This window comes from Bos indicus x Bos taurus, chromosome 3 (assembly GCF_003369695.1).
Source record: "Bos indicus x Bos taurus breed Angus x Brahman F1 hybrid chromosome 3, Bos_hybrid_MaternalHap_v2.0, whole genome shotgun sequence".
In the NCBI taxonomy this organism is placed as follows: Eukaryota; Metazoa; Chordata; class Mammalia; order Artiodactyla; family Bovidae; genus Bos; species Bos indicus x Bos taurus.
In genome coordinates this window covers 89357397-89601619 of record NC_040078.1, presented here as the reverse complement: position 1 = coordinate 89601619, position 244223 = coordinate 89357397, and the positions used below count along the sequence as shown (strand labels likewise).

The following is a 244223-nucleotide window of genomic DNA, read 5'->3' as shown; positions in this document are numbered from 1 at the left end:
ATTGCTTGTTCTCTATTCTCAAAAGCCATCAGTGTCCAAACTGTTGAAACCCTGAAGTCTTATCCCTGTTACCCAGAAACAACCACTTCTTAGCAATTTGTCTTTATGTATTGACTTTTTTCTCTTCCTCTTCTTCCCTCTAGAATCCTATGTTTTAAAAGTTGTGAACATATGTGGGAGAGGCCCTGCTGGAGAGAATGCTAAGGCGGCTTGGAAGACCAGGTGTGTCAGAGGTACTGGAAAGGAGGAAGGGACAGCTCTGTCGGTGCATGTTAGCAGGTTGCTGCTGGCCTGGCCTATACATGAATGAGGATATCGTTAACCTCTGTTAGGTTCGGGTCCCTTTGCAAACTGTCTTTTTCTCTGACAGAGTGTTGTCATCTCTAATGATATCTTTTGATACAAAATTAAAAAGTTAAATAGAAACTCAGTCTTTCCATTGAAATGTTTTGCTAGATTAGGGTTTCTAGGAGACAGATGACATCTGCTTGAAACATCACTGAAATTATAATGTTTGCATTAAGGGACTCTGTAGATTAATAGCATTGAAACTGAACTTCACACACTGTGATTTAAAGAATGGAAGGAATGTGGCTGATCATGAAATAGAAATAACTACTTGATGTGGATGGAATGTTTTTCCTAAAAATGTATTCCATATCAGTAGTTATTAGGTATTTGTTTAAATTAGACCAAATGGTTTATACTTTAAAAACATAGAAAAGTGTTGTTTCAAAAACCTGTTAAGTATTTCTATGTAAAAATCTTATATCCTAGCCATTCTTTTTTTTTTTAAGCTTGGATTATTTTATTAACATCTTCAGTTCAGTCGCTCAGTCATGTCCGACTCTTTGCGACCCCATGAATCGCAGCACGCTAGGCCTCCCTGTGCATCACCAACTCCCGGAGTTCACTCAAACTCACGTCCATCGAGTCGGTGATGCCATCCAGACATCTCATCCTCTGTCCCCTTCTCCTCCTGCCCCGAATCCGTCCCAGCATCAGAGTCTTTTCCAATGAGTCAACTCTTCGCATGAAGTGGCCAAAGTATTGGAGTTTCAGCTTCAGCATCAGTCCTTCCAAAGAACACCCAGGGCTGATCTCCTTCAGAATGGACTGGTTGGATCTCCTTGCAGTCCAAGGGACTCTCAAGAGTCTTCTCCAACACCACAGTTCAAAAGCATCGATTCTTCAGTGCTCAGCTTTCTTCACAGTTCAACTCTCACATCCATACATGACCACTGGAAAAACCATAGCCTTGCCAACCTTTGTTGGCAAAGTAATGTCTCTGCTTTTGAATATGCTATCTAGGTTGGTCATAACTTTCTTTCCAAGGAGTAAGCGTCTTTTAATTTCATGGCTGCAGTCACCATCTGCAGTGATTTTGGAGCCCAAAAAAACAAAGTCTGACACTGTTTCCCCATCTATTTCCCATGGAGTGATGGGACCAGATGCCATGATCTTAGTTTTCTGAATGTTGAGCTTAAAGCGAACTTTTTCACTCTCCTCTTTCACTTTCATCAAGAGGCTTTTTAGTTCCTCTTCACTTTCTGCCATAAGGGTGGTGTCATCTGCATATCTGAGGTTATTGATATTTCTCCCGGCAATCTTGATTCCAGCTAGTGCTTCTTCCAGCCCAGCGTTGCTCATGACATACTCTGCATCTTAGTATCATCCAGTTTTAACAGAATTCACTGAAACCAACATGCTTCTTTTTCATTATATGATTTTTATCCTCTTTTCTTGGCTAGTAGATTTACTAGCATAAAAGATTTCTTACTAAATTGTAGTGACTCTTGTGCTATCCCATGGACTGCAGCCCACTATGCTCCTCTCTGTACATGGGATTTCCCAGGCAAGAATACTGGAGTGGGTTGTCATTTCCTTCTCTGAGGAGTAACGATGACAGTTTTCCCCTAACAATATTTCTGGTAGCCCTGGGGTCCATTGGAAGTGGCTGCACTGCTTAGGAAATAGAGCAGATGGCCTGATGCACCTAAGGTCACCTTGGATTGGTTACGAGGCCATATCACACCCACAGGGTTATGCAGTGATGTACACATCAGCCTTTTTGCCTTGATCTTCCTTACAGATGATTTTCTGAATTTAAGAGGTAGAGATATCCTAGCCATTCTTTCAAGTCTTAATTTCCAAAACCTGTTTTTGTGTTCAGCATCTTCCAACTTCACAAAAGGCCAGGTACTAAAATAACCACACTTATACAGTATTTTGTATTAAGGGTTTTAGGACACTTATTTATTTATATTATTACATTACAGCCTGACAACAATGCTGAGAAGTGGACAAGGTGAGTGCTATTAGCGCTGCTTTACTGATGAGGAAATAAGAGACTCAGAGCTAAGCCATGGACGCAGAATACAAGGCCATGCCACGAGACAGAACGTGAATGGGACAGAGCTGTGTCAGGTGAAATCGAGTCCCACTGTCACCTCAGATCTAAGGTCATGTTTTGGTGAGGTGGCAAGAGTGATACGTAGGTTTTGGTCCTCTTTCGTATAGGATTATTGCATGAATGGTCTCTGCTCAGCACAGCCTTGCACTCCCTCTCATTGAGCTTGGGCCACACCTGTCCTAGTCTCCTACAGTGCCCACAGTGTGGGAGAGGGCTACAGTTGCCTGGCTGCCCTGCCTCTCAGAGTAGTAAATTTCATCCAGGGAGGTTAGCGGGGGTACAAGCAGAAATATATTCCCAGTCTTTGGTGTCAGCCTTAATCTCATCTCCCAAAAAAGAAATTTCATCATCACGTCTCAATTCTGTTTCTCTCTTACCTCTCCCTCTAATGGGGCTCCTGTACTGTATATACTTCTATTGTGGCTGTCTTAAATTAAGGTCTAGTGCCCTTTTGCCTTGAATATCACAAAGATGACTAGTCTCTCCTCGTTCTTATCTGTCATCCATAATCAGTCACCCATATTGCTGTGATTTTTTTTCCCTTTTTTCTCTAGACATCTGGTGTTGTCTTCCTGCTTAAGACCGCTGGATGGTTCCTACTCTCTAGAGGAAAAAGTCCAAGTGACCTCTGTTACATTCTAGCCCTGGCTTACCCCATTTCAGCTCTTGCTACTTCCTACCAGATAGACTAGACTCCTTCTACTTTGAATTTCTTCCTAGTCACCAGGGAGAGCATCGACCTCTCTGTGTCTTGTCCAGCAAATATATTATGTTTAAAGACCCAGTTTCAGTGTCACCTATATGTTGTTATAACTGTTATTTGTAATAATCTCTCCACCTATTTTCCTCTCTAAGCCCTATGAATAATTTTGATACTTTTCATCTGGAATAAGCTTGGCCTTTCTTGGCACATGCCATTTGCAACAAGAAAAAAAAGATAAAAGAACCTAGAAGCTTAAAAAATAGTGTCACAGTATAGAGGATGAGGCCGTGGATCATGCCCTTGAAGGTCAGGGTCACCCTGCCTAACGTGCCGTGTACATCATTTGAAAAATAGAATGTTATTTACAGCTCAGCTTATTTTTACTCTCTGTAAGTAAAAATACTTATAAATAATTTTAATATATATTAAGTCATAAACAAAATATCCTGTTGTCTAAAGTAAAAAATGGTTATTTTAAACTGATACAGTGTATAATTTAAATGTTTAAACATATTTAGGCAATTCTCAAAATGTTGGGTGAATTTAGGAAAAAACTACTTTTCAGCATCCTATTCCCAATGAAACCAATTTTTGGCAACATTTGTTAGATTTTTAGTTTTATGATAAAAATCAATGTAGAAATGTCCTCTTGCTTTAGGATTATACCTGAAATTGGAGTATTTGAAAGATGTTGGTTACACTATTTACTTTTCAGAATTAAATTACACCCAATTTAAATGCACATCTTCTTGAAATTATAAACACTCGTGTACTAATATTAGAAGCATTAGAAGCAAACTAACCATCTGCACAACTGACTAGGTGCCATAAGGCGTGATTTCTAACTTTGGACATGGCTCATTAAACAAGTGCTCAAATGCCAACTCACACTGTTTCACATTTTGAGCCAGCAGTGAAATACATACTGAAATAGACATCGAAAGATAACTGTTTAGTAGTAAAACCAACATCTAAATGTGGAGGATTTTTCTTTTCTAAGTTGTTAACGAAAATTTCCACAGATTCCACCGTCTCATGCTGGCAACATAAACTAATGTAAAGCAGGGCTGAGACCTTAGAACTAAAAGCTTTTGATTTCTCCTTCATACTTGAATGAGATCCTTGCTGGGTACAATAATCTGGGCTGTAGGTTATTTTCTTTCATCATTTTAAGTATGTCTTGCCATTCCCTCCTGGCTTGAAGAGTTTCTATTGAAAGATCAGCTGTTATCCTTATGGGAATTCCCTTGTGTGTTATTTGTTGTTTTTCCCTTGCTGCTTTTAATATTTGTTCTTTGTGTTTGATCTTTGTTAATTTGATTAATATGTGTCTAGGGGTGTTTCGCCTTGGGTTTATCCTGTTTGGGACTCTCTGGGTTTCTTGGACTTGGGTGATTATTCCCTTCCCCATTTTAGGGAAGTTTTCAACTATTATATCCTCAAGTATTTTCTCATGGTCTTTCTTTTTGTCTTCTTCTTCTGGGACCCCTATGATTTGAATGTTGCAGCGTTTAATATTGTCCTGGAGGTCTCTGAGATTGTCCTCATTTCTTTTAATTCGTTTTTCTTTTATCCTCTCTGATTCATTTATTTCTACCATTCGATCTTCTAATTCACTAATCCTATCTTCTGCCTCTGTTATTCTACTATTTGTTGCCTCCAGAGTGTTTTTAATTTCATTTATTGCATTATTCATTATATATTGACTCTTTTTTATTTCTTCTAGGTCCTTGTTAAACCTTTCTTGCATCTTCTCAATCCTTGAGACCTTAGAACTAGTTCACACTTGAGCAGACCATACCATTTGATCTTGATCTCTCTAAGGTGATCAGACTTGTTGCCTGAGGGAAAAAAGGAGAAATAAACAAACACTTTGAAATACAGGCCCATGGAAGAGTAAGAGATTTGGGGAGGATTTCTTATTCAGTTTAATATTCTTATACTCCTTTTAAATGTTTACAAATATGCTCTATAGAGAAGTCTGATAACATACTCAGGAGTGGCAGACAAAAAAATTACTCTTCCAAGTAATCTTTATAGAAGAAAGAAAGAATTAGTTCTCAGTTGTGTCTGACTGTGACCCCATGGACTGTTGTAGCCCGCCAGGCTCCTCTGCCCATGGGATTCTCTAGTAAGAATACTGGAGTGGGTTGCCATTTCCTTCTGCAGGGGATCTTCCTGACACAGGGATTGGACCTGGGTCTCCCACATTGCAGGCGGATTGTTTACCATCTGAGCCACCAGGCAAGTGCTCCTTGTAGAATAGAGCATTGCATATTAAAAACTTTTCCTGAAGTACATATATGCAATAGTCTTTCCTTGAGACTCATGTACACAGTAATGTATTAAGTATTCAGAATTTGATTTATAGTATAAAGTCAAACCACTTACTTGAAATCTAGATGTTCAATTAGCACATATCCATCTATAGAAATAAAAATCACTATTACTAATCTGAAAGTTATAATGCTTTTGAGTTTTTTTCAAAAGCAGTGATTGAAATCTTACGGGCAATAACCTAGTAACTTACATTTGCCTTCAGAATTGCGGCATATCACTAGATTTTCTTCAGTGATATCAATGACATCTAGTTCTTCTCCAGGGGTTATTGGCAAGTCAGATATTCCATTTCTTGAATTATTGGAACACACCACTGCTGTGTTGATGACAGTAATCTCTTTGTCATACTGAAAGAAAAAATTAATAATCAGAATATGTTTGCATAGATTTATTTTTTCATTATAACATTAATGGAAGACATACTATGGTAACCTCAAAATAAACTCAAGAGGCCAGATATCTGTTAACTAATGTCTAAGGAAAAAGAAAATAGCAAGATATTTAGGGAAAGAAAGGTTATTTAAAGAAATAAAAGTACATTTATTTATTATCACAACCTTTACATTTGTTTGGTAAGATCATATTTTCAAAATGTTTTCATACCCATTATCGAATTGTAGTTAGAAGGAATTCTGGGAGGAGAAAAGGTGGTAACATTGGTGTAAATTAAGTATTGTGAATGGTATATTAATTGTTCTAGTAATGAAGCCAATCAGTAAACCCAGGAAAGGACAAGTTACAAAAAGAGGGAAACAGAAAACCTCTTTGTGTAGTGTAGGGCTTTAGAGTTTATAATGTTCCTATATATATTGCATTTCTAGATGGCACTCTTTCCACCCTTCCTCTCTAGTGGGCTCATGTATTCTTGCATACATGTATTAATAGCTGCAGCACACATATTTTAAAGAGGTAGGAATGGTGTGTGCTTCCCTGATAGCTCAGTTGGTAAAGAATCCGCCTGCAATGCAGGAGACCCCGGTTTGATTCCTGGGTCTGGAAGATACCCTGCAGAAGGGATAGGCTACCCACTGCAGTGTTCTTGGGCTTCCCTTGTGGCTCAGCTGGTAAAGAATCAGCCTCCAACGTGGGAGACCTGGGTTCAATCCCTGAGTTGGGAAGATCCCCTGGAGAAGGGAAAGGCTACCCAATCCAGTATTCTGGCCTGAAGAATTCCATGGACTAAGTCCATGGGGTTGCAAAGAGTCAGACACGACTGAGCGACTTTCACTTTAGGAATGGTGTTTGGGAGCAGGTCCCACTATCCTTTTGTGGTTGAAGACAAACACTTGTGGAACAACTGAGGGATTCGATTTCTGGCCTTAGGAGAGTTTGTTTGTTTGTTTTTCCTGTGTTATTAACTAGCCAACCTGTCCATGTACAGGTACACCACCTTTTAATGTATTGAAATCCACTTATTGGAAAAAGTTCTAGAATATGTAGCTTATACTTGCAGATGTCTACTTCACTAAATTAGGGTAGCCACACATCTTCCTTTACTCAGGATAGTCTCTGTTTATATTTAATGTCTCTAGTTATAAATACCTACAATGATTAATTGTGCCTCCTTCCCCTCAGAAATGTCCTGGATTTGGATGATGAATTATGATGGGTACCAAATGCGATCTAATCCACAAGACAGGTTTTTCTTTTGCCTAACAGAGTAATAGCTTCCTAACTGATCTTACCCTTCCCAGACCACTGTTCACAATGATTTCTTAAAATGCAAATCTGACTTCTTAAAATAAAATTCTAAAAACTCTTCATTCAAACACAGATTTCTTAGTTTGACATTTAGGGTCCTTTGCACAACATCATTCCCATCCCCCCCTCTTTCTTTTCCCTTCATTGAAGCTTCATCAAGCTATATGATAATTCTGAATGCACTGTGTACCTTCCATATTTCCATGCCACTGCGCTTGCTGTTTTCTCTGCCTGAAATGCTTTTTTTCTCTTAGGCACTATTCATGAAGGCTTTCATGACTGCCATGTATAATTTACTGTTTTAACTGCACTTTGTATGTACCCCATGATGACATTTAATCAACATATTGTCTCATAAAATAAAAACGGGAAGCAATTTTATCCATCCTTGCACCCTCAATGCCTGACACAAATGAAGCACCCAATATTTTGGTTGGGTGTGATTTGAGATGAGTAAAAATTATTGAAACTGTATAGTTTTTTTAATGATATATCAAGGAGACTCACCACAGGTGATTAGGAAGAATGGACTCAAGAGAATGGGAATTTCTGCTGCCTATGAGAGCGTCAGAAATACAGTGGTGAATAAAAGCACTAGATGGAACATAGGGTCCTTTCAACAAGTAATTGTTACACACTCGTTTTTCAACTAATCAAAGAACATCATGGTTTGCAGTAAGTCATTTCATATTATAGATCTAGTAACCTAAATTAGCTTGGTTCAAGCAGAACGTATTAATGATTAAGAAGAATTTGTGTTTATTCCTAAGTTGAGTCCAAAAACATTTTTATACAGTATTAGGTCTCACTACATGGACATGATACATAATATAACCCCTGTCCTCCAGGAATTCAAAGTTTAACTGATGAACATGTATTGCAATAATGCTAATGTTTTGTGATAAGCTAGAGGTTTGCTCAGGTATAAAGTATTGTAGAGGAAGAGTTGGAGAAGGTGATGGCACCCCACTCCAGTACTCTTGCCTGGAAAATCCCATGGATGGAGGAGCCTGGTAGGCTGCAGTCCATGGGGTCACTAGGAGTCGGACACGACTGAGCGACTTCACTTTCACTTTTCACTTTCATGCACTGGAGAAGGAAATGGCAACCCACTCCAGTGTTCTTGTCTGGAGAATCCCAGGGACAGGGGAGCCTGGTGGGCTGCCGTCTCTGGGGTCACACAGAGTTGGACACGACTGGAGCGACTTAGCAGCAGCAGCAGAGGAAGAGTAATTTCTTTCATCAGCAAGTGTGAGTTCCTAGAGGAGATGCCTGAACTAGGTCATCACAGATTAACAGGTGCTAGTCAGATGGAGAAGCAGCAAGGGTACACTGGACAGTGGAACGGATCGCGTCAATGTCTAGAGGAAGGAAATAGCGGGACAAGGATGCGGTGGATGTTCACTCGAGAAACAGAGCGATGCACAATGTGTTGCCAAGGCACAAAGTGCAAGGTGGAAAATGGCGAGAAATAAAACCAGAAAGACGAAGGTCATGACATGAAGAGCTTTGTATAACTCTCTCTCAATCCAGTGTCTGGTACGTGGGAGGTGTTCAATATATGTTTCTTAATAATTCTCACTGTGACAGTACATGAAATCAAAAGGGAGGAGTGTGTGAACCTTGGAATTACAGAAAATGCTCCATGGACTCAGTGACAGAGTTGTTTAATCATTCAGTGTATCCACTTTTATGTTGGGAGCTAAGGGGGAACTTGAAAAAGACAAAAATCTGTCCTTTAAAAGGGACTCAAGCCTTTAGTTCAGACTACACACACACACACACACACACACACACACACACACACACACACTTTGGCTCAAGGAGTTAAGGAAGAGTAAATGACATTTGAACAGAGTCTTAAAGAACAACTTAGCAGTTTTTCCAGGCAGAGGAAATAGCATGTACAAAGGCATGATAATACAGAAATGTATGGGGAAAAATTAACCTATCACATGTTTAATCAAAGATCATGACAGTCCCAGAGAGACAGATGTGCACCACACTTAACAGAATTTAAAAAAATATTTTTTTACTTTCTCTGTTAATGTTTACCTTCAAAGAAGAACATACCTTGAATCTTTCTCTAAAAAGTCTTTCTTCTCTTTTCATCCTGTCCTTTTGTAAATTTTGCTTCTTGGTTTTGAAGAAACTCCTAGAAGATGGCAAGAAAGGTGCAGGTAGGGTTAAGTGTTACTATATATAAAAATCTCTTTAAGCTTCCAAAGCTATAAACTCATTCCACTCCAGGATAAATTCAGGTATAATTCTGTGTATAATTTTATACCATCTTATTGTTGCCTCTTCTTTCTCAAATCCATCTGTATACCTGCCTCCAGAGTCATCTTTCTAAAATTTAATTGATCATATCACTCTCCTTCTTAAAGCCTTCCTGTCTGTCTCTGCTGCCTCTTCTGTAAGATAAAGTCAGGTCCCATTGTGTTGTACACAGGGTATTTTATAATCCGGCCCAACCCCCCTTTGCAGCTGTCCTTTTGCATATAACATTCAAAGTCTACATGGAACATCCTAGAAGGTGGGCTGTCATTTCCATGCCTTTATACCAGGAAACTGCCCTCAAACTTCTCAGAACTGGCCATCATCCTGATTAATAAAGGGATAAAAAAAGGGTTGCAGTAAAATTACACTAAAAAAGTAATCCTTACTTATTGGTAGAGTAAGTTATGGGAAAAAATCATTTGAAAAGGAACAAAGAATGCATAGAAATGGATACATCAATATACAGGAATAATGTTAAACTCAGTATTGCATTTTCAAATTACTCAGTTGAAGAAAACAACTATAATATCAGTTTGTTGTAAGAAATGAAGCACTTGAAGATTGTTTCCTAAAATGGTTTATGTATAGTCATTAAAATAGTGGGTTTCCCCAGTGGCTCAGAGGGTAAAGAATCCGCCTGCAGTGCAGGAGACATAGGGTATGTGGGTTCGATCCCTGGGTCAGGAAGATCCCCTGGAGTAGGAAATGGCAACCCACTCTAGCATTCTTGCCTGGAGAACCCCATGGACTGAGGAAAGCTTGTTTTTGGCAGGAGATGGGGAAAGTAAACAATTTCACTGATATTTCATTTCTTGGAATTTTGTTTTGCTGTGCTATGCAAAATTAAAAGATGCTTGCTCCTTGGAAGAAAAGCAATGACAGACCTAGACAGCGTATTAAAAAGCAGAGACATCACTTTGCAACAAAGGTCCATATAGTCAAAGCTATGGTTTTTCCAGTAGTGGTGTACAGATGTGAGAGTTGGACCATAACGAAGGCCGAGCACTGATGAATCAGTGGTTTCAAAGTGTGGTGCTGGAGATGATGGTTAAGAGTCCCCTTGGACAGCAAGGGGATCAAACCACTAAATCCTAAAGGAAATCAACCCTGAATATTCATTGGAAGGACTGATGCTGAAGCTGAAGCTCCAATACTTTGGCCACCTGATGTGAAGAGCAGACTTATTGGAAGAGACCCTGATGCTCGGAAGGACTGAGGGCAGGAGGAGAAGTGGATGACAGAGGATGAGATGGTTGGACAGCATCACTGACTCAATGGGCATGAGTTTCAGCAAACTCTGGGGAATGGTGAAGGATGGAGAGGCCTGGTGTGCTGCAGTCCATGGTGTTGCAACAAGTTGGACATGATTGAGTGACTGAACAATAAAATGCAAAAGTAGAAGTGTGATGTTTAAGGTAGAAAGATGCTTTTGTAGTCTTGAATACATATTTCCAACTTGGGAAAAGTAAATTACATCAAGTCTAAACTTAAAAACTTAGAGAAGGGCCATCCTCACCCTATGCCATCCTCTGAGTTTAAATTTGGTATAGATTGATGTCTGATTTCTTCTGGGGTGCCCCTCTAGGACTTTTCTAGACAGATTTCCCAGAGCAGACAGACCATACAGTGTTTTCAGCCCAGTGACTGTTTAGACAAGGATTTCCCCAAGACATTAGTTAAAGTGCCTCAGCTCCTGCCCTAGATCCCAGCAACTGAGAAGACTGAAGCACAGAGCAGTAAGTCACCATCAGGGATAGTAAAAAACATCACCTCCCCCCACAGCCACCTAGGAGTTTGAATCACATGAATAAAGGATAGATCTTGAGTCAATAAAACATTGTTTTATTTCTAACACTAATGTAGTGATCACTAGAATTATATTGTATCAATACGTTAGGGAAATCAGCCTTGCTATATGATACCCAGCTTCTCTTCTCAAGGCATCATTCAAGTTCTAAATGGTATATTATTTAAGTTCATTCTTACAGGGAAAAGGTTCCTACAGCCTAGAGGAAGATGGGAAATTTTTCATCCTTTGATAAAAAATGATGGCTAGAATTCTTTTCTTGCTCCCTATCTACCAAAAGCAGGAATGATAAATGTGTGTGACACTCACATTTTCATATTCTCTTTCTCTTTTAATCATCTCTGTTGTACTGTAATATAGATGTTAATATTTTCATTCAGTAGATGAGGATCCAAATATCAAATTTAATAACCTGACAAGATCACACAGCCAGTAAGACGTGTAAACTGCAACAGAAAAGCTGTGGTGTGAGTGCGCTTGTGTGCTTACCTTTCCGATTCTTTAGCACCTTTTTTCTTTTTTTCTTTCAATGTCAAAAACTTCAGCTTCCAAGACTTTCCTTTAAGTTCATCACTAAGAAGAAAAATATTTTGTGCAAGTAAATTAAGACTGAACTAAAGTCTTCATGGAACCATCAATACTTTTGGGGCAATTGCGTTTTACCAAAAAATTAGAAAGTCATCTAGAAGTATGTTTTGATAATCTCTGGCAAGGCCAGAGAGTAAATATCTTATGCTTTGCAAGCCATGCTATCTATCATAACAATTGACATTGCTGTTGTTACTGTATTCACAAAAACAAGTGGTGGCCATATCTGGCTCCCAGATATGCTAACGTCTGATCTGTGGCAATCCAAATTTGAAACCAGAATCTGAAAAATAATAGATATACCATATTGCTTTGCTATACACCCAAAACTAACACATTGTGAATCAACTGTACTCCAATATAAAATTAAAATAAAAATTAAAAAGCAAATTTGAAGCCAGAAGCAAGAGATCAACTTGTTTATAATCATACTTTCTCTTCTTTCTGAGCCTTAGTTTCTTCACCTATAGAACATGAATGATAAAATGGACCCTCACTGTGAGACAGGAAAGGATGTGTTTAGCAGAAAAGGATGCAAAGAGTGGAGAGTGTGTTACAGAAGAAACTATTTTTGAACACCTGTGTGTCAAGTCTTACGCTTGGCACTTTACATATCTTAACTAATGTGTTTTTTACAGGAAGCACTGCAACAATCAGTGTTTCATAACGTTTTACAAAGTGGGAAATAGATGATCTTCGTAACTTATCATGGTCACAGAAACAGTACTTTGAACCTAGTGGCTTTGTATCCAAGTGTGCTTGACAACGAAGTCTACAGTCTTTGATCATGCCTGCTGCTTCAAAATGTTTCTTCACTTGTTCAGTTCAGTCACTCAGTCGTGTCCGACTCTTTGGGACCCCATGGACTGTAGCACGCCAGGCCTCTCTGTCCATCACCAACTTCTGGAATTTACCCAAACTCATGTCCATTGAGTCAGTGATGCCATCCAACCATCTCATCCTCTGTCATCCCTTACTTCTCCTGCCTTCAATCTTTCCCAGCATCAGGGTCTTTTCAAATGAGTCAGCTCTTCGCATCAGGTGGCCAAAGTACTGGAGTTTCAGCTTCAACATCAGTCCTTCCAATGAATACTCATGACTGATCTCCTTCAGGATGGGCTGGTTGGATCTCCTTGCTGTCCAAGGGACTCTCAAGAGTCTTCTCCAACACCACAGTTCAAAAGCATCAATTCTTTGGCACTCACCTTTCTTTATAGTCCAACTCTCACATCCATACATGACTACTGGAAGAACCATAGCCTTGACTAAACGGACCTTTGTTGGAAAAGTACTATTTCTGCTTTTTAATATGCTTTCTAGGTTGGTCATAACTTTCCTGCCAAGAAGTAAGCATATTTTAATTTCATGGCTGTAATCACTATCTGCAGTGATTTTGGAGGCCAAAACAATAAAGTCTGCCACTGTTTCCCCATCTGTATGCCACGAAGTGATAGGACTGGATGACATGATCTTAGTTTTCTGAACGTTGATCTTTAAGCCAACGTTCTCACGTTCGTCTTTCACCTTCATCAGGAGGTTCTTTAGTTCTTCTTCACTTTCTGCTATAAGGGTGGTGTCATCTGCATCTGTGAGGTTATTGATATTTCTCCCGGCAATCTTGATCCCAGCTTGTGCTTCACCCAGCCCAGCATTTCTCATGATGTACTCTGCATATAAGTTAAACAAGCAGGGTGACAATATATAGCCTTGACATACTCCTTTTCCTATTTGGAACCAGTCTGTTGTTCCATGTCGAGTTCTCACTGTTGCTTCCTGACCTGCATACAGATTTCTCAAGAGGCAGGTCAGGGGGTCTGGTATTCCCATCTCCTTCAGAATTTTCCACAGTTTATTGTGATCCACACAGTCATAGTCTTTGGTGTAGTCAATAAAGCAGAAACAGATGTTTTTCTGAAACTTGCTTTTTCAATGATCCAGCAGATGTTGGCAATTTATATGTTCATCATTGATGTGAGCAAAACTAACCTTTCCTCTGTCAACCATTTGTATGTATGTGGTGTCTGCACATCAGAACACAGTAATTCTTCACTGGGTAAATTAGAACTACAAGGATACTATATCAGAGGAATTTTAAAAGTTCTTAGTGACACTGTGTCACCATTCCCTTCAGATTATGGTCCAGGTGTCTAACAGAATATCAAGGATGCAGCATCTAACCAGCATTAAAGATGCAGCCTAGGAATATGAGATTAACAGATATAGACTACTATACATAAAACAGATAAGCAACAAGGATATACTGTATAGCATAGGAAATTATATTCCGTATAATACCCTGCAATGGGACATAATCAGAAAAAAATAAACTGGATCACTGTGCTATACACTTGAAACTAACACAATATTGTAGTCAACTAGAGTTCAATAAAATAGAAAGACGCATCTTAGCCAAGGCTTTCAAGAACTTGCTTAGGGATCTTGTATAAAAGGTTTTCCAGGACTTGCCTAGGGATCTCCCATCACTCTTTGCTCAACGTTCATTGCCTTTGGAGTCTATAACAAGGAGCTCAGCAATTACTTTTCTACCTGTCTAATGTTCACTCATTTATCTCTCCATTTTAGGTTCACAAAAGATGGGATCCAGACAAGAATTCCAGATGTATCTACTACAAACTTATCACAATGCTAGGCAAAGAGGAAGTGTTCAGTGAGAATTCATGCATGGACTTGTTAGGAAGGAGCTATAGCTATGTGAGAGAAGGCAATGGCACCCCACTCCAGTACTCTTGCCTGGAAAATCCCATGGATGGAGGAGCCTGGTGGGCTGCAGTCCATGGGGTCGCTAAGAGTCAGACATGACTAGGCAACTTAACTTTCACTTTTCACTTCCATGCATTGGAGAAGGAAATGGCAACCCACTCCAGTGTTCTTGCCTGGAGAATCCCAGGGACGGGGGAGCCTGGTGGGCTGCCGTCTACGGGGTCGCACAGAGTCGGACACGGCTGAAGCGACTTAGCAGCAGCAGCAGCAGCCAGTGTTCTTGCCTGGAGAACCCCAGGGACGGGGGAGCCTGGTGGGCTGCCGTCTATGGGGTCGCACAGTCGGACATGACTGAAGCGACTTAGCAGCAGCAGCAGCATAGCTATGTAGGCAGGGAATAGGCAAAGCAAATGCCTACTGAACAGCTTATTTTCTTTACTGATTATAAAGCACTGTATCCTGAGTATTTAAAAAAATGGAAGCAGAACTGTAAGAGAGACAAATTAAACATAATCTGACCTCTCAAAGGTCCAAATTTCCTTCTAAACATTTTCTAAGCACTTTTAGAAGCTGAATTGTGATCAAAACTGTATATATAATTTTGCATTCTGCTATTTTTCAATTATAGTGAAAGCATTTACCCATGTCACTGGAAACTATTTTACATACACTTAAGTGGTCATGTTGCCTAATATTCCTAGTGAATTTGGGTTCTATTAAACATTTCTTTTTATGTACAGCCCTGAGATAGACATTTTATATATAATTTTAATGTTTCCTTTATTTTTTACTAGAGCTAATTGCTTGTAGCAGAATTACAGAAAGGGTTTGGGCATTGTAGATACATAGTACCATATTGTTCTTTTGGAAAAGTCATAACACTTTTTACCGCTGCTAGCCATGTGACCATTATGGTCAACTCTGCCTCTCTGCAACTTGTTTTAGCTTTTATAGGGATCTAGTTAGAGAGCTTAATGAATTTGACAGGACAAGGATAGCTTTTTTGTCATATCATAGGTTAAGAAACTAAGATTCAGAGAAGACGACATGCCATAGGCCCCACTAGTACCAGATTGCAGAAGCTGTTCCAGTGTCCTTTTTAAGATCCCCCCTTCTTCCTTTCCTTGGTGACTCGTTAGGAGAAATTCTAATGAACAAAAGGAGATGAAAAGCAGAGGTCTGGATTATCTAGCAACAATTTAATCCAGAGTTGTTTAGGCATCTCTTCAACCTAACACCTACCAGGACATGACATCCAAACTATCCATGCTTACAAGAACTCAGGTATCACCTTCCATCTCCCTTCTCATCCCAAATTGTGCTCTTTTCCATTAGTGTTCCATCTGCTACAAATGTCTTTAATAATTGATTCATTGAGGCCATACTACAGAAGATATGCTCCATCACATGAAATAGAAATTGGTCACGTTTTCGATAGGCTTAAGTGACTTGGTAAGTATCATTTAATCATAAAATATCTTCATTTTTATCACCATCTCAGAACACATTTTGATCACTTTTTCATCTGAGCAACTTTAATAATATTCTAATAAATATTTTGCATCCAACCTTCCCTCCAAAGCTTTCTGCAGAAGGGTCTAGGTCGAGTTACTCTTCCTAAAGTGTGACTCTAATTATTTTGTCCTCTTGCCCATAGTTCTGGACTCCCTTATTCAGCAGAGAAAGTGTTAGTCACTCAGTCGTGTCTGACTCCTTGTGAACCCATGGACTCCAACCCACCAGACTCCTCTGTCCATGGAATTCTCTAGGCAAGAATACTGGGGTGAGTTGCCATGCCCTCCTTCAGGGGATCTTCCCAATCCAGGGATTAAACCAGTGTCTCTTGCAGCAGGAGGATTCTTTACCCACTGAGCCACGTGGGAAGCCCTATTTGGCAGTTGGGCAAAAGAATTTTCTATAAATAGGGCTCTCCCAATACAGAACTACTAGGTCCTGGATAAAAGTTGTTTGTGTTTGTTTGTTTTTAACAAATTGCTATGCTTTGCCCTTGTAGTAAGTCCTGCATACTATATTCTAATAACCCCCAGCAAACAAATTGAAACTAGACAGGGCCGTAAGCAATATGCAAGCGCAGAAGACAAGTCTGTCCTGAGGAAAGTGCTGTCAGCACCATGATATTTCAGAAGATTAAACTTTACGTCAAGGGCAAGGTAGGAGTTAAGACAGGTCATTATATTAGATTTTTTTAAAAGCCAATTCAGCTATATGTATACAAGACACAGTGAACAAGAATATGGAAATCAGAAAAAAGATTAAAAATGTATACTAGGGAGATACTAACTAATAGAAAGATCAAGATAAAGATCATGAAAGATCAAGATAAAGTATCACTAGGAAATTAGCTTAGTGCTTCAGTGAAGAGAATGGATTGGGAGCCCAGTTGCCAGGGTTTGAATCCTTATTGGCTACATGAGCTTGGGCAAATAACCTAACCTCTGTGTCTCTGCCTCTTTTTTTTTTTTTGGTAAGGATGGACTTCTGTTTTTTGTTGAAAGTCTTGAGGACTACAAATTATATGCTGAAAACAGATCACTATGTAGAAATGTAATGACTACATTTTGCTTGTGTATAAAAGCTTTACCAAAGTCATTCCTTTAATAATTTCACCCCATTCACAATGGTATCAGTTATAAAGTGCTCTTCATAAGGTTATTATACCTCTATTTCAAACCATATTACGTGTTATTCCCTCAGTATAAACTTTTAAACACCAAATTCTTGGCTCATAAGAACGGCCCCTGTGAAAGGGCGATTCCCACTCGGTCTGTGGTGGCGTTATTCCAAGTTTGTTTCTTTCACCAATCAAAAAAGCTTTCAAAATGTTCACTTTTAATATGAAGTCTTTCCACCAAAAAGTGTGGCCACATTTTGTTTTCTTACAACTCCAATTTTATATTCCAGCGCTCTCCTCCATCTCCTGCCAAGTTAACATTTCCTGCTCATGACACCAGTTTCCTGATCATGTGCCGCATGGTCCAGTGAAGCTTCCCAAACACACGTTTTCTGTGTACACAGCTGCCCTCCTCTCTCCCACAGCAAATCATCCTCACTTCCCTCTCTCAATCCCCAGTCTCCAACTGACAAAATGTTTCCTATCCTTGCTTGCTTCAGCTTGGCACAGGCTTTCTGGATCCCCTAAAAATGGAAATGTCTGCCTATTTTGACCATAAAACATTTTGCAAATTTTTTGAAAGCAGGTCTTTCTTCATTAACCAATTTAACAAACTATCTTTTGGTATGAGGCCACATGATACATTGGATTAGAAAGCCCACACCCCACCTCAGGAAGTTTCCATGTAGAGGAGGAGACAGGGAAGAAATAAGACCAATACAACTGTGAAAAGAATGTTCTGATAAAAAGGGGTACATAACCCAAAATAGGTAACCCAAAAGCTCTCTGAGCTTTTGCTTCCTGGGGAAAGCAAAATTTGAATTCAGGTTTAAATAATAAAGGATAAAGTACTTAGCCTAGCAAAAAGCATGGCAAAGTGTGTTATGGGCAGAACAATTCTTTTGTTCTTAAGTTCTAACCTTGGAAAGCCTTTTCCCAGATATCTACCCTAAAATGACTATCAGCCTCCTCCCAACACACATAGCATATGCCCAGTCTCTTTCAGAATATCCAAAGCAATCAGATTCCCATGTTTAATGATCCACCATTTATCTATCTATCTCTCCAATCAGAAAGGAATAGGAATTATAACTGTGTGTTCACTGCATTATACCCAACACTTAGCACAGTGCCTGGCATATAGTACCTGCCCAGTAAGTATTTGTTGGATGAACTGAAGAGGTTGGGGCAAATATGAAAGTTTAGACATGCTGGATACTACAGTATGGATGGAACACAGGAATAATGGGTGAGTGGCAAGTATAGTTGAGGCTGAGAGTTTGCCAGGGCTGTATCAATAATGAATTTTATGTCTTCTTAAGCAGTTTGGATTTCATTCTGCCATTGCAGTAATCCAGCTGAGAAACAATAGGTGCCTGCATGTGGCTAGTAGTGAGGATAGGAAGCAGGAACACTTTGATAGATTTGAGTTATTTAGGCTTTGAGAATGTTGATTCTGCCAGGTGGTGCTTGCCGTCCTCCATAGGAGGTTATTAAGTAAGTGTTGTATTGAAATGAGTTTCAAGTCTATAGATTCAAAGGTATGAAAGAAAGCTCCAGTGAGTTTTGAAACACCTACCACTGTTAGGTCATCTGTATTATTCATTGTTCCCCCTTCCTAGTGGAAGCAATATATTACAACCTGACTTTTCACCCAAGGATCTAAAGAGATGGTCCTCTGACCATAGTTAACAAAACATGAGGAAATGGGTTAAACACCAGCAGAGATGACCAATGCAGTGAATTGACTTACTTTGGCTGTTTTCCATTTATGGCCACATCATCGTAGATAATAACTTCCTGAGACCTAAGTTCTAGCATCAAGATAGGATAAAAATAGTCTGTTATTTGATATGGTTTATATAATCCCTGACTTTCCAAATTATACACAATTATTTAATTATCCACATGTATCTCTGAGCCTGTTTTATCAAAATCTGATCATAGACTATAGATAGGCTTAAAGGATCAAGGAACAAAAAAAGAATCCATTTGGGAAAAATTCAACTGAGGATTAAAAAAGAGATGTCCTGGTATCTGAAACACATGCATAAATATTTATATCAATTTGATTTCGTGCAACTTTCTAAAAAATAGGAGTTGCTGAAGGGATCATTTTAGACTGGGTTCCCATCAACCTGGAACTGGACAAAGATGTTACACTGCTAGAACAAGAGAGGGCTGAATTTCAAGGGGAAAATACCAACTTAATAGACATTAATGCTGATTTTTCCTCCATGATTTTTATTTCAAACCATTGACAACTGCTTCTTTATAATAATCTTGTGTAAAATTGAATCTAACTTAGTACATAATCATAATTAGACATTTTCAGTTTAGGATATTCACATTCCTTGGTGCTCTGCATAGAACTCCATAACGTTCAAGTGACTCACCACTGGAACTAGTTAGAAACCTTTTGGCGTAATTATTCACAATTCATGTTCAGTTATTCATAAATTTGGAGGGAGGTAAAATGCATGCCTGTTCTAAGTAGACTTAAATGGACCAAGGATGATTTTAGGAGATGTAATTATACCAGATTTATATAATTGTTATTTAGTGTAGCCAACTCACATTTGTGGAATATAAAATACACTCTAATTGCCAAGTCAGAGTAAAATCAAAGTAGCCACTGTCACTAGAGCCCATAAACTGAAGCTAACAAACAACAAAACACATGGCCCTCCCTCACTGACACAGTCAGCCTACAGAACGCGATGGAGAGCGAGCACTCTGTATGTCAGGCACTGTGCTAATGTGTGCACCATCGCTTTTACAGCAAAGCAGACAGTATTCTAGTGACTCGCCCTGGATTCAATTAGTATGTATACTGGAAAGTGTTCATGGTCAAATTACTGTGTCTTAATTCGGGTGAGCTGACTGTGGTAAAATGTAAAACACACACACGTTGTGTATTCAGAGACTTGAGTACAAATCCTAGGTCACTAAAATATGGATGTTAGTCCGAGAGTCTTCCTACAAAGGGACAATGCATCTATTTCTTAGATATTAAGGGGTGCCTGGTCTATAGGAGGCACTTGAGCAATGTCACCCATCTTCCCCAAAGTAAGTAATACTATGATGTAAAATATCTTCCTTGATTTTAATGTATCAATTTTTCATTACATATGGAATTCAGGGAGGATTACTACTTCTTTCTTAGACTGAAAATGTCAGTGCTGAGTAATTTTGTTCCAGCAATAAGTGAATGTCACTTACTTAAATCAGGCAGCGAAAGGGAAAATGCCCTGTTAATTGACAAAAGACACAAAGGGTTAAGGAAAAAGCCATATTCAGAAATGCTGATTGATAACATCTCAAACAACATAGCGATGACTAGGTTTCTTGATTTGGATGCTTTTGGGGGGAAAAAAATGGCAATATGAAGCAAGCTTCCCTACAGCTTTATTCTGATCACCTCTCCCCTTCCTGTAAATGAGCTTATTTATCCCCAGTGACCATCCTTACCCACTTACCTAATGGGACAGTCTCAGGCTCTCCCACAGCTCTTCTCTGTCCACAGGATCCTATTTCTCCTTTCTAACCTTCCAGGGTGCCAATCAGATATATCCAGCGTGTGGGACACAAGGTGAGAGAGATGACCCTCTGGAGACGCTGGACCCTGACTATGTACAGATGTAACCAGAGAGGTGACTTAAGCAGAGAATGCCAGGCCAGATGGAAGATGGTAAACGTGCCAAGTAGGAGAGGACACTTGGCTAAGTAGATTGTCCGGTTTTCGTCAAATCTCATAGTTACAGAGATCACATGGAAAGAGTATGATGTGGTAGAAAAAAAATTCATGTGTTTTAAGCAGTTAATTTAAGCTCAGTCCTATAGGCCTGGGGACAAAAGGTAAATAAAGTTCTGTGTTATCTTGGTATGTCTCCATGGCAATAATTGAAAAATTAAGGTAAAGAGGCAAATTTTGGCAAAATTTAAGGGGAAAAATCTTTTCAGACCTTACTAAAATGGCAGATTTTCCCCTGAATGTAGTGAATTTATAGAGGTGTGCAGACACAGAGATTTGGCCTCTTAGGAATAGCTGCAGAGAAGCTTGTGTAGTGGGTTGTACAAGGTCATATGGACCCTTCTTACCCTGAGATTCTCTGACTGTAAGGAAAAGGATTTCTTGTAATAGATCTTACAAGATTTGCACAGGATGTTTTGGAAACACAGAAGAGAAACCAGTAATACAGGTTTGGGATTCACGGAATGCATCCTAGAAGGGATAATATTTAACCAAATTTTAAGAGAAGGCTAGAACTCTGATAATCAAAGGAAGAGAGAGAAGTGCAGATGCATTTCAGACCTATGGATGTCATGGTTGAAAGCAAGGAGGCATGAAATAGCACGGTGTACACAGGCTGTGTGTTACGGGGCGAAGCCGAGAGTAAATCTGAGTAAGATGGAGCTGGACAAATAGGAAGGGGACTGCCATATAGTATTTACTTGCAATGAAAAAGAATTGGATATTTGTTCTAAAAGTCATGAACAGTCACTGAATAGTTCTAAGGAAAAGGAAATCACATTTACATGTAAAAAACATCAGCATTCTCACCTGGATTAAAATTTTAAGGGGCTGCAGCCACCATGCTAATAATTTTTGTTGAAACATCTAACCTGCTAAGGTCAAGCCCTTAAGGGTCTCACTGGCCACTAGAACTAGACTCTGTCTTCCGTGTTTAGGACTGCAATTTGTAAACCTCATATACTGTATAAATCTCTTGGTAGATCTAGATCCAACATACAGTTAGACTTAAATTCATGTTACTTTAAGGTTTTACAATTGAAAAGAACTTCAAGATAATTTCGATGTCAACATATGTAGTGACCTGGGGCAAACTATTTTACCACCCCCTGCCCTCATAAAATACACATCTATGTCTGTGTTTGTCTCCCTCCCTCTCTGAAGTGCCTTCAGAGACCACACCATCTCCTATTATAAGCTAAAAGAAATGTGGTCCCTATGGATGCAAAATGGAAGTGACTTGCCCATAGTTGCACACTGAATAAATGGAAGAGCGGAAACTAGAATCCGGAATCGAGGCGTCAAGTCGCTCCTACACATGAATTGTAACCTTCCCAATTCCCATCGGTAATTAGCTAGGGTGAACTTGGAGGGTCCCTTCAAGAGCTAAGACTGAGATACATGGACCATTCAGCTGAAAAGTTCATCTCCCCTCTCCACACACTACCTCTCTCAAGAGAGGCAAATTAGAATATGGAAGTGTAGACAAAAACCACTGGAGCCTGTAGGACTGAGAAAGCATAAAAGAATGTAATTGATAACATAATGCTCAGTAGTAACAACAGGAATATATGCCAAGGATGATGAGGAACTTGAGTTCATCCAAGGATGAGTCCAGGAACTTCCTGGACTTTTTAAGACTTTCCCTCTACCTTTGTTCACAGTCTTCCCTTGTCAATTTTTTCAAAAAGGACATTGTCACTTTCTCACTAGCATGTGTGTGTGTGAGGCACTCAATACTGGCAAGGAGGAGGTAGGTGATAACCAGGGCTTTGGTTTTAGCTTCTGGTACCCCTTACACTAGAAGAACAGGATGGAGACTATCAGCTGTGTAACTACCAGGGTGGCATTGCTAATCCTCTCCTAGAAAGAGAAATAAAAAGGGACTTTTTACCTTATATTTTCTTTTGAATTGATTTTGTTCACTTTAAGTCTATCCTTTTCTTTCTTGAAGAACCTCTGCAGTCTTTTAAGTGATGCTTTTCCATCTGAACTAAGAGGAATCAGAGAATATAAATAACACATAAACATATAAACATATTTACAAACATAAATACTGTTTGAGAGAGTACTGGGGATGGGAAGCTGCTGTAGTAAAAAAGATCAGAGATTTCAGTCTCATTACTATTAAAACACACCCACTTAAGGAAGAGCAGGAAATACCTTGTCAACCCCTATGTTCTTCTTTTAGATTCTGATAGGAATTAGCACATACCAGCTATGAAGGAAATTATTATATTTCAATACAAACTTTCACCTACTCCAAATGGTCTTTATTTTACAGAGTTTATGGAGCAAAGTCTTCCTTTTAGAGACCATGACTCAAAAACTGATACATTAGTGAAATTCCTGGCTCCTGAGATTCATATCACTGATCTTTAACTTATGGGATAATAATATAACAGTGATGCTACACTGACTGCCTGCTTGATGATTAAAATTTTTCCAAATATACCCTGATTTTCGGGGGTGGGGGAAAGGTTAGGGAAAGTGGATTATACACCCACATCATCCCACCCAGCATAAATGCCCTATTTTCCTTTCAACCTTCAAACTTCTTGCTTTTGACTGCTGCTATTTTCCTTGCCACAATGTGCCCCTAATAACTGAATTTGATTAATAATCCCCATTTGAGCAAATATTGATAACACTGAATTATTACATATTAAATTAAGCCCCAATTCCAGAGATAGCCTCATTAGCTTGAAAAGACACAAGTAAATCATAACCATTGATTTCTTCCTGGAAAAAAAAACTGAAACATTTTATTGCTATTTATTTCTTCTTTCTCACTTACTCCCTAATGCAATATCAAAGTCTTCTACTTGGGGAGATGGACATTTTCTCAAAAGAAAAAGCAACATGCTTAAAAATTACAAGATATGATTATATACAATTACAAATAACCTACTGATAACAGTATTTTATTACAACAGCTTATCTCCACTCTCTATGAAAATCTTCCCTAAAGATGGGGTGGGTAGTGATGGAGGTCATTTCTTAAACTTCGGTTTTCCCAGACTAGCAGGAAATACCCTTAGGTATGAAGTCAAGAAAAAGAGAAACTTGCTCTATCTTTGGGTGGTTGCTCTTTGTTTTGTAGACATCTTCATATATTTATTCACTATTTTCTTTTGAAATTAAAAAAGTATATAATGTCAGTGATACAGATTCATATTTGACACAAAATTATGGATACCTACCAGGTGCTAGGTACTCTGATCTTCTGTTTGTGAAATAGTTTTTATGGCAACATGTGCACATGTTTTTACAAGCAGGTGGTAAAATTAAGTAAACTCTATAAAAGTATGCACAAACAAAAACTAATATTTGCTTCTACCCTGTTTCCATGTTTGTTCTCATTTAGTGAGAGAAAGTTAATTTATTAACAGATTCCTTCCTTGACTCTCCCCCTTTGCATATTTTACATTTAACAATCAGTCTACTAAACACCAGACATTGTGCCGAATACTGGAGAACTAATGGAGACAACCAGACACATCTTGAACAATCCTCCTCTATAGCATGGCTTTCACCTCACCCAATATATAGGCTTAAAATACACAGATATATTTTGAATCTACCCTGGAAATGGAGGATTTTCAAGTTCAGAACTTAATTCACATTGAGTTTAGGAGAGTCACTTCTCTATGCCTCAATTTCCTTTTTTAAAAATGAGGGTACTGTGTTTAATGATCTCTAGACTGCTTCTCCATCTCTGACATTCTAAGAAGGACAAAACAAAAACCAGTAGCATTTGATTATCCCTCCTCCATTACTTTTTCATTCATATAAAAGATAATTTTTTTTAATATCTTAACATGTGCCTGGCATTATAATGTGGGTAAGGAAAAACGGTAAGTGTAAAGAAGAAAATCATCTAAGAGGGAAGACAGCTAATAAAGAATCACATAAATATAGAATTATTAATAACTGTGACAAGTGCTGTTAAAGAAAGGGTGATGGTAATACTATAAAACTACATACGTAGGAGAATATTCCCTAGGGAATAATGACTGAGCTGAGGTCAGAAGAGATATTAAGAGTCACTTAAACAAAGGGGCACAGAAGAGGAAAGAACATTCCAGGAAGAGGGAGTAGCATATGCAAGCACTCTGCAGTGGGAGCTTAGCAAGTCAGAGAAGTTAAAAGGTCACCATGACTGCATCTCAAAGATGAAGACTGAGCATGTGTGAGAAGAGGCTGGAGGGGTAGATAGGGACACTCAAGTCCTCTATACCATGTTAACGTCAGTTGTAAAGGTATTGGGAATATACGACAAAGCTACAGTAATCAAAACAGTATGGTACTGGCACAAAAACAGACACAGAGAGCAATGGAACAGAATAGAAAGCTGAAAAGCAAACCCACACACTTATGGTCCATTAATTGATGATGAGGAAGGCAAGAAGATACAATGGAGAAAAGACAGTCTTTTTAATAAGTGGTGCTGGGAAAACCAGAAGAAAACATAGGCTCTTTGACATAAGTCTTAGCAATGTATTTTTGCTATTTGGATTTGTATATTTTGCTATTTGTATTTTTGCTATTTATTTTTGTATTTAGAGCCAGATCTGTCTCCTCAGGCAAGGGAAGCAAAAGCAAAAACAAATGGGAGCTATTCAAACTTAAAAGCTTTTGCATGGCAAAGAAAAACATTAACAAGGCAAAAAGACCACCTACTAAATGGGAGACGATATTTGCAAATAATATGTCTGATAAGGGATTAACATCCAAAATATATAACAAGCACTTATAACTCAATATGGGGGAAAAAAAAAACAAACAAGCAACTCAATTAAAAACAGACAGAAGGCCTAAATAGACATCTTTTCAAAAGAGACAAACAGATAGCCAATAGGCACAAGGAAAGATGCTCAGTATCAATGATCGTCAAGGAAATGCAAATCAAAAGCACAGTGGACTATCACCTCACAGCAGCCAGAAGGGCTGTTGTTAAACAGATGCAAAAGACGTTAGTGAGGATGCAGAAGAAAGGGAATGCTCACACTGTTGGTGGGAATGTAAACTGCTACCACTACTATGGAAGACAGGATGGAGTCTCCTCAAAAAATTAAAATTAAAACTGTTATATAATCCAGCAATTCCACTCTTGGGTATATCTGAAGAACATGAAGACACTTAATTCAAAAAAATATACAGACCCTAATGTTCATAGCAACATTATTATTTACAATGGCCAAGATATGGAAGCAACCTCAGTATCCATGAACAGATGCATGGATAAAGAGGATGTAGTGTACACACATACACATAAGAATACTAAACCATAAAAAAAAATGAAATTTTTGCCATTTTCAGCAACATGGATTAACTTGGAGAATATTATGCTTAAACATAATACTTAAACATAAAACATAAACAGAAAGACAAATACTGTATGTTTTCACTTACAAGTGGAATCTCTGAAATAAAAAATAAGTAAAAGAATGAAACAGACTTGCAGATACAGAGAACCAATGGTTACCAACCTGCCTGTAAGTGTTTGAGGCTCTCCTGTAGAGGTGTGAGTCAGCAATGGCCTGCCACAGGGACAGGGCACTGGCAGCAGCAGTTCTGGGAGACACAATGTGTAGCATAAATTCTCTTGGAGGAGGTCACCATTAGCCCTACCATAAAGATGCTGGATGGGTGACCCACAAACTGGAGAACAATTATAACAAAGAAGTTCTCTTACTGTTGAAGGTTCTAGGCTCCACATTATACTCCCCTACCTGGGGATCTGGAAGAGGGACTGGAAATCCCTAGGGAATCTGAAGGTCAGCAGGATTTGATTATAGAACTTCCACAGGATTGGGGGAAACAGAGACTCTTGGAGGGCACAAACAAAACCTTGTGTGCACTAGGACCCAAGGGAAAGGAGCAGTGCCCCATAAGAGACTGAGCCCGACCTGCCTGTGAGTGTTTGGGGGTCTCCTACAGAGGCGTGACCTGCGATGGGGTCAGGGGCAGCAGCAGTACTGGGAGGTGTGGCGTGTTGGCATAAGTCCTCTTGGAGGAGGTCGCCATTATCCCTACCGTAGAACCTCTAGCTCTAACACAGAGATTGCAGACTCCCAGGACTGGGTCACCTCAGGTCAGACAACTAACAGGGAAGGAGCACAGCCCCACCCATCAGCAGAAAACTGGATTAAAGATTTACTCTGCCCACCTGAGCAAGACCCAGTTTCCCAACAGCCTGTCCCTCCCATCAGGAAGCTTGCACAAGCCTCTTATCCATCAGAGGGCAGACAGAAGAAGAACTATAATCCCATGGCCTCCAGAACAAAAACTGCAATCACAGAAAACTAACAAAAACAATCACCTGGATCACAGACTTGTGTAACTCAGTCAAACTATGAGACATGCCATTCAGGGCCACCCAAGACAGGTCATGGTGGAGAGTTCTGACAAAATGTGGTCAACTGGAGAAGGGAGTGGCAAACCAGTATTCTTGCCTTGAGAACCCCCATGAACAGTATGAAAAGGCAAAAAGATATGACAGCAGAAGATGAATTCCCCAGGTTGGTAGGTGTCCAATATGCTACTGGGCAATAGTGGAGAAATAGCTCCAGAAAGAATGAAGAGACTGAGCCAAAGTGGAAATGATGCCCAGTTGTGAATGTGTCTAGTGGTGAAAGTAAAGTCCAGTGCTGTGAAGAACAATTTGCATAGGAACCTGGAACGTTAGGTCCGTGAATCAAGGTAAATTGGATGTGGTCAAATAGGATATGGCAAGAGTAAACATTTATGTTTTAGGAATTAGTGAACTAAAGTGGATGGGAATGGGTGAATTTAATTCAGATGACCATTATATCTACTACTGTGGGCAAGAATTCTTGAGAAGAAATGGAGTACCCCTCATAGTCAACAAAAAGAGTTCAAAATGCATTACTTGCACACAATCTCAAAAATGACAGAATGATCTCAGTTCGTTTCCAAGGCAAACCATTCAACATCACAGTAATCCAAGTCTATGCCCCAACCACTGATGCTGAAAAGCTGAAGTTCAATGGTTCTATGAAGACCTACAAGATCTTCTAGAATTAATGCCCAAAAAAGATGTTCTTTTCATCATAGATGATTGGAATGCAAAAGTAGAAAGTCAAGAGATACCTGGAGTAACATTCAACTTTGATCTTGGAGTACAATCTGAAGCAGGGCAAAGGCTAACAGAGTTTTGTCAAGAGAACACACTGGTCATAGCAAACACCTTCTTCCAACAACACAAGTGATGACTCTACACATGGACATCACCAGATGGTGAATACCGAAATCAGATTCATTATGTTCTTTGCAGCCAAAGATGGAGACGTTCTATACAGTCAGCAAAAACAAGACCTGGAGCTGAATGTGGCTTAGATCATGAACCCCTTATTGCAAAATTCAGGCTTAAATTGAAGAAAGTAGGGAAAACCACTAGACCATTCAGGTATGATCTAAATCAAAACCCTTATGATTATACAGTGAAAGTGATAAATAGATTCAATGGATTAGATCTGAGAGAGAGAGTACCTGAAGAAATATGGATGAGGTTCATAATTTTGTATAGGAAGTGGTGACCAAAACCATCCCAAGGGAAAAGAACTGAAACAAGGCAAAATGGTTGCCTGAGGAGGCCTTACAAATAGCTGAGAAAAGAAGAGAAGTGGAAGGCAAAGAAGAAAGGGAAGGATATAGCCAACTGAATTCAGAGTTCCCAAGAACAGCAAGGAGAGATAAGAAAGCCTTCTTAAGTGAATAATGCAAGATATAAAGGAAAACAATAGAATGGGAAAGACTAGAAATCTCTTCAGGAAAATTATATACCAAGGGAACATTTCATGCAAAGATGGGCACAATAAAGGACAGAAATTTCAAGGACCTAATAGAAGCAGAAGAGATTAAGAAGAGGTGCAAGAATACACAGAAGAACTGTACAAAAAAGTTCTTAATGACCTGGATAACCATAATGATGTGGTCACTCACCTAGAGCCAAACATCCAGGAGTGTGAAGTCAAGTGGATTTTAGGAAGCATTAACTATGAACAAAGCTAGCAGACATGATAGAATTCCAGTTGAGGGATTTCAAATCCTGAAAGATGAGCCGTGAAAGTGCTGCACTCAATATGCCAGCAAATTTGGAACTCAGAAGTGGCTACAAGGCCAGAAAATGTCAGTTTTCATTCCAATTCCAAAGAAGGGCAATGCCAAAGAAGGTTCAAACTACCACACAATTGTGCTTATTTCACATGCTAGCAAAGTCATGCTCAATATCTTTCTAGTTAGGTTTAACCAGTATGTGAATTGAGAACTTCCAGATGTTCAAACTGGATTTAGAAAAGGCAGGGGAACCAGAGTTCAAATTGCCAACATTGTTGGATTATAGAAAAAGCAAGAGAACTTCCGAAAAATATCTACTTTTGCTTCATTGACTATGTTAAAGCCTTTGATTATGTGGATCACAACAAACTGTGGGAAAATCTTAAAGAGAAGGGAATACCAGACCACCTTACATGCTTCCTGAGAAACTTGCATGCAGGTCAAGAAGCAACAGTTAGAACTGGACATGGAACAATGGACTGGTTCAAAAATGGGACAGGAGTACATTAAGGCTGTATGTTGTCACCCAGCTTATTTAACTTCTGTGCTGAGTATATCATGTGAAATGCTGGGCTGGATTCATCAAGATTGCTTGGAGAAATATCAACAACCTCAGGTATGCAGATGATACTACTCTAAAGGCAGAAAGTGAAGAGAAACTAAAGAGCCTCTTGGTGAAGGTTGAAAGAGGAGAGTGAAAAAGGTGACTTAAACTCAACATTCAAAAAACTAAAATTATGGACTCCAGTACCATCACTTCATGGCAAACAGATGGGGAAAAGTGGAAACAGTGGCAGATTTTCTTTTCTTGGGCTGCAAAATCATTGAGGATGGTGACTGCAGCCACAAAATTATTAAAAGACACTTGCTCCTTAGAAGAAAAGCTATGACAAACCTAGACAGTATATTCGGAGAAGGCAATGGCAAGCCACTCCAGTGCTCTTGCCTGGAGAATCCCATGGATGGAGGAGCCTGGTAGGCTGCAGTCCATGGAGTCGCTACAAGTTGGACGCGGCTGAGCGACTTCACTTTCACTTTTCACTTTCACACAGTGGAGAAGGCAATGGCAACCCACTCCAGTGTTCTTGCCTGGAGAATCCCGGGGACGGCGGAGCCTGGTGGGCTCCCGTCTGTGAGGTCGCACAGAGTTGGACACGACTGAAGCGACTTAGCAGCAGTAGCAGCAGCAGACAGCATATTAAAAAGCAGAGACCTCACTTTGCTGACAAATAGTCAAAGCTATGATTTTCCAGTAGTTATGTATGGATGTGAGAAAAGTGAAGTTGCTCAGTCGTGTCTGACTCTTTGCGACCCCATGGACACCAGGCTCCTCCATCCATGGGATCATCTAGGCAAGAGTACTGGAGTGGGTTGCCATTTCCTTCTCCAGGGAATTTTCCCGACCCAGGGATCAAACCCAGGTCTCCGGCATTGTACACTTTACCATCTGTTTGTACCATGTACAAACAGACACTTTACCATCAGAGTCACCAGGGATGTGAGAGCTGGACCATAAGGAAGGCTGAATGTTGAAGAATTGATGGTTTCAAATTGTGGTATTGGAGAAGACTCTTGAGAGTCCCTTGGACAGCAAGGAGATCAAACCAGTCAATCCTGAAGGAAATCAACCTTGAATATTCATTGGAAGGACATGCTGAAGCTCCAATACTTTGGCCACCTGATGTGAAGAGTAGACTCATTGGGAAAGACCCTGATGCTGGGAAAGACTGAGGGCAGGAGGAGAAGGGGGTGACAGAGGATGAGATGGTTAGATGGCGTCACTGACTCAATGGACATGAGTTGGGGCAAACTCTGGGATATAGTGAAGGACAGGGAAGCCTGATGCGCTGCAGTCCATGGTGTTGCAAAGAGTGAGACACAACATAATGACTGAACAGCAATAACAGTGGTTACCAGAGGGAAGACGAGGGGAGGAAGGGGCAGGACTGAAAGAGCATTAAGGTATACAAACTGCTACCTATGAAATAAATAAGATACAGGATATAAGGATATAATGTATAGCACAGGGACTATGACCAGTATTTTATAATAACTTTAAGTGGAGTATAATCTATAAAAATATTGAATCTTCTGTGTTGTACACTTGAAACTAATGTTGTGAGTCAACTATACTTCAATTAAAAACATATTGAGAATCCATAGAAGTGTTTTAAGTAAAACACACTCTATCATCAGTCTTGGATTGTGAGGAGATCAGGAAGTTTCATACCAAAGTTGCTTCCTTGTCACAAAAGACCCACTACCAGCACCTTCATGATTCTAAATGCACCTATTCATGCCTACCTTGAACCACTTCTGTTAGTTTATCATCACTTCACCCAAATGGCATTAATACAAGTATATAAATATAAGATACCTTATTACTAATGTGCCACAGAAATTCAGCAATTCCTACTGACAGTTTCAAATATCTTCTTATACTTACCATTATATGAGATAAATAAGTTAGAGAAATCTGACTTTGCTATGGGAGAAAAGATACAAAGACCACTGACCTATTGTGTTGTACTTTTTTTTTTGGCCATGCCAGCATTTGTGATCTTAGTTCCCTGACCAAGAATCAAACCCACGCCCCTTGCATTGAAAGCATGGAGTCTTATCCACTTGACCACCAGAGAAGCACATGTATTTTACAGTCTCAGCACGTTCATCTCACTGCAGGGCTGAAATGCTTACCTCTTACTCCCAGAGCACTCAACATCGTCATAGTTCTCTGAAATGGAATTTGGCTTAATGGCTCCTTGGCCTTGGGTTTCTTTAGTCATCTCCAAGGCCTTCGCATAACCACCTGCAAGGAAAACAGAGAACCCCCTGAGAATATTTCATCAACCACTCTCCTAAATGCATTCACGTACATCAAGAATAGAAAAAGGCAGATTAAATATGCTAACACTGGATTATAACTTTGGTTTGGATGATCCTGTGGCAAACCAGCTTTCGTACTGAGTTACTTTTCTCTCAAGCCAGGTTAATGATGGTAACCCCTACTTTTAGATGACTGTGGCAAAGATTAATACATCTTTATGAAAGGTGCTAATTACCCAGTAAGCCAATGACCCCTCCTTCTTCTTGGAGGGTTCTTCCTCTAATCCCCAACCACAAATGTTGAAGTCTGCCAAGGTACAGCCCCTGGGGTTTCTCTTCCTACATTTAGATGCCTTTATCCAGTTTTTTCCGAGAAAGCAATGGCACCCCACTCCAGTACTCTTGCCTGGAAAATCCCATGGACAGAGGAGCCTGGTGGGCTGCAGTCCATGGGGTCACTAAGAGTCAGACATGACTGAGCGACTTCACTTTCACTTTTCACTTTCATGCATTGGAGAAGGAAATGGCAACCCACTCCAGTGTTCTTGCCTGGAGAATCCCAGGGATGGGGGAATCTGGTGGGCTGCCGTCTATGGGGTCACACAGAGTTGGACACGACTGAAGCGACTTAGCAGCAGCAGCAGCATCCAGTTTTGTAGCATTTTTTTTCCTTAAAGTAGAATTTCTTAGGTTGATCGAGTACACACCAACATTTATTATTCATTAATGATAGCATCAGTGAGATAGTATGCCAGGTTGAAAAATGTCTAGGGATTGTTTGCACAAGTAGCTAGCCTGTTAACTGCAGAATTTGGTTTATTTCACAGGGCTGTAAACTTGTCATAGCCATAAAACTTCCACCTTTTTATCAGTTGGCATAGGTTAATATTTAGAGCACTGGTGATTCAGAACCATTTTCAGATATGAACTATTAATCAGAAATAAGTAGTAATATATCTGATAAGTAGCAACAGGCACATTGACTTTTGTCTATTAATTAAAAGCACCAGACAACACGATTTTATCTTCTGATAAGAAGTCAATTAGCACATCAGCCCCAAACCATCTCAATGAATGTCAGCTCCCAGAGGCACAAAGGCCCTGCTTTTCCTTACAGAGTTATCAGTAAGTTTCTTTAGCACAAATATTTTTTAAAAATTAAGAATACCATTTATGTTTTTAACTTTTTTATTTTATAAGCAAAGATGCTCTTATTTCAGGGATTTTTTTTCTTTCTTAATCTTTCCTTTTGGCTGAAGCAAAATTTTATGGCTTCATTTTAAAAACATAAAGAAGAAAGTGAAGTCGCTCAGTTGTGTCCAACTCTTTGCAACCCCATGGACTATACCTACCAGGCTCCTCGGTCCATGGCATTCTCCAGGCAAGAGTACTGGAGTGGGTTGCCATTTCCCTCTCCAGGGGATCTTCCCGACCCAGGGATCGAACCCGGGTCTCCCGCATTGCAAGCAGACGCTTTACCATCTGAGACACCAGGGAAGCCTTAAAAAGACATAGACAACTTAAAAACATACACAACTCCCAAATTTACATCTCTAACCTAGACATCTCTCTCATGAGTTCTAGATACTTCGTCAGCCTTCACACTGCTTCCATTTGGTTGTCTCAACATAATACATGCCAAACCAAACTTTACTTTCTGCAGATGTGCTCTTCCTGAAGTTGGCCTCATCTCAATGATGAGTGGCAACCCACCTTTCTAGTTGCTCAGGTCCAAAACCTTGAAGACCTTCTTGATTCTTGTATTATACCCCACCTCCAATCACAGCCATCTGTCAGCCTGACTCTCACATTTATATCCTGAATCCAAAATTACAAATCTCAACTCAACCATGGTACCCTCCTCCAAGCTACCATTGTCTTTCACTTAAATTATTGCAACAAACTCATAACAGGTCCCAGGTTCTTCCTCTACATTCTTCTTTCAAGACAGCAGCCAAGATGATTCTTTAAAATACAAGTCAGATCATTTCTGTTCTTGTGCTCAAAACCTTTCACTGTTTTTTTTTTTTTTTTTTTTTTAATATTACTTAGAATAAATGCCAATGTTCTTCCGATGGTCTACAAAAACAAAAACCCCTGGTCCTTTGTTATATCTCTGACCTCATCTCCTACCAGTCTCCTTCATCACTGCTCCAGCCACACCAGCCTCCTTGCTATTCGACCAGCACATCTAATAGGCTCTTGCCCAGGACAGCTGCATTCCTTTCCCACTCTCCCTAGAACATACTGGATAGATATGGCTCTGTTCTTCATCTGCTTTCTGTCTTTGAGGTCATCTGTCAGCCCTTTAAAACTACAACGTCCACTTCCTCTACCTACTTCCTTAATTCTTTTTTGCTTTATTATTTTTTCCATATTTATTAAAATTCCACATAGTGAATATTTTACTGTTTATATATTTATCATCTGTCTCCTCTGATCAGAATGCAACCTCCATAATTTTTGTCTGGTTTGTTTACTGCTATACCCCCAACACCTAGAACAATTCTGGGGACATAAAAGGCCCTGAAATATTTTTAATATTGAATGATTTGAATGCATATGTCCTCTAATTTTGGAGACAGAAATGGCAACCCACTCCAGTGTTCTTGCCTGGAGAATCCCAGGGACGGGGGAGCCTGATGGGCTGCCGTCATGGGGTTGCACAGAGTTGGACATGACTGAAGCGACTTAGCAGCAGCAGCAGCAGTCCTCTAATTAGAGAGTTTTATGCTTATAGTATTTACTGATATTTTGAAATAAATATTTAGTGTTTTATTACATACATTTTATTTGTTCTGTTTTCCCTCATTTTCCTTGTGTTTGACTGACTGAGGTTTCTTCTCTTTTTCTTCATTCTGTTTTTTTGTTTGTTTGGAAAGTACACACTCTATGTCTGTCTTTTGACAATTACGTTAGTAAAATTACAGTATGAAAGACAGGAAAGGGCACAAATCATGAGTACAGCTCAATAAATTTTCCCAAAGTGAATATGAGGATCGGATGGTAACATATTTTTTTTCCTTTACCCAGCACCAGGAGCAAATGAGCAAATATCCTTCTGCTCCCTGGTGTTTGTCTTTAATGTTCTTCTTCTTTTTTTTAATGGAAGGAAGGAGTTCTTTTTATTTTGTTCATTTTTTTTCGAAAGAGACCTATTCATATAGAAGGAATTAGAAAAACAACTGTATATTTTTTTTCCCTCGAAACTTTCCTCTCTGTGTTCGTGCCCACTTTCCTTGACTAAGCATTTTGTGCTCCTCATCACAAGTATTGCAGAGAACTCTTCAGGGGGTTTAGCACAAGTTTATTACAGACTCCCTTTGTGCTTTAGCGGTATGTACAGATTACTCAGAAGAATTTTCTTCAGACTGTTGCAACATAGTGTGATCCCGAAATCTGCAGTGACTCTTCAAGGACAATACGTAATTGCTTGAAAATGCCTTCAGCCCTGTGTTCAGGCCTCTCCTTTAACTCTTATTTACTTCAGCTTGTTTCCCTCCCCTTCTGCCCCTCCATTTTTTTCTATAGTCCAAATGAGTCTATCCGTTTTTCATCTAAAGATGTGGCTTTTGATTTAGTACTGCCTCTGTGCTTTCTCATGTGTCATTTATCTCATTAGAAATGTATTTATTTGTCCTATTTCTTAATTTTTTAAAAAATTTTTATGGTTTAAGAGCACTTGAGGTCTACTCTTGTAAATTTCTAAGTACACAATATAGTATTGTTAACAACAGGCATAGTGCTATCCATTCTGTGTGGACATAATTCTTTGAGGTCCCAACTTTATACAGGAGTCTCCTATTGTATGGGCTTCCCTCGTGGCTCAGTGTTAAAGAATGCACCTGCCAAGGCAGGAGACACAGGTTTGATCCCTGGGTCAGGAAGATCCCCTGAAGGAGGAAAAGGCAACCCACTCCAGTATTCTTGCCTGGAGAATCCCACGGACAGAGGAGCCCGCCGAGCTGCACTCCATGGGGTCACAGGAGAGTCAGATATGACTGGGTATGCACACATGCACGCTCGGATTATACACTCGCTTTGGGCAGGCCCTGGGATATAGCTCCTGTCCTCTGCACACCATGCATTCAAAACAGGAGAACAAAGGATTCAGAGCTCAGTGAAAGGCCTCAGGGCGAGAGCAGCTTTGGTGCTCACTCATTTCTCAGGGTTCCTGGTTCCTGCAGGCATGTGGATACTTCCTTTTAAGTCAATTCTGTGATGCTTTAATGAATTGTCCCCCCCACCCCCAATTTTCTTCTTCACTTTAGTTGTTTTAGTCAGAAGAATCATTAAGATTGTCAAATCTAACGTACTGTCTCACTGAAGTCTGATTTATTATTTCATTCTTTCCTTTAACAAAGTTTTGTTGGTTGCAGGTTGCAGATACAGAGAAAAATGTCAAACGGTCTCTGACCCCAAGGTGTTCACAGTGAACCATGGGAAACAAACATGTACACCATGAGTTATAAAGTAAAGCATGCTGTAATTGTTTTAGAAAAGTAAGTGAGCAAAGAGAACTGACAGTTATTTAGCAATGAACCAGATACTTTATATGCACTGACAAAGAGCCCTGGGAAATAATAAATAGTACTGTCCCCATGTGTACATAAAAGTAAGTGAACTTCCCAGGGTTGTAGGATTAATACATAGTGGTTTGGTGTCCCAGAAACGTTTGAATCTAAAAAGAACCAAATACACCACTTTTCTGACAAAGGCTGTTTCCGGTAGCATGTACAGATGTGAGAGTTGGATCTCATAAAGAAGGCTGAATGCGGAAGAATTGATGCTTTTGAATTATGTTGGAGAAGACTCTTGAGAGTCCCTTGGAAAGCAAGAAGATCAAACAAGTCCATCCTAAAGGAAATCAACCCTAAATATTCATTGGAAGGACTGATGCTGAAGCTCCAATACTTTGGCCACCTTGCAAAGAGACGATTCACAGGAAAAGACCCTGATGCTGGAAAAGATTGAGGGCAGGAGGAGAAGGGGATGACAGGGGATGAGATGGTCAGATGGCATCACTGACTCAATGGATGTGAGTTTGAGCAAACACTGGGAGATAGTGAAGGACAGGGAAGGCTGGCATGCTGCAGTCCATGGGGTCACAAAGAGTCAGACATGATTTAGTGACTGAAGAATGAAAACCTAATATGGAAAACTGGTCATTCCATTGCTGTTTTGGTGTCCTAGAAACAGAGAGGAGTGAACAACTATGGTCCCTGGAGAGTGGGAAAGTGGGGTATAGGTCCTCAGAAGAACTGACTTCGGAGATAGATCCTGAAAGATAGCTAAGACATCAGCAGATAGAGGGTGGGCAGAAAGGCATTTCAGACACAGGAAAGAGTTCAGGCAAAGTGATGGGGCACTTAAGCACATGACACAGTCAGGTAACTTAGAATAAACAGTGTGTAGGGAAGGAAGTGCATGGCAGGGATGCAGTCAACTAGCCTAGAGGCAGATTTTATAGGGCCTGAGTCAATCTTATGATTGTAATATATTCTTATAGCTTTGATTGTAACACGTTATGGCATGTCAGTGGTTTGCCGTGAGTAGACATCTGTTTTGTCTATCCAGTGTCTACTTTTTTCCCTATGATAACAGCTCTTAACTTGGGAAATCCTTCAATCTGAAATGATACTGTTTTGGTAAACTAATTCTGCTTCCAGCTACGGATATGAATTTATGACATAGGCCTGGGTCAGTCAGAGGATCCTATCCCACATTCATGATGCTTGGATCGAGATTGGCATGTGACACAATCAAGCCAGTAAGACTCAAATCTGGACCTTTTCTTAAAGCTGTTGAGAGGATAAACATTTCCAGCTTTCTGTTGGGGTTCCTAAGAGGATAGATAGCGTGTAAATCTGTCACTGCCAGGTGCCACCTTGTCTCCACAGGCATAGAGTTTGCTTGAAGATGGAGCCAAGAGGGAGGGGAACAAAGCCAGGAGCAAAAAAAAGTAACGCTAAGTCCCTGGGATACTGTTTGTGTCCCTGAGTCCAGCCATGTCCAGACCTTCTCTAAGTGAGCCTCCTTCTCCTCTTTTGCTTAACACAATATGATTTTATTACAGTTACTTGCAATCAAGAGTTTTGACTCACATGAAGATAAAAATTCAACCTGAATAAAGTCAAATAATCGTATCATACTATGTCATCAATGTGTCAATGTCTTGAGTCTACAAAAAACGACAGGTTCTGGAGATATAAGAAGAAATGAGTAAACATTCAATTGTGTAACTATTATGCAACATACTGTCAGATTTGGTCTGTGCCAAACTCCAGTGAAATCTATATTATGATCCCTTTTTATAAATGAAGAAATTGAGGAATATGAAGGATTATGTTACACAGTTAAAAGTATAAGAGCCTTGATTTGAACTCGGGCCTTCTACCTCTAAATCTAGTACAGCTGCCTCACTCAGGCAAGTGATTTGATGTATAATAGATGCTAGGTGAATATTTATAAAATCAATTAAAATCTTGGTCACACACAGCTTTAAAATAATTCAGTAATGGTAAAAAGAACCAGGAAAAAATGAAACTCACAGTAGTCAATGGGGAGCCTGGCCGGCTGGAAGTCCTCAGGACAAGCCTCCACCTGGATGATGTCCATCGCAGCATCCTGCTTTCTGGCCGGCATGATTCTCCCACCTGTGTGGTCTTCTGCCATCTGGGTTTTCCCAGGTATCTCTTCATAGATATCCACCTAAACCCATGTAACAAGGACAGTCCTGCACTGTTTTGACTTCACTATTGGTTTTTCGCTTACTAATGCTATTCTGTATTCATTCATTCCTCCCAGCTAGCCATTGTTTGTTGTTTTATTTAACACAGTCTCATTTCTCTAAGTTTCACAAGGGCACATACAATGTCTTTTGTTCCCCTCTGAATAGCCATCAGATGTCTGGCTTGGAGGCAGGCCCACAGGATGCAATCAGGCTTATAATGGCAGGCTGACCATGGAATAGGCTCTTGATATATCTTATCTTGATGTTCATGACATCTCATTCAAAAAATACCATTATTTTTCTTGATAAAGAATTTAGAAAGGTTAAATAGCTGGCTTCTGCTCTCACAGCTAGTCATCTGCCCAGGCAGGACTGGATCCCAGAGCCCTGTGCTCTTGGCTGCCAGGGATACACTGAAAAAGGGAGCATGCATGCTTTTGCTCTTTCATGGTCAGTATCTTCAATCATATCAGATTTCTCTGGTGGCTCAGTGGTCAAGAATCTACCTGCAGTGCAAAAGCTGCAGGAGATGTGGGTTCATTCCCTGAGTCAGAAAGATTCCCTAGAGGAGGACATGGCAACCCACTGTAGTATTCCTGCCTGGAGGATCGCATGGACAGAAGAGCCTGACAGTCCATAGGGTTGCACAGAGTCGGATTCAACTAACCGACTGAGCATGCACACACCCTTAATCATGCTCCTCTGCTGCCTTTCTCATCATGAAACGCTCCTGATGAACCCCTCCCTGATCTCTGGTCCCACCACCCATCTTAACACATCATGTCACTCCCCTGTCTCTGGTCCCTATCTTTCATTATTAATGACTTCTCTGAATTATGCTTTTTTATATTCTGTAAACACCCAACCTATTCCAGCGAGGCCTCTGGGCCTACACCTCAGTTGAGGCCCATACCACCACCAAGACGTCTGATTTACCCAAGCTCTGCATGGGGGACTGGAACAATTTGATGTGATGTGACAGACCACCTGATCTGCCTCTTGAGAAGTCTGTATGCAGGTCAGGAAGCAACAGTTAGAACTGGAACAACAGACTGGTTCCAAATAGGAAAAGGAGTACGTCAAGGCTGTATATTGTCACCCTGCTTATTTAACTTATATGCAGAGTACATCATGAGAAACACTGGACTGGAAGAAACACAAGCTGGAATCAAGATTGCCGGGAGAAATATCAATAACCTCAAATATGCAGATGACACCATCCTTATGGCAGAAAGTGAAGAGGAACTCAAAAGCCTCTTGATGAAGGTGAAAGTGGAGAGTGAAAAAGTTGGCTTAAAGCTCAACATTCAGAAAACGAAGATCATGGCATCCGGTCCCATCACTTCATGGGAAATAGATGGGGAAACAGTGGAAACAGTGTCAGACTTTATTTTTCTGGGCTCCAAAATCACTGCAGATGGTGACTGCAGCCATGAAATTAAAAAACGCTTACTCCTTGGAAGGAAAGTTATGTCCAGCCTAGATACCATATTCAAAAGCAGAGACATTACTTTGCCAACAAAGGTCTGTCTACTCAAGGCTATGGTTTTTCCTGTGGTCATGTATGGATGTGAGAGTTGGACTGTGAAGAAGGCTGAGCGCCGAAGAATTGATGCTTTTGAACTGTGGTGTTGGAGAAGACTCTTGAGAGTCGCTTGGACTGCAAGGAGATCCAACCAGTCCATTCTGAAGGAGATCAGCCCTGGGATTTCTTTGGAGGGAATGATGCTAAAGCTGAAACTCCAGTACTTTGGCCACCTCATTGGAAAAGACTCTGATGCTGGGAGGGATTGGGGGCAGGAGGAGAAGGGGACGACAGAGTATGAGATGGCTGGATGGCATCACTGACTCGATGGACATGAGTCTGAGTGAACTCCAGGAGTTGGTGATGGACAGGGAGGCCTGGAGTGCTGCGATTCATGGGGTCACAAAGAGTCGGACATGACTGAGCGACTGATCTGTTCTGATCTGATCTGACAGGCCCATCTCAAACAGGCATCCCAGATGTTTTGAACCCTGGTAACAGCCCCGGTGGTATCTGTTATTTAAGCCTCTGACTGTTTTGAAGGAGATAGTGTCCATTGGATGTGGATATACACATATACAGTGTTTCCTATCAACAATCAGTGTTATCTGATTAGTTAATTAACAACAATATACTTCATTTTCATGGTAGCTTACAGTTTACAAAGCACCTTCATCTACATTATTTCATTATCAAAGATAAGACAATTCGGATGGGAGTGGGGATGGTAATCAGATAGGGGTTATTTATACTCATTTTACACATGAGATGCCTAAGCTCAGAGATTAGGTCCCTTTTAAGCAGAGCCTCAGAGCACAGAACTTCAGGAGGCCCTCCCATCAGGTCCCACAAAAGCAGGGTGGGCACCTGAGTTGTCTCTTTGAATTTGCCCTCCGGGTGTCTTGCTGAACTCACACTAATCTCAGCCCAGTTTATGAGACCTACTTTACAGCTAATAAGAAATCAGAGGCTAGAGTTCAGTGTTCTTGTCCCATCAATTTCTTTTATAAGACACCCAACACCCACTCCATCTTCTGTCTTTCTGGAGAGTTGCATGGTTCAGCCTCTAAAAAGTCACTTCATGAACTGAACCTATTATATGGATGGCCTGGACTGTTTGATCTGGAACCCTAGAATTACAGATACCTTGAAAAGATGGTCTAAGTGTAGATCTTCCGTGTTTTGAAGTTTCAGTTGGTATGGTTCTTTTTCCTTCATTTGTTTATCTTCATCTTCGTGTTGGGGTCTGAAATGTGAAGTGATACCAGGGAAAAAGTGAAGATGAGAGAGTTTTCATGATAGTGTACCCCTCAATCCTAAATGAAGTGAATGAGGGAAATGAATTTAAACAGAGCTGAACCCTCCTCTTCCCCTTCCCCCTTCTCCTTCCCTTTCTCCTCCTTTTCTTCTTCTTTAAAGATGAGAGGACCAGGATCAAGTCAACCATAGAAAATTTCCCTGCATTTCTGGCTGTTCCAGTCAATGCCAGAGTGAATTCCCGCTTAAAATCTAACTTCCTATTGGCTGATGGATAAAATATCAGCCCCACTGTGATTTGGCCCCCACCCTTCTTTCCAACTCCATCCTCTCTGCTTCTTGTCTCCATGTTTATGCTAATCTACACTCTAATTCCCCAAACTTTCCATCCTATTTTGAGCAACTCTTCCTTCATATTTGCTAGTTCCTTTTTCAGTCCTGCCTTCCACATCTTACACTGCAGAGAAACAGAGCACCCTTTCCAGTCTGTCTAAATCAGCTCCCCTCTGAGAAATGTTGCCTGACTCTCTTTTATCCCTCTATTTTATATTAAAATGTACAGTCTACAGATCTGCTTCTGGCTCTTCCATTTTTCCTTGACACGAACTAAAAATCAGGGCTCTATTAATTCATGTGTGTACCTCCAGCACTAATGCTTTGTAACCCGCAGTAGCAAAGTCTTCCAGCTAGTATCCCTCATGAAGGGCATGACTACCACACACCTGTGTACTGACAGTAGCTGCAATGGAGGAGTAGAGGGGGGGAGTCAAGGTGAAGAGTATAGTCAGCAAGCTGAGGCCCGGCGACAGAACACTGAGGAGCATCAGCGTCTAGATATGAACGTCTGTTTCTGGCAACATAGTGAAGTAGAGAGTCCTACAACCACTTTTACATGGAAGGCAGAGACAGAGAGCCCCCAAAGAAAAGCAGAAGTGGTCATGCAGGAAGGAGAAACACCAGGAGAGAGAAATATTCTGTGACAATGGGAAGAATTTTAAAGAGTCTCATTCATCCAATGACTGGTGACTCTTATCCACCATTAAGGCCACTAAGTCTAGAACAGGGGCTGTGGAGGGAGGGCTGGGATGAGCCCCTATTCTGCCTCTAAGATCCTAAGATGAACCTTTCTAAAAGTCAAATGTTTCCATCTGTAAATGAAAAGTCGTAATGCTAGTCTCCACAGTTGCCATGAAAGTGAAATGTGATAAAAATGTTGAAAGCCTAACACTGCTTACAGCATGTAATTGGCTCTCATAACTGTCAGTGTCCTTTTCTTCATCACAGCATCTGCTGAGTTAGAATTACCCAAGGCTTCTCTTCCCATTGCTGAAATTTTTCCTAAGGCATTTACCTGCCTTGCTGATGTACATGTCCTTTGTAATCCATCTTTCTATCCCCCGGGTTTTGTCCAGTAGTTTCTACATGGCTGGATCTCCATAAATAACTGTCAAATTACATTTAATGTTGTGACTCCTAGGAATGCTAGGGGTATATCATTTCTGCTTTAAAACTCTTTCATGGCTTCCGCTGACTTATAGAATAAGGTTTAAAACTGTGCCATCCAAGAGGTCACTGTTCACATGTGACTTTTGAACATCTGAAATGTGTATGGTTCAAACTCAAGCTGTTCGTGTAAAACACATCTGGATCTTTAAGACTTGGTGTGAAGAAAAGGATCTAAAGTATTTCAGTAGAAACTTTAATACTAATTGAAATGATAATGTTTGGGATATATTAGGATCACTTCTTTTCTTTTTTTTTTTTTTTTTTTGCATTTTAGAAGATAGCTACTAGAGGCAGTTTAAGTGACATATGTGATTTGCATTATATTTCCACCAGACAGGATTGGTCTGAATGATTAATTAGGGAATGCAGGTCCTCCTGGATCTTGCTCTGTATATGGCCTCATTCCTGCTGCTCCACACCACACTTTATGCACAAGCATCATCCAGCTCTTCGTGGGCACCTGTAATGACCTCACTGTGCAATACTGCGTCTTTGCCCCCCACCTTGTCCTCTGCCCGGAACATGTATCCTGCCATTTTCACCCGGCCAGTTCCTACATGTTTTCATGATTTAGCTCAGCTGTCACTCTTGCAGAAAGCATGCCTACCACCTCACTTCTGTGTTTTCATAACTTATAACAGTGATTATCTGATACTGTAAATTCCTACTTCCATGGTCATTTTCCCCTCCAAGTGACCCGCTCACCCCTACCACTCTGGTCTTCATTCTTAAGCTGAACTAAGTATAGGGAATACATTCTATTCATTTCTGTACCCGAGAATCTAGCAGTGTCTGAACAGAGAAAAAGCTCAATAAATGTTGAACTAAGTAGCTAATCATCTGACATGTGCTTACTCTGTGCCCAGCACTGTGTTAGGTGCCAAAGGGTAATCACAGGACTCATGAATTCAAGTTCAGGCAGGAGCTCAAGGATAGAGATGAAGAAGCGTTTTCCTCCATGATCCAGCTTGTGTGTTTTTAGCCTCAGCCAGGAAATGCTGAGGCTAACATGCTCCTCCAGAGCTCACAGGCCATGTTTATTTTAACGCATTATAAATAACTTCCATGGGTAGGTGGTGAGAGAGACAGGCAGACTCTGAAGGATCAGGCAAAAGCACTGCTATAGGCCAAGCCCAGGTCTGGATCAAGAATGAGAAAAATGGGCCCTGCCCACAAGGACCTCAGAGAAGGGGAGAGTGAGGATGAACTCGCATCTTAGCAAACAAAGGACGGACATGATGTGAGTGCAAAAGTGTGCGTGTCTTACAGCAGCACCACAGGGAAGGGACTAGAGGAGAATGAGGAAGGCTTCTTACAGGAGGGGTCATTTGATGGTTAGTAGAAGTCTGCCAGATCATTAAGTTGGGCTTAATGAAGTAAATGAGCAAAGGCAAAGAGACCTGAAACAGCATGGTGCGTTTTGGAAACTGTCAATTCTTTGGGACCCATGTGATTGTCATATGCCTGTTTGACTGTATTTCTCTCACTGGGGAACCCCCAAGCGTAGTGGCTAGCTCTCTGTCACTGCCCCAGCCCCTGAAAGTGAAAGTTGCTCAGTTGTGTCCGACTCATTGTGATGCCATGGACTATACAGTCCATGGAATTCTCCAGGCCAGAATACTGGAGTGGGTAGCTGTTCCCTTCTCCAGGGGGTCTTCCCAACCCAGGGATTGAACCCAGGTCTCCCACATTGCAGGTGGATTCTTTACCAGCTGAGCCACCAGGGAAGCCCAAGAATACTGGAGTGGGTAGCCCATCTCTTCTCCAGTGGATCTTCCTGACCCAGGAATTGAACTGGGATCTCCTGCATTGCAGGCAGATTCTTTACCAGCTGAGTTACCAGGGAACACCCAGCCCTTGTGGTTAGCAAATGGCCAGCATGTTGGGGACCCAGCAAGCCTCTGCTGAGTGAGTACAGAATGAGCTAGAATGAGGTGAACCCAAAAGGCCAGGCAGGACCTTTGAGCACCTTCTCTGTACCAGACACCTTGCAGGGTACTAGGGGTGCCGAATCAGGTCAGGCACTAGAGACAACTGGCCCATTAAGGAAAAACAGTTCTGTCATCAGAGGGTCAGTGGCTAATTAATGCTTTTCCTTTTGAAGATAAAACTCACGTAAGTTCTTGATGGTAAAAACTCTTCCAAGCCTGAAAGTAAAGAGAAAAATGGTCATTTTCATAAATCTTCCCATGTCAAACCCCAACCAGGCCTCTGTTGTTTGGTTACAGATCATTAGAGACATGACCAAAGGGTGAGGCAAGTGAGGTCTCAGTACAGAGCAAAGTAGATGCTGACAACAGAATGTTTCATGAACTGTTGCCAGTGGAGCTGAAGATCAATCAAAAAAAAAACCAAAAAACAGGCATTTCTAAAGTCATGGTGCATGCCAGAGGTAATGTATAATTTGACTTAGAAAATTAAGTTGTTCTCTGCATGCCCATCCAGGAATGCCTCTGTTGAATAAAGAACTTTTAAACCCCATAAGCAAATAGGAATGTGATATTTGAGCAATGTTCCAGTGAGCAAAATTGGTACAGGCAAGTATGCAAGCCATGTTGGGCATTCTTCCTTTCCTGATCACACACTACCTGGTCAAAAATCAGCTCTTGTATGATCTAGACTTGGCACCATTAAACTTAGGCCCCAGTGACCACAACCTAGTCCCTCATTTAGTCGCTTGTCACATGTCACTCACAATCTGGAATCTAGCCAAGCACCTGAAGAGAACAGAAAATAAGCATCCAGAACGCTGCCTCGGAGTCCACGCCCAGGAGCTCACATCCCTTCCTTTGAGGAGAGCCTCGCGTTTGCATTCCGGGACGACTGGCTCTCATTTTCCACACAATTCTAACAGACTGGATGGGAACACTTGTTAGGAATGGGAACACGTTAGAATGGGAACTTGTTAGGATGGGAACAAGTTAGATTGACCTTGCTTTATATCTCTGCTACATTATTTACAGTTATTTAACTTCTCTGAGCCTTGAGTTCTCATCTGTAAAAAGCAGTGATACCAGCTCACAGGGTGACTGTGAGGATTATATGATGCCATGTACACACAGGTGAAGAAATGAAAGTGTTAGTCACTCAGTCGTGTCCAACTTCTTTGTGACCTCATGGACTGTAGTTTGCCAGGCCCCTCTGTCCATGGGATTCTCCAAACAAGAATACTGGAGTGGGTAGCCATTCCCTTCTCCAGGGGATCTTCCCCACCCAGGGATCAAACACGGGTCTCCCACATTGCAGGCATATTCTTTGCATCTGAGCCACCATATACACAGGCACCTGCCCTCAGACAGGGACCCGGTGTGTACTGGACCACATGGAAACTCACTGCTGGACACAAAGAGGTTGACCGGAGAAGGAAATAACAATTAATAGAAATAATAAAACAACTACAGCATATAGACAATGGCATTTTGGTGTGAAGGCAACTCATTCTGAACACCTACAAGGGCTTAAGAGCATCTCAAGAAAAACATGAACAGTGCCCATTCAGCCCTTATGTTTTAGAGAACTCCAAGTCATCAAGAAATGGAGAAATCAGATTCCAGCCACCGAGCTCAAAAACATGAGATGAACATAATACATGTCTGAAGGTTGAAAGAAAAATACTTTCATGCTTTTAAAATTCTGAATGGGATAAAACTGTAGTCATTTGGAAAGCTCCATTGTGCAGAAAAGTTTGTCATTTGCTGATACTGCCAGGTAAGTGAAGCATCTTTCTACTTTCATTAATACAAATAATAATTATTTCTAGTTTTCTGTCTCTAAAGTGTATCAAAAATAAACAATCCTTTTCAGTAATCATAAGAAAAACAAAGCAGAAAGATGAAGGACCTCAAGTAAAGGCACCCAGTGAGGAAGGAGTAGTACCTTAACTGACCCAGTTAGAACAGTAAGTAAGTACCTACTGTGTGCTGAGTGCTGGACTAGGTGCTCACCTGCTTCATCCAGCTTAGTTCACTCAGCAATTCAGTGGAACAACTGCTGGTCTCATTACTTATTGAGCATCTACTACTGCCCAAGGCTTATGCTTCCTGCCATTCCAGAGAACACACCATTTTACAGAAGACACAGCTGAAGCTCAGAGAGTAAAGTGCCTGGATAGATTCCAGCACTTACTATTAAACTGCCTGAATTTACCTCTTTTCATTCTCACAGTGACTTCTGATGGGGGTGTTCCTATGGTCACATGTGAGGAAATGGAGGTTCCAGGTCACATAGCCAGAAGCCAGAATCAATGCCCATGATTCTGCTTGGGCCCTAATCAAGTTGCTAGCACTATGCCCACCAGAAGTCCAAAAAATATGCCTTCAAGGGTCTGGTCATTCTCATGGAAGCACATGCTATACAAATTTGGCATGTGACGAGGAACTCTTCTCTCCAGAAGGGACAGTTGTTAGAGGCCAGTTGGTACTGACCACCTTACATCGGGTGCCAGGAATACGTTACCACCACCTTCTCATATCCTAACACGGTTTCTGTCTCTGATCATACTGGGCTCAGACTTCAGAATCTTAGCAGGTGAAGTCTAAAAAATGCCTCTGAAATTGCAGGGAAACACAAAACAAAGAGCTTTCCTCCCTCATGAAAGAAACTACTTCAGAATCTCTGCACACTTGCTTTAGCGATGAAGCTGATAAGAAGAAGATACTGTACCTTTCGGAGTTCTTCAATTCTGACTTCGTAAGTTGCTAAAATTAACATGAGACAATTATTTCAAGGCAATTTCTCATAGCATCCATTTCTTATACAGTACCCCAGATTAAAGCAATTATGGACAGTGGCAGAGTTCAGTTTTCTCAACCCTCAGAACAATCAATGTATGGGAAACTTGTCCACAAGGTTTAGGAAATTCTCAGGTCATTGATCCTGGTATCTTTCCTTTGGGGATTTCTAGGATGGAAAGTACAGTCAATGAAAACATTTGAAACAGTTGTCAGTTTCCTTTTTGTTAAGCAGATTCATACTTCATTATGAAGAGAAAGTACTGCAATTGAGTGGTAGCAATCAGAAGGCAGACTTGAAAGGAAAGGGAAAGGAAATAAGGCCACAAAAGCCCAGGCCCACTTCATCGAATCCAACTCCACAGTGTGCCTGAAAGTGGCTCCATAAGCATTTTGTTTCCATGGAACAGCTGGCTGTCAACTAAGGCTCAAATACCTTTCAATTTTTCCAAAAGTTTTGTGGATTTTATTTAATGACATGATGCCAAACTTAATCATTAATTAATATAAGTAGTAGCAAGAACTGGGGTTCAGAGCTCAGTCCTGCCCCTTCCTACCTGTGGAATTACAAACAAATCACTTCCTTTTTTTGAACCTCAGATTGCTTATCGGTGAAATGGGGCCAACTGGTATCTGCCTTCCAGAGCTCATGAGAAGATTAAAGCAGACGATGCAAGAAATGTAAACCTAGCAGAGCACCAGACACTGCTGCTAAGTCGCTCAGTCGTGTCCAACTCTGTGCGACCCCACGGACGGCAGCGCACCAGGCTCCGCCATCTCTGGGATCCTGCAGGCAAGAACACTGGAGTGGGTTTCATTCCTTCTCCAATGCATGAAAGTGAAAAGTGAAAGTGAAGTTGCTGAGTCATGTCCGACTCCTAGCGACCCCATGGACTGCAGCCCACCAGGCTCCTCTGTCCATGGGATTTTCCAGGCAAGAGTACTGGAGTGGGGTGCCATCGCCTTCTCCGAGACATTGTATAGAAAATGATATTTTAAAAATAAAATTGCTAATTTAATTTTTCTTTGCTTAAAAGTTTTCTATAAACATTTCACCTACTGATAGTGAATACACGTACATAATAAGTAAGACTTTCCCTGTTCTTTTTCTCTTTCTTGCTGTTGGAGTCCTAAAGGTTTAGTTTACAGAACTGACCAAACAACACACATTTCAGCCACTTTTACTCTACATATACAATTCACTCATAAATTATTTAAATGAAATCAGTTTCTTTTTAGGGACTATCTGCATGCGATTGTTGACACAAGGACCTAAAATTCTGTGTGGCAGATTAATAACCTGTACTTGAAGTGAAGTTAAGTCACTCACTCGTGTCCAACTCTGTGCAACCCCATGGACTGTAGCCTACCAGGCTCCTCCCTCCATGGGATTCTCCAGGCAAGAGTATTTTGGTAATTATACACTTGTTTTCACCAATTTTTGAATCAACACATTTTATTCTATTACTTGCTTTAAGAACATTTACAAATATCTGCTTATGATGCAGTTGGCCTCATCCTTTTCAAGTATGGATTTATTTTCCACCTTTAAAAAATGATAATCTCCTTTTCTCTCCCTCCTTCAATTTATTCACCCTTATGTGTTTTTGAAAGAATTAACAAATCATGATATCTTTGCTTCTACCTGTCACCTGATGAGGAGGGAGATATTATTATTCTTAGAAATGAGAAAATCAAGGCCCAGAGAGAACTTACTTGCTAAGGCTAATAACCAAAGAAAATACATACACAATTAATAATGCATTCATTAACTTGATACTGTTTTTTTTCTTTTTTAATTTAAACAAAGTGGGTATTCTCAACAGTAAGTGTTGCCATCAAAACTTGCTCCCAAGGTAGGAATATAAAGTACAAATGATCATACCTCAGGGGGTCAGGAAAGGACTAGGAATTATAATAGGAGGATATACCCCAAAGCATCAGAGCCCTCACTTAGCTTCCATGGGGAATTATCTAACTCCTTCCACTGAATAGCTCTGTCCCAGCTGGGAGAAAAATGACAAATGTCAGAAGATGGTCTTCAGCAGCCCTTCACTTGTACTCCAGTATGGGACACTAGTACCACATCATGGTCATGTCTTCCAGACCCTCAGCTCTTTGTCCAGAGTAACTAACCGGGAAACTCCCCGTGTGAGTTTCTAACTCCCTGTGTCACTCTGGAAAAGTCCCTTTCCCATGTTTTACACCAGGAGGTGAGACAATGATTACTAATATTAGAACAATAATAATTTAAAAAAATAGCTGACAGTTTTTTTTTCTTCACGATAATCACTGCTATATCTGATATACTGATGAGGAACAGACACTCAGAAAAGTAAAGTAACTTTCCCAGGGTTGCTCAGTTAGGAAATGGCTTTCAACCTGTCTCCTAGCCATGGAATCATTCATTCATTTAAACACAATATTACAGGAGCATAAATGAAACTTCTCTGGTTGAAGTTATCCCCAGGGGTTTCTAGGACCCCTTTAGGGCAGCCCTTGGCTCTAGGAAGCACAGTCTGAAAGGCACTGTCTAGATGAGCTCTGAGGACAATTCCACAGAGCTTTCAGAAGAGCCTAAATCCTGCTTCCCCATCACCCAGTTGGTATGAAAGGGTGAAGTTTCAGAAAGTCACCTGTGCTGAGCTAGGCACCCTGAGGAGTGATCTTCTGTTTTTCTTGGCACTGTTCAAGAGACAGACTCACCCAAAGGTGATGGCAAAAGCCTTCTCCTCCTTTCCTTTCTTTCCTTCTCCCTCTCTTCTTCCTAGAAGGGCAGTATTTAAAGATTCCTCACCCTTGGTGAGCAGAGGAAGGAAGAAATCCATTCTGAGCTAATTTTTTCTCCAGGTTTATGGATTCTTCTGTTCCCTCCATTCTGCTATTGAGCTTTTTTTTTTCTTTACTGTATTTTTTAGTTCTAAAATTTCCATTTGTGTTTTCTTTACATCTCCCATTTCTCTACAGAGATATCCCCTATTTTTGGATAAGACTTTTTTCTCAATTTGTTTTAATCATATTTATAATTCTCACTGAAGCATGCTTATAATAGCTGCTTTAAAGTCTTTGTCAGACACTTCAGTCATCCCAATGTTGGCATCTGTCAATCATCTCTTTTTGTTTAAGTTGAGACTTGGCTGGCTGTTGGTATGAGTCACTTTCGATTGAACCGTGACCTTTTAGAGTGTTATGTTGTGAGACCCTGGAAACTATTTAAGCCTTCTGTTTCAGCTAGCATGGCAGCAGAAGTACAGAGGACTGCCTCTTTCCTGCCAGGTGGGGGTGGAAGTGTAGGTTCCCCATTTCTTGGTCTTGTTGATATCCAAGTAAGTAAGGGCTCCTCATCACTTCTGAGCAGGAGTGGGTGCTCTGGCCCCCTGCTAAGCTTCTGCTGGTAACACTCTGGCTGGGAGGGGTGGGAGTGCTTGTTATCACTCCCAACATAGCCTCTACTGATATCACAGGGAGAGGGTGCCTTCTTGCTGAGTGTGTGTGAAAGTCTTGACTCTCCACAAGGTCTGCTCTGGTGCTGTCCCAACAGGGAGGGGAAGAGACACCTTGTTATTGCTGGGTGGAGGGCTGGAGTCCGCGTCCCCACGTGGTCTTCACTGACCTTCACTGTAGGTGGAGTTTGTTACCCTGGCAGGGACGAAAGTCCCAGCTCCCTACTTCACCTTCTTGACCGGCAGAAGGGGTGCATCATCACAGCCTGATAAGGGTGGATGTCCAGGCTCCCCACTCAGCATTGGCTGGTGGTGGTAGGGCCAGTTTGTTATTTTCTGTGACATTAGCTGGGATAAAGTAGTTGTGTCTAGAGGCTTTCTGTTTTTCTAGGCTTCCCTTTTACTGGTCCTTTGGCTACAAAGAGCAGGCTTCTGTTGGAGCTGCTTTGTCTGTACCCTGTGGTGTTTCTGGGTTGCCAGCTTCTTCAGCTCCAAGGCTGGGATATACGAAGCAAGAAGAAAACCCAGGGAACTCACCACTTATCCTTCCTTGGGTCTAGAGGTGCCTAGCTGGTCTACCTTCTTTCTACCTTTTCACAGTGCTCTAGTTTTCTTATGTTTGTATATAAAAATATACAATATACATATATGTATATATTTGTTTTAAATATATAATGTCCAGGGGTTTTAGTTGTACCTAGCAGGAGCACTAGGGAAAAGTATATGTGCTCCATCCTCTCAGAGAAGAGTCACTTGACTTTACATGCATTACCTTCTCAAACACACAGAACAGTTACACAAAGAAGATATTATATCCATTTAGCAGATAAAGAAACTGAGATTTGTACATCTTTCAAACGGTAAGTGTAAAGAGGATGAAGCACACGGGGAAAAGTCAAATGAACATGGACAAGTCGGGGCAAAATAGCCTATTTCCTTCCCTTTTTTTGCCTGTAGGGTAACTATCCCTTGCCTCTTTAGACAGGAGCAGGGAAAGGAGTGTGGGCTAAAACAGCATCCTTTCCATCCCAGACTAGGGTTCTCTGGCTCCCACAGAGAATCTCCTGGCAGGCTTCTCTCCCATCCCCCACAGGACGCCATCCTGGCTGGGGAAGCCCTCGCCATCCGTGCCCTTCTCCCTCTCTCCCCACTTCCATTGTCCTTTGCACCGTGACCTCCCAGCTGCATCAGTGGCTTATTTTCTGAGCCCTTTATCTTTTCAGTCATAAACACTTACCTCCTCAGCAGCACTGAGGGACACAAAGGATTCCTCAGTGAAAGACTAAGGAGAGGCCTGGGTTAGCGGTTCCTTCATTGGGTACCCCAAATGATATCCCCAACAGACCCACCTTGAACATCTGTGGCCTGGAGAGAACACATGCAGGCCTCTGGCCCAGCTTCCTTCCTTCCAATCCTCAGCTTCACCCTACACACGAAGGACCTTGCCTATGTCACCGTTATCCTCTCCTGCCCCACCACAAACAGATCTCTCTGCAGCTCCATCTATCCTGAGATGGAAGGACCCAGGGAAGAGACCCAAGCAGCATCTTAGAGACCCACCTGCAGGAGGGCATTCTAGGGGTCTCCTGAAGTCCAGAGGGAAGCTGCAGGGGAGCATCCCCTTGGCCCTGTGAGCACTTAGCTTTGTAGGAAAACATGCAGCTGGGATGCAGTCCAAATGGGGCTCACGACCTTTCTATTCAAAGTGCAGTCTGCAGACCAGTGGCATCAGGGCGCCTTTAGAAATGCAGAATCTCTGGCCCAACCCAGAGCAACTGACCCAGAATCTATGTTACAACAAGATGCCCAGAAAATTCATGTGAACATTAGAGTTTAAGAAGCTTTGCTTTTAAGGCAGGGGCCCAGGCACCCCAACTACGAGGCAGTCCTGCCTTCTGGGTTGATGCAGACAGTAGTTCCACTTCTTAAGCTAGTATTTTACAAGCCAGTTTGGAGAATCTAGAGTTTACCCAGTCTAGGAGAAAGTTTTTCCAGTAGTTCTTTGGCCCCTTATTTCCTGAGGGGAGAATGGAAATTTCAATGGGTTCTAACTCTTACCCATGAACTTCCTAAGCACGTGTTCCCAGGCAAATGACTTCCTCTCCCAGAGCCCTGGGCTTCCTGTCTGTACAATAAAGATGTTGAACCAGGGGATCTCTAACTCTCCTTTCAGGGAAGTCAAACACTCTTGAATGAGAAGCAGAGTAAAACTGTGGGGAAAGCATGGATCTTAGAGGCAGTCTGGGCTGTTGCACAGTATAGCCCTTCCACATATTACTTGTGTGACCTTATGCAACTCAGTCTCTCTAATTTTCAGTTTTCTGTCTCTAAAAGTGGGTGAATACAATGGCTATATTAACAGGCATGTGCACAGAGGACCTTTAATAGGACTGTGGCCCACAGCACAGCTCTGTAAATACTAGTGTTTATTCTGGCACTAATATTTATGCCTTTTGTAGAGAACTGGTTGATTCTATTGATACAAGCAGAACAAAGACACAGAAACCTGAGGAAATGCTATGAGTTTCTGATTCTTCACCATCTTGCCTGAGACAGTCTCTTTTTTCATGGAAAGGTCTGAACTTTGTCAGTAATACCAGAGGCAGGAAGACCCAGCTCCGAACCAGTTGTCAGATCCATTTAATGAATCCTCTGCTCCTATTCAGGCTAAACACAGGGACCTCATTCCCCTAGTCTGTTATCTCCCTTTTCCACAGGGAGTTACCAGGGGACTTCAAGACAGACATCAAGAGAAGAGAGATGAAGTTTCCATTGGAGGAGAAGGAAGAAAAATGAATCACCATAACTTGATTTTCTCCCCCATATATCTACAAAAGGCAAAGTGTCTAAGCAGACTGGTGAAGGAAAGAAGAAAGTAATGAGAAGGCAGCACTAGGTGCTGGGAGACAGCACTGGTGCAGAGCTGGCTTTATTTATATATTTAAGAGGCTAGAAGAGGGGAAAAAAGAGAAATGTGACAGTAAAGCAGCATGGCTGTTGACTTTTAAACTTAGAGTTAGCTGGGGGAAATACCATTTTGGACATATTTTCATTCCATACAGGATTACAATATTAATTGGCTTAGCACACTTACAATCAGCAGATTTTTTTGCGGTGCACAGGTTAATGGAGTTGCTGGAGTGTCTCAGATAGGAAATGGTTGCCTCATAATTATGTGGTTCTTCAAATTCAGCACTGAGAAGTGTGGAGAAAAAAAGGTTACTTAAAGCAAAATATTTTTAAAACACATTTTCAAACTCTGGGTATTTTTTTCCTCATTAGAAAAGTAACACAAGTAAGTCTGGCCAACGTGGTGACCTATGGCCAATATGGACGGCACACCACCCCCACTTTAAATACAGAAGATTTCTGGATGAAATATAACAATGTAAAAAATTATATCAAGAACCCATCATTTACCTAGAAATCAGTAAGGTAAAAATCCCCAGGTGCCAGACAGAGAGGAAATTCGCAATTAAAGTGTCAGTGAGAATTCAGCCAAGGGACTCCATGGGAAATTGGGATCAAATAAAAAAAAGATCCCAGTGACTGGTGGCTGGGGATTATATTCAGTTCTAAGCCGCAGGCCTCAACTGAATGGGAAGCTGGAATAAGGTCCAGGGTCACAAAACGCCATCCCATCTGTAAAACTAATTGTAATAACCATGCATTCTCCCAAGGAGCAAACAGGAAAGCCTCCTATCTGAGGAGGGCAGTTGTAGCTCCAAGAGTCACCCAGGAGAAGGAAGAAACACTACAGCCCAGCACCAAGGGGACGGGGTTCTAAATGCATACTACCTGTGTGTTCCTGAGACACGAAGCCAACCTGCTGTTAGAAGCGAAATCCCCACCACCACTGGCTCCCCTGTAAAGGAAACCTGAAGTCATGGTTTCCCAAGGGAAGAATTCCCACTCAAAACAGGCTTATAATGGAAAACTGCTAATCACACAAGAAGATGAGCCACTATAGGTAGTCAAAAGATCGAATAAAGAGCCTATTGTTCAGAGTGAAGTAAGACAGAAAGAGAAAAACAAATATCATATATTGACACATATATATGGAAACCAGAAAAATAGTATTGATGAAAATATTTGCAAGGAAGGAATGGAGATGCAGACATAAAGATCAGATTTGTGGACACAGCAGCAGAAGGATACAGTAGAACGGACTGAGAAAGTAGCACTGACATATATACACTACCACGTGTAAAACAGGAAGCTAGTGAGAAAGTGAAAGTGAAAGTCACTCACTCATGCCCGACTCTTTGCAACTCCACGAACTATACAGTCCATGGAATTCTCCAGGCCAGAAGACCAGAGTGGGTGGCTTTTCCCTTCTCCAGGGGGTCTTCCCAACCCAGGGACCAAACCCAGATCCCTCACATTGCAGGCAGATTCTTTACCAGCTGAACCAAAACAGAAGCCCAAGTATACTGGAGTGGGTAGCCTATCCCTTCTCCAGCAGATCTTTTCCGATTAATTGGCCAAATTTCCCTAAAATTTGGCAAATTCCGACCCAGGAATCAAACCAGGGTCTCCTGCATTGCAGGTGGATTCTTTACCAACTGGGCTATCAGAGGCAATAGCTAGTGGAAAGCTGCTATATGATACAGGGAGCCCAGCCAGGCACTCTGTGGTGATGAAGAGGGGTGGAAAGGGAGAAGGGAGGAAAGTTCACAAGGGAGGGGATATATATATAAATAGTTATGGCTGATTCACACTGTTTTACAGCAAGAACCAACACAACACTGTAAAGTAATTACCTTACAATTAAAAAATAAAAGAAGAATAAAGTAGAATTAAAATACTAAATAATAATTATTGAAGATTGTGAAACAGGGCTATGGGAATTATTCTCAGGTACCATTCAGGAGCAGGATAGATATTTTGATTATCATTAGACTTAGTTAACTGAGGATGTCAAACTTTGTCACCACAAAAATAATAGAAATAGAATATTTAACTTCTTAAGTGGTACAAGTTCAGTTCAGTCACTCAGTCATGTCCGACTCTTTGCAACCTCATGGAATGCAGCATGCCAAGCCTCCCTTTCCATCGCCAACTCCCAGAGTTTACTCAAATTCATATCCACTGAGTCGGTGATACCATCCAACCATCTCATCCTCTGTTGTCCCCTTCTTCTCCTGCCTTTGATCTTTCCCAGCATCAGAGTCTTTTCAAATGAGTCAGCTCTTCACATCAGGTGGCCAAAGTACTGGAGTTTCAGCTTCAACATCAGTCCTTCCAATAAATATTCAGGACTGATTTCCTTTAGGATGGACTGGTTGGATACCCTTGCAGTCTAGAGGACCCTCAAGAGTCTTCTCCAACATCATAGTTCAGAAGCATCAATTTTTCAGTGCTCAGCTTTCTTTATAGTCCAACTCTCACATCCATACATGACTTCTGGAAAAACCATAGCCTTGACTAAACAGACCTTTGTTGGCAAAGTACTATCTCTGCTTTTTAATATGCTGTCTAGGTTGGTCATAACTTTCCTGCCAAAGAGTAAAAGTCTTTTAATTTCACGGCTGCAGTCAACCATCTTCAGTGATTTGGGAGCCCCAAAACAATAAAGTCTGTCACTGTTTCCATTGTTTCCCCATCTATTTGCCATGAAGTGATGGGACTGGATGCCATGATCTTAGTTTTCTGAATGTTGAACTTTAAGCCAACTTGTTCATTCTCCTCTTTCACTTTCATCAAGAGGCTCTTTAGTCCTTCTTCACTCTCTGCCATAAGGGTGGTGTCATCTGCATATCTGAGGTTACTGATATTTCTCCCAGCAATCTTGCTTGTGCTTCATCCAGCCTAGCGTTTCTCATGATGTACTCTGCATATAAGTTAAATAAGCAGGGTGACAATATACGGCCTTGACGTACTCCTTTTCCTATTTGGAACCAGTCTGTTGTTCCATGTCCAGTTCTAACTGTTGCTTCCTGACCTGCATACAGGTTTCTCAAGAGGCAGGTCAGGTGGTCTGGTATTCCCATCTATTGAAGAATTTCCCACAGTTTGCAGTAATCCACATAGTCAAAGGCTTTGACATAGTCAATAAAGCAGAAATGATGTTTTCTTGGAACTCTCTTGCTTTTTTGATGATCCAGTGGATGTTGGCAATTTTATCTGTGGTTCCTCTGCCTTTTCTAAAACCAGCTTGAACATCTGGAAGTTCACGGTTCACGTATTGCTGAAGCCTGGCTTAGAGAATTTTGAGCATTACTTTACTAGTGTGTGAGATGAGTGCAATTGTGCAGTAGTTTGAGCATTCTTTGGCATTGCCTTTCTTTGGGATTGGAATGAAAACTGAACTTTTCCAGTCCTGTGGCCACTGCTGAGTTTTCCAAATGTGCTGGCATATTGAGTGCAGCACTTTCACAGCATCATCTTTTAGGATTTGAAATAGCTCAACTGGAATTCCATCACCTCCACTAGCTTTGTTTGTAGTGATGCTTCCTAAGGCCCACTGGACTTCACATTCCAGGATGTCTGGCTCTAGGTCAGTGATCACACCATTGTGATTATCTGGGTCATGAAGATCTTTTTTGTACAGTTCTTCTGTGTATTCTTGCCATCTCTTCTTAATATCTTCTGCTTCTGTTGGGACCACACCATTTCTGTACTTTATTATGCCCATCTTTGCATGAAATGTTCCCTTGGTATCTCTACTTTTCTTGAAGAGATCTCTAGTCTTTCCCATTCTGTTGTTTTCCTCTATTTCTACGTGGTAGAAGGAAATACTAAATGAGAAAGCTTAAATATTAAGAAGGCAGGAAAGGAAAAATGAACATAAGGCATTTGCATGGTAAGTCTAAAATATAATAGGAAGAAGTCCAGACTGATCAAGAATCACAAAAAATGCACAAAGATTAGTTTACTGTAAGGAAAATGGAGAGTATCTGACTGGATGTTGCAAAAATCTTGCTAATGCTGCTAAAAACTGCCAGATAAACCAAAGCTCCCATATCAATGGAGAAAGTGTGTAAAGCAAACTTTCCAAAAGAAAGCTGAGGTAGGTGTATTAATATCAGACCGCACTTTAGCATGACTGATCAAGACAATGAGGGAAGGCACACGCATGTCCGTACACACACAAATTACAGATACAAAAGGGGACCAAACTAGAGTTTGTTTCAGACTTTCAGAAATCTAAGAAAAATATTAAGATCAGCTCTCTGCCAATAACTTTGAAATTTTAGGGAAATTTGGCAAATTAGTAGGGAAATATAAAATTACCACAGTGACTGAAGAACTAGAAAGACTAGTAGGCTAACAAACCATTAAAGGGCTCGAATCAATAGCACTCACACCCACCTTCACACTCAATGCATCTCTCTCCTTTTCATCTACTATGTTTTATGAGAAAATTTTAGCAAAGTTTCAGAGGACAGAAAAAGAGAAAAACTACTTTACTCATTTTCAGAGGATAGTGTAATTTTGATATGAAAATCACAAAAAGTTCAAACAATGAAATAAAAATAAACCCCAGTTTCATGTAAGAAAATTTAGTCAGTTTTAAACTAAGTACTAAATAAATGAATTAGTATTAAAATCAACTTAAGAATAACTAAAATTTATTCCAAGACTTCAAGGATGGCTCAACATCCGAAAATCTATCACTGCAATGAATCACATTGAAACAATGAGAGAGAAAAACTCGTTTAACTATTTTAATAGATATTAAAAATTTTCCATGTAGATAAACTCTCTCAACTAGGTTAAATGCCAACAAATACCACACTTAATAATGAAGTCTAATAAACTTTAGTTGATATCTAAACTCTATTGGGAATGCCTGAAATAGGAAAAAGTCAAATCCATAGAAAATTGAACAAAAGGATATGACAGACATCACAGAAGAAAAAAAATGATCATTTACAAAAGTAAATTTGAAGTCTTATGGTCAACAGGAAGATCGAGTCAAGACAATGAGAATTTCATTTACAACCATCAGTTTAGCAAGAATCCCCCAACTGGAAAAGCGCACCACATTTGGCAAGAACACAAGAAACTCTTTATACTGGTTTGAGAGGACAGCCATTTTGAGAGATAAGTTTTCAATACCTATTATAGTAAAACTGAAGTTTCTTATTTATTATTATTTAGCAATTTCTACTTTAAGTAAATAACCTAGAGAAACTTGCTTATATTCACTTGGAAATACATAAGGATGATCATTGCAATATCATTGGGAAATGTGAAGATAAGAAACAATTTCAATGTCCCTCAGTCAGAAAATACACAAATTATGATACATTCAGAGGTTAAAGCGTCTGCCTGCAGTGCAGGAGACCCAGGTTTGATCCCTGGGTGGGGAAGATACCCTGGAGAAGGAAATGGCAACCCACTCCAGTATTCTTGCCTGGAGAATCCCATGGAGGGAGGAGCCTGGTAGGCTACAGTCCATGGGGTCGCAAAGAGTCGGACACGAGTGATTCACTTTCACATGAAATATATATAGTATGCAATTATAATGAATAAACTAGCTGTACATGCATCAGCATAGATAGAATATGAAAACAGCTTTGAAAAAATTCAAGTTTCAGAAGGATAAACGATGCTGTTCATACAAAAATGTAAAATTCTGTATCTTTAACAGATATCTGAGTTTGTAGCTGAAGAATAAGAAATACAAATGGATACACTCTAATATTCATAGTTGGAGTTGCACTGGAAAGAAAGAAACAAGACTAGGGAGTGAAAGGAAGAAGGTTTCCTACAATTGTATCTACAGCAAAAGGAAAATCACTTCTTTACCCGAACTGTGGATAGGACAGAGACAGACAAATCATCCATAATCCTTCCACCATCACACAAGTGAGCTCTTTTCATTTTGGTATTCTTCCAGATTTCTGCCCTATTTCTATAGTAATAGACAATGGAAAGGCCGGACTTCCTCCTTTGTTTCTCTAATTTTTTTTTTATATTATAAGCATATTCCACTCGATTCCCTATCTACATTTGACCACTTTGGTTATTTCAGGTTTTTCTTTCATAATCTCTGTAATATGTTAAGATATGTATGAACAGTTCATTTTGCTGAAGAGGAAAAATTATGAACTCTAATGCATCAGTAATTTCTCCCCTCACTATTTTGTTCCCTTCCCCCTGCATAAAATAATCGAGAAAAATGTTCTTAAATTATAGACTATGCCATGCATCTTATGCTCCAGTGACCTAACAATCTCCATGGGTCTATGGTAAATTAACTTTATTAATTAGAAACAATTTGTGGAAATGTTGAAAGAAATGTCTAATCAATTTCTTGGACTACTTTTGTCAGAAATGAATAAATATCTGACTTCAGATAATCAGAAAGAATTTCAACAGAGCATAAAAAAAGTCATCTTTCAGATCAGTTGTCTTTAGAGAGAGGCAGTCCTAGGATTTATGTTAAAAGGGAAAAAAGACACTGTACATGTATTTAAACTTCCCTTTCTGCCATCTGAGAATGTCTTTTATCTTTTTCCTGGTCCATTAAAACAAGATCTGAGATACACCTTGATTTAATATGACATGGGTCAGTATAATGACCCTAGATTTCTGAGAAGAAATAATTCTACAATTTAAATATATCTATGCTTCAATTTCTTTGTTTCCACATTCATTAAAATATTTGTGTACAGTCTATATCTAGGACTTTAGACGTCATTGGGAGGCAACACAGAATTACTGATAGACTCGGAGCTGGGGGTCAGACAGATTTGAATTTGAATCCTCTCTGTTCCATTTTCTAGTTTTAAAAGTATTGAACAAATACCTTAAATCTTCAGTTTCCTACTCCACAAAACAGTAATAATAAAATCTACTTGAAAGGTATACTATAGATATTGAATGAAATATCTGCCCTCTGAATACAGGCATTCCACCAAAATTGTGCTACAAATTTATTATATTATTAAAATTACAGTATTTTAAAAAAGAAGTGTTGAGGTTTGCATTTTGGAAAGTTCCTTTTGTTACTTGCATATAGCATCAGGTTTTTATCTTTTCTGCCTTTCTTGTAGAAAACCTCTAGTAATTTAAACATTACATAATAAAACATGAATGCTTCTTAATGATACCTTCAACATTATGTTCCTGGAGAAATAAGAACCCTGTAAATGCAGTGGAAATGTTAAAGATGACTTGTAAAAGCAAATCTTTTCTAACTGTATTTGGACCCTTAGAAACCTATCTTCTAAACAGATTTTTGGACTCTCTGGATGAAACACAGACTTGTGACTTCCTCTCATGGTTGTTTCCACTTGCCATGTCCACCCCTGGGCCACCATCCTCCTTTGAAGAAAGTAATTAATCAACCTCTATATCAGACTGTACCTGCTAGAGAAGCAGCTCACATAGCATATTCAAACACCTATTCCCTTCGTCAAACAGTGAAGTTTTCCACGACAGGATCAGCGGCTAATTGTTGAGGGTGCTACATGCTGGACACTGTACCTAGATTCATCCCATCCACCTCTCACTGGTCGTGTGATCTCACTGGTTGGGTCACCAGCAGTTCAATGGTGGAATAACTGAGTTAACATATGGGAAATGCCTGATAGGTACATTTCCATGCTCATCTTCTCCTATGCCACACTGCGTGAGGATGAGTCAAAAAGTTTGGCTGCAAGACAGTTCTGAAAAATCTAAAGAACCTGAATTAAAATAGAAAAGACTGAGACTTACACAACAAAACCAGCATGCCCTACGTTTCATCTGTTTTATTAGGGGTGTGGACCTAAGTTGAAAATCCAACTTATTCCAATTTTTTCGATGGTCCACCAGTTCTAGAAATAGGAAGAAGAGTTGTAGCTTAGCCAGCAGCTGCTCCCTGTGACATTCTACAGGTTCCTGGTGACAAGAAAGGATGAGACCATCTGATCTCTCAATTACCCAATGTCCCAAAGTGGAAAAGTTTCTATCTCCAATAAATACTTCTTGTAAGACTAACCTCCCCATAGGCTTTTACCCTAAGAAATTCCTGAATGAAAGAATTAATTCTTGAATCAAATGACTGGTAATTAGACTACAAACAATGGCATCCATTCTATCTAAACTGGATCTCAAAATGCATTTGTGCGAGGTTTACAAAATTGCATGGAAATTTTTTATTTAAATTTTTCCTCATAAGCTATTCCAACCTCTGTCTTCTAAATATTAGATAATGGTTAAAGATGAAGTAGTTGACCAGAATGGCTATAAGGAGAGACACACTTCTGGAAATAGAGGCTTTTAGGGTGGAATCTCCACACCTCTAGCCAGCTTTACCTGGCTGTGACCCTGCATACACAGTTGGATCCAAGTCTCTTCTTCCTTTAATCCTGTTTCTGATGAGGACGAGATGATTGCCATTATGCTGTGTTTAGCACAGTGCTTGGCACAAAGAGTTCACTACTTCCATTTACAGTAATATTTACTACCATCTCCCCCTCTGCTCACATCAACCACTTGGACTTTAGCTTCTACTGCCTCTACCACCAATTCTTCCACTTTTACCACTTTTACAGAACACACACACACACCTCTACATATACACACCTCTTTGTACTTGATTTTACTATCATTTTACATATGAGTTTATGTAGCCTCTATATGTTTATGTACATATACATGTATACACATGTGTGTATGCATGCCCAATTCCTACTCCTGCATGTTTCATAACTTCACAGATTCTACTATGACTCTACAGTAGCATCAACAACAATGTCATTCAGCCCTGAACACCAGGTTTTGTTTCTAATTCACGAATGGGTAAGTCAACTCTCTCTACATAAGGGCCACAAAAGTACACTGACTAAAGGGATGGTTAATTTTGTGTGTCAACTTGACTGGTCACAGGGTGTCCTGATAAATATTATTTCTAGAACTGTTTAGAGGGTGTTTCTAGATGAAGTTAGCATTTGAGTCAGTGGGTTCAGTAGAGTAGACTGCCCTCCCTAATACAAGTAGGCATCATGAAATCCATTGAGGGTCTGAACAGAACCAAAGGAGGAAGAAAGAGGAATTCACTCAATTTGTCCTGGCTCATCTGTTGATCTGGGTCATGTCAACTCATCTTCTCCTGCCCTTGGACAGGGATTTATCCCATTGGCTACCCTGTTCTCAGGCTGTTGGACTTGGAATTATACCACCGGCTTTTCTGCTTATAGATGGCAGATTATGAGACTTCTTGGCCTCTATAACTGTGTGAGCCAATTCCTCATACTTAATAAATAATGAAATATTATATATGTAATATATGTAATCTAATATGTAATGCATAAATACATAAAATACATGCCCTACTGGTTCTGTTCCTCTGGAGAACCCTGACTAATACAATGACCAGGTAAATGTTACTAGAGTAATCTCAGTTTCAGGAGTAATATTATTAACTTTGAAACTACTTTGTCAAACCACTGATCTCATTCATAAGGAGGGCATGTCAACAATAATAATAGCTAATAACTTTTATTCCCTTACTTTGTGCTAGGCACTGTTCCAAGTATATTTCTCAATTTATTTGATTCTCAATTGACCCTATGAAGATACTATCACTTTTTCCATATTCAAATGAGAAAACTGAGGCACAATCCAGGTCACAGAGTCATAAGCAGCAGAGCAGAGATTAGAAGCTAGATATTTGAGTACAGAATCGTGGGTCCCAATCACTCTGTTGTAGAATTTCTCAGAAAAATAGAAGTGCCAGCTGAGGTCAAACAGAGCATGAACAGCTCCCACAGCAATGGAAGTCATTACAGGAGGAGGTCATTGGCACACACCGCAGAGAGGACCCAAGAGGACCAAACAAACTATGAAGCAAAGCCATGATGAGAGGCCATCGTGTGTGCTGAAGACGGGGAGGTACAGAAGCTATGAGATTTCTCACTCATTAACTCACATGGCCTCATTCCCTCAAACTCTATTCATGCTAATGCTATATGCGTTCTCTCCTTGAATCCTCTCAGTAGCACATGTGGAAACTGAGGCTTGGACAGCTTCAGTAACTCACTCAAGACAGCACCACTGTGGGTCAGGAAAACAGGCCTTCTAATTCCTGGTCCATTGCTCTTTTCCTTGGAACTACAGGAACAAGGAAAAATGAGAAATGAAAATGATGAAGCCCAGAGTGATGGTGAAGGTCACGGAGCTTAAAAGTGGGTTTTAGATGATGTTTTTCAAAATTTCGTTAGGCTGATCCAATGGTTTCACAGATCAATTCTTCTATATAGCAGTCATTATATGGGGAACATGTGACAAGGCAGTTACTATATTTCTCTGTGCCTGATATTATCACTTATAAGAATAGTATTACTTAACCTTAATAGTATTACTTAACAGAATCAATGAAATCACTGATGAACTTAGGAATGACTCTTTAAACGCACCCTGACTTCTACTAATGCAACCACTAAGCAATTTTTCTAATAATCTAGTGGCCACTTTCAACGCATGAATAAAAGATGACCCTAAGCCCTCATTTTTATTATTAAGGTCAAGCTTTAAAATACCTGAATTTCAAATTTCAGTGTGTCTGCTTTGAGGTGGGACATCATATCTGAGAGCATTTGTTTTAAGAAGTGAAAGGCAGGGTCATCTGAGCTACTGGCAGGCTTTCCTAGGAAACAGACCTCCTGAAGCCAGGCGCTGCCTGCAGCCCTAGACCTTGTTACAAACAAACCCTGCACTCCAAACACACGACAAATTGCTGCCACTTATCAAGTGTTTACAGCATTGCTGGGCACTTTGTGGAATTATAGATACATATCTTGCTCTTCAGAGCGACCCAAAAAAGGGAGGATTTATTGATTTCTCCATTTTCCCATGTGAGGAAATCGGAGGCCCAGAGATATTAAATAACTCTTCTAAGATCACACAGCTAGTGTGGAGCTCAAAATATAAACCTAAGGCTATCTGACCACAAAGTCTATGCTCTTAACTCCTTATAACACATTCCTTCGATCTTCCTATTTTCAAGTATTGCTGTGTTCAATTTAAACAAATCTCAAAATTATGTAGTTGGTAAGAAAGAAGTATTTGATTCTCCCCCTGCTTTCAAATAATTTATAATTTGGACAGGGAGCTGAACTACACCCAAGAATCTAGAAAATAACAAAAACAGACTGTATATAATTGAGTCTCAAGCTAAGAACCATCTAAGTCCATTATATTACTCAGCCAGTACTGGCTGAACTATTATTACCTGCTACACAGACTGCCACTATGCATTCTAATTATGTCGAGCTACTGTGGATCCTCCACACATCAGGGTGTTTCTTGCTCCTGTGCTTTTGCACGTGTGGTTCCTCTGCTTGTAACAACCTTACTTCCAATGTCCTTTCCACAAACTTTCACTTATTCTTTATTTTTTTCAGCTTGGTCATTTTCCTTTATTATGATGACTAACAAGTGAACAGGCCTTTTTTTACATTACTTTTTTTGTTGGAGTAAAGCTGCTTTACAATGTTGTGTTAGTTTCTACTGTACAGCAAAGTGAATCAGCTGTACATATACACGTATCCTCTCTTTTTTGAATTTCTTTCCCATTTAGGTTACCACAGGGTACTCAGTAGAGTTCTCTGTGCTATACAGTAGCTCTTACTTACTCTTTAAGACACTAATTAAGTATCATTTTTCTCTGGTCCTTCAACAGTTTTTATTCTCCACACAGCAGCCAGGACGATCTTTTAAAAAGATAGCTCAGATCTTGTCACAATCTTGCTTATGCTATTTAATTTAAAAACAACAAATGTTAATTCGTGTTGTTAAAAATATTGTTAAATGAATTAACAACAATGTTAATTCATGTTGATGTATGGCAAAAATCATCACAATATCATAAAGTAACTATCTTCTAATTAAACAAAAAGTAACAACAAAACCATCGAATGCCTCACCTGTATGATCTCAGCCCTAGCAACCTCTCCAAACTCCCTATGACCCTCTTTCTCCCTCGTTACACTCTAACCACACTGGTCTCCTCTCTGTTTTACAAGGATGCTACGCACTCTCCTAAATCAAGGACTTTGCAAATGCTGTTCCTGCTTCCTGGAATGTTTCTGTATGGCCAGCTGCCTCTCAACCACTAGGACTCACCTTAGAAGTGTGGCCATGTCAAATTATTTAGCCTGTGACTCAAGTTTTCTCACTTATAAGATCTATAATAGTTGTATCTACTTCTTAAAGATTGTCACAAATGAAATCATTCACATACTTAGAACGGACACTATGTCATCATTGACTGCTATTTCTAATACTGTCATCGTTTCATTGTTGTCATAGTGGCTCCCTAGGCTATCTGCCTATTTCTACCTGCTTCTTCACCATATGTTATTTATACAGCATCCAGATTGATCTTCCCCAAATAAACGTCAGCTCACTACCTGGCTTCCCCATGCATTTAGAGCAAAATCCAAACTCAGCCCATGGCTTCTAAGAATCACCACTGGCACTGCCCTAGCACACTGTGTTTTAGCTCTAGCCCTTGCCTTTTTCGTTCTTGAAACTCACTGAGAGTGGTTCTCCCTTGAGACTGCATCCCGGCTGTCCCTCTCTTGGAACATCTTCTAGACCCTCCATGACGGGGTCCTCGTTATTGAGGTCTCAGCCCAAATGTCACCACTTCAGGAAGGCTTTTCCTGATCGCCCTCTACCTCCTTGGTTTCATTTCCAATCCCATTTTATTATCCTAATATGCTTTAACTTTTTTCTTTATAAAAGTAGACTCATAGATACAGAAAGCAAACTAGTGGTTACCAGTTGTAGGGGGAGGGTCAATATATGGGTGGGGAAAAAGGAGGGATAAACTCTTGGATGTAAGGTAGGTTACAATGATATATTACACAACAGAGGGAATACAGCCAATATTTGTAATAACTGTAAGTGGAGCATAACATTTACCACTGTTCAAGTAAGAACTACAGCCATATCTTATTTGACCACCGTGTCATTTCTCTGTTATCATTATTTTACTTGACTGCCTTAGGAAAGGCATTCACTCCCTGGGATCTGTTCTTCCTAGTCATAACATAGGTCCTAGACGTGATCACATAATCTGCTCAGCCCTGGAAGACACTTATATTCCCCACTCTGTGTGGGGTAGAAATACCAAAAACACAAACACAAAAGTATGTTCCAAAGTACCAGGTTGAAGGAGGCCATCCAGACATTGAAAACAGGTTTATATTATCTTTTAAAGACTATTGTCAAAATGAAAATCAAAATTAAATGTTTGGGAGAGAATATGGTGGACTCCCAAGATCCACCCACAGACCCTCACATGAGAGAAACATTGTACTGTCTGAATCTATTCTCCTGAAATAAAAAGCTTCTCTCTCTGTCAGTGTCTGAATCAGAGATTTCCTGACTCAGGACTCCACTCTGACTCTTAGTGGAAAAAACCCATAGTTATAGCTAATGAATAATATATTAGCCAACAGTCAACTCTGCTAAGTACTGACATAGACCCAGGGCTGATTGCTGCCCTGGGACTAACCTGCTTTGCTCACACACACAAATAGAAGCTGCTTATTCAAATGGCATGCCAACTAGCTTGGTTTGCGTGAAAGAGTGATGACAAAGGATAAACTCCAAAGCGTCATTTCATTAATGTGATATTAATATTCTAGAGAGAAGAAGAGAGAGAGAGGCCAAGGGCTGAAGAAACTAAGACTCATTGATCATCTTCTGTGTACTCCCAAGCTTTATATAATCTATATCATTTAGTCTTTGTGACAATCAATAAAGTAAATATTACTATGTTCACTTTAGAGATGTGCATATCAAAGCTCTGAGCTGTTCAGTGACTTGTATTAGAGGCAGGGTTGAACCCATGCTAATTTGACTCTGGGCCTGTACTGCTCCATTACACAATGCTGCTTATATGTAATACACAGTATAAAGGGGCTTAGAAGTAAAAATGGCTGTTGTAAATGCACTGAGTTCCTAAAAAGAGGATTACAAAATATATCCGCAGAGATACAGCAAAAACATAGACCCCTGTTATGTGAATAATGGTTAAAAACAATAAGAGTTTGAGATTAGGGAAGAATGTAGTCCTTAGATACTTTTTTAAAATATCATGTAAAGAAAAAATAAAGGGACTTCCCTGCTGATTCAGTGGTTAAGAATAACTATAGTTATAGTTATAGCATTTACTTGTTCAAAGTACTTTCTTGGCATTACAAGATAAAATTCAAAACCCTTAGCATGGCACTTAATGTATTTCAGAATTCAATGTCATATCTTACTTTTCCACATCAGCATCCTTCTTCTGTCTGTTTATATCCTCTTCTCTACCACCTTGCTTTCAATCATGTTCTAGCTCTATAGTGAACATCCACTGGTCTGTCCAACCACCCATCCTTCCATCTACCTACTATAAGTCAAGAATGTCATTATTTCTGGGAATAATATTCTACCCTCACCTACCTTAGAAAGTTAAAGTGCTAGCAGCTAAATCGTGTCTGACTTTTTGCCACCCATGGACTATAACCCGCCAGGCTCCTATGTCCATGGAATTCTTCAGGCAAGAACACTGGAGTGGGTGGGTAGCCATTCCCTTTTCCAGGGGATCTTCCTGACCCAGGAGTCGAACCCAGGTCTCCTGCATTGCAGGCAGGTTCTTTACTGCCTGAGCTACAGAGTCTCACAAAAGGGAGCAAATAGGGAAACCTGTGTAATCCTGACCTATCATTACAGGATACATTTCAAGTTCTTTTTACTTCCACGAAGCCACACCTAAGTATTCTGGTCCCTCTTCATCTCTCATCTTTCACTGTCACAGCACTATGGCTCATATCATCACTGAGGTATAGCGAGTCTCATTTTAGATGAGATTAAGTTTTAAAGTCAAAGGAAACTGTTTAAAGTCAAACTGAAACTGTGCTTGTAAATCCCTTAGCAAGAACGTGTCACTCCAGAGACTGACTACAGTTTCCCAATACTTGCCTATCACAGCAAGTTTGCCCCACTACCCCGCATGTTGAAATGGATGATTAAAATGCCAGAGAAGAAGTCAGCTTAGTTCAGAGCCAAGCTGTGGAGAAAATGCATATCGAGCTGAACACTACTATCACAGTGCACTCATAATCACACTGAGATGCTCACAATATTCAAGGCAAGAGGGAATCAAGACCAACTTAGAGCACAGCAGAAGTGCATTGTCCCCTCAAACTGTGACACTGGGGCCCACATTCATAGAGTAAATGGTACAGATCATCTCCGAGCTGTCTAATTTTTTCTCTCTTTCACGCAAATGCACATAGAAGGCAGCTGACTTACCCTGTCATCACTGAACTGTTTCAAATAGGTAATTGAACGGGGTTCCCAAAGCACATGAATTTTATCTAGCTCCATGCAGTTTGTTCCTTGTTGAACCAGATCATCTCATCCAATCCTTGGTGTACAGAATCCTCCATTATTTGGTACCTATCTCCCTCTAACAACGCATTCCTTCCCATTTCTTATTATACTTTCTATACTCTAACTCAACTAGTTCAGTTTCCAAAAGAAAACAGGATACTCCACACTTTTTGGTTCTGGTTATGATGTCTTTTCCTGTGTTTTCTGACAGATGTTTATCCTTAATACTTAGTTCATATGTTGCATCTTCCCTGCTAGGTTGATTGAAATAATGCCTCTATTCTTCATCCCTTCCTGGATCCCTGCCCAATGCCATGTAACCTTTCAGTGTTTTACTCTAAGTCAGTATTTGCAAGATTGCCTGGATAGTCTGCAACATATGAGCCAGGCAGTTGAGTCTAGCCCAGATCAACTGAACCCATACTCACTGTGTTTACTATTGTTATATTGTTATTATGGAGTATTATTGTAGTAATAGCAAACTGATATGTTTTCTATAAAAAAAACTTCCCTGACCCTCCCAAGGAAAAGCGATCTCTCCACATTTTTGCAACCTCTGAAACTTGTACCTTTCTCTATTATAAAATGTAAAACATTCTACTATAATAAACATTTAATGAGTGAATAGGTAGTATGATCATTTTTAGGTTTAGTTTTCCTTCTAAGACTGACCTTCTTGAGAACAGGAGCATCTTTGGGAAGGAGTTAAGGTGATACACTCAAAACAGTTTGGGCATATCTATTAGTACAGCTATTATGGAATACGGTATGGTGGTTCCTCAAAAAATTAAAAATTGAAATGCCATATGATCCAGAAGTCCTACCCTCAGTATATACCCAAACGAAACAAAAACAGGATCTCCAACAGATAGCTGCACTCCTATGTAGACTGCAGTATCACTCACAATGGCCAAGATATGGAAACAACCAAAATGTCTATCAACAGAAGATGTGAGAGAGATATATATAATGTACATGTGTATATAGTAGATATATATGTGAGTAAATGTGATAGATAACAAATGTTAAAGATATGTGAATGTAATATATTATAAATGTGATATATGTGTGTGTATATATAAAGATAGATATATATGGAATATTATTCAGCCTTGAAAAATGCCATCTTGCCATTTGCAACATGGATGAACCTCAAGGACATTATGCTAAATAAGTCAGAGAAAAGACAAATACTATGTGATATCACTTATATGTGGAATCTTAAAAAAATAAAATACCTGAACTTGTAAAAGCAGAAGTAGAATGGTGGTTACCAGAGACTGAGGAGTGGGGAAACTGGAGATGTTAAGAGTACAAACTTGCAACATAAATTCTGGAAACTCAACGCACAATATAGGGATTCTAGTTAAAAAAAAAAAAAAATGCTGTATTATAAACTTAAACTTGCTGAGAGACTAGAATTTTAACTGTTTTCAAAAGAAATGATAATTATGTAAGGTGATAAAGGTGTGAGCTAGTGTTAGTTAATGCTACCACAGTAACAATATTGTGAAATATGTATACTGAACCAATATATTGTGCATTTTGAACTTACACAGTTGTACATATCCATTATATCTCAGCTTAAAAAAAAATAGTTTAGGAACACGTGGGTTAGAATCATGGCTCTGCAAGTGGCAAATTTTCTGAGCCGAAGTATCTCTAGCTATAAAATGAAAACAGAGCCAGAAACTTTGCAGCCTTCTTGAGAAGAGGACATGAGAACCTCAGTATAAAGTGGTCAGCTCAACACATGACACATCAGAGGCGCAATACATAGACTGACACTTCCACGGCAAAAGTATTACAATGAGCGCACCAGAGCCAGAAAGGCCTTTGTCCCATGCAAAGTGAAGTCGCTCAGTTGTGTCTGATTCTTTGCGACCCCATGGACTGTAGCCTACCAGGCTCCTCCATCCATGGAATTTTCCAGGCAAGAGTACTGGAGTGGGTTGCCATTGCCTTCTCCAGGGGATCTTACTAGCTGCCCACAGCACTCTGTAGTCTCTAATCCGATTTATTACTAGGAGGCTGATGTTTCAATTTACTGAGCCCAACTGTACCGTAAATAAAAGGACCCCAGAGACCCATCTTTGCAACTTAACATCAGCACAGTTGTTAAATGCAGTTTATTTAATCTCTCATTTAATCAAAAGTTGCAGTTGGTTGCGGTTTGTTATCTCTTCTTCCCCCAACTCTTCTGAGAAATACAGACACCTGACCTGGGCTTATTGCCTGCTTTAGGGCAGACTAAGCAGCCTCGTTGATGGGCTGCATTGCTGCACAATTAAGAAATGGGTACTCACCTCACTGGAGGCAGGCTGCCTTCTTTTGCAGCTTCTGCAAGAGCAAGATGCAGGGTGGAAAAAAAAAAAAAAAGACATGTTAGTGGCAGTCTGTTTAAGTGAACTGTTTGTACAATGACCTGACCCCCTCCCACCACCAGAGAAAATGCAGAGGTGCAGCTTACCCGCCCCACCCCAGCACCCAGGGACTGCCAGGGACTACATGTAGCATTCACACACACTTTATGGTGCTTATTTATTACTGCAGTCTCTTTATATTAGACTTTGACTTCCTTGGGCCCTGAAACTCCTATGGGATTTATCTCTTAATTTCTTGTTTCTTTAAAAATTTTTTTAATTAAACTTTCCACTTTGAGATAATTGTAGGTTTACATGCAGTAGTAAGAAATAATACAGAGGGACCCCATATACTCTTCACCCAGTTTCCTCAATGGTATGAGACCCGGGTTGATGTTCTTGTTTTCCCTTTGCCCTGTGGATGTCCACTAGCTCTAACAGCACTTGCTGTAACTAATGTCTTGTTTCTATCACAGAGTCCGGGAAAGAAGAGTGCAGCTGCTCAATGCATGCTTGAGGTAGTGGTAAGAGTGCCTTCGCTGAGCGCTTACTGTTGTGCTGGGCACTGTTCAGTCTTCCCAGGCCTCATCTCATTTCTCCTTACAATCATCCTACGAGAGGAGTGTTACTATCATCCCCATTTTACAGACAGGGACAATGAAGCTCAGTGGGTCCCACGACCAAACCTAAAGAGCCAGTGATGAGGGAGCTGGGGTTTAATAAAATTTAATAAAATGGGGAGCCCGTTTTATTCCCCAAAACTTAGTCCTCTGTTCTCTGACAACTTTTTTCTCTTTCAGAGAGATGGTTTGAGGCCTGAATTATTTAATGTTTATAAAAATCAAACTTCACCCTCTTTGATATAGAGATAGCCCTATTATCAAAGTACACTTAGAAGAGCTCTATTTCTCGTTACAGAATTTCCTTTTAGGATATGACTTAAGGTGACTTTTAGCAGTGGTTCTCAAAGCATGGCCCCCAGACCAGCAACATCAGTGTCTCCCAGAGAACTTGTTAAAAACGTAAATTCTCAAATGCTCCAAACCCAGACCGGACTTCCCCAATGGCTCAGTGGGTAAAGAAGCCACCTGGAATGCAGGAGACAAAGGAGACGCAGGTTTGATCCCTGGGTCAGGAAGATCCCCCGGAGGAGGAAATGGCAACCCACTCCAGTATTCTTGCCAGAGAAATCCCATGGACAGAGTCTGACACGCTACAGTCCAAAGAGTTGCCGAGTCGAACATGACTGAGCGACTAAGCACAAATCCAGACCAACTGACTCAGAACTCTGGGTTCGGACCCAGAAAGCTGTATTTTAACAAGTCCTCCAGTTGATTCTGATGCATGCTGATGTTTGAGAACCACTGAGTTAAAGAAATTTCACCCTGAGGTTGCCCAAAGCAGTCAAATGAGCAACCAGTAAGCTAAGAAGAAATGAATGAAGAATTAGCTCTTTCAGTGTACTGTCCACTGGTGCTCGTGGCCACAGTAAGAAAAACGCTAGCACCGCACTACACATCGCCCCAAAGTGTACATTCACCTCGTGTTTCCTTAGAGCAAACGTGAGCGAAGGCGTTGACCGTGTCAGTGGGGTCAGGCTATGGAGGTAGAAGGGGGTGAGAAGGCTCCCTTGCATAGCAGAGGAAAACACATGAGCACGGAAAGAAGGCTGCCAAGCAGGGACGCTGCAGGCTATGGAACGGAGGACAAGTGGGGGCAGGGTGGGGCCCTCCAGTCCATTCCCACAGTGGCCCTGGTGACTCCCATCACCATCCCAGGTCAAGTTCACACTGAGTTTCCTCTCTCCGCTCCCTCCCCCTCTCCTACTCCACTTGGTTGTGTTGACAACACAGGCTTTGTAGGAAAACAAAGACTCCCTGCCTCCCTCTTCAGCTACTTTTCTTTTTCTTCCTCTTGGACAGATTCCCAGTGATCAAACGCAAAGCTCTCAGGGGAAGCAGGCTGGCCCAAGAGCGATAAGGGGCCAATTCTCACAGATTTGTCATTTCACGGGCAAGCTGCCACAGCCTCTATATGAGAATACGCAGTGATGGATGTCCAGCCCCACAGAAAAGCAGTCTGGCACCGTCCCCTGGGAGCTGATGCAGCGGGGGGAGGTGACAGAGAGACAGGGGCACGGGAGCCATGACTCCCCTTGGCTGGCTGTGCACGGGCCTGTGTGTGTGTTTCCTTACCTTCCCCATCGGGCTTGGAAAGAGCAGCTGCCTGCCTCTGGAAGGCCTGGAGGGTCACGACTGGGGGCCTTGGCGGCTTTGGGGGAGGAGGACCCAGGGACTCGACGGAAGGCAGTGGCTTGGTATTGGGGAGTTGTGGATGCCTGACATCTGGCTGTTCCTCTGGGCACAAAGAGTCCAAAATATAGGTCATTATTTCCATCTCATGGTTGGCCTCAGTCTCACTCCCGTCCCACCTATTCTCCACCCAGTAGCCAGAGTGTCCTGATCAACATGTGAACCCAATCTGGCCACCATCCCAGCTGCCCAGAGGATGAAGCTCAGTCTCCTCAGCTGCCGTCCACTCACTCCATCCTCTGGTATTAAAACACCACACAGCATCAGTCTACACTTTTTTTTCTTACCACACTTTACCATCCTGCTTCCCCAACCTTCAGTCCCAACATCTTTTGCTCACACGCCTGGCTTCTCAGTTTTTCAGATTTCATAAATATTTTTTGCAGTTTCTTTTTTTTTCTTTTTATTTTTTATTCTATTTTTAATTCACTTTTTTATTTGAAGTATAGTTATTTTACAAAGTTGTGTTTGTACAGCATAGTGAGTCATATGTTTGTGTGTGCGTGTATATGTATATAAAGTTGTGTTCATTTCAGGTATACAGCAAAATGACTCCGTTTTTATATGTGTATAAGATCCTTTTCTGATTCTTTTCTAGGTTATTACAAGTCCAGATTTGATTTCAAAAGCCTTAAATAGCTCTCAAATATCCAAGATTTTGTTCATTCCACCTGATGCAAAGAGCTGACTCATTTGAAAAGACCCTGATGCTGGAAAAGATTAAGGGCAAGAGGAGAAGGGGACGACAGAGGATGAGATGGTTGATGGCATCACCGACTCAATAGACATGGGTTTGGGTGAACTCTGGGAGCTGATGATGAACAGGGAGGCCTAGTGTGCCGTGGTTCATGGGGTCGCGAAGAGTCGGACACGACTGAGCGACTGAACTGAACTGAACTGTTCATGCCATTCTTGTTCTGGTATGCTGTTCCCTTACTCCTCCCTTGGTGAACTTTGACTCATTTTTTAAGACCCTCCTCCAATGATACCTTTTTTGATTTCTACCAGAAAACCAGCTCATAATCAACCACTCTTTGTTCAGTATCACCTATCACATTGTTACCACCTCTCCATCAGTGCTGTGACATATGAGAAGGGCTGGTCTATCTTCCCACTGAATGTAGGTTCCTAGAGGGAAGCAACTAAGCCCTAGGGATCTCCTCTCAGTGCCAAGCACAGGACCAGCATCAGCAGAAATGCACAATGACAATGGACAATGACAATGACTATTCCCTGAAAGGATTCGCCAGGCACTCATGATGGGCAAATAATATGGGAGACATGAAGAGGAGTAACAACTGGTCTCTTGATGTCCAGGGCTCCAATATCTAGAACAGGTTTCAAGGCTGGCTTTGTAGTACCTGGGCACCTGTGGATTCTATATCCTGTAATTTTCCAGGACAGTCCCAATTTTATGTATTTTATTGTTCTGCCCTGATGAGCTAACCAACAGAAACTCCAACATTATATATAAATATTGCATAGGCTTTCTACACCAAAAACAGCACAAAATCTTATATTATTCAAGTACCTTGACTTTTGGTTGACATAACACAGTGGCTGACCACATGGTAAAACTAAAGAAACTTGGCTAGTGTTTTACAAAAACATCAGTGCAACCCCCTCAAGGCCCTGCTATCCTCTGCAGTCAAGGAGCAGGGGTCCTTCTAGCCCCACTAGCAGGGGTTACATAGTTAGGGCCAAAGTTCCTTTCTCCTAAGACTTGAAGTATAAGCTGCAAAGTCAGAGATTTTAGTCTTTATCAGATAATAGAGAAGACAGTAAAAGTGCATGATCACTTACTTACTAACTGAGCTCCTAATTTTTATCAGGCACTGTGCTAAGCAATTTACATGGGTTATCCCATTTGATCCTCCCAGCAGCTCTGTCAGCTAGGTTATCTAGACCTTTCTTTCCTCCCATCTCTCCTTGCTCCCATTCATCCTTTCTTCCTCCCTATCCCTTCATCAACAATAATTTATATTCCAAGCATTGTTCTAGGAGCTGGAACTAGAGTTAAGGACAAGAAAAGAGAGAGTTCTGCCCTCAAGAATTTTCATTCCAATAGAGGAGGCTGATGATAAACATGCAAACAGATAAACAGATAAGAAAACCATAACAAGGCGGTGACGTGGGACAAATAAGGATTTAGGGATTAACATGTACCATTACTATACATAAAATAGATAGCCAACAAGGACCTACTGGAAAGCACAGGGAATTAAACTCACTATCTTGTATTAACCTATACAGGAAAAGAATCTTAAACAGAATAGAAGAGAGAGAGTGTGTGTGTGTGTGTGTGTGTGTATAACTGAATCATTTGATGTACATCTGAAACTAACACAACATTGTAAATCAACTATACTTCAATTTTAAAAAGTTAAAAGAGAAAATCACAGCAATCTATTAATTCTATAAAGGAAATAAAACAGGATGATATGAAAGAATGTGAATTCTTGGTGGTGAGGTAATAAACTTTAGATAGAGATCTTTGGCTAGAGAAGGCTTATCTGGGAAAGTGTCATTTAAACTTAGACCTAAAGGTAATGAAGGAAAGATCAAAGAAAAGTATTATATAGGAAGGAGGAACAGAAATCATAAGGTCCTGAGTCATAATGAAGTCTGTTCACAAAACAGCAAGGAATTCCAGGATGTTGTCTATAGGCTAGTGAGCCCGGGAAAGACAGCAGGAAGTAAGTCCGAGACATCAGCAGGGACCGAAAGCAGCAGCGCTATGAAGTCAGCAGTAAATAGTTCAGACGCTCTTCCGAGGGAAAGAGAAACCAAACAGGATCATAAGCAAGAGAGCCAGCCAGCCGGCCAGCCATTTATTCAAAGAATACTTTCTTGAGAACTCATTGAAACGGGCCTTGTTCTTTTAGGTTATGGGGATACAGTGGTAAAGAAGACAGTTTTTATTCTCACTTAACTTATACTTTACTGGGGTAAACAAATACATAACAAACTAGATAGGGGTAAGTGAGAGAAAACTAAAGCCATGTAAGAAAAAGACTGCTGGAGGTGGGTGGCTATTTCAGATAGAGTGATCCACAAGGTCCACACGCAGCAGGTGACCTTGATAAAGTGAAGGAGTGAGATGTCAAAGTTCTACAGGAAAAGTGTTCCAGACAGAGAGAGCAGCAAGTATAAAGGCCCTGGGGTGGAACTAGCTTGGTATATCAGGAATAGAAAGAAGGTCAACGTGGTGAGAGAGGAGAGAGTATGAGATGCTGGCAAGGAGCAAACTGTATGAGCCACAGTAAGACAGCTAAAGTTGAAATGAGCAGGGGGGTGATATGATTGGATTAATGCTTTAGAGCATCACTGTACCTGTGAGGAGGAGCATAGACTACAAGAGGGCAAGAGTGTGAAAGCAGGGAGACCAGCTGGACCTTGCAGTGGTCCAAGAAGAGATGGTCCACAGTGGTGTAGACTTGAGCAGAAGGCAGAAATGGAAGCAAGTCAGGAGATTCAGAACGTATTTTGGTGACAGAGCCAAGAACTTGCTGCAAACAATGATTAGTTACAAACAAAGAGGCAGGGAGGTGGATAGGGGAGGGGAACAGAATATGATTCCTAGATTTTTGGCCTGAGCAAATAGGAGGGTGGTTGTGCTACTTATTAAGACAAGGAAGACTGGCAATGGATCGATTGATAGGAAAGGAAACCAGGCTTTGTGAAGTTAAGCAGACTGCCCCAGTTCAGGCATCTTGTAAGAAGCAGAGCTAAAGGATTCAAATCTGGGTTTGTCCCACCTGTCTCTCCATATAATTCCAGGAGATTAATCACTTAATCCAAACCTGAAGTTATAATCTAGCAGATGGGCTTAGAATATCTGTGCTAGAGTGTGGGACAAACACTGGCCAGGCCACATATAAGACCACCCATGCCAGTAAGCTCCAAATTAGAGAAATACAGTGATCCCTCCCCCTAGGCCTGTGGGGGCTTGATTTCTTACCTGAGGTCTGGCTGGTGAGCTCATTGTCATAGACAGGGTGACAGATGCTCCCTGTCAAGCTCCTCTCAGGACTGGAGTTTGCTTCGCTCTCCCTGCTACATTGAGAAGGTTGAACGGTGGGATCTTCAGAGATGGCACACAATCTTCTTTGAGCCATCAGGTGCCTGTGGGAAGGTAGGGACTGGGCTTCTTTTATTTCCATATTTTCCATGGGCTCCTGTGAAGTCAGCTTGATACTTTTCTGCTCTTTTAGATGGAAGGCCCTGCTTCCACAACTGGCAGGGAGAAAGATGGATGGTGTCTCACTTTTCTGAGATAAAACCTCCCAGCTCCAGAGCTTGTTTCTGAAGCTATCATTCACCATGACTTTCTTCTTATTGGCTATCTCACCATTTGACTGATACACATCTAACAGCGGAGAAGCCTTCTGTGACCTTACTGCAGAACCAGGAAAACTTGGCTGTTCCAGGTAATTAGAACATTTCTGAGTCTCACTCTTCTGAGTCCCCTTCACTTGCTGGGGTTTAAGAGGCTGGGGATCACCATCAGCACAGTTGGGTGAGTGCTGATTGTGGCTGGATGAGGGGGGTTTCCCACTGGCCGAAGTCTTCATGGACTGTCTGCTTCCAAAGTCTCCCTTTTGAGAAACACCTGCTGGGAATTTGATAGGTCCTGAAAGAGATGATGCATCAAGATTTTGAAATTTGGCTCGAAGTTCCTTGAAGTTTCTTAATCCTTCCTAGAGCATAAAAGAAAAGAAACAAGCAGCACCATTAGCTGACTTCACTGTGCTTGCTAAGCGGCTCTAGGTGCTGATGTAATGCCATTGCTTATCTACTGAGTAGTATCAGTAATGCTACTGTCTACGTGAGGCAGAGTGAAACTAACTACATGCTCTTTGAAACACTGCAGGTGTGCCTAATTTCTTCACAACATACAAAGAATGCTTATAAGATATATAGCACTAACAATTGCTGATAAACCCCTTGATATAAACTTCTGGTAGCTCTCTGCTGCCTGTGCAAATAAACCCCTTCATGTGGCATTTAAGAACAAAAGTTGTGGAATTATGATCTCAGCCACAGATCAACATGTGCGTGTGTGCTTAGTAACTCAGTTGTGTCTGACTCTGTGACCTCATGGACTGTAGCCCTCCAGGCTCCTTTGCCCATGGGATTTTCCTGGCAAAAGTACTAGAGTAGATTTCCATTTTCTCCTCCAGGGGGTCTTCTCAACCCAGGGATTAAACCCACATCTCTGGCATCTCCTGCACTGGCAGATGGATTCTTTACCACCACTTAACCCTGATGCTGGGAGAGATTGAAGGTGGGAGGAGAAGGGGACGACAGAGGATGAGATGGCTGGATGGCATCATCGACTCAATGGACATGCGTTTGAGTAAGCTCCAGGAGTTGGTGATGGACAGGGACGCCTGGCGTGCTGCATTCCATGGGGTCTCAAAGAGTCGGACACGACTGAGCGACTGAACTGAATTGAACTGAAACCAAAAGGATAATTGACAAGTTTCTAGAAACTTTATACTCTCTACCACCCTGCTTATGTGTTCCCACTCCCCCAATGCATCCCCCCATCTACTTGTCAACTGCTTTCTTGCAACAATAATGCCCACCTTCTCCACAAGATTTGCCCTGTGGCTGACAGGTAGACTAACTCCTTCCCTGGCTCCATGTTGCCTGGCTATTGAGCTTAACATCATAGGGTGGAGACAAGAGCAATCTTTGGAACCTGACAGGTACATGTTCCATTTCTGACTCCACTCTTTATCATCTAGGCAAATACTTTGGGAAACTTGGTATCATCAGTGAAGTCTCATCATAAAAATAACTTGCAAGCAGTAGAAGCATGAGGGCTGCCATATGTAGAGTCCATCACAGTGCCTGGCACATAGTAAATAAAAGCTATTTAAAAGGGACGAGATGATGCTCTTGTATTTTTGACTCTCCTTGGGAGATTGTGTTCTACTTTAAATTCCACCCAAATTCAGTGAATGAAAATGGTGGTAGTAACAGCAGGCCAACCCTTGGAGCAAAGGAAGGGACACGCACAGGATCATACAGTAAGTTGGTGGTCTATGTAGGTGGGATTGGGCTCGAGGCCTGTGCAGTGCTCTTCCCAGTCCCCCCCGACCAACCCTCACTAAATTTACTTTTGTAAATGTATTTTGGCATTTTCTGTCTTCAGAGGAGGTGGTGGGTGGATAGAGCATAGGAGGACATCTAATGGAGCCATTTCCAAAGAGCCATCAACTTCTTCCGATCATCTTAAGGGTCTTAATTTTAGGTATACAGACAATCTCCATGCAGGTAACTTCGGATTTTGCCTGCTGAAGGAATAACTGTTGGGTGACCTCTTCTCACTGTGTTTACAGTTGACTCACACCTTCCCTCTGAAGATTTAGGAAGGGAGGAATATTGAACAGGAAGTATGAAGCAGGTGTCTGGAAGCATGCTTGCATGCTCTTCCCTCTTTCTTCAACCCTCCCTCCATCCCCTTCCTTCTCTTCCTCCTTTCTTTCTCTCTCACTCACACACACACACATATCCCTACACACACATTTATAGCTTTCTTCACAAACTTCCAAGGGTTAATTTCTTATATTTCAACCAGCAGTCAAGTTGATTCCATTGACCTTCCTCTCCCTTTATGTGCTAGCAGCCAGCACTGGGCATGGAACCAGCAGATCCGAGTATGAGGCTCAGCTTTGCCATTCCAGTCATGTGCCTTGGACAATTTACTTCACTTTTCTGAGCCTTAAGCTCCTCACTATAAAATGGGGATATCCTACTAACAGTTCAGGGTTATTGCAACACATGACACGACAGATGTATATACCTCAGTGATTAATATTTTTTAAATTGTGGTAAAATACACTTAACTTTAAATTTACCACTATAGCCATTTTTAAATGTGTAGTATAGTACAGTAATGTTCAGAACACTCACACTGTAGTGAATGTCCGGGACTCTTCCCATCTTGAAAACTGGACCACTATATTCATTAAACAACAGCTTCCCACTCCCCCTCCCCCGGAGAGAGCTGGGACAGAGAGGAAAGGGAGTACAGACACTGGTCTGTGGCAGGCAGGACAGTGTTAGACCTACATGAACGGTCTGTGCTGCAGCTCTGCATGCCCCAGCCTGAGTCACATTCACTGGTGTGGAAGGGGTTGGGTGCTGGAATGTGGGGCTTGGAGAATGGGTTCAGGAAGAGAACAGCTACTGGCTGCAAACAGACAGATCTGAAGGGGCAGGAATAAGGAGTTCCACAATCAGGAATGTTTGTGAAAGAAATCTGGGCCGCCAGAGAAGCAAAATGCCATTGCTGAGTGGTGCACAAAAGGCAGGGCCCCCACTGTGCCCCCTGCCCCTGTCCCCTGCCTTGGTGGGCACTAGGAAGAGCACCCACCTGAGCAGGCTCCCACTTCCCTCCTGCCAATACCTCCTCTGGCCCTGCTGGCCCCAGTGGGCTTGCACACCCTGCCCATTGCTGCCTCCACCCGCACTGGCCTTAGAGGGGTCTCAGGTACAGGTGCTGCTGGGAGGAACACACACAGAGGTGGGACTGAAACCACAGTTAAGCCCCTGGGGTCACGCAACAAAGGAAGAAGAGCTGGATTCTCTCGTCATGGCTGCAAGAACCATAGATTTACACCACTGCTGCTGGCTTTGAAAACTTAGCACCTGCAGAATATCTGAATGGATGAGTGCTCCTGCATCTGAGATGGGTCTAGCTTTAGCAGCTGTGGGCTTTGTGGGCACATACACAGGGGGACTGGAGCAGGTCCGAATCTGAGCTGTCTCCATTAACTCCCACAGTGGATCCAGGCACATGATTACTGCAGTCCTGGGATGACTTTGGGGGATCTGCACTGGTGGCTTGGTGAAAACAAGGCCTGAGAAAAACCAGGAACAACTGCCACTATAACCATGGTTAAGGTGGGGCTGAGAGCAGTTTCAACAATAGTGTAATTTGTGAGTCAGCACAAGAGGTGAAAAATGACACAACAGAACACACACACAGGTAAATAGCTCCAGAGGAGGAAAACTCAGTGACTTTTCTCCCAGTGGGAGCGCTCCAACTCTGCCTCTCTCACGCTGCAAATCAGAAACACAGCTCAGAGACAGATCTGGGGACCTCTACTCCAATAACTAGGGAGCAGACTTGCCCCTGACAGGGAAGTAACAACACAGAGAAAGTGGGGGTGGGGAGCTTTGCTCAGTATCCATCGCAGGCTCAGGTCACCACAACATCAGTCACATCTCCTATCAAGGGGATAATGGCCAGCATACACTGAGGAAAGGGGTAGTAGATATCCGTACTAAAACAGTCCTCACATCAAAAAATTTAAAACATACAGAGACTGCACAGGGACATTACCATATAAAAAACAGCCTTCCAAGGCCATGTGAGGAATTGAAAAGAAAAACCCTCAGAGTATTTGGCTTTGAAGGCCACCAGGGCCTGCATGCAGGAGCTCCACAGGGCTGGGAGAAACAGAGACTTCTCTCTTGGAGGTTGCACTCAAGGTCTCACACGCACTGGGAACCAGCACAAAGCAGTACCTCTACATGAACTGGGGCTAGGCCTAACTAGGGGTCTGGGAGGTGGGCTTTGGCTGTAGCTCACTGTGAGGGCAAGGACACTGGTGGAGGAAGCCCCAGAGAATATTGATTGGCTTGAGCTCCCCCATAGGTCCCATTTTGGCACCAAGACCTGGCCCCACCCAACAACCTAGAGGTTCCAAGCTGTCATGCCTCAGGCCAAAGAACCAGCAAGACAGGAACACAGTTCCACCCATCAGCAGACAGGCTGCCTAAAGCCATACTGAGCTAATAGCTACGTCAAAACACACCACTTGACACAGCCCCGTCCATTAGAAGAACAAGATCCAGCTCCATCTACTAGAGGGCAGGCATCAGTCCTTCCCACCAGGAAACCTGCATAAGCCCCTGGAGCAACCTCACCCACTAGGGGGCAGACACCAGAAGCAAGAGGTACTGTGATCCTGAAATATGTAGAAAGGAGACTACAAACAGAAAAGTTGACATAAGACATGTTGCAAATGAAGGAACATGACAAAACCCCATAAGAACCCCATAAATGAAGTGGAAATCATTGCCATAGAATAAAGTAAAGAAAAAACAAAGAAAATAAATGAAGACAGCCTCAGAGACCTCTGGAACAACATTAAATGCACCAGTATTTGCATTAGGGGTCCCAGAAAAAGAAGAAAAAGAGAAAGGACCTGAGAAAATATTCAAAGAGATTACAGTCAAAAACTTCTCTAATATGGGGAAGGAAATAGTCACTCAAGTCCCAGGAAGCTCAGAGGGTCCCATACATGATGAACTCAAGGAGGAACATACCAAGACACATATTAATCAAGCTGACAAAAATTAAAGACAAAGACAAATTATATAAGAGCACCAAGAGAAAAGCAACAAATAACATACAAGGGAATCCCCATAAGGCTATCAGCTGATTTTTCAGCAGAAATTCTGCAGGCCAGAAGGGAGCACCACAATATATCTCAAGTGATGAAAGGGAAATATCTGCAACCAAGAATACGCTAGCCAGCAAGGATCTCATTCAGATTTGATGGAGACATCAAAAGATTTACAGATAAGCCAAAGTTAAGAGAATTCAGCACCACCAAAACATCTTCACAACAAATGCTAAAGGAATTCTCTAGGTGGGAAAGAGACCAGCAACTTAAAACAATGTTTGTACATACACTGTTATATCAAAACCTCATGGGACTATCAAACCAAAAAAAAAAAAAAAATCTATAGATACATACACACACAAAAGAAAAACCCAAACACAACACCAAAGATAGACATCAAATCACAAGAGAGCAAAAGCAGAAGGTAAGAAAAAAGACCTAGAAGAACAAATCCAAAACAATAAAGAGAATGTCAACAGGAACATATATATTGATAATTACTTTAACTATAAATGGATTAAATGCTCCAACCAAAAGACATAGTCAAACTGAATGCATACATAAACAAGACCTGCATATACTGTCTTCAAGAGACCCGCTTCAGATCTAGGGACACATACGGATTGAAAGTAAGAGGATGGAAAAAGGTATCCCATACAAATTAAAATCAAAAGAAAGCTGGAGCAGCAATACTTAGATCAAACAAAATAGACTGTTACAAGAGATAAGGAAGGACACTACATAATGATCAAGGGATCAATCCAAGAAGAAAATGTTGCAGTTGTAAATATATAGGCACCCAACATAACAGCATCACAAATACGAGCCAAATACTAGCAGCCATAAAAGGGGAAATTGACAGAACACAACTATAGTGGGGGATATTAAAACTCCACTCACATCAGTGGACAGACGATCCAGACAGAAAATCAATAAGGAAACACAGGCCTTAAATAACACATTAGGCCATGTGAACTTAATTGATATTTATAGAACTTTCCATCCAAAAGCAGCAGAATACACTTTCTTTTCAAGAGCACAGGGAACCTTCTCCAGGATGGATCACATACTGGACCACAAATCAAACCTCATTAAAAGTTAAGAAAACTGAAATCATATCAAACCTCTTTTCTGACCACAATGATGTGAGATTAGAAATAAATTACAGGAAAAAAAACTATAAAGTGAAAAACAACAAATACACATGGAGACTAAACAATATGCCACTAAACAACCAAGAGATTACTGAAGAAATCAGAGGAAATAAAAAATAATAATCTTACCTCAGGAAACAAGAAAAACTGCCAAATAAACAATCAACCTTATACCTAAAGCAACTAAAGAAAAAGAACAAACAAAACCCAAGGTTAGTAGAAGGAAATAAATCATAAAGATCAGAGTAGAAATAAATGAAATTGATACAAAGAAAACAACAAAGATCAACAAAATTTAAAAGCTGGTTAATTGAGAACATAAACAAAATAGATAAAAACTTAGCAAGACTCATGAAGAAAAGAGAGAGGACTCAAATCAGTAAAATTAAAAATTTTAAAAGTTACAACTGAAACAAGAGAAGTACAAAAGAGTATAAGAGACAACTACAAGCAATTATATGCCAATAAAATGGAAAGCCTAGAAGAAATGGACAAATGCTTAGAAAGGTACAGCTTTATAAGAATGAACCAGAAACAAATAGAAAATATGAGCAGGCCAATCACAAGTACTGAAATTGAAACTGTGGTTAAATACTTCCAACAAACACAAGTCCAGGACCAGGTGGCTTCACAGGTGATTCTATTGAACATTTAGAAACTCTTTCAAAAAATTACAGAGAACAATCCCAGGCTCATTCTATGAGACCACCATTATCTTGATCCCAAAGTCAGACAATGATAGCACAAAAGGAGACAATTATAGGTCAGTATCACCGATAAATATAGACACAGGAAACCTCAAAACAATGCTAGCAAATAGATGCAGTACATTAAAAGGATCATACACCATGATCAAGTGGGATTTACCTCAAGCATGCAAGGATTCTTAAAAATCAATCAGCATGATATATCATACTAACAAACTGAAGAATAAAAACCACATAAATCAAGAGATTCAGAAAACGCTTTTGACAAAATTCAACATCCATCTATGATTAAAAAAAAAAAACTCCCCAAAAGTGGGCATAATAAGGGCCATATACAACAAAGCCACAGCAAACATCATTCTCAACAGTGAAAAACAAAGTTTTTCCTCTATGATTAGGAATAAAACAAGGGTGTCCACTCTTTACACTTCTATTCAACATGTGGAAGTCTTAGCCACAACAATCAGAGAAGTAAAATAAATATAATGACTCCAAAATGGAAAAGAAGTAAAACTGTCACTGCAGATGACCTGATACTATACACAGAAAATCCTGAAGATGCCACCAGAAAACTACTAGAGCTCAGTGAATTTGGTACAGTTGTCCACAGTATAGTAACGAGGATGAAAATTCATCAAATAAGCTCTATATGTTGGTTACTTATGTACCTGTCACCACTTTTAAAAATCTACAGAGAGTTAATGTGAATGAGAACTAACCACTGATTGTCAAACAAAGTTACAGAACCATTGGGTAAAAAGATATGCTGATGAAATAAATCAAAGATGATACAAACAGATGGAGAGATATACCATTTTCTTTGAATGGAAGAATCAATTTTATCAAAATAAGTATACTATACAAAGCAATCTATAGATTCAATGTAATCCCTATCAGATTACCAATGGGATTACCAAATTTCTTACAGAATTTCTTACAAATGTCTTACAGAAAATAATTGCATGGTTTGTATGAAAACACAAAAGACTTCAAAGAGCCAAAGCAGTCTTGAGAGAGAAAAACGAAGCTATAGAAATCAGGCTCCTGACTTCAGACTATAATACAAAGTTAAAGTAATCAAAGCAATTGATATTGACACAAAAACAGAAATATAGATCAATGTAACAAGATAGAAAGTCCAGAGATAAAACCATGCTCCTATGGTCAACTAATCTATAACAAAAGAGGCAAGAATATATAACAGAGGAAAGACAGTCTCTTCAATACGTGGTGCTGGGAAAACTGGACAGCTGTATGTAAAAGAATGAAACTGGAACACTCCCTAACACCATTTACAAAAAATAAACTCAAAATGGATTAAAGACCAATATGCAAGTCTAGACACCATAAAACTCTTAGAGGAAAACAGAGGCAGGACACTCTTTGACATAAATTACAGGAAGATCTTTTTTGACCCACCTCCTAGAGTAATAAAAATAAAAACAAAAAGAAACAAATGGGACCTAGTTAAACTTAAAACCTTTTTCACAGCAAAGGAAACCACAAACAATTGAAAAAACAACCTTCAGAAGGCAAGAAAATATTTGCAAAAAAGTGACCAGCAGCGGATTAATCTCCCAAATATACAAACAGCTCATGAAGCTCAATAACAAAAACCAAACAACCCAATCAAAAATTTGGTGTAAGATATAAATAAATAGTTCTCCAAAGAAGACATACAGATGATCAAAAAGCACATGAAAAAGTGCTCAACATCACTAATTATCAGAGAAATGTAAATCAAAACTAAAATGGGTATGACCTCACCCCAGTCAAAATGGCCATCATTAAAAAATTTACAGACAATGAATAGAAGCTGTAGGTGTGGAGAAAAAGAAACCTTTCTACACTATTGGTGGGGATGAAAATCGGTAGACCCCTATGGAGAACAGTATGGAGGTTCTTTAAACAACTAAGAACTACCATATTACCCAGTAATCCCACTCCTGGGCATATATCTGGAGAAAACCATAATTCAAAAAGATACATGCACCCCAAAGTCCACTGAAGCACCATTTACAATAGATAAGATATGGAAGCAACCTTAATGTCCAGTGACAGAGGAATGGATAAAGAAAAGGTGGCACATATATACAATGGAATATTACTCAGCCATAAAACAGAACAAAAGAATGCGATTTTCAGAAACATGGATGGACCTAGAGCTTGTCATACTGAGCCAAGTCAGACAGAGAAGAACAAATATTGTATGATACCACTTACACATGGAATCTTAAAAAATGGTAAAATGAACTTATTTACAAAATACAGTCATAGATGTAGAAAACAATCTTATGTTTACTAGGGGGAAAACAGGGGAATGGATAAATTAGGAGACTGGGGGCTCCCTGGTGCTCAGTGGTAAGGAATCTGCCTGCTGATGCAGGAGACACAGGTTTGATCCCTAGTTTGGGAGTACCCACATGTCACGGAGCAACTAAGTCTGTGGACTACAACTACTGAGCCTGTGCTCTAGAGCCCAGGAGCCACAGCTACTGAACCCTGTGTCACAGCTACTGAAGTCCACATGCCCTAGACTTCATGCTCCACAAGAGAAGCCACAGCAATGAGAAGCCTGCATACCACAACTAGAGTCGCTCCTGCTCTACACTAGAAAAACACCTGTGCAGCAATAAAGACCCAGCACAGCCAAGAATAAATAAATTTTAAAAATAGTTTTAATTTGGAGATTGGAACTGACATATACACACTCAGTTCAGTTCAGTCACTCAGTCATGTCTGACTCTTTGTGACCCCATGAATTGCAGCACACCAGGCCTCCCTGTCCATCACCAACTCCTGGAGTTCACTAAGACCCATGTCCATCAAGTCAGTGATGCCATCCAGCCATCTCATCCTCTGTCGCCCCCTTCTCCTCTTGCCCCCAATCCCTCCCAGCATCAGAGTCTTTTCCAATGAGTCAACTCTTTGCATGAGGTGGCCAAAGTACTAGAGTTTCAGCTTTAGCATCAGTCCTTCCAAAGAAATCCCAGGACTGATCTCCTTCAGAATGGACTGGTTGGATCTCCTCGCAGTCCAAGGGACTCTCAAGAGTCTTCTCCAACACCACAGTTCAAAAGCATCAATTCTTCAGCGCTCAGCTTTCTTCACACTCCAACTCTCACATCCATACATGACCACAGGAAAAACTATAGCCTTGACTAGATGGACCTTTGTTGGCAAAGGAATGTCTCTGCTTTTGAACATGCTATCTAGGTTGGTCATAACTTTCCTTCCAAGGAGTAAGCGTCTTTTAATTTCATGGCTGCAGTCACCATCTGCAGTGATTTTGGAGCCCCCCAAAAAACAAAGTCTGCCACTGTTTCCACTGTTTCCCCATCTATTTGCCATGAAGTGATAGGACCAGATGCTATGATCTTAGTTTTCTAAATGTTGAGCTTTAAGCCAACTTTTTCACTCTCCTCTTTCACTTTCATCAAGAGGCTTTTTAGTTCCTCTTCACTTTCTGCCATAAGGGTGGCAGCAGAAACTAAACACAACACTGTAAATCAACTATATTTCAATAAAAATTTCTTAAAAAGAATTAAGGTTTAAAAAAGACATTAATAATGAAAGAAATTGAAGAAGACCCAAATAAATGGAAAGAATTCCAAAGAAATCTACAGATTCAATGTAATCCCTATAAAAATTTCAACCAACTCTAAAGATTGTATAGAACCATAAAAGACCCAAAATAGCTAAAGCAAACTTGAGAAATAACAACAAAGCTGGAGTATCATACTTCCTAATTTTAAACATCACAAAGCTATAGTAGTCAAAGCAGTTTGGTACTGGCATAAGAACATAGATTTCAATCAGCAGAACAGAATGGAGAACCCAGAAATAAATCCATGCATACAATCAATTAATTTACAACAAAGATACCTAGAATATACAACAGGGAAAGAACAGTCTCTTCAATAAACAGTATTGGGAAAACTGGACAACCACATGCAAAAGAATGAAATCAAACTACTGTCTTACACCATACACAAAAATCAACTCAAAATGGATTAAAGACTTGAATATAAGACCTGAAACCACAAAACTCACAGAAGAAAACATAGGTGGTAGGCTCCTTGACATCAGTCTTGGTGACAGCCTTTTCGGATCTGACCCCAAAAACAAAGGCAAATGGTACTACATCAAACTAAAAAGCTTCTGCACAGCCAAGGAGATAATAACAGAATGAAAAGACAATGAACTGAATGGAAACACGTGCAAAGCATACACTTGAGGGTTTAATATCCAAAATATATAAAAACTCATACATCTCAACTGTAATGTAACAGAGAAACCAATTTTTAAATGGGTAAAAGATCTGAACAGATCTTTTTTCCGAAGAAGACATATAGATGGCCAACAGGTACATGAAAAGGTGCTCAACATTATTAATAAACAGGAAAATGAAAATCAAAGCCACAATGATATATTACCTCACGGCTGTTAAAATGGCTATTATCTGAAAGATAGGAAATAACAAGAGGCGGAATAGATGTGGAGAAAAGGGAACCCTGTGTTGATGAGAATGTTAGCTGGTACAGCCACTATGGAAAACAGTATGGAGATACCTCAAAAAATTAAAAATAGAACTACCATATGATCTCCAGCAATTTCACTTCTGATTATTTCTCTAAAGCAAAGGAAAACAGTACCTCAAAAGGACATGCTCCTCCATGCTCACTGTAGGATTATTTACAATAGCCAACATATGGAAACAACTTAAATGCCTGTTGATAGATGAATGGATACACAAAATGTTATATACACATATACAATGGAGTATTAGTCACCCATAGAAGGATAAAATAATAACACTTTTGACAATGTAGATAGTCCTTAAGGGTACTATGCTAAGTGAAATAAGTCAGACAGAGAAAGAAAAATACTGTACGTTCTCACTTAATGTGGAATCTAAAAACGAAACAAAAACTCCATCAAGTTTGTAGATACAGAGAACAGATTGGTGGTTGCCAGAGGTGGGGGCTGGGAGATACGAGCAATTGGTGAAGAAAGTCAAAAAGTACAAACATCCAGTTATAGAATAAATAAGTCACGGGTATGTAATGTACCACATAGGGACTACAGTTAATAACACTGTATTGCGTATTTGAAAGTTGCCAGGGGAGTAAACCTTAAAAGTTCTTATTACAAGAAAAGTACTTTGTATCTATGCATGGTGGTGGATGTTTCCAGACTTACTGAAGTGATCATTTTCCAGTGTATAAACTGTATACAGTATATATAATTATCAAATCATTATGTTACATACCTGAAACTAATATAATGATTTATGTCAATTATACTACAGTTTAGAAAAGAACAAAACAGTCCCTGACCTTTCAGAACTTGCTGAATGAGGGAAGCAGGCACAAATTGATCATTCTAGCATAAAGCAAAGTTATTAGATACAAGGTATAAAGTCTGCTCTGAGAACATAGAGAAGAGATCATGAGGCCAGTTGGGTGGGAGAGGGTACAAAGAAGGCTTCCTAGAGTTGACTCCTCATATAAAACAGGCAGTCAAGCGAAGAACAGTGGGAATGCAGTTAAGATGAGAGAAGAACATCAGCAAAGGAGGCATGGCATGTGAAATAAGAGGACATATATGAAAAGAATTCCTTATTCTTAGAGTCCCAATGTTCAGTATGTAAGGCTGGAGAAGGAAGTAGAAGTCAAGTCTCCTTTAAGTAGTTGGGCTTAATTTTCAGAGTCGATGAGTTTTACACAGTAACTGGAGCTCCTGATGAGTTTTACACAGGGCAATGACATGGTTAGGCTTATATTTCATGCTGATTATAGAGCAGAAACCAATTAAGAGGCCACTACAATGGTTTATGGCACCCAACTCCAGTATTCTTGCCTGGAGAATCCCATGGACGGAGGAGCTTGGTGGGCTACAGTCCACAGGTCACAAAGACTAGGACACAACTGAGCAACTTCACTTCACTCTCACAATGGTCAAGTAAAATAATGAGAGGCTGGACTTGGGCAGTGTTGGTGGGCACAGAAGCAGCAGATAGATAAGAAAAACATGCAGAGTGGCATGAACTGGGCCTGGAGATCACTGGGTCTGAAGGAAATGGGAAGAAGGACTCCAGGATGATGCCCAGGTTCTAAACTGGGTGAGAGATGAACGCTAGTACCTGACACTAAGGCTGAGGACTGGAGATACAGACACTGGAGGAAAGGGTGAGCCCAGTTTGGGATGTGATGGTTTGCATTTTTAGGGAAGCCATCTAACAGGCGATTCTATATGTGACATTTGTGGGAGACAGAAACTTAGATTTGGAGTTACTGGCTTATTGGTTCATGTGGAGCTTAAGAGCATGGACCCTGAAGTCCAAATAAGCTTAAATGCCAGCTCTGCCAATTATTAGCTTTATGACTCAGAGCAAATTACTTAACTACACTGTGTTTTTTGCCTTATCTGAGATAACTGCATTCCTCAAAGGGTAGATGTCATAGGTAAGATAAACTGAAAGAAAAAGTGAAAGTTTTAGTCACTCAGTTGTTACCAACTCTTTGCAACCCCATGGACCCCAAGCTCCTCTGTCCATGGAATTCTTCAGGCAAGAATATCAGAGTGAGTTGCCATTCCCTTCTCCAGGGGATCTTTCTGACCCAGGGATTAAACCTGAGTTTCCTGCATTCAGGTGGACTCCTTACCATCTGAGACACCAGGGAGGCCAATGGCACCTCAAAAATGTCCACATCCTAGTTCCTGGAACCTGTGACTATGTTACCTTGTGACTTTACAGATGTGATTAAGGTAAGGACCTTCAGATGGGAAGATTATCCTGGATTATCCAGATAGGTCTAATGTAATAACAAGGGTCCTTATAAGAAGGAAGCATGAGGTCAGAAAAGAAGAAGTAGACATAAGGAGGTAAGGGTTGAAGATGCTACGTATGGCCATAAAGATGGAGGAAGGGTCCATGAGTCGAGGAAAGCAGGTAGTCTCCAGAAGTAGTAAAGGTAAGGAAACAGTCTTCTCTAGAGCCTCCAGAAAGAACACCATTGGCAAACACTGATTTTAGGCATCTCATGTCCAGAACTGTAAGATAATCACTCTGTTACTGCAAACTACTAAACTCATGGTAATCAGTTAAAGCAGTCTAGGAAATTAACACACCTGTTATGTGGATTAAATTGTTAAATACATACAAAGCATTTAGAAGGCATAATAAGTGCTCATTGAGTGTTAACTCTTGCTGTTACTATTAGAAGTGGTTGTTGAGGCCGTGAAACTGGAGGGGATTATGGAGGAGAATGTGCAGTGAGATCAGAGTCAAGGGACAATGGCAGAGGCCAAGAAGAAGCAGAGACGTGGGAGCTTAGGAGAGAAGGAGAAGGGCTGGGCAGTATTAGTGAGGAACGAGTGCCTGCAGTGGCAAGTGCAGCGGATCAATTCTGTAAGATAAAGATGAAACAGCGTCTGGTGGAGTCTGTCAAGATGGAAACCACTGTATGGACACTGCAAAAGAATATCATGGCAGAAACAAAGCTGCTGTGGCTTCCAGAATGAATGGGAGGTGTAAAATAAATGACTGTAACTTTTCTTTTAGGAAACGGGCATGGCAAAGAAAGGAGAGGGGAATACTTAGAAAGGGATTCAATATCCACCAAAGGTTTTAAATTAATTTTTCTTCCTACTGAGCCTTACCCTAGTACAGATCCTGGAAAGCAAAGAACTCTACTTCCAAGGCACTCTTTCAGCTAGAATTCTGCGAAGCACAGACATCCACAGGGCAAGGGAAGCAAGTACATTCGAGTATACCCACTTAGGGTGACAATGGATCCCCTGTGGAGGAGCTGTGGCAGATGTTCCCATGCTGTGTACTGGGCAGCAGTTATTGATGGATTCCCACTGGAACGGTCCCATGTTGGACATTTCGCTTAGATAGAGCATACAAGCCCATCCTCAGCCCTTCTGGAGATTCCTACCATAACCCATTATAAATCTTTTCTGCTCAGATTGGCAACAAGAGATTTGGTTGTCTATAATAAAAACTACTAACCAGTACATCTTAGTTTTTTGCTTCTTCATAGTGCCAATCATGGAGAAGGAAATGGCAACCCACTCCAGTGTTCTTGCCTGGAGAATCCCAGGGATGGGGGAGCCTGGTGGGCTGCCATCTATGGGGTCGCACAAGCTCCTCTGTCCATGGGATTCTCCAGGCAAGTATACTGGAGTGGACTGTCATGCCTTCCTTCAGGGGATCTCCCCAACCCAGAGATCAAACCCGCATCTCTTATATCTCCTGCAACGGCAGGCAGGTTCTTTACCACTAGTGCCACCTGGGAAGCCCCATAACTCCCTCTGTCCAAATGTAAACTCTCTGAGAACAGGCATTATAGCATGCGCGTGTGCATACACACACTTTGTCAGCATGTGTTCACTGCAATAGCACCAGTGGTCAAAAGCATATTTGACCCATAGTAGGTGCTCAATAAAAGTGAGGTGAATGAATGAATTCTTTATTTACAAGTCTTTCAGTATCCTTTCAAGCGAAGGTGTCTCATTTATTTTGGTACTCCCAGTACCAGCCCTGGGGAGCACCAAACACTTGTTGAATGAATGCAAGTGAAAGTTTCTCAGTCGTGTCCGACTCTTTGCAAGTCCATGGACTGTACAGTCCATGGAATTCTCTAGGCCAGAGTAATAGAGTGGGTAGCCTTTCCCTTCTCCAGGGGATCTTTCCAATCCAAGAATCAAACCAGGGACTCCTGCATTACAGGCAGATTCTTTACCAGTTGAGCTACCAGGGAAGCCCTGTTGAATGAATAAATTAGTTTTCTTTAAAACAAACAAACAAACAGAACATTTAGAAAAATTAGTGGGTTCACATAATTCATGCACTATAATTTTACAGAATTTTATTTTTTCCCACAGACAGCTTAGAATGTACACAGAAATAAATTATCTATAAGCTATAATGTTAGAGACAACCCTGAAAACAGCCATCGAAGACAGCCTTGGCACTTCTGATCTGGATGGAGCGAGACTCAAATACCTCACTGGGGAAGCAAAGCCAAAACAATTCCAGATATTGTAGGAACAACCTAAGATAAAAGACAGTGGTATCCACTAAACACAAGGGATTTATTTCCTTTGATATGGAAATTAACCAAGGAACCAAGGACATAGCCACCAGCCAAGAAAAACAAAGACCCTGGTGGCTCAGACGGTAAAGCCTCTGCCTATAATGTGGGAGATCCAGGTTCAATCCCTAGGTCAGAAAGATCTCCTGGAGAAGGAAATGGCAACCCACTCCAGTATTCTTGCTTGGAAAATCCCATAGACGGAGGAGCCTGCTAGGCTACAGTCCATGGGGTCGCAAAGAGTCAGACACGACTGAGCTGCTTCACTTCACTTGCTATTCTAGAATAAGGAGAACAGAGTGAGATGGTTATAAGTCTGAGCCCTAGTTCTCTATATGTGGTATTATTATATCTACAAGAATATGTATAGCCAAACTAGGGGGGAAAACTCTAAACAGACCTCTCTCACTATTTATTTTACAGGAATCTAAGGAAGAATAATAATAATAATAACCAAAATAGCCGTGAAGTGCCTGTTTGATGCATACATGCTTTACATGACATCACTATGGGCCAGGCACTGTTTAGACCCTTAACAAAACAACAACACACCAAACAACCCAACTGAAAAATGAGCAGAAGACCTAAATCTATATATTTCTCCAAAACAACATACAGAAGACCAACAGGCACATGAAAAGATGCTCAACATCACAAACTATTTGAGACATGCAAATCAAAGCTACAATGAGGTACCACCTCACACCAGTCAGAAAGTATCTGACTAGCAAAGATCTGGCCTGGATCTTTTCAGGCCATCGTTAAAAATTCTATAAACAACCATGCAGGAGAGGGTGTAAAGAAAAGGGAACTCGCCTACACTGTTGGTGGAAATACAAACCAGTGCAGCCGTTATAGAAAACAGTATGCAAGCTCCTCAGAAAATTGAAAGTCGGGTTGCGGTGTGATCCAGAAATCCCACTGCTGGGCACATACCCAGACAAAGCTGTACCTCAACAAGACACATGCACCCCTATGCTCGCCACAGCACTATTCATAACAGCCACGGCATGGGAACAGCCTAATGTCCACTGCCAGATGAGTGGGTAGAAAAGACGTGATGTGTATATCTATATCTCAACATGGATGGATCTAGACATTACTATAAAGTACTGATGAGCCAGAAAGAGAAAGACAAATATCATATGATACTATTTAAGTGTGGAATCTAAAATACAATACAAATCAACAATACAGAGAATAGACTCCTTGTTGCCAATGGGAGAGGTGGGGAGAGGAGGGAAGAAATGGGAGTCTGGGATTAGCAGAAGTCAACTATTACATACAGGATGGTTAAACAAGGTCCTACTGTGTAGTAGGAAATGGCAACCCACTCCAGCGTTCTTGCCTGGAGAATCCCAGGGACGGCGGGGCCTGGTGGGCTGCCGTCTATGGGGTCGCACAGAGTCGGACACAACTGAAGCGACTTAGCAGCAGCAGCAGCCGCAGCAGCAGCAGCAGCAGCAGCAGCAGCAGCAGCAGCAACTGTATACTTAGAGGGAACTATACTCAGTATCCTGTGGCAAACCACAAGGGAAAAGAATATGAAAAAGAATATATATGCAAATTTTACATATATATATATATATATGAATCACTTTGCTGTACAGAAGTAAAACAACATTATAAATCAACTATATTTCAATGAAATAAAAAAACCACTTAACTATATTACACCATGTCCATGTATCTTGCATTTTCAAGGCAGTCCTGACTTAACGTAATTTAAAAGGTGATAAGAAAATGCAGAACCAGATAACAAAATACAATTTAAATACCCTTTCAAAAGAGATCTGCAAATGAGAATAAATTCTGTGTCAAGTCACATGTCCTGACTTCTGATTTATAAAATATGGTATAGAGAGCTGCTCCACCCTCTCTGGAGTTTGCCCTGCTACGGTAGGCTGCTTGGTAACCCACTCGTGCATCATAGCTCCCTGAGTTTAATCTACAATGACATACATCCCAGCACACTGCAAACTGCAGTGAACAAGGACTACAGGTGCTCAGTGAATTCACAGTGACTCAGAAAGTGAAAGTCACCATCAGAATATACATAAAATAAGTTCCCAAAGGAGAAGACAGGTTTAAAAAAAGTTATTATTTTGTATTGGGGTATAGCTGATTAACAATGTTGTGACAGTTTCAGGCGGACAGCAAAGGGACTCAACCATACATATGTTATCCCCCAAACCCCTCTCTCATCCAGGCTGCTACGCTACACTGAGCAGAGTTCCATGTGCTCTACAGTCCTTGTTGGTTATCCATTTTAAATGCAGCAGTGTTTACATGATGATCCCAAACTCCCTAACTATTCTTTCCCCCCTTCCTTCCCTAGGGCAACCAAAAGCTCCTTCTGGAAGTCTGTCAGTCTGATTCTGTTTTGTAACTAAGTTCAATGGTATCACTTCTTTTTAGATTCCATACATAAGGGATGTCATAGGATATTAGGAGAAGACAGTTTTGATGCTGGTTTAAAAACAAAAGTGAACTCATTCCTCAATTTCTGCAAATTGCTGAATAGTGCCTTCCACAGGGAGAAACAGTGACCACCATCAATGGCAAGTTTATAGTGAACATTCTTCTGGTAAGCAAATGCAAGATCCTTAAGGAGAACACCGGAGAAGGCAATGGCACCCCACTCCAGTACTCTTGCCTGGAAAATCCCATGGACAGAGGAGCCTGGTAGGCTGCAGTCCACGGGATCACTGAGAGTCGGACACGACTGAGTGACTTCACTTTCACTTTTCACTTTCATGCATTGGAGAAGGGAATGGCAACCCACTCCAGTGTTCTTGCCTGGAGAATCCCAGGGACGGTGGAGCCTGGCGGCCTGCTGTCTGTGGGGTCACACAGAGTCGGACACGACTGAAGCGACTTAGCAGTAGCAGCAGCAGTAAGGAGAACACAAACTCAAAGTCTGAAGCACAGGGAAGGCAGCAGAAGCCAAGAAATTATAAGCCCAAGACCGAGCTATCAAATCATCCCTAAAAAGTAAAGAAGCAAAAGTTGATTAATATTAACACCTGAGTCATCCTTCACAAATAAAAGGGCATCAATTCAATATTCAATACTACAAGAGCTGTTAACATTGGGAAAAAGTGGCCGGTGTTCTTGATATCAATGACTGATTCCAAAACCCCCAAGGAAGGGGTAGGGATAACAGAGCATAAAAGTGCTGTTTAAAGTCTTCCCACCTGCCCTCTGAACAGACCCAGGATAGAAAGGTTAAAAACTTCCATCATAGCCAATGAACATCTAGGTTGCTTCCATGTCCAAGCCATTGTAAATAGTGCTGCTACGGACATTGTCTTTTTCAATTACAGTTTTCTCAGGGTATATGCCCACCATGTATCAAATAGATGGCCAGTGAGAAGTTGCTAAACAACACAGGGAGCCCAGTTCAGTGCTCTTTGATGACCTAAAGGGATGGGATGTGGGGAGGGTGGAGAGGTTCAAGAGGAAGAGGGATATATGTATACTTAGAGCTGATTCATGTTGTTGTACAACAGAAACCAACACAACATTGTAAAGCAATTTTCCTTCAATTAAAAAATAAAAATTTTTTTAAACTTCCATCATAAAGGAACAAGAACCAATAACTGCACAAACCCTATCTCACTATCCAGTAGATAATGTCAGTACTTTTCATCCTTCAGGTTAAACATGGGCAAGAAGCCCAGCTCTGCTAGATGTGTGATCTTGAGTAAACCACTAAATCTCTCAGCATCTGTAAAATGGGGCTAATAATGCCTGTGACATGGGGCTATTGTAAGCTTTCAGTCAAGTGGGAACAAAGCCTGGTAAGTGTCTACCCCAAGCCGGTGCTTTGGTAAGACTGCCCCTCCTCTGGTTGCAACCCCATATGCTGCATGTTAAAAAGGAGGCATCTTGAGCTCCTGCAGGCTACCTGTAAAACCTCTCCTCCTTCAGCCATGACACTGCCCACTGTTGCCTTTAAAAGCAGTCCACAGAGTCCCATGGGGTCCTAATAAGACTGCTTTGCTTCCTTCACCACTATACTCCATGCACCACCCTGAAAGCTGTAGTGGGCAATAGTTAGCCAATCACTCAGCTTCTCCTAAAACAACAGGCCATCGTGGCTTATATCCCTGTTTACCTTGGTCATTATCAGAAAGCCAAGCTAGTCCGTTAACACACGGATTTATCTCCCACAGACCTTTATATTAATAATGTCCCCAGTTGAATCCCATTCCTCACCCTTCCCTCACCTCCCCAATCCTTTCATTAAGCACTCTGGGGACACTGCAGTCAGTGGTCAGGAAAATTCCTCAGGTTCTCAATCTCATTTATGAACCTGCTGTCTGCCTCGTCTCTCTAACTCAAACTGCTGTCTCCCTTGGACACACGGTTTCCCCTGACGCCCTCCCAAGTGTGGCTGTTTTTTGCCACCCTCTTCTCCTGGGCCAGGAGGTGGGTAAATGTTCTCTTTAGCTCTTCACTGCTGCTTCCAGATCATTCTTCTTCGTTAGAGATACCAACTCCACCTAACAGGATACCAAACTAAACCCACTGCTTCTTATGGAAGTCATCTACAATGCTCTGGCCATTCCTCTTCTTTACTGAAGATTTTAGCAGCTGGCTTACTCCCCTCTCTTCCCTACGACAGCCATGACAATAAGCAAATTTAGAATCCATATAGATAATCCTTTCAACACCCTAGATTCATTGCTGATGACTTTGTTCTCCACCCAACCTCAGCCACTGGTTTCCAAGGATACACCCGAGTCTTCATTCATCTTTACCAATAACTGGGCCATCTCTAACACATCAATTTCAAGTATCCTATTCTTGCATCATCACCTCCTATTTCAGCCACTTGCCTACTCTGATACCTCAACTCTAGCAATTCTTTGACCCCAGCACATTAATCCTCAGGCCCCAACATTTCTTCCCTGTCTACTCTTTCCTGCTGTCTTCATTTCCCCCGTATACCCAAATTAGATCCCATGCATGGGCACTGTAATCACTGTGGAGTATATTATCTCTCTTACCTCCCTCCCATTTCACATTACTTGTGCTAGAATTCCCGAGTTAAACTCTGTTTCTACTCTTGGTAGCTCCTACCTTGCAGTGTATAAAAACTGGAATTCTCTATTAGAGTGGGTGCATGCAAAAACTTGGAGTTAAGGATTTAGGATTTTATTCAGTAGGTACTGGAAAGTCTCTGAGGACTGCAAGCAGGAAAGAGACACAGTAGGTAACCCCTATGCACTCAAGTCTCATTCGTGGCACTGGTTCCCCAAACTTCCTGTCCTCTCCCAGTTCCAAGCCAAATGCCTCCCTCTGCTGACGTCCATCTCAGTGCTTATCACACTCCAGCTTATCATAATTGCTTACTGGTCTCTCTCTCCCACTAAATTCGATCTTTTCCCAGGGCAAAGACCATGTCATTCCATCACTGTATCTTCTGCTGATAGCTAGGCTAGTTAAACAGGCCAATTCAAAACATTCGATCCTTGGATAGTGAAGACACTTACTAAACAGTAACCTAACAAAGTCTATGTATGGGATTCATGAAAATACAGGGAAGTGAAAAATTAGTTTGGACTGGTCTGTTCAAGGAGTCCTTCCCAAGGAGGTAAGATTGAAGGGTACAAATGGGTGTTCATTGGAGAGAAGTGGGGCTCTGGAGACATTCAAAGGAACAGCATAGGCAGAGGCGGGAGGCATGTGGGCACACTGAATTTTCAAGCGAGTAGGTAGAGCAGGCGAAGTGGAAGGAGAAAGTCATTATTTGTCCCTGAAGCCCTTCTCACTTAGTGCTGCGAAGTTCACTCAAAGTTTCACTCAAAGATGTAAGCAATTTAAGTTGCATTTAATGGGCAATAAAAGGGAGATGATATGTTAGTGCAGAGAGCCTTTCGGTGGATTTAATATCCAACCCCCTTGCTGCTTTCCTGTCTTTATCTGCCTACGTCCTTTTCTTCATGAGAGCCTGTCTGCTCAACCATCACTAATTACAGACCATTTGACCTTTCATTCCAGAATCCCAATTCTACTTTGGCACCAACACAAATAACGATCTCCCTGTGCTCCACATGGAATCTTGTAGGTTAGCTCTACCTCTGCAAAGCCCTTCCATCTGTGCCTTCCGCTTTACAGGCACTCAGGCCCCTTTCTTTCTCTTTCCTTGGAAAATTACGTGGGTTCTTTCAGATATGGTTTCCACCTTTACAAAACAATACTAATTTGGTCTACAATCCCTCTACAGCAAAACCCTTGGTCCAGGTGTACTTTGGAATCCAGAAAATTTGCAATTTTAGAAAGGTTTTATGTTACAAATTCTATACATGTGGTCTGAGGCAGTAGGCTGTGATCAAACATGGTACTATTTCTGTGGTAAGACATATTAATGTTCATCTAATATAGCAAAAATAAAGACTGTAAAATGGCTTGTGTTGGTTCAGGTAGGTTTCTGACACCAAAAGAGTTAAAAAAAAAAAAAAAAAACACTGGTTTTTAGTGTTTATTGGATTTTGGAATTATGGTTAAGAAATCATGGACTGGTTCCTATTCATTTCTGAGGGTTTTTCAAGGCTTAAAGAAGAAGAAAAACACACAACAATTATCCTAACTCTAAGCATAGTGAATGGCAGCTGTTACCATAATTATTCCTTGTCTAGCTGGTTATCATCTACTTGCTACTGTTGCTTAGTCACTCAGTCATGTCCAGCACTTTTGGATCCCATGGACTGTAGACTGCCAGACTCCTCTGTCCACAGGGATTCTCCAGGCAAGAATACTGAGCCACCAACTATCTGAGCCACCAATTATCCCTTGTCTAGCTGGTCATCTTTATCTACTTGGATTTTTGCAATCACTTTCTAACAGGTGTTAGAAATGTCTTTAGACATTTTTTCAGTGACCTGATAGATCTAAAATATAGTTCCGGTTTTGCCTTTCCATTTTTGAAAAATTAGTAATATTTTATAATTATCTAGCAATTAAAGTATTAAGTTCTTTGCCTCCTTAATCTGGTCCCAAACAACCATCATACCTCTTTATGTTACAGTTGTGCAGAACTCCTGGGGTTCTCCCAACAGGTGCTTTCTTTTCCTGAATCCCACCATAACCTGTGCTTCATTTGCCACTTGGAATGGCCTTGCCAGACATCTACTGTCCAAATTCTACTCATCTGTCTAGGAAAGGATAAGCTCTTTCAGTTGTGCCCAACTTTTTGAGACCTATGGACCATAGTCCACCAGGCTCCTCTGTCCATGGGATTCTCCAGGTAAGAATGCTGGAGTGGGTTGCCATTTCCTCCTCCAGGGGATCTTCCCAATCCAGGGATCAAACCCACATCCCCTTGTTCTCTGACACAGCTCAAATGCTTCCTATGCCATGAAACCCTCATCACTGCTGCTGCTGCTGCTAAGTCGATTCAGTCGTGTCTGACTTTGTGCGACCCCATAGATGGAAGCCCACCAGGCTCCCCCGTCCTTGGGATTCTCCAGGCAAGAACACTGGAGTGGGTTGCCATTTCCTTCTCCAATGCGTGAAAGTGAAAAGTGAAAGGGAAGTCGCTCAGTCGTGTCCAACTCTTAGCGACCCCATGGACTGCAGCCTACCAGGCTCTGCCATCCACGGGATTTTCCAGGCAAGAGTACTGGAGTGGGGTGCCATTGCCTTCTCCGAACCCTCATCACTGGCCCCCTTTAAAATGTAACCACTCCTTTATCAGATCCCTCTGGCAATGGTTCTCAAATCTTGCAGTGCACTGGAATGTCCTGGGGAATCCTAAACCTACCCCACTAAAACAATTTCTGGAGAGCCCATATATTATGAATTATCACAAGAGGCTTATTATGAAGCCTATATCTGGTCCAAGGAATAGACTGGGAAACATATCTATACAATTTTACCTGCATATCTCTTTTGGTCTCATGCCTCTTACTATATTCCATGTCCTACTACACAATTACTCAAGTAAATATCTCATCTTCCCCAAAAGTCTGTGAATACCGCAGCAGGTAGAAAACCATATGTACCTCTATAGAGCCCACAGGAATAGAGCATAATGCTTTAGTCCTAGTAAGTACTCAATAAGTACTTACCAAATGACTACTGAATGAAAAAATAAATAGGTTTTCAGGGGTAATGACCTAGAGGGGATGCTCTTTAAAAAGTCTTTCTTAGAGACTTATAAATCAAGTTCACACTAATGATGCATCGAAAATGCAATTCTGATTATACCTCTCCCTGCTAAATCCTCTAGTGGTTCCCCACCGTCCTCATGGTAAATCAGACCTTCCCTAGCCATCCACATACGACCCTCTGTTCTTTTCCTGCCTCCGTCACCAGCTTCATTTCCTACTTCCTGTCTTTATCTAACCCCTCCAGCAAATCTTTTGAACTTCCCTGGTGGCTCAGACTGTAAAGTGTCTGCCTACAATGAGGGAGATCTGGCTTCAATCCCTGATCCCCTGGAGAAGGAAATGGCAACTCACTCCAGTATTCTTGCCTGGAAAATCCCATGGACGGAGGAGCCTGGTGGGCTACAGACCATGGGGTCGCTAAGAGTCGGATACAACTGAGCGACTTGACTTTCTTTCACTTTCCAGCAAATCTTAACTTGCCCTGTGCAACTTATTCATGCTGTTCCCTCTGCTTAGAATGCCTTCTAAATACTTATTCATCTGGCTAAAATTATTCATCTTTTTGAGATTTAGCCAAGTTATCAATCTGTCCCAAAAGCTCCTCCAGTTCTTAGGTTAGCCTAGAAATTGTTGTTGTTGTTCAGTTGCTAAGTCATGTTTGATTCTTTGAGACCCCATGGACTGTAGCCTATCAGACTTCTCTGTCCATGGGGTTTTCCAGGCAAGAATTCTGGAGTGGGTTGTCATTTCCTTCTCCAGGGGATCTTCCCGAAGCAGGGATCAAAGCCATATCTCCTGTATTAGCAGATGGGTTCTTTACCACTGAACCACCAGGGAAGCCCTAGCAGTACCTGATCCATATTGTGCGGCACATTTGGCTTACTGCCATTTTCCCATTTAATTTTATTAAGAGCTTCTAAAAGGTTCTAAAAAGAGAGTAATAAAATCACAGATATTTTACTTGTGAATCAGAAGGCTACTTACTAAAACAACTTCAAGAAGGAATACACAATTTTGGAATTACTAAAAAAAAAAACTTCCATATTTATGTCTGCTTTACTTATATCCTATTCACACTGTGAGGTCCTCAAGGTCATAGACCAGACTGCATGTATTCTTTTCTACTCATTCTTGCTTCACTATGCTTGGGCACACTGAATTTAGATGGATAATACGTCTTATTTGAATTGAACTGAGCTGATTAGAAAGCATTCAGATGTATTTACGGATGGAGGAAACTGAGGGAAAGTTAGTAATTCCAGATAAAAGGATATGAAAGATGTACTGAATCCTTATTATGTTATTATGCTTTCAGGCACAGTGCACATATGTATTCCTCTCAATTATTTTAATCCTTGTCATGGGCTTCTGAGCTGTGCTCCTGAAAATGAAGAAAAACTCAAGGATCAGAGTCTTCTGTAGCTTGCTCAGGTCACATAGCTAATGAGTACCTTAGCCAATGGCAGAACCCAGTCCAGACATTAAAGCCTATGACATTTCATTATTATTATTTTTAATTGTATTGAACTGTGGTTGATTTTGGAGAAGGCAATGGCACCCCACTCCAGTACTCTTGCCTGGAAAATCCCATGGACGGAGGAGCCTGGTGGGCTGCCGTCTATGGAGCTGCACAGAGTCGGACACGACTGAAGTGACTTAGCAGCAGCAGCAGTGGTTGATTTACAATGTTGTGTTAATTTCTGCAGTCCATGATGAACCTATTTCCAGGACAGGAATAGAGGTCCAGGTGCAGAGAACAGGCAAGTGAACACAGGAGGGAAGGAAAGGGCGGGACAAACTGAGACACCAGCATTGACACATACATGAGCAAACTAGCTAGCTAACAGCAAACAGCTGCATAGCACAGGGAGCTCAGCTTGGTGCTCCGTGATGACTTGTAGAGCCAGGATGCAGGTAGGGGGTGGGAAGAAGGCCCAAGAGGGATCGGATATACGTATGCTTATAGCTGATTCATGCTGTTGTACAGCACAGACAACATAACATTGTAAAGAAACTATCCTTCAATTTCTTATAAACTCAATACCCTATTAAAAAAATTTCTGCTGTACAGCAAAGTGATTCAGTTTATACATGAAAGTGAAAGTGTTAGTCACTCAGTCATGTCCAACTCTTTGTGACCTCATGGACTGTAGCCCACCAAGCTCCTCTGTCAACGGAATTCTCCCGGCAATATACTAGAATCGGTAGCCATTCCCTTCTCCAGGGGATCTTCCTGACTCAGGGATCAGAGCCAGGTCTCCTGTGCTGCAGGCAGATTCTTTACCATTTGAGCCACCAAGGAAGCCTATATAAATTGTGTGTGTGTGTGTGTGTGTGTGTGCATGTATGTGTGTGTATGTGCATTCAGTCTTTTCCATTATAGTTTATCATAGGATATTGAATATAGTTCCCTGGGTTATACAGTAGGACCTTGTTGTTTATCCATCGTATACATAATAGCTTGTATCTGCTAATCCCAAACTCCCAATTCTTCCCTCTCCACTCTGCTCTGGGCAACCAAAGTCTGTTCACTATATCTGTGAATCTGTTTCTGCTTTGTAGATATGTTCATCTGTGTCATATTTTAGATTCCCACATATAAGTGATAACCTATAATATTTTTCTTTGTGTGGCTTACTTAGTATGATATTCTTTAGATCCATCCATGTTACTGCAAATAGAATTCTTTCATTCTTTTTTATGACTAATATTCCTGTGTGTGTTTGTATACACATATTCTTTATTCATTCATCTGTTGATAGACATTTGTTCCCATGTCTTATCTACTGTAAAGAGTTAAAACTTGTGATGTTTTCAAATGAACTCAGTGCTATAGCATGCCTTTTCTCTGTGACAGGCTTTCATTTGTCTTTCCCCAAATTCATTTGGCAATTACTTGTTGCATTTCTACAATAGTTAACATAAATGAGTAAGACAGACACAGGACTTGCCTTCATGATGTTCACAGTCTTCTGGAAAAGACAGACAAGTAAACAATGATGATAACAGGACCCAGTGGTCACTGTGACCAGGCAGTACCAGGGCAGACAGAGGGATAACCAAACCAGGTTTGATGAGTACAAAGTCTTTCCTGGAGAAACCCAGATGCAAAGAACAAACAGGAGCGTGACTGTCAGAAGCGTGGCAGGCATTCTAGGTAGAGGACATATTTATAAGACCTGAGGCATGAGAAGGGCTTTTTCCTGGTGGCCTAGCAGTAAAGAATCTGCCTGCAGTGTAGGAGACACAAGTTAGATATCTGGGTTGGGAAGAAACCCTAGAGGAGGGCATGGCAACCCACTCTAGTATTCTTGCCTGGGAAATTCCATGGACAGAGGAGCTTGGAGGGCTACAGTCCTTAGGGTGGCAAAGAGTTGGACACAACTGAAGTAACTGAGCAGGTACGCACGCATGCTGCATGAGAGAGTCTGGCATGTGTGTGTTTCCAAAGTGGGGAGCGTGGCTGAAATGTGAGGCAAAGAGGGTTAAGAAATGGGGCTGAGGCTGCATCCTGAAAGCCATTAAAAAGCTTATCAACATACATTTGCGTTTTTATGCTTCTCAATACCTTCACAGGCTATACGGGAAAATAGTGAGTTAGCAATCAATTTTGCAAGTTACATACCTTCATTCAAGGTACAGCAGTACAGAAACCCTCAGGATGAAGAAAACGGAAAGAGCTATTCATTTCAAACCAATAAGGTTACGATGCCTTTTAGGAAATCAGGAAAAGAAGAAAAAAAAAAATACCAACAACCTAAAACAAAACAGAAAAGGGGCAATGGGCTAGAAATTGCTTTAAGATACCAAAATGTTGCTTGTTAATGGCATTTAGTGGTGGGGGTGAGGGTCTCAGGGGATAACTTGGGTCATACGTCCTCAGATGCCTAATTCAAAATGCGGCTCCCAGCAGAAGGGCTAACGTATGACTGAGTTAATAGTCTGGGGATAAGGGCCTGAAGTCAAAATTTATGACCCTGCCAGCAGACCGGTCCTTGAATTACCCCATTATGGCCTCCTCACTACACTCTACATGCTTGTTTGTCACTGAAACTTGGGGCAAGAACAGGGAAAGTTCCCTAGAAACTGACTGCCAGCAAGTTGGAAATATCGACCACAGAGGGTCCTTTTTTGAGAGCACCGCCTGCTCTCTGTGCTGCCCTCTCGCCCCAGGCAGAACAGTCATTTAGTGTCCTTTGGGTTGTGATGGTTTTACTTAAGGAGCAAGTTACTGAACACTGAAAAGAGAAGGGCTGAATAACTTCTTTGAGTCACTTTATAAGCTTTCACCCTACAGCATGTGATGTAAACTCCTCAGCCAACGCAACCATTTTTAGTTCCTAGGTTTGCTTTTCATATTAGAGTCCCAGCTGCACAAAAAAATAGTAAAAGAAATCAAAGACAGCACTCTATATGCAACGGAGGGAGATCGGGGAGCAATTTTACAGGTGTTCAGTGATTTTGTTTTGTTTTTTAAAGAAGAGATAGCAGCTCCTATCTGGTTTTCTGTCTATCCAGTATCTTCTCTCTCCAATAACAGCCACAGAAGTCACCTGGAAGATCTGCAAAACCAATAATCCTCAGAGGTATCACCATCCCCTCTACCATGGCCCCATCACCATACCACATGTTAAGCTACTTGGACCCCTGCAACAGGTGCTTTCCAGATATCACCTTCTACTAACCAGGCTGGGCAGGTGTTACTATCCCCATTTTATGGAAAAGAAAGCTGAGGTTTGGAGAGAGAGAACAGTTTAGAGATTAAAAACCATGCTGTGATCACTAAGTATCAGAGAGATGCAAATCAAAACCACAGTGAAGTATCACCTCATATCAGGTAAAATGGCCATCATCAAAAAGTCTACAAATAACAAACACTGGAGAAGGTGTGAAGAATAGGGAACCCTCTCACACTATTGGTGGGAACATAAATTCATGCAGCCACTATGGAGAATAGAATGGAGGTTCTTTGAGAAACAAGAGTTTCCATATGATCCTGCAATCCCACTCCTGGGCATATATCCAGAACAGATGAAAACTCGAATTTGAAAATGTACATGCACCCCAATTTTTATAGCAGCACTATTTATAGTCAAGACATGGAAACGATCTAAGTGTCCATCAACATACTTAAGAAGATATGCATGTACAATGGAATATTACTCAGCCATAAAAAGAATGAGATATTGTTATTTGCAGCAACATGGACGGACCTAGGACGTCCCAGGTGGCTCAGACAGTAAAGCGTCTGCCTACAGTGCAGGAGACCTGGGTTCAATCCCTGGGTTGGGAAGATCTCCTGGAGAAGCACGGACCTAGAGATGATCATTCTAAGTAAAGTAAGGCAGACAGAGAACGACAAATAGTATACGGTATCACTTATAAGTCAGTTTTCAATTCAGTCCCAATTCTTTGGCAATGCCAAAGAATGTTCAAACCACCGCACAATTGTACTCATCTCACATGCTAGCGAAGTAATGCTCAAAATTCTCCAAGACAAGCTTCAATAGTATGTGACTGAGAACTTCCAGATATTCAAGCTGGATTTAGAAAAGGCAGAGGAACCAGAGACAAAATTGCCAACATCTGTTGGGTCATGGGAAAAGCAAGAGAATTCCAGAAAAACATCTACTTTTGCTTTCTTGATTATGCTAAAGCTTTTGACTGCATGGATCACAAGAAACTGGAAAATTCTTACAGAGATGGGAATACCAGACCACCTTACCTGCCTCCTGTGAAACCTCTATTTAGGTCAAGAAGTAGCAGTTAGGACCAGACATGGAACAACAGACTGGTTCAAAATTGGGAAAGGAGAATGTCAGGGTTGTATATTGTCACCTTGCTTATTTAATTTATATGCAGAGTACATCATGCAAAATGCTAGGCTGGATGAAGCACAAGCTGGAATAAAGATTGTGGGGAGAAATATCAATAACCTCAGATATGCAGAACTAAAGAGCCTCTTGATGAAAGTGAAAGAGGAGAGTGAAAAAGTTGGCTTAAACCTCAACATTCAAAATACTAAGATCATTGCATCTGGTCCCATCACTTCATGGCAAATAGATGGGTAACAATGGAAACAGTGACAGACTTTATTTTGGGGGGCTCCAAAATCACTGCAGATGGTGACTGCAGTCATGAAATTAAAAGACGTTTGCTCCTTGGAAGAAAACCTATGACCAACCTAGACAGCATATTAAAAAGCAGAGACATTACCTTGCTGAAAAATGTCCATATAGTCAAAGCTATGGTTTTTCCAGTAGTCATGTATGGATGTGAGAGTTGGACCATAAAGAAGGCAGAGTGCCAAAGAATAGATGCTTTTGAACTATAGCATTGGAGAAGACTTTGAGAGTCCTTTGGACAGCAAGGAGAACAAACTAGTCCATCCTACAGGAGATCAATCCTGGGTGTTCATTGGAAGGACTGATGTTGAGGCTGAAACTCCAATACTTTGGCCACCTGATGCGAAGAACTGACTCGTTGGAAAAGACCCTGATGCTGGGAAAGATTGAAGGCAGGAGGAGAAGGGGACGACAATGGATGAGATGGTTGGATGGCATCACTGACATGATAGACATGAGTTTGCACGGGCTCTGGAAGTTGGTGATGGACAGGGTAGCCTGGTGTGCTGCAGTCCATGGGGACGCAAAGAGTCGGACATGACTGATCAACTGAACTTAACTCACTTATAAGTAGAGTCTAAAAAATAATACAAATGAATTCAAACACAAAACATAAACTCACAGACATAGAAAATATGGTTACCAAAGGGGAGAGGGAGGGCTGACAGATAAATTAGGAGTATGGGATTAATAGATACAAACTACTGCACATAAAATATATAAGCAACAAGGATTTACTGTATAATACAGATAATTATACCCAACATCTTATAATAACCTATAATGGAATAAATTTGCAAAAGAATCACTATGCCGTATACCTGAAGCTAAAGTAATATTTATTGTAAATCAGGTATATTTCAATAAAAAGCCACATTGTGGACTTTAGCATCAGGTAATCTGTTTTGGATTGTGCCCTTTTACTCTCAGTGAGGCCATGTCCAACTTGATCACCTGAGTTCTCATCAATAAAATGGAGACAATAATAGAGCTTACTTTATTGCTGGCTATTAATTTAGACCATCCTTGTTAGAGGTTATCACAGTGCCTGGTGTCTAGCATGTTTTCTATAAATGCTAGCTATTATCATGATTGCTTTTACTATTACTGATGTTGTTGAAATTTGCATCATTATTAAGAGGTAAATTTGGATTTAAATTTGGATTTAAAAATCAAGTCTTATTCCAAAACTCAAGTTCTTTTCACTCCACCACATTGGGTCAGACCCTCTTCATACATTGTTTTGTTTAGTTTCCCACAATACTGCAGTGGAGAAATGGTTAACTTCATTTTACAGATGAAGAACCTAAACTGGAGGGGCCAAGTGATCAAAGATTAATGAAAGACTGGTTTAGACCTTTAGACCTCAATCCCTGGTTCTTTCTAGCATACTACTGCTGCCTCAATTTTTGTCTGATAACAGTTAAGATAAATGCAACTGAAGAGTATATGCAAGGCCCTTCATCTGGGGCAGAATTTCTTCATCCAAACTGATGCTCAGCAGTCTTTATGCTTTCTAAATATGTATTCTTCTAATCTGCTCACTAAACCTCAGGATCATCTTTCCTCAAAGAGCTAGTGAAGTCAGAGCCTCTTGTGAGAGGTTTACAGTAGCAATTAGTTACACACTGATCCCTGACACAGCTCCCAATTTCCTTTACCTTGGCAGGGGGCCAAGGATGCTCTCTGTAACCCAGCTGTTTCCCAGGAAAGAGGCATCCTTGGAGGAAACCATGAACTGACGGATTTACAGAGAAACTGCACGCTGTAGTAGAAAAACACTAAGGGAAGCCTGGGTTTCTCTTTCGGCTCTTACACTCCATAAATATGTCTTTAGAGACAGGCTTTCTGTATCTCTTCCCCACCTGTGAAATAAGACATGGTGATTTACAGCATGAGAGTTAACTAATGCCTTCTACATGACTAAGAGGCTGAAGAACACTAATCTCTGTTGAGCCTGCCTTGTTCATTTGTTAGCTAATTCAATCAATAATTATGAATCCCCTGGAGCAGAAGTGAACCCAGGCTGCCAAGCTGCACACTCCCAGAGGCATTTGTCACATTATGATCACACAGACCATTCACAAAGGCTACCCTGTGGACAGAGTCCCCTGGAGAGGTGCAACTTGGTGGCTCCACTGCAGATACAAGTGGTGATCGTGGTGAACAAATGTACTCTGTCCTCATGGGACTTACTATAAGCAGCTGGACTGTGGTAAAGGTCACCTGAGATCATTCGGTCATTCACTAGTCAAGTGCCTATTATGTACTAGGTCGTGTTGAAGGCATCATACTACAGGATATTATCCACAGCTTGTTTTCTTCTCATTTTTACCTGTAAATTCTCACTGTCCTTGAAGCTTCCAGACTTTTCTCCAGGGCACCCATTGCACTGGATACATCTCTCTCTTTTTTAATTCACCCTTGGGTGCTCTAACAGTACCTGAAGCAGAGAAGGCAGTAAATATTTGTTGAAAGAATGAAGGCATCCATGCTTTTGCACACATTTCATGCTCTGCCTGGAATTCCCTTCTCCGCTTTCCTTGTCTGGAACATATGTATTGCTTGACTCAGATCACTTGCAACTTCATGAGGAAGCCTTCTAACAAATATGCAGTGAGAGTGCTCACTCCTCTCTGCTCCAAGAAACCCTGTACTTCTCTCAATTGCAGTGTTTATTACAATTACTGTCTTCTCCATTTCCCCTTTCCTCCCTAGACTAAGAGCTACCTTAAGTGCAGCAATAGGGATAAGCACATGGGCCTTGGGGTGGAGAGTCTTAACTTAGAACCCCATCTCTATGAATTATGGCTCTGTCACTTTGACAAGGCTATCTCAGTTCTCTGTTCCCTATTTCTGGGTGAGTAAGTTGAAGATACAACTATTCACATCATAGAACTGCCATGGGCATCAAGACTGGCCCAGGGCCTGACACAAAGGAGGCCTCCAGTAATGATATTGTGATGAGAAGGGTTGTGATGTGAATAAAGAGAATGAGGAGGAGGAGGAGGACACTGATGTTGATGACTATGATGATTGTGGTGATTTTTATGATGAAATGAATGTCTGTGGCAAAAAGCACATGCTTAAGAAATATGTACAGAATTAATTGGCCTGCTGGTTTCAGATGAAAAATTGCATTTCTGAGAGGTGGTATTCTAATTTCCAGTGCTTCCATTTTGACCTTCCTCTTCCGCATTCACTGACCTGAAGTATCCATGGATTTTACCCCTCGGTTCTACTTCTCCTAATTCTGTGAAATCTCCATGTGTGTGTATGCTAAGTCACTTCAGTTGTATTCAACTCTTTGCAACTCTATGGACCATAGCCCTCCAGGCTGCTCTGTCCATGGGATTCTCCAATCTCCTTATCCCTCACAATTCTTCACCTGTGCTCCAGCCCAGCCAGCGAAACTAGTTCAGAACAATGGACAACACAGGACTCACCCTTCAAACATTCAGTTTGGCTTTACTTATGCTTAATCCACGTTTGCACTCTGTTCTGAAGGTTTCTCTAGTAAGTAAGTGTGTGCTCAGTCCTGTCCATCTCTCGACAACCCCACGGACTGTAGCCTGCCAGGCTCCTCTGTCCGTCCATGGGATTTTCTAGGCACTGGAGAATACTGGAGTGTGTTGCCATGCCCTCCTCCAGGGGATCTTCCCGGCCCAGGGATGGAATCTGCATTTCTTAAGTCTCTTGCTTTGGCAGGCAGGTTCTTTACTACTAATGCCACTTGGCAAGGAAAAAAATGACCAGGCAACTAGATGGAGATGGCCTTGTACTGATCTCATGATTTCTGGGTCAGACTGTCACTTAGCTCAGGGATACTATCTTGAGAAACAGGCAGAATAACTGCAATGCAGAATAATGGGAATGTAGCACTTAATGGAATATTAACTGAGATTTTTCTTTGGATTATTGACAAGAGAACATAATAAGGTTTTAATAACAAATGATGCTGGCAAACAAAAAATAATCATTGACAATTGCTTAACTCCAAGAGAAGAAATATGATAAATAGAAGAGAAGTGGTCTAGCTGATTTTTAAGGTGTAACACCCTGGATCCTTATGAAGAATGTGTGGGCTTTTGACTTGTTGAAGTCAAACTGAATAGAAAAATAATATCTGAATCAGCCCAGGATTGAATATGTCACTCTGTGATTTTTGAGAAGTCCCTTAATTTCTCAGAGTTTCAGTTTGTTCATCTACAGAATGGGACCCTTGATTTTGAAAGTCTGTTGTAAGGGTTAGAAATCCCTGATTCTAACATTTGATGCTGATCACACAGTAAGCAATTAATAAATTTACATTGACTAAAGGAATATGCATACATGAACTTTGTTAATCATAATCTTATTCAACCATATAGAAACTGTTTCTCACAAGTACTTATCATGGCTTGAGGAAGTTAATTATTCAATATATTTATTGTATAAGTATATACATATTATATATATATTGAATAAGCATATTATTCAATATAATAATTATATAACAATTCAATTATTATTCAATAACATATTGAATAAGGTAGTTATTCAATATACTTATTGACCAATTAAAGATACAAAATCACATTCTTTTTGGGTGATACTGGAAATATAAATAATTCTATTTATCCTATCTACCCCATGAAGTTCTTATAAATATCATATAAAATGAATTATAAGGACACTTTGAATAAAGTAAAAAATAAATGGAATAAATGGAATGCAACACAGATTTAAGACATTAAATATATATAAATGCCATAGATCTGACACAAAAGGATTTTCCACATAGAAAGAGCAGTTAACCCTTGGAATGGGCTTACCAAAGAGAATAAGCAATTAGCTTGGGATTCCAACATTCACAACACAGCACCTGCCATGTGGTGGATACTCAAAACTAGATACTAAATTAATGAACAGATGAATAAACCTCATGGTGGGGGGGATGAGGTAAAAGGGAATGGCTTAAAGCAGGACTCATAATGATTCTCCAAAGCTCTATCTGAAACCTTGAAATAAGCATAGCCACATACCCATTGGGTCATAAGCAACTTGAGGAAGGGGAGAAGGACTTAGTTAATTCAGCATCTGCTCTATTCTTCCTGCCACCCACCTACCACCCTACTCTTCACCCAGAATTTATCTAGTGCTGTGCGGAGGATGCAGTCTTCAACAGAGGCACACAAGCCCCTATCTTTTCCTTTGCCTCATGTCTCTTTGTTCCCAAATACGCCACTTTTCTGCCTCCTTCATATATGCTATTCCCCATGCCTGGAATAGGGCTTCCCAGTGGTCAAGAATCCACCTGCCAACGCAGGAGATGTAGGTTCAATCAATGGGTTGGAAGATCCCCTGGAATAGGAAATGGCAACCCACTCTAATATTCTTGCCTGGAAAATTCTATGGATAGAGGAGCCTGGTGGCCTATAGTCCATGGGGTTGCACAGTCAGACATGACTGAGCACGCACATGTGCCTGGAATGCCTTTCCCTCCCCCATAGCCCACTGCCCGGTGAACGCTTTTTAACTTTTAAAACCCAAATCAGAAGTTACCTCCCTTGGGAGAGGCTTTTCTGCCTCATCCAAGTCAAGTGAAAAGATTCTCTCTTTTTCCTTAGTTATTTGAACATAATGTCATTGTTCATATTATAACTGTCACAGTGTATTAAAAACATGCTATTTTTATAGATCTTCTCTACTAAACTCAGAGCAATTTGAAGAGGTCTAAATTGTATTTGAGGTTTTGGTCCCTCGGGCTCCCCTCATAGCTCAGTTGGTAAAGAATCCGCCTGCAGTGTAGCAGACCCCGGTTTGATTCCTGGGTCGGGAAGATCCACTGGAGAAGGGAGAGGCTACCTACTACAGTATTCTTGGGCTTCCCTGGTGGCTCAGCTGGTAAAGAATCTGCCTGCAATGCGGGAGACCTGGATTCAATCCCTGGGTGGGAAGACCCCCTGGAGAAGGGAAAGGCTACCCACTCCAGTATTTTGGCCTGGAGAATTCCATGGACTGTATAGTCCTTGGACTCACAAAGAGTCATATACAACTGAGCGACTTTCTTTTTGGTTCCTCAGTACCTTGTCTGTTAAATTAAAGATCTCTGGGGTCAGATGGATTCAACACTGGGATCAGCTTAACAGTTTTGTGGTTTTGGGGGCTAGTCACTTAAACTCATTGAAGCCCACTCTCACCAGCTGAAGACAGAAACAGTAATGGTACTCATCTTTGCCAGACTGCTGTGCAGATTAGACTATATTATTCAAAGGGCGGGCTTCCCTGGTGCCTCAGACAGTAAAGAATCCACCTACAATGTAGGAGCTGCTGCTGCTGCTGCTAAGTCGATTCAGTCATGTCTGACTCTGTGCAACCCCATAGATGGCAGCCCACCAGGCCCCGCCGTTCCTGGGATTCTCCAGGCAAGAACACTGGAGTGGGTTGCCATTTCCTCCTCCAATGCATGAAAGTGAAAAGTGAAAGTGAAGTCACTCAGTCGTGTCCGACTCTTAGCGACCCCATGGACTGCAGCCTACCAGGCTTCTCCATCCACGGGATTTTCCAGGCAAGAGTACTGGAGTGGGTTGCCATTGCCTTTTCCGACAATGTAGGAGAGCTGGGTTCAATTCTGGGGATGGGAAGATCCCCTGGAGAAGGGCATGGCAACCCACTCCAGTATTCTAACCTGAAAATCCCCACAGACAGAGGAGCATGGCAGGCTCAGTCCATAGTGCTGCAAAGAGCTGGACACGACTAAAGCGACTTAGCACAGCACATTCAAAGGAAGAGCTAGATACAGTGTGGCTGTGTTAGTCACTCAGTTGTGTTCATGCTTATCTTCCAAAATGTTATCAACTGGAAACCCACATACATGCTCTGAAATAAGACTTTTGGGGTATACGGTACTTGGGATAGACTAGGTTTTATTGTAATGAAGCAACTCCTCAATCTCAGTGGCTTAACCTAAAGGTCAGGGTGGGTCAGTCTCTCACTTATACATACACATATACACACACTACATGTTCAACAGGAGCTGGTAATACTCACTGAGGGACCCACCACTAGTGATGTCATCCTCTCAACACATGACTTGGAAGTCAGAGAGCCAGAATCTGAACCAAATGTTTGACTTGAAGCTGTTAGATGCTCAGTATTGACTACAATCCTAAATTTGGAGTTCATTAGCCAGAGAAGCATAAAGAAATGTATAAAGCATATGCAAAGCATAAAGACTCATAAACAACATTAAGTTGCTTCAGATTCTACTTGGGGCAAAACAGTGGGTTTACCAATAAAGAAGAAGAAAAACATCACTAATCCTCTTAACCTCCCCCATGAACCAGAAATTCTTCGCATGTCTCAAAGTGGTAACTGAAGACTCTGATTCCACCCATCGTTTTACAGATGAAGATACTGAAGACTTGTCCAAAGTCACATAGATTTCTTCCCAAGGCCAAGCTGTTTCTCAAAACAACATGTTTCCTAACATTTTGAGTGGGAGAACTGAAGCAGAGAAAGACATTTCACGTACATCTGTGAATCATTTTCATAAGATATAGAAAGAAAAAGAAAGTGACGTCACTCAGTCGTGTCCAACTCTGCAACCCCATGGACTGTAGCCTACCAGGCTCCTCCCTCCATGGGATTTTCGAGGCAAGAGTACTGGAGTGGGTTGCCATTTCCTTCTCCAGGGGATCTTCCTGACCGAGGGATCGAACCCAAATCTCCCACATTGCCGGCAGACGCTTTACCATCTGAGCCACCAGGGAAGCCCCAACTGAGTGGAGGATGTGATATATTCAGAGAGTATTCCAACTTTTCAGATTGAAGAAAAACAGGTCCGTGGAGTTAATGTCCCAAGGAGCAAAGCTTAACTTTGAGCCTCTGGAACTCTGCCCAGGTTTCTAACCTAATCTATGCCACCTCCTCTGGGAGGATGCAGCCCTCTCTTCATCAGTGCTGGTGGCATGGAAAGGCAATAATGGAATTCCTTATCCTTTACAGTCCCCAGTTTCACACAGGAAATGTTCCCAACAGTCTAAAAGTTGAATATTCTCTCCTAAATCAAACTTGTGAAGCCAAAAGTCGATATAAATTTGTCTTTGGCACTAGTAAAGATATGGGAGATTTATACCCCATGAAGCAAAGATGAACGCCTTCACCAGCTGATATTTTAAGGAGTTAACTGGAAAGCACTCAGAACAACATATTCAGAAACAATTTTTCAGATGAAGGATGTAGCCAGGATCTATTTTTCTGCTAGGAGATTTCTTACTGGTTTTCATTGTGAATCCATGCTATGAGGAGATGTCTTGCCTGAAAGAGAGGTGGGAGGAATGGTAAGAATGTTTCGACTATGCCATTTCCCCTAGGGGTTGTATACTGCCAAAAATGCTTTTGTTTTTCTAAGCAGAGAATGTGGCTAGTTGTGTCCTAGGGTTTCCTAGTGTTGGTATTGGGATGCCTTCCCGTTTTCAGCCAGCTCCGTCCTTTTCACACCCTGACACCACTATTCATTCTGTAGAGTTTCTGGGAGAGACGAACTCTTACAGAATGTGTTCTTCAAAGCTTCAGCTTCTGGGTTTGAAACCCAGTGCCACCACAACTGGCTGTGTGACTTTCAGCAAATTGTCCACCCTCTCTGGGTCTCTCATAATACTGGAGACCTCCAGGGAGTGCCTACCTGCCTAATGACAGTGCCTATCCTAGAGGGGCTGAGAGGTAGTACATAACGAGCTCTAAGAGTCATGGCTGATGTATCTAAGTGTCAGCGTTAGCCACTATTGTTAATCATGACAAGAGTGAAACCCCAGAGAACTTCTGTTTTCTCATCTGTAAGATGGGGATAGTATTTCTCACAGATGATTTGTGAGGTTTGAACAAAACAATGCATCTAGACACAAGGAGTGGCGCAGAGTGAGTGCTCCACCAGTATTATCTTTCTTCCTTCCTGGAATATAGGTCAACAAAACAGTCACTAAGCAAGGGATGGGGGTGGGCACTAAGAGGGAATAAAAGCTCAGAGCTGGTTAGCACAGAACTGGTAATCCCTTTGTTTCTGAGAACTATAGATCCAGACATTAGGGTCCTTGTCCATGACACGTACACCAGAATGAAGCAGAAATATCTTAAGTTCTTCCTAGGGTCTCCACCACCCAGCCTAAAAGTGAATAGCAGGTTAGACTAAGAGTACCCGGATATTGGGCTTCCCTGGTGACTCAGATGGTAAACAATCTGCTTGCAATGTGGGAGACCCAGATTCGATCCCTGGGTTGGGAAGATCCCCTGGAGTAGGAAATGGCAACCCACTCCAGTATTTTTGCCTGGAGAATTCTGTGGACAGAGGAACCTGGTGGGCTACAGTCCATGGGGTCACAAAGAGTTGGACATGACTGAGAAGCTAACACTTTCACTTTTCACATGGATATATTTGATGCTTTTTTTTTCAATATGTCATCTCATTCATTTAATCCTGTTTAATAAGTGAGGATGGTGACTGCAGCCATGAAATTAAAAGACGCCTGCTCCTTGGAAGAAAAGTTATGACCAACCTAGACAGAATATAAAAAAGCGGAGACATTACTTTGCCAACAAAGATCCGTCTAGTCAAGGCTATGGTTTTTCCAGTGGTCATGTATGGATGTGAGAGTTGGACTGTGAAGAAAGCTGAGCACCAAAGAATTGATGCTTTTGAACTGTGGTGTTGGAGAAGACTCTTGAGAGTCCCTTGGACTGCAAGGAGATCCAACCAGTCCATCCTGAAGGAAATCAGTCCTGAATATTCATTGGAAGGACTGAGGCTGAAACTGAAACTCCAGTACTTTGGCCACCTGACAGAAAGAGCTGACTCATTGGAAAAGACCCTGATGCTGGGAATGATTGAAAGTGGGAGGAGAAGGGGATGACAGAGGATGAGATGGTTGGATGGCATCACCAATTCAAAGGACATGAGTTTGAGTAAACTCTGGGAGTTGGTAATGGACAGGGAGGCCTGGTGTGCTGTAGTCCATGGGGTCACAAAAAGTTGGACATACCTGAGTGACTGAACTGAATAAAAATATATTTTTATAATTTTTAAAAAATAAAAACTGAGGGTCCCTCCCCATCTCCCTGGGTAGACCGCAGCCTCAATGCACACAAGCAGGAGTGGCAGAGACTAAATTCAGATCATGATCTTCAGACTCCCAATTCAGTGCCCTTTCCTGGGTACCACAGCTTGGGGGAACATCCCTAGGCATGTACTCAGAAACAGCATTGGGTACAAAATAAAACACAGGAGACTTTGGGGTGATATTTTTAAGGATGTGGAAGATGGACCTCTGTCCTGATCCTTTAAGTGCTTAAGGGAAAATGCTGGTTTGTTCTTGTATATCAACTTCGAATTGTTAAACATTGTTCCCAAGTATGATTTCCTTATTCCTACCGAAGATCACACACTGATCTTTAAGGTGAGCTCTTGACTGGCTCACACAAAGTAGGGAATGCTTTGAATTCTATTGTCTCCTCTGCTCAAATTTTGGAATGGGGAATGTGATAATATCAACAATTCTGAATATTTTTATGGCATTCTATTATTTACAACAGTACTTTACAGACATTATCCTATATAATCCTCATGGACAAAATATCAGATAGGTATTATTAGACACAGAGAAAAGAACACTGGGTCTCAGAGACGTAGAGTGACTGGGATGATAGGCCTAGACTTGAATTCAGGTGTACTTTTTTTAATTGCTTTACAGAATTTTGTTAGTTTCTGCTAAACATCAACACGAATTGGTCAGGTGTTCTGTTTTAAAAATTTCAAAATATCTCTGTCCAAAAAACCATTCAATACGACCATACTTGAACCAAAGGTCAAGATGACTTTGAGTCAAATATATCTGAGTTTGAATCTTGAGTCTGCCTTATCTATAAAATGGAGAAGATGAAAACGGTAAGAGTGAACACTAAGAAATAAAAACTAACTTTTTCCAATATTATAACCCCAAACTGCTTATTCTGGACTTCCCTGGTGGTGCAGTGGATAACAGTCTGCCTGCCAATGCAGGGGTCATGGGTTCAATTCCTGGTCTGAGAAGATTCCACATGCCTCAGAGCAACTAAGGTTGTAGACCACAATTACTGAGCCCCTGTGCCACAAATTACTGAAGTCCGTGCACTCAAGAGCCCGTGCCCCACAGCAAGAGAAGCTACCACAAGGAGAAGCCTGTTTACCATGACAAAGAGTAGCCCCGCTCCCTGCAACCAGAGGAAGCCTGAGCACCGTGGTGAAGGTCTAGCAATTTAAAAAAAATAATTAAAAACAAACAAAAACTGCTTATTCTTTCTGAAGCACATAATTTGTTCACTTGCCTATATTTAGTATGTCCTAACAAAATATGAGTATTCGTTTTGAAAAAACTCCCAAAGACTTGAGTATTTTAGAGTTTTACAGATGAGAAAAACCAAACCCAGGGCTCAGTGATCAGAAAGGAATACTGACCACGATCCTGAGATCATTTCACTCCATTTCCCAAGCCAGGTGCTGATAAATACTTCTCAGATTTCTTCTTTGAAGAGCTAAGCACAGCTGTCTTTTTTGATTATCAGAACAACAACATGGCCCCAAATCCTTCCCAGGTTGATGGGGGAAGGGCACTGTATTGAGTATTCAAGTGAACTCTCTCAACTTCCCAGTCAGGTCCATGTAAGAGCTTGCTAGGCCTGCTCTGAAAAGGTACCCCTGACTGTGTGACTCAAAACAACAGAAATGTGTTGCCCCATGGTTCTGGAGGCTGGAAGTCAAAAATCAAGGGTCATTGCTTTGGTGCCTTCCGAGGGCTATGAGGGAAGGGTCTGTTCCCTTCTCCTTGGCCTGTGGATGGCCATCTCCATGTTCACAAGATGTTCTCACTTTATCTTCACACTGTCCTCCCTTTGTGTGTATCTCCATGTCCATCCCTCCTTTTCATAAGGACATCAGTCATATTGGATTAGACCTGCCCCAATGACCTCACTTTATCTTGGTGACTTCTGTAAAGACTCTATCTCCAAATAAAGTCAACTTCCGAGGCAGTGGGGGTTAAGACTTCAACATACGGGACTGGGGGAGGGGACAGAGTTCAATTCATAATGGTCCATATATTATTACTGGGAAGTGAAGTGAAAGTTGCTAAGTTATGTCCAACTCTTTGAGACCCAATGGAGTATAGAGTCCATGTAATTCTCCAGGCCAGAATACTGGAGTGGGTAGCCTTTCCCTTCTCCAGGGTATCTTTCCAACCCAGGGATCAAACCCAGGTCTCCTGCATTGCAGGCAGATCTTTTACTATACCATATCACTATTTTAGCTTGTAGAATTACCTGCCCTGTGACCTCACTGAGCTGACCTAAGCCCTTTATATAAAACTCAGCTGACTGCCGAGAGGTAGATGCCATTCTCCCCTTTATAGATGGGGTAACTGGGCACAGAGAGATAGGTAACTTGCTCAAAGACAAACAGCTAGTAAATTGTGGAGCAAGAAACTGAAACCAGTTGGGCTGCCCCAGAGCCCATGCCTTTAAGCCTCAGGCTGTGCTACCTTTGGGATCTCACAGTCCAGACCTGGGGCTGGTCAAAGGGCTGGGAACTTGCAAGCTGGAGAAAAACCAATCATGACCACCCAGGAGCAAGAGAAGGCTTCTCAGGAAGGTGATAGCTGAGCTGAGTATTAATGAAGTGACAAGATTCCAGCAAGAGGAATGTGCATGGTGCAGAACAGGCTGGAGCATAAGGGATGCAGGACCAGGAGGCTTAAGTGGGAGTACCTTGACCTTGTCAGCCAGGTGAAGCCCCTGGGCTCTGCTGCACAGGCAATGGGGGACAATTTGAGGGGATCTGGCAGGGGTGTGACATGATCAAACTCGCCTGTTAGAACCACTTCTCCAGTGGAGAAATGTGGACGCCTAGTTTGGGGAAGAGAAAGCTTGACTCAATGTCAAGGTAACTGTGGGTAACTCCAGGGTACAAGCTGCTGGTTAAGACTGAACATCAGTCCTGCAGCTGTGCAGGTCACTTCATGTTTCATGATCAAGGACTACACAACACTGTTTAAGAGGCCTCTGCAGCACAGCTTGTCTGCAAAGATAGAAGGGAGGTGACCAGTCTTAAGGCCACCTCTTGGAATTCCCAAGAAGCTTCACCCAACCATCTGATCTGAATCCCTGTGCACTCCACTTGTCCAAGGACAAGCTCATTAACAACAGACCATCTTCACAGCAATATCTTTCTCAGTGGGCCCACCCCTTTCCAGATGTTACCCTGTCTCATGACCTATTTATTAAGAATCAGAATATTCAGAAAAAAACCCTGAAATCGTTCTTGAGGGCTTGCTAAGTGGTCTTACTTAGCATTCAGAACCTGGGTTCTAGACAGAACTGTCAAAAATAAGCCACCTATGACCTTAGGACAGTCCTATGACATCAGAGCATGACAAGACTACAGGGCTGTGTTTAGTCCCATCCCAGAGGTGCTGGCCCTCAGTGGCTCCCTTGGTCTCCAGCATGAAGTACATCTGTGTTCAAGGGACTCAGTTGTTGTTCAGTCACTAAGTCATGTCCGACTCCCATGGACTGCAGCACGCCAACCTTCCCTGTTCTTCACTATCTCCCAGCGTTTGCTCAAACCCACGTCCATTGAATTGGGAATACTATCCAGATACTGATGTTTCAGTATCTGGCTCCAATTTACTTCTTGGGATTTGGGTCTTCCCTTGTCCCTCATCCCTGCCTACTCCTCCCTCCCCTTTCCGTCCTTCCTCTGACATGCATCTCAGATACTAGCTCCTCCAACAGACCCTGGATGGTCCCACTTAGGGTTAGGTCCCCATTCTTGATGCTCCTGGTAAAACCTGAGCCTTTCTTCATCACCCTACTTTTCATTAATACTGCAATTGTCTGTTTTCTTGACATTGTCCCCTGCCAAACTGAGCAACTAGAGGACATGTATGACAGACTCCCCTTTTAGAAGTTCTAAGCTAGGGCCTGACTCAGAGAAGATGTTTGGTGATCTTCTGCTGAACAGTGCAAGAGGAGAGCCTAATGACCTGATGCTAGAGTTTACTCTCAAAAAATAACAAGATCATTTAAGAGCATCCACTATGTATAAGGCACAGCCGAGAAGTAGTTACAAAGTGTGTGACTTTTCCCTCCTGGGCTCCAAGTTTCCCATCTCTAAAACGGGAGTCATTAGACTAGCTGGTCTTTGAGAAATCTACCAACTCTTACATTTTATTATTCAATGGTTGGCTCAAGTCACTTGGCTAGTAAGAGGCAGAAGCAAACATAAATACAGGTATTTGGGCTCCAATGCCAACGCTCAGGAGAAGGCAATGGCACCCCACTCCAGTACTCTCGCCTGGAAAATCCCATGGATGGGGTCGCTAAGAGTCGGACACGACTGAGCAACTTCACTTTCACTTTTCCTTTCATGCATTGGAGAAGGCAATGGCAACCCACTCCAGTGTTCTTGCCTGGAGAATCCCAGGGACGGGGGAGCCTGGTGGGCTGCCGTCTATGGGGTCGCACAGAGTCGGACATGACTGAAGCGACTTAGCAGCAGCCAATGCTCATTCATCAAGAATTCAGGTACCACTTTCTAAGCTCCCCCACTGACAAGCAACCTCAGCTTAAAAATGCTAGGATTCTCTCTTGCCAAGACTGGGGAACTACTCAGCTGAGGGAAGGCACCAAGGTAGAACTTCATCAACCTCTGAACTATGTAACAAAGTATATTTTTAAAGAACTCTCTAGAGCCTTATATCCATGAGGGAGAATGATATGATACTTTTATAACTAAAATAAAGAAAAAATTAATAGTTCCGGTATCTACTGTTGCAAAACAGACCTCACAACTGAGTGGCCTAAAACAATAACCATTTTTCCTTATCTCACAATTTAGCTGGGATAGAAATTTGAGCTAGGTTCAGTAGGGTGACCCTTTTGTTCCACAGGGTGGTGATAAAATTGCCACCAGTAAATGGGCTGGTCTGCAGAACCCTGGTTCTTTGTCATGCAGGAATGCTGGAAGGCTAGGTTTAACAGGAACTGTCAACCAGAGCCGACACGACTGAGCGACTTCACTTTCACTTTTCACTTTCATGCACTGGAGAAGGAAATGGCAACCTACTCCAGTGTCCTTGCCTGGAGAATCCCAGGGACGGGGGAGCCTGGTGGGCTGCTGTCTATGGGGTCGTACAGAGTCGGACACGACTGAAGCGACTTAGCAGCAGCAGCAGCAGTCAACCAGAGCAGCTGGTTGACAGATGTCTCCATAGACCTCTTACATGGGGGTTAAGGGCTGCAAGAATAAGGGTTCCCACAAACCAGGTAGAAGCTGCATAGTCCTTTACGACACAGCCTCTAAAGTCACATAATGTTACTTGTGTCACAGTCTATTGGCCAAACCAGTCATGATTCTGCCCAGATTCAAGGCAAGGGAACACAGACTCCACATCTTGATGGGAGGAATGTCAGAGAATGTGTAGCCAAGTTTGAAAACCGCCACAGCAACATATACTAAATGCTGCTATGCACCCAGCATTATGCCAAGCAATGAAAATTTTTTATGTTAATCATATTCCTAGCTGGGCCTCCCCCTCAAACTCTAAACTCAATAGCTGTCTACTCAGCCCCTCAACCTATAATTTACTATGTCTAAAACTGACCCCCTGGTCTCCCTGCATACCTGTTCCACCTTAAATCATCTCATTCAATGTCAACTACATTCTTCAAGGTGCTTAGGCTTCACGCCCTAGCGTCACTTTCTTTCACATTTTTTGTTTCATCCATCAGTTAATCTTGTTAAATCCACCTTTAATACATATCCAGAACCTAACCATTTCTAGTCACCTTCATTGCTAAGACTCTGGCCTGAGCCCCCATATTCTATTGCTTGAATTCAGGCAAGAGCCTCCTAACTGGTCAGCCAGCTTCTAATCCTGCTTCTTCTACCATCTAGTTTCTAAACAACAGCCAGGTGATCCTTTTAAAAAGCAAGTTGGATCATTCTCTTCTGCCACTCATTACACTCAGGTGCTCTCCATCTCACTCCAAGGAGCACCTGGAATTCCCACAATGGCCTCCAGCATCCTATGTGACCTGACCTCTACTTCTTCACACGCACTCTCTCCTTTGATCTCTCCAGGCTGGGCATCTTACTGAGCCCTTGAACACATCAGACAAGCTTCTGCCCCAGGGCCTTTTTGCACTTGTTTTGTATCCCTCTGCAGAGCGCTCTTCCCTACAAGATCCACAGCACCAAAGTCCTCACCTGCTTCAAGCGTCTGCTCAAATGGCACCTTGTACTGATGCTGTTCTTGAAACTATCCCATTTAAAATACCAGCCTCTCCTGCTCACTGCCTCAGAGTCTTCAAACTCTGCCTTACTCTGTGCTTCTACACTGAGTTCACCACCATTTGACCTAACGTGTGTGTGTCTTCACCAGTAGAACACAAGTTGTATGAAGGCAGGCATTTCTGGCTGGGTCATTGCTGCATCTGCAGCCCCTGAAGGAGGCCTAACAACACAATGCAGGTGCTTAGTTATGCATATGGACTGGGTGTTTTGTTAGCTTTACAACAAATCCTTTTAAAATGAGAAATAACCCATATTTCTCTTTTGATCTTTTTCCCCCCTCTTTCTCTGAGCAGAAAACATTGCATAACCACATCAGCTTATCCCATAACTGCATTATCTTATCCCATAAAAATGCCATGAGCTAACATGCCCTTTGGTACATTTTTCTCTCCAGTTACCTAACATTCCCCCGTTTTCCAGTTGTCATCCTTGCCGGCAATGCCTGGCTTATAGTTGGCACTCAATATTTGTTACTGACAAATCACAGCCCATGCTTTGGCTCTGCTGCTTACCAGCTGTGTGATATTAGGTAATGAACAACATTCTGTTTCCTCCCTGTAAGAACTGGGGCAGAAAGCACTGACCTTGACCTCACTGTGTTGTTACCTAGATACACTGAAACAATGGAATCTAGTGCATACCCCTGGCATATCAGAGAGGGCAAAATATAAGTTTGTTTCTTTTTATTCACAACCACACTGGATCTATTCACCCTGGCATTTTCCCATCAATTAGGAGTTTCTCAGAAATTGCTAAACTGTAGGATAGGGAGAGAATTCAGAGGAGGGGAGACAGACAGAAACCATACCAGCGTGCCTTTGCTCTCTCTTCCAAAACTCAGCTAGCTGGAACGGAGGGTCAGCCACAGAGACATGTGTCCACTGCCTTGGGACCAAAGGGAGCTTCTTCTGATCGGTGACTAGTAAAATGGGTCCTCCATCCCCACGTACAACCAACTTCTGGGAAGGAAGTGCCTGACTCACAGAAGAAAATGACTTGACTCCAGATGCATAATAAAGAAGACAATGAAGGTGAAACACATCATTGCCCTGCCCCCTTGTAGAGAAACTGACTTATTTTAGAGAAGTAGGGAGGCGGTGGAGACTTAGAAAAGAGGAAAATATGGTCAGTCAGGTGAAAAAACTCTCCAACTAGGCAAACAGGATGTGGCCATCCATCCAAGCAGAAGGGAAGTTCACCTGCTCGGTGCAGGGCACTTCCTCAATTTTTGTTTTTTTTAACAAACACCTCCAATCATCTCACTAGTTATTCTAGTAGTAATCCTATTTTACCAGTGAACAACCAGAGGCTAAGGAAAATGAACTTACTGGCCCCAGGCCATACAGCTTATAAGAAGCAGAGCCCGCAGGAAAACCGCAAGCCACAGAAGAGCCCCTGCTGCTACTGCTACTGCTAAGTCGCTTCATTCGTGTGCGACTCTGTGCGACTCCATAGACTCCCCCGTCCCTGGGATCCTCCAGGCAAGAACACTGGAGTGGGTTGCCATTTCCTTCTCCAATGCATGAAAGTGAAGTCGCTCAGTCATGTCCGACTCTTAGCGACCCCATGGACTGCAGCCTACCACGGTCCTCGGTCCATGGGATTTTCCAGGCAAGAGTACTGGAGTGGGGTGCCAGAAGAGCCCCTGCAGCCTGGCAAAAGGACAAGCAGACAGAGACCAACACTCACTGACACCCAGGCTGGGGGCTGAGTCGGGGGAGGGGAGGTTAGAAGCCTGGCTCACAGTGCTGGAGGTAGAGTCCCTCACGCCACCCCTCCTGAGACCCTTGCCCTTCAGCCTCCAAGGTGGCACAGGACAGGTACACACACCCCTTTTCCGCTTTCCACCACACCCCCGCCAGGCCAGGCCAGTGTGAGCTGGACGGCATGAAAGTGTACTCCTCTCCAGGAGGCGGGGTGCACAGGCAGCCTCTGCCCATGCTTTCTGCCGGGAGGAACTGGACGCACAAGAAAGCCCACGACCAAACCCGCTACGACTTACCGCTTCCATGACTTTCTTCCGAGGTAGAGTCTGGGAGACAAAACCGGCTTCCCAGAGCTGGATCCTAAGGCCAAGGGCACGTTTGGCTCTGCCAGCGCCTGCCAGGGAGCAAGCGCTTCCCCTGGCCGCCGCCGCGGAAACACCTGCGCTCAGGCTCCCCACCTGTCCCACCTGGGCGGCGGCTCCTCCCTCTGCTGGGGTTGGAGCGCTCTCGCCCGCGGCGGGGCGCGCGCCGGCCTCCATCCGCCGAGTTCGCAGGACCGGCACCTGCAGTGGGCGAGGGATCTTTCCGTCCAAAGATCCGCAGACTCTGGCGCTTCTCAGCCAGCGGCTCTGCCCGCTGTTCTCTCCCAGGCTGGTCCGCCCGTCGCCCTGCAGGGAGTTCACGCTGTGCCCTCGTGGGAGTAGCTGGTGAACAAGGCGGCTGGCGGGGCTCCGGTTAGGGCAGAAGGCTCAGGTCATACAATGTAATTTTTCTCGGTCACAGTTTCCGCCCCACTCCAGCCCTGCAGATGGGTGCTTTCCCTCTTGTTAACAACGGGGAAGCCAAAGCCCAAAGGGGACAGAGCCGTCCAAGCTCACGGGGGATTTCAGGGAGCCAGAACGAGAGCTGTTAGAGTGGGGCACCTGTTTTGGTCAGGCCGTATCTGAGCATGTGGATACATTATTCTACCCAAATCTTCCATTCACCCTGGGGAGGCTTATAATCCCATTTAAAACGAGAGAAGGAAACAGTATCCAAAAACCTGCCCCATGGTCACATAGGTGGTAAGTAGAAGGCTCAAGGTTTCAACACAGGTCTGGCTAATTCTAAAAGGATTTTGTTTTCTGGCTTCTGTGTGTGTGTGTTCGGGCTTTTGTTTGTTTCCTGACAGAGCTGGTGCTGGAAACCCAATCTCTGGTTGTTCAGAGCTCACAGCTGTCCTGGAGTGGGGTGGGTGGGGGGCAGCCAGAAGCTTGTTCTCTGTCTCAAGTACAGTCAGTGTGACTTTTCTTGCTTTGTTAGGCCAGGTTCCCAAGAAGTGAAAAGCCTGCCCTACCCTGTCCAGGGAAAAGGGGGTGGGGAAGCAGGTGAGAAAACTCAGTGAAGTACCCTTTCTTCTAATAGGTGGCTCCCACACAGAGCTGATCATCTCAGCTGCCAGCTGTGTTAAAACTATAGGCTTCAAGGCCCCCGGGGCAGACAGGAAGACAGGAGCACCCTCTTCTGGGAATCTGAATTTTAATCAGATTTTTAGGTCAAGGTGTTTTAATAATAAATGACTCACAGATCTACCTTTTATCTCATGAGTCAGCACACAGGCACATACACACTACAATTTAAAAATTTCAAAACAATAATTGCTCGTGCTGTGTGTGATCACACTGATATTTTCTATTTTCTGAGCCTCGATGTGCTATTTAATTAAAAAAATCAATGGTCAACCCACCCACTCCATTGATTTCACAGTTTGCTCCACATTGTAGTGGTGTGGGGTCTGCCCACCAACAGATGGGGGTGCCACTCCTCCAAGCTAAATGAGGCACAAGCCCAAGATTCTCTGTAACTTTCCCTCCAAGCCCAGCCTTCACTCAGGTCATATGTTTACAACATATGATGAGAAATCATGGGCAGAAGCTCTCAGGAAGGGAAGCCTCCTCCCAACCCCAGGTGATAATTAGGTTGTCAAATACCTTTTGCTGTTAATGCTAGGGCACCCCCTGGTGGCTTCAGGCCAGCCTACAAAGACAGAGGGATGGAGTAGGTAGGTCAGAAGGGCTTTCATCTCTCTGGACCTGGCCGGACTGACAGCTCTGTACTTCTGGTTTGGTTTGGGACAAGTTACCGTGGTAGGTCAAAGGATGTCGTGGGCGCTACTTATTGGTAGCTGTTAGGAGTGTTTTGCAAGTGGGCTTAAGGACTGTGACTCTTGGAACTCTGTAGGATCCCCTGTTATTACCTTATGATCCTCTAGGTGCTAAACTCAGTTTCACCACTAGATGTTGGCCTTGGGATTCTCAACAAACCCCTGAGATGTATGTTCCTGGTGTGTACAACTAGATAAGAGGACTGACAATGTTGGCTTGAGGATTACAAAAATCTCTACAATGCTTACTGCTAAATAAGCACCCCAAAGTTCCTCCCTTGTTTCTTTTCTCCTCAATTCATGGTGGCTATGTCACTGTCAAAATGCCCATGCTACATTTGGATGTACTGATGAAGGAACACTGTTTTATTTCCCTGTAACAATCCCACTTTGCTCGGGAGCCCCCATCCCATGAGTAAGCAGGCCTTTGCATTCAGCTTGGTAGGAGAACACACACACGCTTACGGAGGGGAGAGGCAGAAAACAATGTTCATAGTGGAGACACTGTGGATAGGGGGATTGGGGATGTGAAGTTTGAGGTTTGATCTAAGTTTAGATCTCATCACTTCATGGCAAATAGATGGGAAAACAATGGAAACAGTGACAGACTTTATTTTGAGGGGCTCCAAAATCACTGCAGATGGTGACTGAAGCCATGAAATTAAAAGATGTTTGCTCCTTGGAAGAAAAGCTATGACAAACCTAGACTGCATATTAAAAAGAAGAAACATTACTTTGCTGACAAAGGTCCGTCTAGTCAAGGCTATGGTTTTTCCAGTAGTCATGTATGGATGTGAGAGTTGGACCATAAAGAAAGCTGAGCGCTGAAGAATTGATGCTTTTGAAGTGTGGTGTTGGAGAAGACTCTTGAGAGTCTCTAGGACTGCAAGGAGATCCAACCTGTCCATCCTAAAGGAAATCAGTCCTGAATATTCATTGGAAGGACTAATGCTAAAGCTGAAACTCCAATACTTTGGCCACCTGATGCGAAGAACTGACTAATTAGGAAGGACCTTGATGCTGGGAAACATTGAAGGTAGAAGAAGGGGATGACAGAGGATGAGACGGTTGGATGGCATCACCATCTCGATGGACATGAGTTTGAGTAAACTCCAGGAGTTGGTGATGGACAGGGAAGCCTGGGATGCTGCAGTCCATGGGGTCACAACAAGTCGGACACGACTGAGTGACTGAACTGAACACTTCAGGAAAAATAATTCAACTGAAGAAAGAACTGTGGGGTCCTCCTATACCGGAAGGTGGTGGGTGGCCCACTGTGATCTGCACTCAATCATGGAGCAGGAAATGACTGACCGAGTTTGGACTCTCCTGGGGAACAGTGCCCCAGATGTTACAAATGTCACCTTATTTGGTTTTTATTGTGATTCTCATTTTCCAGTGGAGGAAAATGAGCCACAGACCAATGAAAGTCACTGATCCAGGCTAAGGCAGTTAATAAATGGGAAAGCAGACACTGCAATCCAGGCAGTCTGGCTCCAGAGCCCACACTCACCACCCCTCTGGTTGCTTCCACTTGCATCCTTGAGAAATAGAGACTCATAAACACAGAATCTGAGAGCTTGGAGGGTTATTTGAACCATCTTATCATTCGCTGAGAATGCTTAGCAGATCCTTGGGCTAAAGTTAGGCTCCATATCTTATGGGTATTGCTGTCTTTCAAGCCCCTAGCTTCAGTTTGCTCCTCCTTGCAGTGGGGATAATGGACCATACTCACCAATGAGGTCTTGTCCATTCTTGGGCATACTGAGCAGTAGAAATCAGTATTTCCAGCATGTTCTTCATGATTCCAAACCTTACTTTCAGTCCTGCACGCTGCTTGTAGCTTTTTAGTGTTTCCATTCATGTCTCAGTTTTTCATTTCTTAGCAAACATATTGCTTACACTTTGCACCATAAGTAAGGGTTTGTAGCAGAATACTGTGATATTAAAAAAAGGGAGATTTAAGTAATATCCACAAATGGGCAATGCTGTGCATTCACCTCTTCCTAGGGTAAAGCTCTGAGCAGTATTCGTGGTGTGAAGACAAAGCTGGAGCATATTGATTGTCAGAATCAGGATGTGCTGCTGAAGCAACCCATTATTAATATTAAAATTATTATTAGTTACATTAATCATTTCTGAGGATTTCCAGTGCAGTGTGTGATTTATTTATGTATAATTTATATCCTGACTACTTTCAAAAGGGAGAGAAGGAAAGATGAAGGGAACCTCAATTTATTGAGAATCCATTGTGTAACAAGCTACATGGTTTGCGTGTATTTTCTTCTGTTCCTCAGGACAATGTGAGATAAGAGAGGTTATCTCTGGTGGACAGGTGAAGCACATGAGACTCAGAAAGGTCAAGGAAAATCCCCCGGCCATGCAAAGTCCAAGTCTGACTCTCTGTTTTGACTCGACTCTACCCTCACCCGTGGCTTCTTCCTCCCCTCCATGATGCATCCAGAAGAACTTGAAGGACTGGGCAATACAGAGCCAAATAAAACAGAATGATTAAACAGAAAGATAAAAGCCATACCGAGGACAGGGTGGATGGGAAGGCAGAAAGGATTGATGAGCAGTGTGGAAACATGAAATGATTACTACAAGGTATGCAATTATCTAAATGGAAATCATTTAAGGGTAAAATACCTCAAATTATGTTAGGAGATGTGTGGGTTCAAGAAAGGGTCTGCTTCCTTTCTACCAGTTTGTGAGAACTGTACAAGCCAGATGATTTGTCTTTTTTTCTGAAACGAAGCTCACATCTGAATTTTGTGCTTATCTAAGTCATCATCTTAATAGTATATTATAATTTAGTAAGAGCTTTTTTGAAGGATGCTAAATAAACACAACCAAGGCAAGTTGCTTTCCCTTTAACAAACATGACTAAGGCAAGTTGCTTTCCCTTTAACAGCCTTTTATCAAGAATCTGAGCATCTAGTTTGTGTTGAGTTCTGCTCGGAACTGGAAACATAGCAACCCTTTAGGCTCTTGTAAGGAAGCCATCTCCCTCTATTAACTCCAGTTACATTATGTATGCATCACTCAGATGAATTATTAATATGTTTTTTCTGATCTGCTTATCTTGTAGAGATCAAAGGAATACCATTCCTCAGTGGGAAGGAGCTGGGCTTGCCTGGAAGTAGGGAATTGTTCCCAATATCAGTCACGCCCATATCCCATCATCCAGAAAAGGAGTTCTTCAGATGGGCAATTCTATCAGGAAACTCTCTGTCTCTCTTTGGTCATGTTTCCTTGGGAAACACAGGAATACCACATGGAATACCACATGTGGCACAGGATTACCACATGATTGCAACTCGGAGGCTCGGAGTACTGAGGAAGGAGTGGCACAGGTCAATTGGCATATGACTCGTGAATCATAATTTGGGTTAGCTGATTTTACATGTATTTGAAAGCTCAAATCAAAGGGTAAGAGTTAGACCTGTTTGCCTTGCAAGGAGTTATGGAGGAATAGCTTCTCTCCTCCACCCATATAGCCATCCCCCTGCCTCTAATCACTCCCCCACAAATGCCATGCTTTACTTTGTGGACTTGAGACACATGTATGGCATTCCTGGATAGGACGGGTCAGATGGCCCCTGACCTGTGGCTGCAGGACAGAAGTGTGGCAGGCAGGTGGTCCTATGGAAGACTCAGCTGAAGATGCATAAAATCCGTTTATAAAAAAGCAAATGAGCAACTGTAGATTTCTCTGTATTTATTCCTCATATATCATTCCCCAGTCTTTGGTAAAATCTAATATAATTTGATATTTAGCCTCAGCTTTGGAATAGTGAAAAAGGAAGCACCTTTGATCTACATTTGGGATGAAGTGTTAAATAAAGAGCAGTGTCCACTGAGGTCAGCATGGGTACTGATTAACAAGAGACTCACAGTGCTGACGAGCGGAGAAGGCAATGGCACCCCACTCCAGTACTCTTGCCTGGAAAATCCCAAGGACGGAGGAGCCTGGTAGGCTGCAGTCCATGGGGTTGCACAGAGTCGGACACGACTGAGCAACTTAGCAGCAGCAGCAGCACAGTGCTGATGAGCCTGGAGGAGGAGGGATAGAAAACTCAAGGTTCTGAGATATAGCTACCTCTTCTGGTAGCTAAATAATATGGAGGTTATTTTACTAAGGGAGTAAGATGAGCAGAGAAAATGCTTGTATTCACCAAATCCCAATTCTTTCTCCCTTTCTTGGGTGTCTGAGAAGGCTATATTTTCCAACCTCCCTCGCAATTAGATTTGGGTGTATGACTAGGTTCTCATCGATGGGATGTGGGGAGAGTAGTGGATGTTACTTGTAGGGCTGCCTGCTCAGTGGTCCACTTTCTCTTTTCTCCTTTTGCAGTAATCTCAGAAGAGTGGAATCACAAGACAGAAGGATCCTGGATCCCAAAGTCTGTTCTTGTAAGAGAGCTTCTAAGGAGACCTATCCAGTAGTCATCAGATTTTGATATAAATAAACCTTTGCTGTATAAAGCTTAAAATCAGGGGGTTATTTGTTAGTGCAGCATAGCCTATCTTATTCTGACTAATGCAGTTATTAGTGAGCTGTAGTAAAACTGGCAGTGAGCTGGCAGGAAAATAAGAGAACATAGCGAGAGTTGGGTCAGGAAATAGGGAAACAAATCCTTAGGGGGATTTAGCCAGCTTCTTGAGGATTTAATTGAAGACCAGATTTCTATGCTTAAATGTCATGATCTGGGCTGTTAGAAATAACAACAGGCACCCTTTATGTATTGAGTGCTTGTTTTGTATCAGGCACAATGGTCACTACACATATCAAATTTCCTTTGTACATTAAATATATATATATACCATTCAGACTTTTCAATAATCTTAAGAGTTAGATGTCATTATCCCCTTTATATGGATGAAGAAACTGAGGCACAAAGAGACTGAGAGTTTTTCCTCTGTTTTCCACAGCCTATAAGAGGCAGAATTAGCTTCAAATCCATCTGTTCTACTGGAGTCAAGTCAAGTGCTATTAATCACAATGCTATAGGCAGTAGCCAAGCTAAAGCTCACAGAGGTGGCATCACTGTGATTCTAGGACAGGGACTGTATCAGTTAGCTAAAGGATTATTGACAGCATCCTGAGATAGACTTCAGCATCTAGGGCAAGAAGTTGTAGCATTTAGATAATTTATTAGGGCAGTGGGCATGCAAACTAGGGTTTAAGGCCTTACAGAGGAGGGGAAAAAAGAGTAAAAATCAAGAATAGAGGCAAATGTTTAATCAGTGGAACAAGGTACACACAGCAAAGGCTGGGTGACAGCTGAGGCACAACAGCACACCGGTGATGGAAAATGTATCCCAGGAGACAGTGGACACGAGACCAGAGCAGCAGGATTACCACCAGCTCTCCTTCCCCTGCTGGTGTGGATGCCCCTACCATCCTCCTACTTGGTTAGGAGATGCTAAGGGTCTGAGCAGACCTGGGCCTGGTGGTCAAAGGCCTCTAGACCTACTCAGTGTATAGCAGGGGCAGGGGGGGTAGATGGATGAGAGGGGATTCTGGCCCTAGAGGCACTCACTTGTGAACAGATCAACTAAAACCATACAACTGGGGCTTCCCTGGTGGCTCAGTGGTAAAGAATCTACCTGCCAATGCAGGAGACACGGGTTCAGTCCCTAACCCAGGAAGATCCCACATGCTGCAGAGCAGCTAAGTCTGTGTGCCACAACCACTGAGCTGCAATTACTGAGGCCTACTCGCTCTCAAGCCCATGCTTAACAAGAGAAACCACTGCAATGAGAAGCCCACGCACTGCAGCTAGAGAGTAGCCCCTGCTTGCCACAACTAGACAAAAGCCCACACAGCAACCAAGACCAAGAATAGCCAAAAGATAAAAGAAAAATAAATAAATATTTAAAAAACACTATTATATCCCATTTGAAATATGGAGAAAGCAAATATACTGGGTATTTGATTTTTGACCAATCCTGGCTCAGCCAATTACAAGCTTTCCTTCAACCGAGTGACTCATGTCTTTGACCCTCAACTTTTTGATCTATAAAATGGGTCTAACAAACTCAATCCCACAGATGGTTCTGGTACAAAATGGTACACAATAATATAAAGAATAACATACAGTAATTGACCCCTAACAGGCACTCAGTAAAGGCTGGTTCCCTCCCCTCTTCCCTCTCCATAAAGAAGGAGGTATCTATCTCTGCCCAGAGGTTGGAAAGAGGCTTCAGAGTCAAAATAAGTCTTGATCTTAGTCCTAGGGTAGTCAAGGAGGGGACGTCTAGGGGGAGAGAGTGCATTGTGCAAAGCCCTGGCTTCAATCATCAAACCTCCTATGTAGGCCCTTTAGGAGGGAGAAAAGTCTTAAAAAACTTGGTCTCCACTTTCAGGAGTTGCTGTTCCTGACCCTTCATCATCCTGAAAGCAGCCCCATGATGGCACATTCTTTTCTGCTCTAATGCTATTTTCTCACTCACTAACTACATTGTCAGAGTGGCCAGGACTTCAGGCTCCATGCTGCCAAAAGCTGGTGCAGCAGCTTGTAGGGAGGTGGGTTGCAGCCAGGGCCCCCCCCTGCCCAGCCCCACCTCAATCAAGTCTGAACGAGGGTGTTGGATGGGACAGGCCATTTGGCCCCTGTTCAGGTTGCAAGATAAGAGTTTTTTGTGGTCGAAATGAAGGGCTTCCTGGGGAGGGGGGTGACATATGTCAAAGAGAACTTGTTTCCCACTCTTTCGCAGAGCAGAGGAGGCTGCTCCAAGCCAGGTGAAACAGAGCAGGAAGGTCAGTGTGCTTATTCAAAGGCATTTCTCACCATGGCATTTAATCACCTGTATAAACATTTGTTGAGTTGAATTACCTCATTCAGTGCTCACAACCAGGGCACATAATAAATCCCCATTATACAGATGAGGGAACAGAAGCTCAGAGAAGGACCTGAAAGGATTTGATCAGGATTAGATTAGGAGGGAGTGGCATGTAGAGGAGAGGAGGGAATTGAGAAGGTTGGAGAAAAATGTTACAAACAAGTAACTTTGAACCTGGAAGCTCCAGCTCACCAAGACCCATCCTTTCCCTTGGCTTCTGCCTACATCCTGTGTCCACATCCAAATCCCCAGCCCTGCATTCATTCAAAAAATACTGACCTCATCTTGACTCTGAGCTAGGTTAGGCCAAGACATTCAGTGGAGAAGAAAACACACACTGTCCTCACCGCAATGGAGCCTGCAGTCTAGTGAGGGGGTCGGGCATTTAACAAACCAGTGAATCGTCATCTGATGCTTCACACCGTAAATGCTGTGAAGGAAAACAGGGAGCGCAATAACAACTTCACAGAAGGTAGTCAAAGGGTCTAAGTCATAACTGAATTCCAGACCCATTCATTCATTCATTCACCCCACAAATATTTATTGAGCACCTCCTCAGTGTGTTGAGCGAGGCACTGTTCTATATATTGAGGACTCAACACTGATCCACTTATCCAACTATCTGCTGGACTGCTCACCTGGGCATTCCACAGACACCTCATACTCAACACAGTCATAACTAAGCCAATGACTTGATCCCCTAAACCCGCTCAAATGGTGTCAAGTTCATCTACTTTCCAAAGCAGAAACCTTACTTTTTATTTTATATTGGAGTATAGCTGATTTGGGCTTCCCTAGTAGCTCAGACGGTAAAGCGTCTGTCTGCAATGCAGAAGACCTGGGTTCGATCCCTGGGTTGGGAAGATCCCCTGGAGAAGGAAATGGCAGCCCACTCCAGTATTCTTGCCTGGAAAATCTCATGGACCGCGGAGCCTGGTAGGTTACCGTCCATGGGGTCGCAAAGAAGTTGGACATGACTGAGCGACTTCACTTTCGCTATAGCTGATTTACAATGCTTTGTTAGCTTCAAGTGTACAGCAAAATGATTCAATTATACATATACCTCTTTTTCAAATTATTTTCCCATTTGGGTTATTACAGAATATTGAGTAGAGTTCCCTGTACTATACATAGGTCCTTGTTGATTATTTTATATGCAGTAGTGTGTACATGTTAATCCCAACTTCCTAATTTACCCTTCTCCCCCCTTTTCCTTTTGGTAACCATAGTTTGTTTTCCAAGTCTGTGAGTCTGTTTCTGTTCTGTAAATAAGTTTGTATTAATTTTTAGATTCCCCATGTAAGTAATATCATATAATATTTGTCTGTTTGGTTTACTTCACTTAGTATGATAAACTCTAGGTCCATGCTTATTGCTGAAAATGGCATTGTTTCGTTCTTTTTATGGCTAAGTAATACTCCATTGTATATATATGTAACGTCTTCTTTATTCATTCATCTGTCAATGGACATTTTGGTTTCTTCCATGTCTTGGCTATTGTAAATAGTGCTGAACATTGAGGTACATGTATCCTTTCAAATTAGAGCTTTCTCAGGATATATGCCCAGGAATAGGAAATGGCAACCCACTCCAGTGTTCTTGCCTGGAGAATCCCAGGGACGGCAGAGCCTGGTGGGCTGCTGTCTATGGGGGTCACACAGAGTCAGACATGACTGAAGCGACTTAGCAGCAGCAGCAGCATTTTGGTGTGAGGCAACTGAAGTTTTCTGACACAAAAGTGGCCAGTCCTTTCCCTCAGGAGGCTTACAGTCTAGTTTCACCTAAGAAAATGACAAGACCACTCAAAAACATCTCTCCAACTAGTTTTCTTCTCTCCATCTCCTATTGTCGCTTCCCAGGTAGCTCAGATGGTAAAGAATCTGCCTGTAATGCAGGAAACCTGGGTTCGATCCCTGGTTTGGGAAGATCCCCTGGAGAAAGGAATGGCAACCCACTCCAGTATTCTTGCCTGGAGAATTCCATAGACAGAGGAGCCTGGTGGGCTACAGTCCATGGAGTCACAAAGAACCTTTGACTATATATATGGGTCACAACAAACTATGAAAAATCCTTAAAGAGATGGGAATACTAGACCACCTTACAAGCCTCCTGAGAAATCAGTATGCAGGTCAAGAAGCAACAGTTAGAACCAGACATGGAACAATGGACTGGTTCCAAATTGGGAAAGGAGTACGTCAAGTATGTCACCCTGCTTATTTAACTTATATGCAGAGTTCAGTTCAGTCACTCAGTCGTGTCAGGCTCTTTTCCACCCCATGGACTGCAGCACACCAGGCCTCCTTGTCCATCACTAATTCCTGGAGTTCACCCAAACTCATGTCCATCGAGTCAGTGATACCATCCAGCCATCTCATCCTCTGTTATCCCCTTCTCCTCCTGCCCCCAATCCCTCCCAGCATCAGAGTCTTTTCCAATGAGTCAACTCTTCGCATGAGGTGGCCAAAGTACTGGAGCTTCAGCTTTAGCATCATTCCTTCCAAAGAAATCCCAGGGCTGATCTCCTTCAGAATGGACTGGTTGGATCTCCTTGCAGTCCAAGGGACTCTCAAGAGTCTTCTCCAACACCACAGTTCAAAAGCATCAATTCTTCGGCACTCAGCTTTCTTTATAGTCCAACTCTCACATCCATACATGACCACTGGAAAAACCATAGCCTTGACTAGACGGACCTTTGTTGGTAAAGTAATGTCTCTGCTTTTTAATATGCTATCTAGATTGGTCATAACTTTCCTTCCAAGGAGTAAGCGTCTTTTAATTTCATGGCTGCAAGCACCATCTGCAGTGATTTTGGAATCCAAAAAAATTAAATCTGCCACTGTTTCCACTGTTTCCCCATTTATTTCCCATGAAGTGATGGGACCAGATGCCATGATCTTAGTTTTCTGAATGTTGAACTTTAAGCCAACTTTTTTACTCTCCTCTTTCACTTTCATCAAGAGGCTCTTTAGTTCTTCTTCACTTTCTACCATACAGGTGGTGTCTTTTGCATATCTGAGATTATTGATATTTCTCCCAGCAATCTTGATTCCAGCTTGTGCTTCATCCAGCCCAGCGTTTCTCATGATGTACTCTTCATATAAATTAAATAAGCAGGGTGACAATATACAGCCTTGACGTACTCCTTTTCCTATTTGGAACTAGTCTGTTGTTCCATGTCCAGTTCTAACTGTTGCTTCATGACCTGTATATAGGTTTCTCAAGAGGCAGGTCAGGTGGTCTGGTATTCCCATGTCTTTCAGAATTTTCCACAGTTTATTGTGATCCACACAGTCAAAGGCTTTTGCAGAATACATCACGCAAAATGCTGGTCTGGATGAAGCACAAGCTGAAATCAAGATTCCCAGGAGAAATATCAATAACCTCAGATATGCAGATGACACTACCCTTATGGCAGAAACCAAAAAACTAAAGAGCCCCTTGATGAAGGTGAAAGAGGAAAGTGAAAAACCTGGCTTAAAAATCAACATTCAAAAAACTAAGATCATGGCATCCAGTCCCATCACTTCATGGCAAATAGATGGGGAAACAATGGAAGCCGTGACAGACTTTATTTTCTTGGGCTCCAAAATCACTGCAGATGGTGACTGCAGCCATGAAATTTTAAAAAGCGTTTGCTCCTTGGAAGAAAAGCTATGACCAACCTAGACAGCATATTAAAAAGCAGGGACATTACTTTGCCGACAAAGGTCTGTCCAGTCAGAGCTATGGCTTTTTCAAGTAGTCATGTATGGATGTGAGAGTTGGACCATAAAGAAAGCTGAGCACTGAAGAATTGATGCTTTTGAACTATGGTGCTGCAGAAGACTTGACAGTCCCTTGGACTGTGAGGAGATCAAACCAATCAAAATCCTAAAGAAAATGAGTCCTGAATATTCACTGGAAGGACTGATGCTAAAGCTGAAACTCCAATACTTTGGCCACCTGATGGGAAGAACTGACTCATTTGAAAAGACCCTGATGCTGGGAAAGATTGAAGGTGGGAGGAGAAGGGGATGACAGAGGATGAGATCGTTGGATGGCATCACCAACTCAATGGACATGAGTTTGAGCATGCTCCAGGAGTTGGTGATGGCATGGGGGTGTCCATGGGGTCACAAAGAGTCAGACATGACTGAGCAACTGAACTGAACTGACTGATCCCTATTATGGGAGAAGGGAGGCTTAGGCTGGCGGTCCCCCTGCTGTAGGATGCCCTTTGCATGAAATCTCTCTCCATAGAAGCCCTTTTTCCTGTCACTTTAGCAAAATTTTATTGTAAGTAACTTTTAAACCAGGCACTCCCAGGCTCTATTCATCTACAGCCCAAGCACACCTTTCAAATCTTTTAATCACATAATACTTTGCCTAACAACTAATCAGTTCTTTTCATAGACTGAAAGGAGGAGTGAAGAATAAGTAATTAACAAATGACCAGATCGCTTCCCTAGCTTCCCCTTCAGTAATCTCCCAAACTGTGTGAACAAGACAACATCTAAAGAAAGATCACAAGGAGTCAACGAGCCTGCATGCAGTTGGGGATGGTGGTAAGTCTGACCCCCTATCTCAATGCTTAACCGAGATTACTTTCTCTTTCCTTATAAAAGTTTCACGATCAAGCAGAATCTCTGGAGATAGTTTTGGGGGGACACTGAATCCGCCATCTCTCCACATTGCCAGCATTGTGATTAAAGGCACTTTTCCTTTGCTATAACCTTTTGTGAGTACAGCAAGTCCCCTACAAACGAAACTTCAAGTTGTGAACTTTAAAAGATGCTGTGAACTTTCAAAGATGTGTTTGCATATCCAATCATGTAAGTTAGTTGGCCAGTAGGTTTACTGTACCATAACATTAAAAATGTTTTATTTTTTGTGCTTGCTTTGTTTTTTATATGTTATTTGTATGAAAAGTGTTATAAACCTACTACAGTACAGTTTTATATAGTCAATTGTGTTATCTGGGTACCTAGGTTAACTTTGTTGGATTTATAACAAACTGGACTTATGAATGCACTCTTAGAACAGAACTCATTTGTATGTAGGGGACTTACTCTATGGATTTTGTAAGTAGTGAGCAACAAGCAAGACTCTTAATCTAATGACACTGCCTCTAACATCCCACCTCCCCTCAGATAAGCTTTCTTAGTGGCACCTGAGTGGTCTTCCCCATCACAAACCTGACCATATAGTGAAAGTAAAAGTGTTAGTCACTCAGTCGTGTCTGACTCTTTGTGACCCCATGGACTGTAGCCTGCCAAGTTCCTCTGTCCATGGAATTCTCCAGGCAAGAATACTGGAGTGGATAGCCATTCCCTTCTCCAAGGGATCTTCCCAACTTAGGGATCGAACCCAGGTCTCCTGCATTACAGACAGACTCTTTCCCATCTGAGCCACCAGGGAAGCCCCTCTGACCATGTATCTACTCCACCATCAAAAACCTCCTCTGGCTCCGATGCCACAGATGCTCTCCCAGGACACACAGGCTTCAGAATGGGCCTCGTGGAGCTTCTGCAGCCCCTGTCACTCGACTCCACATGCTGCCATCAGAGTTTATTCCCGGGCCCACAGTGCCATTTCTTGCTTCTGGATGTTTGCCTATTCCATTTCCTTTACCTGGAATGCCATCCTTGGCATCCCTGCCATTCACCTGGGCACCCCTCCACTTTAGCCTTCCAGAGTTGCTGCATCTGGCCATTCCTGATGACTTCAGGCAGGGTGTTATACTCCACCCTCTGTTCCCACAGTTCCCTCATCATTTACTTCACAACCCAGCTGTGACTACAGAGCTGGTCCTGTAGAAACATGGGTAACCTCTCTGAGTCCACTACAAACTCCCCACCCCTCTGGGATGTCTGAGAATCTTCAAAAAGGGCTTCTGAGGTGTCCACCAAGCAGGAGGGAGTCAGCTGCAGCCACCACGTGGCATTCACTGAGGGCTCCCTTTCTGGCCCTGGCTCCTCCTTGCCAAGTCCAGGGCCTATAAAATGGGTAGAGGAACCACCACCCAGGGTGACCACCCAGGAGGACACCAGTGTCCTGAGGCTGACCTTGAATCAGACAAGGTGGAAATAACTTCCCACGTGTAAACGCATTCTCCCAACTACACTAACTTTATTGTAAAAATGATGAGGAAGCTGAGACTCAGTGAAGTTACTCACAGATCAAGGTCACCAGGCTGGGAAGTGTGTGAGCTGGGATTAGGCCTGTCTCCTCACCCAGGGCACATATTCATCAGTGCTGAGTGTGGACGCACATAGACTGTCGGGGCTCCAGCTCAACCCATAAACTGCCTTTGGCCCTTTCTCCCCAGGTCTGTCTTCACTGAGTAGACGGGAGCACCTTCGAGGGAAGGGATTGTATCTTATTGACCTTTATCCTCTGTATCCAACTGAATGCTGGGCCCACAATACATGTTTCCTCCATAAATGTGTTACCTTTCAGGGGAGATGTTGTGAAATTATATTATTTTCCTTTTCTCCCTTGAGTGCTAAGCTTCTTCCCAACAGCTGGTCAGCCTCATTTACAGCCAAGTCACGTGGGTCAAAGTGATTTGCGAGACGCTGTGTGGGGCAGGAAGGGGCAAGAAGTTGGGTGGCACCCCCCCTCTTCCTGGAGCAGAAGCATTAACCTGCCCCACTCCCAGATCCCTTCCAAATGCCTGGTTTGTAGTATTCACTTGGCCTCCAGACCATGGCAATAAAATGATGGTCTGGGCAGCGCTGAGGAGACCATCCGGCTGTGTGCTGGTCTCACGCACAGGGGAGCATTTTAGCAGCCAGGCTAATACTTGAATCTTCCACTTTGGCCACAAATGTGCATCTTCTGTTTTATCTGCAAATTGCACTGGGCTCTGGGAATCACTGTAAATTGGCCTGGCTCTGGCTGAAGTCACAGACAGACCTGAAGAGCGGAGAGATTATGAATCCTCCACCGTCGTCCTGTGGGTCCTGGCCAACAGGCTGGGCTTGCTGGATTCTGCAGCTGTTCTCATCCTGATGATTCACTCTGCACCCGATGTCTTCACCATCTGTCAGCAACGCAGAGGCCATGCAGGACTGAGTGTGGGTAAACTTGAACAAGGGGTTAGGGTGGGGGAATCCATCTAGGAAAAGTGGATAGGGCTCGAAAACAAATATTAGGGGTGGCAGAAGGAAAGAGAGTGACAGGAAGGGTCATGAAACTGTCTCAGAAAGTAAAACATAAACATTATATATGACAGGTAAACACAGCCATCTGTTCATCCATTCACTGATGCCATTCACTGCACCAACCATTCTCAGTCAGGACCCAGTTAGGAAAAATGAAATCACTCTGAATGTTTGAAACAGAAGGGATCTAACACAAAGAACTGGTTACACCAGGGATAGAAGAACTAGAACCAAAATGAGGACCACAAGGAAACCCAGAGATTCTCAAAAGTTGGGACATAACAAAGAGGAGGTGGTGTTATCAGGGCTCAGGCTGGATCGGGCAGAGGGTGAGAGAGAAATGGCCATTGGCACATTAACCTCCTAGGGCTTCTACAGAAAAGAGGCAATTAGCCTGGTGTCTCCCTTCCTCCCATCCTATCTCCGGTCATGCCTCCTACTGGCCAAATGTTTTTCTCAAGATCAAAAAAAGAGAGAAAGAGTAACAAAGTACCTTTTTTTGTGTGTATGGAAGGGGTGGGAAAACTTGGAGGAGATGACAGATGAGCCAGGTCTTGAGTGAGCCTTGAGAGAATGAAGAGAAAGCAGGGAAGGGACATTCAGGAGAGGCGATGGCAGGCCCAGGACCTCAGCTTCAGGAGAGGGGCCAGTGTTCCCAGGGAGCAGAGAGAATCTAAGAGGGTGGGCAGAAAAGCAGGCAAGAGGGGGCCACAGCAGAACACAGGGGCGGCTCGAGGCCTGAAGGGGTTGCTGAGCTCAGAGTAGCCTGGAGGCCTGGGGAATTCAGCTGCAGGGTGACAGAGGGTGGTAGTCAGATGATCGCCATTGTAGAGAAGAGTCTAATACCCCAAGATCCTCTCTCCTCCTGCTAAGCCAGTGGGGAACTCCAGTGTCCCCCTGGGTGCTCATATTTTACATTTATTCAAAATAAGGTTGGAATTCTCTGGCCTGGTGATTGTCTTCTGAGCTCAAGATACTATATTTGAAAAGGCACACCTCTGCTTTGAAGGATTGTGCTTGTCCAGTCACAACCGTGTCCCACCCTTTGTGACCCCATGGACTGCAGCACAGCAGGCTTCCCTGTCCTTCACCATCTCCTGAAGCTTGCTAAAATTCATGTCCATTGAGTCGGTGATGCCATCCAACCATCTGATCCTCTGTCGTCCCCTTCTCCTCTTGCCCTCAGTCTTCCCCAGCATCAGGGTCTTTTCCAATGAGTCAGCTCTTTGCATCAGGTGGCCAAAGTATTGGAGCTTCAACTTCAGCATCAGTCCTTCCAGTGAATATTCAGGGTTGATTTTCTTTAGGATTGAGTGGTTTGATCTCCTTGCTGCCTAAGGGACTCTCAAGAGATTCACCTTTTTGAAAACTCGCAGGAGATTGGGAATCCCTCAGAGGTAGAGTATGGTTAGACACGTCACTGTGCTTTTGTGGCCCAAACTGAGGTGTAATTAATGCAATTTGAGCTATGGTTACATCACTGGAATGTGAAGATCACTTCTCTAGGTGACTGCTCAGAAGTGCAGTACTCATTCTTACATCTAAGGAGTCTGTTTAAAAGTCAGTCTCATTATTTTATGATTGAGCATCATATGATTTAGTTTAGGCATGAGGAGCAGATGAAAAGGACAGCCCCTCCCACTGGTATAGCATCTTAGGCTTTTTAAAACACTTGCACAAAATCAAAGGAAAGTGCAAAGAAATAAATTATTCTTGAGACTTTTTTTTTTTAACACTGCACTGTCAAGAGAGACAGGAAGTCAATATCCAAGTATATTTCAAGAAGTCAATATCTGAGGATATTTTAGGGAACTCATTGTCAGAGGTTTGGAAGTTGAATACCATAACATCCAGTTATTTTACAGATTCCTGAAAGGTTGGGTGATACTTAGAGTGATCACAAAATAACATTTACTCCTACAACTTTTTTTTTTTTTTTTTTTTGCTTCAAAGAAAATAAACATACCAATTTTAGTACATGCTTTTTGTAGCTAGCATTCATTTCCCCCTGCTTCCTCTTTTTTTGTGCTTGAAAATATACTTTTAAAAAATGTATGCACTCATTCTTCCCAAGTGATGTAGGGAAAAGTAGAGGTGATCCCACCCGTAGTTCCAGGTATGGGTCTTGATTGACAGGTCAACAGTACGTGCCCTTAACCTCAACAATTGGTTCAGTGGTGATAATGTGATCTAAACCAGTCCAGAGGAGGCAGATGATTCTCAGAATACTGGAATGAGACTTCTTCTTGCTCTCAAAGTACACTAGGAGCATGCGGTAGTGGGGACTACTGACAGCCACCTTTGACCATCAGGAGAGTCGGGTTTAGAACACCTGAAACTCATACAACATTGTAAATCAATTGTAATTCAATAACAAAAAATTAGGCTTACCAGGCAGAAGAAAGAACACAGGTTCTTGGAGTTGTTGGATAGATTAAATCAGCACTAAGGCTTAATCTACACTTGAAATTTCTAGCTCTGGGAGCCAATAAAATCCCCATTTGGCTTGCCAGTTGGAGTTGGGTCGTCTTTTTCCTGTGATAGAAATCTGTGTAATAACAATAAAAATTCTTTTGTAGAATGAAAATATTGCTTATGTGAGAAACAACTGCTTTTTAACCAGCATTTATTGAGCCCCAAGTCTGTGCCAAATGTTTTCACATACATTGTTTCATTGAATATTCACGCATTATCTTTATTTTTAGTTGACAAAACTGTGGCTGTAAGAGGTGACTTGCTTTAGAAGGATAATTAACACTGGCTGTTGCAACAACTCTCAAATTGTGGTTGCTTAGCATATGTAAATTTATTTCTTGCTCACATCATAGTTTGAAGGCAATCAAGTGCTTTTCCTAAGTGAGTGTCCTTAAGTGATGACTCATGGTTCTAGCTTACTTCCCTAACCCTGGCATCCTGGAATGTTCTGTTCCGATGGTGTGAATACAGAGACAGTGCCAAAAATCACTGGGGAGCTCCAGGAATAAGGTCTAAATGGGCTTGTCATTCTGCCTGCATCCCATTGGCCAGAACTCAGTGGGTGGCTCCCAGTTGTAAAGTGTCTTCCTCCGCGCTGAAGGGAAGACGGAGCCCGTCTGTCTGTTACCCAGTGGAGGGCCATCTCAGGACCTAGCCTACCACAGTTTGTAAGCAGAGGCGGGATTCTGAGCTTTTGCTCGGTCGTGTCCGACTCTTTTGTGACCCCATGGACTGTAGCCCATTAGGCTTCTCTGACCATGGAATTTCCCAGGCAAGAATACTGGAGTGGGTTGCCATTTAGCACAGCCAGGATTCTAAGCTAAGCAATGCATTCCCACGGCCTTCTATTTCTCCAGTTTCTTCTTTTTCCTCTAACACCCCCTCCCGTCTCATACACTTTGGCGTTTTTGTTAATTCCCTCAGTAAGCAGTTACATAAAGGTCAATTTGTATTTCTTTTCAGTATCTTCTTAAGGAAAGAAGAAACTCTCAGCTTCCCTGACATTTGGTAAAACCACAGAAGCTGTTACTACCTCAGAGAAGTGCTCACTGCATGATAATGTATATGAGGGATTGATCATTTACTTATCCTCAAAGCAGATGGACTTTATAAGAAGAAGTGCTCTGTAATGCAGACATGACTGTGAAGAATAAATCAGATTTCTTTGTGTACTTAGGGGAGAAAGAATTATTCAAATGCCAGTGTCTGCAGTTTTGGGTCCATTTACTGGGTCCGCAATCCCACGCGGTGGCCACAAGGGGGAGCGCTAGACCCATCTCTGCACAGGCAGCTATTTTTGGAGGCTGCTTCTAGCCTCAAGGAAGAAGCCAAAGAAATAAAAGACTATGGTATTTTTTTTTTTTCCAAATCGGACCAACTTATAAATTATTTGTGAGTCCAATAAAAGGCAATTATCAACATTTCCTACTATTTCAAGAGTAATATATTCTATGCTACAAAAAGATTCAATTATTTCCACGGCTATGATTCAGACAATAGAAATCGGAAGCAACCACAATCAAAAAAAAAAAAAGATTGTAATCCTGTGTAAATCTCTGTCTTCAAAACTCAAATCAGAGGATGTGAATTCTGGCCCTGGTGGACATGAGATATTTGCCCTGAAGGCAGTGGAGTTTGATGGGCTTGGGGGAGGTAGCTGGAAGTGTGTGTGTAAGTGTGTATGTGTGTGTGGTTGTGTGTGTGTGCGCGCACATGTATGCCTACAGTGAATTTGATTTACTCTTCCCTAGCACAGGGGAGGTAGGGTAGAATACTCTCGTCCAAACAACTAAATAATGAACATTATAGAATTATTTTAGGAAGTATGGTTTTATTCTTTTCATACCAAGTAATGGAGCTCAGAAGATCCCGCTTTCATAAACCAGGTTGTTGTGTGAAGACAAGCCCTTCTGCCGTCTCCAGTCAATCCCCTGAGCAGCACTCTGGCTAAGCAGCAACCTGTGTTAATGAGACAACCATGGTCCCTGGCTCCAGAGAGACAGAGCCTGAATCTCACATCTGTGGGCCAGCAAAAGTGAGACTATGGGCAAATTACTTAAACTTTCTGATCTGCAGTTTCTGCAAAGCCCATCTCACAGGATAACCATAAAGATGAAATGAAATGGGATACATAAGTACCTATCACATCACGAGTGGACAGTGAATATCAGCTTTCTACTCTGATAAGCCCCCTTGTTTTCCTAAGGATGGCAACAAATAAGTCTGAACAGAGCCTGGTTCTCCACTTCCACAAATTCTAAGTCTGTGGACCTGGATTCAGGAGAACTTACTTAGAAGGCACAGTGGGAGTTCTCTCCCTGAATGCCTCAGCTCTGGACCACACAGCCTATTTGTTGGGGAGTGCAGTCTCCAGGGCACCCAGGCACGTAACTGAGCTGAGAAGGCTTTCTCAAGCACAGGGACCAAAGAAGGAGAGAGTGGGAAAGAGAACAGGTAAAGCCCATGTTCCCCACCAGCTGCCACGGTTACTTAGACACCCTTTCCTCCACTGTGTGAGAAGCACAACAGGACCTGGTGAAACTGAGAGCCTCAGCTAGCATCAGGGAACTGGGGCATGCCGAGTGCTGGCCTGGAAGCAGGGAGCATCACAGGCATCCTGCAGTCACCAGGACTCTGGGGGTGGGGTGGGGGTGGGTGGAGTCACGTCAGCACCCCAGCCCTGACAGAAAACTGATGATCCTAAGGAGGAAGGTCCCCATGCCACAGGGACCACCAGCACACTGTGGAGAGCCCAGAGCCAGCTCCCCATCCTCAGAACTGGTCCTGATGCTCAGCTCTGTTCCCTCCCACTCCTCCTGGTCTGATTCCTGTTTGTGAACTTATGTTCATCACAGCTGCCCAGACTCAGGCCCCCCTCCCCACTTCTACCTCCCTCAGTGTTTTTCTCGGCCCCCGGAGGCTGACCCACACAGACTGAACCCTCAGGTTGTAAAGCGCCAGTGGGAACACCAAAGGTGGGATAAGAAGGAGGTTGGGCATTTCTGCCCAACATCAGTGATACTTGGAGCATCACTGCACTTCACCACCCTCCTCCTGGCCCCATGCCCTCTGCGCTCACCTTTCCTCCAGTCATCTGGAGATAAGGGCTTCCTGCGCTTGCAAATCTCTAGGTGCCTCACTCCCCCTTGTCAGCTTCCTCAACTCTGTCCACCCCTCCCTGAGAGGCCCTGTTGTTCAGATTCATTTTTGAATGACCTGAGCTGAATCCTGATTTCCACGAGGGCCCTGATGCATATATCATCCCTTTGTGCAGATTTATTTATACATTATCTTATTTTATAAAGGAGCTTATCAGGATATATACCACATGAAATCACCACAGTTAAAAGTGGAATTAAAAGCCACGGGTACCAGGGCAAGTGCTTCCCTGGTGGTTCAGATGGTAAAGGATCCACCTGCAATGCAGGAGGCCCAGGTTCAATCTCTGGATGGGGAAGATCGCCCTGGAGAAGGGAATGGCTACCCACTCTAGTATTCTTGCCTGGAGAATCCCATGGACACAGATGGGACTGGCAGGCTACAGTCCATGGGGTCACAAAGAGTTGGACATGACTGAGTGACTAAGCACGTACCAGGGCATGCATTGGAATTAAAGATAAAACTAAGACAACTGCACGCATAATAATCTCTCCCCTAGATCAAGCAGGGCACACATGCAGCCCCTTGGTTTCCAAATGCCCACAGATTCTCACATCTATTAAGTTCCAAGTCTATAAAATACAAATAAGCCAATTACCCTGCACACACAAAAGTGTGTAGAGATAGGGGTTTTAGCAGCATTCTCTTAGCTGTAATAAAAAGAGGATTGTGCAGACAATGTCAAAAAGGGAAGGAAGCAGGCAGGGTGTCACTGTAAGGATGGGCTTGGCCGTGAGACAGAGGCGGATATCTTGGGAATCTAAGAGCAGGAACCAGAGTGTGGCCGGGCCCCCCAGTCGTGGCTGGAATCCAGGGCCCCTGCAGAACCTTCTGGAAGGAATGGTTGGCATCCATACTATGTTCTGTGGCTAGCACAGCTAAACTGTGTCCAAAGACTGGATTCTCTCTGCTTCTCTTTATGCCAACACTTGTCTATGGTCTTCCTCACAGCTTCTGCTTACCCAGACTTCCACATCGTCCCGACTTTTGTCTGCACGTCATATTGGTTTTCCAGGGTCTCTGTTCTACCTGACAGCCTTTCTCTTGGCTTCCACCTGTCTTAGTTTCTGCTACTCATAATTGTATTTTCCTTACATCTTTTAATTTGGCTTCCCCAGAGTGAAAATCTGATTGGGCAGCTCACTTCTCTCTGGGTGGAGTTTTCCATGTTTGGCCACATCAGAGCCGGCCTTTGGTCAGGTGTCTGCTCTTAGTGCGGTCACAGGCTCCCAGGGTGTCGCGTGCTGAACAGGGCAGCTCAGGGCTGGGTGTGTGTGGGCAGAGCTGTGGACAAGTGCAAAGCTGTCAGTCATCTGTGCTCGTCATAAAGAGACTATGAATGATTTGCAAACATCTGTTGATTCTGGTAGCCTCAGGCCCCTGGGAGTCTCTGCTATGGCTCCATCCTCTGTAAGGAATTCTTTTGCTGATCTACTCCAGCCTCAAGAGCAGGATGCATACTGCAGAGGGAACATAACCTGGACCAAAAAAGCAGGCACTGCGGTTTGGTGAGGTCGTTGGTTGCCAACATACCAGACAGTGACCTAGAGACTGCAAGAGAATTCCCAGACACCATCTGCTCATGAGGACAGAGCCAGTTCCAAACTGACTCAGAACCTGGAGAAGGTGAGCTGTGGATGGAGATCCCAGAGGGCGCTGGCTGAGCCTGGGGCAGTCAAGCGCTGTCACTTAGCCAGCCTGGATGAGGAGGCCCTCTTTCCTGTGGACAGCCGTCAGAGGAGAACTCACCCCATGGGGTTTAGCAGTGTCAACGATGGCAGAATGGAAATCCCAGCACTGCCCCATATGAGCTGTGTGACCTTGAACAAATTACTTGATTATTGAACCCGTTTCTGCATGCATAAAATGCAGGCAATAAGATCTACCTTTTGGAGCGGAAGCAAGAAGTCCATGATAGAGTGGTTATTAAGTCCTGGGAGACTGAGCTCTCAGAAGTGGATAGTAATTTTTATGATTATGAGTATCACTGGAACTGCTGACCGATTTTCTAATATTTGCTCCCAAATATTAGATTGGACTTAGGGTCCCAAAGACTTAGGAGGGAAATAATCTTTCCAACTAACGTGGGTAGTCTTGCTACTGATGATGAGGTGGATATAGCATCTTGAGTTACATAGGGCTGGCTGGGCACTTCATGCAGCCCACTTGGCTGTGAGTTGAATATTGGTGAAACTGAGCTCTGGAAATAAATTTTTTAAAAAGGCAGCAGTATAAGAAAAGATAACAGTTCTCCCCAGAGGCACAGCAGGCTAGAAAGCATTTTCTTGCATGGAGTTGCAATGGTGGCTGGGTCCACCATAGCATCCCCCTGCCTCTGGAATCCAGGAGGGTATGAGAGAAAGCACAGGCAAGCTTGACCTTGTAGTCCAGACACCTTGTCTCAAGATAGCCCTCCTGAGCAGTATCAGAGATCCTTTGTTCAAGTGACAATGAAAGCCAGGAGTCACTGAACTCCCCCTGTGCTGTCTGGGGAGGACGGCTAGAAGCAGGCAGCTTACGGCCTCTCTCCTTCTGCCTCCCAGGAGACGGGGCTGTTCCCCAGCAGCTCAGGGGGCCATTCCTCTAGTAAGAAGGGAGGGAGCCCCTCAATCTTGCTTCTGGGGCGGGGGGTGGTGGGGAGCGGAGGTCAGGCTGAATTATCTCGCAAGAGCAATTGGCATCTACCTTGGCTGGAGTCAGTGGGCTTGTAAAATCACTTCCCCGAGGCACTCCAGCACCCAATTTGGAGATGAGTGGGGATTTACATGTTTCAACAGAATGTTTCTTTCCGGTATCGGGGCTCAGTCAGTCGTGAAGGAGGAATTTGTGAGCAAAGCTCACTGGCTGTGACTTGTGCTTCCTTCTTGTCTGGAGGGGCTGCCGGAGTGCAGGCATAAAGGGCTCAGTCTTTGAGGTGAAAATAAATGACGCTCAGGGGTGGGATGCATCTGTCTCGTTGTGACCCTAGGGAGTCTGTCTCTGGGTCAGGAGGGATGAGGGAAGAAAACTCTTCTGACCTGGAATTCTCAAGGTCAGGGATACTCGATATATTGAATGTTTCTTTGCAGCCGGGTACTGAGTATGCCTGCAATGCAGGAGACCCAGGTTTGATCCCTGGGTGGGGAAGATCCCCTGGAGGAGGGCATGGCAACCCACTCCAGTATTCTTGCCTGTGAAATCCAGTGGCCAGAGGAGCCTGGCGGGTTACAGTCCATGGGATAACACAGAGTCAGACACAACTGAGTGACTAAGACACAAATGCTGTGTGAAGTCATTTACCTAACACGCCCTTGTTAGATCTGATAACAACTCTGTGAGGTTGATGTGCTTGTCCTTACCTTATGGATGAGGAGAAACTGAGTCTCAGAGATGGTAAATGTTAAGCCCAAGGTCACATAGCCAGAAGCTGCTCATCCGCCCCCCTGCCCCCTGGAGTTCTACCTGGAATTTACACCTAAATAAGCATCATGCGATATAAAAACGGTTGTCTGATAGATTGGGAATTTGAGGTTGACATATGGGCACTGCTATATTTAAAATACAATGCCTTTCCATGAAAAGAAACAGAAAATACAAAGAGGTGTCTAGAATATTTGTTTGGCGTTTACAGTCTACACAGGATCTTGCTAGAAAAAGCAGGTCATGCATGTGCGCTCAGTCGTGTCCGACTCTTTGCAACCCCATGGCCTGTAGCCCACCTGGCCCCTCTGTCCACAGGATTTCCCAGGCAAGAATACTGGAGTGGGTTGCCATTTCCTACTCCAGGGAATCTTCCCGACCCAGGGATGGAATTCGCGTCTCCTGCATTGCAGGTGGACTCTTTACTGACCAGTAGCCAGAGAGCTAGAGACAGCTGCTCTCTGTTTCACTGCCCTGGGGTTGAGTGAACTGAGGGGAATTGGAAGCTTTATCCAGACCGAATCCAAATCCCTGCTGATCCACTTACGAAGTCTGGGACCTCAAGAAAGCCATCTCTCCTTTCTGAGCCTCAGTTTCTCTGTCTTTTCAGTGGGTTTCTCTAAGAAGTCAAAATGATCACCACTGTAGTGACCTTGTCATAGAGTCCAGGCTCCACAGACATCAGGTTCATTTACCTGTCATCCAATTACCTCTTGCTCTGTAACTGTGTGTGTGCTCGGTCACTCACTTGTGTCTGACACAGTGACCCCATGGACTGTGGCCCTCCAGGCTCCTCTGTCCATGGAATTCCTCAGGCAAGAATACTGTAGTGGGTTGCCATTTTCTTCTTCAGGGGATCTTCCCAACCCAGGGATAGAATCCACGTCTCTCATGTCTCCTGCAGGCAGGCAGATTCTTTATCACTGTGCCACCTGGAAGCCTGCTTTGTAACTAACCACTTGCAGACTACAACAATCCTCTATTTTGCTTGTGAGTGCTCAGTACAGTCAGGGCTCTGTAGAGACACCTCATCCCTGCTCCACGCCTCACTGACTGGGGTGGCTCAGCGGGGGACCCTCCTCCAGGACGGCTTACCCATGTGGCCGGCAAAGCTACTTGGGGGTGCCTCTTGCCTGAGTCCCTCCACAGCCCGGCTGGGTCCCCTCACAGTGCAATGGTGAGGTCTGGAGAGTAGGTGTCCCGAGAGACAGGAAGTGAAAGCTGTCGATTTATTACGCCTTGGACCTGGCACTCTCACAGTGCCACTTCCGTCATATTCTGTGAGCCAAGCCATCCTAGAGTCCAGATTCAAGCGGGAGTGACACAGAATCCTCTCTTGATAGGGAAAGCATATGAGTCTTGGGATGTTCTAAAAACAACCCCGCCAAAGCCTGTCCTCGGGCCACAAATTATTTATATGTATTCCAGCACCTCCTAATATCCCTGAAAAGTCTCCTCTCGTTATGGTGTTGGGTTCAGGCTCTTGTCATTTAATCAGGTCGAGGTGTCAGTGAGGCTCCTTGAATACCGACCTGAGCTACACAGCTCCTTCTTGATCAGAGGTCCTGTCAGCTAGAGACAAGACATCTACTTTCTCATACAATACTGAGACAGAGCATCAGACCATCAGAGCTCAGCAGAGGCCGGGCTGCTGTGTCAGAATCTAGGGGGGACCTTTCTGTAGTAGCCTAGTGCCGAGCACAGGTGTGATCCATAGGTGACCTGGGTTCAAATCCAGACTCTGGCACTGATCTGATGGTCAGTATTGAATATGTTATCCATTGATTGGAGATGTCATTCCCTCTTCTTCAAAATGGGAAAAATAATCTCTACTTCATAGAGAATTTTTGTTATTTAAATGAGGTCCAAAACCACTACAATATTGTAATTAGCCTGCAATTAAAATGAACAAATTTACAAAAATTTTTTAAAAATGAGGTTCAGAAACAGTCCTGCAAAGTTCCTAACATATATTAGGTCTTCAGTAAAGGAGAGTTGAATTTGAAACTGCTGCTTCTGCTGCTAAGTCGCTTCAGTCATGTCCAACTCTGTGCGACCCCAGAGACGGCAGCCCACCAGGCTCCCCCGTCCCTGGGATTCCCCAGGCAAGAACACTGGAGTGGGTTGCCATTTCCTTCTCCAATGCATGAAAGTGAAAAGTGAAAGTGAAGTTGCTCAGTCATGTCCGACTCTTAGCGACCCCATGGACTGCAGCCCACCAGGCTCCTCCTATGCAAATAAACTGGGCATCATGATATTTATTTCACAGAGAGAATGCAGGACTCAAAGTATATAAAAGGGAAGTTGAGAGCTGTAACATTTTATGAAAGGAAAATGTGTGTGTTTCCTTTGTTAACCGCTCTCCCCCCCACCCCGCCCCGCCCCGGCTGCTCCCTAGTCAAAGCCCCAACATCAGCAGGGTGTGGTCCCCTCTGTCCTGGGGCTGGTGACAGTTTGATCTCTGAGGCAGAGGAGACAGAAGGGGGAGCTGCTACTTGGATGTTAGCTAAAAGTCATTCGACTTTTTTCTTTTGTGCTTGCCTTTGCTCTGAAGTCTCCAGATTTCATCCGCATGGGACCACCCTTGAATCTTGTAATCCAGGTCTTTTTTTGGAGGGGGGCTGCTAAGGGAGATTTCTGGAGCAAATGAGCCCCAGTCTAGACTGGGGCCACAAGGTCAGAATAGCAAGATGGGTACATGGTCTCTGCTTCTGATAAATAATCCTGGAACAGCTGAATATGGATTTAGAAGCCTGAAGATCAAGGTTCAAATCCTGACACTGCCTCTTCTTGACTGTGTGCCGTGGGCAAGTCCCTTTATCCTCAGGATGTCTAGCTTTCTTATCTGACAAATGGGGAAATAATCACTCCAGCTGACAGGGTTGTGTGAGAAGGTGGGTGGGGAGGGGGCAATGCATGTAATGGGCTCACTTCAATGCCTGGTGTGGAGGCAGTGCTGACAGATGTTGCTTTATTATTATTAGAAGAACATGGGCTAATAATATCCATCTAATCAACTGGCAGGAGTATTAAATAAATTACATGCAAAACACCTCCACAGAGCTAGGCAAGTAGAAAGTGCCCAGGAAATGGTAGTTGCCATTGCTGCTGCCGTTAATAATTTTAATTTTTAGCAATAACAGTGTTGATCACACTTGACTAAATTCCTAATATTCCTTGAAAGTTTCTATAAGCGTGGAGACAAGTTTTAAATTATGTATACATTGAAATATCTTTTGAAAGATTTCTCCTGCAAAAGCCAGGTATAGAAGGAATATATTGGCACAAAGTGAGAAAATAAAATACAAACAGAAAGGGAGACATACTGAGAGCAGTGTTGAGAATTTCACTGATGGCCCAGGTGACAGAGGGCACAGTGAAATTTCCATGTTGAAAGTGACACTGTATTTTTGAGGCAGAGTGAAGTACCAGGTGGAGCAGATTTATTGAATAATTACAACGAGGGGTATAAACCAGATACAGTTTCACTTCTTTTCCAGTCATGCCCTTCATCTAAGCTCCCTTGAAATCGGCTTTCTCATATTTTATTTGTAAATCTAGTTTTTTGGTTGCTCTCTGGAATTAGGATAGACTCAACCCAGTATTTTAACTTCCTTGTCCCAAGGAAGTTAAGAACAACTTAAGAACAACTTCCTTGTTCTGTCCCTTGGTCCCTACTTAACCTTGCTCACGTGCGCTATGTCAGCAAGTCTCTGGTGTTCACAAACCTGGAGGAGTCCTTGCATTTTCTTAAATTCCTAAACTCCAAGGGCACCTCTCTCAAGAACTTTCTTTATTCCCCTTCATTTCAGGGTGGTTCTGGGCTGAGACATCAAGTTCAGAAGCTCGGCTGGCAGTAGACGGGGGAGTAACATGGGTTAGCTGCTGCCACATAGTGCTGCATGACAAGCTATCCCCAAACTCAGTGGCTTGAACCACATTCCTTCCTCGCAGATCTGGCTACGGCCAGTGAAGCAGCTCTGCTTGAGGTGTGGCAGCTAGACTGAGTCCACATCTAACTGAGCAACTCTTACTTCAAGCTGAAGGTCTGCACGCTTCTAGAGTTTTTCTGTTTCATGTGTCTTTATCCTCTGGGACTAGAGGGCTGCTGCTGCTGCTGCTAAGTCACTTCAGTCGTGTCCGACTCTGTGTGACCCCATAGACCGCAGCCCACCAAGCTCCTCTGTCCCTGGGATTCTTCAGGCAAGAACACTGGAGTGGGCTGCCATCTAGAGGGGTACCCAGAGCCTATTGTTCTCATGGTGATAGCAGAGGCTTAAAAGGCATCTCTGATCATCATCCTGGGATACGTCGTTGTTGTCATTTAGTTAGTTAAGTCACGTCCAACACTTTTGTGAGCCCATGGATTGTAGCCCGCCTGGCTCATCCATCCATGGGGTTCTCCAGGCAAGAATACTGGGGTGAGTTGCCATTCCCTTCTCCAGGAGATCTTCCTAACCCAGGGATCAAACCCGTGTCTCTTGTATTGCAGACGGATTCTTTACCAGGGAAGCTCATGCCTGCACACAACTATGTCCAAAAGCAGGAAGAGAAACATACAGTCATTAGGGTGGAATGCCTTCCTCAACAGATTTCTCTGTACAGCTCATCTGCCAGAACTGGGCTCCGCGTCCATCTCCAAATGCATCTCTGGAAAAGGGAAAAGATACCATATTGCTGCTGCTGCTGCTGCTAAGTCGCTTCAGTCGTGTCTGACTCTGTGCAACCCCATAGATGGCAGCCCACCAGGCTCCGCCGTCCCTGGGACTCTCCAGGCAAGAACACTGTTGTTGAGTGAATGGGTTCTTACAGAAAGAAGTAATCCTCATTTAGGGTCTGACATCACTTTTAGGAATAAGCAAAAAGCATACCCAAGTTAGGGAAGGTATGTAAAAAGACATGAGTAGGGGAAAAGATGAAATAAGTATTCGGTTTCATATTTTCTTGCTGATGCAGGTCTTCAAACACAGTTATGTCATTTCAGTAACCCAGTGACTACTATGCTCAGACTAAGAGGGATACCCTAGAGTGTCCCTAGCATGCGGGTTCTTGTTACATTGTTGTTGTATAGTTGCTAAGTCGTGTCAGACTTTTGTGACTCCAAGGACTGTGTCAGACTCTTTTGTGACCCCACCAGGCTCCTCTGTCCCTGGGACTTTCCAGGCAAGAATATTGGAGCAGACTGCCATTTTCTACTCTAGGATATCTTCCCCACACAGGGATCAAACCTGCATCTCTTGCATCTCCTGCATTGGCAGGGAGATTCTTTACCACTGAGCCATCAGGGAAGTCTTATTTCATAGTCAATAAAATAAAGACAACTGCAGTGACTAAGTTACTTATAGTAATTAGCTATTAACACTAAACAGCTATTACTAATGCTGAAATAGTGTAAACTAAGTGTCAGGCCCATTTCTAACCACTTTACACACATAAATTCATTATTATGTGCTGCTTGTGAAGATTGATGGGACCAATAGGTCTCTATGAACCAAATGTCCTGATATTCCTGTGTGGCCTCCTCCCACAGTGATCCTGGGTTTAGTAATTCAACTTGCTTTGCCAACTGGACATTAGCAGGCATGCTATAAGCAGAGCATTCTCTCTTGGAAGTCAGTTGCTCTGCAGAAAGAAACCTCGGCTAGACTACTGCATGATGAGAGGACTTGTGGTGAAAAATCCAGAAGGCAGAGAGGCCACTATGGGTATCCCAGCTCTAGGCGAGCTCTCAGCTGAACGCAGTCCCATCAGTGACCTTCCACAGGATCCCATGAAATAATAAATCAATGTTGTTTCCAGCCACTGACCTGTGGGATAGTTTGTTATACAGCAATAGAGATGGAAACAATTGGAGGAAGAAGGGTGTATAAATTCCTTGGACAATTTCTGTGAAGCACTTTCCATTTGTGATCAGCCAGAAAAGCTAAAGGGGTGACTATGAGCCTCATGGGGTTCATTCATTCATTCAACAAATGTTTACTGAGTGCCTGCTCTATCCCAGGCAGTGTTCTAGGTTTGGGGTGGGGGGGCATCGTGATGAACAATCACTGCCTGCCTGATGCTTATAGTTTATGACATAGATTCATCCTCCTAGACTCCCTGGGAAAAGATGAGTCGTTCTCCAGCAAACATAACCTTTGTTTTCTTCATAACCTACTATGGATTTCCCAGGTGGCGCTAGTGGTAAAGAACCTGACTGCCAATGCAGGAGACACAGAGGTGTGCCTGGGTCAGGAAGATCCCTGTCAGAAGGCATGGTAACCCATTCCAGTATTCTTGCCTGGAGAATCCCATGGACAGAAGAGCCTGGCCGGCTACAGTCCACAGGGTCACAAAGAATTGGACATGACTGAAATGACTTACCACACACTATATATCTGTCTCACACCTAAATCTGACTTTCATCTGCTTGTAATTCCAAAGACAGTGAGTGGAGATACACTTTAATGTCAGGCTGACTAATGTGGCCTCAAATCCTATCTCCCTCTCTGGTCTGTTTCTCCATCTTTGGACTGGGCATAAGAATTCTCATCTGAAGCTGCCATAAAGATCCCAAGAAGAACACAATTAAATAAATTCAATAAATGTTACTACTCTTCTTCTTGTAGATTGAAAACCGGCATCCACTTTCTGGGCAATTTCGGTCAGAGGACAGTTCATGGGGCATCAGGTTTGCTCTCCTCCTGTTTTCTAGGACTCGGACGTTGATGAGGTTGTTGAACCTCACACTCCCACATGCTCTAGGCCTGCACTGACTCCCTCATCCTTTGCACAGGAAAGCTGAGCCTGTGATCCTCAATGCTGGCCCCTCGCCCACAAAGCTTTACCAAAGGCTCTCACGTCCATTACCTCAATTACCCTTTTCAGCAGGCCTGCGAGGCAGGTGTTCTCAGACTCATTTTACAGTTGAGATACCTGAGGCTCAGGGAACTGAAGTGACTTTTGCAAGGTTACAAAGAAAATTAGTGGCTGAGCTTGCCTTGAAAGCCAGGTGCCCCAGCTCCTGCCTGAGGCTCTTTCGAATGTCTTTGCACTGCCTCCCTGCCCCCTCCCACACCCCTGCCCCACGCTGTGTCACAGAGATGTTTGAGAAGCGAAACCCGCAGCATCTCAAGAAGGAGAGGCACACGTGATAATTTTCTTGCAACCGCATACGTAGGAGGCATTAACATTCACCCAGGAGCTGCTGAAATCTGCTCAACTGGAACGGAGGCTGGCGAGAAGGGGACTGACCAAATTTGTTTACAGTGGGTTAATCCGGCTTCAGCAGCCGTGCTGCACGCCTGGCTGTACGAGTAGGGAGAGAGTCTAATTACAGACTGACAGCCCCGAGTGTCTCCTGGGAAGACAGGTCCTGAATAAAAGTATTGAGAGAGACTTGGCAGGTTTGGAAATAGAGCTCTGTTTCCTAGTCCTGTAGTTGAAGGGGAAGGTCTCAGATCAGAATCGCAGAAGCCTAAGATTCAGACCAGAGGAGGCTGTAGAGAAGAGCCAGTCCTAGGGTGTGGACACTGAGGTGACTGTCCCAAGGTTATGCAGTGTCACCCTGCGGAGGTCAGCATATGCATGCTGAGGCCTGACTCCCAGGCTTCTGAGTTCCAAGTATCCTCTCTGGCCATCCCCAGGCATTTCCTCTTGTGTGTCAGGTGCCTGGGATTCCACCCCCAGGGGTCTGTCTCTAAGCTGGTTCCTCTGCCTCAGCTGCAGCACGTGTCCCCAGAATGCAAAGGACTGTGATCATGGGGCTCTGCTGTATCAATTTATGCAGTAGCCCCTCCATGCACTTAGGGGTAAAATCTACATCTTGGTCTTGGCAAAAGAAAGGAGCCCTGTTCCACCAGGTAGCTGTTGGTCCTCAAACTGGTCATGTCCCTTTGAATCTTCATGATTTCACTCACGTAGTTTCTTCCACCGGGAATGCCGTTCATCGCCCCTCTGTCTAAAGTAACTTCTCCCTCCCACCCACCCCCCACTGCCTTCTTCAAAGCCCAAACCACATATAAGCAGCTGTTCAGGATGCTCCCAGCTTGGCCCCCTGCAGGTCCCCATGGCACAGTGAATCTGGGCAGGGCACTGTGATGGCAGGGACTGTGTTCCCTTCACCCACCCCTGAGTATTTAGTGCCCGCCATAGTACTGAGTGCCAACCTCTGACAGAATGAAGGTAATGAGCTGATTGGTTATAATCTGCAACGACTTGGTGATACAAGGAACAAAACATGCCTGGGCAGTCCTCCCAGAGCTTATGGTCTTACTAATCGACCCCCTGGGTCACTGTCGGCTGGAGTTTTAAAGGTGCTACTGTCTTTAAGAAGCCTCATTTAAGCAGTAAATGCCTATGGCCTGATAATAGAGATGCCTAACATAGAGAAAAATGACACCCACATAGGTCCACTCTATCAGTTTCTCGGTGACCCTCACTGCATTGCTGAGTCCTCAGATGACACGTGAACACCTGCTGCTCAGGTGAGGGCAGGCCCCACCTCAGTGTCACAGGGGGGTGTTTCCAGAACAGAGGGTCACGACAGAGAAGGCAAGAAGGAAGAGGATTGCAAAGAAAAACAGGATCCATCTTGATTTTGCCTGGAAATACATGTTAATTTAGATCAATCCAACAAATACTTATGAGGTGGTGGTGGTGATGGTTTACTCGCTAAGTTGTGTCTGACTCTTGCAACCCCATGGACTCTAGCCCATCAGGCTCCTCTGTTCATGGGATTTTCCAGGCAAGAATGCTGGACTGGGTTGCCATTTCCTTCTCCAGGGATTTATGAGGTGCTATGTGCATATATGTGTACCACAGATGAACTTACACATATATTGATAAGTTGTCTCCTTTTCTGTGATGCCTTCACTCATAGCATGATGTTATCAAACCCATTACACAGGAGGGGCAGTTAAGGCATAGGGGCAAAATATCTTGTCCAAATCTGCACAGTTGGTTCATGATGGTGCTGGGACTTCAATCTAGGTATGTCGGACTTGAAAACCGCAGTCTTCCTACTGGGCTGCATACTATGGAGCACCTACTCTGTGCCAGAGCTGGGGACACAAAGGTGATTGAAACTTGGCCTCTGCCCTCAAGAAGACCCCAGTATCCTGGGGGGTATGGAAAGGAACCAGCCCTCTCAGGGTGATGCTGGCAGGGAACAGAGGATGGAAGGCTGTGGGGAAGGAAATTTCACCTCAGACATGGTTTAGAATTGCCTATATATGGTTAAGCGTCCAAAAGCCAGACTGACTTCTGCTGGGCTTTATTATTGTTCTTCATACCTGTGTACACTCTGTGGCCCCTTATTTTCTGCTGTCTACTCATGGGGCCCAGGAAATCAGTCTGGCTGTAGAAAGGCTAGCTCTATTCCTGAACTCTCACAAATCTGGTTCATGGAGACTGTGGGTCAGCATGGCCTTGTCTTCCTAGAGTCACAGAATCATAAATCCAATGTCTTTCAGAGAAGGGGATGAGGCCAGGGTATGGTGGGAGGAGGGGAGAAGGATGCTGCACAGCGTGCTGTGAGTGAAGGTATCACACAGGAGACAATTAACTAACGCTGCCTGGAGAACTAGCTCAGGTGCCAAATGTACTCTGGTTTTTATTGCAGCCAAAGTCCAAGAGGAACTTCCCAAAGGACCACCCTGATTTGGTCACAGCTGCTTAAATACTGCACCTTCTTTGAGGAAAGGTCTTTAATTCCTATGCCAATGAGCCAGGCACTGACTCCCTCCCATCCTAACCCTTAAATGCAAAGGCAAAGCTTCACCAGGAAGTGAGAGCATGGGAGCAGTAGGCGTGCATTAGCCCTCCCACTGTAAAGCCTCTGAGACCAATTACTCAAACCAGCCCCACTTCATTTCCAGCCGAACACCCTCTACTGAAATCTGTTGGCTGAAACCCCAGGCTGATGAAGTAATCAGAAGGAAAAACAGGTATCAGAGACACACAGTCTTGCAAAGGATTGAGAAAGGCGTGGGGGAAAGGCAATGCAGTGGACGTGGACTGCAAAGTACTTGCAGAGTTTGTGCCAGGTCTTGGAATATTTTGGCGGTTTCTGCATGGAGTAGAAGGTCATCACCCAGCCCTAACACACACATGAACACACACCCCCACACCCCCACCCCCACAGACACCCAGGAGAGAGATGTCAGACAAACTAATAAAAAATTGTTTTGGCATCTGTGTGGACTGCCAACCAGTAAGCTTCATTAGCTTCTAATCATCATGGGATTGGCCTTATCCCACCTGAAGTTGCTACTTTGAATTGTTCCCCAAGTTTTCAACCCCTGAGATGCTGGAATGGTCCTGGAAACCCGGACAGTGATAGGGTAACAGGCCCTCTGCCACTTGGTCACCCAGGCCCCACAGCTGAAATCATTCTATCAGCTTCTGCTGGTAGCAATCTCCCTCCAGAAGGCTCAAAATCAGCCTGAGACAGGAGGGAAAGGGGCAGCACACGACTGGTAAAGAATGACAGAGACAGTGGACAAAACTAGTTAGAATCAACTACGTCAAAGAGGGTGGAAGATTTGACTTCCAGTGGACCTGGAGCCTCATTATATGCTCGTTGTCGTATATTATTATCTTCTAGATGACACACCCACCAGTGCCATGACAGTTCAGAGACTGTCCATTTGTTGTTGTTCAGTCACTCGGTCATGTCTGACTCTTTGTCACCCCATGACTGCAGTACACCAGGCTTCCCTGTCCTTCACCATCTCCCGGAGTTTGTTCAAACTCATGTCCACTGTGTCAGTGATGCCATCCAAACATCTCGTCCTCTGTCGTCCCCTTCTCCTCCTGTCTTCAATCTCTCCCAGCATCAGGGTCTTTTCCAATGAGTCAGTTCTTTGCATCAGGTGGCCAAAGTACTGAAGCTTCAGCATCAGTCCTCCCAATGAATATTCAGGATTGATTTCCATTAGGATTGACTAGTTTTATCTCCTTGCATTCAAGGGACTCTCAAGAGTCTTCTCCAACACCACAGTTCAAAAGCATCAATTCTTCAGTACTTAGCCTTCTTTATCATCCAACTCTCATATCCATACACGACAACTGGAAAAACCATAGCTTTGGCTAGACGGACCTTTGTCGGCAAAGTAATGTCTCTGCTTTTTTATTATGCTGCCTAGGTTTGTCACTGCTTTTCTTTCAAGGAGCAAGCATCTTTTAATTTCATGGCTGCAGTCACCATCTGTAGTGATTTTGGAGCCCAAGAAAATAAAGTCTCTCATGGCTTCCATTGTTTCCCCATCTATTTGCCATGAAGTGATGGGACCAGATGCCATGATCTTCATTTTTTTAAAGTTGAGTTTTAAGCCAGCTTTTTCACTCTCCTCTTTCACTTTCATCAAGAGGCTCTTTAGTTCCTCTTTGCTTTCTGCCATGAGTGTTGTCATCTGCATATCTGAGGTCATTGATATTTCTCCCAGCAATCTTGATTCCAGCTTGTGTTTCATCCAGCCCAGCATGTCTCGTGATGTACTCTGCATATAAGTTAAATAAGTAATGTGACGATATACAGCCTTTATGTACTCCTTGTCCAATTTGGAACAGTTCATTGTTCCATGTCAGGTTCTAACTGTTGCTTCTTGACCTGCATACAGGCTTCTCACGAGGCAGATAAGGTGGCCTGGTATTCCCATCTCTTGAAGAATTTTCCAGTTTGTTGTGATCCACACAGTCAAATGCTTTAGCATAGTCAATGAAGCAGAAGTAGGAGTTTTTCGGGAATTTTCTTGCTTTTTCCATATTCCAACAGATGTTGGCAATTTGATCTCTGGTTCCTCTGCCTTTTCTAAATCCAGTTTGAACATCTGAAAGTTCTCAGTTCACATACTGTTGAAGATTACCTTGGAGGATTTTGAGATTATTTTGCTAGCATATGAAATGAGTGCAATTGTGCAATAGTTTGAACATTCCTTGGCATTGCCTTTCTTTGGGATTGGAATAAAAGCTGACATTTTCCAGTCCTGTGGCCACTGCTGAGTTTTCCAAATTTGCTGGAATACTGAGTGCAGCACTTCACAGCATCATCTTTCAGGATTTGAAATAGCTCAGCTGGAGGGCTTCCCTGATAGCTCAGCTGGTAAAGAATCTGCCTGCAATGCCAGAGACCCTGGTTTGATTTCTGGGTTGGGAAGATCCTCTGGAGAAGGAATAGGCTACCCACTCCAGTATTCTTGGGCTTTTCTCATGGCTCAGCTGGTTAAGAATCTGCCTGCAATGTGGGAGACCTGGGTTTGATCCCTGGGTTGTGAGGATCCCCTGGAGAAGGGAAAGGCTACACACTTCAGTACTCTGCTGCTGCTAAGTCGCTTCAGTTGTGCCCGACTCTGTGAGACTCCATAGACGGCAGCCCACCAGGCTCCTCCATCCCTGGGACTCTCCAGGCAAGAATACTGGAGTGGGTTGCCATTTCCTTCTCCAATGCATGAAAGTGATAAGTGAAAGTGAAGTTGCTCAGTCGTGCCGGACTCTTAGCGACCCCATGGACTGGAGCCTACCAGGCTCCTCTGTCCATGGGATTTTCCAGGCAAGAGTACTGGAGTGGGGTGCCATTGGCCTAGAGAATTCCATGGACTGTATAGGCCATGGGTTCGCAAAGAGTCAGACGAGACTGAGTGACTTTCACTTGCACTTTCAGCTGGAATTCCATCACCTCCACTAGCTTTGTAGTGATGCTTCCTAAGGCCCACTTGACTTCACATTCCAAGATATCTGGCTCCAGGTGAGCAATTACACCATCATGGTCATCTGGGTCATTAAGATCTTTTTTTGTGTGTAGTTCTTCTGTGTATTCTTGCCACCTCTTCTTAATATCTTCTGCTTCTGTTAGGTCCATAGTGTTTCTGTCCTTCATTGTGCCCATCTTTGCATAAAATGTTCCCTTGGTACCTCTAATTTTCTTGAAGAGATCTCTAGTCATTCCCATTCTATTGTTTTCCTCTATTTCTTTGCACTGTTCACTTAGGAAGGCTTTCTTATCTCTCCTTGTTATTCTTTGGAACTCTGCATGCAGATGGGTATATCTTTCCTTTTCTCCTTTGCATTTTACTTCTTTTCTCAGCTATTTTTAAGGCCTCCTCAGACAACCATTTTGCTGTTTTGCATTTCTTTTTTCTTGGGGATGATTTTGATCACCACCTCTTGTACAATGTTACAAACCTCTGTCCATAGTTCTTCAGGCACTCTGTCTATCAGATCTAATCTCTTGAATCTATTTGTCACTTCCACTATAGAATCGTAAGGTATTTTGTTTAGGTTATACCTGAATGGTCTAGTAGTTTTCACTACTTTCTTCAATGTAAGTCTGAATTTTGCAATACGGAGCTCATGATCAGAGTCACAGTCAGCTCCTGGTCTTTTTTTTGCTAACTGTATAGAGCTTCTCCACCTTCAACTGCAAAGAATATAATCAGTCTGATTTCCATACTGACCATCTGGTGATGTCCATATGTAAAGTTGTCTCTTGTGTTGTTGGAAGAGGATGTTTGCTATGACTAGTTTGCTCTCTTGGCAAAACTCTGTTAGACTTTGTCCTGCTTCATTTTGTACTCCAAGGCCAAAGTTGCGTGTTATTCCAGGTATCTCTTGACTTCCTACTTTTGCATTCCCGTCTCCTATGATGAAGAAGACATCTTTTTTTGGTGTTAGTTCTATAAGGTCTTGTAGGTCTTCATAGAACTGTTCAACTTCAGTGTCTTCAGCATTAGGGCTGGGGCTTAGACTTGGATTATTGTGATATTGAATGGTTTATATTGGAAACGAACCAAGATCATACTGTTGTTTTTGAGATTGGACCCAATTACTGCATTTCGTACCCTTCTGTTGACTATGTGGGCTACTCCATTTCTTCTAAGGGATTCTTGCCCACAGTAGTAGATATAATGGTCATCTGAATTAAATTCACCCATTGTGGTCCATTTTAATTCACTGATTCCTAAAATGTAGATATTCACTCTTGCCATCTCCTGTTTGACCACTTCCAATTTACCTTGATTCATGGCCCTAACATTCCAGGTTCCTATACAATATTGTTCTTCACAGTATCAGACTTTACTTCCATCACCAGTTGCGTCCACAACTGGGTGTTGTTTCCACTTTGGCTCAGCCTCTTCATTCCTTCTGGAGCTATTTCTCCACTCTTCTCCAGTAGCATACTGGGCAACTAGCAACCTGGGGAGTTCATCTTTACATGTCATATATGTCTGCCTTTTCTTACTGTTCATGGGGTTTTCAAGGCAAGAATGCTGAAGTGATTTGCCATTCCCTACTCCAGTGAACCATGTTTTGTCAGAACTCTCCACCATGACCCGTCCATCTTGGGAGGCCCTACATGGCATGGTTCATAGTTCCACTGAATTAGACAAGGCTGTGGTCCATGTGATCAGTTTGGTTAGTTTTCTGTGATTATGGTTTTCATTCTGTCTGCCCTCTGATGGATAAGGACAAGAGCCTTGTGGAAGCTTTCTGATGGGAAGGACAGGCTGTGGGGAAAACTGGGTCTTGTTCTGGTGGGCAAGGCCATGTTTAGTAAATCTTTAATCCAATTTTCTGCTGATGAGTGGGGCTGTGCTCCCTCCCTGAAGTTTGGTTTGAGGCCAAAAAGGACTTATGCCAGCACGCTGAGGCTGCCAGGACTGCTGTAGTCATTGCCCTGACTCTGCAGCAGGCCACTGTTGACCACGCCTCTGAGGGAGACTCGGACGCTCACAGGCAAGTCTGGCTCAGGCTTGCGGGGTCACTGCTCCTTTCTCCGGGGTCCTGGTGTGCAAAAGGTTTTGTTTGTGCCCTCCAAGAGTCTGTTTCCTCAGTGCAGTGGAACTTCTGTCATCAAATCCCTCTGGCCTTCAAAGTCAAATTCCCTGGGGGTTTTCAGTGCCTTTGCCAGATCCCCAGGTTGGGAAGTCTGTTGTGGGCCCTAGCACTTTTGCAACAGTATGAGAACTTCTTTGGGATGACTGTTGTCTAGTTTGTGGGTCGTCTGCTCGGCGGTTCTATGGTGGGGCTAATGGTGACCTGCTCTAAGAGGACTTTTGCCACACACCGTGCCTCCCAAGTCTGCTGCAGCCAGAGCCCCTGTCCCCAAGGCGGGCCACTGCTGACCTGTGCCCCCACTGGAGACACTCACAGGCAGGTCTGGCCCAGTCTCTTGTGAGGTCACTGCTCCTCTCCCTTGGTCCTGGTGTGCACGAGGTTTTGTTTGTGCCCTCTGAGCATCTCTGGCAGGTATGATATTTGATTTTAAACATGATTGTGCCCCTCCTACCCTCTTGTTGGGGCTTCTCCTTTGCCTTAAAAGGTCAAAAAGTGGATGGTGGCCCAACTTTTGGAAATCCCTGCCCCTTCCTGAAAATAGTTTGAAAAATCCTCCCATTCATTAAGCTATAAAATTACCCAGACCATAAACATTAACTTCCCAATATTTCGGGCCACTTCACTTTCCAAGATGACTCTAAGCCCTTGGGTTGCTCTCACCTTCTGAGACAGACCTCATTCTGCCTATGGTATGTGGTATCTCAGTAAACCTGCTTTCAGCTTCTCATGACCCATTCTTGAATTATTTCCTGTGAGAAGTTAAAAACCCTCATTGGCAGCCTGTCCCAGGGACTCACCCAAGACCTGAGACATGACCACTCTCTCATGCTCCATTTTCCTGCAACAACCCAAGATACCTGGAGACATGAACCTCCCACATTTATTTCATCCTCCTTCATCATTCTCTTTGCCAGGCCTCACCTTTCTTCCACTTCCCCCCTTCCTTGGTTCTTAAATTAAAGCTTCCACACTATGAAGGAGATAAACTGGTATTGGGAAGAAGGAGCAAAAAGAAGGGGAAGGATTGTTTTAATAAACAAGTTACTAATGTTCAGAATTCCCAGTTGAGAATATCTTTTCTAATTTCCTCTACAATTCTTCAATCCTATCCTGAAGTTATTATTTTGCCCATCTTACAGACAAAGAAACTGAGGTTAGGAAACAATTATAGGTTAATGTCTTCTGACCTACAGCTGCACTCTTTCCATTCTAGCAAATTGCCTCTATTTACATTCATTTTGCAGAACTCTGATGTGTCTGCATCGAACACCCTGCAGGCCCAGCACAGGGGAATGGGCCTAGGGCTTCTGCAGCTTTTCAAAGAGCACAGGCCTGGCTGTCACCCTGCAGTGAGAGTCTGGGCTGACACAGGACATGCTCCATTCTGAGGCCATAACTCACAAACTGATTTAGATACTGGAAAGTATTTCCCTGAGACAAGTTATGTGTTTTCAAAATGAACTGCCATCTTGCTGTCTACTCTGCATGATACTTTATAAATATCTATCTCTGATAACAGAATGCTACAATTAACGGTGAAATCCACATATGCAACGTTAACACATTTTTGGCATTTCCCATTCATCTTAGAAGGTTTTGGCTGAAAACAGATGAGTGCCCTGCTCCCATTCCAACACATACACACACACACACACACACACACCCTCATACACGTAGTCACAGAGGCAGGGAATGAGCCCATCTGATTTAGCTTCTCTCTTGATACTATCCTGTGAGCCTCTCTCCATTAACTTTATTTTGCTTTTTTGCCTTTGAAAATGGTATTCGTTCTCTGAGCTAAGGCATAATAAACAGAGAACCAGACTTGGAGCTAGAAGACCCAGGTGTTAGCCCTGATACATTGCTTTAGTCATTGTGTGACCAGACCAAAAACTATCTGAGTTTTTAAAGCTGGACAAATAAACCCATGACTCTGAGACTCACCAGTTGTGCAACTGCAGGCAAAGTAGTTAACTACTCTGAAATTCAATATCCTCATTTGCAAAACAACACTGTTATTACTGGTCTTGCAAGATCATGTAAAGATTAAATACATTAAAGGAGATTTATAGAAAACACAGAAAGTGGTACTCTGTATCTCTTAGTTCTGTTTTCTACCTTAATCACTGTATCATTGACTCTCAGGATTCTCTTCAGAATAATGACATTTATCTGCAAAATTATATTGAGGACTAAATGAGAAAATATGCCTGAAACTACCATGAAATTATAAAGTATTTTTAGTCCTTTGGTCAATCACTCAATCACTCAATATTTCTCAGGAAAGATTCAGTGGTCAATGATAAGGGCGACAACAAAGGAGAATCGGACAGAATTTACCCTCGAGAAACCTTCATTCTCAAGATATACAGCACTCTGTTGGAAGAACATAACATATGGCAAAAATGAAGAGTGCTGGTGATGTATTTGTGAGGTTCAAAGATAACAAGGGGACACCTTCCAGATGGGGCCATCAGCCAAGGCTCTATGATGGACCTGCTATTTGAGAAAACACTTGGCTGAAGAGTAGCAGATAATGGATAAAAGTCGTCCAGATGCAGCATGAGCAAGATCACAGCAGTGAGAAAGTGTGAGAAAGGTGAGGGGAACCTAGACCATAATGTGCAGGATAATTAGAGGGTTGTGGCTGATAAGGTTGCAAAGATGGATTGGGCTTTTATGGAGGAATTTGGACTTCTAACCTCAGGGGAAAATGGAGGAGCCACAGAAGGTCTTTGAGCAGGAGAGTGATGTTTTCAGATCCAGCTTTCCTGACGGTGAATCCAGCTGTAATGCATAGGGAGGGTTGGAGTGAGGTGAAACAGAGGCACCCTAGGAGTCTATTAGACAAGTTTAGGAGACAGCCAAGGCCCTGAAATGGATCAAAGGGAAAGTGAAGGAGAGAAGCCTGGAGGGAAAATATTATAGGATTTAAGGAAGCAAGTTGGAGGTGTGGAATGTGAGAGAGGTTACCTGAAGTTAAGGAGGAATCCTGAGTGCCACTGAAGTCCTGGTTGAGGGGACTTGCACAGGGAAATGCCAAGAAGGAACTGATCTAACAAAACAGACAATATTACCTGCATACAAAAAGGAGAAGAAACTTCATCCACCAGGATTCCAGGGGTCAGGGAAGGGCAGACCATTCTTTTGGTGGTGTTTCCCAACCTTGGCACCATGACATCTGGGGCTAGAGAATTCTTTGTTGGGGGACCTGCCCTCTGCACTGTAGGATGCTTAGCACCCACGGGATGCCAGCCACATAACCTCCAAAGTTGTGACAACCATGAAAGTCCCTGGAAATTTCCAAATATTCCCTGAGAGGCAAAGTCATTGCCATTGAGACCCCTGTCGTAGGGAGAGGTCTGCTCCCCATGAGAATCGCTGCAGAAGTGTGGAAGGAAAATCTGAGCCACACGCCCCAGGGGGCTGATGACCTGGTTCAGACTCTGGACTTTGGATGGACCTGGAGGGAAGACAGAGGCACTGAGGGAGTTGGTGGAAAGAAGTGGGTTCCAGGCGTGCCTCCCAGAGCTGCCCCTAGGGTGTCCAGATATAACACCTCCCATCACATCCACATGTCAGTAAAAGCATTATGAGGTATTAGTCATGGCTAGATTACTTGAGGAAAAAGTAAAAAAACAGAGTTTTCCAAATAGGTCAGAAGGATTGTAAAATTACAGCCAAGAGGACCCAGGAGTCAAAACAAAGACAGGGAGGAAGAGAGACACAGAAATCAGAGACTGGGCAGGTGGGGGACGGGGTGTGGTTTCTAGGGCCTGGAATAATTGGTATTCACCTCTGTCAAACTGCACCTTAATCTCTGAAGAACTAGAAATAATAACAACCGAGGACCTTGTTTAAATCTCCACAATTAAACCAGGTACAGATTTCTTAGGCATGCAAGCTATTCAGTACATTTTTTAAAAATAATTTTGAGATGAATAATGAGAGTACTGGCCAATCCTGCTAATGATAGAATCTAATGATTGCTGAGGATATCAAGACAGTTGTCTATTCCTGAACAGCTTAACTTCTCTGGATCTTCATTTCTTCAACTGCAAAATGAAATGAATCATTTCCATCTCATAAACTTAGTGTGAGGATTAAGTAAAATAAGACAAATGAAATGCCTGACACACGTTCAATTATTATCTTTCTATCTAACCATCTGTATGTAATTGATTTATGACTATGTCTGGACGAGTGAGAGAAGGTATGTAGACATGGTGTCATCCATCCAGTGTGTGGTTGTTGTTACAGTTCTAGAGGATGCTTCTGGAGATGTCCATTTAAGGCATCTGGTTCCCTGAAGACACAAACATGCTAGAAATATTGTATGACACTTATATGTGGACTCTAAAAAAGAAATGATTCAAATGAACTTATTTACAAAACACAAACAGACTCACAGACTTAGAGAATAAATTTATGGTTGCCAAGGGGGAGGAATAGGGAGAAGGGAGAATTAGAGAGTTGGGGATAAATATGTACACACTACTATGTGTAAAATGGATAACCAACAAGGACCTACTGTATAGCAAGGGGAACTCTGCTCAATGTTACGTGGCAGCCTGTATGGGAGGGGAGTTTGGGGAGAATGGATACATGTATATATATGGCTGAATCCCTTTGCTGTCTACCTGAAACTACCACAACATTGTTAACTGGCTATACTCCAATGTTTTTTTTTAAAAAAAGGTAAAAAATAAAAACAAGATGGTAATGATACCCAATGTCTGGATGAGAGGTGGAAAGCCCATTCAATTACCCACATTTCTCAGACCCCAGATGTTTGGCAATACATTGGAGAACTTCCCCATGTAACCGGTAGCATTTCCTGTATTTTGCTGGCTGTTTATGGCTGAGTTGAAATGCCAGTACTAGCCTTATTTCAGTCTTATAAAACAAATTGATCTGACCTCAGAAATTCCAGGAGCTACTTGAAAAGATCATGAATTCTGGAGCTATATCTTGGTTTGGTTTTTGCCTCATTCTGAAAATAAGATCCCTCTGCTCAGCTGATATCGGTTATTATAAATATCCTCCTTTCCTCAACCATGTGTATATTGTTTTTCCAAAGATCTGAGGGGCAGTAGCCTTTGGTGTGTAGGATTTTAGGGAAGTTGGCTAATCAATACCCTAGTAAGTAATTAACCATATTTGAATGAGAATCAAGTGAGTTGTCTTTTTTTTTTTTTTTTAGTTTCAAACATTAGATAGATCCCAGACTGTAGATGTCTTTTATTCCAACTCCCTGAGTAGTTTTATTACTTTCTAGGTAATACAGGTTGGTAGCTCCTGGATGAGATGTTTGCTGCTGCTTTTTTCCTCTTATTTTTGATGACTTATCAGCCTGGGGTAACCATACAGGAGAAGGTGAACTGGTGAGTTGGCCAAAAGCTTCTGCAAAATTTGCAGTTTAAAGGGTTACTTAGCCGGGAAATGAGCTGCTGTCTTTTTTGCAACAGGCTGTTATAGGATGGAACTTTATTACTAATTCAGTGAAGGACTCCATGCTATTACTAATTCAGTGAAGGACTCCAGGTCAGTAAAAAGAGCATTCACTTGGTGTCAGATAGGCCTGTGTGCAAATCCAAGACTTAGGAGCTGGGTCATCTGGACTAAATCGCCTAATCTCTTTTCACTTGTTTCTCGACTGGTCAAATGAAAATGATAATACCTCTTCTGTAAGAGTTGCTTAGCACAGTTCTGTGCTAAGTTGCTTCAGGCATGTCCAAGTCTTTGCGACCGCATGGACTGTAGCCCACCAAACTCTACTGTCCATGGAATTCTCCAGGCAAGAATACTGGTGTGGGTTGCCATTTCCTTCTCCAGGGGGTCTTCCCAACCCAGGGATCGAACCTGAATCTCTTTTGTCTCCTGCATTGTCAGGTCAGTTCTACCATTAGCTTAATGAACATGAAATAAGATCCTGGATATAAAATATATCCAACTTAATAAATGATAATTCTCTTGAATGATATTGAACAATTTAACTTCTGCTTGTCCATTTGTGAAGTATAAGAATACACATCTCATAGTGTTTGGGGGAGGATAAAATTAGATAAAGTATATAAAATTATCTTGGGAAACACAAGAGACTATAAAGATACTGAGTCATTTCATTCCAGAAAGTCAACCTTTTGCTCTGGAGTAATGAATGGATGAGATATTTATCTATGTATGCTGCATTTTATGCTTTCCTTTTTCTTGAATATCCCAAACTGGCTTCATGTGTTTTTTTTGTTGTTGTTGTTAATCTTAACATCAAGTATTTTGTAGTGCTTAAAGAGCCTCTTATTTTGCCTGTGGGATAGTTTTAAAGGAGTCCCTGTCTCCTAAACATTGAAAATTTCAACTAGAGCTATTTTATTAAAATTCTTGTTGGATGATTCAATTTTGAATCATTATTGCTTTTAAATGCTAAGCGAGAGATTTCCTTTAACTAACAACAGTTCAGAAGGGGGAAAGGCATTTTTACAAGCAGTTAATTTGCAACTTGTATTTCAAGCAAATACCATTTTGAAAAATCAGAAAATTCATCTCTAATAATTAGAAGATAAAAGGCCAGAGAACTGTGGTAAAGGAAATCTCTGCTGAGATACCCTTAATTATAAAAGCTTATCATTGTAATCCTTTTTGAAAATGAACAAAGAGTCTTGATGTTTGATGAACTTATCAAATAAGACAGACCAGTGAAGAGGCAAATTTGAAGTCAAGGCAAAAGAGAACCAATTAAATATGTTGCAAAGTGCTGAAGTAGGAAATCAAAGGTCTTGTGTCTAATGCCAGAGTGTCTGACCCTGGCTTTGCAAACGCAAAATTACATGGTGAAATAACTTGACTGGGTTCAAATTCTGGCACCAGCATGTACTATCTGTGTGATTTTAGGCAAGTTATTTAAGTTTTCTGGGCTGTAAAGTGGGAGGCAAGTAACAGGAACAATTAAGTGCATAAAAGTACTTAAAATGACCCTTGGTACTTAATAAGCATTCAATGACAGCTGTTACCAGGGGTGTTCTGTGACTGTTATTGTCATTTTTTGGGGTATTTTCTTCTCTCCAATGGTTGATAAAAATGAGAATAAATTTGTAATGTGCCAATTAGTATGCATCTTTTGGATTAGTCTGTGATTTCAAACTTTAAGAAAATTTAACAATGGCAAAATAAATAACTATTTTTCTCAAATAAAATCTTATATAAACACTAACATTGAAAACAGATGGTATATATTTACATTTTTAATGGCATACATTTACTTTTATAAGCTCATATTTACCATTATTATAAACAATACTGCCTGTGTGTTATTACACCATTACTATAAATTCTTAGAAAAACGGAATTGCTTGAGAAAAAATATTTTAAGATAATGTTGATGAAAAGACATTATAATATTCAGCTCAAAAATCATGACTCTCTTTTATGTGTTTTATACAAAAGATACATTTCAGCATGTGTGTTTCTTTAAAAAGTTAAAAGATTTTTTCCATCCTTTTAAGTTACTGAGATTTGTTTTACGACAAAGAATATGCTCTTAGTGAATATTTCACGGGCACTTCAAAGTGTGTTCTTATCTGTTGTTGGTGCAGTTTTAAGTCATTAAGCTGGTTGTTAAAGCTGCTCAAGTTTCACCTCCTTGTCTAACAATTACTGAGGGAAAGATGCTGCAATCCTCAACTATATTTTGCATTTATCTGTTTCTCCTTTTAGTTCTGTCAGTATTTGCTTCATGTATTTTGAAGCTCTCTTCTTATCTATCTATATACAGGTTTATCCACGATTTGCCCCTTTATCATTACAAAAGGCCTTCATATCCCTGGGTTGTGCATGGTGATTTTTTCCCCCAATATTTTAACTTATCTGACTCTTTATATTTTGCAGTATGACTCATGCAGATAACATATAGGTGGGTCTTACTTTATTATTGAGTCTAACAATCTCTGTCTTTTAATCATAGTATTTATACCACTTATATAAGATATAATTACTGATACTCATGGGTTTGGGTTTACCAATTTTCTATTTGTTTTCTACTTGTCCCATCTGTTCTTTGTTTCTGTTTTTCTCCTTTTTTGTCTTCTTTTGGATTTTTTTTTTCTAATTCCAAATCACTTATTAGTAATTCTATTTCATTTATTTATTTTGGCTGTTACTCTAAGCTTTGCAACATTCATCATTAACTTATCACAGCCTACCTTCAAATAATATCATATCACTTCTAATACCATTATTATTTTTCCTGAATAACTTCTTTTGACCTTTCTTATGGTCAGAATGAATCTTGGTGAGAGAATGACCCGTTTTTATTAGTCAGAAGAGCTCTTTATCTTGCCTTTTTTGAAGGATATCTTTGACAAATATGAAATTCTACATGAAAAGTTCCATCTTTCCCTTCCACATTACTTTGAATATATCACTCCATTATCTTTGGCTTGTATAGTCTTTGAGGAAAAGTCTACTTTGTTATTCTTTGTTGTCAAACTTTTAAAAAAAATGGACTCAACTATTTTATCATTGATTTCCAGCAGTTTGATTATGATGTGCCTTGGTGTGATTCTGTGGATTTATAGTTCACATCAAATTTTGGGGGAAATTTGCCTTTATTAATTCAAATATGTTTTCTGCCTCATACTCTCTCCTCTCCTTCTGACTGTAGATATAGTCTATTACTTCATATTATCTTACAGAGCCCTGAGGCTCTCTTCTTTTTTTAAAAATTGTTTTTGGCAGTATTTTTTCTCTGTTTCATTTTGGAAATACTATCACATCTTCAAGTTTACTGATCTTTTCTTCTGCAATATTTAAATTTTTTTTTTTTTTTTGGCCCATCCAATGAATCTTTCATTTTGGTTATTATAATTTTTCAGCTTTAAAAGTTTCATTTGGTACTTTTTTGACATCTTTCACTTCTCATAATGTTTATGATTCCCTTTAATATACTTAAAATAACTCTCTTAAAATCATTGTTTGCGACTTCCATCACTTTTATTTCATGTGTCTTTAGAATTGGGAAGGACTTTGACATCAAATTGAATCTACTCATGTTACAGATAAGGGAACTGAGTCCCAGAAAGAGAAGTGGAATATTAAATAACAATCAGACTGTTTTCTCTAGGCATTTTATGAGTATTGACAAATTCAACCCTTATTATTTTCCTCTGAGATTGTTGTAATTATTATCCCCAGCAGTTGAGGGCCAGAGAGGAAACAAAGCAATTTCATATGTAAGTCACACAGCTTCCTAGTGCACAGTCAGGCCTTCTAATTCCTAGATCGATATTATTACACCATTATTGCTACCCTCACCCATCAGAAAAAAAATCTTTTCAAAACTGAGCACCCATTTTGATAAGCACTGTTTACAACACCTAGGACATGGAAGCAATCTAAATGTCCATCGACAGAGGAATGGCTAAAGATGTGGTACATATACAATGGCCAGGCAAGAACACTGGAGTGGGTTGCCATTTCCTTCTCCAATGCATGAAAGAGAAAAGTGAAAGTGAAGTCGCTCAGTCATGTCTGACTCTTAGCGACGCCATGGACTGCAGCCCTCCAGGCTCCTCCAACCGTGGGATTTTCCAGGCAAGAGTACTGGAGTGGGGTGCCATTGCCGTCTCCGACAATGGAACATTACTCAGACATAAAAAGAATGAAATAATGGCATTTGCAGCAACACAGATGGACCTAGAGATTGTTATACTGAGTGAAATAAATCAGACAGAGAAATATAAACATCATATTATACCACTTACCTAGATGGGTGAGATGGGGTGTGGATGGGAGACGGATCCAAGAAAGAGGGAATATATATACATATAGCTGATTCACTTTGTTGTATAGCAGAAACTGATACAATATGGTAAAGCAACAATACCCACATTTAAAACAAATAGCACAAATGAACTTATTTACAAAACAGAAATAGAGTCACAGATGTAAGAAAACAAACTTAACAGTTATCAGAGGGGGTAAGTGGGAGAGGATAAGTTGAAAGATTGAGATTGACATATACACAGTACTATATATACAATAGATAACTAATATGGATCTGTAGTACGGCACAGGGAAATCTACTCAATACTCTATAATGATCTATTGAGAAAAGAATCTAAAAAGAGTTGATGTATGTATGTGTATAACTGACTTAATTTGCTATATACCAGAAACTAACACAATATTATAAACCAAATATACTCCAAAAATATTTTTAAAAGGTAAAAAAAATTTATTTAATTTGGAATTAAGATACCCAAAGGCTTTTATACCACTTCCAATCTAACATTTCCACCAGTGAAGAATGAACATAAGTCCCTTGGGGCGGGGGGTTAAAGAAATACAAGTGAAGATCTCAAACATACAGAATAATTACATGGGTCTGTTTGTTTCTCTAAACAGATGAAATAGGCAGTGGAGCCTAATGAAATTTAAATCACTCTCCTCTTTTTTATTTTATTTCATGGGCATCAGAGTATTCACCAAAGTATCCTGGGCCAGGGCCATGTGAATATTTTCTGTAGTTGTCCAGATGACTGGAAATCAATATGTATTCAGGCTACATGAAATTTCAGCTAATATAAACAACTGCAGTAGTCGATGTGACTCAAAATGAGTCTCATTACTATGGACACTTTATTTCTTTCGGGGTAACTAGTCTCTAGCTGTACTTCAAGCAGCATTGGGTGTGGGCTTTGATGTGCGATCAACCTGGTTTTAAATCCTGGCTTCACCTCTTAGTAGCTATGGAACTTGGGTAAGTTGCTTAAACCCTTCAAGGCTAACTTTCTCATCTATAGAGATAATACATATTTCATGAGTGCTTGTCAAGAGTTAAAAGAGTTCACATAAAGCACTGATCATAGAAGCTGACACATGGTAAGCTTTTAGAAAACTACTCTTATTACTTTATTTTCTTTTTGTCAGCAATCCTTCACAGTATAAATTGAAATGTTTTCTAAAAATCTTCCAATACATATTGGAATATATGTTGGAATGTTTTCCAATATGGAATTTATTCTAGTATATATTGGAATGTTTTCTAAATATGTATAGTTCAATGTGGAATTCTATGTGTACCTGGAACACAGTAGATACTTTTTTTTAAATTCATTTGTTCATTTATTCATTCATTCATTTTCATTCAAAGGAGTCAAAAAAAGTCTTGGTGTGAATTCTTGCTTCACCACTTACTATCAATATAACTTTAAAGCACATTATCTCATCTTCCTCTGAATCTGTTTTACTTATCTATAAAATAGATATAATATTCCACAGGAGTCTGATAAAATTTAAATTATATAAGATTGAATGAGACAATATATTCATATGAAAGTTTTTATTGAATTCCCACCGTATGCCAGGTACTGTGCTCAGCACTAGGGGACCACAGTGATCAATAGAGTCATGACCCCCTACCTTGCAGAATTTGCAGTATAGGGGTGGACATAAAGTGTGGGAGGTTCTACATATGTTGGATTATGTTAGCAGAGGGTAGGTGGGCTTTTCTGGTGGCTCAGCAGTAGAATCCAGCTGAACTGCAGGAGCGACAGGAGACCCAGGTTCAATCCCTGGGTTGGGAAGATCCCTTGGAAGAGGGCACAAAAACTCATTTCAGTATTCTTGCCTGGAGAATCCCCATGGACAGAGGAGCCTGGCAGGCTGCAGTCCACAAGGTTGCAAAGAGTCAGACATGACTGATGAGACTTAATATGCATGGTGGGATGCAGAAAACCATCTGGAGGAAATGAGACCTAATGGAACTGGGACAGTCTGGGCAGATGGATGGGGTGTGATTATTCCATGTGGAAGAAAGAGTGTTATGCATATTGTAGGAGAACCTGGAAAAGGGTCAGAACTAAAAGTTCTGTGTGGAATTCTATGTGTACCTGGACCACAGTAGATACTGCTCATTCATTCATTCATTTCTTTCCATTCATTCATTTAATACATATTCCAGATATGCTTATGGGCTTCCCAGGTGGCTCAGTGGTAAAGAATCTTCCCACAATGAGGGAGATCTGGGTTTTATCCCTGGATTGGGAAGATCCCCTGGAGAAGAAGATGGCAACCTCTCCGGTATTCTTGCCTGAAAAATCCCATGGACAGAGGAGCCTCATTGGCTATAATCCTTGGGGTCGCAAAAGTCCAACACAACTTAGTAACTAGACAAACAAACAAACAAAAGAGGTATGGTACATAGCAAACAAAACAGATAATGTCCTTCCTCTCATGGAATTTACAGTGTAGTGATGGAATCAGTCAATAAACATGTAAACTGAACGTTTCAGTAAAAATTGTGGTAAATACTATGAAGGAAACAAAAAGGGTCCTTTAATAGAGGATGTCAGAGCGAAAGGTTGTTGCTGAGCCATGAAGGACGCTGGGATTCTTGACCTCCAGAGGAGGGGAATTCAATCCAGGGCCAGTGACAAAGCTTGATTGCTCAGAGCTTTTGTGTAATAAAGTTTTATTAAAGTATAAAAGAGATAGACAAAGCTTCTGACATAGACATCAGAAGGGGGCAGAAAGAGTGCCGCCCTGCTAGCCTTTAGCAGTATGTTATATACCTATCAGCAAGCTGTTAATTAGAGAAAGGAGATGTCTCAAAACTCAGAGTGGCACCAGATCCCCCACCCGCAACATGCATTTTGAGATAATATTGGCACAAGGTGAGTCATCCCAGGCCATAAAATGATTGACATGAATCTTGAAGAAAGGCAGATTTCCAAGCAAATGTATGGTTTCATTAACATAGATTAAGAGAACAACTGTATGAGTAAAACATACTGGTTTGTCAAGTGGGTTCTGAGTCTTAGGTGGAACCAACTTAAAGACAGAGTCTAGGGTAAATACATAGTTCATTAACATAGCTTAAGAAAAACATTTCCATAAGAAAAATGCATTGGTTAGCTCAATGTTTGAGAAAAGTTAAGTTCAGGTGGAATCAGGTATGTGTTATGGCAACATAGAATTTTAAAAGACACCTTTTCAAATTTGTATAGAGAAGGGGGAAAAAAACTTGTAGCTTTTTCCTTCTGCCACTTAAGAGAGAGAGAGATAAAAAAATGTCTAACACGTGCAGCCTATTTCCTCATTTGCACACCCCTGGCTTTCCTGCCTGTTACCTTCTCTAGAGCAATCTAAAAATAGGCAAGTGGGGGGTTCTCTGTGGAGGTAGTTAAAATTTAAGCTGAGAGATGAAGGATAGTGAGGAGGGAGAAACCATGTGAAGAGCAGGGAGAGTGGAGAAGTCAGTACACACTAGGAACCCCAGGGGAAATGGCTTGTCAGGTTCAAGGACCTGCAGGACTGGGACAGCATGAGATCAGAGGATTGTGTCCCGAGAAGATGTCAGAAAGGTGGTCAAGGGCCAGATCACAGAGATCCTTTGGCACCTTCATGAGGAATTTGGATTTTAGTCTATGTGTAGTGAAAAACAAACAAAAAATTACATGGAATGTCTTCTATAGGGAGGGTATTATCTGATTTCTCATTTTAAAATGTGTCTGTGCAGAGCAAAGATTGAAGGAAACTGAGTGGACCATCTCAGACCATGGGAGGCCAAGCAATGATCTGGGTGAGAGATAATGGTGTCTAAAATTAGGACAAGGCAGTCTAGATAGGCAGAGGGAAAGATATTGGAGATACATCTTGAAAGCAAAACCGACAGACATTTCCAAAGGACTGGATATGGGTGTGAGGGAATGAAAGGAATTAAAGACCACTGCTAGGTACCTGGCTTAAGCAAGCATGTGTTAGGGTGGTTCTAATTACTGACATGGATAAAACTGAGAGAGGAACAGGTTAAAAGAAGAAAATTAAGGGTTTAAACATGGAGCCATTAAGTTCACCATGCCTGAGAGGCACTTGTGGAGATATAAAATGGGACAATCGAATAAATAAGACAAGATTTCCAAGCTTGAAGATCTCAGTCTAGAGGCATTACCACAGATGGTATGAGAGGCCCAGGAAATGGATCCTACTTTCTCAAAAATGAGAAAAGCCAAAAGGCAAGACTGTATCCTGAAGGATTCTAGTTTTCAGGGACATCAAAGAGAACTGGCCACAGAGGTAAGAAGGGAGCAAGGAAGTCTGGTGCTGAAGAAGTCCAAGAGAAGAAATATTTCAAGAAGGAAATTCTGGTTAACAGAGGGCAATTAAGACCAAGCCAGAAAGCTTTCCACTGAATTTAGCAACATGGACGTCACTGGAGACTCAGCACTTTGGAAGTAAAATTTCCAATACTTGTTTCATGAGGTAAATTTCCATGGAACTGAATGGGAGTGGCTCAAGGTTGTATAATTAGTGACAATCAGCCTTGAATATAAGCAGAGCCAATTTATTAGGATGACCCACTGGAAGTAATCGGGGTTGGGCTTTCTGATCTTCTCACCTGGGATGGGTAGCTAATTAATTATTCTGTGATCTACATTGCTAAGATGGCCACATTCAATTCCAGGTTTTAGGCCTTTTGCCCGATATGTCACCCTCTAAAAAGGCAGGTGGGAAGCATATCACTAGTCTCTGGCACTCCACAGAGTGGGCATTCAATCTGTTTTTGATGAAGATGAAGAGGTTTGATGAGCATGTCTGGGATTGAGAAGGTTATAGAGAAGAAACTAGCATGCATGTCAGGCTGATGCTTAGGGCTTTGCATATGTAATCTTATTCCCATATTCAAAACAGTCTCACAAGTTTTTACCATCTCTGATTTTCAGCTTTAAATAGCAGAACCTGGATTATATACATCTTTGGTATACTCTAAACCCCTTTCTGTTACATCAGTGTTTCTTCAACTGTGCTGTATGGTCTTATTACATGAAAAAAAAAAAATGACCTATGGTCAAAAATTGGGTAACTGCTGGATTAAGTAAATTAAAATGCAGAACTTCTCAGTGCCTTTTACGTATTACTGGACATTTACATCTCCAAGAGCAGTATGTTGTATGCGGTTTATCCAACTCTATTTGACAAGATAACTTTGCTTCTTTTCCTTTTCCACCTCTAATGCATAATTCAGGAAGCAGTACTCCACAGAGCACATTGTGCAGAGTGAAAGGAACCCTACACAGACCACTATGTTTCATTGTGTTGATTCTGTAGATGAAAAACTTAAAAGCCTCTCTGGGTTCTTCTCAGAGTGGCACAGCAAGGTAGATGCCAACTAAAGACTAGAATCAAAGACTCCAGAATCTTACTGTTTGAGTAAATTTTCAGTAGCTTGGAGATGCTTTCAAACTATTTGCCAAGATTTACTAGGCCACAGATTTATTAGTGAAGTAAGCCAGAAAGAAAAACACCAATACAGTATACTAATGCATATATATGGAATTTAGAAAGATGATAATGATAACCCTGTATGTGAGACAGCAAAGGAGACACAGATGTATATAACAGTCTTTTGGACTCTGTGGGAGAGGGCGAGAGTGGGATGATATGGGAGAATGGCATTGAAACATGTAAATTATCATATGTGAAATGAATTGCCAGTCCAGGTTCGATGCATGATACAGGGTGCTAGGGGCTGGTGCACTGGGATGACCCAGAGGGATGGGGAGGGAGGTGGGAGGGGGGTTCAGGAGGGGAGACACATGTACACCCGTGGCAGATTCAAGTCAATGTATGACAAAACCAATACAATATTGTAAAGTAAAATAAATAAATAAACAGAAAAAAATGTTCCTTAAGTAATTGAAAAATTGATACAGTTCTTTTGGAAAGCCATTTGGCCATATGTGTCATAAACTTTAAAACCATTTGTATCCTTCAATTTAGCCATCTTATTCTACAGGATGTATCTTCAGTAAATAACTTAGAATACAGAAAAACTGGGTGCTCAATACTCTAATTGTTTAATGTTAGTGGAATGGAACAATGTGCAGTCATCATAAAAATTTATATTTCTCTGATAATATTAAATGGAAAGATAAACATATAAAAATGTAATAGTATGACCTCAACTCTTTTATGGAAATAAAGAAGGGAAAGAAACAGAATTAATGGTGGTGGAAAGTTGGGACAATTTTTTTTTTTAATAATCTTTTCTATGTTCTCTTAAGGAGAATGCATGACTTTCAAAATCTATAAAAAATAAACTACATTAAAAAATTCATTGGCATAAGAGAAAACACCAGTCATATTGATATTGGCTAAAAGGTTGGAGCCCTGTAACGACTTAATGAATGGTCCTTGTGTTCCTTCTGTAGCCTTGCTTCAGTGATAGCATGACTGTATGTGCCTCTGTCTAGACATCATGTCACAAAGCTTTTAAAACTACAGCAACACAGCACTGCTCTGTCTAAACTTTTGCTTCCATCCATTAATACTGTTTCCTTCCATTTTGACATCATAATGCGGTCTCTGTGGGCTTACAATGACATTATCTTGACAGTTCTACAGTGAGACGCAGAACTGATGCTGTAGTCATTTTCTGCTCCCAAACCTCTGCCCTTGTAACTTCTCTCCCATCTTTTGGTGATTAGAACCCTTGCTTTTCTCCATGTTTCTATGCTTCAAACTTTTAATATTAGGACAATCTATTAGAAAAATAACATATGGACAAAACTTTGAGCCATCTGAATGTCTAGACACCAGAATTATTTAATTAGATTCTAACTGGAAATTAAGTTCAAATAAATTTCTAAACAATGTCCTTCTATTTTCCATAAACTGGTTTCATTCTTTCCATGCCCTCTAATTCTCCCTCCTTCCCTCCCTCCCTTCCTTCTCCTCTCCTTCTCTCTCCTTCTCTCTTTCTCCCTTTCTTCTTTTCTTTACTTTCCTAAATATTTACTGAGCACCTTCCCTGGGTCTGGCACCATGATAAGTGCTGGGAGTTCAGTAGCAAACACGTGAACAGTACAAGTATCCACATTCATACAGCTTATGATCTGGTGGAGATGGCAGAAACTATACAAATATTATAAGTGTGCTAAGTTTTGAGACAAAAATGTGCAAACATTGACCAAATCATGTGAAGAGAGATATCTCATCAGTCAGAGTGCTGAAGAATGTTTTCCTAAGGAACTGATGTTTATGATGAGGCTGAAGACACCTAGGAATTAATTAACCAGGAGAAAGATACTTGGATTCTTTCAAGACTGGGTTTCCAGATAGGTGTGATCAACAGAACAGTGGGGTCCAGGAATTCGGGACATAATTACAATTTTAAAATGATGGGTCATGAAATAAAAACTGATTGTGAAGGAAAATGAAAACAGGGGAGGTCTTATTGCTAGAGAGAAAGCTTAGGAGTCAATGGAGGCCCCAACGAGGTCCAAGAAAAGTTCATGGGAATCCTTGAGTATATAGAGATAGAAGGAAAAGAGGCTGTGGAGCCCCAAATAACTTCATAGGTGACCCATGAATTAGTCATTTGGAAGGGAAGCTGTTTCAGAGAGCGAACGTCCAGGATGAAATCTTGGAAGATAATGGAACAGAGAAAAGAGTCACTCAAGAGGAAGAAAAGGAACAACTGAGAGCAGAGAGCATTGAGTGACTCATCTATAGAGATGCTGAGGTCTCCCAGGGTGATGAGAGGAACTGGAGTAGAGAGGAAGATGATAAACTGAACACTAAAGTTTTCTTTGAAAGGACGATAGAGCTGGTGTTCTATACTAACATCATTTTATAAATCAGAGTTTCTCAAAGTGTGGTCTGCAGACTGTAGGCAGTCCCCAAGATCTTATGAGGGCAGCATCTGGGAATTCAAAACAATTTCACAATAATCCTAAGATATTATTTTCTCTTTTCACTGTGTTTATGTTTGCCCTGGTGGTATAAAGTTAATGTTGAATAAAGCAACTGTGGCCTTGACACATATCAAGGCAGTGACGTCAAACTTATAGGAAAGGAGTTGTTTCACTTAGAAAATTCCTTAAAACAGTTAAAATTGTTAATTTTATTAAAACACAATCTTTGAAAACTTGTTATTTAAATATTATTTATGGCCAAATGAAAATAATGCATATAGAACTTCTACTGAACCTGAGTATGATGACTGTCTTGAGAAAAAGCAACTGTTTGAGTTAAGTCAAGGTTGATATCTTTTTGCTGGAACACTGTTTTTACTTGACAAAATGACTGTTAGACAAACTACTGTTTTTCAGGCTAAGATAATTGGGAGACATCGTCTCAAAAATGAGCAGAGGGCCTATTACTTCCAGGAAAACAGATAGCATTATTTGTTACCAATGACAAAATTTGGGCTTTCAAAAGAAAATTAAAATTTCGGAAAACATATTCACTACTATGAGCTTGAGATCACTGTTAATATTAATAAATTTGACTTTAAAATATCTTATATTGAAATATGTGAATATTTTTAGGATACATGCACTCTGGGAGCCATTATTTTCTCAATTTCCAATGTTTGCTGTTATAAAAATTATGTATGGATGTTGTTGTTGTTTACTTGCTAAGTCATGTCCGACTCTTTTGAGACTCCATGGACTGTAGCCCACCAGGCTCCCCTGGGATGGCTTGCCAAGATCCCCTTGCATGGGATCTCCCAGGCAAGAATACTGGAGTGGGTGCCATTTCCTTCTCCAGGGGACCTTCCCCACCCAGGGACTGAGCACGTATTTCCTGCACTGGCAGGTGAATTCTTTACCACTGAGCCACCAGGGAAGCCCATGCATGGGTACTGGATCCATTTAAAGCGTACACAGACCAATGAGTTTTAATGTAACAGAGAATTTAAAAATTCACCAACAGGCTTTCAGTTTACAACTACAACTAACATTTAAAAAATTACTGCTTTTAAAGTGTTGGTGCAGCATCAAAGAACATCCACAATTATCTGAGAAGACTATTAAAACACTCCTCAACTACATTACTTTTTCAACTACATAATTGTATGATGTTGGAGTTTCTTCATAGATTTCAATTAAAGCAACATAAAGCAACACATTCAATGAAGAAGCAGAGGTGAGAGTCTAGCTGCTTCCTATAAACCAGGCATCAAAGAGATTTGCAAAAACATAAAACATAACACTTTTCAATAATTATTTTTCTTGGAAATGGATTTTTAAATAAATATACATGGTGACATGTAACAATTTCACAATGATTTTAAATGGGAAAATAAACACTTCAAAATTTCTTAGTTTTGATTTTTAATTCTGTGACTATCAATAGGTCCCCTTAAATAAAAGCTCTTCAGGGTCCTCATAATATGTTAGTGTATAAAGGGTTCCTAGGACCAAAGTTTGAGAACCAATGATAAATGTGAACACCACTTTCCTGAGGATCCTACAGCTTCCTGTCTGGGGTTGCAGCCTAGGGGGACATCATTCCTTTTGAGGAGCAGCTCATGGCATAATCAGACTGAGTTTTGAAGCACTACAGCATCATCCTTGCATATGGTAGAGGCACAATATATTTTTATTCTTTATTTCTTAAAACTGTGATTGACTGAAGGGCAAACATGCACAGTTATTTTTTTTATTTGCTTAAATTTTACATCTCAAAAGTGATGCATGGAAATGAAAAGAGTTCTCGGGATGGAAGCTGGTGATGGTTGTACAACAACAATGGTTGTACTCAATGCCACTGAACTATACACTGAAAAATGATTATGGTAAAGTATAAGTTTTATGTTATGTATATTTTGTCACAATAAAATATTGGGATAAAAAGAGCAATAGGCCATATATCTTTTGTTTTAAAAACAGCACATGCAATTTTTAAGAAGGATGATAGAATTAATCAAGTATTGGAAATACCCCTGCAGCCCAGGGTTCCAAGTAAAAACTGTGCCTTTATGAACGTTCCTCTCATTTCCTTGCTCTATCCCCATTCCTACTTCCGGATAATTTGAAGGTTAAGGGAATATATATTGTGATATTGTTTCATGTTCTGTGGCTACAAGTACCCAGATGCCCAAATCAATGGGCAACCTGTACAAATTTTTTAAAAATTAAGCATCTGTTCAGCCATAAAAAAGGGGAAAATTCTGCCATTTGTGACAACATAAATGAACATGAAGTACATTATGCTAAGTGAAATAAGCCAGGCAGAAAGAAGGCAATACTGCATGATCTCAGGCATATGTGGGAATCTAAAGAAAAGTCTAACTCATAGAACCCGAGATAGAATAGAGGGGCTTGGGGCAAGAAAAACATGGGCAGAGGTTGGTCACAGGATATAAACTTTCTGTCATAGTGATAGCTTATGGTAAGTGATGGCGGATTCATGATCTCCGAAGAAGATTTAGCTTTGGGATAAGGGACCAGGCTTGATCACTCAAGAGCGTTTGTGTAGCAGAGTTTTATTAAAGTGAAAAAGGAACAGCAAAAGCTTCTGACATAGACATCAGAAGGGGGGCAGACAGTGCCCCCCTCGCTAGTCTAAACAAGGGAGTTATATACATTTTAAATTAGTTATTACAATAAATCAAAAGAAAGTCTCAAGGTTGTAAAGATCTTACTAGACCCACTCACATAATTTACATTTTAAGATAACAGGATTAGCCAGGAGGTTTTCAGGAAGGAGAAATTGTCCTCAAGCAGAATACACTGTTGTTATATAATCCTTAGTACAGAGTTTAAACTGAGTTGTTTGTTGTGTAATCATCAGAAAAAAATTATGTGACTAAGACTAAGGAATGTAAAGAGGAAAAAAGAAAAGATTTTTGTCCCTTCCTTCTCCTTAAGAATTCCAGACCCCTATCTCCACTTCGAGAGCCCCAGACCACTTTCTCCTCCTCGGGGACCCCGGACTTCTTATCAGCCTTCTTATCGACTCTCTCAATACCCAGGATGAAAAGTTCTGGGTTTCTAGCATGCAGCATGGTGACTAGAGTTAGTAATAGCAGAGTGTACACTTGGAATTTTCTAAGAGAGTAAGTCTGAAATGTCTTAGCACACCAAAAAAGGAAAAAAGGTAATTATGGGAGGTGAGGTATATCTTTCCCTTGATTGTGATAATCATGTCACAATGTATATGCATATCAAACTATCACACCCGTCATCATACATATACCATACAATTTTTTTTTTATCAGTTATGCCTCAATAAAGCTGGGGAAAAATTCAGCATCTGTTTACATATTATTAAGATGCCATCATATTAAAACACCTTTTCACATTTATAATTACAGAAATTCAAATGATCATGATAAATTAAAAACTGAATCGAGGTCTTCCGTCTCTTTAGGAGAGTCAGTCGAGCTGTTCAGAGTTTCACCCCCACAGCGGTCTCCTGCCAGCTGGACAACTGGGCAGAGTGGACAGACTGCTTTCCATGCCAGGACAAAAAGGTGAGACGTTAATAACCAATTTTGGAGCATTTGGCATTTGAATCGTGCAGTATGCATTCAAATGGGGATACGCAGTTGGCACTATACATCTAGAAGTCTGGGGAGAAAATGGGTCTAGAAATAGGTATTCAGAAGCCATACACACATGACGGTGGAACATATTTCTGCTTCTTCTGATTTTGTTTGTAAGGCATTTGGATGAGGCTACCCAGACATGTATGTTATGGCTTAGATGGAAAAAAGTAGCCTTCCAGACATGGGCACACTGATCCCCACTGGCCCCTCTGGGTCCTGGCCAACCTACTGCCCTCTAGTGAGAGTCATCTGGAGGGCCCAATGACTTGGAAACAAAATGCCAAGCTGTCCATGACCTATGGGAAACTGAGATAAACCAAAGCATGCCACACAGGGTGTTTCTGAGGATTTCACTTTCATGCACTGAAAAAGGCTGACACGCCCAATGAACAGATGTATATCTATCTTGCCCACATAAGTGGTTTTAATTAGTCCAAAATGATTGCTAAACTCAGCAGCATAAGGGGGATGTTGGGCGCACTCTGCTCTGGCAGGGAGAAGTATTACAGCTCTGTCTTTGTGTAGAATCACTGGCCTATCAGTGATACAGATATAGTAAAAAGACTGACTCTATTCTGCTTTCTTAGTATTTTAAAATCTCTGGAGATAACACACACCTTCACTGGACACAGGCGGGTGCAGCCCCTTACGTGGCACACCACTGCTGAGCCTTGTCTACTAGTCTCTTGCTGTCAAGCCTGTGTTTCAGCTTTGATTGAACAGCTTAGATTCTGGTTTGCACCTTAATTGCTGTGTTACTTTGGACATATGTTTTACCTTCTCTGTGCCTCTGATTCTAGTCTATAAGTGAAGGAGGAACAGTATGTACATCATAGGGATTTTGAGAACATCCAAAGAATAATGCATACAAACATGCTTTTCATGGCATCTGGCACACAATCAAAGTGAAAGTCACTCAGTCCTGTCTGACTCTTTGTGACCCCAAGGACTATACAGTCCATGGACTTCTCCAAGCCGGAATACTGGAGTGGGTAGCTGTTATCTTCTCCAGGGGATCTTCCCAACCCAGGGATCGAACCCCAGTCTCCCACATTGCAGGATTCTTTACTGGCTGAGTCACCAGGGCACATAGCAAGTGTTCAATAAATGTGAGCGGTTTCCTTCCTGTGCCCTCCTCTCTACCCCTACTCCCTCTGCCCCGAATCAAGCCCTGCTCTTTTCTCATTTGACCTGTTACAGAGTCTGCGAATGGTTCTCCTGCCTCCAGCCCCCTCCTCAGTGAGACAGGAGAGTGCTCTGGGAAGATCTGATGACAGTGGTGGAAACACCATTTGGACCTAGTTTATTTGACTCTGAAGGCTAAAATTTATGATCTTGCCTCTCCCACCTCTGGGATATGCCAAAGAGTTTTAGGCATTCCGGTTTAAAAATATCTGGCCCCCGATTCTCATTCTGCTTTGACATTCTGGATTAATTTTCTGAATCTGCTGTGATAAATGCCACAAACTGGGTGGCTTAGAACAGCAGAAATGTATTCTCGCACAGTTCTGGAGGCCAGAAGTCTGCAATCGAGGTGTCAGTAGAGTCAGGTGCTCTCTGGAAGCTCCAGAGGAAAAGCTGTTCTTTGCTTCTTCCAGTTTCTGGGGGTTGCTCACTCCAATCTCTGCTCCTCTGTCTGCATCACTCGTCCCCTCTGTGTGCTTCCCTTATGTGTATAAGTGAAATCCCCCTCTGCCTTCCTCTTATAAGGACACTGTGATGGCATTCAGAGTCCGCCTGGATAATCCAGAGTAACTTCTCCAAATTAATGATGTCTACAAAGATCCCTTCCCCAAATAAAGTAACATTTACTACTTTCAAGGATTAGGACTTGGTTTCTTTGCGTGGCCATTATTCAACCTATTATACATTGAAATAACATCCTAAAGCTACAATTTTCTCTTGTGTTACAGTTTAGATAGCAGATAGCACAGATGAATGACTTACAGTTTCCATCTTCATTGATTACTTTCTTAGGGATTCAAAAAGTCGTGTCTTTAAGGTAATTCTTAAAATGATTCTGTTAACTATTTAATTGAAGGGCCATCTGAGTTTTTTTTAATTATTATTATGTTTCTTCCTCTCAAAATCTCCCAAAGATGTGCATTTCTGAAAATAAACATTGTCTACTAGGTAGAAAAGAAAATTATGTCTTAATGATACCAACCATGGGCAATGGCACTGAGCAGTCCCTGGGGGAGTATCCTTATCAACCTGTCTGCAATACAATGTCTTCATTATTTCATAACAACCTAGAAACTAGGGAGTGGGTGGGAATGAACGTGATGCCTGCACCATCATTCCAAGTATAGAAACCACAGGAAGGATGTTGATGACAATAATAGTGGCCATTTATTGAATAATTTCTGTAGACTAAGGACTGTGCTAATGCTTTAAATAAATTATCTTCTTATTTGACTTTGGCAGCCAGTAGTGGGTGATATACAGATAGATACCATCCTCCCCTTTGCTTAGGTTGCCCATTAAGAATGCAGCAGAGCCTCAATTTAAAATCTGGCTGGTTTGATTCCAAAATACCCATGAATCTGAACTGTATGGCTCTCCTGGAGCTATATGGAGAGTAGTGAGTGATATTAGTGGTTACCTAATCCAATACCTTCTCAGCCATAATTGTTCCAGAGTAGTCCAACAGCCACAAGGATGATGACAAAGGTGACAGCTCTTATTACTGGGCACACACCAGAATGGAACAGAGAGCCGATGTCTCTACCTGTGTGATCACTAATCTTCAGAACACTCTCAGATCTCTCTCATGTTATAGATGAGAACACCGAGGGTCAGAGGAATTAAGGAGTTTATCCAGTGACCCATACACTGTGAGTTGCAGAACTGGAATTCTAACCCAGTTTAAGATGGGATCATTAATAGAATGTAAGCTCCTAGACTTGTGAGAATGAAGTGAGATAAACAACGTAGAGGGACTTCCGTGGTGGCCCAGTGGCTCAGATTCTGCACTCCCAGTGCACAGGACCCAGGTGTGATTCCTGGTCAGGGAACAAGGGGGCTTCCAGGTGGTGCTAGAACCTGCCTGCCAATGCAGGAGACATAAGAGACATAGGTTCAATCCCTGGGTGGAGAAGATCCCCTGGAGGAGGCATGACAACCCACTCCAGTATTCTTGCCCGGAGAATCCTATGGACAGAGGAGCCTGGTGGGCTACAGTCCACAGGGCCGCAAAGAGTCAGTCATGACTGAAGTGACTTAGCCCTCAAGCCTGCACAGAGGAAACTAGATCCCTCATGCCACAAACTGAGAGCTTGCATACCCCAACTAAAGAGCCCATATGCTGCAACTGAGACCAGGCACAGCTAAATAAATAAGTAATAATATTTTTTAAAAGAATGTAAAGTGTTTAGCCAATAGTAAGCACTCAATAACTGGTAGCCACCATCATCATCATCAACACATTGGTAACTTCAGGTCTCATAATTGATGAATGTTTTTGAAGGGCAAGAAAGAGAAGAGAACTGGCTCTATATTGGTATGACAAGCTCTCTTGTATTTACTGCGTTGTGGAACAAGAATGAGGGTAGACACTGAAAATATCTTCATATTCCCACATTGACCGTTAATTATAATCTCTTCCCATCAAGTTTACAGATCTGCCATCGCTGTTATTGACAGGCATGAAAGGCAGATGGACTGGTTGGAGCCTCACTTCTTTTTGCTACAACTGCCTCTTTGCTAAGGAGCAGTCATGTAGGCAGATGTGAGCAAGATGAAAGAGACAGGAAGTCACATTGCTTTGTACTCATCCCTGAAAGCATCTGGAAAAGGCTGAATTGATAATGGTAATGATGTAGAAAACATTTCTGCTTATGAAGCACCAATGATATGCCAGGCACAAGGCTGCATGGTCTCAGACCTCTCGCTTAGCTCTCACAAAACCCTTTTGAGCTAAGGTATCATCACAACCACTTTACATATTAGACAACAGATGCTCAGAAAAGATAAGTGACTTGCTCATGGGCAGTTGGTAAGTGAATCTGGGGTTTGAACCCAAGTGGGTCTAATTTTGGGCTAATTTCATGCCTCTGCTCTTCCAACTATAGGACACAGGTGGAGGAATCATTAGTAGTTATGATTAATGAAGTCAACTAGGTCAACCACCTCATTTTACAGACTTGGAAACTGAGGCAGAAAGTACCAGGCACTGATACTGTAGACAGTGAGTCAGGAACTCGATTCTCTTCTTTTCAAGTCATTGCCTTCTTATTTACTTACTTACAATCTTGAAGGCAGGGCCTGTGGGCTGTAAGAGGCAGCAGAAAATATGGTGCTGACTGACACTCATATACCCCCATGTTCTGTGTTGTTATATTTTTTATCTCGTCAACTAGACTCTGAGCTTCTCAAAGACGGGGATGGAACTTCAATTTCTTGGAATATCTCACTGTTCAGCTTCCTCCTTATACACTAGTATCTCATACTGTACACCCTATAGAAAACAGTAACATAAAAACATCGAGCCCAAGATTGGTATGCATTTTATTCTTTCTGTCCTTTCTTCAGTAAGTATTTATTCATCTGCAGTCAAAGCTGGACACAGAGGCTCAGATGGTGTCTTCAGAGCTCTCTTTGTCTCTCGACCTCTTGCATGGGCTCTTTCTACCTCGTAGGCAACATGACCACTTGATACCCGGCAACTTCAGCTAAAAAGGAACTGTCTTTTCCAAAAGTTCTGAAAGAAAATTCCCAGAGAGGACTATGATTGCCATAAGGCTGAGTCATGAACCAATCATTGCAACTTGGCAGATATGGGGCTCTGGTTTCCCTGCCTCAATCATATCCACACAACCCTGTGACTAAGGGGGTGACATCACCCCTACCTGAATCATATGAGATATGTCACAAGGAAAGAGGAGATGCCATGACCAGAAAAAAAATTTTACAAAGGAGAAGCAATAAATATCTTCTAAAAGTGTCTCCCATGCAATGCATCATAGATCAAATGCCAAGTATATGAAGCCAAATAAGACACGGTCCTCCCTTTGGCAGCCCTAACCCTATATGAAAATTGTTCCTAAAATAAGGAGATAGGTAAAGCAAGAAGTAGACAATAACAACCTTGTATGACAAGTGCTAGGAGAGAGGATTCAGGGGAACAGAGAATATATTACTGAGTTATAGAGGTTTTTTTCCCAAGAAGATAAACCATGAGTCTTGAAAGATGAATAGGTACTAAGTGGTACTTTCAGAAAGGGAAGATGGAGGTCCTTCCTGACAAGGAGGAAGACCCTAGAAATACCTAGTCCAAACTTCTCATTTGATGTTTGGAGGCCCTAATTCAATATTCCAGCTGATGACAACCTCTGGTTGAACATCACCATTTATGATTATTCATCCCCTCAAAAGACAGCTTTGCAGGGAGCTCTCAATCATTAAGACAGTCATTCCTTATGTTGAGCTGAGACCTGCCTGCACCAATCTCGGTTGATTGATAAGACAATGAATGTGTCTGTTTCCAAATCTGATTTAGTACAGATACCGGAGCCTCTTGCAGCCAAACAAGTTTGGGGGAACCATCTGCAGTGGGAATGTCTGGGACCAAGCCAGCTGTCACAGTCCCACAGCTTGTCTGAGTCAAGCACAGTGTGGACAGGATTTCCAGTGTAAGGAGACAGGTGAGTAGCATCTCAGCAGGATAACAGCTGTGCCTGTCAAACTTAATGTACAAAACAGTTCTCCAGGACCTTGTTAGAATGCAGACTTCCAGAGCCCTGAAAGTTATCATTCTGGAAGTTTTAGATGGGACCTAGGAACCTGAATTTGAAGCCAAGCCAGCAATCCAAGTAATCTTGATGCAAGTTTTTGGGAACATATGTTGATTTGAAAAAGGTACAATTCACACATCCATCCATTCATTGAATAAATATTAATTGAGTGCATATGATGACCAGGTAATGTGCTACCTGCTGGTGATGCAGAGAGAAAAAAAATTCATGTGCTTGATCCTCAGTACTCCTAGACTCTTTGGGAGACAGACCAATAAGCCATCAGTGACAATATCCTATGATAGCCAGTGTAATGAGTGTATGTATAGGGCCCAATGTACAGATTCTCTGGCAGGGTTGCCTAAATCTGCTTTGGAGAGTCAGGGCAGGATTCAACATGGTACTTGAACTGAGACTTAGAAAATGAACAAGTTTGCTAAGAGACAAAATGTGCAAAAGCACAAGGGTTTAGGGACTTGCAATCAGCCCAAAATAAGTGCTTTGGGAAGAGAGGCAGGGGATAGGCCAGGGTTTTAACTGGGGACCAGATGGTGGCATTTGGAGACAGAGGAATGGGGAGACTCTGGAGGGTGCAGAGCATTTTAGATCCCTGGGACTATGATGTGGAGACTGAGTAGAGAGGAGGAGCCTGGGGCAGGGTCTGAGCTGAGGGCCTGCAGGTGGGAGACAGCGAGGCTGGGAGGAGGGTGGAGGCAGTGAAGATTAAAGGGGGATTTGACAGCACTGAGGACTGAAGGGCTGTTTCAGAGATGGAACAGAGCCAGTGGTCATATATGGATGTGAGCGTTGGACTATAAAGAAAGCTGAGCGCCAAGGAATTGATGCTTTTGAACTGTGGTGTTGAAGACTCTTGAGAGTCCCTTGGACTGCAAGGAGATCCAACCAGTCAATCCTAAAGGAAATCAGTCCTGAATATTCATTGGAAGGACTGATGTTGAAGCTGAAACTCCAATACTTTGGCCACCTGATGCAGAGCTGACTTTGAAAAGACCCTGATGCTGGGAAAGATTGAAGGTGGGAGGAGAAGGGGATGACAGAGGATGAGATGGTTGGATGGCATCAATGACTCAATGGACATGAGTTTGAGGAAGCTCTGGGAGTTGGTGATGGACAGGGAGGCCTGGCGTGCTGCAGGCCGCAAAGAGTCGGACACGACTGAGCGACTGAACTGAACTGAACTGATACAGGTCATGAGGGAGGGGGAGGAGACCTGGAGGCTCTAGAAGCATCCACCGCCTCTCCTTGCTCAGGTCGCTGCCTGAAACGCCACCTGGTGTGTAATGGAGACAAGGACTGCCTGGACGGCTCTGACGAGGACGACTGTGAAGACGTCAGGATCTTGGAAAATGACTGCAGCCAGTATGACCCAATTCCAGGATCAGAGAAGGCAGCCTTGGGGTGAGTCACTGCCTGCTGGCTCTGTGAGTCCCGGGCATGATCTCTCATCAATCATGAGTATCGGTTTCAGGGAAACAAGAGGGTCTTTGGGAGGAATTCCTCTAGAGTGCATCCTGAGAGGCCATTGTCCCTCTAGTGTCTTAGTTCATTCAGGCTGCTCTAACAAGATAACAGACATTTATTTCTCAGACTTCTGCGGCTGGAAGTCTGAGACCAGGGTGCCAGCCTGGTCAGGTGAGGGTGTTCTTTCAGTTAGCAGTCTTCTTGCTGTGTCCTTCCATGGTGGAAGGGATCAGGGTGCCCTGTGGGTTTCCTCTGTAAGAGCAGTAGCTCCATTCATGAGGGGGTCTACCCTGATGACCAAAGCACCTCCCAAAGGTCTCCCTCTATATACCACCACATGGGGGCTTAGAGTTTTAGCATATGAATTTTGGGGGGGGCACAAAATTCAGTCCATAACAGGTGAGTTGCTCAGTCCTGTTTACATGACATAGCTCTTGTTTTCCCCTCTATGTCTCTATCCGCATATCCTTATTTCACCCTTTCCCACTCTACTGTTCATTCCTCTTGCGCCAATTACATTTCCAAGGCCCATTTATCACTACATCTTCTACAAAGGCTTCCAATATTCCCCCAAATAACTCTTCTCTGACTAAGTGCACTTTTCAGTAGCCTTATTCATACTCTGCTTTGCACTGCAGTTGCTGATACAACCAAGGCCAACATAGTGACACACTGCAAGAAAATGGACTTCAAGGTGAGACACAGTGGAGCTTGAATCTCCACTTTGCGACTGCTGACTTACACCTCTCAGGACACTTTTTTTTTTTTTTTTTTTAATCTGTTGAGATCCAATGAGCCTTGATTCTAACTTTGCTTCATTGTATACCTTATGTTTAGGCTCAAACTCACACACACAACACTCACTTTTCTTCTGAGATTTCATAAAGTTAGTTCTTTCTTTCTGGAATATCTTGCCTATATTCCTATCTGGTTACCTTTTTACCTAGTGTTATGCACTGAATTGCATCCCCGTAAAATTCATATGTGGAAGCCCTAACACCTATGTGATTATATTTAGAGATAGGGCCTTTACGGAGGTAATTAAGGTCAAATGAGGTCATAAGGGTGGGCCCTAATCCAACAGGACTGGTATACTTATATGAGGAAGAAGAGACACAGGAGAGCTCTCTCTCACCACACGCACAGAGAAGGCCCCATGTGTGGACATGGTGAGAAGGTGGCTATCTGCAACCCAGGAAGAGAGGCCTTATCAGAAACCAACCCTGGTGGTACCTTTCTCCTAGACTTCCAGCTTCCAGAACTGAGAGAACATAACTTTGTCAAAATTCTTTGAGTCACCCGGACTTGGGTATTGTACTGGGTGTATTTTGCTGTGACAGCCCAGTTAAGATACCCAGGCATCATGTCCTCTAGCTGGTCTTTTTGACGCCCCCTCTCCTCCTCTCAATGCTGTTTAGGCTGACTTAGTCCCCTCCCACTGCTCCTAGCATCCCTGCGTGTCCTCCTCTGCCAGCACTTAGCCAACAGGGCGGAGACATCTGTTTCCCAGGCTGAAGGATCCCTCATCATCTCTGCCTCTCCAGCACCCAGCACAGGGCTGAGCTTGTAGTGATACATGGTATTGCTAGTCTTTGCTTTGGGCCTTGTCCCCTAACTTGAACATAAACTCTTTGAGGACAGAGGCTGCTCTGATTCATGTTTTTCATCTCCTCAGCCTTTATATCAGAGCTTTTCCTAGAACAGTCTGCCACTGAGTATTGATTGCAGTGAAACAAATCAATAGGAGCAGCGGGATCTTTACAGATGAGGAGACAGAGAGGTAGTGATCACCACGCCACAGCTGGGCCACGCGGCAGCCCTCTCCCAGTCACATGTGGGTTCTGTGACATGCAGTGCTCGTTCACTGTGCTTTAATTACCTTCAGATCACAGCCCACCTACCAGACAGGGCAGAATCCTGTAAGGGCATGTGGCCACACACACATGAAAAGATGATCAAGTATTTGTTTCTTCTAGACCAATAATATTAATTTTCTGGGACTGCCATAACAAGGTGCCACAAGCTAGGTGGCTTAAGCAATAGAAAATTTCTTCTCAGGAGGCTAGAAACCTGGGATGAAGGTAGGATTGCTTTTCCTGAGGCCTCCCTCCTTGGCTGCTGAATGGTAGTCTTCTCCTTGGGTCCTCACAGTGCCTTCCCTCCGCCCATGGCTGTGCCCTAACTTCCCCTTCTTGTAAGGACACCAGTCATATTGGAGTAGGGCCTTCCCTAATAAGCTCATTCTACCTCAATTGCCATTTTAAGGATCCTACCACCAAAATACTGTAAAATTCTGAGGTTTGGGGAGTCAGGACTTCAATACCTGAATATTTTGAGTGCATATTTCAGGCTCTACCACCAAAATCTTGATTTTGAAAGGGACTATGGGATGCAAAGAGTATGAGCATGAAATACTGAGGTGTTGACTTGGAAAATGATTACCTCCTTATTGACAAAAAGATCTCAGACCATGACCCTGATCTCATGTGATTCAATCAGGAGAATTTCGAATATATTAATACTTGTTGGGTTGAGTACTTTGCTCACACTGAACACTGAAAACAGCAGAAAGGGTCCACCTCCACTCCCAACAGCTGACGTTATGGTGGTTTTTCCATTCATCTGTAAGATCTAAGAGGCCTTTCCTGATATTTTACTTTTTTCTTATTTAGGCATTTCCCAGTTTTTAATTTTTATTTATTGTTACAAAAGTAATAACTATTTGAGGTAAAAACTGAACTTTTTCCTTCACTGTCCTTAACCTTGTCCCACCCACTTACCCTCTCTTCCTTCCCTGGAGCTGACCCCTGTTAAGTTGAGACTTCCCAATCATGTAAAGATGCACTGCCAACACACCGTATGGAAAGAATTCAATTAAATGTATTGTGCATTATAGCCATAAGTATATTTTACATAAATATGATTAGACTATACATACTGCCCACAACTTGTTTTCACTTAATATTTTGAAGCTTTCCTACCATATGCTCTATTGTCTTTTTCTAAGCAACAATGTAATGTTCCATAATAAGAATCAGCAAACCATGGCCTAGGTGCAAAATTCAGCCTGCAGTCTGTTTTTAAATAAAGTTTTATTGAAATACAGCTTTTGCCCTACAGTGGAAGAGTTGAGTAGTTGCGGCAGAAATCTACACAACCTGCAAGGCCTAAATTATTTACTATATGGACTTTTGTAAAAAAAATTTAAAAAAAAAGAAAAAACAATTTTCCAATTCTTCTATAGTGTAACTGTATAATAATTAAATTACCTCCTATGGAACTGAAAGATAATTAGATTATTTCCCCCTTTTCCCTTTCATAAACAGTGCTACAATGAACATTTTCATATATATAATTTTGTACACATGTGTGAATATTTCTGCAGAAGAAGTTTCCAAAAAGTGGAATTTCTCTCTTTTTATTTCCATTAGGGCTTCTGCAATCAGATTTTCCAAATATACATAGGTTTTACTTATGGTTAGAGATTGCAGTACAATCTTAGAGCTTATGGTTCTTTTGAGTTTTTCTTTGGTCCATTAGAGAGCCTGTATTTATCAGCTATAGGCAGCAACATGTCCCATAGGTGGAAAGATAGAAATTACAGGGTAAAGAGTAAGAACCTAGGTTGTAGTGTCCAAAAAATCTAGGAAAAAATCCCAGTTCTGACTATAGGCAAGTTACTTAATTTTTCTGAGCTTCAATTTTCACATTTGCAAAATTGTTATGAGGTTGAAAGCTAATATATGCTAAATGTCTGGTAAAATGTGTATTCAATTCATCACAGCTATTATTACATCACTTCCACTAATAGGAAGAAAGAGATGGAGAAAGGAAGAGAAGAAGGAAGTTTACTTACATTGAATTTCTACTATATGCCAAGTGCTCTATAATTATCCATTTATTCTTTTGAAGCAGGTTTTATTCATAATCCTTCCACTGCTAATTTGCCTTTGTGCTTTTTCACAAAGGAAATAAACAAACATGACGTATGCTATGCCAGAGGCAATCACCAAATGCCATGGGAACACAGAGGAGGGACAATTATCTGTCCAGGATAATCAAAGGTGATACAGAGGAGGCAATATTTGAGTTGGGTCTTAAAGGCTAAACAGAAGTTTGAGATGAAAAGAAAAGCAATCATTTTATTGTCTACAACATAAGAGGCTTAGATTGTAAGGTCTTTGAACTCTTAGTCAAGCTTCATGCTTTTGTTCAGTTAACTTTCTCTTTTTAAGAAATTAAAGCTGTCTTTCACCTGTTTCACATTATTTTTACCTAAATATGGTTAAACCATCCATGACCTAAAACAGAGGACTTAGGCAGATAGACGTGAAACACCCTCAGAGAGGGAAGTATTAGAAAATATTTCTGAAAAGGTATTGGGCCAGGGGAAAAGAAGAATTACTATCAAGTGTACTTCTGTTTTACCCTAATGCCCTCATTTAGACTTCACTAAATGACACTTTTACTATTCTGTTCTTCAAATGAGGAAAATGATCTTCAGGAAGTTTGTAGAAACTTTCTACAAAGTCACACAGCTAGTAAATGACAGAGCCAGAAATTAACCAGGTGTCTCCCTGACTTCTGGAGAAGGAAATGGCAACCTACTCCAGCATTCTTGCCTGGAGAATCCCATGGACAGAGGAGCCTGGTGGGCAATACAGTCCATAGGGTCGCAAAGAGTCAGACATGACTTAGTGACTCAACTCCCTGACTTCACACTGTGTTTCTCCATGCTGCCTAGAAGACTACAGCCTTTCTGAGGATTAGATCATCAGCTTACCACTATGAACTATACCAATATTTCAAAGTTAGTTTTTAGCAGCAGAACTTCTTTTGAAATAATGTTAACAAAAACCAGCAACAGCAACATTTTTTTAATATTTCATGAGTACTATTATGATTCCTTTACTTGTTTTAACTCATGCTTAACTCTGCGAGGACAGTAGTATTAGCTGTTTTTTTTTTACAAATGACTAAACTGAAACATAGAGAGATTAAATCATCTGCCCAAGGTCAATCACACAGCTAGATGTGGCAGAGACAGGAAACAGGTCTGGACTGCCTAGTTCCTGGGCTCAGAATTTTGATAATCATGCATATTCTTCTTCAGTTTACTCAACAAATATTTAGGAGGACCTCCTATGTGGGAGCACTCTCCTAGATGCTGAACAATGTTGTCTGGCTGGTCTGGTTTAAGGGAAGGTGGGGCTCATGCCCAGCCCACTTGGTTTCCTGCCTTTACTCAGAATGGCCCATTAGGTACTCCAAGGAAACCTAGTGCCTCACATAACTCAGTTGGAGAAACACTGCTCAGCCTACCAGTTACATCAACGTGCAGAGGATATTTTGTGTTATTCTTTGCTTTTCCAGTGCTCTCTCTTAGAAGCTGCTTTCCTTTTCAATTTAGGTATAATATCCTGACCCAGGAAGAAGCTCAGCATGTGTATGATGCCAGGTACTACGGGGGCCAGTGTGAGACTGTATACAATGGGGAATGGAGGGAGCTTCAGTATGACCCTGCCTGTGAGCGTCTCTACTACGGAGATGATGATAAGTACTTCCGGAAACCCTACAATTTCCTGAAATATCACTTTGAAGTAAGTCTGAATGGGGTGCTCACAGGCCACTGTGGCAGAGAGGCATGGAGGGGAAGTCTATTGGTGAAGATAAGATGACTTGCTTTGGAAGATTTTACTTCCTATAGGGCTTGCTGGTGGCTGAAGCTCCCAATGCACCTGCTCAGGGCTGAAGAGTCAAGGTCAGGGCAAGGGAGCCTCTGTAAATGGGACTGTACTGTAAATGGGACCACCTCCGCTAGATCTCGGTTCTGGTCCTAAAGCAGTGAAATAGACTGGGGCCCTATTTTCTGGGTTGCTAGTCAGAAGCCCTATTTCCAGGTTTTGACACTATTAGAACAGATGTATATCTGACCTTGAGCAGCTCACTGTTCCTCCCCAGGCTCAGGTTCCTAAGATGTAAAGTGGTGGCAAGACAGGAAGTGGCTGGGGGTCCTGAGACCTGTGTCCCTGCTTCCCCAAGGGCAGGTCCTCACTGATGACCTTCATCTCTTGGCTTTCTGTACATAATTTTGTTGGAAGAAAAGGTTCTGCTATCGAAAAGTGCTTGAAAACTGCTAAGGTTCCCTAAGATTCTCAACATCTTTAAAATTCTGGAGCCTATTATACAGAGTAAAGTAAGCCAGAAAGAAAAACACCAATAGAGTATACTAACGCATATATATGGAATTTAGAAAGATGGTAACGACAACCCTGTATGTGAGACAGCAAAAGAGACCCAGATGTATAGAACAGTCTTTTGGACTCTGTGGGAGGGGCGGGGGATGATTTGGGAGAATAGCATTAAAACATGTATAATATCATATAAGAAATGAATCGCCAGTCCAGGTTCGATGCAGGATACAGGAGGCTTGGGGCTGGTGCACTGGGATGACCCAGAGGGATGGTATGGGGAGGGAGGTGGGAGAGGGGTTCAGGATGGGGAACACATGTACACCCGTGGTGGATGCATGTTGATGTATGGCAAAACCAATACAATATTGTACAGTAAAAAAAAAAAAAAATTCTGCAGTCTCCTGGTCACCATGGAGCTCACAGTCAGCTCCAGGGCCTGCTCCTAACCGTTCATTTCTCTACCCTTTACCCTGTGGGTGAGCCATCTACACAGCACACTTCAGTGGAGGCTTACCAAGTGTCCCCTCCTACTTTCACACAAATTCTCCCACTGAATCCTCATTACAAGACAATGGAACGGATATTACCATTGGCCCATTTTAGATATTAAAAATCCCAGAGACGTAGAGGGATAAATGTCAGGCCCAATAGGTAGCAGAGACAAGATTTAAACCAAGATCTATCTGAACTAAGCCTGGCTATACAGCATTTAGAAGGGAGGCTGCTGCTGCTGCTGCTAAGTTGCTTCAGTTGTGTCCAGACTCTGTGCGACTCCATAGATGGCAGCCCACCAGGCTCCCCCGTCCCCGGGATTCTCCAGGCAAGAACACTGGAGTGGGTTGCCATTTCCTTCTCCAATGCATGAAAGTGAAAAGTGAAAGTGAAGTCGCTCAGTCATGTCTGACTCCTCATGACCCCATGGACTGCAGATGATGCAAATTCTCTCTGTATCATATATATTCTATCTACATTCTATCTATATAGAGAGATGATAGGATGCCAGGACCCTGAACAACTATCTAGTCACATCCCTCACCCCACCAAAGTTTCTCAAAAGAAAAATACTGACAGAGGATAAGGCTAGGCTTATGGATTCTGTCTTAAGAAGTTGGTTCCCACTGTCCACAATAGCTAAGATGTGGAAGCAAATGTCCATCAACAGAGGAATGGATGAAGAAGATGTGGTACATAAATACAATAGAGTATTGCTCAGTCATAAAAAAAAGAATGACAATGCCATTTGCAACAGCATGGTTGGACCTAGACATTATCACACTAAATAAGCCAGGCAAAGATAAACATTATACGATCCCTTATATGTGGAATCTAAGAAATTAATACAAATCAACCTAAGCACAAAATAATAGTAGACTCACATACATATAAAACAAACTTAGGGCTATTAAGGGGAAAGGGGAAGGGGAGAGATCAATCAGGAGTATGGGAGTAACAGATGCAAACTACTACATATAAAATAAACAATGAGGATTTACTGTATAGCACAGAGAACTATATTCAATGTCCTGTAATAAACTATAATGGAAATGAATCTGAAGCTACATACCTGAAACTAACACAATGCTGTAAATCAACTATAGTTAAATTAAAAAAAAAAAAGAAACTGGCTCCCCCTAGCCCACTTCCACCTCTGCCATCTGGTCTAAGTAAGCCAAGCTCAAAGACATAGGTAATGCCGTTTTCCTAACCGGAGGACGATCTAGGGCCTATGTGTCAGGCAAGATAGACTAAGCTATGCTATGGCAACAAAAGATTCTTCAATCTCAGTGCTTTAAAACAGTAATGCCCCTCTTCTGCTATTCATTCATCCTAACGTGGAAAGGAAACTCATCTCGGACACTCAGGACCCAAATTAATGGAGCTTCCATCTCAACACGTGCTCTTGTGATTACAGAGTGAACCACACATGGGCTCCTAAGCCTCACTTTCTTGGCTCAAGCAAAGCACATGACCAGACCTCAGGTCAAGCTGGCTGAGAAATGCAATCCCGGAATGAAATAACCAAACACTTTTGGGTGGTCCCTAAGCATACCTCTATGTAGAATTGTTACCACCTGCCTGCCTTTGCCTCTTGTCCATGCCTAGATATGGCTTTCCATATTTCCCCACTACAGAGTCAAGCAGGAAGGAAGGGTATCTATCTTCCTATCTTCTACACAGGAAGAGTAAGCCCTCTGGAAAGAAATAAATGCATAGAACATTATAACATTTTATCAGAATCATGTGTGTATGTTTAAATAAATATTTTAGTAGTACCACTAATTACTAAGCACTGCTGAATTTTCTGCATTTTAGTATCAATTTGGAATAGCCTTTTTAACGGAGTATTTATAATAATCTGAAACATTGGTTATTTTACAGAGAAAAGATTTAAATATTACCTATGAATTGGAATATAACTTTATGTGTACAAAGCTAACTATGTGTTTCCTTTCAGGCCCAGGCAGATACTAAAATCTCTTCAGAGATATATAATGATGCAAATGATCTTCTTACTAAAGTAAAAAATGACAAGTCTGTGTCAAGTGGATTGACCATTGGTGTGGGCATTAGAGGCGTCCCAGTCACCGTGACTGCAGGTGTATCCATGTCAAAAGATGCTGCCTTCTTAAAAAAGTTAAGCAAGTATCATGAGAAGGTATTAAAACATAATGCCCACGTTGCACAGTATCCCATAATCTATGCCGAACACGTACTACCTTAACTGCATTAAAAAGTACAGTAGTAATTGAACCTTCATTTGCTTGTATAATTGGAAATGTCTGATCAGTGGTAATTATGTTTGTTTTCTTATTACACTTTCACATACAGAATCATCACAAAGGGAATAACATTGCATGATAAGACTAGTACTCTTATCATTTCCCCATCCTTTTTCATGGTTACCTGGAGCATACAGGGAAATACTTAGAATGGTAGTGTCTTAAAGAGAAGCAGCCAAGCCCTCTAAACTAGACTTGGAAGAATTCTACAGCAAGCCTGGCTTTTCCAGGCTTTTCCATAGATTGGATGGCTGGCCTGCTCAATGAATCTTTCTTCATCAACACTTCTTCATCAACCATTTACTACTAATTGCCTATTATCCTGTCTATTATCAGCCAGTGCTTCCTTGAGGAAGTCAGGGAGTCTGCCTTAACTGATATCTAAAGACTAGTACCAGTTGTCTGGATGAAGTGAGGCAGAAGCTAACAGAAGGCTGTTCTCAGCCTGGGAAATAGCATGTGCCAAGGCCTGGAGGTGAGAAACTGCCTCACACAGATGTGGACTGAAAGGACTTCCACTGTCTGAAGCCCAGGTGGGAAGGGAAAACAGGGAGTGATAAGGATGGAGAGGCAATTGGGAGCCAGAGCAATATTCATTGAATTGATCAGAAATTTACCCCAAAGCCTCAAAACATTGATACCAGAACTTGGGATTTACAGAGGACTCAAAACATGATTTTACATGATGAAAATTCAGTTATAAAAGTTAACTTTGTTAACAAACATGAATTACATTTTGGAGCTTTGCCACAAATAAGCTATTGATCTGAAGGGAAGTGTTGTTCTGAGAAACAACTCTCAGGTTAATGTGGACTTTTCAAAAACCAGGTCGTTTCCTTCAACTTTCACTATCACTTTGGAACAAGGTTTATATTCTCTGCAAGGAAAGCTCATGCATAACCCACTTCCTGTTAAACCAATCCAACCTCACCCTGGTCCTGTCTTTTTTTTTTTTCTTTTTTTTTTCATTATTATATCAGGATCCTGCATTTCTTGATTACTGAATGGTATAAGATTACCACTAAAATATAAGCTCTATGAGGGCAGGGACTAGCTCATTCAAGATCATGTTCCCTGCACCTAGCAGAAAGCATGTGATGACAGGCACTGATAGGTACTCGCTCAATAAATTAAATGATATTGGCATTTCACAATGTCATTGAAATATTCCTAAGCATAATTTTTAATGGTGCCTAATACTTATGTTAGAAGTTGCATAATGCAATGCTTTAATTAGAGAAAGATGTGGAGGTAAGAGTGGGCTGAGGGCAGGATGGAGGGAAGGAACATGGTGATGCACACTGTGATAATGAACCCAGTGAGGGCTGATGAGAACTTGACCCGGGCGGCATAGTAGGAAAGAGATGAAGGTACAGAACAAGCCAGGCACACACTGGTGTCCAATATATGCTTGCAAAGCATAGTAATCCTCCCTTATATATATTTATATACATATATATGCAAGTATATCTATACATTTACATATAATTCCCACAGTTATATGTAGGTGTATATATATTATATATATATCCACAGGTACTAAATGCGGACCTTTTATGTGATCTCATGTGGTAAAATATATACTCTCTTTGTTCTTTTCCCTCATTTAATGGTGGTCGTTGTTGTTGGCAGAAATACAGCTTTATGAGAATTTTCACAAAGGTGCAGACTGCTCATTTTAAGATGAGGAGGGAAAACATCGTGCTGGATGAAGGTATGCTGCAGTCACTAATGGAGCTTCCAGAGCGATACCACTATGGCATGTACGCCAAGTTCATCAATGACTACGGCACCCATTACATAACGTCTGGATCGATGGGTGGTGTCTATGAGTATATCCTGGTGCTTAACAGAGAAAAAATGGAAACAGCTGGTAAGTAGAATGGGTGTGCGATGCACATAGTGTTCGGTGCGTACACCAGACACGGTGAGCAGTTTTCTAGTCACTGACTCTCGGCCACACGTGATCTCATTTAGTCTCCATGACAACTCTCTACGGTAGCATTAGTATTATTATTTACAGGAACTTGAGGTTCAACAGGGTGAAGTGGCTTGCTAGGAAGCACCACAAATAGAGTTTGAATGCAGACTTGTCTGGCTGTCCAAAATCATGCATTTTCTATGGGACTGTGCTGCTAAGTCACTTCAGTCGCGTCCAACTCTGTGCGACCTCACAGATGGCAGGCCACCAGGCTCCCCCATCCCTGGGATTCTCCAGGCAAGAACACTGGAGTGGGTTGCCATTTCCTTCTCCAATGCATGAAAGAGAAAAGTGAAAGTGAAGTCGCTCAGTCCTGTCCAACCCTCAGCGACCCCATGGACTACAGCCCTCCAGGCTCATCCATCCATGGGATTTTCCAGGCCATATGGCACCATAGTTATCTCTTTAATAATAAAAGGTCTCTGGGGTTTTGCTGTTTAAATGTTAAAACATTTAAAATGTAGATTCTTGGTGGGTAGAACGGCCATCCAAGCAGTCAGTGATGGCAGAAACCTAGAGTCATCCCAGACCCTCCTACCCCTCCATCCCTGTAGATCTCTAAGACCCTTCAGTTCTCTCTCCTGAGCAGCTCTCCTCCATCCTTTCTTCTACATCCCCTCCTTCAATGGGAGGCTGGGTTTACATCTTTCACTTATGACTGCAGCAACTCCTAAATGGTCTTCAGAGGAAGACTCACCCCTTCCAATCCATTCTCAATACTGCTACCAGAAGGATCATTCTGCCTCACAGATCTTAGAACGTCATCTCCTTGCCTAAGATCCTGGAAGGCTAATACTAAAATCTAAAATCCTTAGCAAGACAGCAACAATCTCCATGGTCTCACTCCAAACTGCTAGAATAGTGGTTCTAAAATGTGTGGACTCCCACCAACAGCATCAGCATCACCTGGGAATGTGTTACAATGCAAATCCTCAGGTTCTCATCCCAAACCTGCTAAATGGGAAACTCTGGGTGTGGGTCCAGCAGTGTGGGTTTCGACAATCACCCTCCAGGTTATTCTGATGCTTAGTATAGTTTGAGAACCAGTGAATGAGTAGAAGGGTGAGAGGTGTATCCATTTTTCAAGCCCAAGTTCAACCTCCAAGTTTCAAGAAGTTTCTCTGACTGCACCAGTTCAGGCTGGTCACTTCCTTCCTTCAACACATTCATATAAATTCCACAGTTTAGTCTTTAAAGCAATTTTCCAAACATTAATTATTTCTCTTTTCATCTAGACAGCAAGATCCTTGAAAGCAAGCATCCTGTCTGACACTTTTCCACCTCTTTAGTGCCCAACACAGGGTTTAGTACACAGTGAGTGAGCAAAACAACTCATAGTGAGTGAGTTTGAAGAGGGTGTTAACTTAGATTCCTAACTAGGGCCATTCATAAATTTGTCCATCTATCTCTGTATCCATTCTTTTATAATTCAAATATCTATTCAGTGTCTTCTACGTGTTTGTGCTAGGGATACAAAGGCAAGCAAATCTAAATACAGTCCCTACCTTCCTGCAGCATAATACTTAAAAAACTGCAGGTTGAAACCCAATAGTAGATCCTGAAATCAATGTATGGATCACAAACATTTTGAACAACACAGAAGAGAAAATATCATAATGGTTTGTAAGCAGTGAGGATAAGTTATTGCTTCAAGAAACTTGTTTTGGTTAAAGACATATATATGTACAGAGTCATGACAAATGAAATAGTTCAGGATAGGTCAGTATAAAAAAAGAATTTGAAAAACTTAATTCAAGTGGATCTTTTTAAGAGTCACTCAAAACCATGAGGAAGGACAAAGAGCTAACATTTATTGAGTACTTACTAAGTTCCGGGGCTGTTGTATATATTCTTATTTAATATTCTTGACAACATTTGGAGGTGGGTGGTGTTCTAGTTTTAGCCCCAGAAATGCTGAGGCTCCTTAGGGAAGTTAATTACTTATCTATATTTGGCCCAGGGCTGCAGGAAGCTGGCGTCAGACCCCTGGACCTGTGTCTTTTCTCCATGTGCTCCTGGTACAGCCTTTCATTTGGTCTCTGGTACTGGATTACTAATTAATTGCCTGGGGGTATCTCAAGCCCCCTCCGCTTTAAAATCTGTGAGGCAGAAATGGGCTTCCAATGTGGTTAATATTCAAAAGGAGCCCACCAACGAATTGTCCCAGGGATAATTACCTCAGCTCTGTTTATAGAAAGCCATATGTCGATAATAGCACAATTTGCTGTTTGTGAAGAGCTGATTTTCTATAAATCCGGAAAGTTAGTGTTGCTTTTCCATAAATATGGAAATGTGCTAATCATCACCTCATCTGCTGGAGCCCGCTAATAAATCAGAATGTCATTTACATATTAACCTACAAAGAACAAAATCATCTACCTTCTTTCCCTTTGACAAACAGAATCACACATACTCTCACTCCATGTTTGATGTCTGTCTAATTTTCTCTTTGTCTCTTTCTCATCCTCTCTCTCACTCCTTCTCTCATTCTCCTCTTTTCCAATGTCTTTTTTCTCTCTGGGTGTCTTTGATCTATATGACTTTAATAATATTTATGTTCTATTAAATGCTTGTTTCTAAGAAACACACCGTGTGGTATACATACCCTCCTTCAAAAAGCTGAGCTTGGAACGGAATGATTTAAATGAACACATGGGCTGGTTTGCTTTGGGGACTCATCTGTCCTTGGGTTTGCCTCAGATCCTCTATGGGTTCATCCCAGAGGATGCGCAAGGCTGTTTTCTTCTAATGTGTCCTTTAGATAAAATACGTCTCCCCTAAAGACAGCATGAAACCATGCATCAAAAATCAAGGGACTTCTTGGATGTTGGGGAGGTGATGTTAGACTTCAATGGGACCCTAGACTTTCCTCAAGGGCTGCTGCTGACAGCTTTCTACATTCTACAGGAATCAGTATTGGCTTTGGGCTGGAATTTCTGGATTTAGATTTTTTTTTCTCCTTCATCCCTTCTTTGGAACTCCTATTATTTGTCTTTATATAAAAATATGACAAAGGGAATAGCACACTCATTATCTGGCCTCTCTGGAGTCTGGCCCTATTACCGAGCTGATGATTTACCTCAGGCAGGTCAAGTACTTCAGTGGCACTGTTCTGTTCATGTATGTTTCCTGCCTCCTTTTGTGGGTGCTGTCTGTCAGCCTCCAAAACGCTTCCCCGTCTTGCCAACCTGACAGATTTCAACTTATTCTTCGGAACCTTGTTTGGGTATCCCCACCTCTGTGAAACCTGCCCTGACATCCCTCTGTCCATTCTTTCATGGTTTTGTTCATACAGATATGCATTCATCAATTATGTTTGTATTATGTGCCAGGTAAACAAAATAGATATGGTTCCTGTTCTTGCAAAGCTTACAATCTAGTGGAAGAAACTAAACAAACACCTTAAAATCCGGATGTCCTTCTTGGTTCCCCCTTTACTTTCTGCCCCTCATCAGTGAGATCTGTCATTTTTTGTTTCTAAAGCATACATGGCATCTGACCACATCTCTATTACCGTCTAACTGGTCCGAACCACTGTGATCTCTTATCTGGCCACTCTAGAGTATGATGGCTTTTGTTTTGTCTTTCTTTACTTTTCTCCTCTTTCCTTTTACTTTTTCTTTCATTTCTTTCCATTCTTGTTGTTGTCACTGTTGTTCTGCAAACAGTCTAACATAGCAAGCTCATTTTAGCCTACAGCCTTGGTACTAGCAGTTCTCTCTGTCTGGGCTACCCTTCCCTCTGATGTTTGCATAGCTGTATTCTAACCATTCAAATCTCAACTTAAATGCCCCCCTTTCCAAAAGGCCTTTTATGACCATGTAGCAAGTCCCTCTTTGGTATAGCACCCTATTTTAATTCTCAGGCTATCACATATTCAGTAATTACCACGTTCACATGCTTATTTGTTTGTCAACCTCTTCTTCCTAGTATGCATGTTCCATGAGAGCAGGGACCTCGTATGTTTTGTTTGCTATTATATATTCATTTCCTAGAATGGTGTTTGGCCTTAATAGCTTCTGTTGAGTGAGCTAATGAATAGGTACATGAAGTGAAGTGAAATGAAAGTCACTCAGTTGTGTCCAACTTTTTGAGACCCCATGGACTATATAGTCCATGGAATTCTCCAGGGCAGAATACTTGAGTGGGTAGCCTTTCCCTTCTCCAGGGGATCTTCCCAACCCAGGGATCAAACCCAGGTCTTCCTCATTGCAGGTGGATTCTTTACCAGCTGAGCCAATTGCAAATTGTGATATGAGCTATGTAGAAAATGAACAGGTTGTAGAAATAGAGACTGACTGTGGAAGGAGAGGGAGAAGAAAATCAGTTTAGGATTATCTGGGAAAGTCTCTTGAGTAAATAGGATAAGGTCCAAAAAGATACTCAGAAGGAGACTCCCAAGACAAGAGAGAAGGTGCCCTGGGCAGAATGGACAGCCTGGAGTGTTTGAGAACTGAAATAAGAATGTGTGGCCGAAGCCTGCAGATAAGGTGGGGGATGGAGGGAGCTGAGGTTGGAAGTAGCTGCAGATGGTCTTGCTGGTCGTAGTAAGACGTATAGACTTTGTCTGTAGTGAAAAGGAAATCACTAAACTGTTACCCAGCTGTGCCATGGTCTAATCTCTGTGTCAGTAGGTCATTCCACTGTCTGAAGAGCACAGATTAGAGGGGGTGAGAGCAGACTCAAGGAGCACAGTTAGAAGACTCCTGTTGATATCCAGGTAAGGAATCATAATGGAGATGAAAGAATATGATTGATTCGAGACATATTTTGAAATAGAGTTTGGGTAATTTGCAGATGACCTGGGTGTGAATTGTGAAGTGTAAATACTCCTTCTATATTATATTTCAGCCACACACACACACACACACACACACATTAGGGCAAGAAGAACATGATGAGTGTGCCTGGGAGGGCCAACTTCCTAAGAGAGGTACCTCTAGGCATTTGGAAATATGGCAGGGATTCTCAAGCCAGGAAAATAATCCAGAATATATATGTATGTACACATAAATTCATACACCATACTAATTGAAATGATCTATGTGTCTTTTCTACTGACAATGAACTAGACTTTCCCTTTATGGCCAATGTAGGTAGGTCCTGCACATGCATGCTCAGCTGTGTCTGACTCTTTGTGACCCTATGGACTGTAGCTGCCAGGCTCCTCTGTCCACGGAATTTTGGAGTGGGTTGCCATTTCCTTCTCCAAGGTATCTTCCCAGCCCAGGAATCGAACCCTTGTCTCCTATATCTCCTACATTGCTGGAGGATTCTTTACCTCTTGAGGCATTTGGGCTTCCTAGACACATTTAGCTTAGCTTCTGTGACCTTTGTCTCTCAAATGCCCCACAAAACAGATTTTCTTGTAAGTTAAGTAATCTAAGTAAGTCAGATAAGATACCTCCATCTGGGATGATGTGAGAGAAACTATGCATGGAATAGAAAGTAAACTAATAGCCCTCAGAGCTCTAAAGGTACATGATTCTATTGCTGTCATTTAGATACTCAGTTGTGTCCAACTCTTCTGTGGCACCATGGACAATAGTACACTAAGCTCCTCTGTTTATGGGATTTTTCGGGCAAGATTACTGGAGTGAGTTGCCATTTCCTCCTCCAGGGAATGTTCCTGACCCAGGGATTGAACCTATGTCTCTGAGTCCCCTGCATTACAGGTGGATTCTTCACTGTTGAGCCACCAGGGAAGTCTCTTGATTCTGTAGTTTGGAATATTGAGGTCTGCAAAGATCTTACAGAGAATGACTTCTGTTGATGCTCCTCCACTTGTGAAGGAAGCCAATAGTATTTTATGGCCCCATGAAAGCCATCAGGCAATGTGGTAGTGAAAAGCGTTCTTTTTACAAAGATATCTTTGCTTTTGGTTCTGCCATTTAAAAGCTAATACTTTGTATCTCTGAGTTTCAGTTTTCCCATAACTAATATAAGTATAATAAACTACTTTTAAAAACCATTATGAGAATTAATGAAGATATTTCTAAAAAGCATCATGATAAAGAAAATACTGTGTAAGCAGTGGTTATTATTATAATTACAGTTTTAGGTGGGGTGAGTAAGTAGCAGAATCATTGGATCAAGGTCTGTGGAATGAAGAAATAACCTGGCAGATAGTAGTGAGGAATCTAAACTTGGGAGTCAGAAACATCTTGGTGGAGCTCTTGCTTCTACCATTTAGTATTGTGTGACCCCGATCAAGGAACTTAATTTCTCTGAACCTCAGTTTTTTTCAAGACCCTAATAGGAATGATAATAAAGCCTTGTTTGAGAATAATTCCAAGTATCAGTACATTTTGGATGGTAAGTGTTTAAAGAGATTTGTTTTCCCTTGAATGCAGGATGTTAGTATAGCTTAGTGTTTGAAAATATAAGTTCTGTCATGTTACTGTGTGATTATCGGCAGATTATTTAATCATTTTATGTCTTAATTTCTTCATCCCTTAAGCTGGAGGTATTAATGGCATTTAACTCATATTAATTGTGAGGAATAAGAAAAGTTATCCACAGAAAATATTTAGAGTAATGCTAATGATAATGAGCACTCATTAAGCATCAATTGCTGAAAAAGGTTCTAATCTAGATTCCTTGTGTTCACATCTCATCTCTACCACTGACTGACCATGTGACCCTCGGGCAAGTGCCCTCAGGCAAATGCCTCCCTCTTCCTGCCTGGTTCCTGTTCCCCTAAATGAGACAATGACAGAAGACACTTCATAGGCCTGTTATGAGTATGAAATGAAACAGTCTATGTGATCAGGGCTTCCCTCATAGCTCAGTCGGTAAAGAATATGCCTGCAATGCAGGAGACCTGGCTTCAATTCCTGGGTCGGGAAGATCCCCTGGAGAAGAAGATGTCAACCCACTCCAGTATTCTTGCCTGGAGAATCCCATGGACAGAGGAGCCTGGCAGGCTACAGTCCATGGGGTCGCAAGAGTTGGACACAACTTAGCGACTAAGAGAGAGAAAGAGATGTGATCAGGTGGCCCAGGGCCCGACATATAGTAAGAGTTTAAAAATGGTACTTATTGCTGCACTATGTTGGTGTAGTGACACTATGACGGAAATGGGTGAATTTAATTCAGATGACCGTTATATCTACTACCATGGGCAAGAATCCCTTAGAAGAAAAGGAGGAGCCCTCATGGTCAAGAGTCTGAAATGCAGTGCTTGGGTGCAATCTCAAAAAATGATAGAATGAACTCAGTTTGTTTTCAAGGCAATCCATTCAACATCACAGTGATTCAAGTCTAGGCCCCAACCACTAAAGCTGAAGAAGATGAAGTTAAATGGTTCTATGAAGACTAAAAGCCTTTATAGAACTAACACCAAAAAAAAAAAAAAAAAGAAGAAGTCCTTTTCATCATAGGGGACTGAAATGCAAAAGTAGAAAGTCAAGAGATATCTGGAGAAACAGGCAAGTTTGGCCTTGGAGTACAAAATGAAGCAGGGTAAAGGCTAACAGAGTTTGCAAAGAGAATGCACTGATCATAGCAAACATCCTCTTCCAGCAGCATAAGAGAAGACTCTACAAATGGACATCACCAGTTGGTTAATACCAAGATCAGACTGATTATATTCTTTGCAGCTGAAGATGTAGAAGCTCTTTACAGTCAGCAAAAACAAGACCAGGAGTTGACTGTGGCTCAGATCATGAGCTCCTTATTGCAAAATTCAGACTTAAATTGAAGAAAGTAGGGAAAACCACTAGGCCATTCAGGAATGACCTAAAACAAATCCCTTGTGATTACACAGTGGACATGACAAATAGATTTAAGGGATTAGATCTGATAGACAAAAGTGCCTGAAGAACCATGGACGGAGATTCATAACATTGTACAGGAGGCAGTGATCAAAACCATCCCCAAGAAAAAGAAATGCAATAAGGCAAAATGGTTGTCTGAGGAGGCCTTACAAATAGCTGAGTAAAGAAGAGAAGTGAAAGGCAAAGGAGAAAGGGAAAGATACATCTACCTGAATGCAGAGTTCCAAAGAATAGAAAGGCGAGATAAGAAAGCCTCCTTAAGTGAACAATGCAAAGAAATAGAGGAAAACAATAGAATGGGACAGACCAGAGATCTCTTCAAGAAAATTGGAGATATCAAGGGAACACTTCATGCAAAGATGGACACAATAAAAGACAGAAATGGCATGAACTTAAAAGAAGCAGAAGATATTAAGAAGAGGTGGCAAGAATACACAGAAGAACTCTACAAAAAAGGTGTTAATGACCTGGATAACCACAATGGTATGATGACTCATCTAGAGCCAGACATCCTGGAGTGTGAAATCAAGTGGGTCTTACGAAGCAATACTACTAACAAAGCTAGTGGAGGTAATGGAATTCCAGCCAGTTATTTCAAATCCTGAAAGATGCTGTAATGTGCTGCAGTCAATATGCCAGCAAATTTGGAAAACTCAGCATTGCCCACAAGACTGGAAAAGATCAGTTTTCATTCCAATCCCAAAGAAAGACAATGCCAAAGAATGTTCAAACTACCACACAATTGTGTTCATGTCACATGCTAGCAAGATAATGCTCAAAATCCTTCAAGCTAGGTATCAACAGTACATGAACTGAGAACTTCCAGATGTACAAGTTGGATTTAGAAAAGGCAGAAGAACCAGAGATAAAATTGCCAATATCTGTTGGATCATAGGAAAAGCAAGAGAATTTCAGAAAAAAAAACATCTAATTCTGCGTCACTGACTACGCTAAAGCCTTTGGCTGTGTGTATCACAACAAACTGTGGGAAATTCTTAAAGAGGTGGGAATACGAGACTACCTTACTTGCCTCCTGAGAAATCTGTATGCAGGTCAAGAAGCAACAGTTAGAACCAGAAATGGAACAACAGACTGGTTCCAAATTGGGAAAAGAGTATGTCAAGGCTGTATATTGTCCCCTTGCTTATTTAACTTATGCAGAGTACATCATGAGAAACGCTGGGCTGGATGAAGCACAAACTGGAATCAAGATTGTGGGGAGAAATACCAATGACCTTAGATGTGCAGATGACACCACCCTAATGGCAGAAAATGAAGAGGAATTACAGAGATTCTGGATGAAGGTGAAAGAGGAGAGTGAAAAAGCTGGCTTAAAACTCAACATTCAAAAAACTTTGATCACGGCATCCAGTTCCATCACTTCATGGCAAATAGAATGGGAAACAATGAAAATAGTGACAGACTTTGTTTTCTTGCACTACAAAATCACTGAAGATGGTGACTACAGCCATAAAATTAAAAAACTCTTGCTTCTTGGTAGAAAGGCTATGACAAACCTAGACAGCATATTATAAAGCAGAGACATCACTTTGCCAACAAAGTTCCATCTAGTCAAAGCTGTGGTTTTTCCAGTAGTCATGTATGGATGTGAGAGCTAGACAATAAAAAACGCTGGACACCAAAGAATCGATGCTTGCAAACTGTGGTGCTGGAGAAGACTCTTGAGAGTCTCTTAGACAGCAAGGAGATCAAACCAGTTGAACCTAAAGGAAATCAACCATGAATTTTCATTGGAAGGACTGATACTGAAGCTCCAATACTTTGGCCACTTGCTGCAAAGTGCCAACTCATTGGAAAAGACCCTGATGCTGGGAAAGATTGAGGGCAGGAGGAGAAGGGGATGACAGAGGATGAGATAGTTGGATGGCATCATTGACTCAATGGACATGAGTTTGGGCAAACTCAGGGAGATAGTGAAGGTCAGGGAAGCCTGGCATGCTGCAGTCCATGGGGTTGCAAAGAATGAGGCATGACTGAGCAACTGAACAACAACAATGTTGGTGTTACTATTACCACATTCATTACTCCCAGCTTTCCAGTTGTTAATTCTACAATCTTAACTATCCTCTCATCTGTAATGTGGGAACAATAAGGCAACCTATCTCATAGGTCTCTGCAATTGGTCAGCTTTGAAACATTGTTCAAATGGAAGAAACATCATTATGCCCAGCCTGCAGTGGCCAACACTTTTGCTGTAAGACTTGGAGTCTTAGCATTCATGCCTCCTTCCCTTACCTGGCCATTTTTTAAAATCAAGGTAATTCATTTCTGTCCCTAGAGCTTCATCCCATTTTGGAGGGACTGCTCCTCCCATTGATCAAGGTCACTTTGAATTCTTTTCACTATCTTTCAAAGTCTTAACAAGCCCAATCAGTGCCTGTGTTCCATCATGCCTCCCTTTGATGGATGCCAGATAACAGTGACCCTGGAAATGACCCTTTCAGTGAAAATGCAGTACATTCAGCCCATCACTGATCATCACTCTCCAACTAGGGTCCTTGGGCCAACTGGTCTACTACCTAACACACTGGGTAGAAAAAGCCATAGGGAAAGAAAGTGAAAGTGAAGTCGTTCAGTCATGTCTGACTCTTTGTGACCCCATGGACAGTAACCTACCAGGCTCCGTGGTCCATGTGATTTTCCAGGCAAGAATACTGGAGTGGGCTGCCATATCCTTCTCCAGGGGATCTTCCCAACCCAGGAATCAAACCCAGGTCTCCTGCATTGCAGGCAGGAGCCACACTGGGTAGAAAAAGCCATAGGCACATGACAAAAATCTCACTAAAGTTGATGTCAATTATAGTTTTACATTCTTTTCCTTTGTCCTCTTTCCTTCTCTTTATTTATTCAATAGCTTTTCATTCAACAAACATATATTAAGCACACAAAATATGGTTAGCACTGTCTAGACACCAACATGGATCCTATTATCTCATATAGCAGGTAATAGGGTTTCTCTGTTATAATCATGTGATTATAGTCAGGGATGATTTATTATAGGGACAACCAGATTGGTTACCACCTATAGTGAATTAACAATTTATTTTTGTTTTCACTGTACTTAGTAATAACTGAAATATTTGGTTCTAACAAAATATATTTAAAATATTTGATTCTAATAAATATATTAACTCCTAAGGTTGGTAAAATACAGTCATTCACATCTGGTATTGAAGATGATCTTCATAACCACTTATAAGGAATAAGTAGTTATGTGAAGCTCTAGGGACAGAAATGAATTTTCTCCCTAATTCTATAGAGAAAGCTTTGGTCTAAAGAGCCCAAGTAATTGGCTCAACATGATTCAATTAGTATTGAATTAAGGTCTTCTGATGTAGAGTTTATATCTTGTCCATGTATTTACCTCCCATCACCCCCTCCCCATTTCTTCACACTCTGTGATTCATTCTGATACTATATTCAAGGGCTTAGACTCTAGTAACAGTGGTAAAATGGCTAAAAGTTACTGAGCATTTCATCACATGGCAGACACTGAATTAGGCATTTAAATGCACTATCTCATCTTATCCTCAGGAAAGACCTGGGAAGAGCATACTATAACACTAATTTACAAATGAAGAACTGAAGCTCAGCAATGTCAAATATCTTGTGCAAGGTCAAGTTTGCCTTGTTATTATGGGTGGAGTCCAAGTTCAGTGTGAGAACCTGTGATATTAATAAACATTCTATAATGCCTCAGAGGTGTTTTACGTAGGGCTTTTCAAACTACAGGCTACAGCCCACTAGCAGATTGTAAGAGAAATTTAGTGAGCCATGACTAGCATTTAATAAAATGAAACAGAATACAGTAGGAAGGAAAACCTCAGCGAGCATCACAGAAAGTATGGTTAAGAACTGCAACTTATTTTAGCTGGCTGTGAATGGGCTGGATCATGATGTCAACTGTATTGCTTACTTTTGGGGGGAGAAGGAAATGGCAGCCCACTCCAGTATTCTTGCCTGGAAAATACCATGGACCGCAGAGCCTGGTAGGCTACCGTCCATGGGTCGCAAAGAGTAGAACACAACTGAGCGACTTCACTTTCACTTTCATACTGTCTTAACCCAGTGTGCTCTGCTGACTGTAGCCATGCATCTAATCACCTTAAATAAAGGAAAAAAACATCACTAGCCATAACAAAGGCACTAGGAAGTATATTAGTTAAGGTTCTCCAATACATACTTTACTTATATAAGTAAAGAGAGTTCTTATAAAATATTGGCTCACACAATGATAGAGCCTGACAAGTCCCAAGATCCATATTTGGCAAGCTGTGGACTTAGGGGAGTTGATGATTTAGTTCCAGCTTGAGTTCAAAGGCTTAAGAATCAGGGGAGCTGATGGTGTAGTCCCAATTTGAAGGTTGGAGGCTTGAGACCCAGAAAGAGCTGATGTCTTAGTTTGAGTGCAAAGGCAAGAAAAAAGCCAATTTTCCAGTTCAAGGCAATTAGGCAGGAAGAATCCTCCCTTTTTTAAAAAGTTTATTTAATTTTAATTGGAGGATAATTACTTTACAATAATGTGTTGGTTTCTGCCATACATCAACACGAGTCAGCCATAGGTATACATATGTTCCTCTTGAACTTCCCTCCCAGCCTCCACCCCATCCCACTCCTCTAGGTTGTCACAGAGCACAAGATTTGAGCTTCTTGCATCACAGAGCAAATTCCCACTGGCAATCTATTTTAAATATGGTAATACATATGATTCAATCCTGCTCTCTCAATTTGTCCCATCCTCCCCTTCCCTGGCTGTATCCACAAGTCTGTTCCTTATGTTTGTGTCTCCTTTATTGCCCTGCAAATAGGTTCACCAATACCCTCTTTCTAGATCCCATATGTAGGCATTAATATACAATGTCTGTTTTCTGACTTACTTTACTCTGTATAATAGGCTCTAGGTTCACCTACCTCATTAGAACGGACTCAAATGTGTTCCTTTTTATAGATGAATAATATTTCATTGTATATATGTACCACAACTTCTTTATCCATTCATCTGTCAATGGGCTTCTAGGTTGCTTCCATTTCCTAGCTATTGTAAATAGTGCTGTGATGAACACTGGGGTACATGTGTCTATTTCAGTTATGGTTTCCTCAGGGTATATGCCCAGTAGTGGGATTGTTGGGTCATAAGGTAGTTTTATTCCTAGTTTTTTTTTTTTAAAGGAATCCATACTGTTTTCCATAGTAGCTGTATCCATTTACATTTCCAACAACAGTACAAGAAGGTTCCCTTTTCCCCACACCCACTCCAGGATTTATTGTTTGTAGATTTTTTGATGATGCCCATTCTGATCCTTGTGAGGTAATACCTCATTGCAGTTTTGATCTGCATTTATTTAATAATGAGGGATGTTAAGCATCTTTGCATGTGTTTATTAGCCATCTCTATGTCTTCTTTGGAAAAATGCCTCTTTAGGTCTTCTGCCCACTTTTTGACTGGGTTGTTTCTTTCTCTGGTATTGAGTTTCATGAGCTGCTTGTATATTTTGGAGATTAATCCTTTGTCAGTTGTTTCATCTACTATTATTTTCTTCCATTCTGAGGGTTGTCTTTTCACCTAGTTTATAGTTTTCTTCGCTGTGAAAAAGCTTTTGAGTTTAATTAGGTCCCATTTGTTTATTTTTGCTTTTATTTCCATTACTTTAGGAGATGGGTCATAGAGGATCTTGCTGTGATTTATGTCAAGGAATGTTAGGCAGGAAGAATCCTCTCTCACTCAGGGAAGGGTCAGTCTTTTTGTCTGTTCAGGATTTCAAATTGAATGAGGCCCACCCACTTTAGGGAGAGAAATCTGCTTTACTCAAGCTACTGATTTAAATGTTGATCTCATCCAGAAATAGCTCACAGAAACACCCAGAATAACATTTGACCAAATATCTGGACACCCTGGCCCAGTCAAATTGATGCATACAGTTAACCATCACAGGAAGGTAGTCAAAGGGGAAATCTAGAGGCAGATGTTAGTATTAACTGCTGAGACAGGTGTGTAAAGTCTCATGGAATGAAACAGCTTATCCAAATAAAAATGAAAAAAACACAAGCAATCACTGAGTTCTAACTCTGTGGCAGGCAGCATACTGAGTGCTTACATGCATTTCATCCCATTTAAGCTTCCTGGCAATGCTTTGAGCTGTATTTTATGGCTATAGCCATTTTACAAATGATGAAAACAAGGCACTGAAAGATAAATGACACATCCAAGCTGACACCACCAGTTAGAAGCAAAGTGAACTATGAAATGAGGATTTCTAATTCTTGGTTCACTGCTTCTGTGATATATCTGGATATTTACTTTGCTTATCTTCTTTTTTTTAAAACTATTAAACCACTTGTGATAACTTTGAAAGTGGTTAAGTGAGGTTTTAAAAATACCCAAGGGCCTTAGAAAGCATCACTATGAACAAAGCTAGTGGAGTTGATGCAATTCCAGTTGAGCTATTTCAAATCCTAAAAGATGATGCTGTGAAAGTGCTGCACTCAATATGCCAGCAAATTTGGAAAACTCAGCCGTGGCCACAGGACTGGAAAAGGTCAGTTTTCATTCCAATCCCAAAGAAAGGCAATGCCAAAGAATGCTCAAACTACCATACAATTGCACTCATCTCACATGTTAGTAAAGTAATGCTCAAAATTCTCCAAGCCAGGCTTCAGCAATACATGAACCATGAACTTCCAGATGTCCAATCTGGTTTTAGAAAAGGCAGAGGAACCAGAGATCAAATTGCCAATATCTGCTGGATCATGGAAAAAGCAAGAGAGTTCCAGAAAAACATCTATTTCTACTTTATTGACTACGCCAAAGCCTTTGACTGTGTAGATCACAATAAACTGTGGAAAATTCTGAAAGAGATGGGAATATCAGACCACCTGACCCGCCTCTTGAGAAACCTATATGCAGGTCAGGAAGCAACAGTTAGAACTGGACATGGAACAACAGATTGGTTACAAATAGGAAAAGGAGTACGTCAAGGCTGTATATTGTCACCCTGCTTATTTAACTTATACGCAGAGGACATCATGAGAAACGCTGGGCTGGATGAAGCACAAGCTGGAATCAAGATTGCTGGGAGAAATATCAATAACCTCAGATACGCAGATAACACCACCCTTATGGCAGAAAATTAAGAGGAACTAAAAAACCTCTTGATGAAATGAAAGTAGAGAGTGAAAAAGTTGGCTTAAAGCTCAACATTCAGAAAACGAAGATCATGGCATCTGGTCCCATCACTTCATGGCAAATAGATGGAGAAACAGTGGAAACAGTGGCAGACTTTATTTTTTGGGGCTCCAAAATCACTGCAGATGGTGACTGCAGCCATGAAATTAAAAGATGCTTACTCCTTGGGAGGAAAGTTATGACCAAACTAAACAGCATATTAAAAAGCAGAGACATTACTTTGCCAACAAAGGTCCGTCTAGTCAAGGCTATGGTTTTTCCAGTGGTCATGTATGAATGTGAGAGTTGGACTGTGAAGAAAGCTGAGCACTGAAGAATTGATGCTTCTGAATTGTGGTGTTGGAGAAGACTCTTGAGAGTCCCTTGGACTGCAAGAAGCTGCAACCAGTCCATCCTAAAGGAGATCAGTCCTGGGTGTTCACTGGAAGGACTGATGCTGAAGCTGAAACTCCAGTACTTTGGCCACCTCATGCGAAGAGTTGACTCATTGGAGAAGACTCTGATGCTGGGAGGGATTGGGGACAGGAGGAGAAGGGGATGACAGAGGATGAGATGGCTGGATGGCATCACCAACTCGATGGACATGAGTTGGGTAAACTCCAGGAATTGGTGATGGACAGGGAGGCCTGGTGTGCTGCGACTCATGGGGTCACAAAGAGTCGGACATGACTGAGCAACTCAACTGAAGGGAGTATTATCGGCTTCCCAGGTGGCACTAGTGGTAAAGAACCAGCCTGCCAATGCAGGAGATGTAAGAAACATGGGTTCTATCCTTGAGTTGGGGAGATCCCCTGGAGGAGGGCAGGGAAACCTACTCCAGTATTTTTGCCCAGAGAATCCCATGGACAGAGGATCCTGGTGGGTTCCAGTCCATGGGGTCACAGAAGAGTTGAACACAACTGAAGTGACTTAGCATGCATGCACACGAAGTTGTATTCTACTCGATATCCACTCCTAAGGGCAGTATTAGGTCAGTTTGAACCTTGACTGGGAATTATAACAGAGAATTGTAAAGGGTTAAACTGACCAGCTACTGATGGTCTGTTCTGAAGCTTAGGTACATTCACAGAGCTAGGAACAACCATGGTGTGCTGGCACCCATGGCACGCAAATAAGTGAACCTTAAAGACTGGTAGGCCATAAAATGTATCTAAGCTACCAATGGCAGGTAGTTTTAATTGCAAATGCTGCTGGGACTGTTGAGTCGAGGACTGTGACACCAGATAAGGGCTCAGCCAGAAAGAACTGTGGTCAATCAGTAATGTCTGTCAGAGTTAGAGACTGACCCATGGTAGAGCTTCAATGTCTTTCTGGCTGGGGTAATTCAGTATCTAATCCCACCAATCCTGGACATCCTCCAGAGCTTTCCTTGCCCTCTGGAGAGTCAGGAGTGGATTCCTAAAGGGTCTGAGCAGGGACTGAGAACCTCTGAGCTATGTATTTTCTGTTCCTTTACTAGACTGGGACAAAGGCAGCCCAGATGGTTAAGCTGTATAGGAGGAATAATTGGGGAAGATGGATGTGTAATCTAAGTTTCTCAAATTTTTCATATAGTCTGTCACATTTATATATTATTGCTATTTTTTGCTTAGAATTCCCTTTCAGGAAGGTTCTGAGCAGAGCATTTTTCCCTTCTTAAGAGGCAGGAAACAATCTCCAAGGAAAACTCTTCTCATAATCCAATCTCCATCCATTCAGCAATCTATCTACTCATCTAGTAAATATTCAGAGAGAAGCCATGATTTCCAGAGATATGGGGTAAAACACACAGATCTCCATCCTGGAGAAATATGTAGTCAGTTGGAGGCTAAGAATAATACACTGTGATAAGTGCTTGAATAGAAAAAAATTCAGTAGAAGTACAAAGGAGGGAGCAACCCACCCTTTCTTCCACTCCCATCTTCTAGACTCCAGAGGCACTCAAACCTGGTCTTCTGAAGTTAGTTGGAGTAGGAGTGTGCCTGGTGGAACATGTAGCTAGATCTTCCTAAGAGGAGAGAGTTGCATGGGAGTGGCTGAAGCAGCAAGGGGTAAAAATGAGCTACAGGAGACAAGTGATTCACCCCAAGGCCAGACTCTCTGTGGAGGGCTTGCCCCTGAGGCCAGTGCATACATGAGAACAATCCAGAGTTTAGGTTATTGCAGGAGGAATGATGATGTATCAGTAACCTGGAAATGTAGTCAGTGTTGCTTCCAGGAAGCCACAGAGAGGATGACAAGTTACAGAACAGCAAGCTGCTGGAGCCATGCAAGGGTGAACTGAGACAGGAGGGTCCCTGCCCTGGACAAGGGAGCATGCACTCAGCTCTCCATAGCTCCCCCTGGGTCTATGTTGTACTGAGCTACTTGCTGGTCCCTTGACTTAATCACACTTTCTGCTTGGTGCTGTTCCTTCCACCTGGGACTCTGTTCCCCTCCCCTCCTTCAGTCTTCATCACCTGGCTAATGCTTACTCACCCTTGGTCTCTGCTCACACAGGATTTTCCAGGCAGTCTTTCCATCTCCCCGGCTCCGGGTTGGAAGCCTGTCTTAAGTACTTCAATGCACCCAGGACATAGCTCTATGTATATCACACTATTACAACCACCTGCCTCTATAGTGCGTCTTGGGAATGATGTGTCCCTGGAATTTTTCCCATAGGCTGAGGCTGATTCACATTAGAGACTCAGTGTCTTTCTAGCAGGGCTGGTTCAGAATCTAAACCCATAGATGCTGGGCACCCTCTAGAGCTTCTCTTATACTCTGAAGAGTCAGAGGTGAATCCCTACAGAGACTGAGTGGGATTGAACAGTGAGGATGGTGAGCTGGGCAGGAACCTGATTGCGAAGGGTCTTGTACTTATGGCTAAGTAGTCTGGGTTGGCCCAAAAGGTCTTTCACTGTGTTTGCTAACCAACCAATCATCTTGAACAGAGAGGCACTAGATTCTAACAAGCTCCGGGCTTTATCCTCAGTTACCATGACAACCAGGCTTCACAGTGATGGATGGTATTGATTGACTGACAGACTCCCGGTGTCTTGGCTCTGTCCCCACCCCCCTTAAGTCATTTACATACACATGGAATTGAGACCATTAGCTCCATCCTCCTGAATTTATCCTGATTTTGACTTTCTACCTCTATCACTGAAAACAGTCTCAGCCCAAAAGGAAGGTGATGATGATGTCAAAATTACACCCAGGGCCATCCTTAGCTCCCTCTCCCCCAAGTATGTGGCAAGGAGAAAATGGGCTCTGGACACAGATCTTGGGTCAATCCCTGATCTACTATTTATTTATTGTATCATTTTGGGCAAGTGGCTGAAACCATCTAAGCCTTGAGTTGCTCATCTATAAAATGGGAAAAGGTGTACCTCCTGTGGAATGATCTGTGCATATTAAATAATGCCTGGAAAATTTTTGCCCAGCACATAATGTGGATGTTCCATCTTCTTCATTCATTCCATCTCAGTTTATAGTACAGCTAACACTACAGAGAAGTTGATTAAGAAAACAGGTGTTCATAAACTCTTCAGCTTCCCTTAGTCTCTGATTTTTCCAGTTCAGAATCAGGAACCAACAGCACAGCCTGTGTATGGTGTGGCATTTCTGGCAGCAGTAATAATAGTAATTCTCGACAATTTTGGCTACTTTCAAGCCAGGAACTATCTGAAGAACTGTACGTGGCATGGATTAACTCATTTAACCCTTAACTATCTGAAGCACTGTACATGGCATGGATTAACTCATTTAACCCTTAGGGTCACCCTGTGAGACAGAGAGTGTTCTAATCTCCATGCTATAGATAACTGTGATATAGAGAGGTCCAGATAGTCAGTGTGCATAGAGATTCCGGCTCAATCAGTCTCCACTTCAGTGCCTGGCCCTCAGCTATCCTCCAGCCTCTCGTTATGACCACACTCATCTAGTGGGCCAGAGTTTCTGACGGTAGCCTCTCATCAGGCAGAGGAGTATAAGAGATCACAGCCCCCAGATTAGCCATTGGAAGCACAGATTCCTTTTCTGAGCTGCTTTGTGGAATGAGGGGGTCATGGAATGAAAGTCTTGGTGAGGCCACTGCTGCTCATGCCCCATCATGAATGTTTCCTGCAGAGTAAGACTGCCTTGATGAGATGGAGTGGGCCCTGAATGCATCAAACCCTGATTCTTGGGCTTATTAGTCATAGATCTTAAGGCAAGTTACCTAATAACCACAGCAAAAACTAACAAAATTTGTTGAACACTTAATTGTACCAGACACTGCTTTTAGAGACTCATGTATAGAATCCATTTTCATCTCCGTTTTCAAATCGGCAACATGAGGCACAGAGAGGCTCAGTCATTCACCCAAAGCCACACTCCCAGGGATGGGCAGAACTCTGCCTCCTCAGTTCACACACTTAACCCCCACAGTTACTGCCTTTTCCCACCCTAGTTTGCCTGTAAAAAGAGCAAAGCCTCCTGGTCCCATAAGATTGTTTTGAGGCTCTGATAAGATAATGCTGATGAAAGAGCTTTATAAAATACCAACTCAGTCAAACAGGAGATATTACAAAGATGCAATTTGTATCATCAACCAGAAGAAGACCAGTGACTGTCAAAGATTTTAGAGGTATTGTCTAGATAGGTTGGAATTAGTGCATCCCTGGGCACTTCTGGGGCTTGTCACATGCTAAGTCTTGAAAACCCCAGAGATGACATTGTAAGTTTGCAGAATAATTGGAAAAACAGATCAAGAAATTGACAATTGCCAAAGGGCGCCAAATACTATGCTATAGGGAGGCAGGGGGATACCACGATGGACACATAGGGATGCCGTGGGGACACAGATACAGGGCCTTTGGGGGTAAGGGAAAGCTTCCTCGAGCTGAGAGGGAGGAACTCAGTGAAGGAAGGGAGGGGACTTTTATAGGGAACAGCACATGCCAGGGCACAGAGTTACGGGCGCTCTTGTTCTCAGGTAGTTGGGAAGAAGCATGCATTTTAATGGATACGCAGAAGCACAGAAGGGGCAAGGAAGTTAGCCAACACTTCCCGGCCCATCCAGCCACACACTAAACAATCATCTTTTCCAATGTTACGGCATGAAATAGACTACACGATTCTTCCTTTCCTTTCTGAGGCTGTCTTTGGGAGCAACCAATGTAGCAAAGCAACATAACACATAAATCACAGCCACCTGAGTGGCATTTGTTTGTTGCATAGAGATAAATAATGCATCGCACCTGCTGTTTTCCACCCGATGCTTTTCATCTGAGGAATGACAGAGACTTGCTGCTTCTGGCGCCTCAGAAGTCAGGCTGCCTGGTTCTGCCTCAGAGCCGTGTGGGTGCAGCATCTCCACACGGAGATGTGAGGTGTGAGGAGAGCTCTCACACCTGCACACAGTCCAGACCAGGTGGAAAACAAGGAGCAGACACGGTGGCCGGAGACGCATCTCCCGGCTCCTGGCCTCCCTGGCGGGCACAACAGCTCCTCTAGGGACCAGATGAGAGTGTGGAGGACCCCAGGGGTCTCCCAGCACTTCCTGGACTGATCTGCATCTCCCTTTCTTCCACTCTTGAGTTTAGACCATGTTGGCCCCTCTGAGCAGAATCTTGCTGCCAGGGTCCCCAGGCCTTCTCGTGCCCACCCTCTCCTCTCAACGTCCTCCTCACAATCTGGTTAATCCCCACTCATCCTTTCACACTTGCCTCCAGTACCCTTCCTTTTATATCTGTGCATTTGTTGCCTTCTTTCAAAGTCCTCACCACATAGTACAAGAACTGTCAGCTTACCCGTCCATGTCTCCACACCTGGCTGTGAGCATACAGAGAGCAAACACTCCCCTTAACCTGTACTTCCAGACGCCTGGCACACAATAAGAAATTACTAAGGACATAATGAAGTTATCCCAAATGTTCCTCAAGTATTCTGGTATGTTCTTAAAGTTTCAGAATCTTGACTTTAGAGGAGCTCTTAAGAGACTACTTGTCAATACTTCAAACCCTTCTACTGACAAGCACACAGCTAGCTTCTGCTTGGCACCCTCCAGATGTGGGGAGCTCACTGCCTCACGAAGCAATGACCTCCTTGGCCTCTGAGTGCTGCAGCGTTTTACCTTACATTGAGTCTCAAACTCTCTCTCTGTAGCATCTGCCCTTTTGGTCCTAGTTCTCGCCCTTGTAGCCCCACCAACAAGCCATTAATTCCTTTTCCTTAAGACAACCCTCTGGGAAGTTAAGTCTAGTTCTCTGAGAGAGAAATCTCTCCTTCATCATTCCAATAAACATCCCTCATCACCATCAGTTCAGTTCAGTTCAGTCACTCAGTTGTGTCCAACTATTTGCAACCTCATGGACTGCAGCACACCAGGCTTCCCTGTCCATCACCAACCCCTAGAGTTTACCCAAACTCATGTCCATTGAGTCAGTGATGCTATCCAACCATCTCATCCTGTCGTCCCCTTCTCCTCTCACCCTCAATGTTTCCCAGCATCAGGGTCTTTCCCAAGGAGTCAGTTCTTCCCATCAGGTGGCCAAAGTATTGGAGTTTCAGCTTCAACATCAGTCCTTCCAAGGAACACCCAGGACTGATTTCCTTTAGGATGGACTGGTTGGATCTTCTTGCAATCCAAGGGACTCTCAAGAGTCTTCTCCAACACCATAGTTCAAAAGTATCCATTCTTAGGTGGTCAGCTTTCTTTATAGTGCAACTCTCACATCCATACATAACTACTGGAAAGACAATAGCCTTGACTAGTGGACCTTTGTTGACAAAGTAATGTCTCTGCTTCTTAATACGCTGTTTAGGTTGGTCATAACTTTCCTTCCAAGGAGTAAGTGCCTTTTTATTTCATGACGGCAGTCACCATCTGCAGAGATTTTGGAGCCCCCAAAAACAAAGTCTGCCACTGTTTCCACTGTTTCTCCATCTGTTTGCAATGATGTGATGGGACCAGATACCATGATCTTTGTTTTCTGAATGTTGAGCTTTAAGTCAACTTTTTCCATTCTCCTCTTTCACTTTCACCAAGAGGCTCTTTAGTTCTTCTTCACTTTCTGCCATAAGGGTGGTGTCATCTGCATATCTGAAGTTGTTGATATTTCTCCCAGCAATCTTGATTCCAGCTTGTTCTTCATCCAGCCCAGTGTTTCTCATGATGTACTCTGCATAGAAGTTAAATAAGCATGATGATAATATACAGCCTTGACGTATTCCTTTCCCTATTTGGAACCAGTCTGTTGTTCCATGTCCAGTTCTAACTGTTGCTTCCTGACCTGCATACAGATTTCTCAAGAGGCAGGTTAGGTAGTCTGGTAGCCCCATCTCTTTCAGGATTTTCCACAGTTTATTGCAATCCATACAGTCAAAGGCTTTGGCATAGTCAATAAAGCAGAAATAAATGTTTTTCTGGAACTCTCTTGCTTTTTTGATGATCCAACGGATGTTGGCAATTTTATCTTTGGTTCCTCTGCCTTTTCTAAAAGCAGCTTGAACATCTGGAAGTTCACATCACCTTAAACATTCCCAAAAGGACCAAGCTTTGGATATCTTCAACCTTATGCTTCTTCTTACCCAATCATTCCCCAGCTTCTTTTTTTATCTTATTGTGGTAAGAACACTTGACACATGATTTACTCTTGTAACCAATGTTTTAGCATACAATACAGAATTCTTCACTCTAAGGACAGAGTGGAACAACAGGAACTCCAGAACTTATTCATCTAGGGTAACTGAGAGTTTATGCCTCATCACCCTCTCCCTCTGGAGAAGGCAATGGCCACCCACTCCAGTACTCTTGCCTGGAAAATCTCATGGACAGAGGAGCTTGGTGGGCTGCACTCCATGGGGTCGCAAAGAGTCAGACACGACTGAGCGACTTCACTTTCACTTTTCACTTTCATGCGTTAGAGAAGGAAATGGCAACCCACTCCAGTCTTCTTGCCTAGAGAATCCCAGGGATGGCAGAGCCTGGTGGGCTGCCATCTATGGAGTCACACAGAGTCGGACACGACTGAAGTGACTTAGCAGCATCACCCTCTCCCTCTGCCTCTGGTAAACACAATTCTGTGTGCTCTGTTTCTGTGAGTTTGACCGCTATACATACTTCACACTAAGTAGAATCATGCAGTTCTGGTCTTTCTGTGACCGGCTTCTTAGCATAACGTCCTCAGGGTTCAGCCATGGTGTTGCACACAGCAGGATTTCCTTTTTTTCAAAGGCTGCGTGGTGTCCAGTGAATGTCTCATTTTCTTATTTCCTTTGAAAAGTGTGGCTCCCAAAACGTGGCTCCAGGTTCTGGGTTTCTCTAACCTGTGCAGAAGGAGTGAGGTTATCACTGCCTTTCCTCTATTGATTATAATTTTCACTTGGCATCACTGCTCTACTAAGCTGGAAGTTATCTAATACGCTTAGGCCTTTTCTCTGGTTTTCCTGCTAAGCTGACTCTATCCCTTACTGTGCTCATGTACTTGGTATTTTATCTCCAGGACAGGATCTTGTAACTTTCCAGTCTGAATCTCACTTCTCATGCTTGGTCTGTCTGTCTGTTCATCAGCCTTTTGAGGGCTTTTTGGATCCTGGTTCATTTTCTAGTTCCTTCTGCCTGGGCAGATACAATGAGCCTGGCTGCTAGGTCCTTATTTAAGGGATTAACTAGGACAGGGCAGAGGCCAGCTTGCTGTGACAGGTCACCGGAGGTTCTCTGTAGGACGAGGGTACTTAATATCTGATCCCAGATGCACTGCATAGGTTTCATACGAGATACTCGTTTAAAATATCATTTGCTGATTACTCTGAAATACAGAATCAGAATCGAGAGAAGTGGAGACCTGGAACCTGTTTTTAATAAGCACTCCAGAAGATCTCACTATGTACCCAGGTTCAGCAAGCATCAACTCCAATTCACTGAGTTCAAAAGCCCAAAGCAAATGCCAGTTTGATGTGGTCCAGAGCTGACATCTAAGGAGTCAGGCTGCTGAGGTGGGGTGGAGCCCCGGCAGAGCACCGCCTGGTCCTGCAGTCTGTCCACCCACGCCACGCGCCCATCTGGGCAAGTGTTACTCAGTCGTGCTGGACATATTTCTGCTCTTCCTCTCACCCACTCCTCTGCTCTTTGCATCTGTCACTCTGGCTTTGTGTCTTAGCTTCAATACCAGCCTCAAGTCCTGGATTTGGGCATCACATTTGACCTCCCCCAGCCCCTATCCCAGCTTACTGGTCTTGGTTTTCCATGGGTGCTCTCCAGACAGCTCTGACTTGCAGTCCCCATGACTTCTGGCAAGAGACTCCTCTTCTAGTCCTGGTGTATTGAAATGAGCAACTCTCAGATCCAAGTGAGTCTTCACTGACTATATGGCCCACATCTGCTAGCTTCTCAAGGCCAGGACCTTACTCGTTCAGATTGGCATCATATTTATATCAGTTTTATCCTCAGAGTGTCTACCTTGTCCAACATACAGTATGCCTGGGATGGTAATAGTAGATGCTTACTAAAATTTTCAGCAGACTTTATTCTGATGAAATAACTGGAATTAGTGAAAGTACCACTAATTCTTCTGAGCACGACAGACGTGTTTGAATCTCAGCTCCACTGTTCTTTTTAACTATGTTGTCTTAGGCAAGACAATTAACCTTTATGAACCAAGCATGTCACAGCAAAACATGAGACATGTCAGGTAGGTGACTAAGGATACTTTTAGCCCTCACGCTGTGTGGTTCTTAAGTTGCAGACCTCCCCTTGCTGGCTGGTACCCTCCTTCAGGGTCCTCAGGAGGCAATTCTTTGCAATCAAGCCTTACTGTAGAATTTGCTTCTCCCAGAAGTGCCTGGCAAGCTGTCAGCAGACCCTTCGTGAGCATAATCACTGCACAGGCATCCCCCAGCCCCCACTAATCAGCCCGTCCTGTCACTTCACTCAGCAGCACTCCACCACTCACCTAAGTAATCACTCTGGCTTCTGCCCATGAATTCCTTTCATCCACTTTTGTTTATCACTGTTGAAGCAGTTTTTAATCAAAACAATTAAATATGCTAAATCTTCCTCAATTAGTAGTGCATTAAAAATTAAAAGTACTTGAACAGAAATGGCAGAAGAAGCCGTTCGCTTGGTGCTGAGTGCTAGTGCTTAAAGGATCCCTTCTCCCAGAAACTCTCAGCTCAGAGTTATTCAGAAACCACTGCGCACAGAGGCTCAGAGGGCCTCAGCTAAGAGAGGCCTGGGGATGAGCAAGTCTAACTCCTTCTCTCCATACATGGGAAACTGAGACCCCGTGAGATTGGGGTCCTTTTCTAAGTTCATACAGGGTGTCAGGGACTGGGATGTGTTTTGTTTCACTTAAAAAAAAATTTTGTATATATTTAAAGTATACAGTATAATGATTATATATATATATATATATATATATATATATAATGAAATGATTATTATAGTCAAGCTAATTAACATGTATTCTCCTCACATAGTCAGGTGTGTGTGTGTGTGTGTGTGTGTGTGTGATAAGATGATAAGAGTACTCGCAATCTACTCCCTTTGCAAATTTCCAGTTTTCAATATAGTATTATTAACTAGAGTCGCCAGGCTGTATATTAGCCCTCTAGGTTTATTTCTCCAACACAACTGCAACCTCGTACAGAATCTCCCCTTTTGCCAACCACCTCCTTGTCCTGGGAAACCACCACTCTACTCTCTGCTTCAATATATGTGACTTTTGTAGAGCTCATGTATAAGTACGATTGTAAAGTTTTTTTTCTTTTTGTGTAAGACTTATTTCATTTAGTACAATGTCCTCTAGTTTCATCCACATTGTCCCAAATTTCTTTACATTTTAAGGTAGGATCTCTTTATATGGGATATATCTATAGGGTGTGTGTGTGTATATACATATATATGTCATACATATATATACACATATATATGGGCTATATAGAGGATATACATATGTATACAGTTTTTAATATATAATAATTACATATAATATATATTATAATTATATTATATATACTAATACATATAAGTATGTATCATACATTATTTATATGTAAGTATATAACTTATAATTTATATAATTATAATGATTATATATGTTATAATTATAATGATTATATATGTTATAATTATATATAACTATTTGATCATTATTAATTATATAATATGTATATAATTATTCTATATGATTTCTTTGTCCATTCATCTAAGTGACTGGGATTTGAATTCATGATTCCTGGCTTCTAAGATTCTTTCCATCAGAAGCTGTTACGAAACAATTCTTGGCATTCATTTTCATTCATCAATCATTTATCCTAAGAGTATTTATGGAGATCCTCCTCCATGGCAGACTGACAGAGCGGTAAATAAGATGTCAGTGCTTGACCTCATGGAGTTTAGTTTCATGGGAATGCCAGCAAGTAAACTTGCTGCCCAAAACTCCCTTGAAAATATTGAATCTAATCTTTAGTTTAACTGAATTACAACCTAAATGATCTTTCCTTTTTGATTGCCAGGATAATACACTGACTAGTTATAATTATTTATAGTTGCAGTGAAAAGCAATGATGTGCTGAAAATACAAACTCCGGTTCACAGGCTTCAGAAGACTTTAGCTACAGAGGAAGTTGAACCTTGTAGCAATGGTCAATATCTTGCTCCCGTCTGCTTTTCTAGCCTTATCTTGCCAGTTGACCAAGGGTTGGAAACCCCAATCTGTTCACCTACAGGCTGTGGGATTTGGGGCAAATTCCCTTTGAGAATTATGTTCTTCATTTGCAAAATGCAGATTCCTCAGCAGCTCCTCAGATATAGACAGAGGCAGCTAATGTGGGCCTCACAGTTCTCCTGGGGTCAGAGGTCAGGCAGCCTCCCCATGGAGATCTATCAATCTTCTGACAATACCTAGCCTCTCTGAGGGGCAAAGAGCACCTGGGCAAAAAGAATCAGGACACAAATGATCATTCAGGCCCAAACAAAGCACATGGGTATCTCTGAAGAAAGAGGGATGTGTTCTGATTCAAAAGTGCTTCACGGAAGAAATGGTGTTTAAATTGGAGCTCGTGTGGACTTCAGAATGACAGTGAAAAAGGAGAGAGGAAGGGGCAACATATGCAAGATTGGTGCCAATCATGGGCCAGGCACTGCACTAGGCACAGGGGTAAAGGAGATGGATCAGACAGAATCAGCTGCTCAAGGAGGCCCCGTGGAGAATGTGCAAAGGAAAAGGCACAAGCGCTTTTGACCAACTAGCACGTGCAATCCATAGTCCTTCTTATTTCAGGAATATTTGCACTGGGACCGTAGAGAAGAAAACACTGAAACTCAGGTAAAGAACAGGGATTTCAACCCAGATCTCATAGACTCTAAAATAGAAGCTAGTTTTCACTACTGTGAGCTGGTGAGCCATGAACTACTATTATGAGCTGGTTGTATATATTCACTGTCTTTTGTGTCTCAGCATTCTGTGTTTCTCTGCTTCCTGTTGCAGGTGTTACCAGCGCTGAAATCCAGAAATGCTTTGGAGTCTCTTTGGGCATTGAGTATGAGTATTCAGAGGCGATACAAATTAAAGGAAGTTCATCATTAGGACCCTGTAAAAAATCTGGAGATGGCAAACTAAGCAAGTATTAATAATGGGCTTCCCCCCAAAGAAGCCAGATTCCCCCTTGGACACCTAATCGAGGCATATATATTCTCCTTCCCAATTGATTCCATTTCAGTCGATGGTCGCAGTGTGTAACTGTTGTATACCCCAAACCAATGACCTGTAGTGACCCTATTTTGAATCCCAACATGGGCTGAGATCACCTTAGAAATGCCTGACTTCCTATTTGTACAACGTCCTAGATTTCAAGCACCAGACAAAGATCTGAGTAAGAGCTGGGAGGAAAGGCATGTGCAGACAGAATCTGGAAAGTTAAGTCCCATCAGGTACAGCTCAGAGGGAGGACACAAGTTTGCTGAGAGATAAAAATGTGGTTACCAAGTCCAAGTTCAAAGAATAGTTATTAGAGAAAAATTGTGCAAGAATACTTGATAACATCTCCTGCACAGGTCAGTATACATGCTCATGTATTCATTCATTCATTCAACATGTGCTGAGTCATTTCTTCCAGGTGGAAGACACAGAAGATGCAAGGATGCTGAAATAGATGTTTATAATAGATGGATGAGTAGATGAGGTTCAAGTTACTTCCACTGCACTGGGCTACTCACGTCTCAGGGTCTTAAGTCAAATACTTCACTCGGTCGCCTTTCCCTCCTCCCTCCATTTACCTGCCAAGATTTACCCATTCTTCTAGGTAACTGACTTCCTACCTGACCACCTCCCCACTCCTACTGTAGATCCGACCACGTCTTTCTCTGAACCCCTACTGAGAAATCAGTTCTAGTATCTATAGTATTTGGCTGAAGCTATTTGGCATATGGTAAGCACCAAGCAAACATTTGGCCTGTAAATGAATACATGAATAAATCCATATTATCCATTTCTCCATCTTCTCCCTCCTCCATGTTGGGCTGAGCTGTCTTCCCAGGGCCTGCTCTAATCCAAAGGATGAGTCGATTTCCAAGTGTTGGTGCTTCTTTTCTGCCTTGTCCTGCTAGTTAACTGAGCAAGGTAGAAGACTAGGAGACAGCTCTAAGGAGAGCACTTAAACTCTGCTCCAAATCTTATTTAGTGGAGCTTGCCAACTGGCCCTCTGGCATCTAAGGAAATGCGCTAACGTGATTATTCTCTCGATGGTAGCTGAAAACGAGAAGGCCATGGGAGTGGAAGACTTCATTTCTCGGGTGCGCGGCGGCAGCTCTGGCTGGGGAGGCAGCTTGACCCAGGACAGCAGCATCGTTACGTACCGCTCCTGGGGGAGGTCATTAAAGTATAATCCTGCTGTTATTGATTTTGAGGTAAGTCTTTTCGCAGCTGAAGAAACTCTAGGTCCACAAGGAATGAAAGTGAAGCAGACCAGATCATTTTATATTTCTTATTATGAGTCCATCAAAAAACAAGATTAAATGTAACGGCACGCTGAACTGGTGGCCTTACCCAAGCCTGGCTACAGGGATGCGTGACTCTATATGCAGGCCACAGGAGGGCTGGGGTCACAAGCTTACTATCTGGTTAGGGTCTAGTGTTATACTGGTAGTCCTAGAATTTCTTCAGGAGTAGTCCACCTTATAAAAAAAGCACTATTCTCATTTATACATAAAAGACTTTAAAAATCACATCTGTTAAGTTGGAGGTTGGCAAAATTTTTTCTGTAAAGAGCAGATAGTAAATACTTTAGGTTTCTAGGCTATATACAGTCTCTTTCATACAAGTTCTTCTTTTTCTCCAATCTTGTAAAAATGTTAAAGTCATTCTTAGCTCAAAGGCCATACAAAAACAAGCTGTGGGCTTAGTGTGATTTCAAGCTATAGTCTGCTGCCCCTGCTCTAAATGATGTCACCATGATGACCTCTGGCACAGACAGGATTCTCCCCATTGAAAAGATTAGGAAACTGAGGTTCCAAGTCATCAGAGGATTCATTTAGGGCCACAGAGCCCATAAGTGGAAGTACCTGGATCCAAGACCTTTGGAATTCATGTCCAGTTCTCTCTTCCCTCTATTCTAGCACCTTCCTTAAAGCCATGGTTCTCAGCCACTAGGGTCAATTTTTCTCCCCCAGGAGACATTGGGCAATATCTGAAGACATTTTTGATTGTAACGACTGAGAAGATGCTATTGGCATCTAGTGGCCAGAAGCCAGGGAGGCTGCTAAACACCCCCCAGTGCACAGGGCAGCCCCCACAGCAAGGAAACCGGCTGCTGGTGCTAACAGCGCCAAAATTGAGAAAGCTTGCCTTAAATCCCTAACCCCACAAAGGAAGTAAAGTTATATTCAAACTGTAAATCAAGTGAATTGTTCCACCAGTATCATCACACTATTTAATTCATATGTAAGAAAACCTAATACTGTCTTTTGGGAGAGACAGCTTGAGTTTAGGGTGAAGAAGATGTAAGCCATTAGAAAATGAGAGTTGCATTTTGGGCTTTTAAGTAAAATTTTATTGTTTTCTTGCCCATTTTCCTGACCTTTGCTGATTTTCTATATATAATTAAAAATTCCAGGTGTGGACACATTCCTTCTCTTTAAAATAGATACAAACAGTTAAACCTAAAAATCTATTACAACACCCTCTTTTCTATGAAGAAAGAGGTCAGATGGATTAACCTTGATTTCATTTCTTCTCCAATAAGTAAGGGACCATTTTCACGCACCTGTAATTCACATAGGGTCTGAAAATTGCTATCATCAAGCTATTAGTGATTTGGGCAAAACTGTAAAATTGATATCAGGAATAATATATCACCTTTCATGGGCAAGAGGTGAGCTCTTTGTTTGCTTTGAGCAAAACTTCGAAGGGGAAGACTGATGTGCATGATTTGGAGAAGACTTTTGGGAGAGAGAGCTTGGGTTTGGAGTGAAAAAAGATGTAGTTTGGCTCACGGATCAGCCACCTTTTTGATGTGTGTGTGTGACCTTGGATGAGTTACTTCATCTTCTGAGGCTCAGGGTTCTGCTGTGTAACATGGGGATAGTAAAATGTTACATCTCAAGGTTAGGGAGAGAGACATCAGTACTTAGTGAAGTCAGATGAGGAGGCAGGTTTGCGGAGGTTAAGGAAGCTGGCCACATCTCAGAACTAGAAAATGGCACAGCCCAACTGGAGCCAGGACTGACTGATTCTAATGCTCAGGATCTCTTCACAACCCATGATGACCCCTGGAAGATTGGATTTGATGCATGAGGCTGTTGGCAGGTCATAGAACAGGGGATTGATGCAACTAAAGCTGTGCTTTAAAAGGAAAATGCTTAGAGACAGACAGACAGGCAATCAGACTACAGACATGGAGGGGAGGCCAGTTAGAGAGTTATTTGGAACCTGATGCTCAGAGTGGAAAGAATCTTTTTCACTTGCATATTCCCAGAGCTTAGCAGTGTCTGTTTATGGCAGGTGCTTAGACTGAGTGAACACAGGAATCATGCCATGTGATGATCTTGTTATGGTATACATTATTATATGTTATCTGTTATTTTATAGTGTGTTATATCATACTACTTTCCTTCTCTGATTTTTTTTTTCATTTGTAAAATGGGAACGAGACCGTTGCCAATAGCTTTCAAGCTCTAACATTTTAAGAATCATTTCCCCAATCTTCTTCCCTCTTTAAGTCCCACCAGCCCAAGGAATAGAAAGGAGAGATGAGGATCTGAGTTTTGGGCTCCCCCGGAAGGTCAAAGGGAAGCTGCCCAATGGTCCTGGCTTTCTCTGGAACTAAGAGTCATATTTATCCAGGGCAGTCCATTCTGCACCAGTTTCCTAACAGTGGGGCCAAATTCCCTGCACTTCCAGTAATGGTGTTCTCCCCTTGGCAGGGGGCCCAGCCAATACCAACATGACCAGCCTGGTGACCTCAGCCACGGCCCCTGGTCACAGGACAAGGTTTGTTTGCCACAGGTCTTTCTGTACACATTTCCAGGAACCCACTCAAAGCATGGCGAGTGCCCTCACTGACCTCTGATTCTTGAGAAGTAAGTTTGCTCCAGTGGGGTTTGGTCCCATCTCAGAATGGCTCTGTGACCTTAGCAAATCCTTCCTCTCTCAGCTCCTCAGGTTCCTCTCCTGTAAAATGAGAGACCTGGGAAAGAGTTTTTATTTTATGTTTATGTGTTTAAAAAATAGTGTTATAAGCATATTGAAGATGACCATATATACATACAGTTTAAAAAAATGTTTGTTTTTTTTTTTGCTATCATCACATCTAACAAATAAAAATGGTGCTTTACTTTATACTGTTCTTCCTCTTTGCAATGGTATCTTACATTCATTATTTCCTTAGATCCTCATGTGAATTTTAAGTAGGTTATTATTCCCATTTTATAGATAATGGGGCTCAGGCTTAGGAGGGGCAGCTCTGGGCCACACAGCTGAGAAGCGAGCAGCATTCATTTAGCTGTGACTGTGTGACAGCCCTTCCCTGTCTTTCAACTTTAATCCTCTTGATAAATCAGGAGTGCAGGACTATTGTTCTCACTTTACAGATGAGGAAGGAAGGCTCATGTGTAATGGGACAGCAATCACATAGCTAGAAGCAGAGCTGGGATTTGAAGCCAGATTTTCTAGCCCCAGATTCAATGCTCTCTGTTCTATCTATGACTTTCCAAGCAGGGGTTGACCACCCTTTCCCCACTAGGGGATATCTAGCAATATCAGAAAACAGTTTTGGTTTTCATGGCTAGAAGATGCTATTGGCATCTGGTGGGTAAATGCCAGCAATGCTGCTAATGACCATACAATGCACAGGCTGGCCCGGCCCTGCCAATAAAGAATTATTCAGCTGGAGATGCAATAGTGCTGAGGCTGAGAAAGCCTGGACTACATTCCTGCCTAGAATGGGCTGCTGCAAATATAAAACCACCCCAGCATACACACAGGCAAACCCCACACTCACACCCTTAGGGGTTGTGCTCAGCAGTGGCAACACAACTGCCTGTCAAGAATTTTATTAATCCCTGCATTGAAGGGTGACAGTAAAACATACACATAGACATGTAAGTACTTTATACTCTTCCTGCCTCCTAAGAATGCTGGAGGGGGTGGATGAGTTGGCACAGATAGCTTTTGGGTTCTTGTCTTCCTCTGGGATCTGGGGACCACAGGTTTCAAAGTTATGTAGCTCCATGTTCAGCATGGTCCATTGTGTGTGGTCCTGAGCTGGTCACTCAAACACTCTTAGACTCTGCTTTTTTATCCATGGTCTGGGAAACCTAATACCCGCTTTACAGAGTGGCTGCTTGGATCTAATGCAGCAGGATAATCTGGCTTTGTGTCTGGCATGCAGCAGGCCTTCCCGAGGCTTGATGACCAGTTCTTGGGCTCTGGGAAGCTGTACAGAGCCGAGGGTGCAGTCCTCTGTTCTTTCTGTGCCCACAGATGAAGCCAATCCATGAGATACTGCAGCACACGAACCTGGGGTCCCTGGAGACCAAGCGCCAGAACCTGCGGCGGGCCCTGGACAAGTACCTGATGGAATTCAACGCCTGCCGCTGTGGGCCCTGCTTCAACAATGGGGAGCCCATCCTTGAGGGTACCAGCTGCAAGTGTCAGTGCCCCGTGGGTCACCAGGGCCTTGCCTGTGAGCAAATGCAGTCAGAGGGTAAGGCCCGCGCATCCTCACTCAGCTTCTAGCCTACTCCAGCTCAGAGGGTTCTTGGGGTTCCCAGCCTCTCTGCTCTGTGCCCTCTTGCCCACTGCTCTAGGAACCCACATTCTGAGCTCTATGACTGACCCCTGCGTTTACCTGTTCTTATGCTCTCTTCCTACCATCGGGACCCTCTCTCAGATGAGAACAGTTTTAGACTGAGACGCATATGGACAACGGGGCTAATTTCTGGAGGGTTGTATTCATTTCCGAAGGCTGCCACAACAAAGTATCAAAAACTGGGTGGCTTATAGCAATGGAAATTTATTGACTCAGACTTCTAGAAATTAGAAATCCCATTCTGGGTGTACTGGCCAGGCTGCTTTCTTGTGAAGGCTCCACAAGGGAATCTCTTCTTTCTCCTAGCCTCAGGCACTTGTCAGCAACACTAAGCATTCTTGGCTTGTAGCTACACCATTCCAGTCTTTGCCTCTGTCTTCACATGGTGGTCTCCATGCTACATCTCTGTTTTCGTATAGAAACACTAGTCATTGGACTAGGACCTCCCCTAATCCAACATGACATCATATTAACTTGATTTTATCTTCAAAGACCCTATATCCAAATATGGTAACATTTGCAGGTAACGGGGTTGAACATCAACCTATCTTTTGAGGGACATTATTCAATCCACTACAAGGGATAAATTGTCATGACTAAACACAAGCTTGGGGCAAGTAATGTAATGCTTAAGGTTGCAAAGTTAAACCTATTAAGCTGCAACACAAAGCAATTGCATCAGAAAAGAAGTTTCTCAAATAAGGGTCCAAGTCCCTTAAAGATGAAGTCTAGAGACCTGCGTGTGAATCTCAGCTGTTTCACTAACTTACTGATATGCTGATAATCATTTCTTCTTTCTGGGACCCATCTTTCTCATCTATGTTTCCATTTGAGCTTCAAGAATCTCTATGCATGTTTGAATCCATAAGCTTCCAATTTTTCCATGTATACTTGTACACAGAATGATGGCAAAAATATGGGCTACCAAATCAATGTATAAATCAGTCTCATTTGACAACTGCAATGATGAAAGCGTAAAGAAAAATAATTCCAGAAGGGTCTAAGGTTATCTATAAAACAAACGATTGAGGCACAGGGTAGATGGGATAGGAGCCTGGTTTTAGAGTGAGCTGATGGATGGGTAACAATTTTATCGATGGGAGGGTTGTTCTAAATGGGAGGCAAGATAGCACAGCTATGGTATCAAATAGGCCTTCACATCCCAGTGGTGCTAATTTTCATGTTGGGTAGGCATCCCCTGTAAAGTGGGGATGATGCTGGTACCTGCATCACAGGTTGGGCTGAGAATTAAACTAGCCAATTTGTGTGGCAAACTCAGTTCAAGTAAGAAAAAAGAAGAGAGAGCTCTACTGGTAGAAGATCTGTCCTGAGTTGGAGCTTCATCTAAATCCCTCCTTTGTGGGCTAAAGGGAATATAAATGGGGTCCCAACAAGCTGCCTGATATCCTGTAGGAAGAATTCCAAGAGGGGTAAGCCAAGATGTGAGTCAATTCCAGAGTCCTTATGAAGGAAGATTCAGAGAACAAAACCCAAGCAGAACAATTACATGGGCCAAGCCTGGTACAGTTTCCTCATGGGAACTGGAAAAAAAGAAACTGCCTGTTAGGTGTATAAGTTGGGAGATACACAGAAAATCATGCAGGGTTGATACTGCCCAGCTCCAAGGCCCAGGGATCTCTTAACTTTTCAAGCAGAGTTTGGACTGCATTTTAGCCCCCATTTGCCTCATTGGCCAGGCAACTTTCCAGAGGAACCAAAGCTCAGTGAACAGAAAGAATTACAAATCCTGCACCAGGCACTACTGCAACACTTCATGTGCATGAACTCCTTTATCCCCCCAAGAATGTGATGTTGTCGCTGTTCAGTTGCTAAATTCTGTCTGAATCTCTGCGACTCCAGGGACGGCAGCATGCCAGGCTTCCCTGTCCTTCACTATCTCCTGGAGTTTGCTCAAATTCATAGCCATTGAGTCAGTGATGCCTTATCACCCCAGTTCACAGATGAGGACAGGGGGGCAGAAGGAAGGTGAAATAATTTGCTGGGTCATCTATTTGGGGAGAGTCAGAGCTAGCATTTGGACCCAGGTGATCTGATGTTAGGACCCGGACTCTTAACTGTTACATTCTATTAATTTACATTCTAAGACAGGGGTCCCCAACCTTTGGGCTGCGCACCTGTAGGTGGCATTAGATTAGAAATAAAAGTGTACAATAAATGCAGTGCACTCAGATCATCCTGAAACCATCTCCCCTGCCTCCCCGGTCTATGGTATAACTATCTTCTGTGAAACTGATCCCTGTGCCAAAAAGGCTGGGGACTACTGTCCTAAGAATCAGGGCATGTAGGGAATGAGGGCAGAGAGTCTGAGATGAGTGCACTGACTATCACTCTGGGGAGTGGACAGGGAGGATATGGTCCAAGTGCTGGTTATAAGGTGACCTGGTTTAAAAGAACAGATGTTGGCTCTATCTGGATGATTAGAATCAGAGCATGTCAAGGGTCCCTAGAGCCAGGGATGTGTTTGGATTCCTGTCCACACAGCATAGTGCAAAGGCAACAGGGGATGTGGACTACCCAGAGATGCCTCGCCAGTGATCCAGTGCTGGGCTTGGTGGTAACCATGCTGAGTCACATGATCTATGGTGGGCACTGGAAAATGGGGCATGATAACATTGATCTAAGGGGTGGCAGGGCACAGGGCGCTGGGTCTTCCTCACAGCCCTGTTTTCCCTATAAGATTACATTCAGTCAGTTGCATTCAGCTCATGAGGGTTCCATTAACCTTGTTCTAAGCAGGGTATGGACCTCGGGTGGCCATGAGGCTATCAGACTGAACTTTCAGCCAGACAGAGATCAATCTGGCAAGGAAATCTAAGGCTGGGGAATCAGCCACCATGGATATCCACTAATGGAGGGCCCAAGGGATTTTCCCAGCAAATCTTTGCCTGTAGGAACCAAGCCACAGAGGTGAGAGGACTAGAGAACCCTGCTGTGGCTGCCCCACCAGGGAGTATAATTACAGAGCTGGAAGGGACTTGAAGATAATCTAACCCAATGATATTCACACTGGGATCTGACGAAGGCTGGGGTCTCCTAGGGGCTGCCCCAGGGGAGCAGGGAAACCTAATAGACACCCCAGCTTCAAATAGGGCAGCTTCACTTTCATCTGACTTCCATGTCGGGTCCCATCCAAGATTTCATTCAAGGCAAAAAAAAAACAACAACAACAGAAATGAAAAAAGTTATGATGGAAAAACCCCACTGGATGAATCCATCCTTTTCCTTTACAGAGGTGAAAACTCAGGCTAAGTGAGGAGATGGGCTGGTCCAGAGGCATACAGACAGCAGAAGGCAGCAGTCCCAGGCTGGAGGGATTGTGTAAGCTGGGTTTCCAGAGATAGTGCGTGTTCAGCACACGGGTTCTGGTACTCTGTGCAGAGAATCTATCAACCACTGAGGCTCCATCAGAGACCGAGGGGGTTGGTTTTTGAACCCTCATTTAAAAGCCCACTAATCCTTTCCCTAGGGATGTCTGGCTGGCCTTTGTCTGTGAAGCTCTAGGTGGGATGAGCTCCCTCTCTGCACACACTTCACTGGCTTGGAGTCATTCTTCAGAGGCACATGCCTCCATGCCTCTCTCTGCCATCCATCTTCCATGGAACTGCAGGTTCCAATTTCATGAGATGGGCTCCCGGTGGCCTCTTCTCACTCCACTCAGAGTTTCAAATTAAGTGTGAGGCAGCAAGCACAGAGGTCTTGGTTGGCTACACCCAGGCATTTCCCCAAGGAGAGCTTATAGACCACTCTAGGGCGGTGGGATGGGCTTCACTCTTCACTATCCAAGCTGCTGCTGGTATGCTAACCTTGTTCCCCGGGAAATCATCCATGCAGGAGCTCAGGCGGATGGTCGTTGGAGCTGCTGGAGCTCCTGGTCTGCTTGCAGATCGGGCACCCAGGAGAGGAGGAGAGAGTGTGACAATCCCGCACCCCAGAACGGAGGTGCCTCGTGTCCAGGCCACAGGGTGCAGACCCAGGCATGCTGAGTGCCTCCGGGCACAGGCTGGAGCCGGGACAGGGGATGTCACTGCTTGTGCTGACCAATGGATACAGACCTTACTCAGCTGACAGAAGATACCCATCAGCATGGACTTTTTCTTTGTTCTGGACCAGACTGCACCATCAACAACCAACAGTTCTATCACCCACATAACTCAGTCAAAACTGGGTGTTGAGAGGTAATTTGAGGGTTAGCCGCTCATGGAACTTTGGATCATCCAAAAAGAAAAGGAACTTTCTCCATCCATGTCTTAGAGGAACTTTTAGGATGGTGGAGGGACAAGGCAGGCAGATACTTTTGAAACCGTCAATTACCAATAAAACAAAGTACCATGAGAATGATCTCAGTTCTTTGATAACATTTGTTCATTTGGAGAACCATTATTAGTTAGCAAGATAACTGAAACAAACAGAAAAATTAAAGACTGATTCAAGTTCCTTCAATTTTCCTTCACTGGGACTCAACATATTCTTGTATTCCTTCAATTAATCTCTCGTGTTTGCTTGAGTTCTTACCACAAATATCACCTTTCTCCCATTTATTTTCTCATAGCACTCTAGTCTTTTCTTTCATTGCCTTTTTCACAATTAGTAATTGTATACTGGATCCCACATTTCCTGTGACTATTTTTGACCTCTCTCCCCATGGATGGTAATCTGGAAGGCAGGGATCAGCTTTGTCTCATTCAGCACTGCGTCCCCAGAGGTCAGGGCTGTGCCTTGAAT

At 42.2% G+C, this 244223-nt stretch overlaps 2 protein-coding genes and 1 long non-coding RNA gene across 6 annotated transcripts; 2 read left to right on the top strand and 1 right to left on the bottom strand.

Moving 5' to 3' along the window:
• Positions 1-4811: 4811 nt before the first annotated feature.
• Positions 4812-128217, bottom strand: FYB2 (FYN binding protein 2). Of its 4 annotated transcripts, XM_027537124.1 has the most exons (18): positions 127050-128210; positions 78008-78746; positions 73930-74091; positions 71678-71711; positions 54136-54236; positions 47531-47565; positions 44984-45015; positions 41252-41351; positions 38399-38558; positions 31719-31830; positions 22834-22932; positions 20408-20436; positions 18939-18999; positions 11734-11817; positions 9231-9312; positions 5647-5803; positions 5508-5541; positions 4858-4957 (listed from the first exon to the last, which is right to left on the bottom strand). In XM_027537124.1, the coding sequence occupies exons 1-18, from the start codon at positions 127290-127292 to the stop codon at positions 4945-4947; spliced, it is 2277 nt and encodes a 758-aa protein (XP_027392925.1). In that variant the 5' UTR covers positions 127293-128210; the 3' UTR covers positions 4858-4944. The 4 variants fall into 4 exon arrangements, with proteins under 4 accessions (XP_027392924.1, XP_027392927.1, XP_027392926.1 ...); XM_027537123.1 differs by lacking the exon at positions 5508-5541 and having other exon boundaries at positions 4812-4957; positions 127050-128213; XM_027537126.1 differs by lacking the exon at positions 5508-5541 and having other exon boundaries at positions 4812-4957; positions 78008-78679; positions 127050-127129.
• On the top strand, positions 14865-17767 carry LOC113889824. Its single transcript, XR_003510357.1, has 2 exons — positions 14865-16336; positions 17476-17767. It is a non-coding gene; the product is annotated as an uncharacterized LOC113889824 (long non-coding RNA).
• A 43721-nt stretch (positions 128218-171938) lies between the features above and the next one.
• C8A (complement C8 alpha chain) lies at positions 171939-243840 on the top strand. Its single transcript, XM_027537122.1, has 11 exons — positions 171939-172121; positions 187897-187999; positions 193575-193719; positions 195081-195228; positions 200702-200891; positions 203941-204141; positions 205898-206138; positions 233663-233794; positions 234923-235080; positions 239153-239375; positions 243333-243840. The coding sequence occupies exons 1-11, from the start codon at positions 172045-172047 to the stop codon at positions 243482-243484; spliced, it is 1770 nt and encodes a 589-aa protein (XP_027392923.1). The 5' UTR covers positions 171939-172044; the 3' UTR covers positions 243485-243840.
• Positions 243841-244223: the final 383 nt, after the last annotated feature.

Bases quoted from the DNA above. Each gene is read 5' to 3' on its own strand.
- FYB2 (XM_027537123.1), bottom strand. From the start codon at position 127,292: ATGGAGGCCGGCGCGCGCCCCGCCGCGGGCGAGAGCGCTCCAACCCCA. The intron at 41,352-44,983 runs GTGAGTTTTATC...TTCACATTTCAG, and splicing joins TTTTACCATCAAGAACTTAC to ACCCCAACACGAAGATGAAG. The intron at 5,804-9,230 runs GTATGTTCTTCT...TTTTTCTTTCAG, and splicing joins TTTTTAGAGAAAGATTCAAG to TATGACAAAGAGATTACTGT.
- C8A (XM_027537122.1), top strand. From the start codon at position 172,045: ATGTTTGCTGCTGCTTTTTTCCTCTTATTTTTGATGACTTATCAGCCT. The intron at 193,720-195,080 runs GTGAGTAGCATC...CTCCTTGCTCAG, and splicing joins TTTCCAGTGTAAGGAGACAG to GTCGCTGCCTGAAACGCCAC. The intron at 235,081-239,152 runs GTAAGTCTTTTC...CTGTGCCCACAG, and splicing joins CTGCTGTTATTGATTTTGAG to ATGAAGCCAATCCATGAGAT.